Consider the following 288,358-nt stretch of genomic DNA (forward strand, 5'->3'; position numbering starts at 1 on the left):
GGGGACCCAGTCCACAGACATACACAATGCACCTTTGCTGAGCCTATTAATCCTTGGACCAAACCTGTGGCTCTGCCTGGGGTCTCCCACACAGGTTTCCCCATTTTGGCCTGCCTCCCAAGTCCACATTACATTGCGTTATGTGAACAATGATGTCATATTATATTATTTATTTATTTATTTATTTTATATGTCAGATCCAATGGAGCCCCTAGGAATGGGAGTGAGGTGGGTCTAGTAGGCTTTTGCTGGGCAGGGAACATGGGCAACATTGCTATAGTGGGCAGCACCATCTTAGAAGGTGTGGGTAATGGCGAAAATCAATGTCTTGTAGCACTGGACGCTGCCATAGATCCTCAAAAGATGGTGTGCTGGGAGATTGTGGGGATGGGCCTTTAATCACCTTAACCCAAAACAGGCCCACCACTTAAGATGTGAGTACATGGTTTACATAAATCAAATTCATTGTACAAAGCTCCGGGGAGTGGTTAGGTGGTGTTGCAGGACCAGTCTAACCCATACAACATCAGTTGGCATCTTATATACTTTTTGCAACCATTTAAAACACTCCTAGATACTTTATTATAATCCCTGACTAATATTATTTGACAAAACCTCTTCAAAGAATTTCCAGCTTTTCCCAATTCTTCCATTTTCATTGACCAGTCTTATCTTGATTATCATTTTCAGATAATATTCAAAACACACCTCTTCTTGGGATTTGTCTGTAGTAGGTCATGACGTTAGTACATAGTTGCACATTTATTTATTGGCCATTTGTAAGGCCCTTATGCATCAAGGAAATTGTATTTCAAAGCGCCAACAGGGCAAGCAAAGGGAACAAGGGAAAAAACAAGACAATGAAAAATGCAAAATACAGAAAGTGGTCATACTAGGCCTTGTGAACATTTGGATCGTGCAAGTGCAAGTAGAGAGAAGAGACGGGGAAAGGGTTACGGGCTAAAGGTCCACAGAGGGGTAAAGTGCTAGCGGGATAAGGCAACAGGTAAGTGCAATAGTCGGTTGCAAAGGCAACAAGTAAGTGCCAAGTAGTGACCACAAAATCGAGGAGACCAATGGAGGAGGGGTCATCAGCCCAACAGTAAAGCAGACCTCTGAGGTAACAGGCCAAGTGGTGCCCGAAGGCAAGTGCAGAGGGGAGGGTGGAAGCTGCCAGTGAATGGATAGAGGGCCAGGACCCAGAAGACACATAAGGACCCAGTCCACCAATCAGCAGCTACAGTGTGGATCAGCACGGGGGGCTTAGGGAATTGGGAAGAAAAGAGGATAGTCTTGGGGTATGGCCTAAGGCCTTTAACTTAAAGTGTGATTGCACATGGGCCTCTTACGTATTTGAGCAAATAGAGGAAGGTCTGCATAAACAGGATTTCCTTTGAACTACTGATTGTGATCTAACAGACCTAATTTTGAAGCCACATAATGCCTCTGAGGGCATGGAAAAACACTTAACCACTGGACCCAGGCCTCAGGCCTCATGTTTATTACCACCAACCAAATGACTAACCCCCCTCTAAAGATTTGAATACAAAGGGCAAGATGACATCTGTTCTCTTGCCGGACTGTAAACCTTGTCCTGTTCGTATGCTGAACTTCTTACTAGGTAACTCATTCTTTCAGTCAAGAATGTCTCTGCTACTTAGAATTCATGTGCAACAGTTAACCGTTGAGCAAAGCACCCGATTTTGTGGATTATGTTTGTGTTGCATTTGCAGTTTTACTATTGTATCTTTCTACATGTGTGAAGATCTAATATGTATACATTTTAAACAATTGTAACACTAAAAGTAACATATCCTATCCATAATTAACTATATTCGATTCATCTGGATTTGCAACACTGCCCCAGTTTGCTACCATCCCCTGTCATCAATATGGTGTGCACAACATAAATCTCTCATAATAATTGGGACCCTCCTTGACCACTTCAACATTCCCCCTTTAGTTGATACTTTAACTAACCAATCATAATCATCTTCTTGGGCAACATCTCTACAACCATCTCTCAGCCCGGTCTAAATATCGGTATACTACTCTGCTGAATGAACCCAACTCATCCCCCCACCATTTCTGAAATCTACCTGTCGCTCCACACAAGCATGCCAATTTGGTGGAGGAAAACAACCGCTTCAGTTTGAGTACCCGTATGGGATGAAGTAGTGGTGGTCTTAGCCTTTGACAGGGTTACGGTCATCATTACAGCAACTATTGCTACCTGGACAAAGCAACAACGTAGGATTAGTTGACAGGAACAAACAAGAATAAGTAAAAAGACAAGAATAGGCATCAGAATCTTCACACCAAGGCTCAACCAGAGAGTTACCCATGAAAGTAAAGAGTCCATCCATGAGTCATCGGTGATCCCAGCCTCAGTTTCAATGATCACTTTCAATTTATGCATGCTGCAATAGTTCTGGTGAGCGTGTCATTTTTGGTGTCATTGGGAGACACAAATGTGTAACAGGTACTCCCAATTTCTCAGCATACTGTTCCCTCCATTGCTGTCAGGAGGTAGAGTATGTACCAGTTTTGCAAAGTTATGAGTCTTAATGGCACAAAACACTGACTCAAATGTGTTCATGAAGAGCAAGAGTTCATACCTGGTCACCTGGAGCCATTTGGCATTTGCTCTGCTTGGACGCAAGGTGCCAGGAGGGAGGTGAAAAACGTCTTGGTGTGGCTAAACAGCAGATGTGCCTGCTAAGGCCTGTGATGATGCTGCTGAGAGGTAGTTGGACCTTTTCCTTCATTGAAATTGTCTGGGATTTTCGCCATCAAACATAGTCTCTGATTTGTCTGTATGTGGTGTGTGAAAAACCAGAGGGTGTTTAATTGCCTAGAATCTGGATATCCCTTACTCAGGTGGCCAGGGCACGGCCATCGCCTAAGGTTCCAGACCCTGGGGTTGAACAAGTGCGGGAGGATCACCTGGGTGAGGTATCCTCTGGGAGTGGGGGAGGAACGCACAATGGCGAGATATTGTATCCCCCTTTCCAAATACCCCTTCCCCATCCTATTTTATAGGATATTTCAACTTCCCAGATCCGCCCTTTGCTACACAAACACTGAGCCGAGGAATGGATGTCTGAGACTGAAAGGAGTACCACCCATGCAACACATTGGACATGTCCCACTAATAAGATCAGGCGGGGTCAGGTACTTTTATCTTAATTACAAACACCTGGTACCTATTAGCTCTCAAAAAACAATCAGGGACATCGCTCTATAGACAGAGCACTCACAAGAGCGGGCCATTTAGCAAAAATTGCCCTAGATGTGAACCAAGAGCAAAACTTTCCACACAGTGCTTCTGACATTGAAGAAACCGCAAATACATGCGCGGAGTGTAGCATGGAAAGCCCAATCATTGTAACGTGACGCATAATACTAAGTGTTAGGATATCGAAACTGTGGCGTAACACCCACAAAACCAATGTTAACATTGAGAGCAATGTTCTGTTCAAAAGTATTTACAACACGGGTTACGCTAAAAAAATAAGAACAGGGGTGGCAACCATCAGGTACCATCCCACTAGGAACAGGCATTGGGGCAACCTATACACAACATGGCGACTCATAGTGGGTCATCCATGTCAGTCAAAGAGTATGAACTGTGAGATCATAGAACCACCAATGGCTAACTACATTTACTCCTCCTTTTTTAGGGCATGCGAGCACTGAGCAACAAACCGGGGATCTCTTCCAACAAACAGAGACCAGGGGTTTTCCAACACCACCCAGACACAAGCCATCAACATCTGGGTTTAAGGTCCCCTTTCATCATTATGATACCATTTTATGGTAAAGAATGAACTGAGTAAGTGCAATATGCTGTTTTCAAAAGGTTTTAAAGTCGGGATGGGGCGCCCACGGCCACAGCCAGAACATAATACGAATATGAAAAGGTTTTATCCTTATGTCTAAACAATATATATCTATGCAAATTAGCATGTTCAAGAAATATAACTCTACCGGACCCAGGCCCAAACTATTTTCAAATATTCTCCCTAGGTGGATGTGGTAATTACCGCCATATCATATGGAGAAGACGATCTAACCAGACGCAGCAAGTTACAGGTCCTGATGAAGATGACTGTCACAAGGGTCGGCTATGTCCTCTTCTTCAAATGAAGTTTCTGTCTCAAAACCCTCCCCTTCCTCCTCACCTTTGTCTTTTCTCCTGGGTTTCCTTTCTTCTTTGTTTCCGGGCCTCTCCCTTTTTTTTATGAAGGTAGGGACGGCCACGAAAGGACGCCACCGTGGCACTGTATAGGTGAGGCGGTGGACGATCCCCCGTGAAAGTCAGAAAAGAGGAAAAAGCCAAAGTCACAATAAACCCCTATATGATGACTTTAGGCTGACACAGGTCAGTCCGGAATCCTTGAAACACAGGACGGGATAAGGTGTTCAATATGGAGATCCAGAGGTAAGTGAAGATATGGTAAACAGAAGTGTAGCTGTTTGTGTGGCAGAGGCAGTCCAGTAAACAGTCCAGGTCCGGTACACAGGTATTCAGGAAGATAACCGAACGGGAGGCAGAGGCGGTCCGATGGGCAGGCAGGGTCGGTTGACCAGGTATCCAAATGGCAAGGGTAAGGAGAGGGGAGAAAAAAGGGTACCAGAAGGGGAAAGAAACAAGATTAGGAGTAGAACAGATGAGGGGGGAAAAAGGAACGGAACGAAGGAAAGGAAGGATAAAGAACTGAAAGTGGTCCTAGAGGAAGAAAAGAAGGGAAGAGGGTAAACAGAGATGAGAATGAACAGAAGGAAGCAGGGGAGGAAGCCAGGAAGGGGAGAACAAGAGGAGCAGAAGTGCTAGGAAGGCAAAACACAGAGCGGCAACCAAGGTGAAAAACCTAGAGAACGTTGCAATGCATACGCGACCCGGAAGTAGAGGCATAAAAGCTCCCGGTCGCGTATGCGAGTGAAGAAATCTAGACCTGCAAGTTATGTTCGGGAGAAAACGTGACCGCACAATCTATGGAGAACCGCGGCGATAGCGATTCCAGACTCGCCATTTTCCCCAGGATGTGACAATGACATACGTCAGAACGTCATTGAAACTGGTCGACCACCTGGATGGACGATACCCCTGAAGAAATATGGGATACGGGATACAACTGATATCACTGAAGTGGAGAACAGATTTTCTTGTCTATGGGATACGGGATACAACTGATGTCACTGAAGTGGAGAACAGATTTTCTTGACTTCACTCTAATTAGCTTTTAACAGTGATCATATTTAGGACATCTGGAAAATCGTGACTGATAGCCATAAAAATGTAAACAATTGTTTTGAACAGGGAGCATTTTGGGACCCTTAGAGAAAAATAGAAGTATCATCATATTGTGGCTCACCAGCACCTTTTCCATACCCTGAAAAACAACGTTTGCAGTCCACACAGGATATTTTTATGAACTTTTGAAAAGATTTTTAAAGATTGGTTGGGCTTCCCCATAACACACCACCTGATCTACAAAATATTGTTGACACACTTCAATACAGGGCCCCGGTGCCCTATGGAAATAGTTCCTCCTTGAAATGTTGATGAAACAAAAGTACATACGGTACAGCAATATGATTAATATCTGTTCACTCACCAAGAGCACACCTTGTAGATTTAGGGACAGCTCTCCTTTTTCTTTCCCTATTAGATAGGCGGTCCACCACTTCTTACCTAAGGACAGGCACCCTACTCAGGGAAAGGTTGTTCTTTCACCTATTAGCTCTCCCCACATGGTTAAAAGGTGGAACACTGAGACATACTCTGAGCAAGGTGAGCAAGGCAAGCAAGGCGATGCACGAGAAGAAGCGGTTCTTCCAGGGTGACGGCGAACAAGGCGGAGCAGAGCAACAGGCCGAGGGACAGAACCGAGGTACGGAGAAACCTTGGACACCCCGGAGAGATACTGTTACCTCCAAAAGGACTTTAAGGTTGCACAAGGAAGCCCAGCGAGAGAGAAGAGACAAACATCTTTTGTGTTTCAATGATACCAGCCACCCTCCCGGGTGAACGGCAGAGTTGGGGACGTACAGCAGCAGTTTTGGTATCAGCACTGACTTCAGGATCAAAGCCGCGAAAGAACTGTAAATTAAAGGTACAATGTAACAGAGTGGTCCAGTGAAAGAAGATTGCCCATTGAAAGCCTCTGTGAAATGTCTGATGCCGTAGCAGTGGTAGGAAGAGAAAGAATCTGAGATGCAAGATTTGAACTGTTGTTAGGTTCGATCCCGGCAGAGGAAAACCTGGATGTGAGAGATGTCTTGGAACTATTAGGCTTGACCCCGGCAGAGTGAAACCTGGATGTGGGAGATAGCTTTTAACTTAGAAATAAGTACTGTGCTTGAAACTACATTTACCAAGAGGCCTTGGTGTAGGGGAGAAAAACTGATGTTTGAGGAAAGAAGGTCGAAGTGGTCATGCCGAGGTAAGAGCAAAAGCCTCACAGTTTTGAAGGTCTTCGACAGCAGAAGGAACGTGAAAGGAGGCTTGAGCTCAATGGAGGGAAGCCTATGAAGGTGTGATTGAAGCTAGGGGAAGGAAACTGTAAGGGAGACATGGTCTCCCTTCTTCAGATTCTTTGCCTCCCCCCTCTGCCTCCTCATTGGCTATGTTGCCCTCTCCTCCTTCCTCTTCTGCCCCCCTCAGGCTCCTTCTACACCTCTGCAGGGCATATCTCTGATTTGTACCCCTTCCCGGAAGTCTTTCAAGGTTGGCAACCTTCTCCATATTGTCATGCTCAACTCTCGCTCAGCTGTCAAACACTCCTCTGACATCTGCCGCCTCCTCGAAGAACTTGATCTCGATGTCCTCGGTCTCATCGAGACATGGTTCATGACCATCTGTGTCACAAGCTATGACACTCTCCTCCCTGATGGCTACAATGTCCTCTCTGCACCCAGAACCAACCCTTCTGGGGGGTGGGGGGGTGTAGCCTTGATCTTCCCAGAGTGAATTCCTGCCTCTGTCATTCCTATGCAGGCCTACTCCTCTTTCGAATGCCTTGTCTTCAAGCTCTCTCTCTCTCCTGGCCACTCTCTTACCGTGGCTACTATCTATCGGTCACCTGGTCAGATCACCTCCTTCCTCTGAGTGGGCAGACCACTCAACTCCTCCTTCTTGGAGACTTTAACATCCACCTGGATGCTTCCTGTCCCTCCTCTGGACTCTTTTGCGACCTCTGCGACTCTCTCTCTCTTTCTATTTTCACCTCTGGCCCGACTCACTCTGCCGGGCACACTCTGGATGTTCTGATCTCCTCTGACCTCCCCCTCTCGCTCCTCCTTACCACCTCTCTCTCCTGTAGTGATCACTTTCTCATGTCCTTCCATCTCTCCCTCTCTACCCCTCAGGCCAAGCCAACTCCAGCACTGCCACCTACCTTCAAGGTCATCTGACAAATGAAGCGTGTGTCAGTTGAGTCTTTCGCCTCCAATTCTCTCCCCTTCCTCCTCCTCTGGCTGACTCACATCCTGAGACAGCCCTTTCCATGCTCCACTCTTCTATCTCTGAAGGTCTTGATGTCCTTGCCCCTGTCATGAGGACCCGCTTGAAGCCCAAAGCCAAGTTCAACTCCTGGTATGACTCTGACCTCGTCACCCTTAAATGCAAGTGCAGGGTGGCTGAGAGGAAATGGCTAGCTTCTTGCTCATCCTCTGACAAACTGGCCTGCCACCTGCTCCAAAGGCAATGTTGGCTCTCTGTCCGCACTAAGAAGAGAGCCCACATCCAGGCCCGCGTGTCTGCGGCATCTAACAACTAGGCAGAACTCTTTAAAAACTGAAGGAGCTGGCCAATCCTGCTGCAGTCTCTACCTCTCCTGTCACCTCTTAGCCCCTCAGCTCTGCCCTGGCTTCTCATTTCATCTCTAAAACCCAGGACATCCTGTCCACCCTCTCGTCCTCTCTTCCTCCTCCCTCTACTCTATCCTCTACCTCCAGCCCCCATGTGGCCACCTCTCCTCCCTCTTTCTCTTCCTTTCCTCTGTTCTCTCCTGGCAAGGTTTCTAGACAAGTGCGATCTATGAAAGTCTTGTCAAAACAGGTTCTTCCCTGTACTTCCAAAACCATCAAGGACCACATTCACACCCTCGGTCCTGCTGTGGTTGACTTCTGCAACCACTCCTTCACCACTGGAGCCTTCCCTTCCCCCCTGAAGCACTCTCCTGTGCACCCTCTTCTCAAGAAATCCTCAGCCGACCCCTCCGGCCTGGCTAACTATCGCCCGATCTCCATCACTCCTTTCCTGGGCAAACCCCGGGAAAAGCTAGTCATCTCCCAGCTTAATCTTCACACTGAATCTGTTGGTTGTCTCCATGACCATCAGTCTGGCTTCAGAGAAGCCAGAAGCATGGAAACTGCTCTCCTGAATATCCACTAAGATCTGCTCTCTAACCCTGATTCTAATCTCCCCTCTGTCCTCATTTTACTCGATCTCTCTTCTGCCATTCACACAGTCAACCATGCCATCCTGCTCAATCATCTCTGTGATAACCTGGGTATCACCAATCAGGCCTGGCCTGGCTGACCTCGTTCCTCTCTGATCGGCCCTCCCAGATGCAACTTAGGTGCTTCCTTTCCTCTATCTTCCTCTCTACTTGTGGTGTTCCCTAAGGGTCTAACCTCTCTCCCTGGCTGTTCAACCAATACCTTGCACCTTTCACCCACTGCATTGCTGCTCTCTGCTCCAATTTTCAGTGCTATGCGTATGACACTCAGCTTGTTTTCAGGCTCCCCTGCTACCTCTTCTCCTTCTCTCATCTCTGACTCTCTGTCTGCTATCCACGAGTGGTGTGCCACCAACGATCTCTGCCTTAATGCCAGTAAGACAAAGATTCTCCTCATTGGCCACCTGCACCCTCCTTTCCTGTCACTCTCTGGCTGGCCTCCTTTCTCCCTCTTCCTGCTCCCATCTGTGAGGCTAAGAACCTCGGGACCATCTTCGACTCCACACTCTCCTTTTCTCCTCACATCTCTGACGTCTCTAATAAGTCAAACTACCAACTGCACCTCCTCAGAGGTTTCTTCCTTTCTTCTCCTTCCCCCAGAGGCTCACTGTCTCTAGAGCTCTGGTTCTCTCTAGGCTGGACTACTGCAACAGCCTCTTTCTAAATCTGCCTGCTTCACTCTCCGCCCTCTGCAACTCATCCTGAACATGACTACGAGACAATGGCCGCAAGCCGAGGTATCGTATCTCTCAAGCACTGAAATCTCTGCGTTGGCTCCCAGTGGCTGCAATGATTAAGTTCAAGACCCTCTGCATTGTCCACAAGGCCTTCTGGGGCCTGGGGCCTCAATTCCTCTAACTCTCTCTTCGTAAATACCCTGCTACTTGAGGTCTTTACTCCTCCACCTCCAACTCCCTCAGGGTTAGTCGCTTCTCCAAGCAACGAGTTGGTCGTAGATCTCTTTCTTCATCTGGGGCCTACCTCTGGAACAGCCTCCCTGCCTCTCTGAAAGTTGAGAAGAACCATCTCCGGTTCCAGAAACACCTCAAGGCCTTCCTATTTGCTTCTGCCTTCTCTCTTCCTCTCCCCTGCTTATTTCCTGTCTGATACTGCACTGGTCACCTGGTTACCCTCTGATTTCGGGCCCAGGTCCCTGCCCGCCCAGGTGCACACCCGCACTGCCTCCTGGAAACCCTTGCACTTGGGTCTGTATCTGTAACCCTACAGTCCCCCTACCTGCACTTTTGGACACCTGCTGTCTGCACTTACTCTTGCACCTGCCAACTGCTGGCTGCACTTCTTGTTATTGTTTTGATCCTATGTACAGCACTTCCCCCACCCCTTTTCCTTAGCACTTTTCCCCTCCCCCATTCCCTGCACTTGCACAATCTCAATGTCACTTGGCTTAGTAGGATCATTGTCTTTGCCTTCCCTCTGTTTCCCCTTCTTTCCCTCGTCGCTCCTTTTGGACACCTGCTGTCTGCACTTACTCTTGAACCTGCCAAATGCTGGCCGCACTTCTTGTTATTGTTTGTATCCTATGTACAGCACTTCCCCCACCCCTTTTCCTTAGCACTTTTCCCCTCCCCCATTCCCTGCACTTGCACAATCTCAATGTCACTTGGCTTAGTAGGATCATTGTCTTTGCCTTCCCTCTGTTTCCCCTTCTTTCCCTCGTCGCTCCTTGAAACATTTGTGTATAGGTGCGTTTGTAAATGCCATATCATATCAAATCATATCATATGACACTGACACAAAAGGTACAATTTGCAAAACCTTTATTAAAGTTTCTGGGTTTAGAAAAACTACTACTTTGCCCTATAACTAGAATGGGAGTAGTCTCTACCATAAAATAATACATATAACAGTCCTAGTTGAGTCCGCCAAATCAAAATGGCCTATACTATCAAAACCTAATGCCTGCTCTATCTCTTGTACAAAACGTGTGTACAGGAGGATGCATATCCAAAGGAAAATCAGTGTTGAAATATAAAGTATATATGTGACTGAGCAGCTCTCCTCCCCACGTTAGACAGCATGAAGTAAGGCGATCCCCGTAGGAAGGATGACACACTCTGGCTCAGGTTCTTAACACAAAGGCAATTCAAAAACGTGGATCGAGGCCCGCCGGGCCTTCCATGTTAAAGTCTCTTCTTTCAGCTTCCAAAACACAATTAAACAAAAAGTTCATGCCGGTCTTCCTCAGTCGTGCTCAGACCTTTCAAAGCAAAAGTTCACATTGGTCTCTCTCAGTCAGGCTCAGACCTTTCAAAGCAAAAGTTCACGTTGGTCTCATTCAGTAGGGCTCGGACCTTTCAAGCAAAAACAAAACACATGCAGGGGTTCCCTTCCCCAACCTTAATGCACATCCTTTAGGGGTTTACCTCCCCTAACTTATTACACTTCCAGTCTCCCTCAGTCAAGCTTGGACCTTTTCCTGATGTTGAACACTTTCGAGTGTGCATGGCTTTAGCTACAGACCGCTGCAGGACCACTTCAACTTTCCCTTCAGCTCACACTCTTCTGTTACTTGTCCTAGTGCTTCTTGGTCTGGGTAGTTCAATGTGATAAGCACCAAACTTCAACGTTAACCCAATGTGATAAGCCTCAAAGTAAAATGCTCACTTTTTAACTCTCCCCTTTTCTCTGGGTTAATTTTGATATCTTTGCTTTTACAGTTCGTTGAGTTTATTGCTACAAACATTTCACCTTTCGCAGAGACTTTTCGAGTGGGCTACTTCCTTTCGCTGGACCACTCTGTTACTCAGTATCGCTGGTTTTACAGTTATCATTACCTCAAAGTTCATTCACAGCTCTGCCTTTCTGCACGTCTCATCCACGCACGTACAGCCTTCAATTGTGCGATATAATGTTGCAACTTCAATCTGTCCAGTAAACACATCAGTCTTTCATGTCGCTTGCCAACTCACCGGCTGCATGAGTTTCTTTCTTGTCTTTATAGTTTTTCAATTCACAAGTCAAGGTTAATACCACAGACTTGGCTTCACCTCCCCAACTCTGCCGTGCACCCGGCAGGGTTACCGGCATCCTTGAAACAAAATGCAGCCTTCTTGTTGTGGATTTGGCCTCCTCCATGTGTCTTCTGCAGCCTTTTGGAGGCAACAACCTCCTGCAGGGAACTCCTGGGGTTCTTTACCCATTGCTCTCGTCTCTCATCTGTTGCTCTGCTCCAGTAGGTTTACCTTTGCCACGGGAAGTTCAGCTTCTGCTCATGTTCCACCTTGCTCAGAGTGTGTCTCTATGTTCCGCCTTTTATCCGTGTGGGGATTGCTCATTGGTATCAGATATATGCACTTAAAGTCAAGTGCCTGACTTTGCCTGACCCGATTAGCAGGACATGTACAATGCAATATTCAAGAGTTAGCCTCTTTACTCTCAGTCACCCTTTTCCTCGTCCCAGTGTTTGTGTAGAAAACAGGGGGAGTTGGGACATCAGAGAATCCTATGAAATAGGATGGGTCAGGTGTATTGGAAGGGGGGAATACCACGTCTGACCATCGGTCGCCTCACCCCAACTCCCCAAAGACCCCTCACCCAGGTGATCCTCCCGCACTGGTCCACCCCCAGAAACTGGATCCAAAAGCGATGGTCGTGTTCTGGCCACCTGGATGACAAGTCCCAGGGGACTAGCAGGTGAGACACCCTTTGGTTTCTCACAGAATCCCCACACATTGTGATTGAAAGGTTTGAGCCTGGTGGAGGGAAACTGTACTGAATTGATTGTGGTGACCAGAAGGAAACAAACATTTGTTGAACTGTATTACAAGCTAAAAAGTGACCTGTGCTGGAGTGAGAGAAAGCTGGAGTGAGAGAAAGCAGCGGCTAAACTAGTGACTTTTTGTGCAAGGCCAAGTGGGCCCTGGGCCACGAAACAAACTGCATTCTTGTGTCTTAAGTCAGAGTGTGTTGCAAGGTCCACGTTTGCCACCTTACCCCGTGCTGCAAAACTTGGGGAAGGGAGTTTACTCAGCCATACTGACATTTCTTTTTAACAGTGATATTCCTTTTTGCATTGCACATTCCCTGACACATGCATTGTATTAGAAAGAGGGCAGTGTAAGGAAGGAATGGTATCAAACAGTAAGAGAGACACAAGTGATCACAGTTCAAGGGTGTTCATTGAACTTCAATTGGGTTTGAAAAATGCCTATCTAATCCTAAATCTAAAGATGGGAGCAAGCTACGACCATCAAATAATAATAACACAGTCCTGGTCGAGTCTGTCAAAATAAAAGGGGCTACACTAATACACCTGTCTCGGGAGGATAGCTCAGGGGCAACGTGCTCACATTGGAAGCAAGCTGATACGGAGCAACACAGATTTGATCCACGGATCCGCACTTAGAAACCTCTGGGTATTAAGCGTGTTATAAATAATCAATCATATCACCTTCACCGGGCCCATACCCACTTTAACACAACACCTTCAATTGGTCTCCCTCTGCCGGTATCCGACCAAATTCATGTACTTTCCAACCTTTCTCTATTTCATCAAAATCAAAGACTTTCGACTGTGCGTGAGAGTTTGCTTGACCCGTTGCAGGGCCACTTCGATTCACATTTATTCACTCTCTTTCAATCGTCTCCTTCTGTCAGGCTCAGAACAAAGTCATCTATTTTTGTCACTTCTAAGTTGAATACCTTATGTGACCTTCGATTAAGCACCTACGCGGTGCCGGACCACTCTGTCAAAGGTATTGTAGCTTGCTTTAAAGTTCAATCACTCATCAGCAGTTGAACTTCACTTGCATCTCTTATCACACGCATTTTAATAATGTTCGTTCCAGCGCTCGCCATAAAATATTGCTGCTTGCAACCTTGGCTTTAACACAAACCGGTTTTGTATCAGTCTCCCCAACTCACCGCCTGTGTTGACTTCACAGAAGCTGCTTTGCTATTGACGCTGGAGGGCCCCGGGTATCTCCGACATACAATGCAGAATTCTTTAGCCTGGTTTCTTGGTCTTACGCTTTCTATTCTCAAGGTTGTGGGACAGTAACGGTTCCTTGTCGAAAAGGTCAGGGGAATTTCCCTCCTTGCAATCCCCTTCTGTTGTGCCTTCTTTCCTCTCTCATTCAGCTGTCGTCTCGAAACTGCGGTTTCCTTGTGTGCTTTGCATCGCTCAGCGTGTGCTCTCGTGCTCCACCTTTTATCCGTGTTGGGAAGTGTAATGGAAGTCAGGTGTGTGTGATGGTCAGTAACTGCCTGACCTCACCTGACCATTGTATTGGGACACGTCAAATATACTGCTCGGGTGAAAGGTGTTACAAGGAAGGGGATACGGCGTCTCACCATCCGGTGTCCCACTTCCACTCCCTGAAGACCCCGCATCCAGGTGATCCTCCCGCACTGGTCTACCACCAGGAACTGGATCCAAAAGTGATGGTCGTGTCCTGGACACCTGGATGACCGATCCCCGGGGACTAGTGGGTGAGACACCTTCTGGTTTCTCACAGCAGACATTAGGTTTATTAGTATAGGCCATTTTATTTTCACTAAGGACTGACTAGGACTGTATTTTCTTTTTGTTTGATGGTCGAGAATACTCCCATTTGAGTTGTATTTGTGCCAGCGGGTACCGTGCCGTCACCCTTACAACATAGAGAAAAATGGGTGTCTGCATCTTAACAGGTTTATTTGGCTCTCTGAGCCACGTCAAATACTGCAAATGATTTCTTCATACTGTCTCACACGCTTTGTTGATTTGTGCCAACCCTTATTCTGAGAATCCCCTCATTCCTCCAGCTCTACAACTCTTCACACCTTGCTCCCACCGATTTTTATAAAAAATAGATCCTTATAAGATCAATTGAACTCTTTGAGTACACCTAATATTTTTTTGCTCTGCCGTTCGCCATTGAACAATTATCATCACTTAATATGATTGATGCTGTAATTGACTGCCCTTTAAACTGGCATCAAACCCCCTCACAGGGCTACATGCATTTGATATAGCACATCTGCTAAATCTATCTAACTTGGGATAAACACTCTAGGAATGCCAGAAGCATGGGGGATGAGAGAGCAGATGTATCCATATCCTAAGGATCTCTCTCTTCTCACCTTCCTCATATGGCCATACCATACATTGTCAGCTGCAAAACCATGTGCATTCATTATGGGATTTAACTCACCATTAGCATTATCGAAAACATTTTGTTATCTTCCTCGTAACATTCTCTCCTCAGAATTCATATGGTTAGACCATTTTTAGTTATATCCATTTGTACTGTTTGTCATCTTCAGACATGATGACCGAAGGACCCAAAGAAAACCCCACAAAAACATTAATTGTTGCACAATTTACAACCTTAAACATTCCTTTTCTTGTACTAAAATAATTTAAACTCTAGATCTCTATTTGCACCCCCCTTGCACTGAAACGAACGGTGGCTCATTAGGGGTACTTAACTTCTATGCTTGCTCCTGCTCCTGTGTAGGTGGAGGGCCTGTCGGAATCCCTTTGCGTGTCTTTCAGGTGGATCCAACTCTTATTGCCCTCCACCTTCACGGCAGTTGGAGTCACATAGACCACTGTATGTGGCCCATGGAACCGCTGCTCATTCCAGCGACACAATAATGTGCGAATGTAGACTCTGTCCCCAGAGAGAAGCTGTATTTTGTGCTGATCGTCGGTAGTCTCGTCGCTTTATCCTGTTGTCTGTTGTTGAGAAGATACAACTTGTGATGATATAATCTTAACAATTTTTGTTAATGCTGTAAAATACTCACTAAACTCCTCTCCTAAAACCACTGCGGTCTTGTGTGCACCTGATGTCATACGTGTAGGTGAGAGAGGTCTATGTACCCTACGCCCAGTCACGTTTTCGTGAGGGCTCAAATGGTGGTCCAGTGGTGGTCCTTACCTGACTGATTTTGTATGTAAAATAAAGCTAGTGGAAGGCATATGAAGCATGATTTATTTAGCACAATTTGGCAAACTCGGCCTTAAGTACCCCACCAAGCCGCTCCACAATCCTGTTGACCTGTGGGTGGTACACCAAGACAAACCAATGCTTTATTCTTAGCAATGAAGTGATTTCTACACACAAGGCATTAAGGAAGTGGGCTCCGCTGTCGGATTTTAGAATTTTACAAACTCCCCACCTTGGAAATACCTCTCTCACCAGAAATCTCACCATCAAATTAGCATCAGGGTGTACGCAGGGACCAACCTCAAGCCACCAGGAGAATGGACAAGCCACCACAATAAGATATTTGAAATTACTGCACCTCGTTATCATGTTCAGAAAACTGATGTGGAGCTCCTTGAATGGACCACAGGGCCTGGGCAAGACACCCCTCACCAACCTCATGGTATTTCCAGGATTGAACTCCTTGCACACTTTACAACTCCCAACGAATCTACTTACCTGTTCTTGTAAGTTAGGGAAAATCCAATCCCCAAGGAGGCCGTGGCTAGGCAGCCATGTGAAAGGTCACTCTGGTGGGAGCTCCTGCATGATCCAGCAACATTGATACAACTATGGCAGATTCCTCGGAACATGCGACCTGAGAAAGCAGTGCGTTTAGGCTGAACATCATAGGACAACAGGGCTGAAGTTCAGTAATGCTGCAGCACATATGTGGGATGAGAACACATCCTCCGAAATCAGCACAGGTTAGCCAGGGACAAAGGCACGATGGCACCAGAATTGCAGGACGACTTGCCCTATATGGCCCACGGCAGCAGGACCTTGGTGCATCCGACCCTGGCACACTGAAACCAGCAAGCGGTGGCCAGGAGCAGATTGCTGGGAGCGGACTGCCAGCAATTGCATTGGTACAATTGTTTGAACAGTGGAGACGACAAAAAGACAGAGGACTGCAGCCAGTGGTCTGGAGCGGGTGGAAAGAAGACCATCCCCCACACAGTGAATAGGCAAGTGCCCGATGTGTATGGTGCTGTGCACGGGGGCTGCAGAGTGCCCAAAGTAACGTCAGAGCATCCTCACAAGAAATGGAGCGAGTAGAACAAATCAACTGGGGGCGTGTCTGCCTTCCCACTAAGCATTCAGCCGCAGCATAGAACAATTCACATATACCCTGCCCAAAGCATAGCAGCATGGGTACAGAATGCCATGTCATAGTCGGCAGGATTGAAAAGCACTCTATATGGTGCCGTCGCAGTTCCACCAACACTGCACCTAACATTGTTCATCGTGGACTCAGCCAGCTCTGACAACCTGGGGAGCCTCTCTTCGGCCCAGCCTACTTGCTGCAAGACTTAATATAGGAGGAGCTTTTGGATTCCGTGCAGGCCAGACCACGGCACTAAGGCTGCTATTGTGAGCTAATAGGAGCCGGGCTGAAAACAGAGAACAGGCACACCAGGGAGGCTGGTTTGGGGCATGATCCTGCATTGTAAGACATGGCTGCTCTCCTCAGAAGTGCATGAGAGTCAGCACCAGATTGGTGAGTACAACGGCGAGACATTGAGGTACAAACCTCTCCCCTGTGGCATGCCATGAGTCAGAGAGACCAATGAGTGCACCAGCCAGTAGCCCTTCAGCAGCGGTGAAATAGTGAATACCCAGACACTTTCACCACCACTCACCCCCAGCCCCATGTAGAACACTGTGTGGGGTACAATACTCCGCCTGGATAAAGGAGACAGGGCTAGTCAAAGAGGGCAGATATGGAGCCTGTACGGCAAAGCAGTACACAGCTACATAGCAACAGCGGATCAAGGGCGTAAGTGCGCCGTGGATGTCACCTAGGAGGTCAGCATGTGCAAATAACCACCACTTAACCACAGACATAACAGTAGAGCACAACTGGGTAAGCCCTAGGAGGCCAGCTGAGACCCCACATAAGCGCACTGACCTGGGAAGTACAGATATGCTCCGATATTGGGACTAGGCAGTAGCAGGAGCCCAATTCCTTACAGATACACCCTAACTTAACAAGAGAAACGTTGGGCGAACATTGCAATGGCCAAGGTGCACAGATGGCGTCTAAAGCTGAAAAAGGCAAAGCATAGCAGTCTATGTTAGATAAGTTCACGAAACCCAGTAACACAAGCGTCATAGCCAAGCCGCCAGGCCCGGAACAACAGGGACAGTCAGAACGGACAAGAGGAGATCAGCAGGTCCTGGAGGCCATCGCAGCCTTGAAGATTGCGCTGGAGACCAAGATGGACACCATCAGCATTGATGTTAATCTACTGCACCAAGATGTCAGATCCCTAGCCGAATGTACAGGGGCACTAGAACAACAAGTCATGAAAGAACACTGTATGCTTACAAGACTCTACGGTGGATATCTCAGGACTGAAACAACAAATGAAGAACTTGGAGGACAGGGTCGAGGATGCAGAGGGACGGGCATGCAGGAATAATGTAATCATTGGTCTTCCCGAGGGGGAGGAAGGGACAAACCCTACAGAGTGCGTTGAAAACATGTTCCTACAGGAAATTGGCCCTAGTTCACTATCCCAAAGCTTCACAGTAGAACGAGCACATAGATCGTTGGCCAGGAAACCACCACCGGCAGCCCCTCCGAGACCAATCATAGCCCGCATTCTGAACTATAAGGACTATAAGGACAGAGAGAAGATCCTAGAATACTTCTGAAGGGTGGCACAATAAGGAGAGCGGCTGCAGCAATGACTGCATACCCTGACTACATCTTACAGGCACAGAAACAATGGATGCATTTTCACCTGGGTGAAAAGGAGACTTTGCAACACCAATCCGAAATACATGTTGCTATATCCAGCAAAATTGAAGATTATATGAAATGGCAAAGCGGCCTTCTTTGAATAAACTTTGGAGGAGGTGCACAAATGGCTGGATGTGGAAAATCTTCCAACAGGGCTGCATGAGGAAGCCACGGACATGTATATGGAACGCTAGACAAGAACACGCACAAACTGACCTAAGCGGAACATTAAGTGAATACTTTATAAGGATCTTCTGTGTAATACTATCGAAAATTTGCAGGAAGGATGAAGGAGTAATGACACAGCCTCTCATCAGTGACGAGCACATTGTGAGAGCGGCCTACACTCTAGTTAGTTATTAGTTTATGGATAATAGTTGTTATATATCAGCCCGCTGCATTCCGGTCGCTGGGGGAAAAACAACCGGGATTGGAACGAGAAGTGGGTATGCCTGAGCACAAGGTACAGAACTGGGCAATTGTTGGGGTAGGGTGGTGGGGGGAGTTAAGGCGGGCTTACTTTAGTTTAGTTTAGTTTGTTTATTTGTATAGCGCGGCCGAACCCTAGGGTAACTGGGAGCTTTATCATTAGGAACGGCAATGGTTACAAAAGGTTGCACAAACAGAATACAGCAGAGGATAACACAGTACAATAGATAGTGTGAGGGACCGGGTTACAAAGTGGTGCGTTAAGATGAGCATAGTTGCGTTATAGGAACCAGTTTAAAGGTTGGTCCGCCGCAGAAGGGCATATATTGGATACAAGGATACGATACGAATTGCAAAGTGGCATAACTAGAGTCATGCCTTTGATACAAGGATGCATTTGTTACAAAGAAAGACAGGAAGCAGGATTTAGCTAAGTGCAGTTAACAGTCTATTGCTGAGTTGTGAGTAGTTCCTTTACATTGGCTCGAACACCAGAACGACGAGTCAGCTCTGATTGGGGTAGTTGGGATTCAGCCTACAATGCCATGGATATTTATGAGCGGCCTGGATGGAAATCACACACATTCAGAAAATGGCAAGTACGATGGAGGAGCTGACGATAACCTCTTGGAATGTCAGGGGCCTTAACAGCTACATTAAGAGAAATAGGATAATGCAGTACTTACGGTGACAGAGGGTGGATATAGCACTCTTACAGGAGACACACCTCACTGAAGCGAAGCAGACAGCCTTATCCAATAGGTGGAGCGGCACCGCATAGGGTTCACCGTACTCTGCGTATGCCAGAGCAGTGTTGGTGTTGATAGCCCACAAGATAGTTAAGGATGATAACGATACACAGCTATTTAGAGAAGAAAGAGGTATGCATAGTTCACACCTATGCCCTGAACTGTAAATCAGCAACCTACTTCTGTGCCTTATATACAAAGATCGGGTCATACAGGAGTAGCACCTTGATATGGGTCGGGGACTTTAATTGTACTTTGGACCCACAGCTAGACAGATGAGATAACAGGCACACACACCCAGCCCCCACAGCTAAAGCCTTAATCACCCTACTGCATAGGTTCCAAATAGTGGACGTATGGAGAGTCCTCCACCCACTGATGAGTGGGTACTCACATTATGCAGCCCCCCATAATCTATTCACTGGGCTAGATTATGTCTTCACAGGAACAGAAAGGTTCAGTACATTTATGAAGGCCGAATATAAGGCACGTGCACTTGAGGACAGGTTTCAAAGACTATTTTTTGTATAACACGGTGAGTGTGTCAACAGCAGGAACACTATGGGAGGCCTTTAACGTGGTAATCAGGGGAAAAGCAGTCACTGAAGCAGGGGGTATACAAGCAGGAATATGGAAAGAACTAGCTAAAGCAGAAGAGGTGCTGCAGAAAATAGACACAACAGAAGGCACGGCAAGTGACCGAACCCACAAATCCACTAGGCTACAGCAGGAATGCCTAGAACTTTGGGATAGACTAGACACTTTAAATTGCGTGGCTTATGCTGAAAGACAGCATGCCGAAGGCGATAAACCAGGCAGGCTGCTGGCATGGTTATACAACAGTGAAGCAAAACGTGGTATGATAAATTCAATCACAATTGCAGAAGGGTAGACGTGTGAAATCCAAGTGGGTATAAACAAATTCTTCCTAGATTACTACTAAAGCCTGTATGCAGAGTCTCCGAATACACAATCCCCTGAGATAATTGAGGCCCTGTCACAAATAGACCTCCTGAGGATGGATCCTGAGACCGCGGAACAACTTGAAGGCCCCATAACCCTAGAGGAATTAAAAAACACAATACTGTGGCGTCCAACGGTAAAACACCAGGTACTGATGGGTTGCCTGGCGAATTCTACAAAGAATACATTGCAAATATCCTGCCCCCACTGTTGGCTATGTTAGACGAAGCGTTTTAGTATAGGCACCTTGCCGGAAACGTTGAGAGAATTGATAATTATCCCATTGCTCAAGGGAAAAACCAGTCCTCCTGGAGCTCTGCTACTATTTCTCATCGAGAAGTATATGATGGGTAATGTAGTAAGGCCAAAGGAAGCAGTTCTACAGGTAAAAAAAAAAAAGTTCTACAGTAAAAGCATCCTCTTTTACATTTACACTAATTTTCTCTTCTACCTCGTACGTGGTAAAATCGTGTACAATATCCTTAGGCTGCACCGGCTCTGCTACAAAGGTCGTGGTATTTACTAGGTGACATTGAACGGGATGAACTGATGAATTTGATAAGATGACCATATACCCTGGCACTCTCAGGGTCATCAATGTGGATTTAGATCTTTCTAGAATTGCTAAAACCACATGCTCAACATACAATGTCACCGGGCAACCCATAGTAATGGTTGAAGACTTTTAAATTGCAAATGCCGCTGCCACCAGGTCTTGTTCACAAGGGAATAGTCCTTGCATCACTGACCCTAGAAGTCCACTGTAATACGCTAAAGGTGTGTGTCCTAGCGATGGTTGCTGTGTCAGGACCACTGTCCTCACTTGCCCGTTTGAATGGGAAAACAGAAAGAATGGCTTCTTATAATTTGGGTTCCCCAGGACCGGAGCATTGCTGTTCGCAGCCTTGAGTTCCTGAAAGCAAGTCCCCATTTTCTCAGACCACTCTAACAGTGTTTTTGCCTTCTGTGCTTCCTTTAGACCCTGCAATAAGGGACTCACATAACAAGGGTAATCAAGAAGCCATGATATACAAAAGTCACAGAGCCCCAGAAACTGCTGCATTTGTTTCATTGTGACTGGTTGAGAAGTATTTGAACTGCAGAGGCTCTCTCTGGCATTATCTTGTCAATGCATTGAACTGTGCACCACTCTCCGCCTTCCTGATCTGTGCTTGAGAGAACCACCCTGCTCTTCTTAATCACTACAGCCTCTAAGAGAATTGTAACAATGGCACCTGTCGTTACTTCCTGCGGTACATCCGGCTGAAAATAAAAACTCAAATAGTACTCGCCTGGCCTGATTTCTGATCCCCAGGACCCAACTCAAACCTTCACCCCATAGACAAACAATGCTGTATGGATGGGATCCCCCCCTAATCACACTGTTGCTACAATAGGTCTGAAATGGCGCTGCTTCCCTTACAGGATACAACCATGTGGTTCAGCATACAATACCTTCCTCCATGAATGCAATCGACATCCGCAAGTTGCTCAGGATGTTCCTTCCCAAACGATTTGCTGTGGTATAAGTACAATACAACACAGGGGCTGATACATTTTGCTTTCCCACCTTGATACGAAGGTCTTTAGCATAAGAAACTGTGAGAAACCTGAAGGTGTCTCACTTACTAATCCCCAGGGATCTATCAGACAGGCGGCCAGGACACGGCCATCACTATTGGATCCAGTTCCTGGGGGTGGACCAGTATAGGAGGATCACCTGGATGGGGGATCTTCGGGGAGTGAAAGGGGGACACTGAAAGGCGAGACGCTGTATCCCCTTCCTTTGGCCACTTGTTCCCCATCCTGACCAGCAGGATACGTAGAAACTCTATCCCCCTCTTTTCATACACGAACATTTTCTCACCCCGTGAGTGACAATGGAGTAATATCTGAGCCGCTTACCTAACATATTCCAACAAAGGGTAAGGATGAGTTAGGCAATCACCGACAACTACACATACCTGACTGCCCTTTCCCTTCCCTACTCAGATAAAAGGTGCAGCACAGGAGCACACACTGAGCAAGGCTGAACGCACAAGGAAGCAGCTGTTACAGGACAGCAGTTCAAACGGAGGAGAAAGCCGGTGAGACCCGAAAGCACATCGAGGAGGGAGTTACCCTTGTCCTTTTCAAACAAGACCCGCAAAGCCTCCAGCAAAAGAAGCATAAGGCCGGGAATCAGAGCTGGCGAATAGTGTAATGGATGTCAGCAGTACATGGAACCCTCCCGCACTGATAGCCAGGGCGGGGAGACACAGTTGTCATTGTGGTACCATCCTTAACTCCAGAGGCAAAAGAAACGCCACCGAGTTCCGCACAGCTGATCAGTTAGAAGAACCTTATAGTGGGCCAGACTGTGTTAGACTGAAGGTTGCAGGGGCAACATTAAGAACATTAGGAGACATGGGTCTTTGTGTGAATTTACTTGGTACCAGAGATAGAGTGATCCGGTGCCATGTGGGTGCTCATTCGAAGATCTCTGGCTGGTACCCGCCTCTTGAACAAGGGAAGTATTGAACCGTAAGATTATGGAACTACAAGTACCAAGAGGCCATAGAGAAGGTCGCCATGAGGTGTCAAGGTGGTCATACAAGGGAAAAGCCAAACCCCTTGTACAATCAAAAGTCCTTGGCATGTTATAGAAATTGTAAACTGTGGGAATGCAAACTGGTTTTTAAATGAATACCTGCCCTTGCCATATACTCACAGAGTGGCTCATCGAGACATGATCACCTTTTGGAAGTCTTTGTTTAAAGTTGGCAAGTGCAGTGGAAGGTCTGAGCCTGGATGAGGGGACCTAACGAAAAGGTGGTTGTTTAAAAAAACATTGAGACTTTTAGAATACTATAAATAAGGAACTTGAATGAAAGACGATAGTGAACCCGACTGAGGTCCGTCAAGAGAAAAAGTGTGAAGAAGCTAACTGAGCAACATTGTAACGACAAGTGTGTACCCGACTGAGGGATGTCCACAGTGAATGGTTGGTCTGGGCCCAATTGAGGGAGGCTAAGCACTAAGAGGAGGATCAGAGCCCGGCTGAGGGGGATCCGAGGGTGAATGGTAATCACCCTACGTGAAGGTTAACCAAATGATCTTTTGTTTTGTTGTTTTGGCTAAAGAATAATCACTTGACGTGAAGGTTATCAAAGATAACTGTTTGTTTTGTTGTTTTTGGAATATCAGGCCCCATTGAAGCAAGATACTTTGAATGGAAAGAGACTAGGGCACAGAAGGTTCCGATAGATTAAAGGAAGCATCCCGCCTTGACCCGGGCTAAAAAAGTGGGGATGGGAGACCCCGGCTATAACATTCAGACTTATCATTCGGTGAACACTTCTTTCTTTCCTTGTGAAACATTATCCCACACTATTTTGTAACATAGCAGTTAGGATTAGCAATAGGTTTTTTTGTATAGGCCCTTTTTGTTTGACTAGACTCCACTAGGACTATATTATTATTATTTGATGGTCGTAGCTTGCTCCCATCTTAGATTTATGGTTAGATTAGGCGTGTATCTCACCCATTTGTACAGTTTAAAAAACACCCTTGAACTGTGATCACTTGTGTCTGTCTTGCTTCGATATGATGCCTTCCTTACAGAACCGACTGGTCAGCCCCAGAGAATCCCTGTGTGTCTAAAGGCACTATAACCATACACTAATGACACACCAGTCATGAGGTTCATTTTCCAAACAAGTCTGGTTTATTTTCAGAGTATCTCAGTCGGCCGACCGGGTCTCAACCCCGCATGACGTGTGCTCCCAAACACTGTGAGAGGAGAGAGAGTGAGCCATCGATAAAGCAGTAATATATATACATAACTCATCATGATTGCACAGCATTATTCGGTCCGCCCATCTACATTACATACAGGCTAGGGTTCAGTAATTGACAGTTAGGCACGTAACTTCATTCAGTCTATACATTCAGTATTTCTAGCCGGGGTTTGCAGAGGCAGCTTACTGTTTTGGGCAAGAGGAGGAACTGGCAAGGGGAAGGATATCATGTTCTAGCAGGGAGACATTCCAGCCATGTTATCTACTTACTGCTTTCATGAGCTAAGGGTCAGACAGTTCTGAAGCAGAGAACATACCATAATTCATGAAGAGGCACCGTTAGTCACAGATAATTCTTATTTAACTGCTCTCTACAATAGCGTTTGCAAGGCAGGCTGGCACCTGGGTTGCTGATTAGCCGCTGCATATGTACAGTTTCAAGGTTTCGCAGACTAAGAAAAACAATGTATTTCTGCAGGGTTTCACATTCCTGCCTACGTTCGTATTCAAGTTCAAGCGGTGGCCTCACACCAGGTGTAGACCTGAAGCACAGAATATATTTGCAAAAGCATTCTGAACAAGAAAATGGCGGGCAATTACAAAATGGACTCCCAATAGTCACTTTCAGATTATCATGGTTTGCAATGTTTGTCACATGATGCGATTTGCTTATGGCCAACATACAAAACATACCAATCGGGCTGTGCGATTGCATTAAAGTTTCACAAACCCTCCTTTTGGCCTTAATTCAATAGCATCATCCGTACATGGCATACTCATCAGAACAAGTGTTACTTTCCGAACTACCCAAGTGACTATCATAATCATTGTCAGAAATATTGATTGCCATAAACTCTTTGATTATTGCATTTTAAATTCGAGACTATTATTTATCATAGTCTGTTTGGGTTTTTGCATTTTGGTACTAATTATCTGTATACATTCATTTGTGATTATGGAGCAAATGGCTGGCATACATTGTATGCAACAACAGCAAAGTATGAGGATACTAAGGATCATTATTAAAATGGAGATAAATTTCCATCCCCAGAATCATAACAGTTCCCAGAACCATGCACTCAAAATTAAATTCCATTCACTTGTGGGAACATGAATTTCAGAACTCAGAACATGTAACTTTTTGATTGCTTCAAATATCGTAGGGGAGGAGTCACTTACAGCACGCTGATCCCACTAATTTTCATACACCTCCATGGTCAGCCAAAATAATATGAAGAACCATTCTATTCTGAAGTGCAACTAATCTAATTGCTTTTTGTTCTAATGTGATGTTGTACAATATGTCAGTAATTTCATTCATTGTTTTTTCTAACCTTCTGGACAATCTTCTAATATTCCATGAATGTATGTCCTGTCCCCAGAAAGGTATAAAAGATTTGGCTATGTCACCGAAAATTTGTAAAGTAGCATCATTTCGTCGGGGGCGAGATCTGGATATTTTTGCTATTTCTGAGGTTGTGGTGAGAAATACAGCAGGTAAAAGTATCCCTAAATAACAGGTACCTTCCCAGTTTCTAGGTAGCCATGGATAGGCTTGATCCCCACATACAAAATAAACAGGGCCTCCTACATGTAGTGGTTTTTCTTCATGTTCAAGCACAGCAGTATTTATACATCTGGTAAATGTTCCCATTGGATGAGAACCTTTTTTCCGCAGACAAAATGGGACAGAATGTGGACTATGGTTAATAGTGTAGGAAGGAGACATGGCGTCCTTATTACCCACAGGAGCCATTTTAAAAGTAATCAGCTACTAGTACGGTCTAGAGAGTCTATCGTTGGGACTGGTCGAGGCAGTGTTCATTTTACTCTTGTTTATAAATACAGAACACCCTAATGGTGTCAATACCAATCTCTCAGATTCATTCATATTAGTTCCATCAAAGTTTCCAGTGACGCTATCATTCCATTTTCCAAAGAATAAAGCCCTCAGTGCAGCATAACAAGCAGTACTCAGGGGTAAGGGATGTAAATACCAACCCATTCCTCTTTATCCATGCTGGGGTAAATGCGAGCACACCCAACAGTTAGATCGGTTAAATATTGCATGTGTCATATTAATAATTAATAACAGACTATTGTTATCATAACCTTTTCTGTGTTTAGCATCTCGTGAAGGAAGAGTGTAGGAAAGCACATGTGCAGGGGTCATTGTGGAAGCAGTGACAGTGGGCAATAGAGTATTCATTGGATACATATGTTCTAAATACCAGGTTATTGGAATCAGAGTAAATAAGATGCAGATGAGTACGATGATCAGCAAGAATTTCATAGACCACGTTTTTATCGGAGCAGTCTCAATGTCAATAGTTCTAATGATGTTTTCATCAGCGCATGGGGCAGTAGGAGCAAATACCGGCATAGTCAAAAGAGATTTTCAAAAAGTTTCTCAGCATCCGTAGAGAAAAGCCTTGCTGTTAAGCTTTTGTTCAGTAATTCAGTAAAGTGGCAACACACGTATTAGTCAGTAGAAGTTCAGGATGCAAGCAAGTTCAATTCAGCCTGCTAAGGACAGCAGCAAGCTGGTGGTTACCTCAGAAGCTTCAAAATGCATGAGCAAGTATCAACATCAGGTTTCCATAGTGTCGGTACCTTTTCCCCCGCTTGTCATAGACAGCACCAGGAAATCGCGTGTCAGAGCTTTCATCCAATACAGCTCATGAGCTCCCTTTCCCTAGGCCTCCATTTCCAGCCCCATGCATGGGCCAGAAACAAAGGCTGTTGTGATCACTTTCGAATACGTGGACGCTGATTGTACCTCATAGCACCAGGTACAGCGTGATCGATGAAAAGTGCAATGTCCTTGTTTACAGCAGATGCAAAAAGAGTGCCAATTGATGATGCAGAAACTGGTAGTGATGAAGCAGCAAGCAAACAAGATTGAAGTAACTCTGATGTTTCGGATTTTCTTGCAATCTCCCCAGGACCCTCCTTGGGCTCAGGAAGTAGTTTCAGCTGGATTTCGGTGATGTCTTTGTGATCGATTAAAGCAGGTTCATTCTTGAAATTGGAATCCTCTGTCTCTTTTTCATGCAGCAAAGGATGCAGAATTTTTGTGTGCGTTGTATGTATCCAATGTTTGCGATTGCTCACTCGAACAGCAGTCTGCGTGGCCAGAAGCACCTGGTAGGGCCCCTTCTACCTTGGAGCAAGCAAAGATTTTCTCTCAAAATTCTTAACTAGCACCCAATCACCTGGTTGCAGACGATGACCTGGGCCTGTGTATCTGACAGGAAGAGCCTTCTGGACCTGCTGATGAATCAAACGCAAGTTTTGAGTCAACTGTTTACAATATTCAGTAAGGAATGGATACTCTACTTCAATTTTCTCGGACGTGGCACATTCCATACATTGGCGGGTCTCCCCATTACGATCTCATATGGGGAGAGCCCAGTTCTTGATTGCACAGTTGTACGCATTGACAATAAAGCTAATGGTAAAGCATCGGGCCATTTCAAGTTACTCTGTGCGCATATGTTAGCTAGTTTATTTTTCAAAATACCGTTTTGGCGTTCCACAAGACCGGCATTCATCGGGTGTCTGGCTGAATGGAATCGTTTATCAATCTGGAGCCCTGCACACATTTGTAGTATTACAGCAGCTATAAAATGTGGCCTATTATCGGACCATATAACATGCGGTAGCCCGAACCTTGGGAAATATTACTTTAACATGGATTTTTCTGTGGACATAGCTGAACAGTCTTTAAGGGCATAGCCCTCGACCCATTTACTGAATGCACAGACCACTACAAGTACATACTTATAGTTCTGGCATCGCTCCATTTCTATAAAATCGAAGTGAATTACTTCGAACGGCATTGAGGGAGGACCAAGTTCCCTATTGGTGTCGCTGTTCCATTCCCAATGTTGGGTTGTAAACAAGTCATGCAATTTTGAACCAATCCCTTGGCAGTTTTTGTAATGTTGTCATTGTACAATACAGAATCAAGGTGCTGACAAATTTTCTTTGCACAAATATGTGTTGGAATATGGGCCATAGTAATCATTGCCATTACATATGCATTTGGCAATATCCAGCTGCAGTTTTGTTTGTCTACCCAACAACCCTCGGAATCTAATTCTGCTGGACTCTCGGACCAATGTTTTATCTCATCAGGAGTAGCCTTTACTTTGTATTTCTTTTACATTCCCAATTCCATCCTCTATCATGCAAGACACTCTCTCTGTGGAGTCGACATACTTTTTTGTGTGTAAATCAGTGGCAGTTTGTTTCGCAATTCTGTCTGCAAATGTGTTTCCTTTTCCTACGTCACATGTCACTTTCTTATGGGCGTTACATTTCATTATCGCTAATCGTTTAGGAAGCGCAAGTGCTGACAACAATTTCACTATCAAAGTGCCATGTTGAATTTTGGTTCCATGGGATGTCAGAAAACCTCTTTCTGCCCATAATCGGCCAAAGTTGTGGACCACCCCAAAGGCGTACTGACTGTCAGTGTATATGTTTACATTAGGTTTTCAGAAATTTCACATGCTCTGATTAAGGCTATTATTTTCGCAGCTTGAGCTGAATTATGTGGGATTTGATTATTCTCTATAGTAGTTTTCAGTGTGGTAATGGCGTAAGCAGCAGTTGATGTGGCATTTGGTAGTTTAAAACAGGAGCCATCAAAAAATAATTCTCCTTCTGGGTCTTTCAGGGGTGTATCAGTTAAATCAATTCTCCCTTTTGTCTATTGCTCAGTTATAATTAAGCAATCATCTGATATTTTCCCTCACTTTTCCCTTCACTTGGGAGAGGCAATAATTCAGCCGGATTCAAAGAGCAACATCTGTTAATTTGGATATGCGGTGCAAATAGGATCAATTCATATCTTGTTAATCGGGCAGAAGTGAGATGTTGCGTCTGTGTTCTATTTAATAGAAAGTCTACTGAATGGGGTACCATCACGGTTAAAGAGTGACCTAAAACCATCCCCTCAGTTTGTTTCACTGACGCGGCAGCAGCAGCAACAGCTTGCAAGCAGCGTGGCAAAGTACATGCAACAGGATCCAACGTGGAAGAAAAATAGCCGCATGGTCTACTTTTACCCCCGTGTTCCTGAGTTAAAACGGCCAAAGTGCATCCATTGCTTTCATGTACAAACAACACAAAACACTTTTCATAATTTGGCGTGCACAAAACCGGAGCTGAAAATAACGGAGCTCTGAGCAGGTCTAAAGCTTCTTGACATTCCATGTTCCACGGCAAAGGTAAGGTAACATCCTTCCTTGTCAATGCCACTATGGGTTTCACAATCATCGCAAAATTCAGAATCCACGGTCTACAATATGAAGCCATGCCAATTAAAGCTCTGACTTCCTTCTGCGTATTTGGACTAGGCATACCAGAAATGCTTTCTATACGTTCTGCTGTCGATCTCCTTCCCTCCTTCGATAGGAGGTAGCCCAAATAGGCCACCTCCTGTCGACAATACTGGAATTTCTTCAATGATGTTTTGTGTCCATGCTCTGCTAAATGCTTCAATAGTAATATTGTACCCTCCTTGCAAATTTCCTCCGAATCTGCTGCTATAAGCAGATCATCAATGTATTGCAATAAAATACAGCCTGTTGGGAATTCAAGCATGCCTAGTTGTTCTTTCAATGCCCTTCTGTAAATACTTGGACTTTCAGTGTAACCTTGAGAAATTCATGTGAATGTGAATGAGCGTCCTCCTAACGTGAACGCAAATAAGTATCTACTGTCTGAATGTACGGGAATGAAAAAGAATGCATTCTTTAAGTCAATTATGCTAAAGTGTGATGCAGAGGCTGGAATCATAGTCAAAATTGTGGTGACATCGGGGATTAGCGGGAATTGCAGAGCAACAATTTTGTTTATTGCGCGTAAGTCAATTACAAAACGGTACTGGATTTCATTACCCCTTTTCTTGTAAACCGGACGAATAGGGCTATTACATACACTTCCTGATATTTCTTCAATTACATTTCTAGTAATCAAATCTGATACAATGTTTTTCAGCACTTGCTCACCTTCAATTGAGATTTTGTATTGCGGCTTACGTGGTAATGTAAGTCCTTCTTTCAGAACAACTTTAATCGGTTCTATTTTCAAAACACCTACATCATTGTCATTTACTGCCCATATATTAGTCGGTACTTTACTTAATTCAGTTGTCAATGGTACAGAAATGAATTGCGATACGGGAGTTTGTTGTGGTGAAATCGTCAAGTACACTCAGGTGAACAATAAATTACTGCATTCAATTTCTTTAACAGATTCAATCTCAACAAATTCTCGCCCCAATTCGTCATCAAAAGAAATGGACAAGACTCAGTTACTGGACCCAATGTGTTTGGTACTGACTGTGAGACTGGATTAATTACTGGTGTACCTGAGAACCCTACCGAAACATTGCTATGCCCTGACAGTGGTAGATCTGGAACCCGCTGATGGTCAATTGAACATTTCTGTGCACCTGTGTCCACTACAAAGTATGCTCCCTATTCCCAACCTTCATTTCTATGTAGGGCCCTTTCTGATTAATGGGCAATAGGCACTGGTTCCAAACCCTGCTTCGGGCTGTCCTAGGGGAACAGTAAATCATCAGATGTAAAGTCTCCAGAATAATATGCATTGGAGGGATGATAAAAGACTTTTGCACTATTCATGGTGTTCTGTTGCTGGTTCTGATTATCCTGTGATTGTGACTGAAACTGACTTCTGTTCTGACCCCCTATACCTGGACGACCTCTAAATGGTCTTCTTGAAATAATTCCATTCAATCTTAGTATTTGCGGGCACTGTGCTCGCCAATGGCCTTCTGGCCTGCAATAGGCACACTGATTTATACCTATCGGACCCCCATGCATGTCAGATGAAAGTGCAAATTGGACCCTCAATGGTGTGTTTCCACCACCTCTAATTCTCTGGCTACCTGCTGTAACAATACTCTAGTTTTCAAGTCCCTCTTCTTCCTTACTTCCTTATCCTTTTCTGAATTCACTTGATTTTCGTATTATTGGGCCATGTGTAATACTTCAGATTGTGACTTAGCTTGCCATGCACTTTCAGATGTCATTATCAATGTCTGAATTTCCGGTAGCAATCCTCGCACAAATTTATGAACAAACAATCTCTTCCCAGGTTTAGTACTTAGATCTTGGCCACTAAAATCTGCAAATAACTCTTAAAATTGGTTAAGAAATTCTGTCGCTCCTTCCGATTTACTTTGTAAACAAGCAGTTAATTTATCCCAAATGATTCTCTTCTCGGGACTTAAGATTTCAATTTCGATACTATCCGTGAGGGCAAAGTTAAAATCACTTGTGGAGTTTCTCTCCAGCCTTTCTCTCACTATCAATTCTAATCAAATTCTCCCATGTGTTGCCTAGCATCGGTGCATCATTTATACTTCTAATTTGTTTCCATATGTCAGCAGGAAGAATTACAGGGAACAATAAATCAATATCATTCAATGTGAAAACAGATTAATTCAAAACAGATTCAATTTCCTTATAGAAACCAGCAGGATTTTTCCTCATATCAGGGACTGTCTGTTTATCGTATTCACTTCTTGTCTAGAAAAGGGGACTTGTACAAATTGTGCAATATAATGGGCTTCTATCATACGTGCTGGGGTCTGTTTTACGGCAGGAATTTCAACTTTCAGAACAAGCGTGGGAGGCACCTCTCTCATGGGTAACTGCAAAATAGGGGACTCTGGATCAGAGCGTCTATTATGTAACAAAGCTAAATCAAGAAATAAAGCGGCAGTTCCCGTGTCAGGCAAAAAAGCTCTTTTATAAATCGTCATCAAATCAGAAGAACAACAAACCTTCTTCTTTATGCACTCATTCTGTAAATATTCCACTAAAAGCTGTAACACTTTTCTCTGCATTTCCGGTGAATATTGACTAAACGTATCATGCACTTCAATCGGGGAAATGGCAACGTCTGTAATCCACCTAAGCGCATCTCACGTACAAATTTGCATCTCTTCACTAACGGTTCACGCTTATTCATTATATCTTTATGCAATCGGTCAAGTTCTCACTTAAACACAAATATTCGCTCCACATGTTCTCGTATCTTCGCCACACTATCTCGTGAATGGGAAAGGACAATAAAATCATGCAGCTCTTGCGTTACAACTCGATCGGTTGAATCACTCCATACTTTAACAAGATAGTCACCCATATATTCTAACAATGCCTGTTGTTCACTGGGGGGGTTAGCAAATGCAGATGGGGTAACCCGGGGAGTGTACTGGGTACAACAGGAGGGTGGTTTTACAGATATTCAAAAGGTGTGAGCTCATTCAGACCTTTGGTGGTGGTCTGTAATTTGAATATCCACCACGCCTCTTTAAAGTTCAGGGCATTGGTGATGTTGGAAGAGTCTGGCACCTTGTCGACTACCCACCATTTAAAGGAGTCACAACTGTGTTGAAAATCAAGGAAATGTGAGACAAGGGGTGCATTGTGTGTTTTGAACCTGATCCTTCACTTATGCTCACCGATTCTTTTGTGTACTGGTCTTGAAGTTTGCCCTATGTATCTGAGCTTGCATGGGCATTCGATGAGGTATATGACATTGGGTGTTTTGCAGTTGGAAAAGTGATGGATTTCCCATTCTTTGCCTTCTATTGGGAAGGATCTTATTTTCCGAGTCTGATTGCATGCTGTGCAGCTGCCGCACGGATGGTGGCCACGTATTTCCAGTATATTCCATAGAGTGGATCTGGAGTCCTTGGGTTTCATTCTAGCATGAGTATGAAGGTATTTAAGATTTTTGGATCTATTGAGGGCCATCCTGGGGAGTGGTTCTTCAGGCAGGCTGAGCTGTACGATGGGACAACATTTTTTGATAATCCCCTTGAGTTGTGATGTATTGGCGTTGAAAGTTGAGATACATGACATGGGATTTTCAGTGGTTCGGTTGTGAGATTTGGGGATAAGTAATACTTCTCTTGGAGTAGAGGGCTCTTTCTTGGTGTTCTTGAGCAGTTTTTTGGGATAACCCCTGTCTTCAAGTTTTTGCTGTAATTCAGTGGCATGGATCTTGAAGTCCTTGGTATCAGTGCAATTCCGTCTGATCCTTAAAAATTGCCCATAGGGCAGATTGTCCCGGAGGCTTTTAGGGGGGTAGCTTCTGTAGTGCAGTGTTGTGTTTCTATCTGTCTCTTTTTTGTAAATTGAGCATGACAGTTTGCCATCGGACCAGGATATTGAGATCCAGAAAATTGATCTTCTCGTTGTTATTGCTCATCGTGAACTGTATTTCTTGGGTTTGGTTGTTGATCCAGGTCAAGAAGTTATTTAGTTCTTGTTTGTTGCCATGCCAAATGAAGATGATATTGTCAATGTATCTGTACCAAAGACGGATGTTATTGTGGAATGGATTGTCATTATTGAGTATGAAGTTCTTCTCGTATTCCGCCATGAAAATTATGGCTAGGCTGGGTGCGTAACCCGCGCCCATTGCGGTGCCGCATGTCTGTAGGTAAAAGATGTCATTAAATGAGAAATAGTTATTGGTAAGGGCGAACTCCAAAAGTTCTATTATGAAGTTGGCCGGTACTCTTTTCTGGGTCATGTGTGAGGTAAGGTATTGCCTGATGCATTCCAAAGTTTGGTCCTGGGGAATGCTGGTGTACAGACTCCTGATGTCCATAGTAACTATTTCTTCATTGGTGGGGTCAAAGAGTGGATTTTCAAAGATGGCGATGGTCGCCATAGTATCCCAAAGGTATGTTGGTATGTTCTGACACAGAGGCTTCAGAAAGAAGTCGATACATTTGCATATGGATTCTAATATGGAGCCACATCCCGAAACAATAGGTCTCCCTGGTGGTGAGGTCCTGTTCTTATGTATATTTGGCAGAGCATAAAACTCTGGGATCCTGCCCTCGGTGGTATTGACAAATGCCTCTTTTTTGTCCGTTATCCAATTTCTTTCTGCTGCAGATTTAGCCATTTCTTGTATTCTTGATTTCAACACATTGGTGGGATCTTTTTTGAGTTTTTTGTAGTTGTTACCTTCATTAAGTCGGGTCATGACCATGAGAGTATATTGATCTCTGTTTTGTATGACAATGCCTCCGCCTTTGTCCGCCGTTTTGATAATGATGTCAGTATTTTCTGTCAGTGCTTTGAGGGCTTTGTGTTCACCGGCAGTCAGGTTTTTTCTCTGATGGTCCTTGGATGATTTGAGTTTTTTAATTTCTTGTCTAAGGTATTTCTCAAAGGTGAGGAAAGAAGAATGGTTTGTCACTATGTCTCGGGTTGAATTCACTTTTAGGTCTTAGACCTGTGTCTTCTATTTCAGGGGGACAATCTTTGTCCTTGAAGTACATTTTTCTTCTGATTGTTCGAAGAAAGGTAGAGAGTTATCCATCCAGTTTGAACCAGTCTGTGGTTTTAGTGGGCACAAAGGATAATCCTTTGGCCAGAAGTGAGGTTTCTTCCATGGAGAGTGGTACACCTGAGAGGTTGATGATCAGAATTAAATCTGGCGTATTCTGTTGCCCCTGTGTCTCCTGCCGGCTTGGCTCCATTGGGGGAAGTTGTAAAAGGGCATTTGTAATTGTGGGGAGCGGGGGGCAGAATCATCCTCTGGTCTAAAAAAGGCATCATGGGTGGTGGTTGAAATTGGCCAAAATTTGGGTTATTACCTCTGGGATTGGTTTGGTCTCCTGATGATGAGCCTGAGCTGGAATTGTCCCCGGAGAATGAGACTCCTTTCCGTCTGTTTCTGTTCACTCCTCCCTGTCTGGCTGTTCTTTCCTTGTCCTTGTTGTCTTTGTAGTCCATTGAAAGGTATGGATATACATTTTCCAATTTGAAGTTTTTAATATCCTTTGCAAGTTTTTTATGTTTTCTCTCCAATGTCAAAACTGAGAAGGTTTCCAGGGTGGTATTAATTTCTTAAAGTGTTTTCCTTGCGTTGGCAATGGTATCTTTACTTAGAAATTTTGTTTCCTCATTTTTCAAGTCCACCATCATTTTGGTATGTATTCTTTTGGCTGTTGTTATGGTTAGTGCCATTAAGTCTCTGCTGCATTTAGTAGCAATGTTGCTGAAATCTTCCATGTATACTCTGTCATCTAGAAAGAGTGCTGGTTCATTTCGTATTAATAGTCCAAGGGGTACCGTATTCGCTCTTAGGTATTCCTGCAAAAAGTGTGCATGGACCTCTTTCCTAAAGCATCTTTTTTAAAGTTAAGAAGGTCTTCACCTGTAGCGGTTGAGTCAGATGGGCTTGTGCACCTTCCATGTTGAAAAGTGTAGGTCCCTTAATGATGTCACTGATTTGTTCCTCAGAGAAACTGAGTGTGTGTTCCATATTCGTGGTAAGGTGTGCAAGGTTGGGGCAAGGGGAAAGCGGGCCCCCAAAGAGGAAGCTCGATAGGTATGAAATCAAATATCTCACGGGATAAAGAAAGAAGAAATCACATTAGTCAAGGGGTATATCAAAGTCGATGTCCCTATTATAGCTAAGCTATAAAACCTTCATAAACTTTTATAAGAAAAGGGACAGCCTAAGGTCGGGCAGGACGGAAAGGCTGGGCTAATACTTTGTACAAGGGGGTGGTCCTGTCCTCAAATGTTTGCACACTGCAATGAGTTGTTGCAGTGATAATTTAAACAGACCTCCACATTAGTATTAATACATCATAACAAGTATGCATTACTGGAAGAAGGTTCTGATCCAAATGCTGGAGATAAACTGCGATGTCCTTTATTTTGATTAGGTCACACATGTAGGTATTGAAATAGAAAGTAAAACATATCACCAAATATACCTATTGTGTTACATGAATACCATATAATTCAAATGTTCAGTACACATTCATTAAAGGTGCATGTTCATTGGTGACAGGCGGGCACTGAATCTAACATTTCCAAATCAATAGAAAACCAAATTCTAAAGTGTTCTGTGGGAATGCACTGAAAGTTCAAAGGGTACATTTGCAAAATTCATGAGGTGTGCTGACAGCACACCTATACAGTAGTGCAGTATTGTTTTTCCTGTACAGAGTTTTACGAAATATTACTTCATATTTGCCAAAAAAACAATGTATTTCAACAGTTAAACAATATTGTGTGAAAATCAAAGCAAGTCGCTTAATGACCAAGAAACCTAAAAATAGGGTCTGCTGTAGGCTAGTTTGAAAAGGGATAAACACGTGACCTACGCGTGACCGTTGTATAAATAAACATCCCCATCCAAGATGGCAAATAATACCGTCGTTAATTTGGATGAAGACCGAGTGGAGAGAGACACCAAACTTTGAAGGTAACAGATATCAAAAACCTTTCGTTCACCGTGCGGTTGTGATACCAATGACACGGGCATGTTTCCTAATAGTAATTACATTTCCGAGCACATTCACGTACGCAATGCACGTTAGAACAGATCAGTTCAGCTATAACGTATACTAGCAGGGAACTACTCAGCCAGAAGGAAAATAAGACTGGAGTCATGCACAGCAGACTCAGTACTGATGTATGCTTGATGGCTGTGGTAGTAATCCGTAGGCATCTAGAACTGACTCTTTATGGTTTTCAATTTACAGCAATATTGTAATCAAAACAAGAAGAGGACTGGACGCCACCAGTATCCAGGACCTACAACCGGCATTCCCGGAGTCATTTAGGAAGAATCCTAATCCCAAAGGTATAACATTACTTTGAAAGCCACGGGCTTGATAAAATTAATGCCATTGGCAAAGCGAGTTGATGTATCACTGCTTACCGTAGCATATTCTCTCATAGGTGGAGCATGCAGGAAGTCACTTTATGTTAAGGGCTGACTGAGGAGAACAACTTATCGAATTGAGCACAAGTGCTACTACAGGTACTATCTTGCTCCTTTAGTATGTTAAGCTACCCAGCATTACAGTAGACCATTCCCCTCATACCTTTCCCCTCTGTCCTTTTTTAATTCTATATACATTGGGACACAAGCCGGAATCCCCGTGATCAACCCGAGCCATCTCTCAACACCTCCAAGATGTGGATAACATTGAAGAAATCAAACTGTTACTGAGAATACACTATTCTCCATCCTGAAGAAGGCGGCTAGTTGTTAGTACCGCTGAAACCGGTTGACATATTGAAGAAGTTGAAGTGCTGATGACCACAACTCCGATACCCTTTATACATTTGAGGAAATGGCACGAATAAGTTATACATCACTTTTAATCCTTTCAAACAGTGAAAATCCATCCACTGATGATTGAAACCCTTTTTAAATTTTCATTTTGCTGTTTTTGACAATTCAGGTCCTAACAGCCTTTTATTGATAAGACACACAGATTGGGGGCAGTGACATTAAAATAACAAACTGACCTCCAGTAAGTGTGCACTTTATTACTTAGAGTGAGGAATGTAGTGAGATAGTTGAGGGCAAGGATCTCTACACCACTTGTAGTCGGCACATCACCACCCACTAGGGTTGAATGTACCTTACTGCAAGTATATGTGAGATTTTTACACACAGAGCTAGAGCGTTAACTATAGGGACTTAGAAACAGGAATAAATTAATATAAATCAATAACTACTGTCTATATTGGGTTATAACTGTTAGGGCAGAGGCAGTTAGTGGAAGCCCACCGACTCCCACTATAATTACCTTGAAAAGGGATAACCAAGAAACTGGTCAACGTCAACAAAAAGGTCGTGATGGTACTTTGGGTCATGGTTCCCGAGGTTTCAACAAGAATATAATGACCCTGGACGTTTCGCCTGGTAAGGGTTAGAGCAGGTCTCCCTATAGATAAAAAAACAATATGGATGCATATTGTTACATGGTCCAGGAGGTGGATCATTCCTAAAATGTAAACAGTCCATGAGAGGCTATTCTGGGGGGTCAGCCTAAGGCCCCCTGCACTGACCTTGCGTGTAATTGAAGAGATTCAAATCAGGTGTACATTGAACCAATGGCCGGGGTAGCTCTCCAGGCTCTGGAAAGGAGTGGGTGGGTCACTGTAGGGTGATCTGTAAGTACAGGAGGAAAAGCAGAGGTGTGGGTCAGCTGTGTCATCCATTGCATAGCTGGCAGATGTGTTGCGTAATGGGAACACGAAGAGTACCTTGTGTCTGAGACGGTGCAGTATCAATTTCTGCTGTGCCTCCGAGATGGAGATTCTCTCATAAACCAGTGCCAGCCAGATGGTTTGGAATCTGGGAGTCTGCATAGCGGGTATGGAGGAGAGAAGAAAAAGATACAGAGCCCCATCATTAAATGCCACGGAGGGGCTGGTATGCAGAAAAACGAGGAAAGGGGAGCCTGTGTATGGCTGGTAACTAACCTGTTAATTAATATGAGCCTAGCGCAATAGATCCGTACGGCATGAACACTCGCGTTCGACTGAAGGCGAGCTGTGTGGAAGAGTACAAGAGCGAAGGATTAGTGTGCAGGGATTGCACATGCGTCCAAGCGCCTTGGCAGTGTTGCCATGGCATTGGGGACGCGTGTGACTACGCGGCAGGAAGGGGCATGGCCCAGGCTGCTCGATCGATGCAGCAAGATGTACCTGAGAGCAATGAGGGCTGCTAAGTGCAGTAAAGAAGGCGTGATCTACTGCTATGTGGGTGTAGTGCCCATATTAATGAAACTGGACAGGAATGCAGGAAATTGGGTCCCTATGCGTAGTAGGTACTTGATGTGGTGTATGTGTACAGCAAGTGGCGTGTTGCTGTGGAAAGTGCTGGATGCAATCCAGGAGGCATGTTAGAGTGCTAAAGACACCTCAGGAATAAAGAGAAAAACAATTAAAAGCTAGTGCATGCTGGGGGGGTTAGCAAATGCAGATGGGGTAACCAGGGGAGTGTACTGGGTACCAATCAACAAGAGGGTGTTTTTACAGATATTCAAAAGGTGTGAGCTCATTCAGACCTTTGGTGGTGGTCTGTAATTTGAATATCCACCACACCTCTTTAAAGTTCAGGGCATTGGTGATGTTGGAAGAGTCTGGCACCTTGTCGACTACCCACCATTTGAAGGAGTCACAAATGTGTTGAAATTTAAGGAAATGTGAGACAAGGGGTGCATTGTGTGTTTTTCACCTGATCCTTGACTTATGCTCACCGATCCTTTTGTGTACTGGTCTTGAGGTTTGCCCTATGTATCTGAGCTTCCATGGGCATTCGATGAGGTATATGACGTTCAGTGTTTTGCAGTTGGAAAAGTGACGGATTTCCCATTCTTTGCCATCTATTGGGAAGGATCTTATTTTCCGAGTCTGATTGTATGCTGTGCAGCTGCTGCAAGGATGGTGGCCGCGTATTTCCCGCATATTCCATAGAGTGGATCTGGAGTCCTTGCGTTTCATTCTAGCATGATTAAGAAGGTCTTTAAGATTTATGGATCTCTTGAGGGCCATCCTGGGGGGTGGTTCTTCAGGCAGGCTGAGCTGTACGATGGGCCAACATTTTTTGATAATCCCCTTGAGTTGTGATGTATTGGCGTTGAAAGTTGAGATACATGACATGGGATTTTCAGTGATTTGGTTGTGAGATTTGGGGATAAGTAATACTTCTCTTGGAGTAGAGGGCTCTTTCTTGGTGTTCTTGAGCAGTTTTTTGGGATAACCCCTGTCTTCAAGTTTTTGCTGTAATTCAGTGGCATGGATCTTGAAGTCCTTGGTATCAGTGCAATTCCGTCTGATCCTTAAAAATTGCCCATAGGGCAGATTGTCCCGGAGGCTTTTAGGGTGGTAGCTTCTGTAGTGCAGTGTTGTGTTTCTATCTGTCTCTTTTTTGTAAATTGAGCATGGCAGTTTGCCATCAGACCAGGATATTGAGATCCAGAAAATTGATCTTCTCATTGTTATTGCTCATCGTGAACTGTATTTCTTGGGTTTAGTTGTTGATCCAGGTCAAGATGTTATTGAGTTCTTGTTTGTTGCCATGTCAAATGAAGATGATATTGTCAATGTATCTGTACCAAAGACGGATGTTATTGTGGAATGGATTGTCATTATTGAGTATGAAGTTCTTCTCGTATTCCGCCATGAAAATTATGGCTAGGCTGGGTGCATAACCCGCGCCCATTGCGGTGCCGCATGTCTGTAGGTAAAAGATATCATTAAATGAGAAATAGTTATTGGTAAGGGCGAACTCCAAAAGTTCTATTATGAAGTTGGCTGGTACTCTTCTCTGGGTCATGTGTGAGGTAAGGTATTGCCTGATGCATTCCACAGCTTGGTCCTGGGGAATGCTGGTGTACAGACTCCTGATGTCCATAGTGACTATTTCTTCATTGGTGGGGTCAAAGAGCTGATTTTCAAAGATGGCGATGGTGCCATAGTATCCTTAAGGTATGTTGGTGTGTTCTGACACAGAGGCTTCAGAAAGAAGTCGATAAATTTGCATATGGATTCTAATATGGAGCCACATCCAGAAGCAATAGGTCTCCCTGGTGTTGATGTCCTGTTCTTATGTATTTTTGGCAGAGCATAAAACTCTGGGATCCTGCCCTCGGTGGTATTGAGAAATGCCTCTTTTTTGTCCGTTATCTAATTTCTTTCTGCTGCAAATTTAGCCATTTCTTGTATTCTTGATTTCAACACATTAGTGGGATCTTTTTTGAGTGTTTTGTAGTTGTTACCTTCATTAAGTAGGGTCATGACCATGAGAGTATATTGATCTCTGTTTTGTATGACAATGCCTCTGCCTTTGTCTGCCATTTTGATAATGATGTCAGTATTTTCTGCCAGTGCTTTGAGGGCTTTGTGTTCACCTGCAGTCAGGTTTTTTCTCTGATGGTCCTTGGATGATTTGAGTTTTTTAATTTCTTGTCTAAGGTATTTCTCAAAGGTGAGGAAAGAAGAAGGGATGTCACTATCTCTCGGGTTGAATTCACTTTTAGGTCTTAGACCTGTATCTTCTATTTCAGGGGGACAATCTATGTCCTTGAAGTACATTTTTCTTCTGATTGTTCGAAGAAAGGTAGAGAGTTATCCATCCAGTTTGAACCAGTCTGTGGTGTTAGTGGGCACAAAGGATAATCCTTTGGCCAGAAGTGAGGTTTCTTCCATGGAGAGTGGTACACCTGATAGGTTGAAGATCGGAATTAAATCTGGCATCTTCTGTTGCCCCTGCGTCTCTTGCCGGCTTGGCTCCATTGGGGGAAGTTGTAAAAGGGCATTTGTAATTGTGGGGGGGGGGCAGAATCCTCTGGGGCCCCCTTGGTCTAAAAAAGGCATCATGGGTGGTGGTTGAAATTGGCCAAAATTTGGGTTATTACCTCTGGGATTGGTTTGGTCTCCTGATGATGAGCCTGAGCTGGAATTGTCTGAGCTGGAGAATGAGACTCCTTTACGTCTGTTTCTGTTCACTCCTCCCTGTCTGGCTGTTCTTTCCTTGTCCTTGTTGTCTTTGTAGTCCATTGAAAGGTATGGATATACATTTTCCAATTTGAGGTTTTTAATATCCTTTGCAAGTTTTTTTATGTTTTCTCTCCAATGTCAAATCTGAGAAGGTTTCCAGGATTTTATCAATTTCTTTAAGTTTTTTACTTGCGTTGACAATGGTATCATCACTTAGAAATTTTGTTTCCTCGTTTTTCAAGTCCACCATCATTTTGGTATGTATTCTTTTGGCTGTGGTTATGGTTAGTGCCATCACGTCTCTGCTGCATTTAGTAGCAATGTTGCTGAAATCTTCCATGAATACGCTGTCATCTAGAAAGAGTGTTGGTTCATTTTGTATTAATAGTCCAAGGGGTACCATATTCGCTCTTAGGTATTCCCGCAAAAAGTGTCCATGGACCTCTGTCCTAAAGCATCTTTTTTTAAAGTTAAGAAGGTCTTCACCTGTAGCGGTTGAGTCCAGATGGGCTTGTGCACCTTCCATGTTGAAAAGTGTAGGTCCCTTAATGATGTCACTGATTTGTTCCTCAGAGAAACTGAGTGTGTGTTCCATATTCGTGGTAAGGTGTGCAAGGTTGGGGCAAGAGGAAAGGGGGGCCCCCAAAGAGGAAGCTTGAAAGGTATGAAAGCAGATATCTCACGGGATAAAGAAAGAAGAAATCACATTAGTCAAGGGGTATATCAAAGTCAATGTCCCTATTATAGCTAAACTATATCTACAACCTTTATAAGAAAAGGGACAGCCTAAGGTCGGGCAGGATGGAAAGGCTGGGCTAATACTTTGTACAAGGGGGTGGTCCTGTCCTCAAACGTTTGCACACTGCAATGAGTTGTTGCAGTGATAATTTAAACAGACCTCCACATTAGTATTAATACATCATAACAAGTATGCATTACTGGAAGAAGGTTCTGATCCAAATGCTGGAGATAAACTGCGGTGTCCTCACATTTCCTTGAATTTCAACACAGTTGTGACTCCTTCAAATAGTGGGTAGTCGACAAGGTGCCAGACTCTTCCACCATCACCAATGCCCTGAACTTTAAAGAGGCGTGATGGATGTTCAAATTACAGACCACCACCAAAGGTCTGAATGAGCTCACACCTTTTGAATATCTGTAAAACCACCCTCCTGTTGATTGGTACCCAGTACACTCCCTTGGTTACCCCATCTGCTAACCCCCCCAGCATGCACTAGCTTTTAATTGTTTTTCTCTTTATTCCTGAGGTGTCTTTAGCACTCTAACATGCCTCCTGGATTGCATCCAGCACTTTCCACAGCAACACACCACTTGCTGTACAAATACACCACATCTAGTACCTACTACGCATACGGACACAATTTCCTGCATTCCTGTCCAGTTTCAATAATATGGGCGCTACACCCACACAGCAGTAGATCTCGCAGTATTACCCGATCTTCGGCGATATTACTGGGTGGCGCAGGCACGCTTCTTTGGACTTTGGTATGCCACACATTTTTGTGAGACCGCACGTACAGGTGGAAAGGGCACTGTTGGCCCCTAACCTGCTGCCTCGGGCATCACCCAACACTTTAAACGTGGTTAAAATCACCTGCGCAGGCTGGAAAAAGATGGCAGAGAGGGTAGGCCTTTCCATTCTGCATTCACCCCTCCTCCCACCATGACACATACCTGGTTTGGCTATAACCCACGAACGCGTATACCTTCAATGGGTGAACAAAATGGGCATTGAGACCCCCTGGGTGAACAAACTGGGCATTGAGACCCCGTGCAATCTATTTGTGGATGGATTGTTCCTTACAGTCCAGCAGGCAAGAGAGCGGGGGGGGGGGGCAACTCGGAGCTGGATGTTTTTCGGTACTTCCGACTGACTGCCACATGTGCTCAGGGGCCTCCTCACCTCACTCCTGACGCAGCCCCGGTGTGGCTGCTATTGCAGGGGCTGATTCAGTCGCAGGGGAGGGCTGCTTAGTTTCACGAATCTATAATGGCTTGGTCTCGGAGACAGCGTGGGAGGGGAATGCCCTGAGGAGTTGATGGGAGGCAGTGCTAGGGGGATCTATTAGAGACGAACGTTGGGAGTATGTCATGAGACAAACTCAAAAAGTGTCCCTAAATTCGAAATATACGCTAATACATTTAAATTTTCTACACCAGGTCTATCACACCCCAGCCAGGCTCCATAAACACTTCCCAGCTACTCCAGCTGCATGCGTCGTGTGCAACCGTTCTCTGGCTGGTTTTCTCCATTTGGCATGGGAGTGACCACGGGTCTTTGAGTTCTGGGCGGCGGTGTTAACCAAAATCTCTCTTATAGGAGAATCACTAGAACCAGGCCCTACTTATGCCCTGTTGGGATGTACAAGGGCCCTGCCGCCCGTAATGAGGTGGCTGGCGGGATATTGCTGGTGCTGGCACGTAGGCGGGTGGCCATGGCCTGGGGAAGGGGCCGCCCAGCCAGTGTGCAAGGATGGCTACAGGACATTGCTTATTGTCACAATGTCAAGACTGCCTTTATTCGAACTCTACCACTGCATGCTGGTCGCCCAGAGGTATGGGGCCCATATATGAACTTTCCCTGTCATTAAGTACATTCATCGTGCATGGCTGTACAGACTTAAAGCTCTATCCCCCGAGCTGCACATATACCTTGTTTTAATAAACAAATTCACTTTGCCTGATCGACTCAGATTAATAATGACTTTTAATGTGATTGGGCCTCATTAGGAGTGTGCCGGTCTGGTAACAACAATGCCGGTAACCCTGGTTTATTTCCGAGGCTGCGGGCGGCTGCCGTCCCACCCACTAGGTCTGGCCTGGCGGCCGGAATGGCACCCGCCCGCAGACTACCACGGAAGCCCCGGCAACATTATCCTTCCCCATTCCCATTTGAGTCCTTTGGGACTCACATGGGAATGGGGATTAGCGATTTTCCGGCGCCTGACTTCCAGGATCACCGGGGTCGTAATCCCCTGGTGTTTCCGTGAAGCCAGTCGCTGGAAAAATTCACAATTCCGGCGGCAGCCTGCCAGTTTTACCGGCACGGCTACCGTCGGACATGTAATGAGGCCCACTGTATTGGTTTTTATTCCACTATTTCATTGAGATGTACATATATATATTTTTCTGATTTTATGGTATTTTTGTCGAATAAAGCCTGTTTGAGGATGATGGTTCTGTTAAGTTATTCAGCTTTTAATGTACATTTAAAACTTTCCCAAATCATTTATTTATTTGGATTTGTATAGCGCGCTACAGCCCAGGGACATCGAGGGGCTGTCACAGGCAAGTACAAGAAGGGCTTGATTAAGGGTTACATTTCAGGTGTCATTCCTCATTGGTAAACTTACCATGCGTATTTCAATTTCCAAAATATAGTGTGATGTTTGATTCATACCCTTTTACCTGTAATCTCTTTTGGATGCTTTGGTTGATTTACTCCCAGAATGCAGCTTCCTATATCTTTGTCACACTTCTCTTTTTTTGTACTATGTCATTTGGATATTTGGGGACTCTTACCAAGTTTTCAAAAATGTAACATCATTCTTTTCGTTCTGCAAGGTAAATAGTGTAAAATGTGTACTATTTGCCAGGACAAAGGGTAATTAGTGCAGAATTCATACTACTGTTTGCAAGGATGATGGGTAAATAGTGAAAAATGCGTACGCTTTTTCAGAACAACGGGTAAATGGTACAATATGTGTACTATTTGCCAGTATGAAGGATAAATAGTGCAGATGTTCTACTATTTGCAGGGACAAAGGTTAAATAATACACATTTGGTACTATACTCCTGGTGTAGCGTCTGCTTTAACCTATCAAAACCGACTTGGAACATAGCAGGGGCAATTGAAGAATGCACGATTCCTGATGTTGCTATGTATTAGAAAATATTTTATATCATCCTTTTACAAGAGGCAAGGGCTGATAGTGATCTTGTATTAGATGGTTAATGCATTTTCCAAATGCAATGACTGTTTGGGCTACCTCTGAACAACCCTCCCACACAATAAATGTGGGCTATTTTGAATGTTTCAATGCATATGTTGCATTACATTTTGCAGCACCTAAGCGTGGAATTCTCTCAGAGAAAGCGGTAGAAATGAATGTCCCAATTCGATTGCAATGGGGTTAGAATTAGTTTATGAAGGAGACCGTAACAATAGCAGCGTTTTTGTTCACAAAAATGGGAGTCTCCCGCATAAATCGGCGGGGTTGGCATATATGATGATGGCAATCCTAGGAGACCCAATTGCTGCGTCACACGCGTTGTTTGTGGAAGCAGAAATAATTCTCTCGGAGGGCCATCCCTGTACACCAAAAGATTAACTGCTTCGATGCATATGCTAGAGGTCCTTTATGCAGAACTTCAGCGAATATTCTTAAGGATCCCTCTTGTGTGGAATGTTTATGAATACGTGCTCTATGTTCACTCTAATGAGAATTGCTTCTCCATCTCATAGAGTCATACCTTCCATCGTTCCTTAAACCTAACAAAAGGTAAGAAGATACTCCCGCGCTGAATAGTAAACACAGGACTTTTTATGCAATTAACCATTATTCAGTTGTGAAAAGAAAATGAGGCAGTCAAATTGTGAAGTGCTTTTATTTGGTTTGATTTTGCTTAGTAGGGTAATACAAAGATACCTTCATGACTTACTTAAGTTTTGTGACGCTTGAAAAGGACCTCCACAATCGATTGACTGGCCACCTTTCTAAAGAAAGCCACCCTACAGTTCACTGCTACTGTGTACTTTGCACACACCATCATGCATGGATATGTGAAAGACAATCAGTTTGACGTTTCGCATTATGTTTTTCTCATAAAAATTAAAACTACACAAGATTGTGGGAATCTAAATATACTACAACGGATTGAGGGCATTTGGATATAGTTTAAATGATCGTGAGTTAGTGGTTCCTTACATTGCTTGAGTTCATTTACTTGGTGTTTTAATTAATTAGTGGCACATACTTCATAGTATGGGGATTTGTGTAGAGCCACTTTCTACTTTTTTGTTGCCTTTGGCTTACTTCTGAGGCTTTAATCTGTGGGCTTCACAGGTCCCACTCCTCCAGAGAATACAAAACTCGTCCACCCCCACAACATGTTCGTTTTTTTTATTTCTTGCCTGACAGGATCTTCGGTGGTCGGCTGGGCCACCTGCTGTTCCATTGCTTCCTCTCCTTGCTGGGATTGGAGGGTCACCTGTGGATTCCCTGCCCGTGCACTCCCTGCTGGGCTTTAGGTTACTGGGGGAGAGGATGTTGGTCTCCTAGGCCCCCTTGCTGAGCAGGGGGCCTGGTCCAGCTGGCACATATACTGCAGGCCCTGCTGGGCGGTTCAGCGTTTAAGTCCTTGTTTTGTATATGCCTGGGCCAGAGAGTCGCTCTGGGCCTGGGCGTCAGTGATTGGGGGCTGTGGGCGGGGCACTTGGCTGTCATACGAGGTGGTGGGAGTGGCTTCCAGCTCCTTGTAATAACGGGTCCGCTCTGGTCCATGTCTCTGGTGCCGTTTCGTTGCGTGGAGACATGGACGGGGCACTGCATCCGGCCGCCTATAGGGGCGGTTGCATGATTCCCGGACTTTGCGTGGATATTAATAATATAACATGGAGCAGGTGTTTTGGATGCTGGGAGGGCTGTCACCACACCGGTCAGGCTTGCTGTGCTTCTTTATGCCAGACGTGTGCATGCTTCGGGTTGCTTGACTGGGTGGACCCAGGTGCTTTGGGATGAGGCTTCAGCATGGGGTTTTGCCTGATTGAAATTGCTCGCAACTGGGCTGTCCTTGTAGCCTTACTTTAAGGGGCCTTGCTTCAGTTTATTTGACTTCAGATCTTTTCCGGTGCTGGTGCCCAGTGCGCTGCTCTTGGTTCTTGCTGTGCTCTACTGTGGCTTTGTGGAGGTTTTTGCTGGTGCTTTCCTGCAGTGTTGTACCTGGCGCCATGGCTCCTGGTAAAAGGCGGTGTAAACTGAAGAGTGTAGTGGTGAAGAATTACACACCGAGATCACTGTCTTCCTCTATGGACTCTGACCAAAACTCCTCCTCCAGGCATGAGGGCCTCTGCACTGTTGTATAGGTTGTTGGTCCATATTTGTAGGAAGGCCCTCAGGGGGAGGCTGGTATAAAGAAGTGCTGGCTGCAGTGTTGGTGCAAGTGGCAGAATACATGAGGTTTCATCAACCGACCCCTTTGCCTGGTGTGGTGTACTGTTCCAGGCCTCCTCTTCGTCAATTCAGAAAAACTATCAGGGCAGGACTACCATCATTTCCTGAGATTAGGGAGGAAGTCCTCAAGGATTGGCGGGAACCTGAACAGGTGGCGATTCTTTGTTATATGGCTAGGCCTTATCCGTTGCATGGAGAGGAGGATGCGCTTCCGCAGGGGCTTCAGGTAGACAGTCTGTTGTGAGCTTTTTTCTTTGGTTCACCCCTTACTGAACATTGATACTACCGACAACAGTGGCCTCTGGAGGGGGCAGTGTTTGGAGACCACAGTGCTCAGGGGCACTGGATGCCAATGCAGGCATCCCAATCATCCGATTGGAGGGAGCTAGGGTTATGTTCCTGGCTCTCAATACGTTTTCCACTGCCATCTGGGGGTCGGCTGTTCTGCTCCAGACAGCTGTTCTGGTCCAGACAGACAATATATACGTATGTTAAATGGAGTGTATAGGAGGGCGGCGCGACCTCTGATGGGCCCATGGGATCAGAGCTCGCCCTCAAGTACTTTAAGACGAGATAGCTGCACCTTGAGGAGAATGGGGTGCAGGATTCTCTTACTCCAACACCAATCAATAAGGACAACTCAAATGGTTTGGCAAAGGGAAGTCTGTTTAATGACAAGTACAAAAAACAAGGAAACAAATGGAAATCAACAATGATGCGATTGCCCGTCTTGCTTCGACTCCCGACTTCTTCATTCAGACAGCAATAGTTATAGCTGATTTTCGTCATCATTGACGTGTTAAGTTTGTCATGCAATTCTATTGGTTGGAAAAGTTAACTTAACTATAGGTGCCATATCTGTATATGGTAGCAGAGTGTGAGGATTGGATAACTCTTATTGGGTGGGTGTCTACCCCCATCCCTCTACATCACTCGTGATAGACGTCACTATTGGTTCTACTAGCTATAGGACCCTAGATTATTTGGTCCATTTTGATTGGGTAGGTTACACCCCTAGACATAAATCTCCACTTTAATTAGCAGCATGCAGAATGGACACCCAGATGCGGCGTGCCCCAAGATTCACCCTGCCTCCCTTCCATCAATCAGTACCTTAAGGCTATGTGTCAATTAGTTGGCTGAGGATGGGCTCGAAGCTGTAGCTTCTTATCAGGAAAGGTTATGGCATCCTCGGGTTCTGGGTGACATCAGACATTGGTACCTCTTCACACTTGGCTGGTCACGTGTTAGTTCACTGTGAATCTGCTTCATTTTCCTTATTTTTGTGTATTTGATTCCCCTTCTGCCTTTCCACCTGCCTGGGCCTCCTTATCTCGACCTTCATGGGGCAGGCTGCTACGCTCTTAAGTTTCGATTCTTCGAAGTTGCCGCTCTCCTCCCTTCCTGGAGTTGACCTCGAATTCCTAGGCATGAGTTTCTTCTTGCTAAGTTTCAATTCCTCTCTTTCGTCTGGCTTTGGGCTGGTATATGAATCCTGGCCTGTTTGGCCCTACCAACCTGGGCTTAATTCTGCTTTCATGTAAAGTGGACTGCACTTATATAATGTGCTTCATTGAGGTAGATATGTATATATATGTATATAGTTGGCACTTGCCGCTCTATTCTTCTACTAAGCATAGCAAGCCATACTGTTTTCTTAGCTTCTTGCGTTACAAGCCTATATACAGGCGTTAACTGGTTGATTATTTTCATCTTGCTCTATGGTTATGTTTCTTTATATTTTCACATCGTCTCTTCTTCTATATCTGTGATATCTTTATCCATAGTGTTTTCGTCTTAGCGTGTTATCTTTTGGTTGTTGTTCGTTTATCTGTACTTCTGTCCGGGCCCTCGCGACGTCACCATTCGCCTTCCATTAAGGCCCTTTGGGTCTCTTCAGGGACAGTTTGTAGGTATTCTTCATTTCGTGTCAGCTGTTGGTACGGTTGTCTCAATGGGTACCGTGCTGCCCATGGTTGTCTGGTTATAGGCACTTCAACAGGTATTGCTCTTCTGTTGGGCACTGGGCAGAGCCCTAGTGCAGCTCTCTTCTGGTTTATTTGCTCATCATACGTCACATATCTTGGCGAGTATGTTCCTGGTATCTCAAAATGGGTGGCTGGAGTGCAGGCCATATCTGGGACCTCCTCTACAGGAGTATGCCATTTGACATAGTGGTATAAAATAATTTTGCCTGGAGTCTCTAGCATTCCAGTTGGGGTGTTGGGTCGAGAGCAACCTGTTGTCTTTGTGAGCAGTTCATGGCAGGGGGGTCGACAGCGTCCAGTCAGATGGCCTGAGCGGGATGTTCCCATCGTCCAATTGAAACTTGCACAGGCTGGTTTTGCTCTAGGTTCCCATCTACGGGGGTTTGGGGTGTGGATGCCTTGATGCTGGAATTGCCGCAGGGGGTTTATGTGTTTCCTCCAATCCTGCTGCTTCCCAAGGTACTGCTGAAGATTCAGGACTCAGGGTCAGAGGTGATTCAGGTGGCGCCAGTGTGGCCAAGGCGCTCTTGGTACCCTCTACTTCTCAACCTGGCTGTAGCCCTCGTGCCCATGCTCACTCTGGATGGGACGTGTGAGAATTTTGAGGGCATTCTCCCATTTTACCCCCTTAGGACCCCCTGCCAGGTAATCGAGTGAAGGTCATGCCCCGTTATTTATCCGGAGAATCGACAGAATACTGTGAAAAAGAAGAAGAGACAAGGAGTAATACAAACTAACCCTAGGGAATAACACTATAGTACTGGGACGAAGAAGAGGTATCAGGATGAGTGCAGGACTGAAAGTCAGGCAGGTCCCACTGATAGGCTTAATTGTAGTCAGGGAAGTCAAGCCCAGAACTCAAACATGCAACATGTTAGACAAACACAGGTGCATAAAAGGTGGAGTCATCAGCAGCAGTCGGTCAGACCGGGGAAGCCAGAGGAAGAGGAGGGAGAAGGGAAGAAGCCATTAACAGTGAGAAACCAGTGGAGAGCGGAACGTGAAGGTGCCAAGAAACTGCAGAGCAGAAGCCCCTGTTATACCGTGGCAAAGGAGCCGTGTCTCTAAGGAGCCGGTGCAGTAGCAGGAAGGGGACCGTGGGAGGAGCCAGTCTCTCCTGTTTGGGCTAACAGTGCTCGTTCACCTGGACAATCCCAGGATGTCTGAAGGAGCAGGTAGCGAGAACCTGACATTCGACATTCATCAAACTGAAGATGGGAAACAGAGGAACAGTTGAAGCCTACTACGCGACCAGTGAGTTTCGGTATGCTATAAGAAGCTGCTACACAAAAGCAGGACACACTGTAACTGCGAGGTGTGTGACACTGACAATGCGGTCTGAATGAAACTGAAGGGGCAAGATAAGTAAAGCTAATTTGAAAGGAAAGCTACGTTGTATCCTACCATGCGCATGGCACCGATTGAGATATATCACTGAAACTGATGAACTGTGAATGACTTGCACAATTGAATGCAACCAAACGTATCTTTATTGAACAAGTAAATGAAGGAAACAAGAACAAGTACCTTTCTGTATACACCAAATTGAACGAAACATGTGAACATTATTTCTATTGAATATCGAACTGAACGAAACAAAGCACATGTATCTTCATTGAATAACAAACTTGAATGAAACAAACTAAGGTCTCATTATTGAACTGTGAAATGAAGGAAAACAAGTTATCTTTATTGAACCCAGAATTGGTAGAAGGTAACCATGACATATGTCTTTAAGTGAAAGAAAGCCAAGAAGCAATTATGGAATAGGTAATTGAAAGAATGAATGAAAGGAAGAAAAGTCAGAATTATGGAGAAAGCCTTCATATGTTGAAATCATGAGGTGATGTGGATAAAACTACTTGCTTGGCTGAATAATGAACTTCTTAAGGAGGGATAGGAGTTCCGGTTGCGTGACCTACAATGGGTGGACAGTGTGGTCTGAAACTGCGCCTAGACAAGAGAACTATTGTTTGTCGCAACAAGAACCACTAAAAGCAGATCTCAGGTTCCTGGTTGCATGACCTTTAATGTGTGCACTGTATGGTCTAAAACTGTGCCAAGACCAGAAAATCCCTCTAATCAAACAAGGAAGTTTACTGTGGTGAAAGAAAGAGAACAACGAGTGATGAACATCAGGATTGGGGAAGGGAACCCTGAGTTATACAGACTTGTGGAAAATCCAGTTAAAAAGCAAAGCTTCAAGATATCTCTTTTGTGATATTTTTTTCATATTGAACTTAAAAAGGGGAGCCCTAAACCTTATTTCCTGAAACTTTATTGATCTTGGGGAAGGGTCCCCTAACCTTGACAAAAGTGTGGACTGTATTCCTTCCAACTCTAAAGAAGGTAAATTGAACATTATAAGATAATTACTGACAATTGGGAGAAAGAAGCTGAAGAGTAAGCTTGAGCTAAGAATTGCTCGGAATGTTATGCTTGAACCCCTGTATGCCTATATATGTTGGATCCCTGCAGAGTCATCACAGTGTTTACCTTTATAAAACATACACACGTGCATCTCCCAATTTAATTACAGAGGGAAAATGTCAAGGTCATTACGATACGACCACACTTGCCATGATCTTCTTTGGAGGCACAGTGGGTTATTCTGCCGCAACAAAGCATGCCACACGTGTTTTTTTTGCATACTTTTCGGAACCATAAACAAATACACAACATGCACATTTTGAAAGCAATATGATACCATTGAATGCCGAGTAAGGCACTACAGCATTTCTAATGTATTTGCATCCATTCTGGTATAGGCAAATCAGCAGCATGTATACATCACAAGATGTCTGACCTTTGATAGCAAAAAGAAACTGTTTTTTTAGAAAATAACTATTGTCTATCATGTTGAAACCATAGAGTTTTGTAACATACTAATGCCCTACGTTTCTGTCTGTTCCCTTAAACGTGAACAAGCCGTTTGTTTTTCTTGCGAAACACGTTGTGTTGTGTGCTTCCCTGTTCACCTGTTTTGCAAAATAAAAACTCTACTTCTGTCGACCCTGTGATTGTGATTTCTTATGGACATAAGTGTTTGCTGTGGTCCACAACTCCAGGAGTGCCGTCCTAAAAGCATACTCAAGTACGCATTCTTTTTGCATATATATCTGTTATGTGTATTAGTTTTGAGGTATACGTTTTTGGGCACAGACTCTTTTTAAGTTGTACACACTGACGCAGACTTTCCTTAGTTTTCTTTAGGTAGGGAAATCCCACCTTAGGTTAGGGCAGGATATGCCTTATTCCATCCTGACATTTTCTTTAACAAAGATTTCTTCAACTTTGAATCTGTAGTCTGTTTGCCCTTCCATGATGCATCTCAGATTCTGTCTTGGGAGGGTTAGACGGTTGAGAGGCTAACCCCTACCTCTCCACCTTCAAACCTCTGTAATCAGAGACAGGACTTAACTTCACTATTGGCATTTGCTATTCAGAAGTCAAAGCATCTCTTGCAAGGTGGTGTGCTAGGAAGTCAGTGCATGCCCTGGACTGTTCCGTCCCTTTGATATTGCATTTCCTGCAGAATGGATAGAACCTGGGTATGGAGAATCTAATGTGATCACCCCACTCCCCCCAGGAACCTGGTCTGGGACTCTTCTCATGTGGGGAAGGCAGGCACTCTCTGATACTGACCCTGGGGGTGGTGCAATGCTGGAGGATCACATGGGGATAGGGGGGTCATACCAGGAAGACTGGGAGGACCCCTTTTTTAACTTTCCCTGTAATCCCACCCTTCTGATTGCCTTTTGCTATTTTAAGGAAGTAGAAAAACTGACATTCTATGAAAATTGACTGCATGTCCCACAATCCCGCAGGGACTGTGAAGAAGAAAAGGGCTGAGGAGTCATGCAGGAGTCAAGTCCAGGCAAGCAGGCCTAATAGCTTTTGGCAAGGTCAGGCAATTAGTCCTAAGGGCCTGTGCCTGAAGCCTATGAACCCACTAGAGGGACATAACATGCTGCAGCAGGATGGAGCAGTAGATAGCAGCTGGAGCAGGAAGGTCGGCAGTAGCAGAAGTAGATGGAGCAGAGCACAAGGCTGGCAGTTCACAAGGAGGTGTGACCACCGAAGGGACATCGGAGCAGAGGAAGAGCAGATCTCACCTGCAGGATCTGAGTTGGTCCTGTGCTTACAAACCCTGTTTGGCTGTGGCAGCATTGGAAGAGACTGGGAGAAACAGGCAGTCATTCAGGTGCACCTAATTGCTGTGAATTCAGAGCTCAAATCGTGCATTCACCCAAGGCCGTGTGCAGAGCAAGCCGAGTGAAGCTGGAGAGTGGAAGATTCTCCCTTAATGAAGCCGGATCAGAGCCACCCGTGCAGCAGAAGGGTGTGGGTCCCAAGAGTGCCTGTAGCAGTAGCAGCAGACGAAACTAAGTTGGGAAGTAGAAGCAGCCCACAACCACTGTGATTGTGGAGCCGGTGAAGGAAGCTCTGTACTCCAAATCATCAGGAAATCCTTGCCAGTAACTGTAACCAGCTTAATTCATACACATGTGCATAACAAAGCAAGTAAATGTTGTGCGCAGAAGTGGAAAGTCATTTTAACATAGGAATTGTATAACACGCTCATACTAACAAAGCTAAAGTACCCGCATGTAGAAAAATCTTCTCTTTTCCCCATTGTTAAGAATAAACTGTTGCCAAGCTGTCGTGTGTCTCCTATTAAAGAGGAGAATGTTGCCGTAAACCTTATTAAGTAGAAGCTGACTTGCATGCATCGTTACAAGTTCGTAAAACATTGAGCGGAGGCCGCGCATATGAAACTGTGTCTTCCAAATTCTTTTGATGCATAACACTGACCTAAAAGAAGGAACACACATGTTTAAAGTGGCAGTTTATCATAAACTAAACTTTTTCATCTAAACGAAGTCGCGTGGGTTACATGTCTTTATATCGAAATATTTTATATTGAATGCACATATTTGCAATATTTTATATTGAAAACTTTTATAGTGAATGCATTTTTGTTTTGCGGGGGTTCACCCCCAAACCCTTGTTTTCAACCCCTAAAAACCCACCCTGACTGTTTCCCAAGAATATGTAACCCTTTACTGCACCCCTAAATGCATTCACTATAAAGGTTTTCAATATAAAAAATGTGATATATGGGCATTCAATATAAAAAATCCAATATAAACACTCTATAACAGTTGCGTATGCCTTATTTCATTTCTATTGAGAAACTGAGTGCTTGTTAGAGACTGAACACTAATGTAGCAGTTGTATTAGTTGCTGAAGCTAAGAGAAGAACAGGTGTTACCCCAGCCAGTAGACCAAACCCATTTAAAGTGAAACCAGCTCAATTAAGAAATGCACCTCGTTGTTATAAAGTTGTTGAAGCTGTCAAAAACCCACAGTTCTCTGATACAAGGGTGACAAGGTTACCCAAGACTGGAAGAGTGGCAATGCAGCTTTGGGGTAATTATTGGAGACACAGAGGTGTATCTGAAGCTCGGGAAGGGAGTTGGATACTTGTTAAAGAAAATCATTTTAAATCTGTAGAGCTGAGACTGGTCAAGTTAAGAAGAAGCAGTCTGGAAGCAAAGCACTGATTTTCTGGTAGCTGCAAGATCGAAAGAGACATTTTTGGCACGGGGCTATAAGAAAGGAGAACTCGACTCAGCATCCCAGAGGGTGAATTTGCTTGATCGTGACACCCTATTGACCCTCTTGTATGTTTTTCTGTTGTCTCTTTCACTTCTTGTTACATTACTATGATGGTTTCTTGTGTATACAAGTATTGTTGCCATATGAGTTAAGTAAAGGTACCTAGGTCGCAGATCTCGGACATTCTGTCTGGGACCCAAGGTGACACCATGTGATGCCACCTCCCGTGACTCAGATACCTCTCGAGTACTGTTGCACCTACCTAACATTGAGACTCTACCTTACATTTAGTTTCCTTTCGTGATTGACTCTGACCGGCTTGCATTAGCCAGTTGAGTATTTCTTTAAGTTAATGTTTTTTTTCCAGTTCCAGGATTACACTCATTTTATTTTCATGATCCGTCTACAGTACTTGGTAATTATTTTTCTTTGCAATCGGACTCTGAATTACTGCATTTGCAGTGATCAGTCCCTGTTGCACCGTAACGCGCCAAACATTGACGTGATACGAGTACGAGGCTTTACCAGCACCGCTACCATGGCAATGGAGTTACACAGCGTTGCGATTGATCGACTTGGCATCGGCCGCAGCTCTGCAAGCAGCACAGATACGACAGGTATGCATTACGCAGCTCTTTTTTACATTTGAGAATCCAGCACTCAGTGCTGGAACGGTTTATTGATTCATACTCCATATCTATTCACAGAACGTGACACACATTGCTTCCCTGTGTTAATCTGGCGTTCTCCCGAACGCACTTTGTGACTTCATGTACGGTGTTAGTACTGATTCTTTACCTACGGGCTTGACACTCTTCAGGTAAACGGCATTCCTATTTTATTAGACACTGACCAACAGGCAAACTGTCCTTGATTTTTCTTCTCTTCTGTTCTCTTGTCCTTCGGTATTCCAATCCTCACCTGAATCTACTCACGTTTAGTATGTTACTATGTTTATTTTTATTTCATTACATTGATTGTTTTCACTGATGTACATTGTATATGTTTTCAATAACACAGACTTGCCCTGATGAAGGAGAACATTCTCCAAAATGCATTGGCGCAATAAGTCTGTTTAAACAAGAGATGTGCTAGCTGCTTCCTCACTAAGAATCAATTAGTGACCTTGCTTGGAAAGAATTGTCTTTGATAAAATATCATTTTTTGAAACACACCAAGGACTCTGACAAATTTTTGAAATTTGCCATGTTCCATTTATATATTAGGTTCTAATAATTTTGAACATTTCAACAATTAATTTCATAACCCGGTTTGGGTACAATGGAGAGTGGCTGTGTGACTGGGTTTGCAATCTAGTTCCTGTCCTCACATGCCCTACCGTGCCCAACCATATTCAGATTGTGCTCCAGCAGAAAAGAGCATTATGTCTGAATGGCAGGCTGTGTCAGACCAAGTCTGGGAAATCAACAGAAGCTTTACTTGCAGCCGTATGGGAAAACGCTTGACTTTTGGGCTACAAAATGTCAAAAATCAATGCTTCAGAAGAAACCCTAGCTCTAAGGGCATATGTCAATTTCAGCGGACATGTGTCTTGAACAGATTGCTGTATCAATGAAAATAACTAGCGCTGCAAAACAATGTTTGGAATCCAGATGAGAGAGAAAAACGGAATTTGAAAGGGAAATCCCAGCAGCATTCACCATGTGTCAAAATGTGTTTTTGCAAACCAAGAAAAAGGACTGTTTTAGACGTACAATGTGGAATAAAGCCTTTTCCTTGCCTAGGAATCTCAGAGGGGTGCTGTCACGATCCATGCCCCCGACCCCCTCAGGTATAACAGCCCCCTGGCAGCAGTGGGGCTAAAGCCCTTCACACTGGCCCCAAGGGCCTTATAACTCCATCGGAAAGATACATGGAGTTAGTCCTGACGCCTTTGGCGCCAGGCTAATTATCAGGAATAAAGTAATACCAGTTTTGGACCTTAATCCAACATGGAGGCCTTTTACACAGCTCAGTTCTTTAGAACCAAGCCATGCGCTCTAGTGTTTTGGGTGTGGCTGGGCCTGGAACTACTTGGCCTGGAACTACTTTACCTGGGCTATTTAAACCACACCCAAAAAGCAGAACACGCTTTGCGTTATTCTAACTCCTGCAGCATCACGCTCACCGTGTCCAGCTCCTGCCCATCTGCTTCTCCGGCGGCCCCATCCTGAAGCCCTAGATCCGGATTCCATTAATAACCTGGAAGAACAAGTGCAGCATTAGCGAGCAAGAACACTTACCTGGGAAGTAACCGGCCTTGAATCCATCATGCGCTTCCCCTACATCGCCCATCTCCGGAGTTCGCCGCAACCTGCAAAGGTAAAGAAACAAGGACAGCATTAATAACAATTCTTACCTGGGCAAGCAGCGAGTCCTGGCAGCACCCTGCACTTCTCTTACCTCGCCCATCTACTGGTTTCATCGCAACCTGCAAGGGAGAAGGAACAAGGTCAGCATTAACAAAGCACTTACCTGGGCAAGCAGCGCTTCAATCACTCATCACTCCGGAACATCACCGCAACCTGTACAAAGAAGAGAAGAGAACACAGATTAGCAATTAACACCAATAAACAGCGCAGCGCTCCGTGCATCAATAACTCACCGTGGTCTTCGCCATCGGCACGGCAACCCCGAGATCGCAACCATCCCTGTGAAAACAAAGAAACATTGTTAGGGAACAGCGTAGTGGAGCAAGATGCCGAGAAGACAGAGAAAATGGAGGGAAAGAAAGAGACAGAATAAAGACGGAAAAGACATTATAACTCATCTGGAAGACAGCAAGCAGAGTCGGAGTCACGGCCGGTCTGGACCCGACATAAGGGCACATGGACCAGTGAAGCAACAAGGTCCACGGAATGCCTGCACCAACCACGTGCCTCTGCACTGAGACGCAGAATGGAGAGTTCAACGCACAAAAACCTAAGGTGAGCAATAACCCCAAGGGAGGGGATTTGGACCAGAGGGAGGTGGGAGTCCAACCATCACAGAACCAGTACTTTAAGCCTCCATTCACCTGTTGTAGGCGCTACCCAACTTCTGGCACATAACCAAGCTGAGAGGGGTCCGGGATAGTGCTTGGACCTCCATCCAGTATTGTGTGGTGCCCCTGTGGATAGCAGGTGAGCGTAACAGGTGTAGTGTGAAAACCTAGATGGGATGTTTTGTTTCAACAGACATGATTCTGATGTAGAAAAATAAAATAACTAAGTAAAGGCATTGGCTGCATTGTGGAACTAGCCAAACAGGTTTTCTGCTTGGGGCTTGCTGGCAACAGGAGAGACCTTCCCTCCAAAAGAAGCCACACAGTATTCTGGCACACTTACGTGCTAATTGTGCCCTTGGAAACTCTAAATAGGCCAAGAGAAAGAAATATCACACACTCGTCAGACTTCTGTCTGGGCTTCAGCTTGAGACAATAGATCTGGGACACCTAGGTGTGACTTCTGGAAGTGACAAAAATCATCCACTCAAACCAAGGCGCTCCAAAGAAAAACTCCATGACAACCCTGGGCTAAGCTGACATTTCCTGGTAGCCTGAAAAAAATTGTCCCAGTAAAGAACAAAGGCCAGCCCCATTTGGATCAGAATATTATTTGATGAATAATCTTTTAAGACTGTTAATTCTGTAACCGGACAGCACAGTAATGTAAAGGTTGCACACTTTAAATGTGATTTTTGTGGCTTCTAAACAAGATATTGTTGCCGTCCATAGCATGTATGGGACGCAAACCCCAGGAAAATATGAATCATGGTAAAAGTACACATGGTGGAACGTTAAAAATGTATAGAAATATGCCCTATGATAATATGCACCCACACCTACAATTGTGGGATTTTGGGTGAAGTGGTTCTCACTAAAATCGTGAAAAACTATTAGAACGGTGAAACAGTGGTGCACAGACCTGGGAGTGGGAACACCATGCTCTGTATAAAATATGTAATCTGCCCATGTAATTTGTGAACGTGCCACAATGGTAAAAATGTGTAATTTATGTTAAGATTGTTGTTTGGCAAAAAGGACTGTGGGAAGGCTTTGCACCTCATAAAAACACAACCCCATAAACTGAGTCCCCTCGTAGAGGAGGCAACCAACATTGGCTGACCTATCCCGTTCTTGGGGGTAGGTCTAGATCAGTTCTGCCCAACCATAAATTCTGTAATGTCACCCGTCTTACAAATGAGAGGTTGTGACACACACACACACACACACACACACACACACACACACACACACACACACACTGACACACACACACACACACCCAACTCTCCTCAATGTCCAGCATCTGCGTATCCAGACATTCCAGATCCACCTTTGCAAGATTCCAGACTCTACTGATAGGCCAAAGCATAACTGACCCTCTCCAAGCAGGGCCAATTATCCAGAAAACCTCACAAAAATCCCAATAGCATAGGGGAAAGGCTGTGGTACCCTTGGGGAGCATCCTGTGACCAGACTGGCCTTTTGCTAACTACCTAAATGCCCGCTGTACCTTGCCATCCAGTGACCAGACTTGCCCAGCTGCTTGCTGTTGGGAGTGTCCGCCGATATCCTGTGACCAGAGCTTTTCAGTCAAGAACCGGTTCACTGTCCAAATCCCAAAACTCAAGTGCGGATTATGAGTGTTTCCCCATCGCATAGCCACACATAGCCTACCCCATCTTGATAACTTTGTTTTTGTTCAATTTTTTAAGTAATCCTATCTATACCCTCATTCCTTGTTAAAACTGTTAGAATTCTCTGTGCATCTTGTCATTGATCTCCAAGCATTAGCGCCACTTTTCTATTCATTTCTGTCTTGCATAGATCATAAGTCCTTAGTCACATTTGGAATAATCAAATTAATTCCCAGATAAAGTTGAACACGGGGTGGTAAGCTTGACGTTGCGAATCAATTTTGGAACGTACCGTGCCTCCTTTAACCGATGTGCTTTTCTTAACTGCGTTATTTTACCTAAACCGAACCTCATTCCACCTTGAAAATCTCATCCTATTCTTCAGCTATAGCCACTCTTTCACTTCTATATTGTCCCTATGAAGTGCAACTATCACCCAGCCTAAAAACCGTATTCCGATTCTGTGTATTTCACCCGTTTTTTAAAAAAAACGTTTTGACATTTAAGACTGCAAATGAGTAAATTGCAACTTTTCAACGTGTGAATTTGGCTGCACTGTGTTTTCATTTCAAGTTGCTTTTTGAACTGTACACCTTTTGTGATACCTTACCTTATAGTTGCTAGTGATATTACATCCCTGATAATGTGATAAAACATATGTATATCATTATTTAACCACACATATCATTAATTATTTGTCAAATGTTGCCTTTTATTTTGTGAGGGAAGGTCGGATTTTGATTATGTTTGCTGTCTCATATCCCCGACTACCTGCTGCTTCTTCCTATACAATCAGAATTCGAAAAATTGGGGTTTGAGGGAACATTGCAGTGGGAAGCCTTAGCTTGGGTGCCATCTATCCTAATTGAAAAACATGCTCCTATTCATTTGTGCCTTGGATATATTCTGTTAGAAGGTTACCCAAGTGTATTTCAGTAGTTTTCATTGTAATTATCACCCCATTGGTGATTGCTGCCCAACATAATAATTGTGTGATTTTCTTTGAATTAAAATAAATAAATATTGTATTCCCACCAACCGGCCTGGTTCATGGTCCAATGTGACCCAGGTTATTTGTAAAAGGGGGTGTGAGATGTGTTGGGTATTGGCTCAATTCGAATTCATAGAAAATAAAGAAAAAGTATTCTAATTGAGAGCTACATCTTAGGCTAAGGGCGAGAGTTCTGGTCCGGTGTGTGACGCCCGGTTAGAATCCGTCACAATTCAGCACAATTTACACAAACCATTTTCGTTCATGTAAAGTGTGCAAAATATATGCCATTTACCTTTTATCCTTGCAAATAGACACTTCCATAAATAAATGGGTCCTTCCAAAAAATGAGGATGAGCATGGGTATCACATTAGACTGAGAGTGCCATCGCTGTGAGTAGCTGGAAAGGGTCTATATAAAAGCCAAAACTATTGGCTTGGTCATGGTTTATGGGGGACATTTCGGTAATACCCATTCGGAGCAGTCGGGCTTCATCCAGTGGCTTAGTCGCATGCCGGCTGTGTCTAGAGCTGGGTGAGCCTGGCGGGGCTCGGGCGGCCCGAGCACCACCTACGGCTCTGGCCTTTCCCCCCTCTCAGGCCAGTGCGTGCCAGAAGCAGGGTGCCGGCCACTACCCCCACTGACTGCCAGCATTAGGCCCCATCCTTGCTCGCCACTGTAATGCATTGCCAGTTGAAAGGTGCGGCCGCACAAGGGTGCCAACCCACCATCCAGCAAATAAAAGGCGCTTTGCCTCCAGCTCCCTGTCATGCAAACTTAAGTATCGAACCGGTACTTAAGTTTGCATGACAATGAGCTGAAGATAAAGCACCCTTTATCTGTTATAGTCAAGAGGTGCCATCCGTGCCTGGAAACAGCCAGGAAATATAAACAAAGGCATGCTAAAATCAAAGATCAGAGGGGCTGGAAATGCATCTGGGGCGTAATTAAGGAAATGTTTGGGGCCATTATGCGTCAGGCTCCCTGAACTAAGACAGACCACCTGCCACCACGACACTCTTGCTAGCAGGGGCTGGACCTTTTCACGTTCCATTTGTAAAATACCCCAAAATATGTATCTATATTTCATCCAATGGGCTTGTGGGCAGTTCCCTGGCCCAAATTCCATTGGTAATCCAGCAATGTGATTGGCTGATGCATGACTAAATATGTTGGCCCAACTGTCATTGTGGATTCTCAGATTCTAAGCTGCAAAGATGAAGAAAAGGCGCATATAGTTGCCTCCTAGGTCAAGGAGTTACTCATAGCGGGCACAAAGGTGTGTAATTAATACTATAAGGATACTACTACAAATCTTCCCCCTCTATTATGGAAGCCACACCCTTCTATTGGATGTAAATTTTCAAACGGTAGTCACTAGGCCCATGGCATAGCCAAAAGGCATACCGAGCAAGCCCTGCAGAGAATGGTCACTGTAACTGGGCCATGACTACTGGCTAAATCCAGGGTACAGTGCCTTCCTGGCCTGTCACTAATAGTAAGTTTATTGTTTTCAGGACATCGGCCCCCACCATGCACTGCTCATGACATCATAGACAATGCTGGAAATGCAAAAAATCTGGAAACTCGCTGCTTGTGTCATTGGGTGTGTGTGGAGGGTTTAGTGACCAGACCGATGGGGCTGGGACCATGACAGGAAAGTGATTGGTCTGAAAAATATTTACAAATCACAGGGCTAGAATTCCCAGCCATTTTGCAGAGATGATAAAAACCTGCACAAATCACATGATAAACCAACCTGACATTATATAAACCATTCTAGTAATATGTTGAAGAAAAAAAGTTTGATTGCAGTTTTATTTTTCCTTGCTGAATTGAGCCTACAATACCAGCATGCAAAGTAATGTGAGCCTAAACAGATCACCTCTTGGTTTTACAACTGAACTATCAATACTTACATAATCACAATGAAAGACGCAAGATAGGATCACGTGTGCCATTGGTTCACACACACAGGCAGCTATATCCCCCTCCCCTTTTGTATTGTTCTGCTACAGTGCCTGGCTGATGAAGTGTGATAACCTCCACACCCCCAACCCCCACGGATAAATAGGAAGCCCATGCTGCGCTTTCTTAAATACATTTTTCCTGGCACAGAGTTTGCAGCAAAATAGATTCACAAGAGTGACAAATGTTTACTTTAAAGCTCACCATTTTAATATTTAACTATATTTTGCCATATCATTGCTCCGTGGTATTATTGATGGTTTGTCACCTTCTTTTTTTACCCTGACAGACGAAGACGCTGCCGTGCAAGCCCCCACCCTCCGACCCCCCACCTCCCAACCCTCCCCTTAGTCATTTCATGAAGCCATTTACCAAACTCGGCCTGTGGTGGGCTCCTAGAAATGAAATCTCTGGCTCCCCACACCTCTATCTGTGTCACGGTTCAACAGCTTTCACTTCCACCTCCCATACAGAATTTAAAAATCTCTCCAATTGAGGACTTTGCAATACAAGAGTGGGAGAATGCAACATTTCCTGGCTTAGCCAAAATAATGCGATTCTTGGCTTTGGCGGCAGAGGGCGCACCGTGCCATCCTTCGTCTGATTTCTTTGTGTTCTTTACTTTGGGCAATCCATTAAATCATGCGGGTGCCTGTCCTGGGGGCTGTGAAAGACTTGGGTGGAAGAGGCTGTCGTCAAGGACGGAACTGACAGTTATTGAAATTATATTTGACCTGTCCGTCCGGAGCAATCACAATACAGTTATATTAGGAGTTGTACTTAACATCACACGTTTAATTTCTAGTGTTATATTTTTTGTGACGAAGTTGGCTTCCTATGAAGGAAAAAAAAACAGGAAAGGGGTATTTGTGTTGCTGAATAACTATAATTCGAGCGGCAACGATACAGAACGGAGGATACATATAGGACGGAGTTTTTAATTCCTTTGTTCCAATGATAACTCACCTTTTTGACAAAACAGCGAAAGTTTGGTAATTCGTGCCCAGAAATAATAGAATAAACGTCCAAATGCTCTTCTTTAATTAATATGCAATTCGGCAAATTTTTAAATAAGTTTAGAAATTCACATGTATGGAAAGCGTGAGTTCGGCTGGAAAGGGTGGTGTAGGCAGTATCTGTTTTTTTTCGCAGCAAAGGGAATGAGTAGAATGGGGCAGTGGTGAGGAGACGGGTGGGTAAATTAGGGCTCATGCCCGTGTAGGTTAGAAACACGAAGAGCCCACTGGGAAGGCGGGGAGACATGGTGGGTAGTAGAGTGAAAGACACGGGACGTGGTTATGAAAAAGAGATGTGAGGAAATGATAAAAGGCAACCGGGCTCAAATACGGTTATGTGTGATGAGCCAGCCTGCAATGGGGGTAGAGGTAGCCGTGGGGAGGAAGGGGGCGGGGAGGGAGCGGCAGTGGCGAGCGGAGGAAGGGGGTGCAGGGCCAGCAGCAGCAGCAGCAAAAGAAGGGAGGGTGTGTGCAGTCAGCAGAGGAGGCGTGAACCCGGCCGCCTGCCCTGAAGTCGCACAGGAGGAGGCAGAGCAGGAGAGAGGCTCGGGGTTGGGACCCTCTCGCTCCACGGGAAGCCCACGCCCCCCACGGGGTGCTGCTGCTGCCCACCTTGGCTGGGGTGGCGCCTCCTCTGGAAGACAGCAGGGAGCCCAGGCTAAAGAGTAGAACCAGGAAAAGCTACTGGGAAAATAGAAAACAAGCCCTCGCTCGCGGGGCGGAGAGCTGCAGTCGGAGAAGGTGTCAGGGAGGACTGGGCGCCGGCTGGCGGGCCCGTCCCGTGGCAGGAACTTATGCCCGGGGGATTAAGCGAGTGCAGAGCTTTCCCTCGCCCCAGGCGGGGGTGACTCTAGCCCGCCCATCTCCGCACCCCACGCCGGCGCGGCCAGTCCCCGCCGTGCATACCGGCCTCTCCACTTCCTCCTGCATCCGGGACCGAGCGTCCCCCGCGGTAAAGCCCCATCACTTGCACCATTCGCGGGGCCTCTTCTACCCGCTCTCTCTCGCCGCCACCATGGCGCTCCAGGCCCGCGCCCTCTACGACTTCAGATCCGAGAACCCGGGCGAGATCTCCCTGCGGGAGTCGGAGCTGCTGAGCCTGTGCAGCGCGCAGGACATCGAGGGCTGGCTGGAGGGCGTCAACAGCCGCGGCCAGCGCGGCCTCTTCCCGGCCTCCTACGTGGAGGTGCTGCGGGCGGCCGAGCCGGCCCCTCCGCCCCCTCTCCCGCCGCCGGCGCCGGCCCCGGAGCCGCACTACCCGGCCCGCTATGCTAACCTGCCGGGCGGGGGCTTCTCCCCGGAGCCGCTGGCGCCCCCTCACCGGGACAGCGCGCTGCCGGGCGCCCTGGCCCTCATGCAGCAGCGGCTCTCGCAGTCCTACCCGCCGGCGGGCCCGCAGCAGCAGCCCCACTACCAGGCCAGCCAGGGCAGCGACGACGACTGGGACGACGAGTGGGACGACAGCTGCTCCACGGTGACCGACGAGTCCAGCACGCCGGGCTACCCGGACTACGAGGGCCACGGCCCGGCCCGCTACCGGCTCTCCACCCGCTCAGACGCCTCCTCGGTGCGCTCCGGGCTGCCGCAGGTGGCGGGGGGCGGCAAGGGCTCGGCCACGGTCAGCCGCAACCTGAACCGCTTCTCCACCTTCGTCAAGTCGGGCGGCGAGGCCTTCGTGCTGGGGGAGGCGGCGGGCTTCGTGAAGGACGGCGACAAGCTCTGCGTGGTGCTGGGCCCCCACGGGCCCGAGTGGCAGGAGAACCCCTACCCGTTCGCCTGCTCCATCGACGACCCCACCAAGCAGACCAAGTTCAAGGGCATGAAGAGCTACATCTCCTACAAGCTGGTGCCCACCCACACGGAGCGCCAAGTGCACCGGCGCTACAAGCACTTTGACTGGCTCTATGCCCGCCTGGTGGAGAAGTTCCCTGTCATCTCCGTGCCCCACATCCCGGAGAAGCAGGCCACGGGGCGCTTCGAAGAGGACTTCATTTCCAAGCGCCGGCGTGGTCTGTGTTGGTGGATGGACCACATGACTAGCCACCCGGTGTTGGCCCAGTGTGATGCCTTCCAGCACTTCTTGACCTGCACCGATGAGAAGGCCTGGAAGCAGGGCAAGCGCAAGTCCGAGAAGGATGAGATGGTGGGTGCCAACTTCTTCCTCACTATCAGCAACCCTCCGGGTGCCCTGGACCTGCCCGAAGTGGAAATCAAGATTGACGCCTTCAAGACCTTCACCAAGAGGATGGACGACGGCGTGCTGCAACTCAACCAAACAGTGGGCGAGTTTGCCCGCAAGCAGGTGACCGGCTTCAAGAAGGAGTACCAGCGGGTGGGGGGCTCTATCAAAGGGCTTAGCCAGGCCTTTGAGATGGACAACCAGGACTACTCAGGGGGACTCAATCAGGCCATTGCCTTCACCGGCGAGGCCTATGATGCTATTGGAGAACTTTTCGCTGAGCAGCCCCGGCAGGACCTCTACCCAATCTTGGATTTGTTGGCGCTTTATCAGGGACATTTGGCAAACTTTCCAGACATCATCCACGTACAGAAAGGTAACCTACATATATGACCAAAAATCCACGTTCTTACTAATGGTGTTTCTTCCTTTGTGCATACTGCCAGGTTCCGACCCTTCAGTAGGGCAATAAATGCATGCATCCACTCAATCGGGCAGGTTCCATTGACGCGGTCAAGGTTAAGTCAACCTATAGGGGTTATAACTTCTGATGTACAAGTTATGCTTCTCGTTGGAACCACAGGGAAATCTTTGGTGTGACTAATGGTAAATGATCTTATTAGCCTACCGTGTTTTTAATAGTTAATTCAAATAGCATTTATTGGGTGCTTATTTAATCAAAGACGTCAGTGTTTGTGGTGCAGATTCAGCAGTTTAATCCTGCTAGACCATGTATGTGCACCATGATGTTTTCCAAATACAATGGGTAAGCAAGTACAATCTTCTGTGGTAAGTGGTAGCCACTACTGCCTATTGTTTTGGTACTGTGTTATAGGCAGGTCCTGTAAGGTTTGCCAATGTTGCCCTGGATAACGGCCCATGCATTGAGCATGGCATTGGGAGGGCATACAAGGATGTGGTTCTAGCCTCCTATGTGCCTAGAAAGGATCCAAACCTGTTGAGAAGAGCCTTCCAAGAGTGATACCCGCAAAGGCAACCTACTTAATTAATTTAGAACTGCCCGTTTTATGCCGACTTAAGGCCCACACACCAACCGGCATTTCAACCATACCGTTTTTTCCTTTTGTGAAATCCTAGTCTCAATCAGCTCGCCTGCACCATTCCTAAACCTAACGGTCCCCTCTCCTTCACTATGTTGTCGCTCCAGTGATCCTCAACACAGTCTATGGTTTGACAGCGGATCAACTTCCCCCTATAGTCTGGCCCTGCTAAAATTCCTTAACAGCCCCTATTCGACTCTGGCCCTGTCTCACCTCAGCACTCCAAATATCTAACTCTTTCCTTTCTCCACACACCTTGTTTCTTGACCACACTTCCTGAGTTTCCAGCCTCTCTTGCTGTCACCACACTCTCACATTTTTGTGCTCCTTTTTTTTCATCCCTGTCTGGGAACCCCTTGACGGTTTCATGTTGGTGCAGGTGCAACTAGGCATCTGCTTTGGCTCCATGGGGACACGCAGGATCAAAGCCAGACCATACACTAAAGCCCTTAATGCCCTCTCCAACATGGGACTGTATGATTTGATATTTTTCGGCTTTCCAGTCTGGGAGTAATAGGGCATGCATATAGGCCCTTAATATTTGAACATGTCTTAATATTTACAAGCACTTCACTAATCTAATGCTTTCTTGGTGCTGAATTAGTTTCCAGCTCGCCATAATGACAGTGAAATCTAGGCACCGATTGCTGCATTTCTGAGCCTTAGCAGCCGGTAATCCTGCTTGCAGTATTTCGTCTCCCACTCACTGGTCCCCCGGCCTTCCTCCCAGTCCCTCATGAACTCGCTCAGGCCGCGATGAAAAGGAAGAAGAGACTACGTGTAGTCCCTTCTCCCGTTCCATGGCGGCCACATTTTTATTTACTTTTTTTTTCATTCGTTTTAATGGCTGCCATGGAAAGGGAGAAGGGACTATGTTTCCTGGTCCGCAACAGCCAAAGCATCTGGCAAACGAAAAAAAACACTATTAGTTGCCCGGTCTAACTGGCCTGGGTACTAACGGCAATAAGCCCCTCGCTGTGGGGGCATTACTGCATCCGGTAATGGCCATGGGGTCCATAGTTAACGACGGCACCAGAGGGATTACCGGACCTGTTAATGCCCCCACGGCTCAGGGCTTATTGCCTAATTATTACCCTACTCCATGGGACTTATTGTTTGGACCTGTAAGAATGCATGGAGTTGTCCTCTTGGGGGTTTGAACCTGCAAATGCTGGCTGCTCAAAGATACTGATGTGCCGTGGGAGCCGGTAGTAATGCAGGCAGGACACAGGTAAGGCTCAGGACACCCGCAGGTACAAAAGGAAGGCTTAATTATTAATTGCAGATCAAAGTAAGAAGATAAAAGCAGGAGAGATAGGCAGGCACATCCTCTCAGGTCGGGCTTGCATGCTGCTGTCCATAACTGCCACTTCTGGAACCCCAAAGTCACTGCCAGCTACACATTCCATTCACTCGCCATTCCACAAGCTATTGCGCGCGCACACACACAGATAAGATGCAGCATCACTGCACACCTCCCTTAAAAGGAAACGACCAAGATCAACAATCCCACTGTAAGAAAAGCTCTCTCTAACTAAACACAAACCAGTTAAGACAGGAAGATAAACATGTTGAGAAACTAAACACCTTATGCTAAGACCTACCACGTCACACCCTTAGGCCTGTCACACCTGAGAACATAACATCCACAAGAGGACAGGTATGTCGCTAAGGACGCTATCTACGACTAACATCCGCAAACTTCCAAATACAAAAACCTTGCTCCTTCCGCCTGGGTCTACCACCCCCAGGCCTAGGTCTGACACCCCTAGCACACCCTCACTCGAAGCAAAGACTCCGTCACTATAAAGAGCAACCATACTAGCATTGGGACTTCCCGTCAAATGACCAACAAAACACACAAACTCGAATGCACCACTGTGACAACTGCCGACCACTTAAACATCCAATATCTAACGCACCTAAAACATCCAGTACCACTGCTCTCCAGAAATGTACAATAAAAAGGCAGACGCACGATAGGAAAGTGACAAACTAGACAAAGAACACACAAAACCCACGCACCCACAGGAGTGGTGCGCCACAGTACCCACAAGCAGAGGTAGGCATGTTATGCAAGAAACCTAACGCAACATTACACAAATATGGGATAGCTACCCCCAAAAATGTGCATCACAATAGTGAGAATTGAACATAGTCGCCAAATGATGGCCTTGGGAGCCTCAATGAATGCAGGCAGGACACAGGTGAAGCTCGGGACACCAGCCGGTACAAAAGGAGGGTTTCTTTATTAGTTGTAGGTCAAAGTAAGAAGATACAAGCAGGAGAGATAGGCAGGCACGTCCTCTCAGGCTGGGCTCCACTGCTGCTCTCCATAACTGCCACTTCTGGAACCCCAAAGTCCCTGGCAGCTCCACATTCCATTCACTCACTCACCCTTCCACAAGCTATTCGCTCACTGAGCTCTCGTACTTTACAGCTGAATCTAAGAACTCTGCTTGTTTTTACACGCCTTAAGGTAGCAGTAACTGCCAATGATTCCTGCCAGAGAGAACTTCCAGGGCAGCAGTCCACACCACTGAGTGTGGCTGAGGATAATTTGAGGGGTAAGTTCCGGCAGCTTGTGGATGCTGCTACAGCACGCCTGACATGCAGGGCCGAACAGACATCATGTGGGGTGCCTCCCTTCAGTACTATCCACTGGCTCTGTGTGAAGCAGGATGGCTTACACGTTATGACTTTTACAATGAATGTCACCTGGCTTAAGAGATAGAGAAACTGTTTCGCTTTGTCCATAGAAGCCCAGAAGAACGGGCGTTCACTTTTTTAGGTCATCCTTTAGGATGGGAAAATTGTAGCAAACATGACAGTTGTACCTGTAAAATGAAAGCCTTTCCTTAACTAAAGCATAGTTTCAAGAAAGCGGGTTCTTAATTTCATGAGCCTTATGATGCTCGCGGGCATTTGACAACTTGAAAGTACCAAATGTCCGTGAATCTGTTTTGGAATAGATCTACACATGCAGTGTAATACAGCGTTTATTTTTCATGAGTGGGCGAGAGGGACCAGCATTTGCAAGAGGCGATCACTAGAGTGAGTCTTGATGCACCCCACGCCCTCAACTTTAGCAACAGTTATCCTTTTACCCTGGTGCGCTTGCATGCTTCTCTCCCACCCCCCCCCCCCCATCACGTCCAGTTTCACTTCCTTTATGGCACAGTGAAAAGATGACCGAAGGCTTGTCTTAAACTTGTACACTTGCCAGGTTCTGCTTCATAGTTAAGCCCCTAGGCCCATGGCAGAGCTCCACCTGCATTTGTCTGCGCCATTATTGGCCATGTAATGAGCATGGTGGAAAGGTTTCAGGGACACCTCCCCACCCCCTTCTGCTCAGCCAATTGGGCACCCCTCGTTTCATCAGTACCCTTCAATTTCCGTATAATTTCAGCATCAGTCAATTTGACTTTCTGAGCCACTTTTTTGCCACATGTTGTGCACCTGAATTCTGTCTGTCACAGGTTGTGCTTTGGGACCAAAATTTGTTTACGGGAGTTGGTTTGAGAACTGGGCTCATTTCATGTAACAATAATTTGTATTAAGGAATTGTCATATCCTAGCAGGCAGCCAATGCAGAGCCTCTAAGGTTTCACACCCACTGCTCTTCGCTGCAGGGTTAAGTCACATCCGGCTGCTTTCCACTTCAGGGGTCCCTCACATGTTGCTGTTCTCCACTGCAGGGGTCCCTCACATGTTGCTGTTCTCCACTGCAGGGTCCCTCACATGTTGCTGTTCTCCACTGCAGGGGTCCCTCACATGTTGCTGCTCCTCTCTGGGGATACATGACGCCCTGCGGCTCCTCCTCGCTGCAGGAATCCATTGCACCCTTCTCCTCTTCGCTGCAGGGATCCATCACACCCTGCTGCTCCTCTCCACTGTACAGATCCAAATTATGATCTGATGAGCAGGAGCTAAATGCCGATGTGAGGAAGGGGGAGCTATTGGGTTCTGCCCATCTAACTGACGTACAAGCTGCAGCTACTAGCCTTTTTCTATTGCATAACAAATTGTATTTTGATGTCTTCTTCTCAACCGAATTAACAAGGAGAGTCGTGTGAGTCTCTCTGCCAGACATTAGTCCTGGTTGCGAGAGCCTTACCCGGAATCTTTAGCTCACTATCTTTCACAGAGGAGAAATATCCAAAACCTATCAGTCTTGTCCTACACTGGGGCAGTCCAGCACCGAAATGCGAGGCAATTCTCCTCTTCTTAGAGAGGCACAGCTCCATCCTACTGATGAGGTCCAACCAGACCGAAACACGTGTCTGGGTTTGTTGTTGGTACTCTCATTCAGAGGAGAATTGCCTAGCATGTTGGTGCTGGACTGCCCCAGGGCAAAACAAAAGACGGATATGTTTCGGCTATTTCCCCTCTGTGAAAGATAGTGAGCTAAAGACTTTGGGTAAGGCTCTTGCAACCAGGACTAATGTCTGGCAGAGGGACTCCCAGGCCCCCCACCCCACTTGTTTATTTGCATTCTTCTTGATCGATACACCTCCACGACTCCTACCATACTTTAAGACACCAATTGGCTGAGGAGTCAAACGTAGCTGCTGGTAATGCACCATGATCGTCTACGTTACTAGCATGTCTTAGACGGCTTTCAGCCGTTTTGACATCTGCATCAATCGGATAATGTGATCTGCATCATGCACTTAATTGGTTACCTTCCCTCTATGAGTATGTAACCTTTGGCTTCCCTGATGTTTTTCAACTCCCATCAGTCATAGCTAACATATCCAATGATGAGGCATTATTAATCGTAGTCCCAAACCATCTGGAGAGCTGCACCCCAATGTTTAGGTATTGGCAACACCTATTGTTCCCAGAAATTATTCATGTAGATAGTTGTCAATGACCAATGTGTGTGAATGAGCACCTGCCCTGTTGATGCCAGGATTCTCTCCTTGTGTATTTTTGTGGCATTCTCACTTGCTAAAAGGTGTGCATTGGAGGCCTTTTCTGGTTTTGAGAAAAGTGTATTTTTTTCTATTTTTGTAGTGTGTTTTTGTGTTATTTTGATTGGTATCACTTTTAATGACACAAGCAACATAGATGTCCTTTTGGTGACGACATGACGTTTATTAGGGCATTTAAAGCTGCTCTTGGTATGTTTCATGTGACAGGCCATCACCCATTGGCTTGGCCAATGCATGCTTTTATAAGTGGTGATCCGGTTGTGATTTGTTGTTTATTGAGGATGAGTGTGCCTGCCTCACTTGTATTAGATTCGATTTGAGTGAGAGCGGCTGCTCTGCCTTGTTAAGTGTGCAGGTCTTTAGATGCATGTGACATGTCAAGCAAGCAGTGATTCGGCTGTAATGACAAGGACGTGGAGCCAGGCACATAATTTTGTGTAGAGTTTTTCTTTTGCATCTTACTATTTCTGGCTACGATGTTTAGCAAGGAGTATAGCCCAAACACAACACACTCGTGTTAGCTGCAAGATGGTTGTGTGTGTCCATACCTCTGGCAGGTGGAGTTGGCCACCTACCCCCCCCCCCCCCGAGGATAACTGAATACCACATTGTGGTTAATAATGAGTGTAAAAACTAGCATTGGTTGCCGGGCGCTGTGAAACTGGAGCCACTGTGATGGCAGCTCTATAGAAAAGACCAGAATTATGATGATCACACCGGCGATTGTCCGCATTCTCCAGAGAGCTTATTGGGTAAGTTCGCTGCTTGGATCCCAGCTTGGTGGCCATCTTTTACCTGGCGAGGGGAATGCTGGGCAGCAGGCACAGTGCTACTTGCTGCGTTCCGCTTCCCCAGGGGATTCTCTTTTCTATCGCCGCCCTGCTGGTGCGAAACGAGGATTTGCTGTACGTGCACAGTGTGTTCTTGTGTTTGCTGTGTCACGTGTAGTTTTAATAGCCTGCGCCTGATGGAGCGAAGTTTGTCAGATGCCCTTCTATTACTTGGCCACACTGCCCCTGCTGCTCGGGAGCCCCCAGCGCTGTGAGCCTCTAGAAGAACCGTTTCGAAGACTGTGCCTGGTATAGAGTGGACTGAGTGCTCCCGAGACTAGTGACCGCTGTTGCACTGTCAGTAAAATCATCATACCTGTCCTTTCATTTGCTGCTGTCGCGTGCCAACACCACGTGCCCTCAGATTATTTTCTCGATAGCAGGGCGAATCATAAACTGTTGAATACGGATTTTCCAAAGCAGGACTCCATGGCCTTGAGCGTGAGTTCAGAGCTGCGTGCTTGCGGCCCTGCGCCCGTAAAACGCTGCCGATAATTCGTCCCACATGCGTGGAGTGTAAGGCAAGCCCGGGCCTGCCGGTAGGTTCATGCCTGCCTGGGTTTCATTAGGAGCTGTTTGTTTCCCTTCGTCAGCGGCGTGTTTCTCCTCTTTGTTCTTCGGTGTCGCTGAGCAGCGCGGCTCTCCGCCAGACTGCTGCTGCTGCTGACGGAACTGCGTTTCCAAGGAAGAGTCAGCAAATCGGGCTGCGTGCAAGCAAGCTGCCCCATCACCCCCATGTGAACTCGCCCTGGAGCGGGGGGGAGGGGGGGAAACTCGGCCCCTCTTTCAAATATATTTTTTAACTTGGCCTTTTTGACCCCATCTTTTTCCTCCCCCGCACCTCACCCTTCTTTTTCAGAATACAGTAATTTGAAGATACTCGACAGCCCTATTGCTTGGTGGTATGTGTATTTGTTGCGAAGCTTGGTCCTACCTCTGCACCTCTCACTGTGGCCACTCACACTCTTGCAGCAGTAACGCTGCACATCAAATATACAATATAGTTTTTCAAACGCAAGTGCTTTTCGCCAGGAATGCATGAAAGTAGGCAGGCTCCAGAAAAGGCGGATTGGGCTAAATTATCAGTCTTAAACACATTGGCAAAGTTACCCGAGTCGTGTTTGGTGCCGCTACTTTCCTAAGCTTCATATTTTCATAGTCGAAATTTCATGAATATATATATTTTTTAAATATCCTAGAATGCAAATGTAGTGCTACCTACAGTGTTTACCCTGCAGGGGATCTTGGTCCCGTCATAAGATTTGATTGTTCTTAAGTAGTGTAGGAACGGAACCCTACTTAACCAGATTAGGGGTTGTGTATAATGAACTAGTGAGATCATTCATGGACTGGACTATTGGGACCAACACCAAGAGATTGTGCATCGACTTTTGGACACAATTCTTTCATCTCGATGCTATTCTGTCCATAAACCAAGAAAATATTCCTAACCAGTGAGCTCCCTGGACAGAAGTTCCTAATATTTCTAAATATTCCTGTTAGTGATTTTATTAAATACTAACTGTCTAATGATGTGAGAGGAGAACATTCATTAACTTTATTTGATGGTGTAAAGTGTCAAACCCTGCATAGTACATTCATGAGCATGCCATACAAGCGAGCAAAACCTATGGGGGGAGGGAAGAGAAAGAAGTCCCAGAGTTACAAGAGAAGAATCGCCTTAGGAGTGGCTTAAAGGCGTTTCTAGCACATGGCATGTTGCGCAACAGGCTGATTGTACAATCAGTTGGCTAAAGTCAACATTGCTGCAAAACATTTCACTTCCAACACATGATTCACATGATTAAATCCCCAAGTGCAGTTGTGACCTACAAAACAGAGGTATCCGCATTTCCTTCAGCGTATGTTGAATGTCACATGATGAGAGAAGATAATCTCGCATATAAAAGTGCCCTCTTGAGGCGTGCAGCTCGTGTCAGACTGTTAACATGTAACCAAAGGAGACCATAGGCGGTGAAGTGGCCTAAAGTCGCCATCCAGTGTAGAGACCAATCGCTAAACATTGACTGACGTGCACTTTTCCACTTACAAGGATGGAAATATCCTGCTTTCTGGCATCGTGTGTTTTCACTGAGGAATACATAGCCAAACCTCGTCCTCCTTCCTGTGTGTGGGGGAATGGAAGCGTGCATGTATTGCTGCTGCATGCCAGCCCATGGAATGTTCTCTGAGTGTCAGTCGGAGCCTCCAACTTTCTCATGGTGTTGCCTACCCGGTGTGTCGTTCCTCTGTATACTCGTCTGCTTATCTGAGTCTTTCTGGGCTTTAATAAAGGACACTTACCTGCCACCTGTCATCCTTGACCTCGGGACATATCGATTATTACAACATTATAGGAAGAAGAGACCAATTTCAACCCTATTCCAGCCACATTGGAATAAGAGGTGTACAATGATGCTATTCTACCCCATGACAGGACTGAATCTTGCTGTTACACATTGTGGGAGGTGGTCACTATGGGCTCGCAATCGGTTGTGTGATACCCTTCTCTACGCGACTCCCGAGAATCCTTCTCAAGATGACTTCCGTTCTGAAAGAAGCGGTCTAGACTCTTCACGTTTCTCCGAGACGTTCCGGCTTGCTCACGTGATCCTTTATCAAACACGGAAGCCGGCAACTCCTTGCGTCGCTTCTGTTTTCTACAGACGCTCTGTGAGTTCGCCTCTAGGGATTTCAAAATCTCTGCCTCTACCATTTGACTTTCGACTAACCCTGTAACCTTTTTGTCTCTCAAGCTCTCATCTCCAGACTGTCGCTCCCATTCCGGTCTCGCTATCTCTCGGGATTTCTCATCACGCCCAGATATCCATCGGCGTCACGATTACGCCAACCCTGCTTTCATCCTTGCTAAAACACCCAATAGCTGTAAGTGACATTAACTCGGAATTCCGTTCCGTCTCTCCCGATTCAGATTCTGACCCAAGTATTATTTCTTTTAGAGCTCTCATCTCCCGATCTCTTCTCCTTCGAAGCCCTAAATCAATCATCCTCTCCTTCATTCCCTGGTGAGAACCCTTTTACTGTGCCATTTAATTTCCACTTCCCATTCCCTTCTTTACACTACTACTCTGATCATTTTCCTTTTGTTCATCCAGACAAAGCCTTCCTGCCCACAGCCACTCGTAGAAAACATTCATCAACCATCCGGATCCACAACACTTCCAGATTCTACCAGGGTTTTCTTCCCCATCGAGGGTTTCCCTGGCTACCCTGTTCTCTCCCCTGGTTAATCCCACTCCGGGTCGGAGAGGACAGGGCTGTCCAAGGGTAGCTTTCACAGCTGCACTTGGTTGTTTCCTGGCGGTCTACTCGATCTGTCAAGGTGAGATTATTCACATTTTGCTAATTATTGTGGGAAACAGTATCGACATTACTGTCGTAATTCCAGTAAATATCACTTGCCGTCTTTTTAGCAGTGGCTTTCTGTAAAGTGAGAGGGGCGCTCAGTGCTGTAAGATGAGGGATTGTGTGACTGGGAGGTTTAACGCCACTATTGATGAGAAGCTCTTATTCAAGGGATTGGAATAAGATGGAATAACCAAGCTACAAAACCATTATATTAAAAAAAAGACATTATTATTGGGCCGATCTGTTGAGGCCACACCTCGATGCAGCGTGGCCTAGTTGTAGATGTTTTAACCTAGGACCATGATTTCTGATCCCAGCTTCCCCACTTGCTAAAACTGTGTGATTCTGCGCAAGTCAGTAAAGCTTCCGTTGCCTAAATTCGCATATCTGTACTCACTGGGAGCTCTTAAGAAACGAGATGTGCATCCGAACTAGGTATTGTAGCATCAATGGGCTAATTCTGTTCTCAGCTGGACTTGCCTTGCTGTAACCTTATGGAAATCTTTTGGCTCCATTTTAACTAGGCCAGTGTAATCTCACATTCTTGGGGGAAAGGTCAGTATTTTCTCCTCGGATTATCGTGTGGCGGTGGATGTGCTCATCCAGGGCTTTCGTTTCCCCTCCTGGGAAAGCCCTTTAAGACACTGGTAGCAAATGCGTCTCTCTCTCTTTGGTCGTGCCCGCGTATGCCTGCCTGTTTAAATGAACTCGCTAATGTAAAGGTGGGAGAGAGGGCGTCTGTTCACTACGAAAACAGTGCAATCGGGGCATGCGGGAGTCCAAAGGTGCCGCTACGAGGGCCACTTCTCTAAAAGTCAGAGATTCCCTCTGTTTGAATGAAAGACTAATAATACAAGTACATATTTCTAGAGCCTACAATTTGCCAACGCTGCTACTGCGCAAATCTGTGAGGGGGTATCATAATCGTCATTCCAAAAAAAATATTTTTTAAACATAGCGCTTCATGCTGGAGTTCTTCCACTTCTAACTGTTAATATCTGAATGGTTTTACTTTTGGAGGACGAAGAGCTGAGTAGACCCTGCTGGGGTTCACACTCGCTAGGTGAAGGTGTGCTCCAAGTGAGGGGCAAACGCTTAACCAAGGCGCTAATTGTGTACATGCTTTAGCCATCTTGAGCAAGTCAATGCAGAAGACTCCACATTCATCCTTCAGTCGCCTCTATTTTGGAAAACCCCTCTATTCGTAGCTGCCCTCCATGATAAGGTCCCACGTGCAGTCAAAGCCACTGTCTGCAACTGTGAGGACATACTGCTGGCTTGACAATGAACCTTTTTTTTGTTTTTTTTTAACTGTATTTCAGAAATGGGATGCTAAACTTGACTTTTATTTTTTGTTTTTGGCAAAATCATTAATTGGGCCATTCAGTTGAGTGGAGTTGTTTTTTCACAAGAAATGTTGAAGAGGTTGGACAGGTTCTTGCGGTTGAGCCGGAAGTGAATCACTGAAAGCTGTCTGTGGTGCGCGTTACCCCACTGGTGCCTGGTAGCAGGCAGTGCAGTGCCTCAGTTCATTAGTCAACCCTTCCCATACACTCGAATTTGATGTGTCGATGAAGGGTGCCATCAGAGCACAGGCCTCTTTTCCAGTTGCAACAAAGAGACCATGGGCACAGTTTTATTGATTATTCAGCGATTGGTAGAGGAGGATGGGCGTCCAATCTTGCTCGTACATCTTTGGGGCCCCCCTCCGGCAAAGGAATTAAGGGATCAAGAATGCTGGTTGCGCCCCCCACACCCTACCTATCGCGCACACACCCTATAGTTGATATGCTGTCTCGCAGCATAATAAGCACGTTTACTCCCTTTAAGTCCACTTGCCCGCTTCATTCTTGCTCTAATCAGAATGATAAACAAGTAGCATTTGAAGACCCACATTAGCATTCTACAAAGGGGTTACTTTTCTAGTACATACAAGATACTTTTTATCAATAACATCCAGGAAGGTAGATGTAGTGTTAATTCAGGATGGTATGTAAAAGGTACATGTAACCCATTTTGGACAGAGAACTCGCATTAGCTGCCTCACAGAATGCAAAAGTGGTCATGCATGGATAGAGACCACCAATTTGGAAGGAAGGTGAACGCTACACATACAGTAGCAAGGATAGTGGAAGCAGATTAGAAGCTACCAGGAAGGTGTCTTTATCCAGACAGCCTGAGATTAGAAGTGGGATATGGTTTTCAAATAGTGTTGCCATTAGATATCAAAGGAACAAATGCCTGTGGTGTGTGATAAACATGCTCACTATTAACACAGTGAAACCATGACTAAGGCTTTTATGAAGATCATACCATGAGAAGGAAATCACTTTGAAAGGTTTAGATACTGGCAATATTGAGAGATTAGGCAATACAAGAATGAATGAGATGCCCAGGATCACACATTGGTTAAGGGATGAAACTGGGATTTATGCCAACTCTGCAATTTCTGCATTTGAACACTTTGTTTTAGTTCATGGTAAGAACGAGAAAATAATCTTATTTTATTAAAAAAACAGACTTCGAAAGTACACAAATCACTTTACCAAACATGACCATTTTAAAAAAAAATATTATAGAAGGGTGTTATGGAAATTCTAGCTTCATTCTCTCCACCATCGAGGGAAGTATATAAGAACCAGCATACCAATCGTTGTGATTTAACTAATTTTCTGGGTTTGTATTGTATTTTAGCCGGTTAGCTTGCACTGCGAGTAGAGCGCTCGCTTTGACATCCGTGCAGAGCCTGCCAACGCAGGTTCGAAATCCCGGCGGGGCCAAACTCAACCTTTCATCCTTCCGACGTCGATGAGCACAGTGGGTAATAATAAGCAGCACTCCGATTCCTGAGGGTTCGTAGCGCTATATAAATGCAAAATCATCATCATTTAAAGCTTTAAATTCTTCCAAAACAATAGCATGTGACATTTTCATTTATAAACGTGCATAGAAACCTTTTGATTTTTACCAACAAGCAAGCTGTTTTTTGTGTCAAACAAGCAGATCTTAAAATTTGCTTGCCAGAGGCCTGCAGCATATGGTCCGCTCTCTTCTTTCTACCAACCCTTCCACCCAAATGGCCTAAATAGGAAGAAAGATCAACTAATGAGTTAAATAACAGCAGCAGCATGCAAGAAGGCAAACCTCACAGAAGACAGCACAGTAATGTATAATATATGAGATGATTTGACCAAGATCACTGTATTGTCTGCTGGCAAATCCAGGATGCAAACATGAATGCCGTTGTTCCATAGTCTTGAATTTGGATACTTATTCACCTCTTGGACTAACAGTTTATGCCATCGTTGGAGGTGATTGCCTAGGTTTTACAACACCCCATCTGAACAAACCAATTTCTAGACCTTCACCATACGGATGAAATGTTAGTTTTTATAGCCACCCCTATCTGGTGTCATTGCATTGCTGATAATAGCAGTTGTTCTGCAAAACCAAGTACATATGCAGGCAGGTTTATAAACGTCAGACATAGGAAAGGCTCAGCCAGCCTTGCTGGAATGTGATATTATAATTTTGCATATTAACTCAAATCTCTGCAATTGGGTGCTTCACACACTGAGCTGACTTCTGAACCATTGTGACACTCAATATATCAATATGCATTTCACCATTGCCTTTTGCACACGATCAACATAATTCCCTCAGGAAGGAAAGAATGCTACAGAGTGGTGCCATAAGGAACACACAAACTATGTATACCACACTGAACACAGAAAGCAATTCATGATGAACTGATCAAGGCAGAATGCACTTGCCAAAACAGAGGCAATGGGTTTAGAGGCTCAGCAGCACCCCATAGAATATCCTGACGTGTGCTATTTAAAACTGGTGAACAATGGAATCTTCTTAAGATCAAATAGCCTTGTGGGGCCCCCTCCAAGGTGGGGGCCCTGGGTAAGTGCCCTTTTGCCCTCCCATAAAAACGTCTCTGCCCATGGTGATCCAAGGGCGGCAACCAACCTTCTCGAGCAGTTGCTGCAGTGCAGTGGGATTGTTCTATACCTTTTTATTGGAATTATTGGAGGACGAGTTGCAAGCAAGCTCAATCACGTGTGTGTGTGTATATGTATGTGTGTGTGTGTGTGTGTGTATATATATATATATATATATATATATATATATATACACACACACATATATGAAAAAACTTTGTTAAAGGGATGTTATGGTTATAAGTAAAACCGAAAAACCTCTGAAATCCGCCAGTTCTGGTAAGCTAAGCAACCATAACGGGCACCACCACCGTGCACTGCTAAGACTAACACCCAGGACATCAAAGATGACATCACAAATGTCATTGATGACATCACATATCTGGCCCACTTGTTTTTGTTCACTGATAGTCAGAATATTAAAATTAAAAAGGTGCTGAATATCTAGACGTTAACCTTGTCATATGTTCTTAAAGTACTTTCCTTTAGGTTTGGTCTCAGCTCATGGTTCACGTGCATGGGGCAATAGGCAGTCCTCAGACACATAATTAATTTGTATACATGAAGATAAACTTTAATGCTATTAAAATGTTCTGATGATGCTGTTTTGCCTCCTTACTTTAGTTTCCCTGTATGTGCCTTTTTATTTGTATCCATTGTGTGTCTTCATATGTATTGTTTGTACTAGCACAAGTGTGTAGTAAGTCTTGAATTGTTAGCTAGTTATTACATGTTTAAAATTAAATTACACAATCACCCCTGACATCATGTAAGCAACATTATAAACACAACTGACTTCATCAAAAATACTTTCACATGTTATGTCATCAATGCCATTTATGATGTCATCTTTGTCCTGGGTGTTAGTCTTAGCAGTGCACGGTGGTGGCGCGAGTTATGGTTGCTTAGCTTACCATAACTCGTGAATTTCTGAGGTTTTTCGGTTTTACTTGTAACCAAAACGTCCCTTTTTAACGTTTTTTTCAGAGAATTCCATGGGTTTTTACCAGTGCATGATATTTTCCTACAACTTACTAATATCATGCTTGCCCTACTTACCCCAATATAGCAATGTTTTTGTCCAATTTACAACGATTCACCTTAAAACTCTGCCGTTTCCTAACTTATAGCATCATTTTTAACACTTCTATACTTTTTCCACTGTTTTTGCTTCGATGTCTGCGAACCTCTGACGTCATTGTGGACCTTCCGCACAGTGCAAAATGACCATGCACTTGTGCGCTGTATGATGATGTGTCCATGAACGCATTCACACTTCGCATTCGGGTCCTTGCTTCGAGGACAGTTTGGAACTGCATTTTCTACTGATCTAGGAACTTTCAAGCTCAAAATGTATCCTTGCACAGCTCCTACACCTAATCTTACTCCTTATCCATTAGCAATCTAGAACAAAGCACATACTTGGAAGAATAGTAGAAAAACTGCTATATATCTTCCAAATGGCATCAGCTATTGCCATTCCTCCTCCCCAAGAGCCACCACCACCAGCTGGAGGACCCACACAAAAAAGTGTAGTATTTTCAAAGACTATGAAGAGGACCAAGAAGATGAGGTAGAGGAAGTGCCTACCTCTAGCACCCAGAGAGAATCATGAGTGTGGCAGTTCTTTACCACTGATGGAAATGTACAAAAGGCTAAAGCTACAAAAGTGAAATGCACTCTCATTTGCGGACTACCTGGACATTACTCCTATAGGATCACCTCCATGCGCCGCCACACCAAATCCAACTGCCGCAATGATCTCAGAAAGATTGTTCCTTTCTTAGCAAGTAGTAGGCTGTCTGTCATCTTCTTCAACTAATACTGTAACCACACAGCCTACTTCTGTGGGACACAAAATCCCACCAGCTACCTTGCAAGCAATAAAAGAGGCTGTTGATCCATATATTTGGAAGAGAACAGTCCTCTGTATATACTGCAGCGCACCACTGTGCGGGGGGGAGCAATTTCGAAGTGCGTTTTGAAGATTTAATCAAGTAGCATGAGAAACACTGTCCACTAGCTTAGAAGTAACACACGCGCATCATCTTCCCCTGTCCACCTGCCCCTCCATATTAGTGCTTGGTGCCTCTTCTCTCACTTCCCTCCTCAGTTTACGTTCTAACCTGCAAACATTTTTTTTTTAAAGAAGACAACTAGAGAAAGGTTCCTTTAGGAACCACCTTTCACAGTTAAAAAATAGAACTAAAACAAAATCTTAGACTCATCTACTCTACATTTCTCACTGAAGTATATAGACTCTACTTTTTTCCAACATTTCCATTGGCATTTTGTGGTATGCTAATGGGAATAATGTGACATTCATCTCCCGTTCCAAGTACTGGGGGATAACAGCCCGTCAGTCCAAGTTATCGGCCCACGCGAAGTGTGTCTGTGTGCTCTCTGATGCCTGCGGGCTTTGGTGCGTTATAAATAAATAGCTAACGAGGGCTCAGGACCATTATCCTCCATTGCAGCCCCTGCAATGAGGGGTAAAGGCCATTATCACCCCTGGTTCCCAAAGCGAGAAACAGGGGTGCCACCATGGTAAGAGAAGGCGGGGCTCCGTAAAGAGCCCCTCTTCCCTTTCCCATGGGAGCCTGCAGAAGGCGAAGTCAGAACCCTATGACCATATTACCACAAGCACATTTTTTTTTCCCGTTTCAAACTTATCCTACTTTTGAATAACTTTACCACATAGCTGGTCCCAGGTGGACATGGGCACTTTAAAACCATTTTCCTTCCCTTGCGGTCATGGCCAGTAGCCAGATTGTCAGAGTCGTGACCTTATACCGTCACCCGTTCATTCTAGCCACAGCCCATGTCCACATGCTATACTTGTCACAAAATAAAACACGGGCACATTTGCAAAACCATGCTTTAAGGTCCTTGCCAATGCTCCTTCCAGGAGTTTGCCTGAAATCTGCCCATGTTTTATTTTTTCCAAAATGCATGTTTTTTTTCCTCCATAATGTATTACATACAATAGTCATATAACTTAGCCCCCACTTGACAAAATCCATTTAGTCTTTACACAGACATTGATGGTTGGATCTATAATCTTTCTGAAAACGGTTGTCCTCATTTGTCAAACGGCAACAGTTATAAGCCATCTAAAAATGTTGAGACGCCCTCCTCTATATTTAGCCCCCTCTTGAGGAAATCCCACCAAACTTTGCAAAAAACATTTTTATCTAGATTTAAAATAGTTTCGCTATTTGCAGATTTGTCAAATTGCACCACATTTATAAGCCTTTACATTATTTTGGGAACACCCTCTAATATTTGTTCCCTCTTGACAAAACAGCTCCACACACACAACCATTCAGAATTAAGTCTAGAACAAAATTCCCAAGTTTCATGCAGTTTCATTGAGTGACATCAAAGTTATAATCCATCCATGAACTGCTTTTCACCAACCCTGCAATGCAGAAACAGGCATAGATGTCCCCGAACATCTGAAGTGCTCGCGAACATCACAGGACTGTACCCGAACATCCGGACTGTACGTGGACTTCGGGAATGAAAAACAACAGTTTTTTGGCTTCTTACGGCCCTATCCCATCCCATCCTCATCGCCCCTCACCTCCCCAGAGATTGTTTGATAAATGCAATGTTGTGTTTTTTTAATGTTTCTACCGTGGTGTACTGTGGACATTGGCGGATGTCCGCGAATTCAACATGGCAGACGTTTCCAAAAATCTGACGCACTTCTCGCTTTTCACCATCCAATCAGTGGGCGTGTCCGATGTCCATCCAATTGGATGCCCAACAGGGAAATGGGTCCACGAAGCAGAGCCAGATATCACTCATTTTTTTTGGACCTACTTTTGGGTCATTTAAAAAAAAAAAGACTGGACGGATTTGCACCAAATTTACAAAAGCACGCTTTCGGGACCAAATTTGGTGAAAATCCGTCCTGTGGTTTGGGCTGCAGGCGTGAGCGCATTTATTTATTTATTCATTATGTCTATGGAAAAAAAAAATTGGGACCCCGTGACGAAATCGCACCAAACTTGCCAAGAAAATTCAGAGCGGGCCATATGCTTTTTTTTGGAAAGTTTGGTAAGTATTCGTCCAGGGGGAGCGGAGTTATAAGCCGCCCAAAAAGTGCTCTTTCTATGAGTTGAGCAACGTATCCATAACTACACGGCCGCTACCACAGGCTGCATAATATATAATACACACACATTCTGTAGTACAGAAAGAGAGGTGGCATTTTGAATCCCAAAGCACAAATTGGTGATAGCTTTGCGTTTTTCACATTTTTTTTGTTTCATTGATGGATCTTTTAAAGTAAATTTTTTAATTTTGTTTATTAACATCCGTCTCTCACTCTTGACCCAGGGTTCAGCCCTCCACATGTAGTTCAGGAGGAGTTGGCTGCCTTTTCAGTGTGCGTGAACTTTGATTTAGGCCTGTTGAGATAATCTGAGAAATGGAGTTTTATAGTTGGGTTTCTGTAGCACAAATCTAGGTAGGAAGCAGCAGAGTGCTTAGCGAGTAATTTGGGGTTAAGAGAAGGTGATGTAAGGAGCCACGAATGAGACTGATACAAGGGGTTCATGGTTTTGGTCAAAAACCTTTATAAAAATAAAACAGGGTGAGGAAATGCCTCTCTGGCCTGCACTACAGAGGATTCCCTACCAAAAAGCAAAACGAAGGCTCTGTGAAAGGCCAAAACAAAGCCGTCCGGTTTCCAAAATAATATTCTGGCTTTCACACTCTAATAAAATAACCTCTAAGGCAAAAAATGGTAATGTCTTTGGCCTTCATTGATTTATAAATATTCAAAAGGGGAAAATATTCAAAAGGGGAAAAGGCATAACCCCAACACAAAAGTTCTAGAAGGATAGAGTTATTTGTTCCAGAGGGCGATTTCTTTTTCCAGTGTTGTATATTCAAAGATATCAGTTCCTTGAGTGTTTCTTCCTTCACAACACAACTGATATTCAAAACGAGTTTGTTCTATATCTTCATCCTATTAGGATACCTGGTGTACATCCTGCCAGGTTTTCACTTCCTCTTCTCTCTGGTTTTACAAAGCCTTTGGCTGGTCCTGATATATCCTTCTCGGGACTCCTTTGTGACAATGTATTTCATAGGCAGTGTTTAAATGGTCCATGCCTGGTGTGTTTCTCTGCAAGGGCTTTATTAAACACACTTGCGATTGCCTGGTATACTCCCCTGCCAGGGCTTTCTTAAATACACTTGTAATTGCTTGGTATATTCTCCTGCCAGGGCGTTTCTTCATGCAGGTTGTGCACCCACTTTCCAACACATTTATTCCTGCTAGGGCTTTTCTTAAATGTGTATTGTACACATTGACATTCATGAAAGAGTCTTACTTTTTTTCCCCTTTCAATAAAATGTTCACAGGTTCCTTCTCTTTCAAGTGCCTTATTTGCTTTGTTCACAATTTTCCCTTGGCATATCTGCCAATACGCCCCGGTGCCCCTGCTTCCCTTCTGGGTATTCACCGGTTCTTGTTTGTGTGCTTCGTTCCCCTCGTAGTAAGCTGGTGATGGTTGTTACATCGCCTTCTTCGTTCCTTAGGTTCTCTGTGTTCCGTGCTGGGCCCGTCTGCGTCATGTCGGGCTCTAGGTAGGTAAACGCTGCCCCTGCACACCTGCGGATGCCCAGGAGCCCTGTGCTGGCTTCTTCTGCTCTTGCAGCATACCTTCTCTCATGGACAGCTTTCCTCTTCTCCTCTGAGCCGGACGGCTCAACGGAACTCCTCCACTGGGAGGAGCAGCTTTCTCTCTCCAGCAGCTGCTTGTAATCAGCTTCTGCTGCACTTTAAATCTCACGGCTATTGATACACGCTCCCAACAACTAGAGTGCAACTTGCGTTCTTGGTTTTTTCCGCTCTTCATCACTCAGCTCATCTTCCTCGTCCCAGTATTCTTGCAGTTATGGGAAGGGAAGCCCTTTCCTGATGTTTTACAGGGAAAGTCTGGGTGAGAGTCCTCAGAAGTCTTTAAATGTAAGTTAGTTCTGAATAACTTTTAAGCAGAGTCGGAGGAGCTGTTATCATGAGTTGTAAAGAGTAAGTCGGATCTTGTTAGAAGGTCTTCACTTTCTTTCCTAGGGGAATGAGCGGAGGTAACATGCCATTAAGGCATTGGGTATGGATGGGGTATCCTCAATGGAGGAAGTGGAATACCATGTCATTTGGCAAGTCACCCCGACTTCCATGAGGGCCGTCTTCCCCCTCTGAGCGTCCCTCAAATAGCCACCCCCACGGTGCGGATCAGAGTCGGCCTCACCCTGGTCACAGAAAGTAAGCCCCCGACCGCCATGGAAGTAGTGATGACACTGCCATATTCATTACCGTGCACAGGGAAGTTGTTGTGTTACATTGGAGCTCAGCGTTGTGATGCTCGTCCTTGGAGTAGTGACAGTAATTTCTTGCAGGCCCCTCTGCAGCAAACTTCGCTTGGGCATGCACAGGGAATTGTATACATCTTTTTCGGGGCTTAAGTGTTTGGTTTCTTTGCGTTGATCCGTTTCGGACTCAGCATTGTTTTATGGGCCTTTAAAGTTGCATTTTTTTGTATTGATATTGCAGAAAGTTGGGCGGAGGGGCTGGGTGAGGGTGAAGGTGCACAGAAGTGGAGAGTCTTGGAATGCGGGATGGTGTTTGCAAAGAGTTGCATTGTTGTGCTCCTTGGTGCACGCTGCTCGCCGCAGAGACCGGCAGGGACACTGGGGTCGCCTCCTTCAGGTCTCTTTTCTTTCACGCCCATGCAATGCAGCCCAGCGCTCACCCCCGCCCCCGACCCCTCTGGTGAAGTAACCTGCTTCCAGGAAGTGCGCGTATGTGAAATTGCTACCATTTTACCCCATAAAACGTTTGCTGCGCTGTCTCTGATAAATGATTCCAGTTGCGCGGTGCTTTCTGATTTCAAGGTTTCCCATCCAGGTACCCGTTTTTATGGAGTGCCTATTGAAGGTTTTGTTCGCCTGGCTTCCATTACTAGAATGGAAGGCCGTAGACGGCGTAGAGCAAGCAAGCTTAACACGCAAACGGGACACTAATTCCTTGCACCATTGGTCAGCGTTGCTGTCTTTATCTTTGCTGATGATGCAGTGAGGAGAGTGGTAATACAGCGACAGCAAGTTTCACACTCGCTGAAAAGATCATGAAACTCGACAAAACGGTCCCAGACTGTCAAATACGTGTGATCGCAGACTTCTGCACACAGATTCATGCTGCACCCCAGCCATGCTCACTCTGGATTCTTGCTACTGGGCGCAGAAGACAGAGGAAGGATCTAGTGGTGCTCCTAGTTGACGCACCAAGCTTGTGCACAACGTTGGTGATGATGCTTGTCATGATCGTTTTCAATAGCCCTGCATACAATCATCGTCGTCTTGCAAGGTCATTATTGCCAATTCTATTTGTAAGTTACACAGTTCTCCACTCCATACTTTATTCTGCCAAAAGCAATGCTAGTTGCACGTTCCAAACCTTGGATACCTGAACAACGTCTTGTTTTGGCACAGTCTGGTAGAGTTGGGGGAGCCAAAGAATTAATGGCGTGAGCTGAGCCAGAGCCATGCAAAGGTGCTGGCTTGGTGCTAAGAGGCAAATGCAAGCCAAGCTGGCAAAAGATGCATATCTTGCTGTCTGCCTCTCCACCCTCCGACACAAAACCCATATCCTGCCTTCTCATTCCCAACTACATAAACCCAATACCTGGCATCCTCTCCCTGCACTCCCTCAAAGTAAACCCCAATACCGGATGTCCTTTCCTCCTGCCTCTATCCCAGGAAACCTATACCTGCCATCACAACTTTGGAAAATGGCAGCAAAGTGAAAATAAGCAATTTGTCCAGGATCGCACTTTCTGTAAGATGTGATTTGAGCCCAGTTTATGTGTATACAATGTATGGTTTTGAGGAGCTAAAGTAATGGTCTGTTTCGTAAAGATGACATAAAACATACATGCATCACAATATTTATGTTGAGCAGAAAGTTGTTATACTTTATTTTCACCATCCTGTGTGGAGCTATACATGTACCTTAATGGCCTGCAAATCTCCTCTGTTTTATCAACTGCACTTTCAGGGCTTAAACACCTAGCATGCTTAAACTCTGGGAGTGATCCTCAGTATTTCAGTAGGCATACGTGGGAGCAACAGGCAAACGCCAACTCTTCTGGATGGTTGAAGAATAAGGACAACCACTAAATGGCTGTGTGGCCGGGGAAAGCATCATGTTTGTGCAAGCATTTCCCTTGTGACCTTCTATTGCCTCAAACGCAAACTGTGTAGTAGTCGAGACCCCTAGGCAACTGCATTAGCCTGGGGAGAGGGTAATAATAAATGGTCCTTGCAGTCTCCTTATACAGGAAAGGAAAATGCTCCAGGCAAACTTTTTCCCACCAAAACATGTGGTACATCCGCTATATCACTTCTCCTGTTAGGAGAGCAGTGTGGCTCACATGTGACGGACGGAGTAATGAGCATGCTAAGGTTCACCAAGGGGTGTGTACACTATAAATAAATATTTGTGGTTTATTTCGAGCAAACACCATAGTGTGTCGCCTTTTTATTTAGTGCACATTGAACCAAAGCACTATTAAGCGAACCCAAATCTGGCACCCAAATGAAATATGACCCATTTAAGTAGTGATTTGCACGGGATTGCATGGATGGAAAGCTGGGTTTATGGGTAAGGCAGATGGGGAGCAGGTGCAAGTGGATCTAGGTCACCTGGCCTAAGCTCCGCCCACCTGGTGCCTTCCTGCCTGCCGCTCTTTTTCACCACTTAGCAAGCCCCGCCCACCTGCTGCCTTCCTGCTTGCCGCTCCTTTTCACCACTTAGCAAGACCCAACCACCTGCTGCCTTCCTGCTTGCCGCTCCTTTTCACCACTTAGCAAGCCCCACCCACCTGGTGCATTCCTGCTTGCCGCTCCTTTTACTACCTAAGGAGCCCTCCAGCCTCTTTTCCTTTGCTGATGGGGAGCAGGTGCAAGTGGATCTAGGTCACCTGGCCTAAGCACCACACACCTTCTTAGCCCTGCCTCTTTCTTCCTACTTTTAACTATTAGATCAAGGGCGCCTCTCGCCCGGGTGTCTGCATTGGAGGGCTGACGAAAAAAAGTTCATTTCCTGTTTGAGCCAGGAGGACCCATGGCCCGACCCCCTGCTCAGACAGCAGGTAAGCATGCACCAACATGTTTCTCCCTCTGTCCCCACAGGCCATCCCCAACCTCTCTTGTTCCCCTGTGATGTTCCCTTGTGCCCCCCTTCTCGCACACAGGATTTGCCTGTTTTGCTTGATTCTTCTACCCTGCCTCCCCTCACCCCTCTCAAGCCTACTTCTGCAGGAGTCTGTCCTGATACATCTTGTGGCCAATGCTGGATTTGACTTTTATGGACTTCATTCATTCACGGTGCGTCACCCTTTCTCAACTCTCATGCTGGACTTCCTTTGCATCTTGTACTCATGGTGGCCCTGAATCATGTTGTTCCCATAGTCATCTTGCATCCTGGCTTGCAACATTGTGTTACTACTGACTTCTGAAATTGTGTTCGCTCTCCACTCTTGCTTTTCCACTCTTTTTGACTGCTTACTCTCTCTTCTCTCCTCCTTTCCCTTCTCCCTTTTCCTATCTCCTCCCTTTACTTTCTTCTGTGCACTTACTCTATCAGAATTGTCCCTGGACCTAATATGATAGCAACCTCGTCTGTTTCCTCCACCCTCCCATTACTGTTTTTTTTTTCCTCCCCACCTCCCCTCCAGCATTATTTGAAATGTCGTCAGGCCTAGTATGATAGTCACTTGTTTTGTTCCTCCCCTCCCTTTCTGCACCCGTCTCTAAGCTTTTGTTTTCTCTGGCTCTACCAGAAATGTCGTCAGGCCTAGTATGGTAGTCACCCGTTTCCATTTCCTTCCCACTCTTCCCCCTCCATTCCTTATCTATGTCATAGCTCTTGCACTATTGAAATGTCGTCAGGCCTAGTACGGTAGTCACCTGTCTGTTTCCATTTCCTTCCCACTCTCCCCCTCCCTTCCTTATCCATGTCATAGTGCAAGAGCTATCTGAAATGTCGTCAGGACGAGTATGATAGTTAATTTCACATCCTTACTGTTCATGGCCTGTAAGAATGTCATTGTATTTGCCCTTGTTCCCTCCCTTGCCTTGAAGCGCTTTGAAACACATTGTGTATAGGCGCTATATAAATAAACATAACATATATCATGGTTGCACAGGTTGCAATCTTACAGGCTCTAGATCATACCTGCTCCCATTGCATCTTTAGTTTGGCACCAATATGAAATACCTGGCAAGAGATAAAGTAAGTACTGTGTCCAAGTAGATTGCTGCATGCAGTTCCTTTAAATGTTACTGTGTGGCAGGGTCTCTGATATGTATTCTGTGAATGTAACGGAGGACGAGTCGATTCTCAACTACGCTTCAGTTTGGCTCTTTTTCTTTTTTTTTTGTTTTACAAAACCACGGGAGGAGAGCCGGAGCCATGCATTTGCCTATAACCAGGCTTAATCCTGCTGTGGCTCCCTCGCCTCTGGAGTCGAGTAATGGATAACGGATTTTATTGTAACTGCTGTACAGTTCCATTGTTCATTCCATGGAACAACCTCTCCTCAAATATTTCAATTCGGTTGTGTTTTCACTCTAGTAGCATTTTTAATTTTCCAAGGTATTGCCATTAGTAAATGTAGCAGCAATGCACGTGTCCCCATTCTATCCCAGGGATATAGTTTAGCAGGCTAAGCCCTTTCTTCCTGGCAGAGGTGTATATGTTTTTTGCATTTATAGAGCTCATATCCACAAGGGAACCGGGCAAAAGATTGCATCTGGGCGCAGATGTAAATACAGCACAGAACCAGAAAGCCAGCATTGTCTACTATTTTAGTTGTAAAGATACGTTTAACATTTTTTTCTAAAGTGACTTAGTGTTGCCAAGTTCGTAGGGTAGGGCGTGCCAATCTCTTGGCCCTGCACAGGCCCTGCACAAGAAAAACGTCTATCTCCCCATGTGACAGAATCTGAGTGAGGGACCACCAATAACTGTTGTAGAGAGTCTTGAGATAAGAATCTCAAAATCTACTGTATCAAAGGCAGCCGAGAGGTCCAGCATGACTAGCATGCAGATGTCAGCCTCATCGGCTACCTTACAATGTCATCCCAAACTGACAAAAGTGCCATCTCGGTCCCATGACCTGGTCTAAAACCAGATTCACACAAATCCAGAATCCCTGGTCCTCCAGAAAATCCTGTAATTGTATTGTAACGATCTTCTCCAAAATCTTGCATAGCCAGCATAAGCCTGCAATCGGATGATAGTTGGGGTGTGCCTTATGATCCAATGTATTTTTCTTCAGCAAGGGTGTAAGGTAAAACTTTTTTTATTCCATTGGAATACAACCCTGTGTTAAAGATGCATTTACAATAGCCAACACAGGTGCATATAAAGCTGCCACATGTCTTCTGAACAGATAAGTGGGGTTTGGGTAATAATTGTGGTTGGTAGGGTTTAGTTTGGACATAAGATTAATAATCGTCTCCAGTTCCACAGTTTTGCATTCAAACCTTGGACAAGTCCGATCTGGCTAAGACCTTTTTGTTGGTATTCAGATCAATACTAGATCCTGGCAAGGGTTCTAGGTCTGTTAGTCCTAATCTGATAAATCTTCTCTGTGAAGAAAGTATTGAATTCATTAGCCAAGGGTAAAGAAGGGGTGAGATGTGGAATTGTCAATGGGGTGGTGGGGGGCAAGTAACGTAACATTTTTACGGTTGCAAATAGGGCCTTTGGTCTATTAACAGCAAGATCTTTGTTTTTGAAGACCATCTGATTTAGCTACAACAATGCCCTCTTTATATTCTTTTAGTGTTGCTTTGGCCTCTAAAAGGTCTGCAGAAGATCTGGTTTTTAACCAGGACTTTTCCTTATGACGATATTCTTTTTTTTTTCTCTTCATCCTCAATGAATAATTAAACCACTGGTTATTCCTACTACTATGTTTATTGGTACAAGTAACGGGAGCACATTTATCACAGTTCCTTTGTAGACGAGTCATGAGATTTGTGGATAATTCAAGTCACCCAGAATTGATTGAACCAGCCGGAAGGCCGTTCAATGAATCAGGGCTACTGATGGTGTCCATTTTTGTTTTACTACGTATAAGCTGGGTAGTGTGGTTAATGATTTTTTCCATGTTGTTTTAACTCAGTTGGAATGGCAAATTTTACCAAGAATGGTCCGACCATATGACTGGTATGTTCTCGTGCTGGTATACGGTCTTACCTCTAGACATAACTATGTCCAGACAGTATCCCTCCACGTGAGATGCAGATTCAGTTAATAGAGGAGAGATCATGAGAAGACCTGATATCCTTAAACTGCAAGTATTCAGGATTATCAGATACATTGCACCAGATATTGAGATCACCCAATATAATTCTATTTTGGTAATGTAGGGCTTCTGTTCCTAAATAACTGTCAAGCTCTTGTAAAAGAGAGTCCATTTTACCTGTGGGTCTATCTATAACACAACACCAAATGAAAGGAACAGTTGTTAGATGTACGTAGTGTGCAATTTAACAGTTGGGACTGTGTATCCCAAGTTAAAATTTGAAAATTCCAGAGCTCGAAGGAGTTTCAGTAATAATGACCACTCCTCCCCCTGCACACTCTGTCTGCCCACTTAATTTGAAATTTCTCCAGCACCAAGAGATGAAAATGAGCAGCAGAGGCATCATTGAACCAGGACTCTGTTATCAAAAGGATGTCCAGGTTAATAGAGACCATAAAGTCGTTTATTGCAACAGCAGTTTTTATAGCTGACCTTGCATTAATCATTGCAGCTTGTATTAAAGCAGTGGAATGCCCCTTTGGTGCATATTTATTGTTAGAAATCCCCAGGTACCTCATTTTATTCAGGGCCCTCAGGACAATTCCACCCCCTTTTAGTTGCAAATCCTGCAGTTCCTTAATGGAGTAGTTCAACATTGTTATACCTTACAATTCGGTACATGTGCACAACGGTAATCCAGAAACTGGATCAACCGCTCTGTTAAGGTAAACTATAGATGGTGATGTATCTTATCGTCATATGCTTCCAAAGTAATAGACATGTGTTTATCATAAAGCAACGGCAGACCCCCGCGTCGACCAGCGAACTACCCGAATAGGCCCAAACAGGCTTCGTGTCAGCGCTTTGCGGTGGGTGATACAAGTCTTTTGAGCCTTTGGTGCGCTAGAATGACGCGGCCGAAGAGCGAGAAAATAAGTCTGAATGACTTCAAAAGGCTAAAAAGTGTACTCTAAAACGCACAATTCGACACATTCAATCCCCTATACACATTTTAAATAAAAGGTTTTAAAATGATTCCCAAAGTCGAATTATATTTCCAGCACGTAATATTCCAATTCAGCTAAAATAGCTGGAAACTAGTATTTCTGTTTCAAATTCGCAGCGTTATGCCCTGTGACTTATCCCTTTCCTTTTTGGAGGTTGATAATTTGAATATCAACAAGTGTTAGTTTGCAGGAATTTGCCTAAACTGTGTTTTAAGAGATGTTACTGGAGTAAAGGGAAAAACATTTTTAAATAGTTGAGGTCATTACTAAAAAGGTGAAGTCTGCATATGTTGGGAACGCCAAGGCTAACGTACAAACACTGTTTAAATTAACTGTTTCCCCAATGCTAAATCAATCACCCTAAAAATTTTAACTTTATCACGCACTACTGCATTATACCACAAAACTCATTCTAACTATAGTATGAATGCTGGCTGCCTAATGTTTGAGTTATCATAGTGATGTACCGTGCTGTACTTAAGCCATGGCACTCACGCAAACGCACTTGTCCGTGCTTCAGAGCTACCCCACTCGTAGGGTAGAAGATCAAATCCTTGACAGGGTTGGGGGGAGGGAGCAATCCTTTCAGCTGGGATCAGTAATCTACATAAGTGTGTGTGTGTGTGTGTGTGTGTGAGAGTGAGATTTAATGTGAATTCTTTTTATGGACTACACTGGAAAAAATATGATAATCGTATGAAGATTTGTACAAAATATAATTTTACAACCAAGGAACACAGACAGCCACTTGGGTCAAGGACAAACAAAATAATGAAATTGGCAGTTAAGTCACAAAAGCATGCCCCAAGACACGCATCATAAGTAATGGATGGAAAGGACGCAAAATGGCATTGGTTACTGGGGGCTACAGGAGGTGCAAAACGTTACCGTGTTGACCGCTGGATACATCCTTTTCATTGCTAGAAGCATTGCATTTCCTGAGTTTGCAGGTGGTCTAGCAAACATTGGTCGCCCAATGGGGCTCGAACTATGTACTGTGTAAAGGTTCAATTTGGGCATAGGTTAAAATTTCAAGTTGAAAGTTACTAGCCAGGCATAAAAAGTCACTTGCCTCTTCAATTCTCTACATCCACACAGCGCACCATTTCTTACACGCTATTGGCGAGGGCACACTTTGAGCCCTGATTTAGGCTTTAGCCAGTTCCCCTGGATTACCAGTGCTTTGTCAGACTTGGCTGGGTCACTTGTACATAACTACAGTATTACTCTTAAAGAATTAGGCACACACAGTAATGGAGATCCATTTAATTTTTTCTTAGCCCATCTTCTCCCGAATAATTTAGATATTTGATAGGAGGAGGAAACTGAATGTATATTATCATCAATGGCAGTAACATCTGGCCCACCAATGCTCTTGCTATGACATGCACCGGAAAGCTTTTTTGCCCAACGGGTGTGCCACTGTGAGTTGTGGACTGGACATGCGTGCGCAAGTACTTCAAATCCCTGTTGAATGACAAGGAGACACTGAGATAACATCTCACCTGGCTGTATCAGTTGTGTAGCTGAATATTTTGGGGAAAAATTGTATCAATGAAATTGCAATTGCATGTTTTGTGTATTTAAAAAAAAAAATCTAAATGTGCACTGAAATACACAAAACTGCCCCTAGTCATACTTGAGCATCTCTTCCATTGGCTGAGCATGTGTCCGCTGCCTGTCTGGTGGATGACTTTCCTTCAGATGCACGTCTTACTTGTGTACTTTTCTGGTCTGTTTAGGGAAGAGAAAGGGTCTGTGCCTTTGGGCAGCCACAACGACACTGGACTGGACTGGACTGGACCGGACAGGGAGGGAGAAGGGCTGGACCTAGGGACCCATCCCAGTACGGGGAAACACTCAATGGCAGGAAAAAACCCTGTAGAGCAAAAGGCGTCCAGCAATATGCAGAGTGGTGCAGAAGTAGTAGAGCAGGCCTGGTTAAGGCAGCAGCTGAGGAGGAAGGCAAATAGGAATGGAGAGGCTGCAACACAGATGAAGAACGGAGCAGAAACAAGCAGGGAGACGAGGAGGGCTCAAAAGAAGGAACGGGAGACTCTGGACTGAAAATGAGGCAAGTAGCAAAGTGGGTCTGGAGAGGAAACGGAGGGAGCAAAGTTGCAACGCAGGAGCTTGCCGGTTTCACCGGATCTTGTATCCACTGTGGCGCTGGAATACCTTTGGTGGGCAACGTCTCATTCACCCTGATGCTCCATAATGGCGACCATCTTGAGGAGATCTGGGTGGAGTAACGCGGCTGCCTTGTTGAAGTGGGCGCTTTTCCCCGCCAGCGCCACCAGCAGCAAGACCTGTGAATGCATTCTGACATATTCTCAACAATGCACCATGAATGGCCATTGTATTATATGGATGCACACCAAATGCTAATAATTTATTGGTGTTCTGTGCACGTTTTCATATAAAAACTACAGAGCTCCACAATGATTACGTTTTTTTTTTTAAAAAAAAGGGAATAGTGTAAATATTTTCTCTGAGAAGCCATGTGGCAACCACCCTGCACATCTGTCCCAACATGTGTCATCCCTATGCTTGTCGGCATTGGCTACAGTCTGTACCGACGCACTGCCAAATCCCTCTTATGCATAAAGCTAGCAACTGTTAGTGATATGGTCACACGTGGCCATGTTTGACCATGGTTCGACTTGGTGCCCTTCAATTGTTGTGATGGGCACATTATCTGAAATGCAAGGAATTCACGAAAGCTCTGTCCTTTATTGGGTTTGCTGACGGCAGTCCCATGTATGTTCTGCTTTTTAATCGAGCATCTACTCGCTAGTTAGGCCATTGCTTGGTCTTTGAAGCTGTCTGCCTTACATATATACCACATCTGATCTGGCTCTGGCAGGAGAGTGGCTCTGATGAGGTCCAGTTTCGTGTAATTGTGTGGTCTAACTCTTTGTCCAATGCAGTGGGGGAAAAAGCAGGAAATGAGCAAGCGGGTTGATTACTGGATAAGCTCTCACTTGGGCCCTGATTCATGGAATTATTTGGTTGTAGAACGGGGATTTGCCATGAATTGGGGCCATGGTGTCCACTAGCCTCTTGGAGAGGCTTGCATCTTCCATCCTCTCAGCAGATTATGCATGCATGGAAGGATCTTCTCGTTCACTGCCCTACTGTGCTTCCCCAAGAGCCTGTGTGTACTGCCACCTCTAGTTCCTCACTCGGCGGAGCTCTCGCTTGCATAGTTCCATGTTTCGCTTTTTAAGCTGTTCTCACACATGTTGATGGTAAGACAAGATTAGAGTGCCATGCCAGTTTCTTACATGCTCGCGAGGTGACGTGTATCTGTATGGTAGACGTTTCATGGAGATGGGAAGCACCGATAAAGAGATGATGAACACAACAGTATTTTAACCTTGGCAAAACGGCAACGTGATTGCTCAAATCTAATCCCCCGTCCAAGACCAGTTCCCCTTTGTGGGGCAGCATTTGCTCATGCACAGTTCCGATGTTGAAGAAGGTGTTTATTCCAGTGAAGCAATCCATGCATTGTAGTGTTAGAGACGTGGCTTCAAGCACACATGATAGCCGAATTGTAGAGCTACAGTAAATCGCCAATGGTTAAAAGACACCTGCGTGCGAGTGCCCATTCATCTCAATTTACAGACTGTTTACCTGATTTTAGCTGGCATCCCTTGCCATTGTTCGCTGTTGAAACGCGCGCCAGGTCGTTATGGATTATTGTCCAGTTGCCAAGGTGGCAGAGAAAAGACCTGCTTACACTTTCGCTAAAAGATTTTCATAGAAAAACCAGCAAACATTCAGAAGGTTGGTAGTCGCACATTGCTGTTTGCATGCATTGCTTGCAGTTCCTAAAATACTAGTCCCTGGCGATCTTGTGTTTGGCCTGTGACTAGTGTGAATCTCAAATGACCCAACCTTCCTGGGGAGCGCCCGTTTCACTTGTGTAATGTCTTCCTGCGAAATGAAACGGGCATTTGAACGGCGCCTGTGCTTCACTGGTGCCGTCTTGCTGCATTGGGCTCTGAGTTTCCAGTCCGTCCTTGGCAATGCTGCAGGGCCGCCCAAAGCGAGGCAGGGTAACTGCTGTTACCATCAGCAGGCCAGGAGAGGGGCAGCCCAGCTTCGCCCCGTCTGCTCCTCTCCTCCCCCCCCCCTCCCCAGCTAGGGAGACACGCAGTCTATGCAACACAAAGCTGAGGAAGGGTGAGGTGTGAACAATCACCTCACCCTTTCCTACAGGCACCAAGGTGCTAAGCACCTAAGGAAACCAACAGTCAGGCAGGCCCAGGTTCAAAGACCTACCCCCCCCCCCCCCCGGGGGCCAGACAGTCGGCTATCTGGCCGGGGGCTGGAACACAGCAGCCCCCACTACTATACATATCAGCAGCATGCTCTGAGAAAACACAATCAGTTTGTCGCCCTGAACGGGTACCCAAACATACAGGAGGTGCACTGTTTACTCAGTGCCTTCCAACCTTTGCTTCTTTACCACAGAACCCTCCCACCCTACAAACAAGGGAGAAGAACAAAGGAAAAGAGGTACAAGGCACTGTACGGTGCCCACAACAAGTAGTGGGACATGAGAAGGGGGCACGGGCCAGAGGGGGTAAGCCCAGGACCAGGTGCCCAAAAGTATGTTACTATTATGATATGTGATTATTGTTATCTCCATATCTGTACAATAAAAACCTACGGCCTTTTATTGCCAACACTTGACAAACACTGTGTGAGCCAAATTATTCTGGATGAGGGTATGGGGTCGGCCAATAATTATGCATGCATATGAGTTCAGCAGTTATCGTTTTCCAGTGGGTTCTCAAATGCGGTGTGGTGGGTACTTCTCGCGTAGTTGGGAAGGGTGCAGGCGTGGTACAAGCTAGAAACAAAGCTAGGGGGGATATGTTTTCATTTAGTTGCAGGAATCTTATACATTCACGCAGAGGCACGTTTATTCACACGCTATATTCAGGAGACTTAAGCTGGGCGAGTGTAGGCTACTATAGTACTGAAACATATATGCCGATCAGGTTCCTCATTCGTCTTTTTTCTCGCAGTCACAAAGGGCCAGCTGGTTGGCAAATTAGCAGACTGATGACATGTAACCAGTTGTGTATGGGGATGGACTGTTGTAATGTAGGCTTACATCTTGTGGTTCCTGACCACGCTTTTCACAGAGCTTTTCCAACCCATATATGCACTACGTTCTCGATCTAGTGGATGTGAAGACTTTGCACCACTGCAAGGCTTTAGCACTCAAGCAATACTGCAGCATTTCAATATTTACTGTCTGCCCTTTTTCTTAGGAATTGTATGATAATGTGTACAATGCTGCTTATTTACCACAAACCTGATTGTGGTGACATTCATTGCGCTCTTTATCCAAGTATGATATGCCACAACTCAACTGGTCCCCTGTTTGACACTTATTTTCTCATATTCTGGATCCACTTAGAAGTTAACTGCGTGGTTCCTCTCTCCCTACGTTGTATGTGGAAATGTCCACTGTCCGTACGGCAATATGCAGCCATTCTCAACATGTTGCTTTAACTATTGGAGTTTTCCTGCTGAATATTCCAAGATGACTTGCAAGCTAATTGACTTGTGAGTGCTTGGGGTTCAATTTCCCAAAGAATCCTGTTATAAGAACCTTCCATGAGACCCATCTAAGTCCTGTTTTTCGCATTGCCTCCCCAATGCTAAGGTGATGCGATATATGACACATCATATTCCATTTGAGACCAGTCAAGTATGCCACCTTGGGTTGATTAAGCTATGTATAATGTAACAATGCCTGTAAGACAAAGGTAATTTTCTGCAGCAAAATGCTTTCGTGTGAGGTAATACAATGCCTTGCTGGTGTGGCCCTGAACTCGAGGTGAACTTTTAGCGATGGCTACTAGCTGGCGTTGTGCCACGTGTGCCTTGGCTCAAATGGAATAAGCTACTTTCACGGTAAGAGTGGACGTTTTATTTTTCCAGCCCTTTTTAATCCCTCCATAACTTTACTGGTGTTATCTGTAAACTGCTTGGACATGCAGGACATTGATGTCCATATTTAAGCCCTGATAGCTTAATCCTTGCACCCAAACCCACAGCTCCACCGTGCCCAATCACCTGCTGTGCAGTCATGCTACCCAGGGTAATTTCTTTTATTCGGGTGCTTTACAAAAAGAGAAGGCATTTCTTCTTCTGGTTTTATTTGAAGTACATGGAGTACTAAAACAAAATACAATTCATTACGGCCAGTGCCATTTTCGTATTGCGCTGAGTGGAGGTGAATGCTGTATGTAGAGGGCGCAGGGGTTTGATGTCAGTTGCCATTATGGGTCACAGTGCATGTGTTGCTTGGAAGTTGTGGCGAGGTGAACCCTCATACTATGGGGGCGGAGGGATATTGGTGTTGATGGCAGGCACCAGGGCCATGGTTAACTCGGTGTTATATTCTCCACTTCAATTCAGCACTTAGTACCACCACCACCACCACCTGCTTGTGTCATTTCCAGATAGAATGATTCTGACTAGAACCTGCAATTCTGGTTCCAAGTTGGAGTCCCTCACTATTTCAAGGGCCCACCTTGCTGTGTCACTTGTTACTTTTTCTATCATGCTAATTCTTACCTTTTCACAGTGACTGCATGCTGGTTGTATACTTGGCTTGACACAAATGTGGATGTTCGATGTGAATCTGCAGGGCTAAAAAGATGTCATCATCCAGAGAAGCCATTCTTGTTAACTTGGGATGCAAAAAGTACCCATAAAGTGGTGGGGTTATTTGAACCCTGTGCACTGATATGATATGCATTTACAACGCGCCTATACACAAGTGTTTCAAGTCGCGGGAAGGGAAGGGAAACTGGGAAGACTGAGACAGCAATCCTACTAGGCCAGGTGACATTGAGATCACTCAAGTGCAGGGGATGGAGAAAGGGGCAGTGCAGTGCAGTACAACAGTAAAATAAATAAAGCCAAAAATAAATGAAGATGCGGCCCGCAGGTGGAAAGTGAAAGTGAAAGTGCAAGGGTAAGTGCAGACCTCCTGTGTCAAGTGCTCGTAGGGTCTGTAGGGATACAGAAACAGTCCCAGAATGCAGCGGTTGCTAGGGGGTCAGTACAGGTGTGCAACTGGTAGGGAGGGGACCTTGGCCCGAGATCAGAGGGTAGCCAGGTAACCAGTGCCATTTCAGATTCAGCCAGGAGATCAGCAGGGGAGAGAAGCAAGCAGAAGCAAAGAGGAAGGTCTTTAGGTGCTTCTGGAACCGGAGATGGTTCTCCTCAAGCTTCAGAGAGGAAGGGAGGCTGTTCCAGAGGAGAGGGAGGCCCCAGCAGAAGAAAGAGATCTACCCCCAACTCGCTGCTTGAATAAACTCGGGGGAGGCGGATGAGCGAAGAGCTCGAGAAGGAAGATATTTAGGAAGAGAGAGTTGAAGGTATTGATGCCCGAGGCCCAGAAGGCCTTGTGCAAGATGCAGTGTGTCTTGAATTTAATCCTCGCTTTCACTGGGAGCCAGTGCAGAGATTTCAGTCCTGGAGAGATACAATACCTGGGCTTGAGGCCAAGGACAAGTCTTGCAGTCCTGTTTTGGATTAGTTGCAGAGAGTGGAGAGTAGGGGCAGGCAGATTTAGAAAGAGGCTGTTGCAGTAGTCCAGCCTAGAGAGAACCAGAGCTCTGGAGACAGTGAAAGTCTGGGGGAAGGAGAGGAAAGGAAGAATACCTCTGAGGAGGTGCAGCTGATAGTGTGACTTCTTAGAGACGTCAGAGATGTGAGGAGAGAAGGAAAGTATGGAGTCTAAGATGACCCCGAGGTTTTTAGCCTCACAGGTTGGAGCAGGAAGAGGGCCAAGAGTGACAGGAAAGGAGGGAGCAGGTGTACCGATGAGGAGAATCTGCCAGAGATCATTGGCGGAACACCACTTCTGGATGTCAGACAGTCAGAAATGAGAGAAGAAGAGGTGGCAGAAGGGAGCCTGAAAATGAGCCGAGTGTCATCCGCATAGCACTGAAAGTTGGGGCAGAGTGCGGCAATCCAGTGGGTAAGAAGTGCCAGGTATTGGTTGAACAGCCAGGGAGAGATGTTAGACCCCCAGGGAACACCAGAGGTAGAGAAGGAGCTAGAGGAGAGGAAGGGCCCAAGTTGGACCTGGGAGGGTCGAAAGGAGGTCAGCCAAGCCAGGGACTGATCAGTGATAACCAGGTTATCACGGAGACATTTGAGCAGGATGGCATGGTTGACCGACCGTGTCAAAGGCAGAAGAGAGATCGAGTAGGATGAGGACACCGGGTTTTGGAATCCAGGTTGGAGAGCAGGTCTTCACGGATGTTCAGGAGAGCAGTTTCTGTGCTTCTGACAGCTCTGAAGCTAGACTGATTGGTCATGGAGACAGCCAACCGATTATGAGTGAAGATTAAGCTGGAGATGACCGGCTTTTCAAGGAGTTTGCCTAGGAAAGGAGTGATGGAGATTGGGTGAAAGTTAGCTGGGCAGGAAGGGTCGGCAGAGGGTTTCTTAAAAGAGGGTGCACAAGGGAGTGCTTCAAGGGGGGGGGGACTCGAGTGGCGAAACGGTGGTTGCAGAAATCAGCCCGAGCAGGAGCCTGGGTGTCAATGTGTTCCTTGATGGTTTGGAGGAACAGGGGTGAACCTGTTTTGACGAGACTTTCATGTCCTGAGTTTTAGAGATGAATTGAGAAGCCTGGGCCGTGCAGAGTGCCTGGGAGGGGACAGGAGAGGTAGAGACTGCAGCAGGATTGGTCAGCACCTTGCAGATTTTTGCCTGAATTATTAGATGCTGCGGAGACGTGGGCTTCGATGTGGGCTGTCTTCTTGGTGCGGACGGAGAGCTGGCATTGCCTTTGGAGCAGGCGTCAGGCCAGTTTGTCAGAGGATGTACCGGAAGCATGCTGTTTTATCTCAGACACCCTGCAATTGCATTTAAGGGTGACGTGGTCTGAGTCGTACCCAGAGTTGCACTTGGTGTTGGGCTTCAAGCGGATCCTCATGACGGGGGCAAGAACATTGAGAGTATCCGATATAGAGTGGAGCATGGAAAGGGCTCTGTCAGCCTCAACCTCAACTGACACATGCTTAATGGGTCGGATAACCGAGAAGGTACGTGGCAGTGCTGGAGTTGGCTTGGCCTGAGGGGTAGAGCGGGTGAGATAAGAGTAAAGGAGAAAGTGCTCACTCAAGGAGAGAGGAGTGGTGAGTGGGTTCGAAAGGGGAAGGTCTGAAGAGATCAGAACATCCAGAGTGCCCTGCAGAGTGAGTCGCCAGAAGGGAGAATTGAGTGTCGCAGAGGTCACACAAGAGTCCAGTGGAAGGAGACGGGAAGATCCAGGTGGATATTGAAGTCTCCAAGAAGGAGGAGTTGACTCGTTGAGCCCAGGAGGGAAGAGGAGAGGTCCACCCACTCTGAGAGGAAGGAGGAGATCTGACCAGGTGGCCGATAGATGGTAGCCACAGTAAGTGAATGGCCAGGAGAGGGAGAGAGCCTGCAGACGAGGCATTCTAAAGGGGAGTAGGCCTGCGTAGGAATGACGGAGGCAGGAATCCAATCGGGAAAGATCAGGGCTACACCCCCTCCGGAACGTTTGGATCTGGGCACGGAGAGGATCTTGTAGCCATCAGGGAGCAGAGTGTCAAAGCTAGTGACGGAGCTGGCTGTGAACCATGTCTCGGTGAGACCGAGGTCATGTTCTTCCAGGAGGCGGCAGATGTCGGAGGAGTGTTTGACAGCTGAGCGAGAGTTTAGAGTGGCAATATGAGAAGGTTGCTGTCCTTGAAAGACTTCCGGGCAGGGCTACAAATCTGAGGTACGTCCTGCGGATGTGTAGAAGCAACCCGATGGTGGGGGTGGGGGAGCAGACGAGGAAGGAGGAGAGGGCAAGGTTGCCAAGGAGGAGACAGCAGATGTAGACGACGAAGCCGTAATGGCTGTTCTTGCAGAAAGAATGTTACCTGTAAAAAAGGAGTAAACAGCAGGTTGTGCAAAGATTGAGGTTTCATGTGTAGAACTGCAGAGATTATGCTATGTTCTGTCAAGACTGAAAAGCATTGCTTACTGTCTGAGCCCCTTTATATCAGTCCAGAGCTATGTACACACTCTTAGCATAAGTCACAGAGAGGAAAGCAATCCTTTGTCGGAGATGAAGCAAATGGATTGCAGTGCACCCTTGTGATCTTGGAAGTCTATTAGAAATGTTGAGCTCCTGTTTACTACATGAATGCATTACTTTCGTTTTGGACATATGTTGTATGCTTTGTACAGCAATTAATCCTTATTTGGTAGGTAGGGTTTGACGGTGGAAAAGTGAGAAAGTGAAAATGGGAGCGGCCTACAGAAGAACATATTTGGCCAGACTATCTCTTATAGCTTGCTGAATGGGGGCACTCAAATGAAAAAATAGGGTAGCACTGGTGATGTGTAACATAACCAGCCCTTATGGATGCTCTCTTCCCCATAGGCATGTTCTATTATTTTCTCCACCAGTGCTCCGAGTATGATGCAGGCCTGAGTGCATATGCACAAAAGAGCCCCGTTCTTAGGTGTATTTTTTGATGGAGAAACATGACGGTCCATGTTGCATGAAAAAGAGCCACTTGCAAAATACTTTCTTGTGTCGCTAATATAGCCACATCTCAAGGATATTGTTGACGGTAATATATGTAAGGGTGTACAAGTAGGAGACTGACACACAGATGGCATATTCTTGGTCATAAACTTCTATTGAGCAAAATAAAAGGGAAAAACCTTACACATCCCTATTACTAAAAGGGGGTTCTCTGTCGGGATGTCTGTCTAAAACAAGTATTACACTGTTGCGTGTCAAAACCTATTTCCTTCCTTTGCATTCTAAATCAAAATGAAATAAAGTGGTATTCTTCTTGATTCGGAAGAATGTTTTTGTCGTTCTGGATGATGAACCAAAGTTCGCTTTCAGAGGATGAAAAGGAAAAGTTCTTCCAAAAAAACAAAAAGTCTCAAAGGCTCTCTTGACGCAGCGTTCCACCAATGCATATGGAAAAAGAAAGCCTTGTGTCTTCACAAGGTTAGGGAGATGGCTTCCTCTTCTAACCTTCCTCTGGTTTCTTAACACTTTTCACAGCACCAGGATGAACAACTTCTTTCCCCTAGCTTTTACCATACAGCTAAAAATATTAGGGGCAATTACTCACTTTCCTAGGTTTCTCGCACAATGTTCCCATCCACCAGTATGGGACAATTCCCTTTCCCTCGCCCTCCTCAGGCTCTTCACAATGCCAAGACAATGACTCCCTTCTCTTGACCTTTCACAATGTTCATCAAGCACCAGGGGGAATGTCTCTCTTCCCCTGGCTTTTTTTAGCCTTTTCACAATGCCAAGAGTATGACTCCATTCTCTTGACTTTCTCGCAATGTTCACAAGGCTAGGCTGTATTGCTCTATCTCGATTTGGGTCCAAGACCCTGTTTTCCCTTCTGACCTGACTTGGTATACTCCCCTGCCAAGTACAGTTGTAGGGGATGAGTAGCTTCTTGATATTCACTATTTTTATTCAGGTACCGGACCCTGGTTTCTTTTCTGCACAGACCTGCCAAGTACTGTGTTGTATCTTCTTGATCTGTATGGTTTCTCTTCTAAATGCACTTGGAATATTCTTTTGCAGTACTGCAAGGAAGCAGTGGTTATTTCAGTTCATTATACCCGTACCGCGTCGTCGTCTCCTGGGCTAGCTTGTGCCTGCCAGTCTCCAAGCATCGCCCATGACCTTCAGTGTTTGTCGGGTGCCCGGTCGGTTGTTCCCGGGGTATACTCTTACAATTTCCATATAGGGTGGGATGCTCACTTTGGTTCCACAGAATACTCTTCATGACTCTGCACTTCTTCTTCGTCCCAGTATGATTATGATCGCTCTGTATTGGGTTTGCTGGGCGCTTCCTCGTCCCAGTTTTCCAGCATACTTCAGGCAAGTAGTCCCTACTCTGCCTCGTCTCTGTGGTTCTCACAAGGGTTGCACTATCTACTTTAAATGCATATATGGAGGTGTGTGGGACTAGTGTATTGTGTCCAAGGAATGATGGAGGTTAGGAATATGTTATGGACGTACCACATTCTCCCTGAGAAGTTGTCCCATAGGGGGGGATCTCTCCCCATGAAATCCTCCAGCTAAGTACCATCCCCAAGGGGCACATCTGGTAGTGGCCTCACTCCCTGGGCTCATTGGAAGCCCCCCCATCCCCTGTAGGGGAGAAGGGAAGACGTCAGAAGATTTGTCATACATAGTAGTACCATGTTGATACAGCCGTTTTCAGGCAAGACAACTCCGATCTGCTCAATTGTCCCTCGCAGGTCTAGGGCTTTGCATTCCGCCACTGGGATGGGCAAGCAGATTTTTCTCTGAGAAAACGATCCTCCACCTCGCCTGGAGCTGGCTCGCTCAGCAGTCTGTTCTGTTAAGCCCCTTCCCCACACTTTACCCTTCAGTCCCAGGTTTTCTATGCCTATTTGGTTCACCACCACTGGGGCTAAGTGAATGTTTCTGAAGGCTATTTCTGCCCTCTACTGCTATCTAGGGGAGCTATAAGGACGTGCATTACTAAAGGTCTAGCATAGTAAGTTGTGTTCTGGGACATCACTGGGAAGATATTGCCATGCTGCAGAGGGGTGGGGGGCGTGTGGAGAAACCCAGATTGTGCATAATGGAGGCATCTCTGTTTGGCTATACATAGATTTTTAAGTTAAGGTAACTATATGAAGTGGTGGTTGAGGGAATGGGGAAGGGGGAAGCTCTGTCAGATATAAACGGCCATGAAAGAAATCATGGAAACATACCTCTAGTTCATGACATAGGCCCTCAGAAATTGCACAGGAGAATGTATCTAGAGCTGCAGAGGAAACCTTCGAGAAATGGCTTCAAATGCCTTATTGTGGCAGTATCTGTGGTTGCGATATTGGGAATTTTCCTCCGCAACTTCAAGCAGCTCTAAAGGGTCACTACAGTTCAATTAGCCGAGATGCAGGGGTTCTTCGGTGCGTTAGGCTACCAAGTTATCACCCTTGACCTGTCGGTAATTAAAAGTTTCTATATAGGAAAGTTCTAAGATTTAATATTTTCAGTTTTTGATTGCTTTCTTGGTGCTGGGGGGAGGCTGATTAAGACCAGAGTGTAGGGAAAGCAAGGGATAACACACAAGACTCCTACGCTCATATGTGGACCGAGTAAGCAGTTGGCACGCCCCTGGGCCCGCCCGATCCTATGTTTCTCCTGCTCCTGTAGCCCTAGTCTTTAAATGTTAACCTGTAATATATGTAAATTATCCATACGGCCAATCGTTTTTTATGTATGTTTATCCATGGGCTGTCTCTGCTGTTCCATTGCTTCCGCGCTACACCTGCCTCATGTGTCTGCCATTGCTAGTATGGTTCTAGTGAGAGGCTCCCAGCAATCGGTGACGCCTGGTCAGCCAAGCAGTACTTGGGCATGTACAGAGTTTCTTGCCGAAGCTCTCCTGCTAAATACATAGACATGATTAGGAAATATGCTTACGGGAGGAGCCTTTGGTTCTTTTTCTCCTGTTGCTGCATTTTTAAAGGAATTCCTCTATCCAATGGCATCCGTGTGTAAACTATGTCCTGCAACCATTTAGAGTGCAGATTGCCTCCTCTTAAGGAGACCGTGCATCCAAAATGGTTCATGGTTAAAACCATAGGTCCCGTGACTAGACTCTTAAACAGATAATCCTGAAGAAGGGCATACAATCTGAAAATGGTGTGAGGAAACTGAAGCATAGATTTGGTGGTAGAGGAGTTCTCCTGGGATTATGTCTTTCCATAAAATACTGGACGAAAGGAGGCTTTGCTGTAAAATTAAGCTTTTTTCACAGAAATGGAATTGAGTCCACAAAAAACCTCCCCACATATGGGGTCGAAATAAAGCTTTTACATGAATTTAAAAGACTGCCTTTTGACAAATGACCATCCAATAGCACGGGAAAATTGAGGGCTCTGCCGTTGGGTTATGCACGATAAGAGGAGGTGCTGAACTCTCACATTCGCCCTCAAATTTTGATCCCTTTGCTCTAGGTGCACGTCTGCTAACCTCTGGAACATGGCTTGTGATGCTCGTGGTAGATTAATCGTATTCTGTGTGTTTTGTCTAGGTGCACAGAAGACCCCTTTATTTAAGAAAGCGCTATAGAGATCTAAAGGCATATATTTTTCTCTTCGTTTCTCCACGGTTATTAGCTTCAGTTGCTCCCAATGTTTGACACTCAAAGCTGCACTCATCTTTTGTACGTCCTTACACACAATTTTTAATTATCCTACATAAAAGGCCAATATATGTTCTATATGGAACATATAAGTGAACTAGCAATTATGGTTAATGTCCTTGTTGACTTTAAATCCCTTCCGATATTGTCTAGTCCTGGTTTTCTGGGACTGAAACGACTCCCGGAGTAACACTAGGCCGTTGGTCTCTGCGTCAGCGCTCATGGAATCAAATTTTCAAACCCCAGAAGCTGTAGGTGGGTGGAAAGTGGGGCACAAGTGGAGCAGGCGAGCAATATAAGATGCGAGTGCCCTTCTTCAGCAGTTCATTGGTGACTGTATGACCTATGGTCCTGTATAACAATTGCGCTTTGAAACACATTGTGTATAGGCGCTATATAAATAAACTATCATATATACGTGGTCTGCACGCCCTTTACTACACTGACCCAACAAAACACAATCTACCGATCTGTAAACCACACCCATGCTTGGCGAATGATGTTAACCGAACTGAAGCTGCAAACAGGACATCACGAATATCCCCCTGCCTTTGTCCCGCTACACCCAACTAACCCTCACTACCAGAGCACCACTCCGGTGGTGATACCGCACGGTATAAATGTCCTTTAACATTAACATGATATACGGCCTATGAACGCGGGTAGCACCTCGTCCTACGTCATTGGCTTCTGTGAGTCAGTTGACGATTGGCTTCAGCTCGCCCATTGGATTCTTTGCCGTCTAAGCCCTTTCCTTCACTGTCTGGTGGCTCTGTGGCTGCCAGAGCAGACAGGCCATGTGTGCACAGTGTGTTCCCTTTCCCGTGTGAGATTCCTCTTGTATGTGCCTGTTGGCATTTACCTTTTCTCTTGCGAGGGAAGGATATGCCATGCTGCTGCGAGGCCCCTTCCCTCGCACCCCTCCGTCTATTGAGAGTTCCCGTCTAGAGAGAGGCATCTTGTGCCCGCGTGCCATTCATGCCAGAGCACTAGAATTCTTTCTCACGCTATTTATACCCTCGTCGAAGCACCAACGCGGGGCACTCTCGAGCCCAAGGGCTGCAGCTCGCGGATATTCAACCGGCCCATGCTAGACATTACGATGATGGAATTACCCGTGAAATAGTTAATTTCAAAGTTCAACATTGCAAACAAGCCTTTGAAAAAAGTCCTTTCTTCCTGAACTTGGAACGGTTTTGTAAGGAGCATTTTGTGAACTTGCTGGCTCACTAGATGGCTGTATTTGTGTTTGGTTTACCAGTTTATTTTTACGGTTATCTTTTTGTGGGAATTATTGAAAGGTACGCAGTGGCCAAGAAATAAAAAAAGGTGATTGATGCATGGTCTAATTTATAAACTTGAACAAAGCAGACATTCGGGGACCATCTAGTGTAAATTTCAAGTACTCCCAATTGTTTGTCATTTACCTAATTCCCAAACTACATGTATGGGTTCAGTCTACATAGGTAATAATTTTTAGAAGACTAGCAATACCCGTACATTGAAGCACAGGTAAACATTTCTAGTTGCAAGCTACTAGCCAGGGATGAAAAATCATTGCCCTCTCAATTCTCGCATGCACACAAGCGCACCAGTTCTTACTTGCCCAGAGTCAATTGGTTAATCAGTAACTAGTGGCGATTTCAAAGTTTGGTGCCGACCATGTGCAATACTTACCTGTTACTGGACTGATCGGCGCGAGGGATCTATCTGTTCCCTCTTTTGGTTTTCTCTGCTCAGTGGCTGGGCCGATCGAGGTGCAGTCTGGGACGCTATTGTCTATCAGTGCATGCTTATCTGGGTGGACTAGGCTACTTCATTTAGAAAGCCAAGCCGGGACTGAATTCACCCACTCTGTATTTGCCCCACCCTTCGTTCAATGGAAGCAAGTTGTTTGTATATTTGTAACTCGTCTACACATGGGATTCTGTTGTTGCTTGCATTGGAAAGCTGATCCATTCATCACACCCTGCCCCATCACACCATGGCCCCTCCCTACTGGCATATTGTTATTGTACTTGTGTTTTTTGGTAGCAGCCGTTTTTGTAGCTGACGCAGGGACAATTGCTAAAACTACATAGTGCTTTTTCCTGCATACATGCACCCGGGATGAACCTACTGACGCGGTTTGCCCCAGCCATCCCTCGCAGGTATCCTTATTCCGTTTGTTTGCTCTCGATTGATGACCAGCATGATGGATCTGCACGGGTATGCATTAGATTTATATAGTAAATTACATATCTATATTATCTCATTCCATCAAATGTATTCTCTGCAAAACCCTAAGAAGTATAACCTTAAGTTGTATTCTTGGTATTTCGATTATGGAAGACCTATTCCCACACACATTTCCAGGTCCTTCGTAGGGCATTGTATAGAACCAATGAACATGGTAGATCTGAAAGCTGACAACTCTGCCACTACAACAGGTGGACAGACTATACCATGATGCTAACCGCCTTCTCTCTATTGACCACGTTTTCGTTTCACACCACAGCTGAAAATTAATCTTGCCACCTAAACGTAATTCAGCTTTATGGACCTGGTCTTGTGGCTTTACTGGGCACTATGGATCCTGAGGTCTGAGTCAGGTTTCCAGATCCATAAACACTGGTACGGCTCGAGAGTGGGTCCTGTGTGGGGCCTAAAAAGCTACTCTAGCCCTCACCGCTCTTGATAGTATAAAAGTTGTTGGCGCAGAAATCCACCTGTGTGGTTGAAGGGAATTTGGCTCCGAGTAGCATGGGAATGCACGTTTGTATGGGCTTCATAAAGCGCAAAGCTATTTGAAAATCATCTGAGTACTGTACAATGGAGATGTACCAAGGGTGTACAGGTAGAGTGGTGGAAGTTTCCTTTTCTTTAGGTGTAGCCAGGGTTGACCATATTGCTTACCTCCCTGGAGTTCCCCTTTGGTATATTAGTACAGAAGGAGAATGGTAGTTTCCTGTATTTTTTGTTTTGTTTTTTTTTCCCCCCTTTCATTTGTTTGTTTGCAACCTGACGATGTTGTGGTTTCTAGTGGTGTGGTAGTCTCCAGAGATGGGGAGCTTCTCGGCCAAGTAGAGTGGTGTTTTGGTTGCGACTGCTTTGTAGGTGATCCAGATGCATGCTTGACTTGGTAGTCCGTGCAGGGCCATGCAGGTGGGAGGTGATGGGGTCGAATTTTCTGAGTGGCATTGCCAATGTCCAGGTGGGAGATCGCAAGGGCTTTGACAACTGTGAAAGTCTGGGAGGGAGATGGGCTTTACTTTGTGGAGGCATGCAAGTTGGTAGCATGCTGCGTGGGTCCTCCTGGGCGTGTATGTTTCAAATGATAGGTAAAAATCAAAAGTAAAGCCAAGAGATTATTTTTCATCATGTAAGAGCTGAGGCGTGAATCTATCAGTCAGCCATTTCTGGACTTGGGTATGCTTGAACTTTAGGTAGGGACATGACATCCATCCTTGTGTGAAACATGGACCTTGCTCAAGTCGATGGCTGTCAGTTATGCTTTTGATCTTTAAGTGCAGGTATTTGCCATCTGTGTACTAGTGAATGGCAGGGGGGTTTAATGGGGGTCAAAAACGTTGGAAGCTACTTGCAACCTATTAAAGTTCACTCGGATCCTAAATTCTTCATATACAAACAGCACACCGTTTCTTTCTCAGCAAGAGCCAATTATTGCATGCCAGTTGGCTAGTGGAGAGTGATGATGTTGAGACCGGGTGTATCTTGATGACTGTGTTGGCTTGCATTTCCCTCGGAGCTTTAATGTCAAGGCTGATGACTTGACAGAATGAAACCTGCAGGCTGGGTGGTGCTGGGATCTGTTGTGGCTCATTGGGATGAGTTGGTCTCTGTTGGAGAGTTATGAGTTGAACCCCTGCAGTACTACTACATCGAAGCCCATTCACATGCAACAGCGTTAAGGGCGTCATGATCAATGGCAGCAGAGAGATTTGAGAGTCAGTAATCCGGGTTCTCCTTTGTCCAAGATGTATACACCGTCAATCGCTTGGATAAAGTCTGTCTGTGTTGCATTGTGGTCGGAAACTGGCTTGGTCGTCCTGTAGGAGATTGTGCTGAAGCATCCTTTTGTGCAAGTGGATGGCATTGGTTGTCCTAATCAGTTTGTCAAGGAAGGATGTATTCCTAATGGTGCGATAGTTGGACATGTTCTCCGGTACAAGGGGCGGGGGTTCTCCAGGTGGGGGAGCATCAGTCCCATTTTCAGTGCATCTGGAAAGGTGTCTTGTTTGAGGGATGTGTTGATGCCATTGAGAAGTGTATAGATCATATATAGAATGACCTCAAAGTGCATGTGAATTTGGAACTGAGCATATGCACGTTCATATTTTCCCCGAGACCTGGCTAAACTTCTGCCAGAAAAGTAGCTTCATCATCAGGCAACCATTGGAAGCCAATGGAGAGACTTAAAAAAAATCTCCCTTCATACTGCATCCATAAACCGATCTTAATTTTAACTGTGCTTGCCACACTTGTCATGGCCCCATGACCCATGGTTGTTGTCTCAACTCCTGTTGTCTGCACACATGTTCTCTACATGTTCCCATGTCACCCGGTGGCCACAGGGACCGTCGCTCACGTACACAGTCCGCTGTGGTCCTTGCTTATGTCTTAATCCTCCACCTGTTAGGCTCCTATGAGGGACTGTAGGGGTGAAGCTCTTCTCCAATCCTAGAGTCCGTGCTCTTGCTTGTCCACCCTAGAGGTGCATACATCCCTTCTGAAGCCAACAGCACCATCTACGCTTTATTCACTGGTGCTTCCTCAGGGTTTGGCACGTTCAGCTGCTTCTGCCACATCAACATCTGCCCCAGGGAGGAGGTCACATAGGTTGATTCCACATATAGTCTCCCTGTCCACACAAGTCACTCTGTTCTGTAAATGTTTGGCATCTGCCAGTTCCAGTTGGTACTAAATACTCTGGATTGCACACTTTTCTGCCCCTGATAATTAGGCAGATATTGTGAGCGTACCGCTGTTTTTGGGCCTGCAATGCCCAGTCCCATACAAATCCCCATGAACCCTCATTGGCAATGCTTGGTAGGGCTGATGGAAATTAGTCCACAACATCTTGAGTGCTGTAGGTTGCATACCCCATTGTACTAGGTGCTGTTGTGGCCATGCTGTTCCCTCAAAGCTTGCCTGAGCCTCTCATCAGGACGTGGTTCCTTGGGTCTGCACCTTCGCCAGGTGTACACCGTAGTGTACTGCTACTTTCAACTCACCCCTTCTCTGTCCTGCAGCCCCTGATTCACTGCTGCTTTGTTTCCCTTGGAACCTTTTTGGTATGACCTGGATGTCGGCCATCACTTGGCACTAGGTGTTTCTAGCACGGTTCACCTTTGGGGATGGCATTCATGTAGCAATGCTCTGTGGGCTACATAAGCAATCATAAGTCTTGTTCACAACATATTTGCCACTGTTCATTCCTAACTGTGCATTGCCATGTTTCTCAAGCACACACCTCGTTACTTAAATTACCTCACATGCCGGACATTCATGTTAGCAACATAGCTGAGGGTGCACCCCAGATTTAAAGGCCTTAAAAAGGCAGGGATGAAGGCCTTTGCAAAAAGCAGGTGTAGCGTGATTTTAAGAGAGCAGATACTGCACTTGATCTCATCCAAAAGAATGCAAAAGAGAGTCTGATGCTACAGACATACTGCTTCCAAATCCAGAGGCTGTCCCAATATATGGTTCAATATTCCTGATATTTTAATATTGGGGGTAAGTGGTTCAAGAAAACCGCCCTTTCAACACAGAACTATTTGTCAAATCTAAAGATCTGCGGTAATTGGCTTGTTCCAAAAAACTCTGATTTCATGCAACTCACCAGGATCTGCCACTGGTGTTGGTTGACATCTTTTCACTTTTCATGGGGGTATTTTGGAAAGGGTAGAATATGAGTGTACTACACTGCCCATCTTGGAATGATAAGGTTATTAGAAAATAATGTACATGTTTGTTGTAGGTCTTAATAATGTGCTTTGCTCAGTAAGGCAAGTGTAACATTATTATTATATCTAAAATCTTTAAAGAAAGTGATCATTAGAAATGACCATTGCAAAATTATGCAGTCCTCAATGTTAATACAATGTAAGTAAAATAATTGGCCTTATTTAATAGCCCCTTAAACATCTATTACATAGTAACATATGAAGGATACAATTGTACACATACCAAATCTGGTGCCTTGCGGGGGGGGGGTTCATATATTAGAACTGAAAATTCAGAACACACTTACCTATAGCACTAGACTCCTAGAAAAATGGGTACAGTACTACTTTACAATGTAACCAGGCATTATTCATAGACTTTCAAAATACAGGTAAAATCAGTGGTCACAAGGACTAAAATTGTTATACAGAGGACGAGAGAGGAAAACTGCAGAGCAGCCACGGCTGGCCCATGGGGGCGGGATGGGCGGAGCGCCACCAGCATTGACACTCCCACTATATCCACAAGCAAAAGCAACATCCTGTTACTCGTGGACATGGTAGGGGCTGCATTGAATGTGCAGCGGGGAGCGCTGTAATCCTCCATCCCTTCTGCACATGTGCAGTGCACGCTCTCGCGGGCAAGCAATAAAAACTGATAAGCCTGGCTGAAAAGGATGTCTGAGGGTGTTAAGAAATACCCCCAAGGCATCCTTTTCTTCACTCAGCCCCCTGCCCTGTCCCTCAAACCAGTCTGTGCAAGAGATAGGACAGGGTGCGGGGAGCTGAGGGAGGGTCCGGTGTTTCGGTTCCAGCCTCTTGACAATTGATCATCCTCGAAAGAGGCAGGCTCAGGCGTATGACAGTAATGTAACTGTGGAGCCCCACCCACATGCAGGAACTTCACAGAAATGAAAGAAAACCGAATACCTCAGGCTCTGTTTGCTTTCAACGAAACGGAGCCTGGCCTGTGTTTGGTTTCATATCTGTGAAGTTCCTGCTTGTGGGTGGGACTCCAGTAGTCCACACTCAGGCCAGAGTGGTGGTGGATCAGAGGAAGGAATGGGAAGCGGGGCAGGCTGGCAGCCGTCGTCGTATCCAGAGTCTCGAAGTATTTTCTTTTTTTACATTTTTGTCGTCTTTTAAAAGAAAATGTTTGTCCCGATTGGGCAGTGCTCGTCACCCCCTCCTCTTTCCAATGCCCCCTGGGTAGGGTGTCTCCCACTACACGCTGCAGGGGTTTGAATGCAGTGTGTAGGTATGCATACAAACCCCAGCACGCAGTGGGAGACACCCTACCTACGAGGGGCATTGTTGTTCAGAAGCAGGCACAGGCTTCAGAGACTGGGGGGCATCCAGCTTCTTTTTACTCATTCTAATGAGAGTGACTGTTCTAGTGCAGCCTCAATGCTGCAAGCAGTGAACTCCATCCTTTAAGTCTGAATGCACACACTTAAGGACTACAGTAAGAATGAGCGATCTCCTGTCCCCTCTCTACCTTTCAAATCTTCACTCCTGCCATGCAAGTACTAACTAACCCCACATCCCGATTCACTTGCCTAAAAAGTGTATGCATATGAGTGCAGGTGTTAACAGTAAAATGCTTTGTTAGTAATTGCAGGGCCTTAGTTAACAGCGAAGCCCAGGCGCTGTTAAACAGCTGTGTCCTTCTGTCTGCCCACGACTCTGCTGGTCAGTCAGGCCGAGTCAACATAGCCCAACATTTTAGGGGGGGGGGGGTGGCGAGGGTCTGAAGCCCGGTCAGATCAATGGTATTTCGCCACTGGTGTGGAGCCTGATCGTGTTTATTTTCTAAATAACTCTTGGATGGGAATGTATTTGTGGATTAAGGTGCTACAGGTTCTGGTAGAGATGCACTGTTGGGCTGAAGAGGGCTCTGATTTTAAGGGGAGACCTGCTAATTCTTAATGAATAGTGGCTGCCTGTGTTGCGCCTGGTGACCACCTTCCAGCGAGTTGAACAGACTGTTTTCCAGGGTTAGTTCTTTTTGTTGCCATTTTGCCAAGTCTTGTTCAGTGGTGGTTCTTGTATATGCCAGGGTGCAGAAGGGTTTGGTTTATTAACTTGTGGATTCTGTGGAGCATACACATTGTGGTTGAGAATGTATAACCTAGCATCTCTGGTAGTAGAATATATGTGGGTTCTCCTCTGAGAACTGCTTGTATCTTAGGTCTTTCTACAACTTTTCTGGAAAATGCACCATTTCCACTCCTTCCGGAATCCTATCGTCCGGAATCCTCCTCATCCCCAATCAGTCCACCCCCCCCCCCCCACATCACCTTTACTAAGAAGGGCTCACTCAAAAATACATTTACGCCCCACCACTTTAAAAGTTTACCTGTCACCACTGCTGCAGATTGTGAGACTACAAGCCCGCGGATATTGAAGCTGCCCTTCTATGAAAGTAAAGTCCAAATCCAGCTGCTTCAACTTTCAATGCGTTTTATGGGCACCTGGTTTGGCTTTCTGACACCTTATTCCTTCACCTGCTTTATGTGATATGCGCTCACTGTTTTGCTCTTCGTTGCTTCATTATGAAGGACGGAAGCCAATCTCCAAATTCCAGGGAAGCTATGCTTTGGGGTTCATAGTTGGATGTACTTTCCAAACCTCGTGGGCGAATGGTTTCTCAAACGTCTTTATAAAAATTATTCTTTAGTGGGTTTTAAAATCATCAATTTACCTGAATTATCATGAACCGTGATGACCGTTAGTTTATCGGAGAAACGTTTTGCTCCGTCACATTTCTGAATGTCTAGGTATCGAAAGCATCAATGGACCCATTAAGCACATCTACGAAAAAATAGCACAGCCAACATTACTAGGTAACGTTTTCCATTTTTAAAAAACATATTTATTTTTTTACTGCATCGTTGTTGGGCCTAAGTCTGTAGGCCTCTCTACCCTCTCTTCAAGGTGGGGCTGGGGCCATAATGCCTGTGTGCAAGGTTTATCCATGCCCAGCAGGCCTCATCTACTCTCAAGTGTTCTAGGCACTGGAGGCCATCCCTGTCGCATAATGATATGTCGTGCTGAGTTTGTACTTTATATATATTTTAAATTCTGATTCTTACATTATTAACTTCAAAAGAATACTGTTGGATGCCCTGTGAAAGGGAACTATGCTTAACCTCTTCTTTCGCCTTTTGCCTTCCCCTGGACAGTGCAGCCGGCCCATGAATAATTGTCATAAAATAATTCTGTTCTAAATAAGTATTGCCTCACTTGGCGCCAATTATTCTTATTGTGGCTGAAAGTGTTGCATAAAGTTGCAATATACGAAGGCTGATTCATCTTGTCTTATGCAATGTACAACTGCAAACGGGAGCGCATAGCAGAAATTGTGAAACTTCCGTGTGTCAGTGTTTACGTTACTTGAACTGCACATTTCCTGACAATCCAAGCAGAACATGTACTCTAGAATCTGAGGTTTCGCAAAACCCGAAACTCCTGTTTGGAGAGATTTATTTTCCCCCAAAGCCAGTGTTTCCAGTGTTCATTGCCTCATCTGGATAATTACATTGCTGTTACCATAGATTGTGCCGGACGTTCTCCACTGATCACTAGGTGTAACTCTTGTCTTGTCCGTCACCTCTGTTACTCTCTATGCAGGCTTCTGACACTTTTAAGTCTACCATTCATAGGCAGTGGCGCAACACCATTGAGCTGAACGGGCTCTAGCCCTCCCCCCGAAATGTTGGACTATGTTGACTCGACCTGGCTGACTTACAGAGCCGTGGCCGCACAGAACAGGACACAGACATTAAATGGCGCCTAGGCTTTACTGTTTACAAAGTCCCTGCAATTTAGCACCTGCATTCATATGTATACTTTTTTCAGCAATTTAAATTGTGATGTGGGATTAGGACTTGCATCCCAGGGGAATGATTGGAATTGGGGGTGGGGTCGGGGGCAGGAGAAAGCACATTCTTATAGCAGTCCTTAAGTGTGTGTGTGGTTTCGGATGTGACAGAGAGACTTAACTGATTGTAACATTGATGCTGCACTAGACTGGCCTCCAGGGGTGGCTGGCAGAGGGCAAGGGTAAACCCGTGACCCTGGAACAATGTAATCGTTTCTTGGGGAGGGGGCAGGCTAGCCACCTAACATGTCGGGACCAATAACACAATATCTATAGGTGTAGTCCATAAGTGATAACACCCCATTCACCCAACCAGGCAGGCTCTTAGGTTTTTTGGGAAGGTGCCATGTTGTGACGTCGAAATGAAAGAAAATGGCCCGCCACGGGCTCAGGAGCCGTGATTCTGGGAATTTTAAAATGTCCTGAATGATCCTTGTCTGTTTGTGTAATAACAGTTCTAACCTGCCCTTGGCCGAGTCCTCCATTTGTATAATGGGGTAGGGTTGTTGGGATCTGGGAGGTAAGAGTGGGCCCATGGTAACCCCCAGTCTTCTGGCATACTTAAGCCAACACCTCTTTTAAAGCCAAATGGGCCCAGTGATTGGTGTAGGCTAAGCCTACCTTAATGAACCAATCCTGAGTCCCAACCAACAACCTTCTGTTATGCGTGAGGTCATAATCGGAGTGCTTTTCAACAGGAAAAGTAAAGGGGTGAAAACATGTACTAATTCCCACCCATCTTCTTTCTGTTGTGGATCAAATGGTGTCTCTGGTTAATTGAGCTCTCTGTGGTTCCTGATTATAGGCATGTCTCCCTTGAAGTTGTTTGGCGAGAGCAGACTTTGTCCGTCAAATCGCATACTCCTACCCTCTGAATGGGGTCCTCCTGCGGGAGTTTTCTACTGTAAACATGTGCATTGGCTTGGTACGGTATCGCAGAGGTCTGGGGGGTTACTACAAGCTTACACGTTCATCGCTTAGGGCCCAGCAACCCTCCCCCCCAGTAACAAACGGAAGACTCGGCCAAGTGAAAGTTAGAACTGTTGTTTATTACAAAAACCGACAGGGATCATACATGACATTCAAAATTCTAGAGTCTCCATTCCCTAGCCCGTGTCAGGCCGTTTTGTTGCAAAGTAGCATCGTAACATGGCCCTTCCCTGAAAAACCTATCACTCTTTCTGGTTGGGTGATCTAAGTGGTATACCTTATAGATTTCCCCTGTGGATCTTAGTTGATTGGCCCTCACATGTCAGGTGACTGGGCTGCCCCTTCCCCAAGAAACTATCTATTACATTGTTGCAGGGTCGTAGGATGACCATTAACCCTTGCCCTCTGCCAGCCACCCCTGGATTTCTGTCCCCTGATTGGCTGAAACCGGTCGCCCCAGGCCTGGATCCAGCTCTGTTCTCCGCGCTCTGTACACTTCTTCAAGGTGATGAGAATGACTGTGTTCCCTATGTATGTGTTAGCAGTACCACTTTTGCCTGTGAGAGTGCCCTCAACATTGCAACGTTGTTAACAAGTCCATGTGTCACTTCATGTCTGTGTTGCTGAGAACCGTTTGTCTTCCCACCGCGGGTGAATAACCATTGTCAAACTCGGTGCTTCACACGGTTGAGGACCACAAAATCCAGATCTTCTGGTCTGCAATTTGAGGATTTATTCAGTTTTTCTGCAGATGGCCCCTTGTCGTGTTAGGTCTGGAATGTGTTGCTTGTCTCTGACCTTGGCTGCAAGCCTTGGCCGGCTTTTCTGTGCAGCCTGGTGCTGCTTTCCCTCGTTTCTCGTCCTGCTGCTTGTGTCCTTATCTGATCCTCGTTATACTTCTACTTGGATTTCTAAATATCTATACCATACTAAGTTTCACATGGATTAGTTGAATTTGGTCCTTCCAGGCACCTTATGTGATCCTGTAGTTCCATAGGGTTAGTTGCCAGAAGCATCTGCAAGCTTGCTCTATATCTCTCCATTGCCTTACGTTCAACGTTTCTGCACTTAGCTAATGAGAAAAATAATAAAATCTTTTTATAGTATGTATTGTGAGAAACCAAAGGGAGTCTCACTGACTAATCCCTTGGGATCTGTCATCCAGATGGCCGGGGCACGGCCATTGCCATTGGATTTAATTTGTTTATTTGTATAGCGCATATACACAATGTGTTTCAAAGCTCTTCAAGGAGGGAGGGAACATGGGAGAAATAACAGTTACATTCTTACAAGTACTTGAAACGAATCAGAATGTGAAAAATAACTATCTTAATCAGCCTGGCGACATTTCAGATAGTGCAAGGAACAATTAAGGAAGGTGAGGGGAAATGAGACAAAACAGGTGGTTACATTACTATGCCTGACGACAATGGACGGAGGGGGGAGGATATGGAGTGAAGGGAGAAGAACAACACAAGCAACTAACATACTAGGCCTGACGACGATTCAGTGTAGTGCTGGAGGGGTAAGTGGGAGGAGCAACGAGGAGGGGAGGGGGGAGAGACCAACATGCTGCTATCACAAGGTCATGGGACAAATGATAGAGTAAGTGCTAATGAAACAGTAACAGGGAGGGGAAGAGGAGAGTGGATGGGAAAGACAAGCGGCTACAATATCTATGCCTGACGGCAATTGAGGTAGTGCCGGAATTAAACAGGAGGAGGGGAGGAAGGATACAGGGTGAGGAGGGGCCACACAAACCCTCACGGGGGTAGGGGGTGGGCAGACACACCATTGAATGGGGGAAACGCACCATCAAGGGGGAGCACACACACCATCACGGGAGGCAGGGGGAGAACACACCATCACAGGGGGGAGAGCGGGGCACACACACCATCACAGGGGGCACACACTCCATCACAGGGGACAGGGGGGCACACGCCATCACGGGGGCAGGGGAGGCAAATACACCATCGCAGGGTGACGCCAACAAGGGGGTCACACACATCTCGGTGGGCTGAGGGGCACACACGCCATCATGGGGGGCCAGCGTTGTGGCGTACCGTGGTGGACAGGGCATTCGTTGGGCCGCCTCCCGGTTCCTCTGATAGGCTTAAGGATCTAATGCAACTAATGGGAAGGGGGGAGCCGAACCAGGCAGCAGGGCAGGGGGAAAAATGGCGAGGCCATGTTGGAAAGGCCAAGCAAAACAGAGGAAGGGCAGCAGATTGCCTTAACATTGTCAGGAAGGCAAAAAAGAAATCAAAAATCCAAACGCTCTGGCTCCGAGGGACATCCACACTTTCACATCAATAATTTCAGTTTCAGTGATGTTTTCTCAGTTAAAGTCAAAAATAATGCCATGCTAACTAGTGCTTTACATTAATGCCGGGCTTACCCCAGTAACACTGGATGGTGTAGGAAGCATGGTGGAGCAAAAGCAGGTGCCCCCAACGGCGTCCTTGTGCTCCGGTGCAGGAGTAATGAAGAAAGGAAGACCGCATGGGTGGACCAGTGCGGTAGGATGCCTGGATGGGGGGGACCATGGGGAGTGGGGACACCTGGAGGAGGGACACTTTATCCCTACACCCATTTCCCTGTAAAACACTCATTCTATATACCATCTAGGAACCTTATCCTCCCCCCGTCCCCCTTTCCTACACACACTTTGCTGCACAGACAAATCGCTTCAGAGAAAGACAGACTCGCACACAACCAGTCCGTTTGACATGTCCCAATATCGGCGTCCAGCGCTTAATCTTGATGACTCGCACCTGAATCCTGTTCCCTTTCCCCACTTGGAGTCAGGGCGGAGCATGAGAGCACCTGAGAGGCAAGGCGAGCAGAAACAACAAAGCATCAGGAGAGCAGATCTTGTGGAATTGGAACAACTATTGATGCAGGGCAGAAGGGACCAAGAGGTGAGAGAAGGGCCGTGGTCCGGCCAGCTGCAGAGTGAAGGTCGCGCAGACTTTTCAAAGGGAACCTCCTCCCTAATGCACAAGGTGAAGGCGAGCCCTCCTTCAGGTGAATGACAGTGTTGGCAGGAGGCGAGCCGTGCAGTGCCGATAGCCTTGGCTTCAAGGAAACGCTGGACGAATGGTATCAAGAGCTACCAGTGAGTGGACTATGAGATCGGCTGGCGTTATCAAGGGAAAGATACCAAAGCATTTGAGGCTTGCAGGGTTTCGTGAAAAGGCGAGCGAAAGTACATTGTAACCAGAATGATGAATGCAGAAGCTGACCGTGCCATAGAAAACCGTGAGAGAAGCCGGCAACATTGCAAATGTGTTTAAGACTGAAATATGCTAAGAATAACAGAGTGGTCCGGAAATAGAATATTACATTCTAGAAAGGCTCCGCATCTAGAGTGAACTGTAAGATTGAAAGCAAGAGAATTGGAAAGACTGTGAATACCAGAAGGCCTTAGAGGCCAACCCAAGTAAAAGAAAGTCAAAGTGGTCATACGAAGGTGCAAGCAAAATCCTCGTTCAGTCTCAAGTGTTTGACAAGTGGGAAACGAAGTGAACAATTGTAAATTCAAGCTAAGTGTACTATGTTGTGAAGGCAAGTGTGAACCCGACGGAGGGATACCAGATCTAAGCAAGGGAAGTGAATCCCGCATTTTGTTAAAATGACTGAACAGTGGTGAAAACACAAAGGTGTGAACCCAACGAAGGGGTTATTGCAAGGAAACCGGGGAAGAGGAGAATCTTGCATGGTTAAATCTTTAAGGTTTTGTGATGCCAAGCAATGGACATTGATTCGAGGGATCCTACCATTGCTGAGGAAACTGCTTCTTGATGCCTATAGGCCCAAGGGGTGCTCACTGTTCTGCCTTGTCCCGTGATGTAGGTTGGGGAAGGGAGTACACTAATTCAGCAGTCCTGAATTATCGAAACCCTTTAGGATATTTTAGTTTGTACTACACACTTTTGTTATACATATCATTGTCCCTTACCCTTTTATTATATAGAGTAAAGATTTTGCAATAGTTTGTGTTGGTATAGGCCATTTCGTTTGACACAACACTACTAGGACAGCGTTTTCTTTATTTCAATGTTTCTAGCTTGTTCCCATCTTAGATTAGGTGTTTTTCTCACCCTTAAATGTTTTAATAACACCCTTGGATTATACTCCTTCTGTCTGTCATGCATCAGATAACTGTGCCTTCCTTACAGTATATATATCTGTCCTCTATCTACAGAACTATGTAAGCATGTTCTTTGTGTGTATACGAGTGTATGTCTGTCTAACTCCGTGCATGACTGTGAGTGTACTTAGTGACTCAAAATCCTATGTCGTGGTGTCACTAATGACGTCAGCACAGTGGTTTCTCAGCATTAGTCAACGTCCTCCATTTGTTGATGCACCTGTATCCATAAAGACATTGATTGGATAAGGTTTGAATGACTGTCTAAGAGAATATCTTTCTGCATACGTTTCAGCCACTGGTGGTCCTGATGGCATCCGAAATAGTGAGGGACTTTGTGTGTTTTTGACTCTTCGGGCCGTCATGTTCATGTGAGTGAGAGGGGCATTCCAGGGACGTTCTCTTCACATGTATCATACACAACACTTCAACGTCCTTGATACTGCGGGTGGGAGCTGGCTTCAGATTGACAGTGTATATCAACGTTGTGGGGGCGGGGGTTCCTGTCTTTTGTTAGCCTCTGCATCTAGGCCCCATGTGGGCCTGTTTGAAGTATATTCCATTAGTATGCTAATTATGTTTAATTGCATCAATCATTCTGCCGGGCCAACAAAGGATAGGGCGGATCCATGTAGCCTTTTGTTATTTAATTAGGCTGACCATGGCAGGGGGAAGGTTTAGGCCTCCCTCTTTTGAGATGCCTTGATGTACTCCTGGTTGTCACATTCCAACCATATGTGACAGGGAGGACTGCGCCTGTAGGCTGTGTCCACCCAGAGTGCACAGGTCTTTGTCGTGCGGTGAGCATAGGAAAATGTGTGCAGATTAGCCCCACATATTTTCCAGAGGTTGACCTACCCTCATTCCGTTTTATGTAACATTTTTAAAAAAGCCCAGGCGAGTGCACACTGACTGTGCGGATGGTCGAATTCCTCACATGTAACACATGTAGCTCTGGATTTCTTCAAATGCTGAGCTGCCTAGAAAGCCATGTGGCCCAGGGGAGTGCTCAAGATGTCGGGGAATTCAGTGTGTTGATGTTCATAGTGCACTCTAGCGTTAAAACAAAAAGAGAAGCTATCCATGCACAAGCGCCCATCCTTTTTTTTGCCCTGATGGCACCAACCAACGTGACCTTACCCTTATTGGCCACATCGATTGTTTGCACTCCTGTTGGGACCTGAGGATGGCTGCTTCCCCTCCCCTCCCCTGCTTCAGCCTGGGGGGTGGATGAGGGGTGTAGTCCTCTATTCTAGAAGGCTTGGTTCCTGATGATAAATTACATGTGAGGAACCTGAAACCGTTCACGTCGATGGTGCTCTACTCTCGGGCCCATTCTCAGCCAATGGGTTACAGGAAATCGCCAGAAAAATACATTGGCCAGGTACTTTCTGTGACCGTGCATTCTGACCATTGATTTATGCGACTGCATCAGGCGCATATGCTGCAAGTATTCAGGCATGTCACTCTGATGTGGGTGTGCACCAAAGATTGTGCCTTTTTTATGCTTCTGGAGCAAATTGTGGCATTAGATGGCGGCATGAAGAGCGATTGCAATGCCCGCATCGCCCAAAACAATTCTTCCAATGTGCAATATCTGATGGCTAGACCCATAGAATGGGAGCTCCTGCATGCATGCAATGACTCCTCGATCCATCCCATTCCAGTCTGCCTGCATACTTGGTAGAGTTGGAAATAGCCCAATCGGTCACAGTATCCATCTGTCCATTTCCAGTGGCTGTACGGCAGGCTCGGAATAAGTCTGCAACTGTGAATATGTGAGCAAGTAACACAGATGATGACACTGGGCATTGGTAAAGAAAGCCAGCCTCCTTCTCACACACTTGAGCCTTGTTTGATGTCTCGTTCCTTTTCCAGCTCTTGGGAAGAGCCATCCAATTTGGGTCCGCAATATTGTTCTTTTCGTTCATGCTTCCCGATTATGAGCCTTGGGCCTGTGGTCAAGTTTAATTGAAAACACATTTTTTTCTCATGCTGTAACTTTTGCTCGTGGCATTTGAACATTTCTGGCGCCCTTTCCTGTTGGCCGTAAGCAGTTTTTTCATTCGTTTTATGGCCCATCCTCTTTTTTTCCTCTGATTCTGTCTGCTTTCGGGGTTCTTTCCCAATGCTTCCACAGAAGTTGTCAAACCCTTTCTATATTTCCAACGTTTGAAGAGGGGCTTTTTGTTAGCCATCAGGGTCCCCCTGGATAATCAAGCGTCTTAGTGTTGTGTTCAGAGTTTCTTTCCCAGTGGTATCTATACAAGTTCATGCAGTTTACAGCTTGGGTGGCTTCAGTAGTTTGCCCAACCCCGTGCCTTGAAGCTCCTAAAATATTGTTGGTTAACGTGGATGTGTTTGTAGGCTAACTTCGTTCGTATAGCTCTAAAATCCTGAACGCACCCGTTTTCCTTTTGTAATGACGGTAAACTCGGTAATCCTTGGTCTCAGGAGGGACCTAATGTCACCCTTATTTGTCTGCTTCAGGATAAGATGGACGGAGAGATCATTGCCGAGGTATGAAGAAAGGTGAGCTCACAGGGCAGTTATACCTGTGCGCCGGGCTCTCCTATTCAGAATACTATTGCTGCTTTGCAAAGGATAGTCTGGTGGGCTGTCCTGCATCCAGACCTCATCCGTCTGGAGTAGAGCAACTCACTCCGAGTGGAAGAGTTATGCATGCTCTTAATGTCCGGAGAGGCAGAGCCACTTGCCTTAAGGATTGTAAAGGGCATTAGAAAGAGAGGGGAGTAAGAGCTGGCGACCTAGGGGTGCTCTTGTGTAAGAACATTTGGGTCCTTCATCTCGGTGATCACGCAATTTTCCAAACCGCTAATCCTTGTTGTGAAACGGAAACCACATGCGGACTGTGCATTAAGGAGTGTGAAGCCATCCAGGACTGAATAACTGGGAGGCAGTCTGTTATATGTATTCATTTATTTGAAACTAGTGTACATCAGGGATGTAATTTGGGGTGTCTCCAGGGGTTGCAGCTGCTACCCCTGTGGTCTCCCTTGCTACCCCCTACACTTTTATTTTTTTTACAAAACGAGGCTCCTGGGCTGTGGCTAGCGACATGTGGCTCTTTGTTTCTGGAGTGGCTATCTTTCTTGTTCAGGCATCTTAAAACAAAATAAAAAAAATACAATTGTGGAACCCCGTTTTTAAATGTAACGGTGACCCTAAATAAGAAAGAATAGGGATAGTAAATAATTTGTTTTTCTGGAATTCTATGAAATAATTGCTAGACTCATTTAAAGGTTTATTTCAAGCACACTTCAGTCACTGATTTAGTCTGTTCTTAAACAGCTCAAATTCAGAATGCAGACAAAAACTTCCAAAAGCATTTAGAGTAGAATAACCATCCATTTCGGAATATGTATTTTGCTTTTCGCAGGTTGCAGTTATAGCATGTTTTTTTCTGCCATTGTCTTGGTTATGATCATCACAAGACATTCCATCTCGGTGTCCTGTTACTTGACAACATCCTTGTGCCTTCAAGCTTGCGTGCAGTATAGAAATGTTTGAGCCTAGCATATAAGTGACCCTTGATTTCATTGTGACACAATGCTTTGTTGTAATGTCTCTATCTTTCCTATCTCCCTGGCGTGTTGTTCAGGATGTTTGTTTGCATGTATGAGGTAATGACTGCCCAAAGTACTTTTATTTTGCAAAGCCAGCTGAAAGTTCGAATATCCCAAGTAGGTAACACTTTCTGACCAGAATCTCGGCAGCTGCTAAATCCAGCGGAACAAGACTCGCCAACTTTCTTACACCCCGGCTTATGCCGTGGCTGCAGGGCGTCCAGGCCTGGTTCATCCAGTTATGTTCAGAGGCACATTCCAAACCACTCCCTACATTTCTAAATTGTTAGGCAAACGTTTGCAAATGGACATGGTGACTTCCTGTAGACATGGGTTAGGATACCATGCAGTCCTGTTTTTTTCTCTTTGGATTCTGGGATATGTTTATTTTTCTTTCCCGTTTGCAATTTAGAAAAACTGCAAGTCCCAGAACTCCGGGCAAAACCAGGACTGGATGGCCTGCTCATGCATGGCTAGGGGAACCCTGAGGGCTCTGCAGTTGTCCCAGGCTGCAACTTTCCAATAACTTCTAATTGGACCAATGTTGGGCACCCAAATTAAACTATACATGGCTCAGCTGAAAGCCGAAAAGTCCATGTTGTAGGCCACCATGCAACCGGTTCCATTGTCGGAGCCTCTTTTTCCACTGCCCAATCACCCTCGTTGTTCTTGGTTACGGACCCAACCCCATCAACTGCCGAGGGTATGGCCAGCCTAACCGAGAACACCAGCATGTAAGAAGTTTACATGAACCCTTTACTAATACAGGCACCCCAATGCTTCATAATCTGAGCAGTGTGTCACTGATTTGAAGAGGATGGTTGGTGCTGAAGTAAATGGCGTTATGACGCATAGACCTCCAGGCCCAAATACGCTCCTGCCATCCATGCGATACGATGGAATTTCAAGTGTGTAAATTCATCTTTTACACTGATGTGGCGGGTGCACGTTAAGCCACAACACCGATAAGCCTGGGCACTCTATTACTACCTTGGTGATTTGGCACTGTATAAAAGCATAGTTGCATTACACAGCATGTACAGACCCTGAATGAATTACATTACCGAGGTGGTAAGGTTATTTCAAGCTTTTACAATTTGCTGTGGTAGACAGTAAAGCAGGTCTTGCTTTTTTCAGCGATGTTTTAAAAAAAATATATTTTAATTTCTCTGTGCTGGAATTGCTGTTCTGCAGCCTTGGGTTGGCATGTGACTGATTGGACATCCTAGCAGAGAACACTTTATTTGGAATGTCAGTCGGTGAAGCTGCTTATATGGGGGTATATTTCAGATAGTAAACAAGGCTTGGATTAAATCTGTCTGAATAGATTTTTGGGAATATTTTTATTGGAGAGTTAGTTTTCTAGTGAATATTATCTGCTAATTATCACATCATAGGTTCCTACATCAGGTTTTTAATTAGACATTTGCTTTAAAAAAATAAGGAATCCTAAATTGAAGATGACACCATGTTTCGCAATCAACGGTGATGCCCAAGTAGAGGTGGCGGGAGTCGGATGATGTATGGGTAGAGCTAAGCCGAGGGGGTGGGTTTGGCTCTTGCTGCAAGCAGTATGATATAATTGTACTGGTACTTTGGGGTCCAGGAGGTTGCAGCAGACTTCTCTTCACGATTTCTGCTTCGGATGTTTCTTTCATTGGTCGACTCTCTCTAGTCCCAAAACCCTTGCTTTTTAAGCAGGTTTTCCCTAGGCTGTCAATCACACAGCAGGGTGGTAGCCAATCAAGACTGGTTTCATTCAGGCACTCCTAGAAACGAAGGACAGAGGAGTTTTGCAACCCTCCTTCACATCCTGTCCTTCCAGACACACTGGAGCCAGGGACGGGCTTCAGGGCTGAAGCCTGCCAAAGGCAAAAACGCACAAAGGGCTCAAATCTGTCTCAACGTACAGAGTACAAGAAAGACCCCACAAACAGAAAATGGTGAAAAAAGAAGACTGGGGCCATTTTGACAAAATGGACACCCTTGGGCGCTGTACTGCAGCTGAGGATTTAGCCTGCGGTAGAATGGCACAATGTTAGTGAACATTAAACCACTGCCACAAGCCATTTAAAGTAGCGAGGGTAACAGCAAATGTGACAGGAGAACGTAGGATAAGGGGCTACTAAGTAACCCCCAGCACACCATATAAGATGTGTGCTGAACCTACAGAAGTAGAAGGGTAAGATCAGTTTCATCTTACTATTCTTGGGAACAGTAGTTCACCCAAGAAAAGGTATTTAAGAGAAATGCAAAGGATCTCCCAGTGACGCTGCACTGAGGCTGCTGTGTGTCATTAGACAAAAAGCAGAATGGAGTTTCAGACTCCAAAAACAGTGAAAACATAAAATCCAAATCAGGAAAAAATACATGAGTGAGAAAAGGGTCCCACTCACTCAGGAGTTAACATTAAAAAAAGTCCTGAATCCAGCAAAAGAGCTGGGGGTCTCTAAGCTTGAAGGAATTGGCAGAGAAATGAAAATTCTGCGCTCCCCCACCCCCACAGTGCTGCCCCCTGTGTCCAACAAATGAAACGAGAAATTGATAACTCCTCTGAGCAAGCTTCACACACCAATGAAACTCATGTCCAAATTGATATATAAGGACTCTTATTTTTCAGACATGTATCGTTTTGGGTGAGTATTGTGTGCAAAAATTATTTGCATACTTGCATCATTTTCACATAGATGTGCTGAAAATTGACAGATTTTTATATTCATGTTATCAAAATTCTTTGATTTTATGCAGGAACTATTGTCATTTATCTCTATACCCTTTATCATAGGATGTGTAATTACAAAATGAGGGAGATTTACTCACTTATTGAATTGTCTATATACTGAGTGAATTCAGTGAGGGAATATGGTATTTATAATTAGTGATTTTATTTACAAAATGAGTAAGGGAGATGTATATATAATATGCAGACTGGGTGCACACACCACCATTCGAGATCATGCAGAGTGACCCCAAAATACACGATTGTCTTCAGAGTTTTATGATCATTAATATTATGGTATATTTTGAGGGTGGACATAGCTTCAGGAAGCAACAGAGCTCTTCTTTACAAGTCGTAGAGGGAAATAGACTGTGTGAGAGAGTGTAAGAGCGATTGGCAGCATAATGGAAGTAATTGATGATGAGAATGTGGCAACATCATTTAATTTCCTCTATTGAGAATTTTGCAATAGATAGTGGCTGCAGCTTCATCGGCTTGATTTATAGTAATCATACTGGTATCGATTGTGGCCGAAGCTTCATGAAGTGATTTACTGTGCCCATACAAGTCTATGTTTTCACAGCTTCATAAATGTTATTTACAGAGACCATAAAACATTGACTGGCCACAAAATTAAGGTGAATTGCACTATGAATTCTGAAATGTATTCTAAACTAACTTTCATCAAGGCCTTTTTTGGTGATTTTGGTATATCGCCATATAATTGCTTCTGACGTTTTCTCTTTCATTAAACCAATTCTCAAAATATTATGCTGCATAATGCACCATTTCAATTTTAAATGGGGAGATGGACCGGATTCCCCCGATATTACTGACGCCTCTGTTGCTCTAATTTGTGGAATATGTTAACACTGCTGCACTAAAGATATTTGCCTTCCGCCATGGACTCTAAGGCGGCACCAGAGTCCCCGGCACAAAAAGATGCCTCTGCTACTGCTGTGTGCATAATGATGTTACTGGCCGCACACAGTGTTGTCTGAACATTTGGGTGCCAGGGGCTAGGTTCCATCCCTTTGTTTCTATAATTGATTTGGTTCCAAGCCTTACATATTTCACCAGGTGCAGTCCGCAACACACTGCTTTGGCAACATGATCATCACAAGCATTAGGCATAAGTGGTGGGCCAAGCCTGGCCAAGAGTCTGTGGCGCAGAATACGCCTCAAGGAACATTGGGCACCCTCTTTTTGTGTTGCACCACCCTAATTCCTGTCCTATCGCCATCTTTACTGATTAACGCTTGCACTGTGCCTCTTGCAGACGGAGGAGAAACACCATGAGCATAGAGAAAATCTGCAGGTAATTACCAAAATATGCAGACTAGTTTCAAAAAGTGACGCTGATTTCCAAGACAAACAAAACTAGCATTTTTTGTAATGGTCTGCCGTTACCAAAAACGGAAATGTTTGGAGAGTTGAGTGGGTTCCCATGCAGAGGGGTTTGTCCTTGTGGCTTAGGCTGTTTTTTTTTTCGTGGGCGGGAGTTGTAAAGGAACGATGACTGATAATATGGCTGGTCCTTTTCTGTTGTAGCACGAAACAAGTTAAAAAAAATATTAAAGGGAATGATATCCAAATCCAGTGCCAAATGGGAATGCCAGTAATGAGGCACAATACAACAGCCCAATCTACACAACACCATCTTGGGCTTCAGAACGCAACAGCAAAAGCCCAGTGACCAAACCTGCAGATTCTTTGTTGAAAAAGGGCAGGTTTAATCACCTAATTCTGCTAAGCGTTGCAGCATGCCACAGACCACTGCCATATGCCACTTTTCATTTGATTTCTGCACCGACTCTGCGGACCTGTTTGTGTGGCAGACGTAGGTTCACAAATGCAGTGGGAAGTGGTTGTGTGCCACGGTGGCCAGAGCATATTGGTTGCCAAATAAAATCACTAACGGATAAAGCATTTAAAAAAAGGCAGCATGTATACATTCAAATAGATTTCAGTGCAATGTAGAATTTATTTGGCTGGGCAATGGTGGTCTATTCTGATGCAGGGAGAGTGAATTTCTTTGCCATTGGCCTTGATACAGTTCTTAAAGTAAATATTTTCTTCACTTGATCGTCTGTAAAATTATGTTGATGTTTGAAATGTGAACTGGCCTTTTCTACTCTTCTTTTTTATTCTTTTTGGAAAATAGTTGTATTTGACATTTGTGTTTTGGAGCTATACACTGGAAATTGGTAAAGAGTTTTATTTTTAAACCATATACCGTTAAAAAAAAAGAAATAGAATTAATTGCAATTATTCAAAGGAGTATAAGCCTTGCCTACATTCAGGCCCATCACTTTTTTTTTAATATCAGCTAAGCCTGCCCAATACAGTTGGCTTTTGCGAACACTCTGAATTGCAGAAGTGCATTTAGAGTCCTCCGTTATTGCCTATTCAGTTAATAGTGGATTGAAAACTCTCAAATGGGTAGGCGTTTGGGTACCCACCCCATAACAGCACTGCCCTTTTTGGTTCTTCGCCAGTACTACTTATCTTGATCTCCAGCCCTGATGGCACCTGTATAAGGTGCCCTTTTATTTTAGATAATTGGCACATTGCTCTATCCTGTACAAAATATCGCTTGAAGCAAAAAAAGATCTTGAAGTCAAAATGGATAATGTATCTATTTGATCTAGGAGCATAAAGGGGGGCAGTCTCTTCCTCGTGTCCCCGAAAATGGTAAGAAATAATTTCTAGTGAGAATAACCTGAGTTTCCTACACTTCTTGTGTGGCCGTATTTGGAAATGGGAGAGCCAGGGCCTCCCACTGCTCTCTTAAAAAATGGGCTGTTCAATGAGGGATTTTCGGAAAGAAGTTTGTCCAGATGAGTATCTTTAGAGTTGCCTCCATATATCTCTACTGGAAAACTCGTTGCCCCTTCCAGTAGAGGCAAAATGCGTTTCAAGAGGTGTAATTGCCTCTCGAGATTATGTGCATTACAAACCCCAAAACATGCATGTTACAAACCACACAACTCTGCCTCATTTCCTAGCCTGCAGCCTTCTGGGTTGCCAAGATAGGCCCTTCATGCCTCCTGATGCATTTTAGGTTTCCCACTATTCGAGGCAGAGTGAACTCTTGCCTACTTAGGGGACGTCTAAACCAGAGGCTTTGTAGGATGTTTTAATCGGGTGACAACTAGATCAGGGATTTTTACACCCAGCCACCCCAAATCGGGCGTGCAAAATTTGTATTTATTGAATACTTCTTCCTATGAACCCAAGACCCCCAATTTAAAAATATTCTTTCCCTACAGCCTCTGTTCCTTTTCGTTATAAGAAACACAAAGCGTTCCACAGAAGGTGTATTTGTTAATTGAATAGAGATCATTAAATCGATGTAAGTATTTACATACAATCTATTTACATAGCTCTTCTCCGGGAGTCAAAGACATGCTGATGGACGCTACGGAAAGCTTCTTGATGCTGGGTTTTCACCTGCCACAAGTGAAGGACTTGGAGATGGAAACTTCACCTTCATCACAGAGTGCCCCACTGAGGATAGTGCTGAGTACAGCCAGCACAGAACACACTAAACTCAAGGAGTACAGAATGATAAATCAACTGTAAAATACTTGGATCCACTACAGACGGGCAGAGTCCCAGAAGGCTTAGGTTTAAAGCTGAGTGTTACCATCCTGCCAGTCCAATCTCTACAAGTACTGACGGTGAGAGGGAAATGAACGGACTGGTCATGGCTGCCGAGAGCTATTATGCTTCAGGAACAACTTTAGCCTCCCAAGTCGCTTCAAGTCCCTCTACAAGAGAACCTATTGGAAGCCGGGGATACTCCAAGGATAACACGACTAAAAATGATATCTTGGAACACAAGACGGTTCTCGCATCTCATTAGAACCAATGATATCAATCTGGGTGATTACGACCTAGTGTGCCTTCAAGACACCTGGCCATGGAGACACCTACCCTCAATGGTTTCGAGATATCGCTGAGTCAAAAGGACCTCCTACTTCCGGTTTACCAACTGCTGTCAAATCGTGTAGCCCACTGAACCTCGAGACTGTTTTCTGGTGCTGCGTCTCAGGAACGTCTCAGGCTGGCAGGTACAGGGTAAGCCATCGGGTTTAGGGAATCCAATAAATCTGGTAATACTTGATATTGGAACTCTTATCTATTGCCGACGATTCATTTATTGACCCGATTGCAGACCTGATCGATAATGCTTGCATAAACCAGCGGACGCAATATGTGGTTATATGCTGTGACTTAAACACCCCCTGTTTTAAAAGGTGACCCTCATCGAGACACGCCCATGGGAACACTTGATCTATCAGAGGGACTATGTGGGAATCCCTCATGGCATCCAAGGATATCCATATGCTGAACAGTAATATCAAGGGGAACATACCTCCCGAGGGAACATGGGAGCGTAAAGACAGTTCTTCAGTCATTGACTATATCTTTGTCTCAAAACAATTTCTCACCTTTGTCACAGCATTTAAAGTGGTCAAGACGAGCAACAGCGACCATCGCATACTATTCCTGGAATGGACAGCCTTTACATCTAACCTTCGCCAAAGGATGCTAATGGCATTATCAGTTTGCAACGATGGCTCAGACTAAGACCATCAAACCACAGCATTAGAAAACTCACTCTGGATTTTGCACAGGCAGGATCAACAGTGGATTACATTCCACTTCTTGAACAATATTGTACAAAGTCCAGAAAGAACGTCCAGCGGCCCGGCCCGTCAATCATCCACCCACCTTTATGTGGAGCTTGTGAAAAGACAAAAATCCTTGAGGAAGCTCCGAGTGGCAAAAAAATCAAACTCCCTAATGACTTAGAAAATGTTCAAATCGAAAAGGGGAAGTATAAACACTGGCTTTGTTCTCACAGACTAACCATGCATCAGAAAGATGCAGAGGCAATCCTTAGGGCACTTTGTGGTAAATAAGAGGGACTTTTGGTCGCTGGTAAAATCAACTGGAGGTACGGCTTGTGATGAACAGGCAAACCCTGTAAGCGAATTCCGCTGGATTGAACACTTTGCAAAATTATATGCAGGCAATGAGAACAATGTAACAACTCGATTCTCCCTCAGCGGGTTGGGTCCCACGGTTTTCTCGTGTGACGTCAATGAAATCCAAGAGCTTATCCAAAAACTAAATGGCTCACGAGCCCCAGGGCCAGGTGGCCTAACAAACATTATGCTCCAAGAACATCCATAGGAGTGGGCCAGATGTACACAACCTATTTGTCCAGGTCACTTCCACTTATCAAATACCAAGCTCCTGGAGAAAGGCGACAGTGGTCCCTATCTTTAAAAAAGGTGAGCGGGAAAATCCTAAGAACTACCAACCCATCGCCCTTATGGATGTTATTGGGAAACTTTCCGGTTCCACAATCCTGGATCACTTTCATAACTGGTGTACAAGCTCTGGCAGCAATGACACCTTTCAAACTGGCTTCGTTAAGGGTATTAGGGCAACAGTCAACATCTTACTTCTCAAAATGCTGAGGGGCCATGTGCGAGAAGGCAAACCAAAGATCTTCATGGCTTTTGTAGACTTGGTGCAGGCCTTTGACCAAGTAAACCGAGACGCTTGAAGCCCAGAAGTGTCCCTAAAAGTGATGGGCCCAATAATAGCAATGCACTCTAATACATCAATGAGAGTTTGTTTGGACCAGTCAGGCCTCTTGTCTAACGAAATTCCAAAGGCCAAAGGAGTAAAACGGGGCTTCCCAATGGCTCCGGCATTGTTTAACTTCTTTCTGGCCGACATGAAACAACCAGACCCTTCGGTCGGAGCATTTCCCGATGGTTGGAGGGGGTGGTGGGTCCAGTTATCACATCTACTCTACACTGACAATTAGGTCTTAATAGATCAAACTCCAAACTCCAATCGGTCTTCAGCGTCAACTGGACTCTCTCCAATCTTACATGAAGATCAAGTCTAGAAATAAACAGGGAAGAAAAAAATCTTGAGCTTCAGAAATTCATGTAATGGGACAAATCGACATTTATGGTACAAGTTTGTTCATTTAAGTACCTTGGAGTGTGATTCAGCGATGTACAATCTGAAACCCCAATGGTTACCCACCTAAGAGACAAAAGTAAGGCCCTCGCAAGCCAAGCGAGGGCCTTAAACAAAAAATGTGGTTGCTTTTTGATCCTCCCCGTAGTAAGCTACTACAAATCGAAAGCGGTCCCCTCCTTGACCTATGGAGCTGAGGCGATATTTAACATTCCAGAGTCCGTATGGCCACAGTTGGAGGGCCTATTTCGGAAAAAGGTTCTGGGTCTGCCTTCATCTACTCCGATCCAGATCTTTCGCCGTGACTTGGGTCTCCAATCTTTAAAAGGTACTGTGGAATGGAACAGCTTAGCTCTCTATAGGAAATGTTTAGCGTCCCCTGGCCCTCTCGATTTTGGATTTACTTTACAAGGTGATAATGTCATTTCACAGTTTAATGTTGAATAATTGGACAAAGAAAATAATCACTTAACTGAAAGACATTGAGAGCTCCTTTTTGAGGTTCTACTTTCAAATCCGACATGGATAAAGAAAAAAGTGAGAGTACGACTGGATCTCGACCCTGGAATCGGCAGCTAGCGACCAGTGCGTAGCCCATCTGGTGAAGGAGCCACAGAAAGTGGACGTTCTACCTAATGACCTAAATCAATTCCCATGTGGGAAGTTCCGGGATATGTATCTGATAACACGACTAAACCTTCTTCCAACTAACGAGATCCAGGCAATCCGTGGTCTAGTACAAGAGAATAATTGTCGCTTTTGTAAATGTCGTGGAAACTGAAGCACCTCCTCCTCCTTTGCCCAGCCCTTAAAGACGAGCGAACTAAACAACTCAGGAACTTGATGTCAGAGTACTTGACATTGGACCCTGAAGTATGGTGGAGTATGCTTTTGAGTGGAAGTAAGACCAGATACGTGATTGCAGTGGTCATATTTTTAGCTCATCTGTTTTAAGGACAACTTCGAAAGCTTTCATTGGAAAACTCTTAAGACTAAACTAGATTGGACACACTGTCTCTTCTTTTATTTTCTCTGCAAAACAAATGGTAACCAATCGAATGAAAATAAACATACTTTCTGAGGCTTGTGGAATCTGCTTAGATCACATGCTGTGCATAGGCCGACATCTAGTGGAAGCTGCGGAGTATTACAGTTTGTTTTTCGAAAATCGAAAAAGGGCGTCAACACAGGGCGTGCCAGTAATACTATCCCTAGTGTGACGTCCACTGTACCCATGATCCCTCACGCGTCTAGGATCCCCAGATTGTTTTTTTCCGCCATTCTGGTCGGAAGCACTTCATCGGAGTTCCCTGGCTTTGCCATATTTACACTTAAAACTAATTCTAATTTGCCCCATTTTGTCACCCTTACGTCGACCACCATCTCGACGCCGAACCGGGGAGGAGATCAACGTCGAAACCCGACGGATTGGGCCTTGAGGCTTCCGCCTCGGCTCGGGCCTGGGCCGCTGGCCTCGGCCCTACAAGTAGGGAGAGTGGGGGTGGTACACTTCCACACTCGGTTATAGACACCTTCTTACCTACACACACTTGCCCGCTGCCCACAGGCGCGTATGGAGGTTACGCCCTTTCAGTTTTGCCCCAAGTGTAATAAGAAATACCCTTGGGTAGATAAGCACGCTACGTGCAACCTTTGCCTGCCCAGAGACCACCCCGAGGCGGGTTGCAGGGCCTGTAGCAGGTTTAAGACAAAAACTCTTAAGGACCGCTCCACCAAGCGTTGGGCCCACCACGCCAAGCTAGCAGCTATGGAGGCGGAGGGTACCTTCAGCGACGGCAGCGACGCCGGACTTTCGGACGGCGAGGGCACCAAGGCGTCGAAAGACAGCCTAACGCACGTCCCCGGCCTCGGAAGGTCGTCCGTCCCGGCGACTATGGGGAAGTCCCCTGGCGACAAGAGCGTTACACATACACACGCAAAACACAAAAAACCCACCCGAGATTCGACGTCGTCGAAAACTCGGAAAGAGGCACAGAAGGAGCGGTCCGAAAGGACGTCCTCTGGGCGGTCCCGGTCGAGGTCGCCGCACGACGTCAGGCAAGCCTCCACACTTGCACATAGTGCCTCGCCCATTAACATCACGGAAGATCACTCGTCCGGAGACGAACACGGCTTCCATCCCCAGCCTGCACCCCAGGGAAAGGGTACATCACTTGGGAGTGAGGAGGGCCCAGTTTCGAAGCCTAGTTCGAAACACAGGGATTCCACCTCCGATCCTCGACGCCAGGCGTCGAAAGATAAAGGAAAGGGTAAACACACTTCCACCCACGGGGAAGGGGGTAAGCAACAAAGGAAACAACCCTTGCAATCCCCCACAACAATAGAACTGACTTCCCCGTCCAAGTCTTCTCAGGGACAGTCCATAGAGAGTTCCAGCAAGGTCACCCCAAGCTCAAAACTCTGGTCATGCGAGGACATTGACAGAGTAATGTCAAGGATGTCCTCCTTAGCAAATTTCTTCGAAAGACACCCTGACCAACTACTAGCTTTAAACCCTCAGGAATCTTCTCCCTCAGGTTCAAGGGACCCTATCCCTTCAAATAAAAGGCCCCGGGTCGAGACACCAGTAAAGGCTTCAGACCCCTTCGAGGTCCAACCCTATTCTTGCCTTTTCCCTACAGGCCAAGGAGACTCTTCCCTTATAGAGGGCCAGGATTTTGAGACACCAGAAGATCTCGCAGTGTCAGATTATTACGGGGAGGACGAAGACGAGGATGAGCCAGAAAATAGCCCAGATATTTTCAGAATGGACTCGCCAGTCGAAAGGGAAGCCCCAGTGTCTGATTCCCCAATAGATAATCAGCCCCTCCTGAATGAACTGCTCTCTCGGGCAGCTAACCACTTCCACATAGACACACAAGGTGTCCAAGAAGAGAGGGACTTCGCGGAGGAACTAATAGGGGAAAGGAAGACAGTAGCCCAGACCATTCCCATCCTGAAATCTATTCAACGCAGAATAGCACCATCCCTTGTCAACCCAAACCTGACAAGACCTGTAAACCCGAGAGTAGAGAAGCTGTTTAAAGCAGCCCAGTCGGACCCTCTATATATTAGAGGCCAACTTAAGCCAGACTCTCTAGTCGTAACTAACACCCGCAAGAGAGCTGGAACCCCATTATCTTCCTCGGAGGCTCCCCCCGACAAGGAAAGTAAGAAACTCTATGGTTTTGGTAGAAAAGTAGCTTCCACGGCAGCCTACCAAACCAGAATCGCAAATTCCACCACACTGTTGGCCAGCTACAACTGCCATCAGTGGGAAGAAGTGGCAGCACTAATAGATTCCGCTCCCGAACCCCTTAAGAGCCAGCTATCTCGCATTTGTGCAGAGGGAAGAAACGTCTCAGGCTGCATTTTAAAAGCAACTTTAGACGCCGCAGACAATGCGGGTAGAATTATAGCTGAGGGGACTGTCCTCAAAAGACATGCTTGGTTGAGGCTGTCAGGATTCAGAGCAGAAACACAAGCTGCACTCTTAGACAAACCAGTGGAAAGTGATCTCCTGTTTGGAAAGGCAGTCGAGGACGCACTAAAAAACGCTAAGGAGGAATTCGACACCCTCAAATCCCTTGGCCAGTTAACTACAAAACCACCTAACCAAAGAGGGAACGGCAATTTTCGTCGCCCCCGCGGCCAAAATTCAAATAGAGGAAATAGCTATTCCCACACCCAGGGTACACAGTGGAACACCAACTCACAACAGTCTACCCAGGGGTATGGTAGGGCTAGTAGAAGAGGACGTGGTAGAGGCAGAGGCAGCCCCAGTAAAGGAGGCGGCACGCCTCCACCAAAGCAGTGACGCTCATTTCAGGGTCCCTTCCCAGGCAACCCCAGTAGGGGGACGAATATCCAGCTTCACCCAGGCATGGGAAGGGATAACATCCGACAGATGGGTGCTGTCGACGGTATCCAAGGGGTACTGTATAGAACTACTGCAACGTCCCCGAAACCACCCTCCAAGACAAAAAGTCCACTCTTTAGAACATTAAAAGATCCTCCTCGAGGAAATCTACAATCTGCTCCTAAAGGACGCGATAGAACTCGTCCCAGGACACCAGGTAAACAAGGATATCTATTCAACTTACTTCCTTGTGCCAAAGAAAGATTTAACAATGCGCCCAGTATTGGACTTACGGCCTGCCAACAAGTATGTCAAGCCCCAAAAATTCCGTATGACCACGCTACAAGAGGTAATCCCACTCCTAAAAAAGGGGGATTACATGGCAACCTTGGATATGAAAGATGCCTATTTTCATATTTCTATGCTCCCGGCGCACAGAAAATACTTGCGCTTCAAGGTGGACAGTCGCCACTACCAATTCAAGGTACTGCCCTTCGGGATAGCTTCAGCACCAAGGGTATTCACCAAGGTACTGGCGGTGGCAGCTGCACACCTACGCAGGGAGGCAATCCCAGTGTACCCTTATCTAGACGACTGGCTCATAACGGGGGAAACCCCAGGAATCTGCAAATCAAACATTCAGAGGACTATCGACCTCCTCCACGAATTAGGCTTCTCTATCAACGAGAAGAAGTCAAGTCTGGTGCCAAGCACCTCAAAACAGTTTCTAGGAGCTATCCTAGATACTCAGAGAGAATTGACCTTCCCTTCGGAAGAAAGAATTCGGAATATACTTCTGCAAATTCCGCATTATCAGTCAGGTCAACAGATAACAGTACGCAAAGCTATGCGGTTACTGGGCATGATGGCGTCATGCATTTACCTGGTCCCCCACGCGCGTCTGCGCATGCGTCCCATGCAGGAATGGTTGGCGAAACAGTGGTCTCAGGCAAGTGGTCAGTGGGACGATCTAGTGGTCGTTTCGCCAACACTCGTACAGAGCCTACACTGGTGGACAAGAGAGAATATCGCAAAGGGGAAACCCTTTTACGATCCCGAAGTACAGGCAGTGGTTACTACAGATGCATGCCTGACTGGGTGGGGAGCTCACCATCTCCACCACACAGCTCAGGGTCTCTGGTCTCACTCAGTAGCCAAGAACCACATCAATCTGCTAGAGCTTCTGGCAGTATTCCGAGCGCTGCAGGCGTTCGAGCCCCATCTACTGAACTTGTCGGTGCAGTTCAGAACGGACAGCACGACAGCCATGTTCTATCTGAACAAGCAAGGAGGGACTCGTTCGCCAAATCTGTCCAAGCTTGCCCAGAAAATATGGATATGGGCACTCAGACGGAACATCTTCCTGTCATCGCAACATGTTCCAGGGGAGCTCAATTCCCTAGCGGATGCTCTAAGCAGAGACCCCCTCCCAGAAGAACACGAATGGGTCCTTCACAGAGACGTAGTAGGAGATCTCTTCTCTCAGTGGGGTTTCCCCACTATAGACCTATTCGCCACAAGCGAAAACAAACAATGCCCAGGATTTGCATCCAGGTTCCCCCAAACGGACTCCCAGGGGAATGCCCTGTGGATGAACTGGTCAGGGATGTTTGCGTACGCTTTTCCACCAACTCCTCTCATCAGGAAGGTGGTGTACAAGATGAACAAGGAATCGATGACGCTCATCCTAGTTGCTCCCATGTGGGCGAGACAACCATGGTTTCCACACCTACGCAGGATGGCGGTGTGCGAGCCCATCAGACTCCCAGCCTGGTACAACCTTCTGTCCCAGCAACAAGGTCGAACACTGCATCAGGAACCCAACTCTATGAACCTAGCAGCATGGCTCCTGAAGTCAGAGTTTGGACATCTCAAATTACCACAGAGGTGTATGGACATTCTAAAAGAGTCCAGGAAACCAAATACAAGACACTGTTACTTTGACAAGTGGAAAAGATTCGTTATCTGGTGCCAGAATAAACAAATCAACCCGGTTGATTGCACTCCTTCCAACGTTGTAACATACATGCTCCACCTGCTGGATGCAGGGTTGGTTTTTAACTCTCTGAAAGTACACCTGGCAGCCCTCTCGGCTTACACCACATCCCATAACAGGGTCTCGTGGTGGAAAGTACCAGTGGTTAAAGCCTTCATGGAAGGAGTAAAGAGACTTCACCCTCCTATTTCGAACCCACCGCCAGGATGGGACCTCAACGTGGTGCTAGCTAAGCTCATGGGGCCCCCCTTCGAACCCATGCATAAAAGTAGTCTCAAACACCTGACTTATAAAACGGCCTTCTTAGTAGCCATTACCTCCATAAGAAGGGTCAGTGAAATTCAGGCTCTGTCAGTGCAAGATCCTTTCTTTACTATCCACAAGCACAAACTGGTTTTACGCACACACCCTAGGTTCTCACCAAAATTCATATCCAAGTTCCATGTAAACCAGTCCATCGAGCTTCCGGCTTTCTTCCAAAACCCACAAAGCTCGGCTGAGGTGAAACTACACACCCTAGATGTGCGTAGGGCGGTCTTATACTATGTAAATAAAACCAGACCGCTAAGGAAAACAGATCAACTGTTTGTCTCCGTAGCTACAGGCAGAGAGGGGGATCGCGTCTCTAAGGGCGCTATCTCTAAGTGGATTATCAACTGTATACAGCTGTGTTACTCTCTTTCTAAAAAGACTCTGCCGTTTACACCAAGGGCCCACTCTACTAGAGGCATTGGGGCCACTCTGGCTTTCATTGCAAATGTTCCCCTCGACACCATTTGCAAAGCAGCTACTTGGAGCTCTATTCACACTTTTACTCAGCATTACTGCATTGACACTCATTCCAAGACAGATACACAAGTGGGACAAGCGGTTCTAAGACACCTGTTTGCTCATGACCCTTCTCACATCCCACCTCCTTCTTCTGGTACTGCTCGCTAATCTATGCACAGCATGTGATCTAAGCAGATTCCACAAGCCTCAGAAGGGATACATTACTCACCGTAATCGTATTTCTGATGCTTGTATCTGCTTAGATTCACATGCGACCCACCCTTCCTCCCCTCCGAGAGAAGGCGCATGGTTGCTTGTAGTCTTACCTTTCTGTCTATCTGCTTGGACTATCTGTACTCACGCTACTCCTCATGCTACCTCACGTCAGGAAAAACACAATCTGGGGATCCTAGACGCGTGAGGGATCATGGGTACAGTGGACGTCACACTAGGGATAGTATTACTGGCACGCCCTGTGTCGACGCCCTTTTTCGATTTTCGAAAAACAAACTGTAATACTCCGCAGCTTCCACTAGATGTCGGCCTATGCACAGCATGTGAATCTAAGCAGATACAAGCATCAGAAATACGATTACGGTGAGTAATGTATCCCATACATCTCTCAAATCCCAATGTCAGTGCTTAGTACAATGAAGAATGATCAATACACAGGCCACCTGAATAGCCAACATGGCATTCACTTAAAAGTAAGCTTTTTGAAGCACAGCCGTTATATGTATATTTGGTTTCTGCTGAGCGCACTTCAACCATGCTTTGGAAGGTTATGAGGGCTCACAATAAAGATGTCATTTTATAGAAAACCAAATTAAATTGGAACATTCCTGCCTATTTAAGTCTCTCCATTTCCCCTTTATTAAAAATATATTTATTTATTGGATATTGGAAAGGCGCTTATACAACAAATGGTGTTTCAAGGCACAACAATACAAAAAAAGGGGGGTTCAAGGGAGAAAGATATAGCGGTCCTACTAGGCCTTGTGACATTCGGCTCTTTTACCTGTGTGTTGGATAGTGTAGCTGTGTCAGCGCAGCGTTCAATAATGCTAGTGGCATCACTACATTCACTGTTATTTTTGTCGCCATAGGCCGTCTGTTGGAGATACTGTACATCCCCTCCTAGTCCAGTCTTCTCCTTGTCCACAGGTGCTTCTCCCCTCTGGGTGCAGCTCCCTTCAACTCCATAATATGTGTTTCTGGAAAGGCATTGAATCCCTCCTTTAATACCATGTTCCTCGTGCAATCGCGAGCATTCAATGCTGTCTCCATTTTTAATAACTTCCCAAAATATGCTGCGCATTTTGCTTCTGAGTCTGCTGCTTCATTTCCCCTTGAGATAGGATCTTCCCCCTTCGTGTGTGTGCTTGGCACTTCACGATTGAGGTTATTCAGTATCCTGCACAGAAACAATCAACTTGCGTGCTGTACTGGTTTCCTATCTGCCCTCCTGAAACCTCTCCACATCCATCGTGACAATCCAGAATGTACTGTTGACATCATGTATGCAGAGTCACTGCCATCCCCTTGCTGTGCTCCAATGCTAGTATGAGGGCCATTAACTCTGCTGCTTGTGCTGAATAATGTGATGGCAGGCGCGCACTCGCCGCTACCTCACTCGTCCCATCTTCCCTTAACCTCACCACTGCTGTTACTGTATGCCTGACCCCATCTGTCTGGTCAGTGGTTGAAGGCCCTTCAATGTACAGTATGTCTCACCCCTCAAGTGCGTCCTTGTGTACCTTGCCAGTATCACTGAATTCCTGTATGTTTTTTGCACAGTCATGTGCATAGTCCCCTTCCTGTAAAATATCTGCTAGAAAGATCGCTGGGTTAATAAGGTTGCACCTCGCTATATTTAGTGATGTGTTTCATAGTAGCACTTCATACCCTGATGCTCTTTGTTGTCAGCGTGCTCTTTGGCTTCTGCAGTATCGCGAAAAGGGCGTTCTCCATGAAAAGCGTGGTGGTGCACCTCATTGTAATTCTGTCATGATGGCTACCCCCAGGCATCCGGACCAAGCCCATCAGCCCCGGGAGCAGGCATCTAGACATTTAATAAAACCTCAGCAGCCCCGGCTAGGGGCTATCTGGGTTCAGTCCTGGCACCTTAGGCGCCAGGCTCATAGTAGGAATCAGTAGTCATTACTTCCCTCAGGCAGACCATGCTGCAAATGACTAATCCAACATGAAGCCTGAAAGGGACTATTTTTCTACAGGGACTATTTTTTTTACTCGGGTGTGGTTCTAGGGACTTCTTACCTGGGACTACTTTTGAGGCTATTTAAACCACACCCGACCAGCAACACACGCTTTGCGTTATTCTGCATCCCTCAGCGTAACACTCAACATGCCTGCAGCCTGCATCCAGTCTTCTGCCACGCCCGCCTCGAATCCGGAGCGTCTAAAACAAAGAGGAAAGAAAGGGACAAGGTTAGAAAACAAACATATTTCTATTCCACACCTGATTCTGGATCCATCTTGTCTCCGGACCTGTAAAGAACATCATTTCTGCACGCACGGCACCTCCAGCTGCAGCACCGCGCCAAACTCACCAGTCTTCACAGCATCCTTCGGGTCGATGCTGCCTCCATCATTTCTTCGCCGAACTTCGGCACCTAGGAGACAAAAGAAAACCACAAGGTGAGCCGAGGGAACCAATTTACCACCGGAGGCATCCTTTTGTGACTCTCCATATTTTCACGTGCCGCATCTGTAAAGAGAGAAAAAACACGTTTTCCTCGTGCAACATTTACCGGACAGCGCCGGGTAATACAGACTCTTACCTGAGCGCCACCAGCTGCCACAAGAGCATCTTTTCACGAGCCAGCTGCAAGACAAGAAAGGAAGGGGGGAACAAGAGTGAACATCGGACATATTGAACTCTATGAACTTAATACTTACTGGTCCTCACCAGGAACCTCCGAGTCAATACTCTCCGGAACTCTCCCGAGCCTTCAAACCAGTGAAGTAACTGGAATCAACGCACCCCTGCAAATCCACTCGGGATGGAGAGCTCATCTTTCAAGAATATAAGGTGAGATTGCTGTGAGGGCATTTCGGAGGTGATTAGTTGGGGAGTACTGTGGGGGGTGCCATCACTTGAATCTACAAGTGGCTAAATCCATCTCTCCACTTGCAGGAGAATATTTCTACGGGTTAAGTAGACAAGATTAGGAGGGCAGATCCAGTCAGTCATTGCTGCACTATGCATCACGTGGGTGGAGACCGCAGCTGTCTGGGTCCGACCGACGCCCCTGTGGGAGCCAGGTGAGCGTAACAAATTCCCGCTGATTTCTCTACCGCGAATGAGGCAGCAGCCAAAGTCTGTTCCCACTGATGGTGTCCTCACATTACTGGGTTGAGATTGCTGCTGTAGTATGCGATTTGGCTTTTGCCCCAAACTCATCTTCTGTGTCAGGACTGCCTTCATCGCTACTCTTGTCAGTGTGTGAGAAAAGGAAGCATTCCTTCTTGTAGTCTGGGATCCCCGACACTGGAGCTGTGAATATTGCGTCCTTCAGCTCCTCGAATGCCTCAGTCATTTCTGTCGTCCAGTTTAATGCCTTGTGTCCCTTCTGTGCTTTCTTCAGAGCCCACAGTAATGGCCTTGTGTATGTGCTGTAGTCAAAACCCCATGCTTTGCAGTAATTGCACAATCCCAAGAACTGCTGCTTCTCCCTCACTGTCGTGGGTTTGGCTGTTTTACGTATTGTCTCCGCCCTTTCTGGTGTGATCTGTCGCCCATTTTGGGAGATCGTCTGTCCAATGTATAGCACATCTTTCTGACAGTACTGTAGCTTGGCCTTGTTCACCTTATATCCCTTGTCAGCTAACACTGTCAGCATGTGTACTGAGTACTTTTCCACACTCATCTTCTGTCTTGCTGCAAATCGGAATGTTGTCCACGTACTGCAAAACTGTGCTATCTATCTGCACATAGCATAAGTCCATCTGGATGACTCTGTTAAATATGGATGGTGAATCGCAGTACCCTTGAGGAAGTCTTGTATGTTTCCACTTACGGTTTCTATACATAAAGGAAGTTCAGTCTTGTGAGCCTGGGTGTAATGACACAGAGAAAAATGCATTTTTCAAGTCTATGACCGTGAAGTATGCTGCTTCTGCTGGAATATTGCACATAATTGTTGCTGGATTTGAAACCAGAGGATACTCTGTTTCTACAATGTGGTTAATAGGCATGGAGTCCTGGATAAAACACCACAACCCTCCCTTTGATTATTTGATTGGGTACACCGCAGCGTTGCATGTTGAGTCTGATGGCACTAAAATGCCTCGCTTCACTAGTGCTGCAATTGTTTGTAAATGCCATCTGCTTCTTTTGAGAGTGGGTACTGTTCTACTCTGGGTAGAATTGCTCCTGGTTTCAGCTTTATCTTCACTCCCCATATTCCTTTCAGAAGCCCCACATCATAGGAAGGAAGGTGGTGCTTCCATTGCCATCCTCTGTGGTACCGCTCTATAATGTATTTTCAACCAGTATGCCACACTCATCTCGAACACCATCTCTGCCTCTGACCTTTCGTCCCTGAATAGCTCTTCGTATGTCACTGTGGTTTGCCTGCACCCTTTTGCCACTGCAATCGCTCGCCATGGTGGTCCTGTGTCGTCCATCCCATGCACTGCTATCCAATCCTCTCTCACAACTACTGCCTCAATTTCTATTGGCACTATTGTTCCTTCTGCCTCGTCCACTGGTATCTCTGGTCAGAATAGATACTCATTTGGAACACACCACATTTTCCCTGCAATTCCTGGGAGCCATGCAGTAGTAATGCCAGTCCCATACTGGAACATCTCCTCGTCCACTGGCACCCCCTCTGTACCTTCCATCCACAATAGGGTTGAATGATCTCTTATGTTGAGCATGTGTATTCCTGGTGTGGAGCACACTATCCCCTTGCCTGTGAATGAAATTGTCATTTTCGATCTGCTCATAGTGTCTTATCCCAGTATATTTACAGGTGCCTGTCGAGAGTAAAGTAAAGGAAGAGATAAGTGGTCTTCTCCTATAGAAAGAGAAATGTCTGTGAAAGGAAGACTTCCCGAGCCCCAGAGAATCCTCGAGTATTCATGGCATTGCCTGACAATGTAAATGCTCCTTCCTGAATGCAGGACCTAGTCAACCCTTTATCTACCAGAAAGGAAGAAATCTAGTCACCTATCGCCAACCCTATGCGACGGTTGGGTGTGATTGACAGGATGGAACACATCAAGTCCGTCTGTGGGCTGCCCTATTGAGGGTATAAGGACATCCTATTTCCTACAAAGGGTTTGTTCCCTACAATGGTGACACCTCCCAGATTTCTAATGGGGGCCGTTTCCAGGGATTCCATGTGTGAAACTGTGCCGTTGTGCTGGTGTGTGTTGTCTTGTATCTGTGGTATTGGTGCTTGCATCTGTGGTGTCTGTGTCATGGATTGAGGTTCTTGTTGGTGTGCACCCTGTATCTGTCCTTGCTGCTGCTGTGGTTAGTCCTGGTTGTAATAGTCGCCCTGGTCACCCTGATATGTCCGATGATATGATCTGATCGCTTTCTGCTCTAATGTCATGTTATAGAGTATATAGAGTTATAGAGTATATCTGTGGTCCGGTTGATGGTTCTCTCCAGTACTCTCGCTAGTGTCCTGACCTCTTCGGAATTCGCTATCTGCCCAAAGAATGGAAGAAATGATTTCGCTACATCTCCCAAAACCTGTGCTGGAGAGTCACCATTCTCATCCGCCGTGGACGAGCCTTTGAAACCTCTACAGTACTAGCTATGAACACCCCAGGTAACGGGATCCCTAAATAACAGGTTCCCTGCCAATCCCTGGGCAACCATGGAAATGCCACATTACCGCAAACGAAATAGACAGGTTTGCCTACATACAAAGGTCTGTCTTCCCCAGTCAAATTTTCAACGTTGGCACAACCTTTAAAATCCCCCATTGACTGAGTGCCATTCCTCTGTATGCCGAAAGAAACTGAATTTGGGCTATGGTTAACAGTGTAGTTGCCTATCAGAGCCATTTTAAAGGAAATCAAAGATTGGAAAGGACGAGACAGTCTATCAGAGGGCCTAATAGAAGCAATGTTGAGCTTACTCCTATTTGCGAAATCCTTTGAAACCCCCTGCGAAATCCCTTGGGCCCTGCTGCACCTGGTGCCCATATCTCTGAAACACTCCTGGAAAGCCCCTTTGGTTGTGGTTTATCTGTGGCCCGAACCTGCATCCTCTCGATGCCCCCCCTTCCTCAAAACCCTTGGTGTGTTCTCCCACCCCATGAACCCTCCCCCCATGGGTGGTGGTGTGAGCTTCTGCTGCAGCTGTGTCGGCTGCACGTTAGTGCTGGTTAGTATGGCCCCTGCCATTGTGTACTTTGATAGTTTTTTCTGTACTAGTTTTGCTTCGTTGTTCTGTCTTCCACCTTGTTCTTAAGCTTATCTTGCCATAGCCTAAAATGATGAGCGATCGGGAGTTGTATTTCTGGCCGATTAACTTTCTTGGCTGCTTCTGTACTGGTTCTGGCAATCCCTTTACTAATATGTGGTAAAATACTGCTACCGTTTGTGGTGAAATACTGCTTCCGTTTTTTCCCACATCTCTCGAGTTTCAAAGCGCCAAAGCTCTTGGCTCTCCTGAATATGCGTGTTTTGGGTTGTCACTCCGGGTAACCCCGCCCTCTTCCATAAGTCATCCGCAGCGTCTCTGAGGATCGCTGCTAGCAGTCCTCTTATGTGTCCCGCTGTCATTCTTTCCATTTTGTGAATCCATTTTCCAGCACCCACGCTCGATGATAACCTACGTTCTACTGTTTCCATGGTATATATTGAGGTGGCACCCCCTCCCTTCTCCAGTAGGGGCATCTGTGGAAACCCCACCCCCCCCCCCTGCATGCTCCTAGTCAGCCTGACCTGTCTCCCTTCACTTTCGGCGCCTGCGTACCCGGCTGTCCGATCTGGTATGGGTATTCGGACACTGTCATCATGTCCCCCCCACCCCTCTCCCCATTAGCCTTTCTCTTGGGCACACTATAGCTAGATCCCCCTTCCTTCGTCCTGGGAGATCTCTAAGCTAATCTACATATGGTATTACGTCATTGATGGTGCATAAGTCGTCCATCAACCGTGGTGCCCCCTCATCCATGCTGCCGCCGCCTCCTCCCCCTGTACCTAGCCCACGCTCTCATGTCACCCTCTTGTCTGTCCCTGACCCTGTGGACTGGAGCCTACGCAGCTCCCTCTCTTGCCCCACTGTTGCGTCCTTAGTTGTCGGACCCTGAACCCATATTACAAAAGTCGTCCACAAAGCTCAGTCTCCTAGTTGTCGTCTCTGTTAGGTTTCAAGTTCATGTCGATATCCTGCAAGTCGTATCTGCCAAAACCCTCCACCCCCCACAACCCCATAGGCCTGTTCTGTCCCGTTCGTGCTACTCCTGTCCCGTGAGATCATGCTATCAGGCTCTACTCATCTGTCGCCCTCAAGCCTGTCATTTCCCCGATCCACTGCCCATTGTGTTTTTACCACCCTTATTGCTCGCTCATCCTCCTTGCGTGCGCGTTCCCTTGCTAATCTGTCCAGCTACAACTTCCTCTTTTCCCGCTCAATCAACTTGCATTTGTCCTGCTCTGCTACCTCCCTCCATCTCTCAGTCCTTTACTTCTTATCCTTCGCTCCCGTTCCCCTTTCTCTCTGCGAACCCTTTCTAGCTTTTCTTTGATTTCCCTCTGCATCTTCTTATTCTCTTCTTCCCTTCTCCTCTCCCTGTTCTCTCCCTGTCCTCTCCTCTTTCCTTCTCCTTTATGTCCATTTCCTCCATTATCTCAGCCCAGTCAGATACTTTGCTGCTCCCGTCCAGACCTTCCATTGCCTTAGTCGCCCCATCTGTCTTCCCTTCCAACTTTAGAAGTATCTGTCCCCCTACCCGTTCGTGGTTATGCCCCCTAGCTCCTCTTTCGTGCCCTTCTGCACCTTGCCGCTCATCTCAATTTCACTTGTTGGTTGCCCTGTGCCCCTCAGCCCCTCTTCCCTAGTGTATTGTGGTGGTTTATATGTCGGGGATGAGTACTCCTCTGCTGCTCTCAATTCTCGTAATGCTCTTCTTGTAGTGGGTAAATCCCTTGATCATCGTCTGTGTCATCAGAGACCACACTCGGAGGGACATGTGAGGGAGCGGAAGGTGGGTTTGCAGAAGGGCGCGAAGGAGGAGCTAGGGGTCATAAACACGAACTAGTGACGCCTTGCTGCGTTCCCCTCGCCCTCCTGGAACATACGCCACAACTCGAATATCGCCATGCGGCTTGCGAGCATCTTCCCCTTACAGGCACCGTGTATGTGTGTCAGTAGTGATTGCAGACATTTCTCCAAAAACGTGAAGCAAGGTGGCCCTGGTTTAGTTAACTTTCCCTCTGTGCTTTTAGACCATTCTATGCTGTATTTACATATTTTATCTTTATAGGGTGGGAGTGTCTTGCACAGGTGCTGAAGGGGCGTGTCCCCCCACACTTCGCTTGGTACACTGCTTTTGCATTTACCTGACCTCAAATTGAGCCTTGCGACAGTCCGCTGTTAAGGGAGAAATACAATATTATCAATTTGTTTACGAACCTCTCTGGCTCAACTGCCCGCCAGGCGTGCTCCGTGCACTGCCCCTTTACAAACTCACTGCCTTATCGGGCACACCCATAATCTTGCGTATGTGTCTTCCACGCACTGCCACTTACTCACCTCATCTGCCAATCCCAATGCTAGCTCCTCATGCTGTGTGTTCCATGCACAAACCTATTGTTGACGTCACCAATTACTAACTGTGTAGTGCTAAGAGATTGAATACCTCGCGCACAATGCTACATCCAGTTACTCCCAAAATGCATGAACCCCAACACAAACCCCACAGCTGTCCACCTGCCTCCTGGCAGAGTATACCAATATTCTCTTGTGATTGAACTGTACCCGCTCCATCACCTCGCGTGCAAAACGGCTCACTCCAGGAGACTTAACTAGTTGACTCAACTGCCGCAATCTACGCCAGCTTTCCTTGCTAACCCTTACAGTCATCTATGACCCAAGCTAAAACGCCCAACACACAGGAAATCCGCTATTTACTTAACTTCTGTCATCCGTGCCCTCGAGTGAATAGTCTAGGTTATTCACCAGAACCGTTTACCTCTAAGCTCGAATATGCCCTACCCACGAATATGACGTCTACCTCTGCTTCTGTCCCTACTAAGTTTGACAATGTTAGACAATACTCGCCGATACTAAACAATACTTCACAATTCTTGATACCCTCCCTCACACCCACAGTTGCCATGTGACGGGGTCAATACTTGCACTCCGTGGTCTGCTGGTGCTGCTCGCCTGCAAGTCCCCCACAAAATGCCACTTCCCCCGGCCTGGCCTGTCTGGACTCCTTGCGGACTTCGGGCAGGATATTTTCCAAGCTGGCCCCGGACGGCCTTTCCACGGGTATCCATTCCTTGTCTTTCTCAAAATATGCGAGGGTCCAGCAGCCCCTCAGGTTCCGTGGTGGAGGAGAACATTTTGTGCCGGGGTGACGCAGCAAACAATCAGCTCTGCTACCAACTTGTTCGAGGGAACGCCCAGGTATGGCAGAGCGTTGCTGGGAGTCCATGAACATTCGAGGGCCCAACACCCTCCCCAGGACAAAACTGAGGACATGGTCACCGGCTAAGACAAACTGCGGTTTATTACACACAAAACCAACAGGGATCAGTACGAGAACACAGGTAGATTGAGGCACAGCTGGAGGCTCCCCGGCGTGCAGGATGGTTTTCTAGCATTGTTAGGTTTTTATGGGACGGGCCAGAGTGATGACCTATCACCATGAGGGATTGGTTACTGGGAGCCTCTACTACCTATAGGAGTTATTCTACTGGTCATCGCATGGCAGGTGGCTGGCCTGTCCCGTGCCAGAAGCACAATCTACTACATTGTTGCAGAGTAGTGGGTTTACCATTGGCTCTTGCCCCTTGCCATCCACCCCTGGAATACTAAACTGTGATTGGTAAGAGCTGATCCAGCCCCTTCCCCCCGAGGCCTGGGACTCGATTAGGTTCTCAGCTCTCTGTGCACTTCTTCAAGGTGATGTGAATGACTGTGTCTGTATTGTGTACACCACCTTTGTCTATGAGAATATTCTCCTTGCGCTTGCAACACTTGTTGTGGTCTGCGTCTAGTTTGCTGGGACCGGCTCCTCAATCTCACCTTGTGTGACTGTCCATTGTCTCGCTTGGCTGCATCACGTGTTTAGAGACCATGAATTTGAGCTCTGCAGCTCCCATTTATGAGGCTTTATTCCGTTTCTCTGTAGCTGGTACTTTTGTCGTCTGGGGATTGGAATGTTTACATACATCTCTGACCTTGGCTGTGGGCCTGTCTCACGTGTCTTGCTCTCTATGCTGCCTGCATCAGCTCAGCTGGTCTCTTACTCAATGGCCTGAGGCCTGCTGTAATTTCCCTAAACTTTATAATGCAGTTTCTACATTGTCCATGTTGTGCTACGTTCCCTATGGGTTAGCTATATGTGGTTCTATCAGATTCCATATACACTCCTGTATGTCCACACGACTATTGGCTTTAAGCATCAGCAAACTTGCTCAGGATCTCTTGTGCCTTGCGATTCCTTATTACTACATTTGGCTAATGACAAAATAAGCATCAACAGTATGTATATGTATCTGTCCTCTAGCTATAGAACTGTGCGCTCACGTTCTTCATGTATACAAGTGTGTTTATGTGGCGCAGTGTGGACTGCAAGTGTGCTTCATGTCGAACGCTGCTATGTTGTGATGTCATGAATGACGTCAGTAACTGTAAGAGGATTCAATTCAACACTACAGCTAAGTCAATGCCTAGTCTGGGATACTGAATGGAAACCCTTATTGATATATCTTTATGTCCAGTTCTTGCATTCTGGATGACTACCCCTATATAACACCCCTCTATTGGAATCCCCCTGACCCCACTGAGCCAAGAAGTAGTTCTGTTTTGCAAGTTAAAAGGTTTATTTGAGAATTTAAACAATATAGATATATATCACACTTTATAATAAATTAATAATTGGATATCACACTTAATCTGATATGTAATCAATAATGGATAGTCTGGCACTAGCCCACTTCTTTATAATCAATGAGTGGTTATAGGATGGATAAGATAGCAACAATACTTTTATGGTTTCAAATGGATGCAATGTGGAATGAAATGCAGTACAGAAAATAACTTGATAGGATTTCAGCAAAAGACAATGTAATCACTTTCTTGGACAATTCACCCCCCCCCCTTTATGCAATGCAAGGAAATGGAAGGAAGGCACACAGTTCTCAGAAATGCAATCAACTGTGATTCAGTTCACCCCAGCAAGCTTAGACTACAGATCGGAGTTTTAAACACAGGCCCAAAATGCTTTTATATGTGCTGGCAATGAAGTGAAAAATATGCTACAATGCTTTTAATTCCCTCTAGGAGGTTTAGGGTGAGTGGTATATGCTTTGAATAAGTTCAGGATCACTTTAGCAATGCTCTATAATGGTTGTCAGGTTGCAAACAAATTTTTGCAACGGAAGGCAAGAAAACTGCTGTTTCACACGTTGAGAAATTTGCAAATCGCGGCAAAATTCGCGAGTGCGTTTTTCACGATTGCGGCAAACCTATATGGGGTAGAAAAGCCACGATTCTCAGCTTTCAGGGGAAAGTTACTGCAAGTCTCTAGCACAAACGGTCACGGAGATATGAGCGATTAAATAAAGGTCGTTTTTCAGATTTGAAATTTTAAAGTTCAAAAAGACAAATGACAGGTGACAGCTTTACTCAAGTTAAAATAGCTTGCATTAGATTATTTTAACTCAGAGATTGGGTTCTGCACAGTTTTGCTAGGTACTCACACTATATTTTTGAAATATGCCTCGCCACGGATCTGGTCAGGTTTTAGACCGGACTCTGGTCTCTGCACTTCACAGTGATATGGGTCAGCTCTCTCTGGTTCTGCTAACAGGTCAGCTCTACTCTGCTGGTCTGGTCTGGGTCTCTGAAGGTTGATGGAGGTAAAGTATGGATTTTCCGGCAGAGCTTCCAGCTGCAAATGGATTTGAAGGTCCCTATCTGTCCTGTCTGTCTGCTTTTATCTGTTTTTAAAATGGGTGTGTGTGCAGCATCACTAGACCCTACCCCTCTCCACTTATCATTGGCCAAGCTTTCATTCCTCCCCTGATTGAGGGAGCTAAGTTGTGTCAGAGTGATGTCATTTTACAGCCTGCAGAAAGTCCACTCCTCCTGTCAACTTGCACACAAATCTAGATTTGAACCAAATACATATTTGCAGAGGTACATATTGTTTTAAAATTACACGCACCCCTCACATATCACAGGAGGTATACCCTGTCCAAATCTGCTCTTCCTGGGGGCTTGCATTCAGAAATGGCAATATTTTGCACTTTTTAACTGGTTTGCAATACCGGACATTACCCCAAATTTACACACGTGCGCAAGGAGTATGGACATTAGTTGATGAAGTGTCAGATTTTTCACATGCACACATTTTGAGTAATATCCTCTTTTCCGCTAAAACCCTCCTGAACATGCCACCGGTTCTAAAAACCTCTTAAAATGTGGGCAGAAAAATCACAAGAATTATGGTATCATTTAAATAATTTTCACAAGTCCGTACTATGAGTTATTCATCTTTTTAGAGTTATGTTCTGGCCCCAAAGGGGTGTGGTTTCCCCCCAGCACAAGGTTGATTTTCTGGTTTTTCCAGTTCTGCCAAGCCAGCTTGCTCTCACAGGCAGTGCCCTTCCCCTGTCCTTCCAGGAGGAAGCTCCATTTACGACTCCCGCCAATAAAACATTTGCCTGAGTCAGGACAGGGCTTTGTTCAGAGCTCCTGTATTCTGTGGGGGCTCCCCTTAATTCAATTATCAGAGAGATGGCATATCCTTAGTGTGGCCAGCAAAAGGCAGATAGGCCTGGGAACACAGCTGTGACTCAAGTTTCACTCCTGATGGGGGGGTAGTTGCCAGGCAAAATTGGAATCTCTTTAAGCCAGTTTTTAGCTACATGTCATTTCTGTTCCCCAGTCTTCTGCATTCAAATAAAACTGAACATTTTTACATATGCAGCTAGAATGCTGATTCTAAGTTTAAAACTATGACATTTAAACAATTGAAACCTATGTGACACTCAAAAGTAGGTCACTCAGTCAATTTAAACATTTAGATTTTTAGTGTCTTTCAGTCCAAATTTACTTAAACTGCTGAAATCCACAGCTCAGCCAGTCTTGTTATACACCTTCAAGTCACTTCAGAAATAACCTTACATTGTATCCACCTCTCAGTAAGTCTTTCGTTGGCATGTTTTGGGTTCATTTATTCAGTTTTCTACAAAAAAGTAAAATCTGGTGTTTTGAAACGCTGGCTTTTGGATAGTGGTGAGTACTGGTACTGCACCCCTTTTTGGGATTTAAGAAAATGAATTCCCAACAGTTATGGGTTTGCTTTTGGCAATCAGCATTGCCATTCCCAATGGTTTCAGACTACTGTGTGGGTAGTCCAATGGTGGTTTTAGGCAGTGTCCTTCTGTGCCCATAACATCGGCAAAAATGAGTGGCAGCCTATTCTTCATGCATTTCCCTGTGCATTTTCTGGGAAGCTCTGGCCATCATGATGTTTTCCATGTCAGTACTGCACAGTTTTGAGGTAGGGCTTGGATGCGTGGATAAAAACATCCCACATAACATGGTTTCTTAGTGTATAGTTGAGGTTGTCCATATCGTCTTCCCCGTCCACGATCACAGGCTCTTCGCTCACGCATGGAAAGATCTGCATTGTATTCGGTCTGTATGGCTGGCTAAGAGGATACCTTTCAGTGTATTTGTCAATCATTGGTGCACTCTGGATCTGTCCAAAATAAGATGGGTGGTTTCAAGTGTTTCTAGTCTTTCACCTCGTCATGAATTTCGGGGACAGAGGTGATTTTAGGACCTCAGCACTTCAATTCAAAGGTATTCCGAAAAGGAATATAAGCCTTGACTACATTCAGGTCCTTCACTTTTTTTTTTTAAATCACTGAAGCTTGCCTAATGCAGTTTGCTTCTGGGAACGCTCTGACTTGATAACCAGGGGACTTCAAGCAGCTAAGACCGTGATGGAGTGCAGAGTCCCTCGTTATTGCCTTCTTGAGTTAATAGTTGATTGAAAAGTCTAAAGTGTGTAGGCGTTTCTTGGGTACACTGCCCCAAACAGCACTGCCCTTTTTGGTGCTTCACCAGTACTATTTATCTTGATCTCCAGCCCCGATAGCACCTGTATAAGTTACCCTTTTGTTTTAGATCATTAGCACATTGGTCTATCCTGTACCAAATATCACTCAAAGCAACAAAAGATCTTGAAGTCAAAATAGAAAATGTATCTATTTGATCTAGGAGCACAAAGGGGGACAGTCTCTTCCTCATGTCCCCTTAATGGTAAGAAATCATTTCTAGTGAGAATAACCTGAGTTTCCTACACTTCTTGTGTGGCCGTATTTGGAAATGTGAGAGCCAGTGTCGCCCACTGCTCTCCAAGAATGGGCTGTTCAATGAAGGAGTTCGGAAAGAAGTTTGTCAAGATGCGTATCTTTTAGAGTGGCTTCCATATCTGTCTCCTGAAAGACTCCTGGCCCCTTGCAGTAGAGGCCAAATTTGTTTCAAGAGGTGTAATTGCCTCTCAAGAGATTGTTTTCTGCATTACAAACCCCAAAACATGCATGTTACAAACCACACAACTCTGCCTCATTTCTTAGTCTTCAGGCTTCTAGGTTGCCTCCTGATGGATTTTAGGATTCCCACTATTTGAGGCAGAGTGAACTCTTGGCAACTTGGGGGACGTCTAAACCAGAGGCTTTGTAGGATGCTTTAATCGGTTGACACTAGTTCAGGGATTTTCCCACCGACCCTCCCCCCCCCCCCCCCCCCCCAAAATCAGGCGTGTACAATAAATCAGGCGTGTACAATTTGTATTTATTGAATGCTTCTTCCTATGAACCCAAGATCCCCAATTTAAAAACATAGTTTCCCTACAGCCTCCGTTCCTTTTCGGGACAAGAAACACAAACGGTTACACAGAAGGTATATTTGTTAATTGAATAGAGCTAATTAAATGCATACATCTCTGCAATCCCCATGTCGGTGCTTCCTACAATGAAGAATGATCAATACACAGGCCACCCGAATAGCCAAAATGGCATTCACTTAAAAGAAGGCTTTTTAAAGCACAGCCATTATATGTATATTTGGTTTCCGCTGAGCACACATCAGCCATGTGTTGGAAAGTTATGAGGGCTCAGGATAAGGTTGTCATTTTATAGAAAACCAAATTAAATTGCAACATCCCTGCCTATCTAAGTCTCCATTTCCCATTTATTAAAAACAGATTTATTTATTGGATGTTTGGAAGGTGCCTATACAACAAATGGTGTTACAAGGCACAACAAGAATAAAAGTGGGGGAGAGTAGGGGGACAAGGGAGAAAGATAACAAGAACAGTCCTACTAGGCTTTGTGACATTTGGATTGTGCAAGTGCAGTAAACAGAAGAGCGAGGGAAGGGGGGTGCCCCAGTCTGCACAAAATGCAAAGTGATTGTGTGGGAAGGGAAGTTCAGGGTGAAGAGGAGAGGGCAAGTAAAAGAGTTGGGCACAGTAGGGGGAGTGGGAGAGGGCTAAAGTGCCAGGGAGCATGCTTTGCAGTGATTGAACGTCCACATGCTAATGCAGGAGGGGGGCGGACTGTGTGGAGGGGGGGCAGGCAGACTGGGTGGGGGGCCTGGTGCCCTGTAGAACTCAGATGAACCAGGCTGGGAGTGACTGCGGCACACCGGGGTGTTGGCAGGGGAGGGGGAGAGGGAAGGAAGAAGATAAAAGTAGGGTCTTGAGGAGCTTCCAGAACTTAAGGAGATCCAGCTTCAAGCCTGTGAGGGGGGTGGGGTGGAGACCATTCCAGAGGGAGGCTCCTGCAGAGGAGAGAGATCTACCTCCCACTCTCTGATATTGGAGAAGCATCTGATCTGCAGAGATCTGAAGCTAGAAGACTGAAGAGCTCTAGCAGGAAGGTATTTGGGGAGAGACAATTTGATGTAGTGGGGTCCCAGGCCCCAGAAAGCCATGTGGGTGATGCAGAGGGTCTTGCACCTGATCCTAGCAGCAGCCTGGAGCCAGTGGGCAATTTTAGGGCTGGAGAAATGCAGTCCCTGGATTTGAGGCCAAGGGTAAGTCTTGCAGTCCTATTCTGGATTAGTAGAAGGGGCAAAGGGAGGATAAAGTAGAATAAAGGAAGATTGATGAAGAGGCTTTTGCAGTAGTCCAGACTAGAGAGGACCAGAGCTCTGGAAGTTTTGAGTTTCTGGGGGAAGGCTAGTAAAGGGAGTGCCTCTGAGGAGGTGCAGCTGATAGGGGGCCTTCTTGCAAAGGTCCACGCTGTGAGGAGAGGAGGAGAGCGAGGAGTCAAAGATGACGGCAAGGTTTCTTTGCCTCACAAGAGGGTGAAGGGAGGGGACCCATAGAGGGTGGCCAGAGGGTAGGAGGGAAGGGGGGAGCTGGGGTCTTTGAGAAGGATCTCAGTCTTACTGGCATTAAGGCAGAGATCATTGGCAGCACACCATGCCTGAATAGCTGGGAGGTGGGGGGGTAGTAGGAGGAGGAGGAGGAGGATGACCCACACCCACTGCGAGAGTAGAGTGCTTGAGGGACGCTGCAGGTGGAGTGTGCTAGGGGAGAAAAATGGGCCCAATTGAACCTGGGAAGTCAGTCAGGTCATGAGCAACGAGGGCATCCAGTCAAGGGCCAGGCCTGTGATCCCAAGGGTGTCAGAGCCGCTATGTCAGGGAGGCATGAATGACCGTGTCTAAGGCAGAGGAAAGATCCAGAAGGATAACAACGGATGGAGAGTTGATTCGAGATTTGAGAGCAAGTCTTCATGGGTGTTCAGTAGAGCGGTTTACGTGCCTTTGGCTGCTCTGAAGCCAGACTGGTGGTCGTGAGAAGACCACCACCTGATTTAGTGTGTTGGATAAGCTGGGAGATGACCAGCTTCTCCAGGGGTTTGCCCAGGAAGGGGGTAAAGGAAATAAGGCAGTAGTTAGCCGGGCATGAGGTGTCGGCAGAGGGCTTTTTGAGGAGAGGATGCACAAGGGAGTGCTTGAGGGGGTAGCAGGAAGGAGCCAGTGGCAAAGAGTGATTGGCCAATGCTGGCGCAAGGGAGGCAATGTTGTCCTTGATGGTTTTGGAGGAGCAGGAGAGCGCCTGTTAGGAGGAGACTTTCATAGAGCGGACTTGTCTAGAGACCTCATCCGGTGCTATGGGCGAGAAAGAGGAGAGTAGGAGGAAAGGGGAGAAGGGGGCCACGGGAGACCTGAGAGCTGTGGAGGGATGAGGGAGAGGAGGGGATGGGAGGGGAATAGAGGAGAGTGAGGACAGGATGTCCTGAGTGCTGGTTAAGAAGTGGGAGGCCAGTGACGTACGGAGGGTCAGGGATGGTAGGTGTGAAGTGGAGACTGCAGTGGGATTGGAGTGTTCCTTGCAAATTTTAAACAGTTTGCCTATGTTAGTGACCCCAGAGATGCGGGCTTGGCTATGGGCCCCTTCTTTAAGCGGATGGAGAGCCTGTATTGCCTTTGAAGCAGGTGGCAGGCCAGTCGGTCAGAGGATGTGCCTTATGCCCGCTACTTCCGCTCAGCAACTGTACATTTTCTCAGAGGCTAGGTCGGAGTCATTCCAGGTGTTGAGCTTGGAGGCAGGGTTCAAGCGAATCCTCATGACGGGGGCAAGGATGCCAAGGGTGTCGGTGGTAGAGAGGTTAAGATTAGCAAGGGCAGATCCAGTGTGCAAGTCCCTGGCAGGAGTGGGAGGGGGAATGAAAGTGGCAGCAAAAGCCACAACTGACACTTGCTTAATCTGTCGAATGACGGAGAAGGAGACTTGCAGTGTAGGCTGGACCCAAGAGATCCAGGTGAGAGGACAGGAGAGCATGGTCCGACCAGTAGAACGGTATAGTGGGAGGGTTGGAGATGGGGATGTCAGCTAAGGTAAGAGCATACAAGGTATGTCGGGCTGAGTGCGTCAGACTGGAGGGATGAATAGTGAGGGAAAGAAAGTCCCAGAGGCTGCAGAAGAGTCCAGTGGCTGAATCGGGAGAGTCACGGTGAAGCTTGGAGGTGGAGGCAAGAAAAGAGGAGGTGAGGTCAAACCACTGAGAGGATTAGTGAGATCGGACCAGGGGTCCTGTAGATGGCATCAAGAGTCAACGAGCGGTTTGGAGTGACACCAAACCTGCAGATGAGGCATTCGAATGAAGAGTAGGTCTGATTGGGAATGATGGTAACAGGGACCCATTCAGGGAAGATCAAGGTCACTCTGCTTCCAGACCGGTTAGGCCTGGGCTTAGAGAGGCTCTTGTAGCCCTCGGGGAGGAGTGTGTCAAAAGCAGTGACGGAGCTGGCAGAGACCACATCTCGGTGAGTGCGAAAACCTCAAGGTCTTCAAGTAGGAGATATTTATCGGAGGAGTGTTTAGCAGCAGAGCGAGAGTTGAGGTTAGCTCTGTGAAGCTGGTTGCCACCTCCTTGCAGTTCTTCCGAGGAGGGGTCCAGAGATTTGGTACGCCTGTCGGTGGTGGAGAAGGGACAAGAGGGGTGGCCGATGGAGCAGTGACAGGAGAAGGGAGGAAGTTGATGAGAGACGGAAGGCGCCTATCGAGGAGGAGGAGGAGGTTGGGCTGAGAGCCCTGGGCCATGACAGTGCCATTCTGATAGACATTAATGATGCCCCTAGCAGATGTGAAGTATGCCAAGAGTACTTACCATCTGGTGGCACCATTAATGGGCGACAAAGTGAAAGGGGAGAAGAGGGAGACCATGTGGGAGTCACAAGGAGGAGCGACAAAGAAAATGTCTGTGACACTGTCTGGAAGAAGCGTTGACATAGGTGTCACCAATGGGCAGGCCTGGGTTGGAGACCAGGAGATCTTTCTTGAACTTTTTCCTTGCAAACTTTGAAGGAGAGGTAGGATAGGTGATAATGTAGCAGCTTGAGTAAATGGGGGGGAAATGGACAGCACCATGGAGGGAGAGGTCAGAGAGATGGAAGGGGGGATAGCGAGAGACGGAGAAATTGCACAATGCACGATGAACTCACCAGGCGGCCTAGCAGCAAGATGGGCGCAGACGTATCAGTTGCACATCATCACATAGGTTGTGGAAAGGGGCATTGCGCTTCTCCAGCAGAGGAAGAAGGCGACTCGGGTGGGATGAAACCTTCTCTGGATTACTAGGAAAAGTGACCTTAAATCACTAGTCGCAAGGCACATCTGGTGATTACATTGATGAATGGTGAATTGCTTTGTTATGGGAACTTGTTCAAAGGGCTGCGATGACTGGAACTGCGGCGAACTGCTGAGTGGGCATATAGAGATAAACGGAACAAAGGCATTCCTATGAGGCTATCCAATGCCTTGTGATACGGGTGGCCATTCAGGCTGCGATGTGTACAGACCAGCATGCCAGTGCAAGCATCACTAGCAGCAAGAACAGAAGGGCAAGCCAAAAACAGAGATAAGGACGCACAGGCACCAGGCGACCACCTGCAAACCGTGCAGTCCCAGCCCCTGAGTCGTGGATGTGGCTCCAGCTCCGATAGCAAAATTAGCTCCTCTGCATAAGCCCCTCTTACTCAATGGACGTGTCAGAATTTCAAACTGTGTTCTAGGAAAACTCAAATGAAAGACATGATTCTTGGCATTCCTGCATGTTAATAAGAATAATGTCCTTTTAACATGTATGCTTGCTAGATTCCCTTCAGTGGTCTTCTATTGCATTACCGTGTAAAAGCTTACATTTGACACTTTCAATGGGCAACTTAAAGGCGGGAAAATGTGTAGCGGTCAATCGCCCTATGCCCTTTTTGCCTTGAGTTGTTCAGCGCCAGTAGCAGAACTCTGCTTGGTGATGTAACTAGGGAAACAATTCAATTACCTAGTTTTACTAGGTATGTACACAGTGGGATCTCATTTGGCTCCCAATATGACTCTTCTGTGCTTGCACAGGATCTAGGGTCCATGCCAGGTTTGCTTCTAATTTGTTTGTCTATATGTATCTAGTTCATCTTTGGTTTAGACATCAACAAGTCATAATGGCAACAGTGTATTCTCTAGGTTTAACATTAAGCCTTAGTGCTAAACTACTTCTGATCTCCTTGCAAACAATTCCATGCATCATCATCCATGCACCCTGAATCGCTGTCAGAAATATCTATTGCCATCAGATCATTTACTAAGATCTCTTTCAACACACATTCCTTGGAGGTTTTATCCGGGGCATACACCTTATGTTCTATTGTACCTATCGCCTGAACGCAGCATCCCCCCAGCATCGAGCATATACTAGGTAGACATTGGATACAACAACAAAGGAACAACAGAACTCCCAAAATGATCAGCAAGACTGAAAGCACTTTCCAACCCCAAGATCGCAAGAAGTTCCAGAACCAAGCGCTAAGATCCCAGTTTCCCTTGGGAACATGCACTTCTGAACTAAGGACGTGCAGATTCTATATTGCCTTGAAAATAGTTGGGGAGGAATCTAATGCCATCCGGTTCTGAAGTGCTACCAATCTGATCGCTTTCTGCTCCGTCATGTTATAGAGTATATAGAGTTATAGAGTATATCTGTGGTCCGGTTGATGGTTCTCTCCAGTACTCTCGCTAGTCTCCTGACCTCTTCGGAATTCACTATCTGCCCAAAGAATGGAAGAAATGATTTCGCTGCATCTCCCAAAACCTGTGCTGGAGTGTCACCATTCTCACCCCGCCGTGGACGAGCCTTTGAAACCTCTACAGTACTAGCTATGAACACCCCAGGTAACAGGATCCCTAAATAACAGGTTCCTTGCCAATCCCTGGGCAACCATGGAAATGCCACATTACCGCAAACGAAATAGACAGGTTCGCCTACATACAAAGGTCTGTCTTCCCCAGTCAAATTTTCAACGTTGGCACAACCTTTAAAATCCCCCATTGACTGAGTGCCATTCCTCTGTATGCAGAAAAACTGAATTGGGGCTATGGTTAAAAGTGTAGTTTTCCTATCGGAGCCATTTTAAAGGAAATCAAAGATTGGAAAGGACGAGACAGTCTATCAGAGGGCCTAATAGAAGCAATGTTGAGCTTACTCCTATTTGCGAAAAGCGAGCATCCCAGGGGAGTCAAAACACGTTTCTCAAAACTATTCAAATTAGTGCCATCAAAGTTCCCCGAGATGCTATTGTTCCAACGGCCAAAGAACAGTGCTCTAAGAGAAGCATAACAAGCAGTTGTCAAAGGTAAAGGGTGACTATACCAACCTAGCCCCTTATCCCCCATGTTGCGGTAAATGTGAGCAGACCCAACAGTTAGATCTATTAAAAATGGCATGCGTAGCGTTCATAATAAGCAGCAGAGTATTATTGTAGTACCTTTGCCTATGTTGAGAGTCCCTAGGGGACAGAGTATGCAAATGCACAAAAGGAGTGGAAACAGTAGTTACGTTTTCAGTCGGTAACAAGGACTCTAAAGGATAAGTTTCCTCGAAGTACCACAGGCCTAAGACATTGACTATTAAAAACCCAAATATTATCATAAAAACACAGCAATACATTTTCGGGGCCCACATTTAATGTCCATTGTCCTGGCTGGTCACACGATCATTTACAAGTCCAATATGAGCGGTGGCGGTGTAGCAGGCATTGCAATCTTCAAACGACAAGACCCCATTGTTTTGGGCTGGCGACCTCCCAGCCGAGCGACTTCTTGGTCCTTCCACAACCCTAGCCAACAGAATCCCCTTTCCTCAAATTTTGGCCAAACACAAGCCCTCAATGACTTTTTTCCTTCTCCGAATGCACAGCCGAACCGTGCCGTAAGTCTATCAGATGCACAGCAAGACCGTGCCGTAAGTCTTATTTTCTTGGACACAGATTGTATCTTGCTGTTCCTGGTACTGATTGATCCGGAAACAATGCGTCGTCACTCCCCGTTGGAAGCAACGAATCAGAGACAAGTGCAGATGCCGAATTTGGGACAGCAGTTTCCGGATGCAAAACTTTTGGAGAGTGCGGAGACAAAATGGCGGCTTCCCCAAGCCTCACGGGCTCAGAGAGATTCTTCGACACACTCTCGGCGCTTTTTACTGCTTTGGGATCATTGGTTGCAGCGTAAGTGAGGGGTTCTTTTTCTTCTGTATCGTGTGGCACTGGGTGAAGAAGTTTCTTGACATGCGACGCGTGGATCCAATGCTTCGAGCCTGCGACGCGCACCGCTGTCTGGGTGACCAGCAGGACCTGGAATGGGCCCCGCCACCGAGGTGCAAGGCAGGAAGAGCGCTCAAAGGACTTCACGAGCACCCACTCCTCTGGTCGTATGCTGTGGCCCGGGCCCTCGTATCACACAGGTAAAGCTTCTCACACCTGGTGGTAAATCAAATGCAGGTTTTTAGTCAACTGGCTGCAATAATCTGAAAGTAATACATTTTCAACATTCTTTAAAGAACGACTTTTAGGAACCACCTCAAATGGAGAGAGCCCAGTCTTAGTTTGAGGGGTTGTACGCATGGATAATAACACGATCGATAAGGTGTCCGGCTATTTTAATTTGGTGCCGCGTCTTAGCGAGCTTGTTCTTGATGATACCATTGTGTCTCTCAACTAGTCCGGCGCTCTGAGCGTGTCTGGCCGAATGGAACCGTTTGTCAATTTGTAATGCCACGCATATCTGCAGAATTACAGCAGCGACAAAATGTGGACCATTGTCCGACCAGATGACTCTTGGCAGCCCGAACCGCGGGAAGTATTCCTTTTAACATGGTCTTTGCAGTGGTCATAGCTGTAGCATCTTTGACAGGGAAAGCCTCGACATACTTTTTAATGAAATGGAACAATGCAACAATCTAATCAAAATGGATGACTTCGAATGGGACAGAGGGTGGCCCAAAACTTCCCCTTGGAGTTGCTGTCCCCTTTCCCACATTATGTTGTAGGCAAATCATGCAGTTCTGAACGTAACGCTGAGCAATTTTTGAAATTTTGTCATTTACCCAAACTTTCTCTAACAATTTTGTTATCTGCTGGGCACACACAAGCGTAGGACCATGTGCCATGATGACCATCATCACGTAAGCGTCAAGAAGTAGCCATTTCCCTTCAACCATGTCCACCCATCATCCTCGAGTTTCCCCAAGCCCTCAGCCCACCTCTTGGATTCTTCTAATGTGGCATCGGCTTGATATCCCGTACAGACCCAACACCCTCATCTATTGCATAGGCATTTACAGTCTCCCTCAAAACATACATCTCGTAGAGAGATCGGCAGCAGTTTGTCTAGCTATCTGATCAGCGAAAGCATTCCCCTTTCCTGTATCATCTATAACCTTTCGATGTGCTGCACATTTTACGACTGCTAACTGAGTAGGGAGCGCAAGCGCTGAGAGCAGTTGTACTATTAGGGAGCCATGCTGAATCTTCGTGCCATGCAAAGTTAAAAATCCTCTCTGACCAAAGTTGTGAGCCACCCCAAAGGCATACTGACTATCAGTATATATGTTTACTGTAAGCCCTTAGGAAAGTTCACAAGCTCGGGTCAATGCTGAAAAGTAACCGCATGGCCTATTCTTCCCTCCATGTTCCTGCGTTAATACAGCCAAAGCACATCCATCACATTCATGCACAAACAACACAAAGGCCTTCTCATAGTTTGGTGTGCCCAAAACTGGTGCAGAGCATAATGCAGTTTTAAGCAAGTCAATTACCGCATTTAATTCCTTCAACAGATTCAACCCCAACAAATTCTCTCCACAATTCGAAGTCAGCAGAAATGGACAGTGGTCCGTGAAGGGACCCAAAGAGATAGGTACCGGTGAAGAAACCGGACAAACAACTGGTGTGCCAGAAAACCCTACGGAAACATTGGTTTGCCCTGACAGTGAAATGTTTGGAACACGAGAATGATTAATGGAACACTTCTGTGCTCCAGTGTCAATCAAAAACGGATGTTTCCTATTTCCCACTACCATTTCAACATAGGGACCTTTCTGATTAACGGGAATAGGTGTAGGCTCCAAATCCTGCTTCAGGCAATCCTAACAAAACAAAATATCATCAAAAGGAAGTTCCTCAGACAGATATGCAGCAGAAGGATGATCAAATATGTTTCTAGTATCCACGCTCGAAGTATCCATCGTCTATAGTCCTAACTTGTTACCACAAATCTACGGGCAGGAGTACAGGGAATAACAAATCAATATCGTCTAGGGTAAATACTGAGGACTGCAAGACGGACTCTATTTCTTTATAGAACCCTGTCGAATTTTTCATAATGTCAGGAATAGACTGTCTAATGGTGTTCACCTCCTGTCTTGAAAACGGAATGTGAACGAACTGAGACACATAATGTGCAGGAATGTTCACAGCGACTGTCTTATGTGCAAGATCAGCCGCAATCTCAACCTTTGGGACAAATGTCGGAGGAACCTCTCTCATGGGCAACTGAGATGTAGGGAACTCCGAACGCTTACTAAGCAGCAGAGCTAAATCGAGCGCTAAAGCAGTCGAAGTGTCAAGTGAAAAAGCCCTCTTATAAATACCCAGTAACTCTGTGGGACAACTAATCTTTCTCTTTATACATTCATCCTGCAGGTACTCTACCATTACCTGTATTACTTTCCTCTGCATTTCTGGCGTATACTGACTGTATGCGTCATATACCTCAACTGGAGTTATCGACATATCTGAAATCCATCTAATCGCGTCTTTGTGCTTCCTCAGATATCGATTTACGACACAGAAAAAATAATTTCTGTACTTGCATACTTTCTTCTTCGTCATCCTCATTCTGTAACCTTTCCAACTCCTTTCTATACTCTAATACCCTCTCAACATGCTCTTGTACTTTCTCCACAGAGTCTCTAGAGAATGCTAAGGTTTTTAGATCCCTCAATCCTTGTGGGAGATCTGTGTTATTTAATCTGTCCCACATTACACATAAATGAATTCCTAGTGCTTCAATAAAAACATTTTTCTCAGGAAAATTGTCCATATTAGAAAGTGTGGCAAAACATTAGCTCAATCATCTCTCTCCATACAATGCTTAGCCCATGCGGTCAAGTCACGTTTCTTTTCTAGAGGTACAGTATTACGAGTGACAACCCTTGAGCCCGCACCCTGATCAACTACAAGCGGTAAAAGACTACTTGGAAGAGGAGGGGCAGGCAAATTCAATGGAGGTATTGTTACTGGTATAATAGGAAGAGGCAGAGGAGCAGGTGGAGGAACAACAACTGGAAGAAAAGGAACAGGAGGAGCAGGAACAGCTTGAGCAGGAATAAGAGCAGGGAGAGGCACAACAGCGGGAAGAGGAACCTACGGAGGTAGTGCAGAGGCACCAGGCCTTCGTTCATTTAGCAATTTGTCAATAAACTCATCAGAAACATGAAGATCTTTAGAAGGATAGATTTTCTGAATACCGAGTGAGAAAGCCCTATCCATATTTTTAGCCGCCTTAGACTGTTTGCCCTGATCATATAACAACGCTTTTTCAGCGTTCGTTTTATGACGCTGCCCATGTTTTTCCCTACTTTTAAGCTGCTGCAACGCTTCTTTTTTCCAATCCTGCAAAACATCAAATGCTGCAGGGCTAGCCTTTTTCTTTAACAAGATTGACTCTAAATATTCAATACGAGGGATCTCAAAACTACCATTGATTGGCCACTGAAGTTCGGAGGCATGTCTGCTTTGTCTGTGCCAAATGTCCTTAAATACTATACTTCCAATGCCATGCTTACAGTACATAGTACATGCCGGTGACCCCTCCTGTGGTGCCGGACGGCTAAATTCCAAAGATTGTCTATCGCTGCGGAATAATGCCCTAAAACAGGTAGACAATTTCCCAGGCATATCTCAAATTCTTGGTGTTACCTGGTCAATAATTGTGTCTGCAGATACAATGCACCAAATTCAAATTGTCAGGATTGAATTAAGTGTCGGGTCACGACTCACCTGACCAAACCTAAGGAGGTCCGATCGGATTACAAAGAATTTACCTAACTAAAATTACCTCGTGTTTGTTGATTTCGGCAAATCTGCCCACCTCGATAAGTGGACCCTCGTCAAGATGCCGTCTCGGACCACACGCTTATCGTCCAAGGATCGGGTCGTGCAGCGTCTCGTTCAGTGGGGACCCTTATGTCACACCGTCCGATAGCCGTCCGATAGCGTGTGTCAACTTTCAACAATCCAGCATCAATCTTGAGGGTCCCTATTCTGGCTCCAACTGTGAAAACAAAGAAATAATATGAGGCTGGGTAGCCCAAAAGGAAATACACCAAACACAGGTTACAAAGGAACATACAAAGGTATTTATTTTATACTAAACAGTTACAAAAAGTCATAGACAAATCAGATAGCTATCGGCCCTCAGTACAACACAGCAAACTCCAGCGTGGTTCGGTGTGCTCAGTGAGTGGGAATATACATTGAAATAGTCAGGCTTTTATACAATTTTCAGCATGATGTCCAGCCCTACTGCAAGTTAATATTACTCTAATACATTACTGATCTAGGGTCCATGCCAGGTTCGCTTCTAATTTGTATCTAGTGCATCTTTGGTTTACACATCAACAAGTCATAATGGCAACAGTGTATTCTCTAGGTTTAACATTAAGCCTTAGTACATAGTTTATACAATGTAGTTAAACAGGTGTTCCCATTCAGTTATTCAAACGACATTGCAGTTAATATATGTTCATGGATCAGTTTTGTTGACGCAGGTAATCCTTGATCTACAGGTCAATGAAGGACAAGGTCTCATTACATGATCCTAACATTTAGCCTATGGCAGTTTAAACATTAACTTGTATGTAGAGGTCAAGACGGCCAAGTTACAAACAGAAAACCACTGTCCACCATTTTAACTCACAGGGTGACTTTGCAGAGAGAGACAACCTAAAATGGCGGTTTACATTGATTCTAGGGTCAGGACCTTGCAACACAAATTTCCTCACAAGTAGCTCACAAGCAGCTTGGCGTAGGCCAATATACATATATTCAATGCAATAGGAGACATGATATAATTTCTAGTTTGACAAGGTCTCCGAAGGTGTGAATTTAATTCTCCTGGATGATTGGTAGATTTGATTATAGGTGAGGAGACCATTTCTCACAATCTATTTGTTGTATTTATTGAGAATTTTGGGTAGGCTCAATGACAAATGGGGTTCTTAATGAGTAGCATTTACTTTGCCCTTGAAGGCCTGGCTTCTCTGAACAAAAGGTACAGGCAGAGTCATTTGGTTTATAGTTCAGCTTCAAAGCCTGTGTTTACACTTTTCTAACTAGAAAGCATTCTCCAGTCATGTAGCGGTTAGGGGAGGAATTGCAAGTGTACCTTCTAGGTTTAATTCACAAATGCAGCATTTCCTTTCTTTCCTTACTGCAATGCTCACTTTAAAAAGAGCAACATCATAACCTTTTATTTGCAATCAAACTCCTGCCAAAGGTTTACATTTTAATATCTCTGTATGTTTCTTTATAACAAACTGATTTTCAGTCCTGTACAGAAGAAAGCAAACCCAATGAAGGTCTTAATTCGGTTTTGACTCTCCTATGAAATGCTGCTTTTTTTTATCCCAGATTAGACTGTTCTCCCTTTAACAAAAGGACACTGGATACTTTCTAGTAACTGGAAGGACTTATTTTCTTGCCATTGTCAGTTATAATGGACATACTGTTGTTGTAGAGGAGCTGCTAACATCGCACATTTCCTGCATGTGTCTCTTTCAGATGCTGTGCGCAGGATGCAGCTCATATTTGTTTTTAAACGTGGAGCTTTTCTTTGCATCCTTTTCTTTGATTTGGATTTCCCTGCAGCCCTTAAGTGGTCCCTTTTACGTATTGAAAAATATGTTCTGACTCATGATGGAGGATTGCCTAGGGCTAGAGCCTTTCTAGTGCCTTTAGCCATGACATTTGCTTTGGCAGAGGTAACGAAGTGGCTCTCATGAGGATTTTGTACAAATCAGCGTGCTAAAAGAATTAAAAGAAGACCAAACGCACAGGGCGATTAATTTCCGGGATCGGGCACTACTGTTTTTATTTTTTCATATAGGATTTGTATTGACTGCCTTCTGGGAATTGGGTTAAACTCTAGAATAGAATTTTACAAAGCACGTTGCATTGCGGCCAGTACATTTTTGCCATTCAAAGATTGAGATTGATTTCACTCCTAGTTGTTTGGCGTTTAGGGCCCTTCAGTGAGTTTTTACTGTTTCAGTGACCACCATTTTGGTAGTCTGAGTATTTAGTAACGCCGGGGCTCATGAAATATGTGCTTGTGCAATGAATGCCTGCCTAATTAGAATTCAACAACTGATGGCAAACTACAATTGCTCAGTTGCTTATATAACCTCAGTCAATCTCCTCGTATGCCAAGGTCATGTGGAGCCCAGCCATCTCCAGCCACTGCCTGCCGTATTGCTGCCCGCACTTATTCACATCTTACATTTTCTATATGGTTCTGCCCTGGCATGAAAGGCCACAAATGGTTTCTGTCCTTTTTGCAACCGCTGTGCAAGTCTCTGGGTCCACCAAGGCAGCGGTAGCACAGGGTCTGCAAGACCCTCAACCCTTCAGACACTCTGAGCTGAAAATGTTTCGATTTTAGTTTTTGTGTGATTAATTTTTTTGGGGAATGAGAAATATTGTTCACTTAATTTTTATTGCGACATATTTCCTGGTTTTAATTTTTTTTTTCTTCCAGTAGAATTTTGATGAGCTTTTCTGCATCTCTTCACACTTCAATAGATTAGTTTTGCCACGTCACTGAGCTGTGTTCCTAGGCACAGCAAACTCGGGTCCCACATCAAGGCACGCCCCTCCTGTTTACGGAGACCTTGCTTAGGCAACCAGCAAGTGGTGGCAATCGATTTGACGTCTTCTACATAGGCTTGTCCAGACAGTCCCAGCGATTTTCAAGGGAAGGAAGAGTCACTATGGAAGGGCAAATGCATCAAACTCAAAACATTTCACCTAATAGGACAGGTTGCTGTGCGCTTCATTGGAGTTAAGGCACATCGATGGAGACCTCTGTGCTACATGATGGCATGCCTGATCATATTTAGTGAGGTCAATGTTTTCACAGCTGGCATAATGCCAACTGGCATAGAGCAGGGACGGTCTTACTGCGTTCAGTGGCAGATCAGCAGGCATTCATACTCTCAACTGCCTCATGCACTGCACGCGGTATCAGTTTGGTGGCACTGATGTTCATGGAGAAAGATATACACAGAATGGAATGAGTGAGAGTCCTTCGGCTAGCTGTTCAAAGTACCTTTACATGTATATGACAGAAGTTGGCAAATGGGTGGCGCCACCACACATCGGCCTATTCTAAAAATGTATGGATGAGCCAGTGGAACCAGAACCCCTTTACCTGTACACTTGCCATGGGTTTTCAAAGAAGGTGAAGGCTGAGGAAAACCTCCCCAAGATTGAAAACTGTATAAACGGACGCTTAACTCGCCGAGCTTTGCTTTGTTGTCTTCCTTACTTTACATTTGTTTTCTCTTTTAATGATAGTGTTCCTCAAGACACCCGAAACTCGTTTGACAAGGGGGACATTTGAAATGCACTCCTTCAGTGTTCCCTTGTGAGGCCTTTTACTTGCAAATAACTACGCTGGCATAGCCTGCAGACAAAAAGACTGAACTTAATCTGAATCGTTTGGTGCCATGAACTCTTAGCTGCATGCTAGCGGCAGAGCCACGAAGAAGTAGTTTCTTTGTTTCCCTTTATTTTGTGTTCCAGGCTGAAAAGACAGTGTGCTGCTGTACGTCTGCCTCACAGGCCAAAGTAAGTAAAGATCTGCGCACTTCGGTATCCATTTCTGACGAGGCAAGGGCTTCTGCAAGGTTCCCCGCAGTACCTGCGTGAAAGTCACAAACCCTCTTCTTCCAACTATAACTTGGGGGTTAATGCTGCCACTTGTGGTGGGTGACAAAACCTGAATTTAGCCTATCCTATTGCCCAGGACACAGTGGACAATAAAAGGCTTTCTTTCCCATTGGGCTTGGATATTTGATTGCTCCTCGTGATGGGCTCCTCGCGTTTTGCTGGCACATCTGCATGTCTTTACCTCAACGCTCAGTGTTGGCGCTGAGAAGTCTTTGAATTGGCTTTTGGGCCAAAATGTTCCCATTTTAGTGAGTCTTTCCAGTATCTCCATTTCGCGGTGACCCTGCATCTGTTTTGTCGTGCATGTGTTTGTTTTACTGGGAGCACATCTTTCTTTTTGCTAGACAGTCGGCCATGACAGCAGCAGGGCGTTCAGTTTGCAATCTGAGTTAAGGAGGCAGTCGAGCTCCCACTTTACTTTTGATGGCGAAGCAGTTTGGTGCCGTCCTGTCCGTGGCAGACCAACTAGCAGTCTGTGGCAGCGGGATACTTTTAACATTAAATGCTGGGCTACAATATGGCCCTTGATGCAATCGGTTTCAGTTGAGGTTGCACAAGATGCTTGAATTTGGGAGAGGAAATGTGGCATACTATGGGGATGGGCATTCAATAACAGATACTGAGCCAACCACGTTAGACCATATCCGAGCTTCGCAGGTCTGTCGGCTGCAAGAGCAGTGCAGCTGAGGTAGAGCATTCTCAAACCCAGGTAGTGCATTGGAAGATGCTGCACTGCTTACCTCGATCAGCCTAGATATATAGCTACCTGGATTGTGCTTCGTTGTGCTTATGAACTCTTGATTTGTACACATTGTGCATTGATGATCGTCCCCTTTCTTTCCTAAACTCTCTGGAGGAATGCATATGCTGCCACATCTGGTAGATGTTTGAACTTCGACCTTGGTGCTAAGGTTTGTGCACTGAATGCTGCATACTGTCCTCAGACTGTATGTTTAGGCTACCGAACAAACGACTGTGTTAATGCAGGAAAATCGATATGTCAGACATGTTGCCTCTTGTTGTGGCTTGCAGTGCCTGGTGCACTCTGGAGTGTGGTTTAGGTTTTTTGGAATTGGCGCCATCATTGCCATTCTCTTCTCTGTGTTTTGGAATGTGTCTGAATCTGTTCCTGTACCGTGAGCACCACATTTCACTTTCCTGTCATCTGTGCTTTCTGTTTTGTTCTTGTTTCTTGGGAGTAGCAGCTGGCATAGAGCTTTTTTTTTCTTCTTCAATATAACATTTTATTTGGAATTTAACATTACAGAGGTACATCAGACATTTCATAAAATTTTCTGCAATTCAACGCGAGTTATGTTCTTAGTTTAGTCAATCGCCGTCTGTGTAGGCGGAGTTTGGGTGCTGGGTTCTGCTTCGGTTTAGTTTCTGGTGATATGTGGTGGGGGGGAGACGTTCGGTTGTTGTGATATTTCTTGATTTCTAACATCCTGACAAAGACAGTCCCTTCGTTTTTGGTTATCAGTAGCGGGTAAGAGGAGGTCTACGGGATAGAGTTGGGAATTGTTCCGGAAAGTCCATAAACGGAGCCCAGGTGTTCTGGAAGTTGTTCAGGTTCCCTGCGCGTAGGGCCGTTATCTTCTCTGTTACTTCTGTGTCCCAGCACTTGGCCCACCACAGCAGGATTGATGGGCCTGTTGGGTTCTTCCAAAGGCGTGCAAGTGCAATTTTTGCTGCCGTTAGGAGGTGTGCACATAGGCGGGCCAAGTGTCCGGTGAGAGGAAGATCGCCGTCGCCCAACAGTACTATCCCTAAGCCCCAGGGGATGGTGAGACCTGTAATTGCTCTTATGAAATGAACAATTGTATGTGCCGGTATTCACTATCCCAGAGTACCGGCTTTCAGCTGTGCTGGTACTATGTCTGTCAAATAAAATAAGTGCAGGTACTCTGGACTGAAATACCTGCCCATTTAAATCACTGAGTTGGCACCTTAGAAGCAGCCCGTCCTTGCTGGCTGGGCCTTTTGTGATTGCTGAAGAGGGTACCGGCATGTCTACAAAAGGGCTTGTTAGTATTGAGGGTACACAGTTGTCATGTATTTGGTTAAAGACTTTTATTAACGTAAATAGGTTGGGGAAAATGCCTCTCTGACCGTGCTCGCCTCTCTGACCGTGCTCGAAGAGGAGTTTCCCTACTGATAACCAAAAACGAAGGGACTGTCTTTGTCAGGATGTTAGAAATCAAAAGTCGTCTGTGTCGAAACGTTCTATCCTGACCCACAAACTACAAACTAAATCATAAGGTGCGAAGGGAAATGTCTTTAGCCTGGTATTTGCAGAAAGTGTTCATAAAGAAAATTATAACTGCACCAACATAAACGTTCTCCAAGCTAACAGACCCTTGGCTCCCTTCCCCTGGATTCTTCAATCGGATGACCATGTCTCTTGTTCTAACAGTTCTTGTGTCTCTCCTTGGCCCACAACCATCCTGTTAGCAAAACACTGTTCAGCCTTGTGATTTCCTTCTTTTGAAAAGTTCCTTCTTTTCCATCAAACACTGCCCTTTCTTGGGTCTTCTGTGTACATGTGCAATTTGTCTGGTTTACTCCCCTGCCAGGACTTCTTATTGCCATACATATGTAACAGTCTCTTTACATTCACAATTGTGCATCTTTTCCTTGATTCAGTATTTCTGATGCGTTTGATGTTCACTGTGAGTTTTCCCCATATCGGCATTATATGCATTCATATATTGTTAGGGGTTGTCTTTGTATTCTGCCTTTTCGACTCACAATCGTATCATTTTGGTCTCTGTGGCCTTACAAAGTTCAAATTGTGTTTGGCGTCGTTGCCGGAAGGCCCCGGGGTCTCCAATGACTCATCAGCTCTGTGTGGCGTCTTCAGTCCCGTTCGTACTTACGCAGTGCCCACTCCCACTCTGGACTGCCTTGACGTGTCTCTGCCTTCTCCCGCGGCTCCTCTCCTGCATGCCTTCAGGTCCCAGTAAGGGTAACTCTGCTTTCTCCAGCTGCCGAATGCCCAGTAATTGTCTCATCGTTCCTGGCGTTTCTGCTACCATGCTTGCTCTCACAACTATTCGGTCCCTCTTTGCTGGCGATCCCTTTGGGTCCGCCACACCGGCTCGTCTCCCATCAGATTCATCACATAGTGCCGCCAAACCTGTTACTGCTCTAAAGGGGGGCATTGGGTATCCACACTCTGACCTTTCACTGTTTGGGCTCAATTCACATAAAATACAGTTTTTGGCACTCATTAATGCAAGTCTCCAAATTACCCCTACATCTGTTTACAATTAATGCGTGAAAGCGATATTGACAAAGAAATCGGGTGTTGAAACATCTGTGCAAGTTGCTTCTTAATCACAGGGAAGGCCCACTTGCATGCAAAATTGGCGGCCTTACATGGAGTCCCTTCTGCTTCAGTAATTGACTCCACGTCAGAAATCAAACAATTACGATTTTACCAATAATATTTTATAAACATTTGCTTTCACAATCCCAGATATTTTTCACCCCTTATCACTCCACGCATCTCAGACGTTTAACGTTTTCATTCACTCACACTACTTCCAGCACGTATGTTCTTTGCATGTGTACAGAAAACATTCTGAAACCTCTTTGAAAGTTTTGTGAATTCCTATTATTTTAAGCTTTCACCACTCAGACCGCTCTTGATACACTGATAAGCCATGAATACCTTTGCGAGTTACACCCAAGGCCTTTTAGACATTTCTAGTTTCTTACTCTTGCACAAGATCCTGATCTCTCCATTGAAAATGCACATTTACTCCTGGAAAAATCTTCAGAACGGTTGATGTGCTCGTGGGAATAAAAATGGCCGTAACTATAATCTGCCATTTGCTGCCTTTCTTAGCTTTTTTTGTTGCAGGTACCTTATTTTAGTTCTAGTTGCAATGTTGCAGACATTTGCTGTTGAAGTTGAGGAAACTTGATAAAGCCACACTTCATACAACTGTTAGAAGATTGAGGACACTTGTTTGAAATTAGGTTGCCAGACAAAGGGGAGAAGAAAAAAGCAAGGTTCATGAACGAAAGCCATTTAGTAACAGACCTGCTTTTGAGGAACAACATTATTGCAGAAGCTCAGGTTCGTTTTATGGGAGTAGCTGGCCTATAGACACCATGGTGTACTTCCTTTCAGTGGTTTATTTCCTGATCGTTCTTATTGTGACCATCAAGCATGTTCTCTTGCAGGCCAAATCCATGCTACACATGCTCTGTTTGCCCTTAAGTGTCTGCATCGTCATTGCCCTCCCGCCCTCCTCTCTCCAGTACCCCTTTCCACAAACCCTGGCCTAATGCGTTCTCAGTGTGACCAGTGGTTGCACTTTTGTAATTTTCATTAACAATATAATCTTTTGATTGCCATGAGCAAGAGGCCAGGTCATGGGTAGTCTGTTTCATGAGGCGTAAAGGACACTGGTTGGGATTACTGCCTGGAAACTACAAACCATTGCATAATCTTAAGAGCCACTGTAGATCTGTCTAGGGAAAGTTTGAAGAAAGTTAACTGTACAGAATTGTTTGAGCCCACTTTGTATATTGACCCCTGACAGCTAAACCTAATTTGATAGTGGTCACCTTCTTTGGTCTCCCATTCACTCTTGGAGTGAAGCCTGTGCATTTCATATAGAGTCTGTGGAATCACCTTCCCGGCAAACCTTAATCGATCTATAAATGTCTATCTTTCACTAAAATTGGATCCCTCTACAGGACTATTTTGCTTTACTCTCTTCATGGACTCTGTAGGTTGCAAGGAGTACCCATGACTGCTGACCGATGGCAGGAAAACGTTTCCTGACATTTTGATTTTCCTGTTTGCTGTACCACTGCTGCATGTTTTCGTTCTACGGGACTGTCTCTTTTTGACCCCACATACGCAATGCTGTTCCTCTTTTGGGGTAGAATCAAGACTGAGAATTGGGTATTCCATGTTTGGATTGCCTCTCTTGATTGCAAGGGAAGAGAGGCATGGGCTCTACAAGACAATGTGGTGTCCGTGCTTTAGGCCCTGGCCTGACTGCCTGTCGGAAGTACCCATGGACAGGACGTAGAAAATCTGGTTCTAGTAAGAAACTGGAATAGGTGGCAACTGCACCCCCAGCTTTCAAAGGAGATCTCTTTCACTGCTCCTTCAGGAAGGAGTCTGTATCCAATAGCTGCTAAAGGTTGGAATTGACTCTTGTTTCCTGCCCCTGTTGGTACTTGCACTGGCATTACTACATCCTTTTTTCCAAGGCCACACCTTTAATCGCACCACTAACTTCTGTCCTGGGAACTGGTGCCAGTCTACACCAGCTGGTGGAAATCAGAAGTTTGCGTGGGCAGCTCCATGGAGAGCAGATGCCTTTCTCTGTGTGCAAAGAATCCGACTTTATTCGGCTACACAGGAACTGACCGCTAGCATACTTTGTTTGCATGCGGGCATCCTTTCTGACTCTGCTCCTGAAATGCATAACCGGGACTTCTGGGCTCCATTGGGATTTACCTACAGATTAAACATTATGGCTACTTGAGCAGTATTACCCAGGGTAAAAGGCACCTGTGAGCAGAAATGGCGGAGTGGATCATGACGGTAAATAAAGAGCCCAACCCGTGGTCAGCGACTGACTTGCATGCTAAAAGATTGTGCTAATTGAGCGATAGCATGTTCAGATCAGACAAAGTGCATTGATTAGAAGAAATACATAGAACTGATCGCACTGATTGTTTGCTTAGAACTGAGCGAGTACTTACAACGGATGGAATGTACGGAACAGACAGAGAGCTCGTAGTGGACACTTAAAATTTTTTTTTTAAAAATAAAAAATAAAAAAAAATTCAACAGCATGGAACGATCTGTAGTGCATAAAACAACCGAAGTGCATAGAATGGTGGAAATGCATGGAACGTTTTTGGAGTGCACGGAACAGTCAGCATGGAACGGGTGAAGTGCACGGAACTACTGGAGTGTGCTCAACCTCAAGATATAAACCATCTTATCACATCTCTACGCTTACTCTCTCCTTTACACCACCACTCGACTAGAACACAGCAATACTATGACACCATTTGGTATAACTGTTCTCCTACCACCACTTGCCTCATACTCCCCATCATCTTATCTAAAACACAGCTGGTTACACACCCTCCAGCCTATGCGTTCTCCTCAGGCCTAACGCAGCCAGAATTGGTCTGGATAACAACCTGCCAGAACGAACACATACTCTTCCTCTCCCAACCACCACACCTACCGCTAAGAAGCAGCTATCACAGTAACGCAATACCGCTGCACACATATCCGGTGCTCGCACGGCCCTTATGTATGTCTCGCTCTCGCTCTACTGACTTGAACTTCAGTTCCCGAGGGCGTTCAACCTACCAGCACCTTGAGATCATACCAATGGTACATAAGGCGTTATATAAATGCAAAATAACATAATGTGAAATGGAATGTCCAAGGCTTGGCTTGGGCATAAAATTGTCACAGCACCAATGTAATTGTGGCCCAGAGTTGCATGTACATTTTTTAGTTTCTGACGGACTGTTTGCATAGGAGTTTATTGGTCAAATGTTCTGCAAATCGAGCGTTTAACAAATATTTGTTCAGTATCGATGGTCACAATACCCATCCAAACAGTGAAGTAACTCATGCAACTGGCCCAATTTGACCAAAGAGACTAACCCACACTTCTAGGGCTGACATTCGGGCATTTTCCAATCGACCAGTCCCAGCCTTGCCATATCCGATTACTTCTCCATCAAGCTGTTTGTAGTCCATTTGATAGGCCACACATTGATACAAATGGCTTTACTTCGGACCGCGAGAAACGAGAGTTCTAGAAGAGAGGCAACAGCTGTGCCTTACATTTCAGTGTGGCATCGAAATAAAAGCCTGCCTAAAAATCAACATGAATGTTAGTAACATTTATATAAAATTGTTCCTATTTAAAAAGCATTTTGTTCAGAAATGTGTAATGTATTATCACCACATCACAATTAAAAATTCGATGTACTAGTATGTCACTTGTAGCCAATTTCCTAAAGTATGATCAGTCGAGGTTGTCACTTTGTATGTAAAACTTAAAAGCACTCCTGATTGCTGCGCATAGAAAATCATTGCATTGCACTATGAACCTCTGCTTGTTGCAATCACAAATTCCCATCCTGTGGTAAATAGTTAATCTATTTGCAGAAACTCGTCTCATAGAGCGCACAGTGGAAATCTGAGGCTTGAAAGCCACCTTATTTAAACCATTATTTTTGAGAAAATGAGAAAACCATGGTTTTCCTCGTACCTCGTTATCACGATCTGGACTGACCTATCTGTGTTTTTGAAAACAGGTTAACAATTTACCAAAGCCACTCATTGCAGTGACGTAATGTATATTAAATTTGGTGTAAGGCAGGGCTAATAATGTGTCCTTTCCACTAGCCATTGGCTAGTGATAATAGCCTCTTCGCGAGTAAGTAACAGCGTGCTGCGTGTATGTGTAGTATTGTGGAGGAGTGTGATTTTTTTTTTATTTTTTTTTTTTTTTTTTTTATGGTTGGCTAGAAGCTGTTAACTTTGAATGTGTACCGATGGCGTAGAATGCAATGGAAGCCAACCCAACATATTCACAATTTGGGGAGTAGCAGGAGGCTTCGGGTACTGAAGCAGATTTGGCATGGAGTGGCAGGTTTGAAGGTCGGTGGGCTGGGAGACACGCCTAGCAGGTGTCTGGCGCAGGAGAGTGTTTAGTAAGCTAGATTTCAGTATGTGAACGGAGATGAATGAACCGTAACAGTTGACTTGCAGAAGGCGGGTCGAAAGGAGAGCGGGGTTCCTAGTGGGCAGGCTGCTTCATTCTGGCCTGTCATGGACTCTGGGCATGTGCAAAGTATTCTCACTCCTTGCAGTTTCCTACATCAGTACTTGAGTGTCCTGAGCATCAACGTCCTTGCCATCCATCTCTGCGGATCCCTGATTCTCCAGTTTGGTGCTGTGCCGGTTAGTTGCCAGGTCTTTATTGTGGGTGGTTGGGGTTCAGTGTGGCATTCTTTAGTCCTTGGGTTTTATCAGACCATGAGGTCCTGGCACCAATTATTGTGACTCGTGCCACCTAGTGGCAGGGACCATAAACTGCTTCACATAACTATTTTATCCAAGGCTGTGTGGGCACAGTAGTAGTGTACTGAACAAAGTAGTGGAACTGTGGTCTCAGCAGGGGAGAGGGTAGGTGGAAGCATATTGCAACATGTGACAAGCTGTTGCACCCGGGGCATTGCAATAGTCTAAGTGACTAGTAACTAAGGTTCCAATAACAACTTACACTTGCACAGCGACTTGAATGGACACATCCTATAAACAGAATGGTGAATATGGTTGTAAAAAGTAGAGGAATGGTAAGCCGATAAAAATAAAAGTAGTGGAACACCGCTCCCGACCGTTCCAGCTTATTTTGATCACTGGATGTGCACATCCCACCTAGGTGCTTGCATGGTTCTGTGGCTATACACCCTTTGCCATGCATGGCAATGCATGCTTGCCAGCTCCCTTCTTTTCTGACCAGTGGCTGAGCATCTGGAACTGCTTCTCTTGCTTTACTGCATTCCCTTTGCTGTGCTGTTGTGCCCCAACATACTTATCTGTTTGTTTTTTCCCGTTCCTCACAGCTCTGTTGGACAGTCTCTTCTAGTGCCCTGGGTTCTGCAAATGTGTTTTTTGACACAACATTTCCCAGCAGCTGACAATCATACTTGCCGAGTTTACTCATCTTAAAACAGCCATCTGCTACATTCTTGCCTTTTTTGTGGAATTGTTGCTTTCAGATCTGTCAAGAATTGTCCCATCTAATATGTCCAAAGTCATTACTATTTAGCAGATGCCACTTGACTTGGACCAAATCACCTAAGATGTACTGAACCTTCTAAACTATGCTTTCTCATGAGGGCCAGATCATGGATGAAACACTCCTCCACCCCGTAACATCTGGCTACATGCATTGGTATTCTGTTCTGGAAATGTGCAGATGGTGTATAGAGAAAATACTGAATTGCTTTTCTCTGGAGCCTGACAACCCATTTTAGCTGGATCTGGCCTGATCCATCAGGAAGTGTATTTTTTGCCTACAAGGCTAAGGCTCTCCGACGGGGAAACCATCATCTTAGTAGCAACCAATGCATTTTCTAGGCATGACATGTCTCCCCAAGGATTGCAAGGTGGGGTTGAGCACATTTCTACTTTTTGGTTCACGCAAAAGGGCAGACCTTCGCCTATTCAGGAGAGCTTGAGTTGATTGCACAAGAGACTAGAGCAAGTTTACTTTTGTGGACGATTACCTTAAGTGTCCTGCGAATGTGGCGACCCCGCCTGATGCAGTCACTGTTTAAAGCGTCTTGCATTAGGGCTCATTACTTGCTACAAGGTAAGGCGTGGGACCGCAGTTGTTTTCGCTGTAATGATTCCACCCACATTTCAACTGGTACGTTAAAAAAACAAAAAGAATTGTGCAAGTGTTCCTCGCAAGTATGTTTCGCATGTTTACTTTACGCCTAGAGCTTGGAACAGACTATGGGGTCTCGGCTTTCTTTGGTGGTTCTTCTGACAGTGGACTGTGTTGTACCCTTTTGTACGGCTGTTTTCATCGGATACTGTCCATCCACGACAGAACTCTTTAAATGATGGAGACACACATATACGTTGTTTCATAGAATACCTGTGAAAGACTGCATGCATTATAGGCTACTTCACACATAAGCAGATATCCAAAATCATCCACAGGCAGGATGCTTTATACAGTAAACATGAGATACCATGACAGGTTAACAAGGGAAGATGCACAATTACAGCTCTCCACCCCTGTGACGAATCACATTCCGGGGCACCAGTTGTTCAGGGATGAATATCGGTTTCTAAACCATCAATCAGCCCCACACCTCTAGTACACACTAGAAGGCCCCAAACAGATTGGAAACACAAGCAAATTATAAACCTCCTTGTCCTATTTTGGTAACGTGGACAGCATGGAAGGCTTATCTTTATAAGGTCATGGATCGTTGGTTAGTTGCAACACAGAGAAAATAAAATTATTACCAATGATAAAAGGGACTGTCCAGTCAAGGTTGTATACAAATATCTGCTTTATTATCATCGCAACAGACCGTTCAATCCCACTAAACAATACAACCCACCCTGTAAAGGAATGCAGAGGACCAACCATTTCAAGAAGGAAAAGGGATGCACTCTGGATACTGGAATCGTGGACCTGCAGAGGAGACAAAAGATCATCATTGGCAGTCCTTGCTTACCTGCAGCTTTCCATCCTTCAATCCCGGCTGCTCGCGGTCTTCCATCCTGTTGGCAGCATCTTCATGACATCACGCACGCACCGGAACGAAGCACCTGGAGGGGAGAGAGAAAAAGGGACCACGTTAACAGGTTACTCACGGCAATCACAGTAGTAACCATAACCTCCTCACCTGGCTGGGCATATCTTGGCCGGTTCCGCTCCGGAAATCACTGCACGCCCAGAAAGACCATCGTGACCTGAAAAGGAATAAAGAATACAGGTTAGCCCAAAAAGACATTAGCGCGCCGCACTTCACGCTGAACCTACCTTTCTTCATACGCTCCGCGTCCATAAATACCGGCAGGAGCCTGACCCAAGCAGCGCACCCAGCGAACCTCCGCACACCTAAGGGGGAAACAATCCGGGAAAGACATTAATAGCACAAAAGAAAAGCAAAGGCCTTCAGAGACTGCTATATTCGAACTTACCTCCTTAAAGACACTTGAATGGGTTGGCACCAGTGAAGTTAACTCGGTCGCTTCAACCCGCAGAAAGCTACGCGCCCCTGCGCAGAAAACAGGACGGTGAGCACACCAGACATCATAACCAGGTGAGGAGGGGGCCATCAGGTAGAGTCCAAGGGGCTGGTCGCAGGAAACGAAATCTGTGCCTAAGTCCAGTCCTCCTGTGTTTTCAGGCCCACCTGCCATAGAAGACATCATCCTGAATTGAGCACATCCGGGGGGAATCCGGCAACCGGGGCATATGGGCATCCCTGTGGATACTAGATGAGCGTAATCGGTGTTTCATTTTGCCTTAGTTATTTTCTGAACAGGGTTGAGTCGGTTTCAGGGTGATTTGCAGCTCCTGCGATAGAGTTCAAGACGGGAGACAGCTGCGGGTATCAGGTGGCAGGTAGTTTGGCGAGTGAGGCTGGATGGGCTGCTGCAGGCTGGCCTACACAGCGGCTCGGGGTCGGGAATTCTCTCGGTGCTGGTTCGGCGGGTCTGAAGTACTGGTCAAGGCATTTCAGACGGCATTTGCGACTGTGGCGTGACAACAGTTAGTGTTGCAGTCAGTTGCAACTCGAGGAGCTCGACTGGATCGAAAAATGTCCTTTAAGGCGGGAGCTGGTTGATGCTTGTCGATGCACTCCTCCTAGCTTCTTCACTGGGCTAGTGTCGTCCTTTAAGGCGGATGACCCAAAGCTCCTGAGTTGCAGGCAATGGCTTTGTCCTTGCTTTGGGTCAGAGACTCTCTGGCACTTCCCACCTAGGAAGCTTGCTGCAGAGCCTAGCAGGGCACGCTGTGTGCTGGCTGGGTAACGGTTCTGGAGCTGCTGGAGGGTCCTCTGGATTCAGTATCTCCCTCTGTTCCCTGAAAGATGTTTAGGGGAGGGATCTTGCTTCCCTCTTGGGGGTCCTGGCCTTCCTTCACTGGTGGAAGATGTTAGGTAGACTCTACCTTCAGCCAGGGTCCAATGCTGAGTTACTCCTTGCAAAGTCTTCAGATGATCTGCCCTCTTTTAAAGCCAAATGGGCCCAGTGATTGGTTTAGGCTAAGCCTACCTTAATGAACCAATCCTGACCTGACCTGACCGGTCACTGCCCCTGATACTGAGAGGCAGGAGCTAGATTCAGGTTGACACAGGGCATATCAAAGGTTGTTGGGATTTTCCTGTCCTTTGTTAGTCCTGCAACCAGGCCCCCGTGGGCCTGTTTGAATGAACTCTGATTAGTATGCAAAGCTGCCACCAGCAGAGCTACCAGCGAAGCTGCCACCAGCAGAGCTAACACAGGATATGGCAGATCCATGGAGCTTTAGGCTGGCCAAGGTTTTGCCTTCCCACTTCTGAGATGCCTTGATGTACCCTTTGCTGTCGTATTCCAACAAAATATGACAGGGGGGACGGCACCCAGGTCTATGTGTATGTCGTGCGGCCAGCATAGAAAATGTGTGTGGCTTAGCCCCACATATTTTCTGGAGATTGATCTACCATCATTCAATTTCATTTAAATGTTATATATTTTTTTATAAAAGCCCTAGTAAGTGCACACCCACCCAGTAGATGGCCGAATCTTTCACAACTCCTGCATCTGTTTACCTTCGTGCAGGTCACTGTCCCACCTATATCCCTGCCTGAAGCTTAGCCTTTTGAGAAGTGTCTGAGGGATTGGAGGCTTTGTACAGGAGAATTGGGTACAGACAGGCGAACGAAGAGGATGGAAAGAATGAGAAAACACTAGATGATTGTGGTCCCACAACAGAAGAGCCTCTGCTGGATATGAAGCAAAACCCAGATACCAGTAACAATTATGATTATTTGGGCGATAAAGATCATCCCAACCCCCAAAAAGTAAAAAGGTGATCTGGCAGAAATCAAACCTAGAGAACATTGAATAATAAATACTGTGCACCAACAGAAACTTTTTTCCTGTCTGGCAATTCCTCCGTCATTTACAATCTGTGCTAGAAACTGTGACCTCCTTTTATTGGTACCTCCTTCCTCATCCCAAATGAACAATTGTATCCAGGCAAGCTATTGGCTCCACTTGTAGTATAAGTTGACCAATACCCCTTGCTTCTTCCTCAACAGTACCTAGATGAGTTAATTTTTCACGAGAAAGTAAAGGTAGACGTGTAACAAATGGAGAAATGTACAGTTAAAAGCAGGGAACTTGCACTGTTACTGTGGTGGCAGTGTTGACATGTGGCCTTCTGGATAGGTTGCTTGTTTGGTTTTGGCCAATCTGGTACATGATTCTGGCAAACTAATTCTTCTACAGAACATTGACCGTAAGCCTCTAATAAAAGGAACACCTTTCTAAAACCATTGCGCTTGTACAGAAGGCTCATTAAAAAGTATTCTTGCTTTATGATGGGAATAGTCTGTGAACCCCTTCTAAGGGCAAAGTTTCCCCATCATTAAAAAACGATACAGTCCTGACCATCTGTGTGCCATCCATATGACTAGCATTTCCTGCCCTTTACTACACAAGCTAATCTCACCTCTTGGCCTATGCCATCTGCTCTAGTGCTTCAAATGTGTTGGCACAAAAAGAAAATGTAACAACGGGAGGTAAGACTAAAGCTCACCTTACAACAGCTATCAATACAAAAAAGTCAGTGACTCATCCATGTACTGACTCTCAAGAACATCCTTTTTTTTTGTAGAGGCACGCTCCATACCAGTAGGTGAAATATTGACCAACCACTTCCACTAATGGTGAAAGATTATCTCAGATTCCAGGGTGCTTAGTGTTGACATGTTAAGAGTTTAAACTCCTAAGCTGTTCCTTTCAGATGGCTCAATTATTCACTCTTGCAAGACTGAATTGTAATGGTACAGAGACCACTTTTTTAAATTAAGAGTAAACTCTTTCCGACCCTCTAAAAGAGGGAAGTACCTTTTATCAATGGCTACCTCATATTATCCAGGAGAGGGGAGTGTTTTCATCCAATGTTGGACTTGTTTGACCATTTTAGTACTTGATTAATCTTAAGGTCTTGGTGGTAGTTCATAGTCTCTTGATGCAGGGTGAATGTGCAGAAATAAGGTGGTCATTGGCACTTGCTAGGTTGTTTTTACAGAGAGGACTGTGAACTGAACATCACCAAATCTGCAGGATGTGGGATTGACATGGAGGATTTCTATGTGGGAGACTTTATCTCCCTTTGAGGAATGACCTCTTCTCTCTTTCCCCATCTCGAAATAACCATACTTCAATCCTAATATGTTCACAACCACAACTGCTGGAGAGCAAGTCTTGAACAAAAACGGTTTGCATCATTGATTAGATGCCATGCTTGTACATGATCTGCTTCCTTCTACCCACACACTGTTAGTGATGACTTCTGGATTTGCTGTGAATGGGAAAAGTGTGTGGACATCTGTAACCTCTTGGTTTCCAGGAAGTGAGGAAACACTTTAGGTGCCCATCCTTAATCTAGTTTTGATGATGGGCTTGGTATATTCTTCCTAGACCTCAACCAATTCCTGAACCGAAAAATGCCAGGATGCTGATGTTGGATCTCATGCTGGCTGCATTTCAAGATGAATGTCTGTGTTTAGTGGTCTTGCTGGACTCCTTGCTCCTAAATGCAGTCCCAAAGATTTTGGTCAAAATTCTGTTTGTATTCACTGCTTTACAGAGGCTAAAGCGCACAGCGATGCCATTGCTTGAGAGGGAGTTCTTGCTGGACATCGCACAAGGACTAGATCGTTAGAGCCACAGCTGGGTACTTGGAAAAACGGATATCACTGTACTTTTCTCGATCTGACCCAAGGTCATCCTTCAATTCCAGCAAAAGCATCAGCTTCATAAACTCGATTCTTGACTTAACGTTTTGAGGGTAGGGCTTTTGTGATGGAAGAGAACAGAAGATGAACAAACTCGCAAGGAGATGCAACTAAGAGTCTAATCCTCCAAAAGTCATGAACACGTGGTTCCACCTGACAGACTGAAAAGGTGGCGTTCCACCTACATGTACCATTTTCCTTTTCCTTTAGTTTTAAGGATATTCCCTCTGTGAACCTAATGTCAGCAGACCATCTTTGCTCTGTGCCATTCATTGTTGCTTAACTGCTTTTTAATTCTCGATCAGCAGTTAAAAACTCATGTAATTCATGACTGGATTGTCAATTATAAAATTGGTGTTCTCTATCTGACCCGTTCTCTGTCTGGCAATAACTGCTCAGTTATAAAGCATCTAGTCCCAATGAATTACATTATTATTTTCTAAGCACGTGCCAACTGAGTTGGAGTGGAGTTGTTGTTATTCACTGTGAGAATTTACATATTAAGAAACTTGAGTCCCCCCCCCTCCCACGCATGACTCTGCGGTTGTGCTTAGATGACCAAGGAAATTGTAAGCACAACCTGTTTCTCACTTCGACTACCAGGCCCAAACCAAGGGTATATTGATGTTATATCTGAAGCTGAATAGCAGCCATCGTGTGCTCAAATGTTTACCTTTTGGTATTGGGTGATTTAATTTTCTCATTTGATTGCACCATACTTGGGTATGTTATCTTCAGGGCAATTTGGAGCATCTGGGACGAATACACCCACTTATTCGGCTGACTATGTCCTGGCCCAGATTTTTTTACTTTCTTAAAATCTTTAGTTGACCGTATCAAAATTACTTGGTCTGATCACGTCAGTCTATCTACACTATCTCCTTTTGCCTTGCAAAATGCATAAAGAACCCTCAGAAATTAAGTTTGGTCGATCATAGAAAGTGTTTTCGTAAGACCTGGTTCTTGTTCATGAATTGTCTCGGCGGGTAAGTGCTGCAACTTCTGTAATCGAAATATTCATCTACATCATTTTAATAATCGTTTCTCTAACTTAGTGTATAAGTTGATGCCTTTGAAACCATGTACATTAGAACAATTATGGGCGAAAGTTAATGCAGACTGTTACCTCATGCAATCTCGAGAGAGAATGGTGTGCAGCTAGCAAACCTCTGTATTGTGACGAGTCCCACAATGCCATCACTGCTTCCGAAGGGGGGAGGGGGGCCCTTCCCATGAGGCCAGAGTGGTGAGGCCGCTACCCGATGTCCCTCTGGGGGTTGTACTCAGCGGATGGATCCCATGGGAGCAGAAACCCCGTTTGGGCACCAGTGACGACCACATCTGGAGAATGCGTTATTCTCCCCAATCACATAACCGTAGACCCCCATCCCACAGTTGCCCACTTTTTCGTAACCTCATTCCTCTTTACTCCTACCCTCATACCCATGAGCTTTTCTTAAGCAATCCAGATAGAAAGTAACCACACCAACACTCAGTACTGAGTCAAAACGTGCAGAGCAATACTGAATAACCATTGGAGTTGTTTTTACCAGTCTAGTGGCTTGCGACCATTGATTGGAAGAAAACAAGAAAAAAAAACAAGGATGACTGGACAGATCGTCAAATCAAACCCTCCCTGGCGGAACAAGAGCCATAAGGAACCAGACATGCAGGCAGAGGATGACCGCGACGCCAGGAAGAGAGGGAGAAAGTCTAAGGCTGGTCTAGGACGTGATGACCGCACGGCCACCAGGTGGACTAAGACCCCCAGAGACCCGGGAAGCGCGCAAGTATGAGACCACGCTGTCACGGAAGGAAGGAAGACTGCAGAGCTGCCGCAGAGCAAGAAGAGCTCCAAGAAGGTTCCGGAGCCCTACAAACGAGCCCAGCTACCACAAGGGATCCGACAACCGCGCACACCACACAAGGTATGTGGGTAGCCGAGAAGGCATTGAAGGCACAAGGATGTTGGGGCACGAATTGGAAGGCTGGGAAAGGAGGGTCTGGGACCCTAATGCAGTGCGAGTACATGGAGGTGTACTAAGGCTTGGCAGGAGAGTAAACCAAGCCCACAGAAAGAAAAATTGAGGTCGGGATTGTAAGTCTGGGACTCGCACCCACATACAGAGAACTGCGACTTGATAGACAATTCATACAGTGCTTGACAGGTTAGCGAACCAAGCCTGTATGACCAACTACAGCCTGAAGAGTCCATCCAGGCTACTCTTCTTCATCCTAGTACCTAGTGAGAGAGAACGTGGTCTGCCCACCAGGGTCAGGGGCACACTACAGCTTGGGGACTGCCTCCCGGCTGTTCCCCTGCAGTGCAGTATACAACAAGAGGGTGCCAGACCAAGGTCTGGGACCCTGAAGAGCTATGTTGTAAGCCTGATTAAGGCTAGGGGAAGGTAGACATTTCCCCCTCTACCTCCGCCCCCACAGCCAGGAGTGGCTGAAACCACATTGGGAAAGACCAGAACTGCCTTTTGTCCAGGGAAGAGAGTAATTCATCTGGACCAAGAAGACATCTCCTTTGATTTAGTTAGCTTAAAGTATAAGGGACAGAGCTAGGATTTTACTGGACATTGGGACTTTTGCTTTAGACATTCTGACACTAGTTATTTCAGTTGAGGCAGGCAAGACCCTCTTAGAGTTGGGGTGAGATAGGGTATTCTTTTCCTTTTTTATCCATGAATAAATGTTCATAGCAAACACTAGGACTCCTCCGTGCCAGTTCTGCACCCTTACAGTAATTAAAACCATGTTGATCAAAACCATTTACAATGTGAAAACATTGTTTCCACTCAAGAATGTAGCTCACTACAGATACTCTAAATATTGTTCAGATCATTGAACGAACTTGGCAACGAATCTGCTCTAACATCTCTTGCTGCTGCTTCACAAGAGGGGGTGACTCATTTTCCCAACACATCTTGAATACAGTCTCTATGATTAGATCCTCGGACCGTTTAATATATTATTGTTAATTCTGCATCGATACCCACCTCGTAGACATTTGAAATCTCAGAATTATTGATGGGTGTGATTGATGTATGTTTACTTTTAAGCAACCAAATTGTGGAATAATTTTCCTGTGCGTAGATTAACCACCTACTTCCTTTTATAAAAAGCTAAAAAGATTCGTATTTTTTGTCGTGAAAGATGCATCTTTATTTAGCTGGTTGAGCATCTTCTTTTAGTAGCGACTTTTCTGTTTTTATTCTCAACTTCCTTATGTAGTGCTGTGATACCGTCAGGTAAATGCTCCCACTTTACAAAAGCCTGCTACAATACAATTCAATAAAGGTGTTTGGGCTAAATGAGACCATTCTGGCCGTGCATGCCTTCCCGTTGATGATTCAGTCCAAGTGGTCTTTGTGAATGCAGCCAACACACAAGCCTTCTATTGCATCAGGAAAAGTGGGTGGAACTGACTTGGCATCACCAAGCTAGATGGCGTTAGAAGTCGGGTGAAGGCTTATTGCTGGAGGAATTGCTCACTTAGTGTATCATGTTTGGGGCATGCTGAATACAATGCTGTGAGCAGACACCCTCCATCTTCTGAAGGAGTGAATCCTTAATGTTGTCGTCAGTCCCTGGGGCCATTCCCAGGTTGGCTCTTGGCATGGTTGCCATGTAGAAGATCACCATGCTGTCATGTTTTGCCTTTTGGATGGTGATGCGGAAGACCGCCCTGGATTATGAAAGCATGATGATTTGGTAATAAATTGAGGTTTTGCCCAGAGTCCCTTAGTTTGTGGGTTTTGGCAGACGTAGCTTGTGGGTTTTGGCAGACGTAGCCCCTATTGCTACCTAATGGTAATGCGCAAGTGGGGCTCTTGGACCCACTTCAAGAACCACCTTCTTTAAGGGGAACGGTGGAAGATTCATTACTGATTCTTACAATTGCTCAGCTTGAAGACCTGGTTCCTGAGGGAATGTTTTCAAAAGGCAGACCAAGATGGGATAAGTTCATGGAGTTCCTGGTTGCTTCTGGTTAACTGATGCACTTTTGCTTCTGGGCTCCCGGGAGAAGCATCGATTTTGTTTTAGTGTCATGTTTATAATATTTTTTCAAACATCTGCTGAGTTTTATTTTAAGCTCAACACTTGCAGAACCTATTTAGCACCCATATGTGCCTATGGAAATTACTTTTCTGTTTCCAGTGAGGTCTTTGAATGTCGGACTGTAATCTCGAGGGCATATATTACCAGGATACCTTCTGGTACACAACAAGGTAAACGCGCTACATGTTGCAAAAGCCAGGAAAGCCACAAAGAGAGTGGGTTCAGCAATGCAATATAGTGCCTTTGTCGACCGGTAACTTCATGAACTTCAAAGGTTTAGTAAACCACCATATATTTCGCTCCTTTTAAAGGACATGGAAATTATTTCATTTTACCACCCTTGCTGTATACACACGAATGAAAATTGCCATTACGTTTTTGTGACTGCACCCAGTCTTTTTTTGCTTCCGATGATCTAATGCTAGTTTTCAGGCATGCATGGGTTTGCATGTACACATGTAAACATGACCTCATTAGCTAATATGTTACTAGGGCTGCAAATGGGACTGTGTTTATCCTGCGCAAACAGAATAAACCACGAGACTTGTTCGAAACTCACGGGAGCTGTAAAGTCTCCTGATCCAGTGTACGCTCGGAGCGGAAGGTGAACGTTTCCTCTTGTCCAAATACTGCACACACCAGTAAAAGATGGTGATATCTCCTGATCAATATACATCAATAAGAGCTGGTGACATTTCCCACATTTCTGTGCATCTAATGCATGTCATTTGGCAAAATCTTCTCCCTTTCTACAAATACTGTGAATGCCAGGTCAAGACAAATATCCGGCCAAAAGTACGTATGCATTGCATGACAATGGGAAATTAGTCGACATGGTGCGGTGTACTGACTGTTGCACTCTTCACATCTCTCACACTGACAGTTCATCTTGCTTGCCAGCAGCTCCATTTGAGAGTGGGTTTGAGAATATATGTGGCCAATTGTATTTTGAAGATAAATCTAGCTTGCAGAGGCCTGTGGGGGGAAGACTGGGAAATCAAATATACCCCCAAGACAGCCTACTTTGCTGAAGTAGATAACCATAGAATGATGCAGAATTTCCGTGTGAGCATGGGGTAGCGTAACGGAGCCCCCTCATCCTCTTTATCACAAGCAACCCACCTTTTCGATTTTTTTGTTGATGAAGTGGCGTGTGCAGCAGGTCCTGACTGTAACAGTTTATTGAGAAGCCACCCTCCACACAGAGTTCCTTCCCTCCCCACTCAAGGGGTTATGCGACAAACAGTTTAACAGATTATTTTCTTTAGCCCTATCTCAGACACATATAATGCCCCTTGGATCCCTCTCCCCTGGGCTAACAATGAGCCAACAACCAGCGCAGTGTACGGGAAATATATTTGTATTGATTTAAATTAAAAGTATTGAAATTAGCGCGTACATTTCAAACACCACTTTATCTGTGGCTCACCATCAACTTCTCTCAGCATAAATAAATCACAAAAGTGAGTTGAAAATAACACAATCACAATTCTGCACTTTTTGTGCAAATTTCACTTCAAGAAATAATTACACTGATCAATAACAAAAGCAGTTATTATGTAGTGTTGTGCGATTTTGATTTTCCTGCAGGCTTAAAAGGCTAGCAGTAGGATTTCAATATTGCTACAAATACATATGGCAATTTATAATTTCACCCACACTGGTTTAAAATGAACACAGGGAGATTTAGCGGTTTGTTTTTCAAACCCCCGCCACCCCCCCTTTGCTTTGGTCTATGTTGGGATGGGAAGTCAGGCAGAAACATTTGAATGATTTGGGTAATTTGGGATTTCAGACCCCCTTACTGATAGGCCTGTGTTGGGGAAGCTGGATAAAAGGGTTTGACTGATTTAAGAACAAAGACACCCCTCTTCCTTAAAGAAGTCGGGGTCAGCAGGACAAAACGTAATACCCAATTAAATGATAGGCTATAGTTTCAGCACACACTGGAAAGTGAGCTTTGTTTTAAAATCTTAACAAAATTCACTCTGTAGTGTTCTGCCAAATGGGGAATTAATTACTATATTTAAATAGGCTAAGGATCTACACAGTTTTGCTCCCTCCCCCTGCAATAAAGCCTCTGTTTACAGTTCAGGAAAGCCAGCTACAACGCAGGACACTCTGGGAAGATAGGGCAGGAGTCTGGTCAATCCACTGTCAAAGATGGCTTCCAGCTCTCCACTATATGACCCAGCCAGCTTTGAGGCCTTCCTAGAAATAGATGGCTCCACCCAGATGCACTCTCAGCAATTTCCTCTGGTGTCTCCTTAGAGCTGTCAGATGGCAAGTTTTAGCTGACTTCCATGTGGCCTGTCTCTAGTCTGTCTCCCAAGCCTGTATTTCTCTCAGTACAGTCCCCATTATGTAGCAGCAATGACACCACCAATGTACAATCTTGGGAAAGTACCCTTAAATAATTCCTGCAACTAGGATTGGACAGTTACCCTTCTCTCTCCTCCCAAACCCAGCCTCTAAATCAGGATTGGTTTAGGGGTCTTGGACAACATATGGCAATTCCCATTTTTAATCACCATTTGTTTTCCTTTCAAATTTGTCAAACACTAGTTATGCATCACTACTTCATAATTGTACTATCAACTGCCATAATATACATATTTTCTGATTGAGGTAATCATGGGGAATTAGATAAACTGACCACCAAGTCCCTACCATGTAGCACGGCCATGTGTCACATTTCTTGCATTTCCATAAAAAGCATTACCGTTCTGAATATGTCAGTTATTACCTACATACCTAATTTTATCCTCCACCCTCTCACCAACTATCACATTTGGAACATGTTCAGATCAGCCAGAAACACCTCTTCATTACAGTTCGTTAGTCGCAGGTGGATGTATTTTATGTCTCAAATCGCCTGGAAATTACATAAAGAATGCTACATAGATGAAATCCATCCACCTTATGATTGCTGAGGAAAAGGCTTAAATGAAAATAGTCCCTTTAAATTAATTGTGAATCTTCATGTGGGACAAATGGCCCTCCCCCTGCCGTCTAGCCATTTGTTTTGACTGGTTCAGCCTGTACCCAGAGTTATATTCTTTTTTAATCGGTCTACTTTGTGTTGGAAGCCTGCTCTTTGAAGTTGCTTCACCCCATTTTCACACATATCGGTCATGCTCCAGCCACGGGGAACTTGTCTTGCAGTCAATGCTTTCAGAGACAGCAGGTCTGGAGAGCACTGAATTTCGACACCTTTAGCAGCACTCTTTATTGCAGTTGTTAATTTGATGAGAGATGTGACATCCAGGCTGGCAGACCGAGATGTCCTTGTGGAGTTTCCCACCATAGCAAAAGGGTTTGTCTTGGGTTGAATTTTTTCATGAACAGAAAGTGGCTTTTCAAAATGTCACTGGAGTTGTGATTGTGAAACCTAATGTACATTTTTTGTCAACCCCACATCATGTTTTTTCCTGACATTTTTCTGTTGCAGTGATACATTTTCACCTTTAAATTACTTATTTGCACACACCTGTTCCAGCCGTTTTTGGTGTCGCTGTTTAAAAATCCTGTTTTCCATGTGAAAGATTTTTCCCTATTTGTGTAAATTAAAATGCTGCTTTTCCCTTGGTAATGACAGGTAGGCCACTTTTCCACATGCATCTTCCATTTTACTTCATAAACAAATACCAGGTCGTTTTTGTTTCAGTATTTCAAATCCTGCTGTTCGTGTAAAAGGGACTTCTGTTTGGGGCCTTTGAATGCATGCCACATGACGAAGCCCACCTCTGCATCCGTAGTGTTCACCCAGGAGTCGGGTCAAATGGCATTTGGAATACAGCCAGCTAGCCTGATTGATGGTTTACTAGAATGTTCTGACTAGTGGTCAATGAGACCTAGCGGGCGCTGGAACGGACTTCGCAGCGCTCCTGTCTGCGGATGTTGAATCGTAGTGATGGTCCAAATCTCTGCACAGAGATCTCTGCGGAAAATGCAGATTGTATTAGGAAGGCAGATGTTCCAAATACATTTTAGAAATTCCCTGGATACCTTGAACATTCCTAAAGACTGTCTCTCTGTGCCAGTAAATTCCACACACTCCTCCCCATGGAGACATTGAGAACGCTGGCAGATTGGAGGCAGGCCAGCAACTTTACATATTAACACAGGCTAACAACACCACAAGCCCTGATTTCTTACCAAGAAGGAATGTTGAAAATAAATTAATTTGAATAAATAAAGTGAGTGATATTACTGTCGTTTACACAGATTGTCATGGTTCTGCTACGATGTTGTACCGGCATAGAATTTCGCATTTGTGGTCGGTTTTGGGATGTCTAGTGAATTGTATGTACAGTGCAAACAGGTCTTTTTATTCTTTGGATTGAAGAGAAGCAGGGCTGTATAAAGAAACTAGTTTTGCTGGTATTGAGTGGCATTTGGGAATGTAACTTTCTCCTTTATGCAAATTTCCATCATATGAAAAAATGGATAGCGCTACGTGGTGGATGTGAACTTAGGGTTTTAATTGGTAACGTAGTACAGCTACAGTAGGATTCACCTCATGGACCTTTCCTAAATAAATGATGCTGGCCAGTGACTACGCACACACAAATCGAATAAACTGGGCAATTGTGGGATAAAGGTCTCTTCCTTTGACTTTGCCAGCAAAGCAAAACATCTGTTATAACGATTGAGCTGTTGCACTTTATAGATGAGTGCTTCTGTGCAGCCCATCCAGGGGTGGATGTTTCTTCTTTGAACACGTGACCTCTTTCAAAGACGTTAAGGAAAGGGTTTCTTGTCAACAGTCATGTTTGTTGAAGTGCAGAATCATAGAATACCTGTACAGACTAACACAGTGGAGTAGTGGGGATTTTGAACAGAATTGGTTGACAGGTTTTACTATGGAACCATTGCACTCTAATCCCAGCCAGTAAAAGACTTCAATCTACAGCGCACGCGTGCTACACTCGAAACACCCACCATTTCCAGACGAGAAGAAAATATCTCCCCACCTCTAGCTATAGGAATCTCGCAACACTAACAAACTACATCAACACACAACCTTCACCATAAATGACTGGCACATCTATGTACCAACAATGCAGGATCCCACCATCAACCACGTGGCCAACGAACACAGGGACCCAACACGCATCCTACTAGAACTATTCAATGAGGAACCCATCCCAATGAAACTGCCATTCACAATCCCTGTCTTACTAATTTTACAAACGCATGAACTCTTTAATGGAAACAAAAATCATACAATACTTCAAGGCTGCTTATATTAAACCACTCAACAAAACCGAAAATCCAGTGACCCGACTGACTACTTACCTATCTCCAATATATGGTATCCCACTGAAATCTTGGTCATATCCGGGAAGACATGGAGTCCAACAACTTCCACGTAGAATTTCAGTCCAACGAAGGTAACGGAGACTGAATTGTGCATTATGTTCTCTTATTTGGATTTGTGCTACACATGGCTGACTTTTGCATGCTCTCCAGATGCTCCGTGCTCAGATCTATGGCACCATCTTAAATTCAACGTGGATGCGAACATCCTCTCCCCCCCCCCCCCCAGATGACATTGCAGTGGATGAGGTCTTCACTCACGGATAGAGAAAAAACTACCTGGCTTCCCTGTTTCAGATCGAGCTCGTACATATTCTGTGGAGTTCCTCAAAGCTCAAGCGCTCAAGCCAATCGCCTCTAATTTTCAGAATGCACGTGGCCGCCCTTTGAGACTCTCTCAAAACATGCCTGCAACCATGCAGATGACAAATAATCTTCAAAATGACTACCCGAGGAACACCCCTCGCCCCCAACAGCTGTCCTGCCCAAGTGAATCCATGAATGACAAATCACGTAAAGCTCACCCCATACAAACCAGTAATGCTGATTGTTTTACCCAATGTTGCACCACAATCAACATTACCCTGGCCCAACATAATGGACACCTGCGAAATGTCAAAAGTGATCAAGAACTATGCGACTCTGATGGACAATGAAGGATAACAAAAATAAACAATTGACTAAATAAGAGCTTCTACTAGCTACGCTGTCAGGCAGCAGACGATGCCCTTCCTCACCCCCCCTGCATATATCTTGGCATGTTAGACTTGGTTAGTAAGAAAGTTCAACACATTCAGAACAAGGGCTCAAGTATACTACCCTGTCTCGACAGAAGGAGCGTATAACGCCAACCCGATGAGTACTCCACTGGCTGGCTACTGGTCAAAGATGTAATCAATTGTATAGCACTCTGTATTGCCCTTAGTACATTGGCGCTACAGTGGCAAATTCATTCAAGGAAGCGTCATTCAATATTAACCAAGCAGAACACTGAGATCCTGCAACTATGTACTACTTGACACCATGTGCTCTGCCAGAAAAAGACAGAGGGTTGGCTTTCTCCATCCTTGCTGTGTAACTCGAACACCCTGCCCAATGGAATCCCCGCTATGCAGGACCACCTTACCTTCAAGAAAATGTTAAAGACCTTCCTTGCTTTACAGTGCCTAATTAGCAAAGACACAACCCAGACAAAAAAAGCCATGTGAGCTAGACATCAACTTCGATTTCCACGAGGAGTGATTGTGAGACGTAGCACCCGACCTGCATCTCCCTTATGAATGGATGCGCTGTGGAATATCAAGGGGATGTGCATCCCAACATTCTCCTTTGGAAGCCATCCTGCAGTGGGAACGTTCCCTTTGACATGGTCTTTATAGCAGGTATTTTAGAATGGGGACCTCTCACGCTGGTGTCACTCTTCTATTTCTGATGGGGATTATATCAGAATGGCACCTTTTAGCGGACAAGCATCTCTGTGTCCACCGCGGCTGCCAGAGGCAATAAAGCTGAGGGGGGAGTGTGAACATGAGAGGTAGATGTAGTAGTAGATGGGCATTAGACCATAACTGCAGTATAGACGTCAGTTCCAATACTCCTGCACCATGGACCAACCACCTTATCCATTTCCTCATCCCGATCACCTCCAACGTAACTAAAACTCTCAGCCCTATCCCACCAGCGTTAGCCAGAAGTTCTTGGAACCTTACCAAAGAAAGGAGTCTGCCTCATTTAAACATTCCTGCGCTCGGGCACCCTACAGCAGCAGACCCTGCTGTGTTGGCTGATATTTACAATACTACACTCAAAACAGCCATTGACACCATTGCTCCTCTTGAGAACAAAAAAGCTAAAAAATATAAAACATTCCAACCCTTGGTTCTCCCCTGAACTTAAAGAATTATGTGGCATCAATCGTAAAGCCCTGAGTAAATCGCAAGGATCCCCACAGGACTCAACGCTATCCGCATACAAAGCCTTAGCCATCATTCTAGCGAAATCCTCATCATGCAACGAAAGGATCTCCAAAGCTACCTCTGAACCCAAATACTCTTACGTCCCTTCCCCTTTCCTCCATACTTATGGGACATCTCTCCGTCCTGTGGGACGGGACCGGAGGACTTTGTAAAAAGCATCAAAAATTTTGCAAACCTATTCTCCTTCCTCTCTTTCTTGCGCCCATCAGTCCTTTTCTCTGCTCGTTCGGGACAGGACACACTTGCATCCGCGGAAGATTTTCTTCCTTTTTTCCTCTCTGGCTCTCGCTAGCGATCGTGTACTAGTCTGTCTGTCGTTCAAACTAGACTTTCCAGATTGTTCATCGTGTAACCGACGCTTCGCGAGGGCGGATCCCCATCCTCTTTGTTTATAGTGTTTGGGTGCGGATCACCGTTTGGACTCCTGTTTTTACTGTCATTCCCTTTCAGTCTGGGCTCTTCAGTTTCGCTTGGAGCGGTGGGAGGAGGTTTTCCGACGAACTTCTCCTTCGCATTTTCAAGTGTTCATTGACGAAAAGAAGAGACGCCCAGTAAGTTCTTTACTTTTCAGAGCACCCCGGCCGGGAGACACCTTTTCTGGGTTCCTCCTGGGCCAGGAGGGGCGTTGATCGCTCTGTCACTGGGGTTCGCGCTGAGGTGCCCGTTGAGCCTAATAATTATACCAGAGTTTTCTCCAAGGGTCTCCTTAAGGGGCCTGTGGATACCGGAGTACACTCCGAGACCCCTCGTGTGGGGGCTACCTGTAGAACCAGTTCTACTGAGTTGTGTGGTACCGAAGCTTGCTCTGAGGCCCCTCTCTGGGCTTTCCTCAAAAATAAGACCGGGTTCGCCCCGAGGCCTCAGCGGGGCTTGGTGTCAACGAACGGATGTTCGAGGCCCGCGCCAGTAAGGCTGTTACCGGACCTGGGTCCGAGGCCCCTCGCACATAGGCTAAAGTTGCCAACATTTCTGAGCGGCCTGGCAAGGCCTTATCGGTGAAGGTTGTTTCTCACCGTTCCCGCTCTTGTGGCGGCACCAGATCTGTTGAGGGGGCAAAGAAGGAAAGTTCTTCGTTTACCGGCAGTGCCGAGGTCCTTCCTGGGGAGGCTAGTTTGGCGATTGGTATGTCACAGAAACATTCCAGGCCACATAGCACCGGCTCAGCCGAGGTTCCTTATGTTAAGGCTAAAGTTAAGACCCCTGATCCATCGACAGGGACCCCTGCCTCACTTCCTCATGTGCCGCAGTTCCCCTCAGGTGATGACAAAATGGCGCCTGTTCCCGCCACGACCGCGGTGGCCATTTTGGATGCTACCCCCACAACATCGCCATCGGCCTCGGGTGTAGGGCTTGGTTCTGTGGGTGAACATAGAGTTCCATGTGCGCATCCTTATCAGCCAGTTTATGATTGGAACGCTCGGATGCCCCTTCCGCACAATGTTTCGTTGCCTGCGGGGTCGGCACCTTATGTGGATACGTCAGTGTGGCACCCTTCCCCCTTTGTGTCCCTGGAATTATCCTCCTCATGTGAGGCCTCCTCTGGTTCCAAAACAGTCCCTGGAGGACGCCTTTTTCAGCAAATTTCAGACGCTTATGCGTACCGACCCCATGAGGGAATATTTCAAAGGGCTCTTTAGGGAGATATGTCCGCCCGCACCTGCGGCTCACCCATTCCTCCGGTGGTTCCGCCTGCGCCTCACTTGCCTACGGTGCCTTCCCCGACTCTTCTGCCTTTTCCCCCATCGTCCCCTGTGGACAAGGCAGCGGCTGACACGATTCAGCAGGATCCTGACCTGTCGGATGACACGCAAGGCGATCAGGACAACTAGGACATGCCCCGCTCTATTAGGGCTTTTCATGACCGGGTACTGGACATGATGTGCTTCTTGGATGTCCCGGTGCTCGAGGCACCTGCTCTGCAGGAGGGCATGCTTTTTGGGGCGTTCACCCTGTCTCCTTTGGAGTGCACCGGCCTGTTCTTGCAGAAGGACGTTTTGGCCGAGGTCCGCAGGGTCTGGGAAAAGCCACACTCTGGACTTTTCGTCAATAAGAAAATTGACGCGCGATATAGGCTGCATTCTTCAGAAGAGTTGGCCCTGTCCTCTTGTCCGCCCCCCTCCTCCACAGTGGTGGCTGCGGCCACTTTGCAATCCAGGCCTGCAGCATCCTCTTCCATGACGGCTACTCAGGTTCTGGGAAAGGAGGATAAGCTCCTTGACTCCCCCGGGAGAAAGATTTTCGCCAACTCGGCCTTGCAGCTCAAGCAGGCCAATGCCGAACTGGTGTTAGCAGGGGCTAATATGCGGATGTGGAAGGGTCTGTCGGAGTTTGAGGAGTTCGTCCAGGTCGAGAAGCTGAAAGACTTTAAAGCGGGATTATCCGATGCCAGTGTCTTGGCCCAGGATCTCCTGGTGGCTGCGGCTCATCACGTGGACACCTCGGCTCGGGGCATTATGCTGGGGGATGATACCTCATAATAGGCATGGCTGCATGCCACCAAATTCTCAAGAGGTGCAGGGCAAGGTGTTGGACCTTCCGTTCGATGGTAAGGAGCTCTTTCATTCTACTACAGATGTAGAGCTGACCAGGACGAAGGATAGCAGACAGCTAAATCCTTGTCGGTCCTTGTTAAGACCCCTTTCAAAACCCAGAGACCATTGTCCCAAAGTCGACCCTCCTCTGGCTTTAGGGGCTTCTTAGACCAGAAATCTCGCAGAGTGGATACCCCTTTGGGGAACAACCGCCGGAGACAACAATGGACTTGTTTTTTCTCCCGCTCCTGAGCCGCCTACTCGAGTTCAGGTGGCAACACCACCGAAAAACCTACAAAATGAGGGTTCTCCGCGCTCGCACGAGACCCCGGTGGGAGGACGCATTGCGTCTCATTGGGAGGATGTGGCAGACCATCACCAACCCCCGAAGACAGATGGGTCTTGCAGTCGCTCGGGCGGGCTTCCGCTTACCCCTACCCACTACCCCACGCTTCAACCCTCCTTTTCAGCTATCGGGCTTGCCCTCTCTGAGCCGAGGTTCAGAAACTTCTGGACCTCAGAGCTGTAGAACCCGTTCCCCTTGGGGAGCGAGGGGAGGGCTTCTACTCCCGGCTGTTTGCCCAAACCCAACCAGGCTGGCCTGCGCAACATCCTAGACCTTTCCCAGTTCAATCTTTTCCTACCCCAAGAGAAATTCAAGATGATCATGCCCGGACAGATACGGTCCTCCTTGCAGATGGGCGCTTGGCGGTGATTGCGGCCTATATTCGTCTGCAGGGTATCCATGCGTATCCGTATTTGGACGACTGGCTCTTACGCAGTCCTTGCCCGTTGAAAGCAGCGGGCAATCTTCAGTCTCTCCTTCAGCTCCTGTTCCATCTTGGGCTGTCGGTGAACTGGCGGAAATCTTCCATGACGGTCTCGCAGGACTTGATTTTCCTGGGTTTTTCGCTGGAACACGATCGATTGCAGAGTGTACGTGGCCGGGGACAGAATGCCGAATCTGTTAGCCACGTGTCAGATGTTTGTGCAGTCGGAGAGCATGTCGGCCTGGTGGTTCCAGAGGCTTCTGGGCCTCATGGCCTTGTGCGTGTTGGCTCTTCCTCTTGCTCGTCTCAAGATGAGGTGGACTCAGATGGCTCTTCGGAGTTCTTGGCGTCAAAGAAATGGATCCGGATTCCAAGCTGATGATGATTCCGGCTTCCATGAGAGTGGACCTGGAATGGTGGTCATCTCTCAGCAACCTGTCGGTGGGTCGGGGTTCCAGGACCCAGCCCCTACGGTGACGATCATGACGGACTCCTCCCTCCTGGGGTGGGGTGCAACGTTGGATCCTCTTCAGGTCTCGGATCTCTGGTCGCCTCAGAACCAGCTCCTCCACATAAACCATCCATCATAGCCAACAAGGTGGTCCACATACGCACGGACAATGTGGTGTCGATGTATTAAATCAACAAGGAAGGGGGAACCAAGTCTCCCCTTCTCGTGGACCTGTCCATCCAGATTTGGGAGTGGACTGTGCTTCATGGTGTTTGGCTGCTTGCAGTCCACATTCCGGGCGAGCTTAATGTCACAGTAGATGCCCTCAGCCGGCGGACAGTGGTCAGATACGATTGGGAGTTGAAGGCGGGGGGCCTCTCATGGATTTTCTTGCGTTGGGGCACACCGGAGGTGGACCTCTTCGCTACGGCGGTAAACAAGAAGCTTCCTCAGTATGCCTCCAGAGGGGGGCAGGGAGCCCGCTCTCGGGGGCATGCTTTTGGATCATCCTGCTTCTGCTTACCTTCTCCGGATCATCCTGCTTCTGCTTACCTGTTCCGGATCATCCTACGTCTGCTTACCTGCTCCGGAAGAACCTCTGTTCTTACTCCACGCCGCAGCTATCTCCATTCAAGAGGGGACTTCTACACCGGCACCTGTAAGAACAAAGAAAAACTGCGTTAACACGCGCACATCAGTAACGCTGCACATACTCACTGAATCTTCCAGCGACGCTGGAATCCAGGTCAGTTGTACGAGCGCACAAACCCCTGTAAAAGAAAAGAGACCTTATTCATTGCTCTCATCCCAATAACGCGGACACTAATTTCATTGCGCTCTCTCTCTGCGTGGTGCATACTTACCAAAAGCCTCTGTGCAAACTTACCTAACCACCAAGTCCCCAGTAGCGCTGAACGTGGACTCGAGGCACTAATACCACATAATTTCTCCTGAAAGGGAAAGGGAGAGACATTACCAGGCGCGCTTGAAATGAAGGCGCTGCGCAAACCTACCAGAAGCTAGCTTCTACACGCAGCGCTACTCACCCACAAACTTATCAGCAAACAAAGACAATACGGACAATTTGGACACTCACCTTTCTCCGCGCAACGTTCACTTGTGGGAAGGACTTTCTAGCCAGTGAACAAACTGGCGCCTTGAACACTCGGCCTCGCTGTGAAGGCATAAAACAGCATTTGGCATCTGAACTCAGCCTACATACATTGGCACCAATCACATGAGTGAATCGTGCCCCTGCGAATGCAGGATGGAGTGCACACCCTACTAAAGATCAAGGTATTCCTCCAGGTGAAACAGGGGAAGTGAAGACTCAGGGTCAAGGGAGGCTCGTCCATCGCTCCTGCAGAGACACAGGTGAGTGTGACACTCTGGGATCATGCACAGCACCCACCTTATGCAATATTTTCACCCTACCACTCGTCAATGACCTGGATGATTGCGGCATAGCCTACACCAACTATGCCGACGACACCCAAGTCCTAATTTCACTAACGGGCTCCTACAAACAAGATTTAGCTGCCCTAACTAGGATCTACACAGCTATCCAAACATGGATGGCAGCTACTGGCCTTTGTCTCAATGGTGAAAAAACTGATCCTCTTGGTAGGCACCAAAGAGACGCTGAATAAACTCTCCCCTTGGTATAGCACCTTTAACATTGATAACACACCTATCACTGTTTTACCAGCAGTCAAAACCCTACAGGTCTTCCTTGACTCTTCCCTGTCTGACGAGAAAGGTCAGTGCTGTTGCCTCCTCCGCTGCACTCACCACAGAAATGATCAATGCTGTCAAACCTTTCCTTTCAACCAAGAATTGCTGCGCCACTGCTAGGGCGACATTCGGCACCAAACTAGACTACTGTAATGCACTCTTGCTGGGCACCTCCTCCAAAAACCTTCACAAGCTACAGGTCACACAAAACAAGGCCCTCCGGGCAGCCCTCAGCATCCCCAAAATGGAACAAGAAGGCGAGAAGAGAGGCACACTACCAGTCAAAGAGTGCATTCTCTTTAAAGCCCTGGCCATCACACACAAGTGCCTCTCACGCAAGGCCCCTCATATCTCTCTGAAAAGATCACCCCCATCACATCCTCCAGAGCCATTAGGAAGCACCTCTCAAACCAGATCTACGTCCCATCCTTCAAAAGAACTAAAGCGGGGGCTCCAGCTTCCAATACCTAGCACCCATAAATTAAAACGCCCTGCCCTCAGCACTCGGAAATGAAAGATCCTACAGTTTTTCGCAAAACACTGAAAACTAAACTCTTCAGCTAAATATGAACAACTGTTTTCTGTTACGTGTTCAGGCTCCACTTGAACATTGGACGTCTTTTTATCCCGTTCCACTGTAACCAAGGAACTTGTCTCGTCATTGTTACCTGCATGTAAGTAAGTATTCTGTAACAGCGCCACGATGCCCAAGGGCTGCTGAGCGCTTTATAAATCCAAATAAATAAACCTAACATATGCCGCTAACACATCAACTATAACCTCACCAGAGTGGAGCGTGGTCTGCCGTGGTAGTTACATTGCTGCAGTTACTGTACTGGTTCGTTTATTGAAGGAGGAGCTCTCTTTCTGGACACTGCTGCTAAACCTCATCAGCCCTCGTATAACGTGGAGTGGAGCAGAGTGGGGTTGAGTGGAGCATTGTCCGCTGCAGTCGTAAGGTACTTTGCAGTTTTATCAAGAGTGCAGGCTACTGCTGTCTTACAGCTTGTCGAGCTACCCGCGGGTGTTCCTAGCGGCTAATGTGAAGCTCTGAATCATTTTTCCATCATAAATGGATTAACAACTAATCTTGGTAAAACCAAGGTTATGACATTTAAAAGTCATAGAATTAATATTAAGAAGTTTACCTGGAACCTACAGAAAATTCCCATACAAGAAGTTAACATCTATATATACTTGGGAGTGCAGACATATAATATCAATAAGGCACTATTTGTGGATTCTATAATAAACCAGACTGTGGTGAAGTTCCAGGCTGTTCGATCCTTTATTCATAAAGGTGGTGGTCAGTCCACTGAAGGACATCTACAGCAGTTTGTCATGTATTGTCACAGACATTCACTTCTGAAGCTGTAAACATTGCCAGTCCGTATAGAATGTCTGGGACAATACATGACCAACAACTGCAGAAGTCCTTCAGTAGACAGACCACCCTGTTACATTAAAAAAGTCCACGACCCAAGAGTTCGGTGATTTTATAATGCGCTTCAGAATAAATCAACTCTTTCCTATGTCAAATCAGGGCGCTTGGTGTAATATTCCTTTTGAGGATCGATTATGTAGATTGTGTGGCTTACGAGTTGTAAAACATTAGTGGAGATCTATTCAAAGGGATTTCATAACTTGACTCGTGACTTAAGTTTTAAACAAACAGAAGTTCTGGAGTAGAATATTTGAGGCCAATAATCTTGTGATAACATTATCTATATACTATATGTGGCAAGAAATGTTAAAGAAATTATAGCTTTTTAGTATTGCTAATTGATATAGAGTATGTGACTGGATTTAAATCTCATGTGAAATTATATTTTGATGTACATCTCTTTAAATGTGGTCAATACGCTTGGTTATATTTGTGATTTCTAATGTATGTATTGTATTGGCTTTTAATGAATGTATTGTATTGATTTTAAATTTGTTTTAAGTGTTAAATGTTTATTTAACCAATGAAACACTAAAATAAAAAAACTCAACGGCACACAGACCTCAGGTTACTTCCAGTTTGCAGGCATCAACGCAACAGAAAAGCTATCTTGCACTTTCCCTTTCTTCCCTAACCTAACCTATGCCACTCTTTCAGGTATGCCAGAGTGTATGGATACTATGCAAATTGCCAGGGTGGCGGTATACATGTCAGTATCATACATAACCTTTCAAGAACAGTGAAGAACATAGCTCTAGAATTGTTTCTCCCACAAACTCAATGTAATGACGAAGCGAATGGCATGGACGATATTTGATTTACTCTTTAGGAACTCTGAGTCTACCCCAACAGAACTCCCTGCAGGCCTTTGTCAAGTGAGGTCACCTCTGGTGAAGAAGGCACTCCAACTAAAAAAAATACACAGGCATCCTAATAGGCCAATGTGGTCGCTTTGACGGAATAAAATGCTGCCGAGACTCGAGTAGTGACATTGTATAACGAGCGATCTCAGCAGCAGGGTGAGGTGGGCCAAGAAATGTGGGTGCTGAGGAAGGGTGAAGGGGTCTAGTAGTAGAGCGGGGAGGAGCTCAGGGTGGAGTGAACCCCCAGAAAATGGCCTTAAGTAATGCTGGTGGCACAGAGTCCCAGCAGCATTCGGACCATGAGGATGAAAAGCAGAGGACCACCGCCACCGCATTTAGACAGACGTTGTACAGAATCTCATAAAGGGCCTGGCATAATACCTATAAGTGAAACCATTGCACTTGAGTACAGCCACGAAGGGAATGGAATGTGAGGAGAGACATGCAGCTTGTGGGTGTTTGCTTATTTACCCACCCGGTGACTGCTCCTGGACATTATAAATCCCTATGGGCATTCCCGTTCACTACCTGCCTCCCCCCACCCCCCGCATCTCTGAGCTGGCATTATCAAGCAGCACCATCAATCTGTGCAGTATGCGCCTTGCATAAGTATATCGCATGTCTTTGCCAATGTTTGGTTGGTTTGGTGTAAATCCACTTAGTAGCTTATAAAACATTTGATGGAAAAGGGGGTAGGTACCCTGGTCCAAAATGTTTCCGTGATGCATTGCAGCTCTGCAGGTTTTCAGAAATGAAAAGGTGCCTTTTTCTGCTGAATGAGAGCGTCCACAGTAGCGCAAACGAGAAAAGGGTTGAAAATGACATTTGGACGAGGGAAGCAGGGGTGGTTTCACTACAGTTAGGGCTGGGGAGGGTAAAAGAGGACCAAACGATTAGTTGATCACTTTGTTTCGGCGGGGTGCCTTAGAGCTAGTTTGGAATTGCATATGTTTTGTTGTTTTGCCGCGGGAATCCCATAAGAACGTTATTGGACGCCATTGGAAAAAGTGCATTATGTGAATGAGTGGTGAAAAGCGAGGATAACTGGGGAGATTCCGGTGGGAATTATATGGTGTGAGAGGATGGGAGGACCTAAAGAGGACGACGACGGGTGCAGCTGTAGATTGGCATTCGGTATGGGGAATATTTTGACATTTTCTAGTGTTTCTGCATATACCCTATTTTTCCACATCGCTTCTTGATATGATTACGTTTCGTTTGTGGTGTCCAGCAATTCCTCATCTCATGTAATCAATTCTACTTCCACTCCCAGCATCTGACATATATCTGCGTTTGCCCTATTTAAAGAAAACATTAATTAACTTTATATTACCCTTATCCCTCAGTGGGTCCTTTTAAGCAAAAATGTGCTGTTTAGAGCATAATTAAGCAAACGTGACCACATGATATTAGCTGCACTGCGGCTCAAGTTACCGGCCCCAGTGCAGTTACTAAGTGTTAATGCATGGACCAAGAGGGTTTACCTATAGGCACCTCGGGAAATTTTCACATGTGCAGTAACTTCTTTTTTGAAGTCATGAAATGGTGTAATGGCCGTTTTGTCAAGTTGAAAAAACAAAATCCCTGCCTTGGGGGTCGGAGGGAGAGGAAGGAACTACTCAGTCCCCACTCTTTTTCTCATGGCGGCAATGAGGTAACGACTAAGGTGGACTCTGAGCAGAGGCGGCGGCACATGACGGTAAGTTAGGGGAAGGGCGTGGGTGGTGTGTGAGGGCGCTGGACTGTGGCGGTAGGAAGGGGAGCAGTGGTTGGCAAGGAGAGGGGACCCTGAGGTTTGGAGGCGACAGGAACTCCAGGAGCGTGTAGTATAAACAGAAACCTTTCATCGTTGGGTTATTGTTACAGGCCACAGCAAAAAGTCTGACTAAGGGGACATTCACCCGACATCCATCCAAGCCAGCCTCGCACCAGTTACCACAGAACGAATATTCATCAGCTCGCTCACTCAGCATTGCAGGGCAAGCGCACTCCATTACATCATACATGCATGCAGGCAGTCCTCCAGAACCGCATGCAAGGGAGATTGGAAAGAGAGGCGGCACAACACAACAAACGGCTCGCTCCTACGTGTTCATATGTGACGTACTTTAGGACACAGCCCGTGCCAATAAAATGTGGGAATATATGCGCCTGAGGAAGATCAAACGGGTCAAAGTTTGGATTGTGTGTTCCGAGCCAGATGCCCTGTAGAAGAGAATGTCTGACCTGAGTTAAAAATCACACAGATGTTTTTGTTGAACATTGTTCCAATGACTGTAGCAGGCCACTCGCCGAAGCAGACAACTTAAATTACTCAAAGCTTAGCGTAGCAGTCTATAAATTTAGGAAACAACACAAAAACAAAGGTGTATAATTATGGACTATGAGCCAACAACGAAAACGAGTTGTGAGTGAGGAAGGCACCTGCCATATGATATGTCGCTGGACAGCTTAATTTATTTTTGCGCGGGCTGTTTCCTAGGTGTCCGGCCAGTACAGGTGTGCTCCTAGTCTCCTTCACATCCACTAGTAACACTTTGTTTCTTCTTGATACTGTTGACTCTCATGTTTGTTGGCTGTCTCCACAGTTGGAAGCAGATTTGGATGTTGGTTGTCTGCTTCCAATTAGGTCACTTGTTTCAGTGCAGTTGTTGTCCTTTTTTCTAGTGTTTTGCTATGGAGTTGGTTTTCTTCAATGCTTGAGTTGGCAACACAAATGCCAGCATCCCGTCGGTGGAACTACTGTTAAGCTCCCCTTCTCAGCCACTCAAATGATCGTCTCGCATCTCATCTACCGACCTCCAGGTCCCACTTCCTCATTCGAGGAAGATATTACAGATCTGCTAACCAATAATACTAAACCATGTTCGCAAATTAGTTTGGTGGGCGATTTTAATTTAGGTCTCGACAACCCTAATGACCACACTGCTACTGCATTGGAAAAATCTATTTCACAACTTGGCTTCACTCATCGCATCACAGGCCCCACGCACAATAAAGGTCGAAGTCTGGATTGGCTGGCTGATCTCAACTGCTCTACCGCCATCCTCCACAATGAACCTACCGCATGGTATGATCATCATTGCATCTCCTTTGCCCTTCAGGCGAATGCATCCTCACCTTAAATCCCACCATCGCATTGTATTGTCACCAAAACTGTAACCCCTGGCGCCTTTCACTCTTGCTCACTTATTTCACATCTCGACTACCTGTAAACTCTAGTCGACCCGCACTCATGTTCTCTTGTACTTATTTCGTATCTCAACTACCTGTAACTTCCAGTTGACCTGCACGTCTGTATTTTAATCCTCTTGTATGTCTGTAACCTTCTATTAAGTGCTTGCGTCCAGTTACCCCAGGGTTCGGAGTAGGTTACAAATAAACTAAACTAAACAAATGGAGAGTTTTATATTTAATTGAGACATTCTGAGACATGCCATTAGTCTTTTCTAAGTGTTGGCTGGACTTGTTAAGGAATTCCCCCCCTGTCCTGCTTCAGCCATTACATCGCGATTGTCCAAAAGCGGCTCATTTATGACACTGACCTACATAAGAACCCCAGGCCCTTGTGGCTCCCCCAACAAGGTCTTGCTTTCCGGTGACATGTCCATGGGGAAGATTTATAACTGAGATAGTACTGAGGCTTAATAGGTTTGCATTGCTAGACACCCCCCCCCCCCCCATCCCAACGTGTGTTCCCTGATGGTGCTGTTCCTCCATGTGCCGCAACTAAACTAAAAACTCGGAGGAACCGCCTTCTACCACTTAGCCGCTAAAACCTGGAACAGCATCCCAAAAGAAATAAGGAACACCAAAGATCACCTTAAATTCGGAAAATTACTAAAAACCTAGCTCTTCAATACTATAGAATGAAACTGAAACAACAGTAAGACAAACGACTAAACTTGAAAGGACACTGACAAGCCCCAGAACCGACTGATAAGCACTCGGGGCACCGGGAGGGGTGACGCCAGACAGAGAGGTACACATGCGAGACCCACGGAGGCAACTACCCTAGCCTATCCTTACCATCCCCCACCACCCTATAGCTACAACTAGGTACCACTGGGTTGTGGAACTGGCGAGATACCACCAATCACCTCACTGAGATATGGACACTGGCAGGTGCACTAGCCATGTGGGTGGGGGTGAGGAACGTGCAAGGTTGTTGACGGAACAGGTGGAGGAGGCAGCGAGATGCTCAAGGGGCCTCGAATACAAAACGAGCACGAACCTCCAGAGACACATGGTGCCGAAGCACCCCATCAAGCGAGATTGCGCGAGCCCAACGGGTCAACCAAGGATAGAGATGCCAACTAACCGATACCACCAACAATTTCCTCCTCTGCATGCACCTCTCAGACTCCAAACCAAACGCAACCACAAACCTCCAGCACAACAAACCGCACAAACTTCACTACACTGCAACAACAAAACAATAAACGCACATAGAATCGCACATCAGTACACATCGACTACCGGCCGCATACACCCCAGGCCCAGCCGACGGACCCACCGGGCTGAGGCTGCCAACAGTACATCACTGCTCTCTTGCACTTTTCCAGCCTACACCCACTAACTCACCCGCCCTCCCTCTTTCAGAGCCGCCAGAGCGCCAGGGGACCACTCCGGTGGTGATAGTGCGCGGTACAAATGTCCTTTAACATTAACTACAGCAGGGTGTTGGATGCCACTAAATTAGCTGATTTAAGTTATCAGTACTGGCATAGAGTCCTAATGGGAGTCGCACCTTATTATTTCTTTGTTTAGTTTCAATTAACATTACATTACACTTGAACTTACACATACATAATTAATATTTGAAATTGAAATGCAGATTAAATATTTAATTACACATATTACACTGCAACATTACATCACATATCGCTCAAAGGAACACGTTAAAACCATTTGATATTTAACACCTTGAACAGTCAGACTCTCGCTGTATAAAATTTAAGTTTATGGCTTTCAATTTAAACATCTTTCAGTGAAAACATCTTTCAATTAAAACATTATCTTTTAAAACACGGCTGTTCCATCTTGCTTAATATCATCAATTTAAGTCAGACTTTATATTGGGAGCACTATAATTTTATCTAAATGTCAGTGGGTAAACGTTTTTTAATTTTCACCCACAAAAGATATAGGGATAGATAGACTTTCTGGTTCTCTGCATTCAAGCAATACTGCCAAAAAGCTTCACTCTTAATAGACTTGTATTCGCGTACAAATGGTCCCAAAATAGTCATATATTGGACTCCCAAAGCCGAGCATTCTGTAAAAATGTAGTGGGGTCTCTAGCATATTTTTCTTCTTACAGATTCGGCAATATCTTTCCTTTAATGGTAGCTTTAGTTGCGCTCCAATAGCGCACCTTATATGAAGCCCTTCTACTGTTGTATTGTTTGATGATTTGCTGAATACATGGGTTTGTAGTAAAGGTAGAGTCCCTTTATATGACGCTGCCGATCCCTTGCGTAGACGTTACTAATTTGTTTTCCTGGCCGTTTGCTGTTGGGTAAGCTTCTAGTTTCCGTATGCACAATGCAATGATGCAATCATGGGCTAACTATTTGATACACAATTTGTCATTTTCTAAAATCGTTGAATTAATAAAGCAGGAAATGTCAACAAAATGTCATGATACTGGTAATTCTGAGAGTGGGGGTGCTGGTAAATTGCAGGGGAGTGCAGTAGGATCGGGGTTATCAAGGATATAGTGAATAGGTTTAACCTATTAAGTTCTTGTTTCTCTGCAAGACGTACAGTGGTATTTGTATTGCAGGCTAAGTGCCAGTCCCCAGGAACAGATGGCTTCCCTCTGAACATCTTTCAATACATGCCTGATCTATGGAGCCCTCTGCTTACAATGCCTTTATATGCTATATGTGCCTGAGATAGTTTGTCTTGTACCTCAAAAGCAGGCACTATTGTAGCCGTCTGTGAGAGAGGCATTAAATCCCCTCCTGCATGCCGCAGAATTTGCCTTCTAAGTGGGACAGCCTAATTATTTAGGAAAAGTCCATGACCCTTTTTTTGTGTCATTTGCAACAGGCAAAGATGGTTGCCCAATAACTAAAACTACTATTTTAAAATGGACATTCAAGTGCATACGAAAATGTTATGTGCTAGGACAAAAAAATGACCCTTTAACCCAAGGGCACACTACACTGGGAACAGGAGTAACAATGGCCTTCTTAGAAAATCTTCCACTCAACACCATTTGCAAGGGAACCACAAGTTTACAATTCACTACTGCATAACAAAATGAAGCGTTAAACTGTTTTAGCAGTACTATCACACCTCCCACCAAAAACGCTTTCTGCTAGCTAATCTTTCCATGACATGGGGATATAAACTGATTCGCAAGCTCCAGAAGACACATGTTTACCCAGTTCGGCTTTCTGGTGCATGCATCTATTCGGAATAACCTGTACCCACCCACTTGAACAGATGTTGTGTAGTACCTTCAAAGGGAAGACATTAAAACTACTCTCGCATAGAAATAAACAATCTGAAGACAGGGGCACATAGGGACATTGTGGATTAGTGTACAAGTAGGAAAGGGATAGTGTGACGGGAACACCCCTGCCACTGCTCATTATGTTGGACGAAATGTAATACTCTGGACCAACTACAAAATGGCTGTGGATGGATGGCATGTGATAAGCACCAAAGCGAATACTACTAGGTAAGTAACGTTCGTCCTATACTATCCCTTTCCAACAAAATCATTGAGCTGCAATTGTATATGTTAACAGTTGGCAGTAGGGAGAACCCTGATAGTTTTGTGAAAAGAGCTGAGCACTGAACTGAACCAAAACAACTGTAGTGGTGGTTGAGGGTAATTGAGGAAAGGAAAAGTACATGGAGGTGGCCTAAATCCAGGTGCCAAATTTACTTGACCACCGTTGGACGATAGGTTGATCATTGGTAGCAGCTTTGGTATATTTTATTGAATCACTTGGAGGTGAGGACCGTGTGTGGGATGGGGATTTCCAAGTATGCTGGAAATGGGTGACCAGCTATATGTTCATCTGTCTCCTAAGTGTAGAAGTTAATATTGAAACACGCATGAATTTCTACACAAAATTGGAGGTCATTTCAGAATCCAAAATTCTGACCTTCATATTCTCTCGGAACATCTTTTACAGCTTCTAAAACGAGTTGAGGTTTGCTGCCGCACTTTAGATGCATAGATCAAAATAAAGCAGTATACAGTTTCTACTCGGAACAGTCAAAGTACTTTGGCGCGCATAGTAACGCATATAAAGTAAGTACAGGAAGTGATAGCTTGTTGTATGAACACATGATGGCACTTTGTTATGTCTGCTGATGGGAGAGAGGCCCGCGTGCTCTGTTGTATGCTCTGCGTTAGTGACAGAAGGGAGTATGCGCAGGAAGCACTCGTGTGCATTAAGAGTTCATATCGGGTATTCATATTTATTTTTTGGGCCTGGCTTCAGAAATCTATGCTGCCGTTGTATGCCCCGGTGCAATATTGTATCACGCATCGGTGCGCATGAACCCTTTTAGCTACTTTTTTCCAAAAGAAGTGAAATTAGACGCAAATCCTTAACAAGCACTTCTGCAAAACCCCCAAAAGAAATAAAGGACTGTCGTTCTTTTCTTTCAGGCCAGATGCTTTGGCATACATCCGAACACAATCGCCATAAGCAGAAACCGGTGTCCCGGCCCCCTAGGCGCTAACCCTGCAAGTGGGAGCACGAAGGCACTAAGAATGGACAGCGTTCGTTTAGTTCACGTTGCATGCTGTCGTTTTTATAAGTGCATCCTTTCATGCTAAATCGGTGCTAACATACTTCAGGCGAAACCTCTTCGCTAGGTCACTGCTCTGTTGACACCTGCACGAGTCCAATCGTTTTTTTTGTTTAAGTTTATGAAAACCAAAAGTCTCGCTCGGGCAATTAAACAAATACAGACCCCTTTTGCGACTTAACGTCCCTTCATTGACTTCCCTCTGTGTCTGAAATATCTGATTGTTAATATGTTCCTTACACCTGCGCCTCATAAAAGAAGTGTCTCTATACTTGTCAAAAACAAGCGCACGAGGACGTGCGTGGCCTCACCCCTGGAATCTGATCACGTGGCATTTGGTGGTGTTACGTCTAGGGCAGTGGTCTTCAAACTTTTTTGGCCAGGGCCCCCCTGAGCAAAATTGAGCAGGCCGGGACCCCCCAGAAATGCCAAATGGACAGTATGTTTTGCGTGCGTGCCGTCACCTGCTCCCATCAGTCGCTGGGTTCACTCATCCCACTCCTACCCAGTCCCTGGACTCTCCCCACCCCACCACACACCCTGGGCTCTCCCCACTCTGCTCCCACCACCAATTTCTCCCCATCCCGTTCCCAACAGTCTGAGGGCCAGTGGCAGCTGGTGATTTTTTTAAGTGGAGGGGCCTGACTATTTCCCCCAAAAATGCCATAGTGACCGAGCATAATGAGGGAGCCCGAACCAATAAAGGGGGGTTCAAGGGGTTGCCCCCTGTGAATTTGTTTTTAAATAATGGTTTAAAATGTTGCATTGTAGAGCATACTTTTAACAAAAAAATTGGTAAATAGCCAAACAGTTTGCAATTGGTCCTGGGGGGGCCCACTGGGCAGGCATGACATTTTTAACTGGACATCTATGATAGATGACCAGTAAAAAGATACCATCCCTGTCCCCTGGGCCCAACACAATCAACATGATTATGTGTGTATGAAAGGCGCTGCACATTCATATAGCAATCACTCTTATTCACACAAGCTTCCATCACCATACACTCGCTCATAACATAAGCATACACGCATCCATACACATGTTTAAATAGAATCAATGAGCATAAACATACCTTCTGCATTGGCCTGCGTATGGGTGCTGAAACACCCTGCTCCAGGCTGCTCTGTCCGTATGTGCGAGGAGGCACAGGAGCTCCACCTCGGACATACAGATAATACAGTGCCCCAGCCAGCATTTCCAATGAGCTATGCAATGCTGGCGAAGCAAAATGCCCCAGCACTTGCATGGCTCAGTGAGCATGTGCTGCTGGGGAACTAAACTGAACTGTCAAAGGGAAACAGTTTCCCTTTGACAGTTCAGCCAGCCAGGAGCACTCCATCAGTTGGAAAAAGCAGCGGAGGGAGTGCTCACTGTTTCACTGGGCTGGCTCCTTAGCTCCTCGATAATGGGTGAGGGGCCACTGGGTTGGCGCCCCCTCGCCATTATGGATGAGCCGCCAGGCTCGGACTGGCCTATAGGGCAATGCCTGTACCAAAAATGTAAAATGCTAGTGTGGGCCAGTCAAAATGGGCCACCATTTTGGCCAATGTGGACCAGTTTCATGAGTTACTTTACTTTGCAGTTAGTAATTTTGACCATTGTTGCTGAATATATCACAGTTTACTTACATTTTAACACAAAGCACCCCCTTGGGTACTATTGAAACAGTGGGCCTCATTACAACCCTGGTGATAGCTGTGCCGGAGTTGCATCCGGGTCCGGCACCCGCGAATGGGCAATTACCGGGTCATGCCGAGTTAGGCGGACCTGCTAATTGCCCTTTCGTGGGTGCCGCTTTTTAAAAATATTTCATGCTGAGCTCTCAGGGCCCCCGAGGGATGCACCCGCGGACCCCTGGGGGGCCGCGCCCCACAGATTGAATATCGCTGGCTAGTGGAATGCAGCCTCTTGGTACTGTGGAGGAATTGTGTTGCTGTGTGGGCGAGCAAGTGGGGGGAGATGGTGATGGTGAGCCACACGAGGGATTCGTTAAGGCTTATTGGGGTGTGATCCTCTGAATACTGTTGCTCTGTTGAATAGAGTAAAGCAGTACGGATTTTGGTGAATCTCCCCGAACATTAGAGGTGTGTAGACAGGTGGCCTGCACCATCCCATCTCATCCTGTAGTTAATAGGGTTACTCTGGCAGGTAGATTACTTGAGCAGGATTGTTGTTAATGAGTTTCATTACCTCCATGGCTGAAGGCACCTAGAGAGGGCTTTCTTAATGCGTTTAATCATATGTGTGTCTTCCCTCCACCCCCATGATTGCTAGGACTCTGAGTTGTCTTCCGCCTTTCCGAGTATAGTAATGTCTATTTGCATAACGGGGTGAGACTTCTCACATTTTGCATTTGTATTGTTTTACATTGCAGGACGAAACCTTAAGAATTACCATGTTAGATAGAATTCACTCTGATCCCTTCCCAAGCAGAACCACGTTACTGGCAGTGTTTCACCGTATTCCAGCTCTACGACATATTAATTCTAATGACATCAAGTGAGTATCTTCCCCTAAACCTGCTTATCAGGACATAGTTGATATTGCGGTTTGTTCGCTAATAATCAAGAACTATGTCTGGCAACAGAGGCATATTTTATTTGAGAAAGGCCTAGCCCTTGAAAATTTTGCCCTTCTGGTCCCTCTGCAAAGTACTCTAAACCTCTCCACGCACAGCCAGGATCGGACAATGATTCTAGAAGCAACAGTAAGGCTGGTACACTCTCTTGCTGTAACTGCAAGCAGGCCCCTGTTAACTCTGCTCAAACCTTAACATCAAAATGGGCCTGGCTCTCGGACGTCAAGGAAGCGAATTACCACTAGCTCACCTCGAGGTTGCCCCACCGTGAGTGCTCCATGGCATCATGGAACACCCATGGGTTTTCCCATTTATTGACATCAAAAGCGAAGATACTGAATAAATACGACCTAGTCCTACTTCAAGAAACCTGGATGATGTCACCCCCGGTGTGGCCTGATCATCAGGTCACTGTGATCCCGGCTTCTAAAGCTGCCAGGTGTAGACCGGCAGCTGGCCTCCTAACCGCGGTACGACTTGACTCCAAATAATTGAACCGCTCATATCTCCTGATCACGGCATTCAACCAGTAATTATAAGGACCAGGAATAAGAACCATCCCTTCTTTCCAATGATAACGGATTCCAGTATATGTTTAGTATTGTCATCGCCAACTGAGTTGCACTTTCTTAATAAAATTGAGGAGATTTTGGACCAAATCTTGCTTCATCCAATAATTCAATGACATCATTGCTAGTGACTTTAATATGAACTGAATCTCATCCATTAATACAGGCTCCAATTCCAGATCTGACAAATGGCTAACTATGATGGAACTGAGACAATTCTCAGTTCTAAATGGCTCCTTTAAGAAAGATTCACCACCCCGCGCGACTTGGTCAAGAGGCTCATCTCACTCTGTCCTTGACTGTCTTTATCTCGAACAATGCTAATAGACTTGTTCGTGAATTTGAAGTGATTCCGACAGATGCTAGTGACCACAACGTGCTCGAAGTTCACTGGGCTCCTTACTCCTGTGAAGCAGAAATATATTTGGAGGGGGAATTTGAGTTAATTTTGGTAAAAAAACGCATTAATTGGAACTGGAAAACAATTGCGCTCTTACAGCGCAACGTCATGAACTCAGCTGAAATTGGAGAGGAGTGCTCAGATGTTTTACAATGAACACACACAGATTATATTACAAACAACCAGAGCTGGTACTAAACCAACATTCAATAATAAATACAAATCCAATCCAATAATCTATAATCTCAAAAAAGAATTACGAAGGGCACTAAGAGCATTGCCCAAAAATGCAAACAACTCACTTAGTCTCTCTGAAGACAAGATACCGAAATCAAATCAAGCAGATTCTAATTCTACAAAAACAAAATGACGCAGAATTAATGCTTAAAGCTCTATTGTCCAAGTTAACAAGCGAGATATGGCGAACTATAAACTCCGTCTCTGGAAATGCCCATCGATCTACACAATGAAATGGCATTAACGAGTCAGTTTGGAGATTGCATTACCAAAAACGACTGTTTAAAAAGGTGACCCCTTCTCAGGTCTACATCAACGAGGTGCCCGACTTAACAGGATTAAAGTTTGATGCTATAGATATATTAATAATAATTAAAAAACTTAGCTCTTCGAGAGCACCAGGACCTGACATGCTTACGAACTGTATAATCAAGGCAAACCCGGAAGCCTGGGCTGAACCTTTAAATTTAGTATTCCAAAATATAATTAAATCCAAGATTATTCCGCCGTCCTGGCAATCCACAATCATAATTCCAATTTTTAAACAAGGAGATAGAACTGATCCTTTTAATTACCACCCAATTATGCTTTTAGATGCCCCAGGCAAGATCTTAGCAAGACTTTTAATATGCGATTTTACCAAATGGCTTATAGAACATTATCTAATGGATATGCACCAATCTGGGTTTGTTCCTGGCATTGGCACAGGGCTAAATCTCCTAATTATATCTGCTATCAAAGCTGAAGTGATCAAGAATAAATATCCAATATATGTGGCATTAGTGGATTTGAAACAAGCATTTGATTCGGTATCCAGACACGTTTTATAGAATAAACTTTTAAAAACGAATTGGCCGCCGTACATTTTCTATCTAATATATCAATTTTATTCTGATACAACAATTTAAAATAAAACTTTCAACTGATGGTTTACTGTCTGAATCTATTGAAACAAATGTGGGCCAGAAACAAGGCTGCCCTTTTGCTTCAATCTTATTTAATTTCTATATCAGCGACTTCTATAAGGCTTTGAAGAATGTTCGCTCGTTCTCTCCACGGCTGGGTAACTATCACATTCCATATTTATTGTATGCATATGATTTGATCCTCTTTGATAGGACTCCAATTGGACTTTTGAGAAAGCTTACAGCTCTGACTACATTTGCAGAAGATAGTAACTTGGAGATAAATACCAAGAAATCTAATATTCTGGTATTCCATCATCTCAATAAAAAAGTTAAATATAAATTCAATTGGAAATTAGCAAGAGAATCTCTTCTACAAATCAATTGTTATAAATACCTAGGAGTAAATATGAATGTACACCCTCAAGAGAGGCCATATAAAGAGGAGCTTATCCTAAGAATGAGAATGTTGGCTACTCAAGCCAAGGCCTTACAGCAAAAATACGGAAGAGTCTCTCGATTACCGGCCCGTATGTTTTTATCTACAAAAGGTTATCCCTGTTATAACTTATGGCAGCCAGACAAAAATCATGGACAAGGCGGTCAGATGGGATATATTAGAAGGAATCTTCTGGAAAGCTATTTTACCAGTCCCGTTGAGCACCCCAATAGCACTTATTAGATATGAATTGGGACTTATTTCTTTACAAATAGCAGTCAAATGGTCAATGTTAGCCCTCTACAGGAAAGTGCGTTAATCCACAGATATGTCTAAAAATCTATTTCCTGTACTAAAGAAACTTTGTGAGTTCGTCCCCTAATCCATTAACCAAATGGAAAAATCGATGTGAAGAAAGTTTACAAGATGCTTCCATATCCATAGAACTGCTATTACAATTTCCAGAGAAAGCAAAATTAAAATTGCATAGGAAAGATTGAATCGATAGAGGTGAAAGATGCTCAGGCTATCATGCCTATAAAGCGTGAGCCTTTTTAGGGAAATCACTAAATGAGATACCCCTGTACATCCAAATATTCCCTGATCGGTAAAACACCGATACATTTTTTTCATTTTCGACTCATTCTGTTAGCAACCAAATCAAAAATGGCCTTTTACTCCAAAGAAAGTACTTTTTCTAACTTATGCAGATTTTGCAAATTGGCTTGCAAACCAGAGATTACGGTGCATTTAATTACTGAATGCGATGTGTTAATTGAACTAAGGAAAAGTTATTTTCTTAAATATTTTAAAGACAGAACTATGTTAACTAAAGTACGCAGGTGGCATGACATTTTTAATGCTTCTAATAGCAGCCTGATCATTGCCACAGTGAACTTTATTTTAAAACTGAATTTATAACATGTATTTTTTACATAATTTACAAAATAGTTTTATTTAAATATATTTTCCTATTTAATTTTAACTTTACTATTGATACTGATTCGTGACTTCATGAAAGTATATCGTCATTCTGTTTTTTTTTTTTAGATTCTCATGATGGTGCCAAGAATTGTTCATTGTTACTAATACTTTACTGCACACATGATTACTCGTGATAACCTACTACAATCAGCGATGTAATGCAATCTATGCTAGACTTTAACTATTATTGTCATGTCCTTTGAATATTGATAATGTACAATATATGAGCTTTACTGAACATGTTATAAAGATTACAAAGCAGAATCACCAGTAGGTAAATGCTATCAAATATGCTGAACTCTTCTTTGATGTCTGTAAAAAAGGGAAAGAATGTATAGAGATGGCTGTCCTTTTGATGAGTAATGATGATACACTTGTAATTGAAAAAGTTGCTTGTCAACTAAAACAATTTCTAATAAAAAAAATGGTTTTACATTTCAAACTGAAATAAAAATAAATTGAAAAAACCCCCACAAAAAACAAGCACATATGTCTCCAGTTTTCTGGTACGTTCTGTATGTGAATCCTACAGTATGGGTACACCATCTACCCCCTATCTAGCTTAATCAGCACCCTTATAGTTGCAGGTCTCATTTGATGCACATGAGGAATTTTGAAAAGGTAGACTTCAACTAGAGGTTCTGTGTAAACTGATTTCCAGGCTGCATGATGTGCTTCCATTGTAAGTGGCTGACCGGAAATTCATTACAAATCTCTTGGTTTATTTTCATGCGGTTTTACTCTTACAGTGGTCCTTGGGCTAGTGGAATTCCGAACCTTGTCTCTTATGCTGTTAAGGATTGGTAGCAATGTCCCTAATATCAGTTGCAGTTTTCAGAGATGAATCGCATATCATTTGTCTTCAATACCTCTGGAGAGAGCACCCCACTCCTGCGCACTCTGTGTTTTGCTTTCTTTGGATTCCTAGTCACACTAGCCTTCCGTTGTAAGTGATTGCAATTTTCAACACTGTGGATTCTCCATAAACTTGTAGCTTGAAAGCAGATGAGATTGCCTAAGCCTCACTTGAGCAAACCCTTGTTTTCGCAAGTGCCCTGATGGGGTTATCGCAACAATCTTGGCTTCAGTCAGCTCCGTACAGAAGTCCCCTCTCTTACTGTGCCTTACCCAAAGATGGTCCCTGCACTACAACCAGGTTGTGAAAGCTTCCAAGGCTTACTTCTACTAGAGCTTCCTGAAACAGTCCATGCCTTGGCATACTAGAGCCAATTCTGAGGTCTAATACATCTGAGGGTTCATCCCAAAGTGCCCAAGTTGTCTCAGAAGTCTCCGCAGCCTGGAGGGAACTTTGGGGTGCTTCTCCAAAAGGAAGTCGACCACAGTGTTCTGGTGAATTCCATTGGACTATTCGTGCCACAAGAATCGGATCATAGCAGGTGACTTGTGAGCCTGAAATAACGCCATGACACCATCCATGTGTTCGTGTTTGTTTGTGTCTTGCGACCTCTCCATTTCACTGCACTGTTTTACTAGTCCCCCACAAAATCTTAAGTAGGGCATCACGGAGCCACTCTGCTCTTCCTAATTGCGCACTTCATGGCGTGGGAAGTCCTTCGCTCTTGCGGTGTAATCAGTAATTCGACGCATTTGCTTTGGTGAGCTACTTTTCTCCTCAGTAATATCCGTTCGTAATTGAATTGCTGCACAAATAGACTGCCTACAGCCTCCCCCTGAGCCCCCCCCAGCGATGTCTTGTGCTATGGAATCTTGCATTTGCCTTCATAAAGGAGCGATGCATTCATCAGTAAATGCAACGTGGGAAGTTTTTAACTTGGCGTCCTATGTCCCCTTTCCTTTAGTCAACCAGTCTCCCTATTTGCTGCTTCCTGTCTTTTGGTATGACTGAGTAGGTAAGGGCTATGGTATGGAGTACTGGTGGATGTGCACATGGAAATGCCTACGGTGCCTTATGTTCACCAGTTGCCCCTTGTTTCAAATACTATTTTTTAAATGTATTGTTTATGGTTTTAAAAAAAACACATTTACAATTCATCAAGTTACACATCACAAGGAACACAAAACATGCACATCATTAAGAATAAACAATTACATAAAAGTGATCATTAACACCACCGTTTAAGACCCATTCTTCATTGAATACTCCTCCATATCAATATGCAAAACATCAGAATCGCATATCCTAAAAAGCTCAATATAAAGTGGGAGGCCTACAAACCGATTTTAATATCAATCTGTCACGAAACACACTCCTTAGTATAAGGTGGGGCAGGCAGCTTCAAGGAATGTAAATCCTGCCACAGGCACAAACACCTTTTCCAAAAACTGTGTCTGGCAAATTTATTTTATGTTGAAGTTTTTTAAAATACGCCATTCTTTGCACATCAATGCAAATATTTTGATGTTTGTAAAATGTTCCAGGACACTCATAAGACTGGAGAATGAGGGGGCGAACATAAAACTATGGTCTACAAGTGAGAGGAAATCCAATGTGTAGCGTGTGTGCGCGCGTCTGTCATGACAGCTTCACATCATTTGCTTTTGGGTCATGTAAGGCACTAGTATATGCATCCCTTCATACTGGCTCTTCTGTCTCACCAATTCATGGGAGTGTTATGATCCTTCTTCAAGCCGCCTGTAACCAGTGCTGCGAATGGGGAAAAAAAGGATTCTTCTGGGATGCCACGGCGCTGCCACTGCATTATGTGGTAGCTTTGGCTTTTCTCCACATATGGAAGCTGGAGAGACGTTATTTGCCGGTTTCTGAATTCTGAGAAATCCAGCCCAATTCCGGTACTGTAAATAATTTGCAAACCAAACATCCAATGATGGTTCTGTCAGCTCCCTCTCAATTTTCAACGAGTGTCACTTTAGACTAGTCACCTTTCGGTTGGTGCTGACGCATGCGTAAAGGTATCTATCCACAGTGCTTAATGGAGGAGCGGCTGTTTTTGGACATGAATTTGAATTTTGAGGGTGGTGGACATGCCCCTGATGCAAAGGGGCATGTCCACCACCTCAAAATTCAAACTGCCAAAAAAACTCTCAAGATTTTCCATTAGAAAGTTAAATGTATTCATTTGAAAACATTGGCCCTCAACTATAACATTTGCACGTAGAAGTGCTTTTTTTGGTGGGCGCACTTGTTTCCTGTGCTATCCTATGTCCTGCACTTCTCCTTCTCCCCTGGCACTTCCCCCTTCCTCTGCCCTGCACTTGCGTGATCTCAATGCCACTTGACCTACTAAGATCGTTGTCTTGTTCCCCCTTTGTTCCCCCTCACTTGTTGCGCTTTGAAACACTTGTGTATGGGCGCGCTGCCAGGGCCATTTTAAGCACGTTTGGGGCCCCGGGCACAGACATCTTTGGGGCCCCCTCCATCAAACCAAAGGAATTAAGTGATCTGGAATATCTGCCCTGCACCCCCTGCCACAATCACAACCCATAGGTTGATATGCTGCCTCACAGCATTAAAAATAAGGATGTTTCCTTCCTGTAAGTCCCTTGCCATCTTCATTCTTGCTCTAATCAAACAGATAAACAAGTACCATTTGAAGGCCAACATTATCAGTCTACGAAGAGGTTACTTCTGTTCTAGCATAGATACGGGAGTCTTTTTATCAATAGAATCCAGGAAGGTATGCAGCCTGTAGTATTAATGCACAACTGTATGTAAAAGGTACATGTAACCCAGAATAGACGTACAACTCACATTTGCTGCCTCACAGAATGCAAACGTGCTCAAGTATGGATCGAGCAGACCAATTGGTAGGAAGGCGAAAGCTACACATACCATACATAGCATGGATAGTGGATGCAGATTACAAGCTACCAGGAAGGTGTCAGTATGCAGACAGGTTTAGATTAGAAGTGGGACAAGGTGTTCAAATAGTGTTGTCAGTAGAGATCAAAAGAATAAAGTGCCTATGGTGTGCAATATATCAAAGCTCAATATTATAGTGGAAGCAACACTATTGCCGGTGAAAGCATGAGTGATGCTGTTTTGAAGATCATACCCCGAGAAGGAAATCTCTGTGAAGGGCTGACAAATTTGGAAGGTTTAGGGACTGGTCATTTCGAGAGGCTAGGTAATACAAGATTAAATTAGTTGCCCAGCATTACAAAACCTGATTAAGCGGTGAATCTGGGATTTGTGCCAACTCTAACATTTCTGAATTTGAACACATTGATTACCAGTTCTTACCTTGAACTAAAATCACATTTTAAAAAACTGACTTGGAAAGTACACCAATCACATTAACAAACATGACCATTTTTAAAAATAAAATATTCTAGAAGGGTGTAACATAGAATCATTCTAGCTTCATTCTCCACATCATCAAGAGACGTATAAAAGTACCATCATACCAATCGGCGTGATTGAACAGATGTAATCTGGGTTGGTCTTTTGTATTTTAAAGTTTTACACACTTCCAAAACAGTGGCTTGTCGAATTGTCATTTGTAAACGTGCAGCAAAACCTTTACATAATTGCAAAGTGTTCTTTGTGGCAAGCAAGCAGACTTTAAAATATGCTTGCCCGCGTCCTTAACCATCTGGTCTGCTCCCTTCTTTCTACCACCTCTTCCACTCAAATGGCCTACAGAAGAAGAAAGATCAAGTAATGGGCTAAACGATGCCACCAGCATGCGAGGAGGCACACTTTATGGAAGACGGTACAATAATGTATGAGATATAAGACAATTGCTCACGATCATTCTATTGTCTGCTGGTACAGCCAGCATACAAGCATGAATGCTTTGGTTCTAAATTCTGATGCTTATTCATCACTTGGACTAACAGTTTATGCTCATCGTTGGAGGCGATTGCCTAGGTTTTACAACACCCCATCTGAACAAACCAATTTCTAGACCTTCAACATAAGGATGACATGTTAATTTTTATAGCAACCCCGATCTGGTGCAGGTATATTGCCGATAATAGCACCTGTTGTGCCTCAAGACCAACTACATATGCAGGCAGGTTTATAAACTCCAGACATAGGAATGGCTCAGCCAGCCTTACAGGAATGCGCTATTCTAATCTTGCATAGAAACACCTCACTGCAATGAGTGCTTAACACTCTGAGCTAACTTCTGAACCATTGTGGCACTCAATTTACCATTATGTATTTCAAATTTGGCTATTGCACATGATCAACATAATTCCCACAGGAAGGAAAGAATGCTACAGGAGTTGTGCCGCAAGGAACAGACAAACTATATATACCACAGTGAACACAGAAAGCATTACATGATGAATTGATTGAGGCAGAATGTACATGCCAAAACAGACAGGCAATATGTTTAGAGCCTCAGCACCATGCAATACAATATCCTGATGTGTGCTATTTAAGTCTGGTGAACAAAGGAATCTTACTGGGGCCCTGGGCAAGTGCCCCTTTAGCCCTCCCATAAAAACGCATCTCTGTGCGCTACAAATAAAATATATCAAATTATTATTGTTTAAAATTATTTTGCAGAGTTTTCATTGTGTGCCGTGCTGTGTTCGCACATTTACAGTAACGTAATGCTGCGGGAATGCCTGCTGGCACATTAAACAATCCTATCTGTCATGTGACCAGCGCTCACTGCCAAAACAAGGCTCAGCTTTGCTTAATCAGCCATTCGAAATTGCTGCAATGAGAAGGAATTGACTATCCTAAAGTAAACATTGATTAAAAGAACATAAACCTTGCAGATTCTGTAGTTTTAAAACCTAATTTTGTCATCTGATGACGTTTGTCTGCGGATTATCTTTTTGGATTGTGCAGTAACGCCTTACTCTATGCAGTATGACCAATGTGATGGCTTTGTTGGAGGAGATTTTTCTAAATATTTTTGTCCCTTTTAACTTTATTACAGGAGCTCTTACCAAAGTGAAGGAGAGTAAGAAGCACGTAGAAGAAGGCAAGATGGAGCCTCTGAAAGCAGACGGGATTCAAGATCGCTGCAATATCATTTCTTTTGCCACATTAGCAGAAATTCAGCATTTCCACAAAATCCGTGTGAGAGACTTCCGATCCCAGATGCAACATTTCTTACAGCAGCAGATCACGTTTTTCCGAAAAGTGACACAAAAATTGGATGAAGCACTTCATAAATATGACTCTGTTTAGACCCTGAGCTTCGAGCATCCTCTGGCAGGAAGGGGCACAAGGGCTCCTGTTGAGTCTGTTGCCAACACTTGGCAGTATTACAAGGAGGATCAGTTGAGGGTGTGATCTATTCCAACACCCTACTCGACGATGGCCAATGTGGGGGGAACATTTACCATCATGAAGTAGAGTACCAGAGATTGTAACTAAGTTATACTATGTATGCCTACACTACCATTGTAACTGGGACTTTTTTTTAATATGATGAATATACAGTTTGCCTTACTGCTTTTTCAAGTATGCTTTTTAGTGCATACTTGAAAAGTAGATGGGAAGATAAAAACCTGCTTCCAATGCCTTTTTACTCGGATATTTGGAGTATCAGAACTCAAGAATTCCTCTGTTTACAGGGCCTTACGCTAGTAGCTATCCAACTCGGTGCCTTTCGAACTTCCATTTTCTAGTAAATCAATTTGTTGTAATTCATACATGAAATGCACAAAACGGGGAAACGGAACACGAGCCTCCCAGTTGGTTCTATGAAGCACACATCTGGTTGGCTGTCAGAGGGGGAGCCTGGAAGCAGTAGATTCACTTTACCGTAGATGAGCAGATTGGATGAGTAGACACTGTTTGACAGCCAGAAGTCCGAAGAAAAGAACGTGTTTAAGCAGATACTTGCGAAGGATATTGTGTGGCAAAACAAATGCATAACACAGGGGGCAAGGGTTAGATATTTAAGAGCAATGTCTAATAAAAAGGGTCTTGAAATGTAATGAAGAGCATCACTTACCAAGTACTCATTGGCTAACTCCTCGTCTGTGATTGCACCTTGAGTGACTTGCACAACCTCATTATTCAGGGATGTTGAATATACTTGGTAACACATGGTTCCAAGAGTCCATATATTGGCTAATTAGCAACCACGAAGAATGTCTTTTAACCTCTTCATCAATCACTTATTAAAAGATATGTTGATGACCAAGCTGTGTATTATTTACCCATGTAACGTAGAGGCTTGCATATCTGGAGGAAAGTGGTATCCTTGATACAGGCGTGAGGAACCCTTGCCCTTTTCTCTAAATTGAAAGCCTCTCTTAAATTTCCCTTGTATATTGAGAATATTGACACGACATGCATAGAACTGCTAAGGGGGATTTGGTTCTGTTGTGTTAACACTTTAGGGTGTGGTGGCCCAGATGTAATTCATGTTGTTCACAAGTGAAAGGATTGGATGAGGATGTGTTCCAGGGAGGCCTAACTCTCAAGCACACCTGCTTTGTATCAGTGGGTTTAAATATACGCAGGCTGCATTGGCAATTTCCTGTGACAGACTCAGCATAACTTGTGCTTGCATTGCTTTGGACCTGGGCATCGTTCGATGGGTTGCACACTTTTCTCACTTTTGGCTCTGGCCCTCAAGAGCAGGTTAGGCTGCTACATACCCTTCAGGTTCCAACAACATTACATGATGTGTACATTAAATACTCGTCCTACTTTTAGGCTGTCTGAGTCCGATCTTTATCACCAGTAGGGTGCCTCTTTACCTCACACACACTTGCGTTTATTCTGAGGAATGCAACACTACTTGCTATTCGGGTCATTTGGCACAGGTAAATAACACTTTTGGTTTCTCCCATAGGGAGGCTCTATTGGTCCGACTATCCAAAAAAGCTTTTAACCAGTTTGCCTTTGAGGTTAGGCAAATGGGCTAAATGCTTTTTCCTTTTGCCTCATAGTCTCTCGTCTGAGTGTAGAAGTATCCAGTCTCTAACACATTGTTCTCAACATCTGTTGTTGGTTTAGGATAAAGACCTTTCTGTAAACCTACTGGTCATTCATCGAATGTCTTCATTGAATCACTGTTTGTGTGAACAGTTCTTCTTTACCCTCAAAAGTTCCCAAGAGGAAAACATATTTATCTGACTTTGGGGATAGGCTCTGGCTGTGTCTTTCTGAACGATCATTGACTCTAGTTTCTTGTTAATGACCCTTCGATTCAGTTGCAAGCAATCCGGTACGATATGAAACCGCTTGAAGATTAGTGTAAGAGCCTGGTTGCCAGGATTTAACTTCTTGACAAGTTGAAATGGTTTTAAATTCTGTGGTAGTGAGAGGTCTTTCGTAGCTCTGACCCAGAGTGCTGCATATTTATTTCGTTTATCTCGGACCAAATGGCTGAGATACTGCTGTTCGTCTGCATAAAGCAAGCAAAGAACACTGAACCATGTGATCCCACTAATTTCTATCTGCGAGAAGCGAGTGCCTTTACAATATGTAGTAGTCAAAAGGAATTTTGGTGGATTGTTGAAGAGGTTCCCTCCAATGAATTAAGTGCAACAGTCATGGTATCCGCGTTATTCTACATGCAATGGCACAAACGTCCCTTTTAATGTGTGCCACTTAGCTATTTGCATGAAAAGGCTCTTCTAAAAACGATGCTCACCAAAATTTGTGAGAGAATGTCATCCGCATATGCTCCATAAAACGTTGCATACGTTTTTAACGTTTTGTCCATAAGGCTTTGGAACATGGCAGATGCGCCATGAAAACCAATAGGTAAAAAACTTGTGGTTTTGAAAAGACATTTCTTTCTCAGTCTGATAGATTTAATGGGACCTGCCGGTAGCACTTGTTAGATTCGCAGTTGATATATATTTAGCCGGACCCCGCATTTCAATCGGGCCATCTATTCTCGACATTGGGTAGTTATCAAATATAGATTGAGAGATGCACTTCTGGAAATCAATGAAAAAATGTCGCGATTGGTCTTGTTTTACAAGCAAAACAATGGGAGAGGATCAGGGGCTTTCTGATGGTTAAATAATATTGTCTCTTAACAGCTCCGATTTTTCAGTTCTCGATTATTTTGCTTCTAGGATTCTGTAGTGTTTCAGATTGACTTTCTCTGGGGTGTGGGGAGTCCTAATAAAATGGAAAAAAAAATGAATGATCCTGCCTTGCTTTTCTAGAAATACCTTGGGGAAAATGAATCGTTAAATCCCTGATGTCTGCCTGTTGAGAGGGTGACTGGTCAGGGGAAGCTAGGGTATTTTCGCTATCATGGTTTACAAGGAGAGTGTCCATAGTGGCAGTGGTGTACTCGCTCTGATCTAATCATCACTCCTTAAGTAAGTTCATGTGATATACCTGCGTCTTCTGTCTGGTTGCGATGCAAGATAGTTCAGCGGGCCTTGCCTCTCTGTTTTAAAGAGTCCAAACCACTTGGAGACAACCTTGTTTTCTGAAGTTAGTAATAGGATTAATACTAATTGTTCACCAGAGAAGGTATGGGGGACTGTGTGTTTGTTATAATCAGCCTGCTGATGTTCTTGGGCTTGCCCCAGATGTTTCCGTGCAATTTCTCTTTACGTTGTTTTATGAGTTCTTCGCTTCTTGGTGGGCTGAGAAATTGGTAGGATGCCCTCTTCTCTCTCCTCCCAGATTTCCCTTAGCATATCTAATACATCCTGGGGTTCTCTCCCATAGAGAAATTCAAACGGGGAATATCCCATAGTAGCTTGAGGCGTTTTGCTTACCACAAATAAGGCTAGTGGGATTAATGCATCCCAATTTCTCCCACTTGCCTCTACTAACTTACACAATATTCTTTTCAACGTTTGGTTGAAATGTTTCACTAAACCATCGGTTTGAGGGTGGTACACTGAGGTTCTTAGTGTTTTTATATTAAGCATTTATTTCACCTACTGCATTAAACTGGACATAAAGTTGGTACCTTGATCTGTGAGGATCACTTTTGGAAATACCACCATGAAAGGAAAGGTAGTAAATACTTTAATATTTGCTGTATGTGGTTCCGCAGAGTGAAGGCTTTGATATAATGAAAGGCATAGTCCACTATCTCTAGGATGAAACGATTTAAAAGTTTGGATGTTTCTAGTGACCCCATGATATCCATATCCGCCCTAGAAAATGGGACATCAATTTTGTATTTGTATTTTATTTATTTATATTGCGCACCTAACCCCTCAAGGGGTAGCAAGGCGCAGAGGCAAGAAGAGGATTGCAAAGCTTGGTTACATGCAGGGGAATGAAGTCAAGCCGTGGTTACAATGCTGGACAAGTCAAAAAGAAACAATGCACGCTGATGAAGCATAGGTTACAGAAATATACTATATAGGCAATACTATATACAATACATTGGTTGTCTCATGGAAGGTATCTACACTGAACAGTTGACAACCTAAATATTCATATTTACAATCATAATGGTGGAGCATCAGGGCAGCAAGAGAGCATGAGGTTATGTGTCGTGAGTCTTGAGCCAGTGTATGGTCTTAGTTCTGAATATGCGGTAGGGGAGGTCCTCCCTGCAAGGAGGTGGAAGGGAGTTCCAGTATTGTGCTGCTTTCACAGGAAAGCTATTCCCACCCGACATAGAGCGTTTAAACCTGGGCACCAGGAGGAGATTGGAGTTGGTCACTCTAGAGGGGCGAGAGAAGGTACGTCTGGAGAATCTAGTGATCAGGTATTGAGGGGCTGATTGGTGGAGGCATTTGTGGGCCAGGGAAACCGATTTTCAATATCAATTTGATATCAATGATGGGTAATGTTTGTAAGTGGTCGGTGGGAACTGGAGTGGTGGTGTTTTGACAGGTCTTGCATGTCGATACAAATTTCTTCATAGCCACAAATTTCCAATAGGGTCCTGTTGAACGAAGAAAAACTGGCATTGCAACGATTTCAGAGTTTGGATGTTACCAGTATAAATAACCTATCATATCAAGGAGGATGGGGGCTATATAAATAAAATCCTACCTGACCTCGATGTTGGTGGATGAATTACTATATTCACATATAAATGAATAGTGCAGTGTTTCATACAAGTTGTCACATTTGTCTCACGGTTAAGGCTATACAATTGTAACTTTATGAAGGATTCTTTGTCTAGCAAAAAATGGTCACATACTCCCTACCCCCACTACAAAGTGGACATCTGCATTGCTTTTAAAAACTGCATAATCGATTTAAATCATCGGGTAACTGCTTTTTGTTTTCTTAGTGATCGCTCAAACATTCTCATAAAGCCACCCTTAGAATACTGTTGGTATTTTGCCATTATATTAGAATCCCTGGGCACGTCTGGCAGACATACACAATTTTTGAAGCCACTTGCTATATTTGAGTTTCGTAAATCTTTGTTCCTGCATTGTATTTTCCTACCAAGCACTGTAAAACATTTTTCTTACCGTTTTAATTTTGTAGCTTTTACAAAGACTTTTATTGCGTGAAAGGGGGTGAAGGATTTTCAGTTATTATCTTGACCAACAAGATGTATGTGCAATGTGATGAAATGACTATTGCCCTGCAGGAGTAAAAGGATGAGCAGTGGCTAAACTGCCTTCTCAGCCCTCACACTTCTACAAACCAACAGTGATTGCAATCATAAAGGTGAATGGGTACAAATTACGGATATACCTCCTTTACGGTAATGTGGTCAGAAGGCAGGCAATACTCTTAAGAGGGTAGTGAATGTGAGATAGTAGCAGCTGAAACAGCAACAGTACAACAGCCCAGAATAAAAGAATGCCGATCAAGTTTTCTATGAAAATATATATATATACTTTAAACATCACACTATGCAATAGAACTGTACTAGAAAGCACTTAAAGCACATACCAGTAAAGGAAGACCAAATGGTGCTGAATGTGTTGAGGCACGCTCTCTGGATACATAGCAGGGAGGAAAAGGCAATAAATACCTTCAATGAGGGGGAAGAAGATGCAAAAGTGGGCTTAACCATTGTCTAGGGTCCCAACAAATGGACCTGGGAGGATGGGGCCTTTCAGCAGTTCCTTTCTGCGTTGTAGGCGGTTTGACAACGTCAAACCAGGCTTATCATGGTACGAGTGGGTTGAAACAGATTCTGATGCAGCAAGTAGCTGAAGGCAGGTATTGCTCCAGCAGCAGTTCACCCTCGTGTACCCTGGGGATGGAGCAGAGCTTTCCTCTGCTTTGGAGCTCTCCTTCTCCTCAGTGGCTGAGGACTTTAGAAAGATCAACTTTCCCAAGCGGTCAAAATTACATCTTCTTGCAGTTCAGGAATGAATCTAAGAAAGAGGAGGTGACCCCTTCCTTGTAAAGGCTAAAGTCCACAGGTGATTTGGTAAAAATAAACCTGAATCAAGGGGCCCAATCCCTGTTAACGTAACTAGCGGTCTTTGCCTTATTACATGAAGGTGCTTTGCACTGCAAGAATGAAAGCAAAATCTAGAGAAAAGGAAGATGGTAGAATCATTCCCCAATTATGCTGAGCTCGCTCTGGCTACATTAACACCATCCCCTTCCAGGTACACAGCATCAAATAGCATTTGGTATGCAGCACACTGGTGTGAGGCTCATCCTTTAGTTTAGGGTGTTTCCTGTGAAGCCTCCTCCCCAGGCTGCTCCTGCAGAGAACCTCCTGGCTGGATAGAGGCATTACTGGCCTTCAAAGGATCAAAGAGATGCTGCGCCAAGTGGTTGTTGTCTTGCTAGTTGCAGCAAAGACAGCCATTCTAGTGAGCATACACACAGCTGGTCTATGGCTGACCTGGGTACACAGTGTTGACATGTGTATGATACAGATCATACAGGGCTTTAATAATTATTGTGACTACCAGCCACCAGACCCCCAAACTCAGGTATGGCTAATGTGTAAAGATTAAATTACCACCAGGATGATAGTTCCACCACATTTTGTGGCTTTGGAACAGAGGTGCATATTTTAAATGCAGCTTCTGTATTGCAGTGACGTTTCTTTCATAGCAGCTGTCGGACATGCCACCTGTGACCTCTGTGCCACTGAAGAGCAGGCATTGCAGATCAGGATACTGATCGAGCAGGGCACAGATGTACATTGTGCTTTTGGCATGGAGTTTAATGAAAAGGGGAAGGGGTATCCCTTCCCTAACATTGGCATATGGCAATCCTTCACCGACAGCAAACACTTTTGCTTATTTTAGTTGCCCTCATTGTTTTTCTGCTATTGAAAACTGTATACTGTGAAGCACCCCTTTTATGTAATAATTGGATCGTCACTGTGCACTATATAAATTGCATCTATGACATCCTTCAAGCAGAGACCCTTGGCCTGACATCCATTCCTAAAGAAGTTTCCCAGAAGAAAAAGCAAGGCACTGGTATAGTGAACCGCAATGTCTTTGTACACAGCTACACATGATCACTGACCCCATTTGCCGCCTTTCATGTTTCATCCGAGTGGAAAGTTATTGACCCTGGTTACATTTCAGCTAAATTATATTTGTTGACTTCCATATTTGAGTGTCTTAAGTTTATGCAACCATTTTATGTATGCGAAACAGGGGGGGGGGGGGGCGGTCTGGGAAACTACCAGCACGAACACAGCCCATTGACTTGTTCTTGGTTGAATGGCCCCTGGGTGATTCTCAACCAAGTCTTTAGCTCACTGTTCTTTTCACAGAGAAGAAATGTCCCCACATATCAGTCTTTGTCCTGCCCAGGGGCAGTCCAGTACTGAAATGCTAGGCAATTCTCCTCCGAACAAGAGTACCACAGCAACCCCATACACGTGTTTCAACCTTGTTGGGCATCATCAGTGAGGTGAAGCTGTGTCTCTCTAAGAGCAGTGAGCAAGGTGTCCACGTCTGTAGTCCCATGTTAACTTGGGGAGAGATCCAAAGTTACTTGGTATGCAAAACAGGAATGGGGGGTCTGGGACTCTCTACCAGCACAAACACAGCCCATTGACCTGTTCTTGGGTGGATGGCCCCTGGGAAAGTCTCAACCAAGTCTTTAGCTCACTGTTCTTTTCACAGAGAAGAAATTTCCCCACATATCAGTCTTTGTCCTGCCCAGGGGCAGTCCAGCACCGAAATGCTAGGCAATTCTCCTCTGAACAAGAGTACCACAGCAACCCCATACACGTGTTTCAACCTTGTTGGGCATCATCAGTGAGGTGAAGCTGTGTCTCTCTAAGAGCAGTGAGCAAGGTGTCCACGTCTGTAGTCCCATGTTAACTTGGGGAGAGATCCAAAGTTACTTGGTATGCAAAACAGGAATGGGGGGTCTGGGACTCTCTACCAGCACAAACACAGCCCATTGACCTGTTCTTGGGTGGATGGCCCCTGGGAAAGTCTCAACCAAGTCTTTAGCTCACTGTTCTTTTCACAGAGAAGAAATTTCCCCACATATCAGTCTTTGTCCTGCCCAGGGGCAGTCCAGCACCGAAATGCTAGGCAATTCTCCTCTGAACAAGAGTACCACAGCAACCCCATACACGTCTTTCAACCTTGTTGGGCATCATCAGTGAGGTGAAGCTGTGTCTCTCGAAGAGCAGTGAGCCAGGGGTCCACGTCTGGAGTCAGTTTCACCTCACTAATGATGCTCAACAAGGCTGAAACTCTTGTTCAGAGGAGAATTTCCTAGCATTTCGGCGCTGGACTGCCCCATGTCAGGATAAAGGCTGATATGAGGGGAAAATTCTTCTCTGTGAAAGGAACAGTGAGCTAAATACTTGGTAGAGTCTCTCCCAGGGGTTATTCCCCCAAGAACAGGTCATTTGGCTGTGTTCGTGCTGGTAGAGAAATTCCCAGCCCCCCCCCCCCCTGTATTTTATGTATGCGCATTGGGTTTTCCTGGCACATTCTTTGGTTATTTTTCCCCACAAATGTTGTTCGGCATGCCAAGTCTTTCATTCGTTTCTGAGCCATTGTTGGAATCTTGAAGGCTGAGTGCTCGCTCTCTGTATTCTTTTCATGCTATTTGCAGGCAAGGTGACATTGCATGAGAACGTGCTTTATTGGAGAGTTTTTGTGTTCATCTTACTGATGGGTAACGGAGGTGTTGCTAGGTGGGGGGGCTTAGGGGACTATAGCCCCAGGTCTTTTGGTTGTAGCCCTGGATAGAAGCTCAGGGGCTACAACCAAAGGCTAGCTAGCCCCAGGTCCCGGCAGCCCCGACATTAGGATAGCACCTGATCTTTTTCAGACCTAACACCCCTTATGGGTAAATTGCACAATTGGAAGATTGGGCAAGGTACGAAAACTTGTGGGTAGTAGCTGTCATCTTTGTCCCAGATAACATGTTCTGTGGTGTCAAAAACACTTTTATTCCAGCATCACATCCTCCGATTTCAGTACAATGCTACCAGATGTTGCTTTAGATTGAGTTTATTGTATGTTCTATGTGCCCCCTTAACCGTCGTGTGATTGTGTTTGGGGTGGCTTCTGCCTTTTTGTTTCTGGTGATGCAGGGTCTCACCCAAGCTTAGATGGCCAGGCCTCCATAAACAAAGGTTTTTCAGTTTCAAAACATTCACCTTCAAGCCTAAAGGTTTTTGCATTTCTTAGATCGCCAAAGAAACATCATCGTTAGACTTTCCTACTGCACCAGACTAAGCTTTCAAGGCTTTCTGTGGGCGGACGAAGAGTCACACATGTACAAAAGGAGCATTGTTTTGAAGCTTTCTATTGATGCTACGGCTCTTTTAGCTTTCTTACAGCTAGTCTATGAATAGGCAAGAGTTAAGTGGTTGGGAGGAACCTTGCTTTACACCATTGTATGTGCAAAAAGGCTGAATTAGCTTGGCTTTGCTCTCTATTAAGACCTAGGCACTTGCACATTCAAGTAGGCATTCCAGGATCCATAGACTCTCTGATCGATTCCCCTGGTCCACCAAGCCAAAAGCAGAGTTGAAGGAAAAATGCCACTGTGTGGCATTCGACTTGAAGTGCTGAATGTATGCATGGTGTGAAGTAGGACAAAAACCTGTTGTGACGAAATGACTACTGCTTAGCATGGGTATACGCATCTAGACATCCTTTGGAGGGTATCTTCCCGGGGTATTTATGAATGATCCTTCTTAACTGTACCCCTTTACAGATATGGTAAACAAAATCGTGTTACACTTTTAGTACTTTCCAAAAGTGAAGACCTGTTGCAGCTACACCTTCTGCTGGCATGCCAATTACTGTGCCCAGCAGCATGTGTACATGGGGTGTCTTATATGTGGATGTTCAGGATGTTGGTGAGGGTGGATAGCTTGGGGGCAACGCGTTTGTCTTGGAAGCAAGACAATGTAGCAATATATATATATTTCTGAGGCTTGTGGAATCTGCTTGGATCACATTCTGTGCATAGGGACATCTAGTGGAAGCTGCGGAGTATTAGTTTGTTTTTCGAAACTCGAAAAAGGGCGTTGACACAGGGCGTGCCAGTAATACTATCCCTAGTGTGACGTCCACTGTACCCATGATCCCTCACGCGTCTAGGACCCTCAGATTGTTTTTTTCCGCCATACTGGTCGGAAGCATTTCGCGGAGTTCCCTGGCCTTAGCCATACTTTTGCTAAAAATTGTTAAATTTAACCATTTTTCCCCCCCAACGTTGAGTCACCGAACTTCCACTTTCGACGCCGGCCGGGAGAAGAATTCGACCGTCGACAGCTGCATGACGGAATTGGGCCTTGGAAGGCCGCTGGCCTCGGCCCTGCAAGTAGGGAGAGTGGGGGGGTGGACATACTCTACACTCTTTTGGTATATAAGTACATTCTTATATATACCTACACTTACAAGCCCGCTGCCACGAGGTGCGTATGGAGGGTACCCCTTTCCAATTCTGCCCCAAGTGCAACCGCAAGTACCCTTGTGTCGACAGGCACGCCACGTGCAATCTCTGCTTGCCGAGGGACCACCCCGAGGCGAACTGCAGAGCGTGTAGTAGGTTTAAACCCAAAACACTTGAGGACCGTTCCATCAAGCGTTGGGCCCACCACGCCAGGCGTCAAGAGGCCATGGCGGCGGAGGGCGCCTTCAGCGATGGCAGCGACGCCGTGCTTTTAGACGGTGAGGGCATTATGGCTTCGAAAGACAGCCGAGCGCAAGTCCCCGACCTCGGATGGTCATCCGGGAGGGCGGGTATGGGGAAGACCCCCGGTGACACAAGCGCTTCCCACAGCACTTCCACAAAACACGTGAAGTCCAACCGGGACTCGACGCGCACGTCGAGTTCTCGGAAAGAGGCACATAGAGAACGGTCCGAATCGGCGTCCTCTGGGCGTTCTCGATCAAGATCGCTGCATGACTCCAGGCAATCATCCACTGTTGCCAAGAGTGCCTCGCTCTCCAAGGTAACGGAAGTTCGATCGTCGGAGGACGAAGCCAACTTTCATCCCCAGACCCCCCTCCAGGAGTCGGCACCCGCAGACCGCGTTACGGTGGTCCCCGAGCCCCTACCTCCACGCTCGAAGGATAGGGACACTACCCCCGAACCTCGACGCCAGGTGTCGAATGGCTCCGAAGGGGCGAAAACAGGGAAAACACTCTTCCACTCACGGGGAGGAGGAAAATCAACAAAGGAAGCAGCCTCTGCCTACTTCCACACCTTTAAAACACTCCACTCCTCACAAACAGACAGACACGGCCAAGTCTTCTGCTATCACAAAGACCCCTGCTCAGACCACCAAGTCTAGTCAGGATAAGTCAGAGAAACCTCCAGAAAGAGTCATTCCCAGTTCTAGAGAATGGTCTAGTGATGGCATAGACAGGGTCATGTCAAGGATGTCATAATTGACAGATTTCTACGCAAAAACCCCTGAACACTTTCTCTCTTATACTCCCGACGGGTCAGCACCCTGGGGCTCTAAGGATCCTATACCTCCAAGTAAGAAGTCCCGGTTTGAAACACCAACACTGTCTTCGGACCCCTTCTATGTACAGCCCTACTCTCAGTATCAAGGAGAGACATCCTTTTGTGAGGATCCAGATTTGGGCATGTTGGAAGAACAAACTGGTATGGGCTACTATGGGGATGATGAGGACCAAGAAGAGGATGAGGACGGCCCGGAAACCTACAGAGTAGATTCCCCAGTAGAGAAGGAACCCCTGGTTACCGACTCCCCTGTCAACAACCAACCTCTCCTAAATGAAGTTCTGTCTCGAGCAGCTGAACATTTCCACATTGACACCCAGAGTGCTCAAGAGGAGAGGGACTTCACCGAGGAGTTAGTGGGAGAAAGGAGGCCTGTTGCTCAGGCCATCCCTATCCTGAAGTCTATTCAGCGGAGAATAGATCCTTCACTCGTAAATCCTAACCTCACCAGAGCAGTGAACCCCAGGATTGAGAAACTTTTCAGGGCAGCCCAATCAGACCCACTGTATATAAGGGGGCATCTGAAGCCGGACTCCCTGGTTGTTACAAACACCCGTAAGAGGGTGGGAACACCCTTGTCATCGTCCGAAGCTCCTCCCGACAAGGAGAGCAAGAAACTGTATGGTTTGGGCAGGAAAGTAGCCTCCATTTCCGCCTACTAGGCAAGGATTGCCAACTCCACCACCCTGTTGGCCAGCTACAACTGCCATCAGTGGGAAGAAGTCGCGGCACTCATAGACATCGCCTCGCAACCCTTAAAGAGCCAGTTGGCCTGAGTTTCGGTGGAGGGAAGAGCCGTGTCCGGTTGCATTTTAAAAGCAACCTTTGATGCCGCGGATAACGTAGGCAGATTGATAGCAGAAGGAACTGTTATCAAGAGACACGCTTGGTTATGGCAGTCTGGATTCAAAGCTGAAACCCAAGCATCATTGTTAGATAAACCGGTGGAGCCGGATCTGTTTGGTAAGGCGGTCGAGGACGCGCTGAAAAATGCCCAGGACGAGTATGTAACACTCAAATCCCTAGGCCAACTAACCAATAAACCCCCTAATCAGAGAGGGAATGGCAATTTTCGTCGCCCACACGGCCAAAATTCCCAGAGGATCTAACTATTCCTAGGGGCAGGGTACACCGTGGAGCAATAATAATCAACAGTCTACCCAGGGTTACGACAGGGGAAATAAAAGAGGACATGGAAAAGGTAGAGGCAGCCCCAGTAGAGGAGGCGGCATGCCTCCACCAAAACAGTGACGCTCCGTGCAGGGTCCCTTCTCACGCAACCCCAGTAGGGGGACGCATTTCCAACTTCACCCAAGCTTGGGAAGGGATCACATCAGACAGATTGGTGCTGTCCACAGTATCCGCAGGGTACTGCATAGAACTGTTAGAGCGTCCCCGAAACCATCCTCCACGACAAAAATACATTCTTTGGACCACCGGAAGATCCTCCTCGAGGAGATCGTCAATCTGCTAGCAGAGGACGCGATAGAACTCGTCCCGGGACACCAGGTAAACCAGGGTATTTATTCAACTTACTTCCTTGTGCCAAAAAAAGATCTGACAATGCGCCCAGTATTGGACTTACGGCCTGCAAACAAGTATGTCAAGCCGACTGGCTCATCACGGGGGAGACCCCAGTAATTTGCAGAGCAAACATTCAAATTGAGAATTGGGCTTCTCAATAAACGAGAAAAAGTCAAGTCTGGTGCCAAGCACATCCAAACAGTTCCAAGGAGCTATCCTAGACACTCAAGAGGGGTTGGCCTTTCCTTCCGAGGAAAGAATTCGGAACATACTGCTGCAAATTCCGCAATATCAGTCCGGTCGCCAGATAACGGTACGCAAAGCAATGCGCTTGCTGGGCATGATGGCGTCATGTATTTACCTGGTCCCACACGCGCGCCTGCGCATGCGTCCAATGCAGGAATGGTTGGCGAAACAGTGGTCTCAGGCAAGTGGTCAGTGGGACGATCTAGTGGTTGTTTTGCCAACACTTGTAAAAAGCCTTCACTGGTGGACAAGAGAGAATCTGTCCAAGGGGAAACCCTTTTATGATCCCGAGATACAGGTGGTAGTCACAACCGATGCATGCATGGAAGGAGTAAAGAGACTTCACCCTCATCAACTGGGTTGATTTGTTTATTCTGGCACCAGATAACGAATCTCTTCCATTTGTCAAAGTAGCAGTGCTTCGTGTTAGGTTTCCTAGATTCTTTTAGGATGTCCATACACCTCTGTGGTAAATTGAGATGTCCAAACTCTATGACCTCAGGAGCCATGCTGCCACGTACATTGAGTTGGGTTGAGGATGCACCGTTTGACCTTGGTGCTGGGACAGTAGGTTGTACCAGCCCGGAAGTTTGATGGGTTCGCACACCACCAATCTGCGCAAGTGTGGGAACCACGGTTGTCTTGCCCACATGGGAGCAACTAGGACGAGCGTCATTGATTCTCTGTTCATCTTGTTGACCACCTTCCCGATTAGAGGAGTTGGTGGAAAAGCGTATGCAAACATCCCTGACCAGTTCATCCACAAGGCGTTCCCCTGGGAGTCTGGTTGGGGGAACCTGGATGCAAATCCTGGGCATTGTCTTTTCGCTTGTGGCGAGTAGGTCTATAGTGGGGAAACCCCACTGAGAGAAGATATCTTCTACGACTTCTCTGTGTAGACACCATTTGTGTTCCTCTGGGAGGGGATCTCTGCTCAGAGCATCCGCTAGGGAATTGAGATCCCCTGGAACATGTTGCGATGACAGGAAGATGTTTCGTCTGAGTGCCCATATCCAGATGTTCTGGGCAAGCTTGGACGGATTTGGCGACGAAGTCCCTCCTTGCTTGTTCAGGTTGAACATGGCTGTACTGCTGTCCGACAGATTTAACAGGTAGGGCTTGAACGCTTGAAGTGCTCTGAATACTGCCAGAAGCTCTAACAGGTTGATGTGATTCTTGGCCACTGAGTGCGACCAGAGACCCTGAGCTGTGTGGTGGAGATGGTAAGCTCCCCACCCCGTCAGGCATGTTAAATCTGTCAGTGCAAATCGGACGGACAGCACTACAGCCATGTTCAACCTGAACAAGCAAGGAGGGACTTGTTCGCCAAATCTGTCCAAGCTTGCCCAGAAAATTCGGATATGGGCACTCAGACGGAACATCTTCCTGTCATCTCAACATGTTCCAGGGGATCTCAATTCTCTGGCAGATGCTTTGAGCATAGATCCCCTCCCAGAGGAAAACGAATGGTGTCTAGACAGAGAAATCATAGAAGATATCTTCTCTCATTTGGGTTTCCCCACTATAGACCTTTTCACCACAAGCGGAAACAGACAGTGCGCAGGATTTGCATCCAGGTTCCCCCAACCAGACTCCCAGGGGAACGCCCTGTGGATGAACGGGTCAGGGATGTTTGCGTACACTTTTCCACCAACACCTCATCAGGAAGGTGGTCAACAAGATGAACAGAGAATCGATGACGCTCGTCCTAGTTGCTCCCATGTGGGCGAGACAACCGTGGTTCCCACACTTACGCAGATTGGTGGTGTGCGAACCCATCAAACTTCCGGGCTGGTACAACCTACTGTCCCAGCACCAAGGTCACAAGGTGCATCCTCAACCCAACTCATTGAACTTGGCAGCATGGCTCCTGAGGTCGTAGAGTTTGGATATCTCAAATTCCCACAGAGATGTATGGACATCCTAAAAGAATCTAGGAAGCCAAACACGAGGCACTGCTACTTTGACAAATGGAAAAGATTCGTTATCTGGTGCCAGAATAAACAAATCAACCCGGTTGATTGCACTCCTTCCACAATTGTCACATACATGCTCCATCTGCTGGATGCAGGACAGGTTTTTAACTCACTAAAGGTACACCTGGCAGCTCTGTCAGCATACTCCACCTCCCATAACAGGGTGTTCATGGAAGGAGTAAAGAGACTTCACCCTCCAATTTCAAACCCACCACCAGGATGGGACCTTAACGTGGTGCTATCTAAGCTCATGGGCCCCCCATTCGAGCCCATGTATAAAAGCAGTCTCGAACACCTGACTTATAAGACGGCCTTCTTCTCCAGCATGGGGTCTGGTGTGGATTCACATGCTCATGAATATTCCCCATCGTCAGGCTGGGAATCCTCGGTAAAGAAAAAATCGGTATCAGTTTTGTTTCTGATCGGTCTTTCTTAGTACTAACCAATCACTGATCTCTGGGTCAGACTGCCCCCAGCCAATGACTGCCCTCTCCCTAAGCCCCTCCCCTGGCAGCCATCCTCAGATTTTTACCGCACGTTCAAGTGTTGGGAGTCCTCGTGCTTTAGCTCTCAAGCTTTTACTGCGTTTTCACATTTTTTTCGGAGAATTTTCTCATTTTTTCGGTTTTATCGAGCCTCAAGCTCCACTGTTTTCTACTTCTGATAACGGGGACCCATTTCGGAATTCTTCTACGCCCCTCAAGGGTGAAGTTTTCATCGAGTTACGCTTCTTGGAGGATTCCAGAAGATCTGTGGCCTACCTCAACGGACATGGCCCAGGACAAGGGAAGCTCGACGCCCGGATCCAAGCTAAATGTCAAATGTTTTCAAGGAGGACGAGCATTCGAGATGTCTCTACTGCCTTCATGAGGACAAGATGCACGTGGAGAAGGACTGTGCGTTCTGCAAGAACCTGTCGGAACGGACCAAGTAAGATCGCCGTTCCCGCCTCGCCGCCTGGCTGGAGTAGGGCACAGCAGGTGAGAAGGCGAAGAAAATGTCTGAGCGGGCTTCTAAGTCCTTTGAGGGCGCCCCAGCGACGGGGGCCCAACAGAAGGCCAAGCAACGTGAGCCCGCGGGCAGCAGGAGTGCCGAAAGGTCGGGCTCCTCGGCTGCCAGGCAGGGCGCGACTTCCCCGGCACGATCAACCACGAGCCAGCGCTCTGGTTCGGGGAAGAGGAAGTCCGAGAACCCGGGTAAGCTTCTGGAGAGGCCCCGGTCGATCTCGAAGGGAGCCGAGGGGGAGCGAGGCGATGACCCTCCTGCCAAAGCCAAGGCCCAGGACGCACCTAAGGTGGTGAGGGCCTTGATCCAACCAGCAAAGGCCTCTATTGAGGTTGTCGCAGCGGCCCTGGCGAAGCTGGCGGAGGCTATGCCAGTGGAGGCGGCCTCAGGGCCCAGAGTTTCCCTACCACCGCAGAGGGAATCCTCTTTCCAGACCATCGTTAAGACCCCCGTGAAGATCCCGGTGGAAAAAGAGGGGGGGCAGTGGCCGTTACAGACTCGGATTCAGCCTCTGAGGAGTATCCGGTGGAAACCGTGAAAGGCCTCAACGAGAGGTTAGTAGGCCTCAACGAGAGGTTCGAGAAGGTTCAATCCCAGGGGAATGTTCCCGCTGATGTGATCGAAGATAGTGACGATGGCGACGACGAGGGCCCAGTGGAGCAGCCATCCCGTCCGGCGCAGCCATTACCCGAGCCCCAGGATAGCTCGGCGGCCATTTTGTTGGCGATCCAATGCTTATGTACTGAGATAAGGACGAGGTTACCACAGACCCCGATGGAGGATCCAGGACCGTCAGAAAGCCCTCCGAACAAGCAGAGTAGAGTCCACCCCGCACCGCCCTTCGTGCCCGCGAGGCCTGTGGACCCCTCATCCCCCTCGCCGGACCCTCGGGAGGATATGGCGATGGATACAGCGACAGGGACGGACGACGGCGGTGATGATAGAACGGACATCCCGTCATCGCCCCCCCTCGGGCCTCTCTGCCCGACGAAATTGGCTCTTTTCACTCCATGATAGCCAGGGCATCTGATCTCTTCCAGCTCTGCCCTGAGGAACAGATAAAGGAAGGTTTTCTTTACCAACGACGAGAGGCCAAGAGAAAGACGGTCCTCACGGTGCCGTTGCTCGACGACATCTGGGACGAGGGGCTGGCTATCCTTCCACGACATCCCCCAAAAGGTCAGGTACGAGAAGAAGTACAGGGTCCCCCATGCTGCCCCCTTGTGCCTCAGGGCCTAGCCCACGCCGGACTCCGTTGTCTCGGCAGCGGGCAAGAAGAAAGCAGCGGGTGCGGCGGCTTCCACTTCCCCGCCGGACAGCGAGGGCAAGAAGTTGGACTCCATGGGATGACGAGTCATCTCGTCGGCGACGACGACGATTAAGGAGGCCAATGCCTTAGCGATTGTGGCCCGTTACGACGGGGAGCTTTGGTTCAAGATAGCTCCTCTGCTAGACTTCCTACCGGACGACAAGAGGGTGAAGGCCCTACAGATTCTGCAGGAAGGCGAGGTGGCATCGGATCACGCCATAACAGTGGCAACGGACATTGCCAATACCGGATTTCACCAACTGGGCAACAGGGTTTGCCTCCGACGACGTGGATGGCTCAAGGCGACAGACATTCGCCAGGACGTCCAGACCAGAGTGTTGGACATGCCGTTCGTCGGCAACAACCTGTTTGGAAAGACGGTGGATGAGTCCCTCCAGGCCATCAAGACAGACACAGAAACAGCTCGAGCCCTAGGAGTCCTTCAGCAACGGCGGCCCTTTCGGAGCTCCGGAGGCAGACAGGGAGCCTACAAGGGATCCAGTGGTGGCTTTTACTTACCACCAGGCGGCCCGCTCCTCGTCCCAGGAGGCCTACAGAGGCCGCGGCAAGCAAGGAGGGTCTCGCTGCCGTCGGCAAGGAGGCCAAGGCGGCAAGGCCTCTTCCAAGTAGGACTGAACCGACCTTAGCGTCGGACCCTCAACTGAAGCACCCCGGTGGGAGGGAGGCTGACGAAGTTCATCAGCGTGTGGGAGTCCATCTCCACCGACCGTTGGGTGCTGCATACCTTGGCCCGCGGACATTCGCTAGAATTTCAAAAGAAGTGTCTTCGCATTCCTCCCGTGGCCAGGAAGGAGAATCACGTCCCTCAACTGCTGTTGGAGGTAAGGGCGATGCTCAAGAAAGGTGCCATCGAGCTCGTCCCCAAGAGGCTCCGGGGCTCCGAAGTATACTCAAGATACTTCCTCGTCAGAAAGAAGACAGGGGGTTGCCGACCCATCCTGGACCTGCGTCGGTTGAACAAGTACATCAAGGCACAGAAATTTAGGTTGCTCACCCTCCAGCACATACTGGGACAGCTGGAGGAGGGCGACTTCCTATCGTCACTGGACCTGGAGGATGCTTACTTCCACATCCCCATTCTAAAAGGACACAAAGTTCCTCAGATTCGTAGTCCAGGGGCGTCACTACCAATTCAGAGCCCTGCCGTTCGGATTAAAGTCGGCACCCAGGGTGTTCACCAAGTGCCTTGCACCTGTGGCGGCGCGGTTGCGCATGCAAGGGATCCACGTCTACCCCTACCTGGACGACTGGCTAATCCGTGCAAGGTCAAGAGAACTCTCCTTCGAACACACAGCGAGGACCGTCCGCCTGCTCACGGAGCTGGGATTCGCCATCAACTACCCCAAATCCCATCTGGTCCCGTCGCAGGTGGCACTGTTTCTGGGAGTGAAGCTCGATACAATGAAGCGATTGGCATCTCCGTCGGAAGAAAGGACGAAGGCCATTTTGGGCAAGGTGCAGCGCCTGTTAGCCACGGATATGGCCAGCGTGAGGTCCATCAAGTCCCTCCTCGGGATGATGTCCTCATGCATCTACCTTGTGCCTCTTTGCAGACTTTGGATGCGTCCGCTACAAGAGTTCCTCGACGCCTGCTGGATTCAAGTGGCGGGCAGCTTCAAAGACAGGATCCCGCTCGACGAGGAGTTCCATCGGGCGATTCTATAGTGGGGTGCCCATGCGCACCTCACGGCAGGCATGGACTTTCAGACCCCGGCATATCAGGAGACGGTAACGACGGACGCCTCCCTGGAGGGATGGGGGGGCCCACACCGGAGATCTCCACGCAAGAGGCCTCTGGCTCCTGGAGCAGAGGTCTCTCCACATCAACATCCTGGAGCTACGAGCCGTGTTCTGGGCGCTCAAATCGTTCCTTCCGTCCCTCAAGGACAAAGTGGTGAGGATCTTCATCGACAACACCACCACAATGTTCTACATCCAGAAGCAGGGAGGCACCAGATCCCCAGACCTATCCAAGGAGGCCCATGATCTGTAGCACTGGGCCGTCGCCCAGGGGATGTTTCTGGTTCCCTTCCACCTGACAGGAATAAAAAACACCATCGCCGACTCACTCAGCAGGGAGCTGCGCTCGTGCTACGAGTGGGAACTATGCCAGGACCAGGTGAATCGGCTCTTTCAACGATGGGGCAAACCCCAAATCGACCTGTTCGCGACGGCGACAAACTCCAAGTGCCAGAGGTTCGCCAGCAGGTTCGCACAGCCGAGGAGCATGGGCGATGCTTTCTCGTTCCCTTGGGACGGCCTGTTCCTGTATGCGTTTTCTCCGTTGCTGTTGCTGCTCTGTCTCATCAACCAGCTCAAGAGGTCCAGGTGCAGGATGATCCTCGTCGCACCGGCGTGGCCGAGACAGATCTGGATCCCGGACCTTCTGGACTTGTCAGCGTCCCCACCTATCAAGCTGGCAACGTACGCGGATCTTCTCTCCAGAGAAGGAGGCGCCATTCTTCATCACGACCTGGAGTCGCTGAACTTGCAGGCTTGGCTCCTGCAGCACTAGAGTTTGGAGGATACGATATCCCGGCTGACTGCAGAGAGGTTCTTACAAAAACCAGGGTGTCCTCAACTCTCAAATGCTATGGACATAAGTGGAAGAGGTTCTCTGTCTGGTGCCTTCCACAGAAGATTAACCCTCTGCGGATTACGGCCTGCAAGTATTGCCATACCTACTGTCTCTGGCCAAAGCTGGACTGGCTCACGCCTCCATCAAGATACATCTGGTGGCCATCTCCCGATACACCAGAACTACAGGACGGGCATCCTTGTGGTCTCATCGCCTGGTGAAGGAATTTATGAAGGGACTATTCGGATCATTCCCGCCAGTGAAGGCGCCTGCCCCGGCGTGGGAGCTCAACGTGGTGCTGACCAGGCTCATGGGGACGCCATTCGAGCCTATGCATTCGGCGCCGTTGAAGTTCCCGTCGTGGAAGACAGCATTTCTTGTGGCCATCACCTCCGCACGACAAGTGGGAGAGATCTAGGCCCTATCTTGCAAGCCTTCATACTTGACTTTTCACGACACGAGGGTGGTGCTTAGGACGGACCCCTCTTTTATGCCCAAGGTGCCGTCGGACTTCCACCTCAACGAGCCCTTGGTGTTGCCAGTTTTCTTCCCGTCGCCTTCGTCTCCAGCCGAGAGGTCTTTGCACTCGCTGGATGTAGCTAGAGCGCTGAAGTTCTATGTGGACCGCATGAAGAGCTTTCGGAAGACATCACAGCTGTTTGTGAACTTTGGACCTGTGAATCCAGGGAAGGCTCTCTCGAAGGCTTCCATTTCCAGATGGCTCTCCGGCTGCATCATGCACTGTCACCGATTGGCAAACCGACCGCTGCCCGGCCGTCTGAGAGCCCATTCGAACAGAGCGATCGCTGCTACCACGCCGTTCCTGTCTGGTGTGCCCCTGCTGGACATCTGCAGGGCTACTACATGGAGGTCGACGCACACCTTCACAAGATTCTACTGCGTCGATCGGGACTCCAGGGAGGAGTCCAGGGTCAGCCAAGCAGTGCTGCGCAACCTGTTCAGCATGGTGAGGAGGTAAGAGATGCTTAATGTTGAGTTGTTGTATTGCTTAATGTTGAGCCTTTTGCCACCTCCCGTGGTTGTGCATTATGTATTCTTATATTCATGAGCATGTGAATCCATGCCAGACCCCATGCTGGAGAAGGAACAAGGAACTTACCTGTAACTGTTGTTCTCCAGCATGGGTCTGGCATGGATTCACATGCGAACCCTCCCTCCTTCCCCTCTTCAATTGGTCATACTGCCACTTTACGTGCTACCAAATCTGAGGATGGCTGCCAGGGGAGGGGCTTAGGGAGAGGGCAGTCATTGGCTGGGGGCAGTATAAGCCAAAGATCAGTGATTGGTTACTACTAAGAAAGACAGATCAGAAACGAAACTGATACTGATTTTTTTCTTTACCGAGGATTCCCAGCCTGACTGGGAATATTCATGAGCATGTGAATCCATGCCAGACCCATGCTGGAGAACAACAGTTACAGGTAAGTAACTTGTTCCTTAGTAGCAATTACATCTATAAGAAGAGTCAGTGAAATTCAGGCTTTGTCAGTGCAGGATCCTTTCTTTACAGTTCATAAAGATAAACTGGTTTTACGTACACACCCTAGGTTCTCAACTAAGTTTATTTCTAAATTCCACGTGAACAAGTCCATCGAGCTTCCGGCTTTCTTCCAAGACCCACAAAGCTTGGCTGAGGTGAAACTACACACCCTAGATGTGGTAGGGCAGTCCTCTACTATGTAAACAAGACCAGACCGCTAAGGAAAACAGATCAACTGTTTGTCTCCGTAGCTACAGGCAGAGAGGGGGGATCGCATCTCTAAAGGTGCCATCTCTAAGTGGATTGTTAACTGTATCCAGCTGTGTTACTCTCTTTCTGAAAAAACTCTGCCTTTCACGCCAAAGGCCCACTCTACAAGAGGCATTGGGGCCACTCTGGCTTTCATTGCAAATGTACCCCTTGACACAATTTACAAAGCAGCTACTTGGAGCTCTATTCGCACTTTTACTCAGCACTACTGCATTGATACCCATTCCAAGACAGATCCTCAAGTGGGACAAACGGTTCTAAGACATTTATTTGCTCATGACCCTTCTCGCATCCTACCTCCTTCTTGCTAATCTATGCACAGCATGTGATCTAAGCAGATTCCACAAGCCTCAGAAGGGATACATTACGCCCTGTAATCGTACTTCTGATGCTTGTATCTGCTTAGAATCACATGCGACTCACCCTTCCTCCCCTCTGTGAGAAGGCGCATGGATGCTTGTAGTCTTATCTTTCTATCTGCTTGGATTATTTGTACTCGCGCTACTCCTCATGCTACATCATGTCAGAAAAAATACAATCTGAGGGTCCTAGACGCGTGAGGGATCATGGGTACAGTGGACGTCACACTAGGGATAGTATTACTGGCACGCCCTGTGTCGATGCCCATTTTCAAGTTTCGAAAAACAAACTGTAATACTCCGCAGCTTCCAGTAGATGTCGGCCTATGCACAGCATGTGAATCTAAGCAGATACAAGCATCAGAAATACGATTACGGTGAGTAATGTATCCCATATATATCTATCCGGAAAAACAGCAGAGGAAAAAACCGCACTCCGAAATGAGGCACTTCACAATTCCCACAAATAAAAAACTCAAATCAACAAACAAGTTTATTGTAAACAAAATTACGGCAAAAACACAAAGCAAAGAAAGACAGGACGCCAAGGGGGGGAATCCTGAACGTGATTCGTGCTTCCCTGAGAGCTTGTGTGTGTGTGTGTGTGTGTGTGTATATATATATATATATATATATATATATATATATATATATTTTCTGAGGCTTTTGGAATCTGCTTAGATCACATGCTGTGCATAGGCCGACATCTAGTGGAAGCTGCAGAGTATTAGTTGTTTTTTTCGAAACTCGGAAAGGGACGTTGACAGGGCGTGCCAGTAATAATATCCCTAGTGTGACGTCCACTGTACCCATGATCCCTCACGCATCGGTCCCTCAGATTTGTTTTTTTCCACCATGCTAGAAAGATGCGTATAGCGGAGGCCTATCAGCGATAACCCATTGACTGTTTATATCCTTTCATCGACTGCCGTAACACCACGCCAAGGAAAGAGAAAGAATATTGCCGTCTGAGACAATTGCGACGGACCGTACGGCCTGGAAGGCCGGGCCTCGGCCGAGACAGTAGGGTGAGAGGGGGGAGGCTATTGTTGGGTCATTTTAGAATCCATATTCTCCCCTTCCTACACTTTGTTCGCCCAGCTGCCATCTCCTTAACCCAGAATTATGGAAAACACTCCATTTAAGTTTTGCCCTAAGTGTAACCGTAAATTCCCCTGGGTGGACAAACATTTAGTTTGCAACTTGTGTCTCCCGAGAGACCATGTCGAAATGTCTTGTTGAGCGTGCAGGCTCCTCAAGCCTAAAACGCTGAAGCACTGTTCCACTAAGCGCTGGGCCCACCGCACCAGGCAACTCGAGGTCATGGAGGTAGAAGGAGCCTTCAGCGATGGCAGCGACGCCGCACTTTCTGATGGCGAGGGCACCAGAGCAGCTTCAGCTACCCAAGCGCATGCCCCCGACCCCGTAGGACAGGCCGGTGGCCATGTTGTGGGGACTACAACCGGCGGCGGGAGCGCTTCAAAAGCACACGCCACAAAACACATAAGCCCCAGTCGACATTCGACAGATGAGTCGAATACTCTACAACGTTCGACACCCCGTGAATGGTCCACTGAATCCCGGTTCTCTGGGCAATCTCGTTCAAGATCGCCACACAACAGGGCTAAGACGTCGAAAGACGGCAAGGGAGTTCCATGAAAAACACCTTCCGAAGGTCATTCGTACGTGGACGAAGCCTCGGCCCCCACAATCGAAGTTAGACGTTCTTCATCTAGTAAAACGTTAGGCCCCCAAAAAGTCTGTTGCACACTCCTCTGGGCCCCAGGGTGGGGAAAAACACCATAAGAAATCCTCTAAAACCCCTCATAGGAACAAAAGTCCTACTAGCGACAGGTCTTCATACCTCCTACTAATGAAGACATGGGTATTCCCGACACTGTAATTCCAAGTTCAAAGGAATGGTCTTCCTTAGGATATCGACAGAGTTATGCGAAGAAAGACCTTTATGGGGAATTTCTTAGAAAAAAATCCAGATTACCCTCAAAGTTTTCAGACCATCCCTCCCACCTCAGCCCCTTCTGGCTTTCAACCCTCTGCCTCTCAACCCCCCTACCACTAGGGCTCGCTCTGATGTCCCCGCACAGGGCAGAATTATAGATCTATAGGACCCTGAAATAGATCCAGAAGACCAGGACGATCTTTCATTTGTGGAAACATCTGACCCTCAACTTATTCATGAGGACACAGACTAACTTTATTATGGGGACGATGAGGACCCTGACCAGGAGGAAAACATGTATTCCATAGATTCTCCTATTAATCAGGACCCTCCAGTGGCAGATTCCCAAGTAGACAATAAACACCTCCTCAACAAACTCTTAACCATAGCAGCAGAACACTTCCACATTGACACACAGGAGGTACAGGAAGACAGAGACTTTGCTGAAGAATTGTTGAGAGACAAAAAGACAGTAGGGCAGTTTATCCCACTGCTAAAATCTGTGCAGCGTAGAATCCAACCTTCTTTGGAGGCACAAAATCTCACACGGGCCATTATCCCGCATGTGGAAAAACTGTTCAGGCCTGCACCTTCAGACCCCTTATACATAAGAGGCCAGTTAAAACTAGACTCCTTGGTGGTTACCACCACATGAAAGAGAGCAGGCACACCCCTTGTTTCCTCCGGATAAGGAGAGCAAGAAAATATATGCAATGGGCAGAAAAGTAGCCTCTTCTGCAGCCTACCAGACAAGAGTTGCGAATGCTGGTACGCTTTTGGTAAATTACAACTGCAGGTAAGCATGCACCAACATGTGTTTACACCCTCTGTCCCAACAGGCCATCCACACCCTCTCTGGTCCCCCCGTGGTGTTCCCTTGTGCACCCCCCCCACTTCCCGCACACAGGAGTCTGTCCTGATACATTCTGGTTTCACCATCACCATCTTGTGGCCAATGCTGGATTTTACTTTTATGGACTTCATTGATTCACGGTGCGTTACCCTTTCTCAACTCTCATGCTGGACTTCCTTTGCATCTCTTACTCATGGTGGCCCTGAATCATGCTGTTCCATCTTCATCTTGTATCCTGGTTTGCAACATTATGTGTTACTATTGACTTATGCAATTGTATTCGCTCTCCTCTCTTGCTTCTCCACTCTTTTTGACTGCTTACTCTCTGTTCTCCCTACCCCTCCCCTCTCCTTATCTCCTCCCCTCCTTACTTTCTTCTATGCACTTACTCGATCAGAATTGTCCCTGGACCTACTATGATAGCAACCTCGTCTGTTGCTCCCCTATCCCCTTACTGTTGCCCCCCCCCCTCCCGGCAGCACTATATGAAACGTTGTCAGGCCTAGTATGATAGTCACTTGTTTTGTTCCTCCCCTTGCTTTCTGCAACCCTCTCCCTCACCTTTTGTTTTCTTCCAGCTCTACCAGAAATGTCGTCAGGCCTAGTACAGTAGTCGCCTGTCTGTTTCAATTTCCTACCCACTCTCCCCCTCCCTTCCTTATCTATGTTTTAGCACTTGCACTATCTGAAATGTCGTCAGGCCGAGTACGATAGTTAATTTCACATCCTTATTGTTCATGGCCTATAAGAATGTCGTTGTATTTTCCCTTGTTCCCTTCCTTGCCTTGAAGCACTTTGAAACACATTGTGTATAGGCGCTATATAAATAAACTATCATATCATAAGTGGGAGGAGGTTTCCGCATTACTCTCATCCGCACCTTAGCCACTTAAATCTCAATTATTCCAGGCGGCAGCAGACGGAAGAGCTGTCTCTACTTGTCTCCTCAAGTCAAATTTTGACATGGCTGACAATGCAGGGAGAGTTATTGCAGAGGGCACTATTATAAAGAGACACGCATGGCTTCTCCAATCGGGCTTCAGGCCAGAAACACAGGCCACCCTAATTAATATGCCAGTGGAAACTGATGTGCTATTCGGCAAGGCTGTAGAAGAGACACTTAAGACAGCAAATGATGAGTATGACACTCTACAGTCCTTAGGGCAGCTCACTAACAAGCCCATGGGGCAAAGAGGTTACAGCAATTTTCACCGCTTTCGGGCCAAAATTCTCAAAGGGGATCAGGATACAACCAAGGCCAAGGTTCCTATGGCAGCAACCAAGGACACACCGTTCAGGGCTATCCACAAGGACAACATAGAGGTTGTGGTAATCAGGGCAGGGTACCAGCTCGAGGTAGCACCCCACCTAAGTGACATTCCGCTCCAAGTACCCTCCCATGCATCTCCAGTAGGGGGACGCATTTCCAACTTCACCCACGCATGGGAGGGTATCACCTTGGACAGATGGGTGCTGTCCACGGTAGCAGGGGGCTGCTGCATCAAACTATTTCAGCGTCCTCGTGATCACCCCCCCCCCCAGACAAAAGGTCCACTCAGAGGAACATCAGCGGATCCTTCTAGAAGAAATAACAGCGCTTCTATTAAAGGACACAATAGAAGTGGTCCTAGCCAACCAGGGGTATTTATTCAACTTACTTCCTTGTGCCAAAGAAAATCTAACTATGCGCCCAGTATTAGATTTGAGACCTGCGAACAAGTATGTTAAGCCACAAAAGTTCTGCATGACTACGCTACAAGAGGTAATCTTCTAAAAAAGGGACATTACATGGCAACACTGGATATGAAAGATGCCTATTTTCATATTTCAATGTTCCCAGTGCACAGAAGATTCTTGCGTTTCAAGATAGCGAACCAGCACTACCAATTCAAGGTGCTGCCCTTCGGAATAGCCTTCGCTCCAAGGGTATTTACCAAGGTACTGGCGGTGGTGGCAGTGCACCTGCGCAGGCAGGCAATCCCAGTGTACCCTTACTTGGACAACTCGCTCATAACAGGGGAATCACTTCTGATTTGCAGACAAAACATCCAAACAACTATCAACCTCTTTCAATTGGGCTTTTCAATCAACGAGAAAGAAATCAAGCCTAGTGTCAAGCACTTCCAAACCGTTCCTAGGAGCTTTCCTGAACACAGAGGAAGGATTGTTTTTTCCCTCAGAGAGAATAGAGAATTTGTTACTGCAAATACCACAATATCAGGCCGGCCGCCAGATAAGGGTGCGCAAAGCAATGCGTTTAATTGGCATGATGGCATCTTGCATATACCTGGTTCCTCACGTGGGCCTGCGCATGCGTTCCATACAGGAGTGCTTGGCGAAACAATGTTCTCGGGCAAGAGGTCAGGTGGATGATCTAGTGGTTGTTTTGCCAACACTGGTACAAAACCTGATGTAGGGGAAACCCTTCTACGACCCACAGATACAAGCAGTGGCCACAATGGATGCCTCACTGGCAGGGTGGGGGGTGCACTACCTTCACCACACAGCCCAGGGTCTGTGGTCTCACACTGCAGCTCAGAACCACATCAATGTGCCAGAACTTCTGGCAGTATTGAAAGCCCTCCAGGCGTTCGAACGCCATTTAACAAACCACGTTCATGCAGATCCTGATGGACAGCACCACAGCAATGTTTTATATCAACAAACAGGGGCATACATGCTCTCCAGATCTATCCAGACTTGCAAAGAAAATCTGGAAATGGGCACTCAGACGGAAAATGTTCCCGTCATCATGTTCCAGGGTAAGGAAACGCACAGGTTTGGCAGAACAAGTCAAAGTCCACAGCGCTTATACTCTGAAGAAATTAGGGAAGCACTAAAGCTGCAGGTGGCTGAGGGGTGTGGGAGCACTGCCAGATGCCACCCACAGTTAAGAACCTAAATGAACACAGACAGTTCTCAGTCTCACTGCGCTGAACAGTGCAATAGTGACAGGTGTTCCAAGTAATTCAAAGAAGGAGGGATTTCTCATGAGTCCAATGAGTTTAATAATGAAGTAGCCTGACACGTGTTTCGAGTAATCACCGACTCTTCATCTGAGGCTGAAAGTTTCAAGAACTAGCCTAACCAATTAAGTATATCGTGGACAGTGCCAGATGCACTCTCTCACTGCTTCGCAATTGCGGAACTCTATGCAATGCTGCTGAACTGAATGAAATGAAAGTAAGCCCCTGGGCACTGGCCATGATTTACTTAATCAAAGCATTTATGGAAGGGACAAAGAGACTCCACCCTCCAATTTGTAACCCACCGCCAGGTTGGGACCTTAATGTGTTACTCGCTAAGCTCATGGGACCACCCTTTGATCCTATGCACAAGTCTAGTCTCAAACACCTGACTTATAAGATTGCCGTCTTAGTAGCCATCACTTCCATAAGAAGGGTCAGTGAAATCTAAGCTCTGTCAGTGCAGGATCCTTTCTTTACTATACATAAGGACAAACTGGTTTTACGCACTCGCCCTAGGTTTTCACCTAATTTAATTTCCAAATTCCATGTTAACCAGTCTATTGAGCTACCGGCTTTCTTCCAGGAACCTAAAAGCTCTGCTGAGGTAAAACTCCACGCACTAGATTTGAGGAGGGCGGTCCTCTACTACGTAGACAAGACCAGATCACTAAGAAAAATAGTTCAACTGTTTGTCTCCATAGCGCCAAGCAGCAAAGGGGATGGCATCTCTAAAAATGCCATCTCTAGGTGGATAGTCAGATGTATCCAACTGTGCTATTCCCTTTCGAATAAAACACTGCCTTTTACGCCAAGGGCCCACTCCACAAGAGGTACTGGAGCCACTCTGGCTTTCATTGCAAATGTCCCCTTAGACAGTATTTGCAAAGCAGCTACATGGAGCTCTATACATACTTTCGCTCAGCACTACTGCGTTGACACTCATTCCAAGACAGATAAACGAGTGGGAAAAGCGGTTCTAAGACATTTATTCGCTCATGAACCCTCTCGCATCCCACCTCCTCCTTCCACTGCTCGCTAATCTATGCTCAGCATTTGATCTAAGCAGATTCCACAAGCCTCAGATGTCGTAAATCTCCCCCGTCTCACCTGTGATCGGGATCGCCTTTGTTCGGCCGCAGGACTCTTCCTGTGGATGGTTCGGGTCTTGAATAGGCTCGCCTGAGCCTTGTCAGGTTGCAGGACGCGTTCAGAGTTCCGGGAAGTTCATGGTCCCAGGGTATCCAGGATTAGCGATGAACGAGTAAGTAGGGGGGGAAATCCAGGAACAGGATAAAAGGCAAGGAAGGAAGTAAGAGGATAAAAGGAAACCAATGTAGAGAGTAAACACACGTCGGGTCACTACCGAAGATAGCGTTGAGATGCGCGGACCCACAGGGGCGTGGCCAATTTATAGTACGTGCCACGACGTGAAAGCTAGTGTGTAGCACGGAGCTTGGTACGGCCATGTTGGGAGGAACAAGGAGTACAAGCCCTTCTGACAATGACCATGAGGTCCAGAAGGGGCAATTTCGCCGGGTCATGACATCAGAAGGGATACATTACTCCCCGTAATCGTATTTCTGATGCTTGTATCTGCTTAGATTCACATGCAACTAATCCTTCCTCCCCTCGGAGAGAAGGAGCATGGATGCTTATGAGCTTGTCTGATGCGTATCTGCTTGGATACAACTGTACTCACGCTACACCCCATGTCAGAAAAATAACAATCTGAGGGACCTCGATGCGTGAGGGATTATGGGTACAGTGGACTTCACAGTAGGGATAGTATTACTAGCACGCCCTGTTGACGTCCCTTTTCGTGTTTTGAAAACAACAACTGTAATACTCTGCAGCTTCCACTAGATGTCGGCCTATGCACAGCATGAGACTCTAAACAGATACAAGCATCTTGCAAAATATTCTGCTGGAGCACCAGGAAGAGCAGAGGAGCACTCTTCCACGTTGCCAACAAAACGTAAATGCCAGGAAGCTGAGTCTGTCGCAGTGGTAAAACATGTAGTTTATTTGTGCATTATGCACATGTTAAAAGCCATGAAAAATCACTGTTCCCAAAGCACAAAATGCCGATAATTCGGCAGCATAACGTTTCACAATGGACTTGTCGCTTGTTCACACATTTTCCAAACACTGAATCAGTGAATATGTAAGGGAGGTGTCATACAGCTAAAACCAGTACACAAAGAAGGGACCAATGCCCTTCGTGTTCACAAGTGGCCATGTTGAGTTCCAATAACCATGTGCGTAACAGCGTGCAGTATAGGAGTGTGTTAACTGCCCCATATTGCAATATGTTTTCCATACATGGTGTGCCTATGGAAATTGAATACTCTCGATATTGGACAAATCGGCTCGGGTACGTAAATTCCATATAATTAATGGTATAAGAAGGACCAATTTCTCTAAAAGAAAGTGCTATGCGGCCTGACGATGTACGGGGATTAAGATAGTGTGGCCCACTTATTAAGTGTATGTCTTATACCTGTGTACTGGAGGACTGAGTGCCCCCTGAACGGGCCCATGAGATTCAGAGCTCGCCCTCCGGCACCTTAAAACGAGATAGCTGCACCTTGAGGAGGATAGGGTGCAAGATTCTCTTACTCCAACACCAATCAATAAGGACAAGTCAATGGTTTGGCAAAGGGAAGTCTGTTTAATGACAAGTAAAAAAAATGGGGAAACAAATGGAAATCAGTAGTGATGCGATCGCCTGTCTCGCTTCAACTTCCAAATTATTCATGCAAACAGTAACTGTTATAGTAAATTCTCGTCATCATTGATGTGTAAAACTCATAAGTTTGACATGCAATCTCATTGGTCGGGAAAGGTAACTTAAGTATAGGTACTATATCTGTATATGGTAACAGAGTCTGGGGATTGGATAACTCTTATCAGGTGGGCGTCTATGCCCATCCCTCTACATCACTTGGGATAGACGCCACTAAAAGTATGACGTCTTATTGGTTCTACTTAGTATAGGACCCTAGATTATTTGGTCCATCGTGATTGGGTCGGTTGCACCCCTAGACATAAATCTCCACTTTAATTAGCAGCATGCAGAATGGACACCGAGGTGCGGGATGGCCCAAGATTCACCCTGCCTCCCTTCCATCAATCACTACTTTCAGGCCTATGTGTCAATTAGTTGGCTGAGAGTTGCCTTGGACTGTAACTTCTTATCCGGAAATGTTATGGCATCCTCTCAGTTTGGATGACATCAGAGGTGGGCACCTCTTCGCGCCAGGCTGGTCACGTGTCAGTTCACTGTGAATCGGCTTCAATTTCCCTCTATTTGTGTGTTAGATCCTTTTTTCAGCCTTGCCACCTGCCTGAGCCTCCTTATCTCGACCTTCACGCGACAGGCTTCTATGTTCTTAAGTTTTGATTTCTCGGAGTTGCTGCTCTTCTCCCTTCCTTGGTTGACCTCGAATTCCAAGCCATGAGCTGCTCCTTGCTGAGTTTTCAATTCCGCTCTTCTGTCTGACTTTGAGATAATTTATGAATCCTGGCCTATTCGTCCTCAATCATCGTAGGCTGAATTCTGCTTTTATAAAATGGAGTCGCACTTGTATAGTGTGCTTCTTGAGGTAGATGTGTGTGTGTGTGTATATATATATATATATATATATATATATAGTTGGCGCTCGCCGCTCTATCCTCTTACTTTCCTTAGCTTCTTGAGTTTCAAACCTATTTACAGGCATTTAGCCACTAACATAGTTCCTTTCTGTTTAAATGGTTACGTTTCTACATAGTTCACCATTGTTTCCTCTTTTATGTTCATTATATCCTTATTCGCAACATTTCGTCTTTGTTTATCACCTTTTGGTTGTCATTTCATCTGTGAGTCTGTCCGGACCATTGTGCATTCAGCATTCGCCTCCAAAGAGAGCCCTTTGGGTCTCTTCCGGGACAGTTTGTAAGTAGTCTTCATTTCGCGTCAGCTGCTGGTACGGTTGTCTCAATGGGTATTGTGCGGCCCATGGTTGTCTGGTTATTGGTAATTTAATAGGTATACAAGTCTTTCTGATGGGCACTGGACAGAGCCCTACTGTGGTTCTCTGTTGGTTTATTTGCTCCTTATACGTCACATATCTTGGCGAGTATGCTTCTGGCATCTCAAAATGGGTGGCTGGAGTGCAGGCCATATTTGGGACCTCCTCTACACCTGCAAAGGATAATTGCGTATGTGTATTACCATTTGATATCGTACCAGATATAAACCTACAGTGCTCTCGAATAACAAGTGCAAATGCACTTCTATATCAACGAGTCATGTGATGTCTTGTAACAAGAGGTCAATGGACAGACCAGTGTGGACCTAAGCCCAATGGTCTAGAGCCAACACAATAAGCTTGGCATAGCATACAGTGAATGCTGATTATCTCATTTGCTGTCTAAGTGTACATGGCTATTGACCTACAGGTTCCCTCTGTTAAGGAATAAGAGTAGAAGCGCTGTGTGGCACATAAAGGATGAAATGTAAGATACTCAGAAGGTGCCGTACATGCTAGGAACAAAGTGCCAATACATGTAAAACATATCAAAGTGACTGTGGATGACATCTAACTGATTATAGAGATGCAATGGGTAAAGTGTCAGTGCATGATTAACATAATCTCGTAGTGAGACAATATGATGCATAATGCAATGCTGCTGACACCCGTACTGCTAATAAAGTGCTATTGCAAGGTTCACATAATCACAGAATAATGATTTCACGTGATCTACCACAACACTATTTCAATATCTGGAAAATAGGTAGAATGCTGAGGTTAAAGTGGCAGTGCATACTAAACATAGTCACATAATGTGAAAATAAAATGCAGAATACAATACATATGCCTCACATTGTCAAAAATAAAGTGCAAATGCATATCAATCTTTGATCTCATTATGAATGTTTACCAACTTCTGGCACATATCTGGACAGTAAAATACATAATACAAGTCTGCATCGCTAAAACATCATCTAACTGATAGTTAGAATGTTGAAGATAGAAAAACAGTGCAAAGTGAACATTTTCACATAATAGAGTAAAGTACAAAATGCTCTGCACCGACCATCAACTGTGGGAAGCAAAGTGCAGAGGCCTATCAATCTTACTCTTGTAATGAATGTTTGGCAGCATTTCGCACATCCCTAGATAGTAAAAGGCATATTGCAGTACAAATCCACAAATTGCTGAATATAAAGTGCTAATGCATTTCAATGATGGATTCATAGTTTCAATGAAGGTGTGTCTAGCATATCCATAAATAGAAAAGGCATATTACAGTACAAATCCACATAAAGTGCTAAATATAAAGTGCTAATGCATTACGATATTGGATTCATAGTTTCAACGGAGGTGCATCTGACAGTGATTCATGTCTTAATCCTGCAATGGAACTCAACTTTACATAGAACATATCAGCCGCTTTAACCTCCTCAAGAAAAGTAAAGTGAGAGAAATCCAGATGACAGGAAAACATTGAAGCCCAGAACTAAAATACAAACGATGAAACCTCAAAGTGGAAAGACAGAAGAAATATAGAAGAGAAAAAAAATCACTGCGACTGGAAGATGTAAAGACGAAACATAAAAACAATAATGAAAAAGAAAAGTGAAAAAGAATGTCAAAAACACAACTACAAACAATAAACCTATACAATGTAAATCCACACAACCAAAGTTTAGGTACAACACATTGAGAAGGATATGCTGAGGGCTCTCTTTCGAAGTGTGGAAGTATACCTCACTCCTAGGTCATGGTCGATAACTCACGATCGACAAACAATTGACCATCCTTAGAACCCTTCAATCTCGAAGAGGAAACCTAATCCTAATCAACATCAACAATTGCATGTCTAATCAGTGTCTATGCTAACAGTGAAAACATGATATAAAATTAGGATGAAAGGAAGAAAAATAATACTTTATCAAATCATAAAAAATATATAGAAAAATCATGAAAAGGAGAGTAAAAAGGAAAATTCAAAGAAAATATTAAAATTAGAGAACAAAGGAACACTTAGGAAAATGTTAAGGTATAAATTCACATAGAACCAAGGAAATTGCACTGGTGAATCATTGGCCCAGAAAGATGTAGAGTTCCCCATCAAAATTGTGACCCTTTGGATGTTTACTTTCAAAGTCCAAAATGCATTGTGTTTCCTGTTATCTAAGGGCCTGTTCTCTATCGCCACCACGTTGTCCCATCACAATTCTATGGATGCCAAAGAAGCTGAAACCATGCAACCTCCCACCATGGTGTTCCAAAAAATGTTTTGGCATGGGGTAGCTACTATTGTTGGTAATGGCTCTAACGTGTTGTTGGGTGCGTATTTTAAGTTTGCATTTTGTGCTTCCGACATACCATTTCTTGCATTTGCATTGTAATACATAAATAATTAAGTCTTGATTCACATGTGATGCAATCACTTATAGATATTTCACACCCTAGAACCGGATGGATGAATGAAACACATTTACTAGCATATTTGCACATTCTGCATCTAGTGCATTTCGTAAACCCCTTCCTGGAATCCTGAAGTCACATCCTGCTATTGCCCTTCTTGATGTGGCATGTAGCTATTGACAAGTGTATCCTTAATAGAACGATTTCTTCCATAACAGATGTCAGGATGCACATTCAGTCTAACGTGTAAGTCTCTATCGGCCATAAGGATTTTCCAATGTCTTTTCAAAATCTGTTTAATAGATTCTGCTGCTAAACTGAAGGTTAATATCAATCGTGTAACTTTGGCATCAGAGGTACGTTTCTGCACATTTGTTGACGTGGTGAGTAGACATATTCTTTCAAGGGTACAAGCTTTTATATAGACACATTAAATTATTCTCTTAGGGTAGCATTGTTCTCGGAAACCCTGTGCTGTAATTTTGCTCTCTTGATCAAAGACTTCCAACGTTGAACAATTTCTTCGAAGACAAATGAATTCAACATACAACACACTCCAGATCTAATTCTTCTGGTGCCCACTCATCGCATGTAGGGGAGCATTGGTCCCTGTAGGTTTCTTGGGTAGTTCCGTTGTGAGTTTGTTGTTTACTATTCTCAAATTGACATCCAGATAAGTAATGAAAGTGTGGCTATGTGTCTCCGTGAATCTAAGATTGTTCTCATTGGTGTTCAATTGTTTCATGAAATCTGACCATTGATGTTCGCTGTCCTTCCAAATGATGAACAAGTAATCTATGTACCTGAGCCAAATGACCACATTATCTGTCACAACCTCATTTTGTTCGGTCCACACAGTGAACTTTTCCCAGAAGCCCATAGTCTGGTTTCGCATCGGGTGGCGCGAAAGTCGGTACCTGTGACTGACAGAAGTATTCATTGTTGAATAGAAATGCATTGTTAGTAAGGCAGAGCTCAATCATGCCAAGTATTTCCATATGTAAAAGGTAATTCAAGGACTGTGTGTTTAGGTAGTACCTACAAGCTTTTTTACCAAAACTGGTCTATGGAGGTGTATAAAGACACCACATCAAAAGTCGCTAGCATGTAATCACCTTCCCAAGGTAAATCTTCTATATGTGAGAGAAAGTCAGTAGTGTCCCTTACATGTGAGGGAAATGATGACAAAAAGGAAAGAGTACCTCATCAATTAAAATGGACATACTTTTGAGACGAGAACCTGAGAGAGTCACAATCGGACTGCCTGGTGGTTTCAAGATGTTTTTAAGCACTTTTGGGAGAAAGTATATAGTCAGCATCATGGTGTTGTTGGTGAAGAGAAACCTGCAGTTATCTTCCTCTAAAATGTTTTTTTTTCTCCTATTCTGTGATAAATGCTTTCATCTTCGTCTCCAAGTTTTTATTAGGATTCTACATTATCCTTTTGCAGCATTTCTTATCATTCAGTTGTTTATATGCTTCCTTAGTGTAATCCATCCCAGTTCATGAGAACTCTGTTGCGTCCCTTATCAGACTGCTTGATGATGCAGTCTGATAGCTCATGCAATTCCTTTAGGGCAATTTTGTTAAGCACCAACATATTTTCAAATCTGCTCTTATTCTTTCTGGTGCGTATGTGTTTCAAATCTTCTATGACCAGGGTCTGAAAGGCCTCAATGCTACTGCCAGAGGTAGTAATAGGGTTAAACCTTGACTTCTGTTTTAAATAGCTTTTGGAAGTCCAATCTGTGTTTATATTTAGGGCAGCCAGATCAGTCTGCTCATTCGCAGTGACGTCCAGGCCTTCTTCCAAACCCACCAGTGTGGAAAGGGTTTCCAGTTCGCCAATTGTGATGTCCGTTTGTCCTTGTGGTTTCTGTGTAACCGGTTTGATGTAGGTGTCGGTGGCAAAAAATTTGAGGAGCCTCATTTTGCTTATTTATTGGTCAAAGTAAATGCAAGTTTGCACATCATCATATCAAATGCTGGGACAAAAATTAAGTCCCAACTTGAGAACTTTCAGTTGATTATCAGTAAGAACCTGCTTCGATAGATTGATGACCTTCATAGGGCTTTACTAGTGTCAATGGGGGTATCTACTTGCCAGAGCGCAGTAATCTGACTGGAGTGTTTGTCTTTCCTGCTCTTCTGCCCCCTCCTTGTTGTTTTCTGCCTCCTCTTCCTTGTCCCCATACAGAATTTCCCCCCGTGCCTTGTTTTTGTGCACTTCCATCCTGTCGCAGCAACCGCACTTCGTCTAAAAAATTCAGACGGACGTTGGGTTCATCATTCTCGATGCCAGTCACATCTGACTCGGAGGTTCACAAAGTATCATTGAGTGCGTTTTCAGTTTCTTGGGATACTCCAATGGGTTTGCTTATCGCTGTTAGGAGGCGCAATTGATCAAACCTTTGTGCAAAAGTGTAGAACCGTCCTTGTTTGTAGTCCTCTTTGTCTCACAGAAACATCCTTTGTTTTCTTAATTTATATATTTTCACTAATGCAGCCAATGGCGAGCAAGCCTATCTGGGTACAAACCCACCAACACAAATTTGTAAAATAGTGTTCAGTCTGGAAGTGAGGCTGTTTATTTGATCTTACTTTTATGGCAGACTCAATTTACTAGAGCTCCAAAAATCTAAACACAAATCTGGCAGGTTTCCCCTGGTAGCTGGAAACATGTCACATGTGCTTTATTTTAAATAGACTTTGTCAGAACCCTCCTAGCATTGGTTTCAGTATTTCTTTTTCTCTCCACTCGTGTTCCTGTGGTGCCCCAGAAAATGAATTTTCTTTCTTTGAGCAGGTGAGCACATGCAAAATGAAGCTGTTTAAATATTTGGTGGGACCATGCTTGGCTATGGATCTCTTTCTTTTGTGAGCGGTTATGGCTTTTTGCATTGTTTTTGGTAGAAGCAGTGCACCTGCTGGACTGCCTACAGTTCCATTACACATGCTTTTGAATGATTTTCACCTTCCTGTAAATTAGTTATGAACTCGATATCCCAGCCCCTTTGATGAGTAGCAATTACCCTTGCGATGGATGGGGATGCAGATTTTATTCATACATTAATAATCGAAACGACTCCAGTAGTTTGGCAAAAGGAAATCTGTTTTAATGTCAATTCTCTATAACAAGGAGTACACCGAACATCTGCACTCGCTCGATCCTCTTACTCAACGAATCTTACAAAAAACAGAGGTTATATTAAGCAAAATCGGCATCAGTGACGTGGTGACCTAGGTCATTACCAACGTCATCCTCCGTGGCAAACTACAAAAACCTATTGAGGGAAGTGATAGGCTCTAAGTGAATATCTAAGTATAAGTTCCATATCAGTATAGAACCGTGAAGGAAAGTGATGGGGTACTTGACATCAGGTGGGGCAACTAAGCCCTCCCCTTAAAATGGGCACTATGAATGTCACTAAATGCACAACATCCCATTGGCTACACAAACTATAGGACCCTTAATTACGCGGTCCTCTTCAATTGGTTGGCTTCTAACCCCTGTCAGTACTTTTCCACCTACATCTAGCAGCTTTCAGACTGAACATCCAGGTGCTGGTGAGCTCATCTTAACACTAGCTTCCCCCCAATTAGGAAAACAATCCATCATCACTTCAATGGTCCAGTGTCAATTAGGGCTTTGAAGCCTGGCCTTGAGTTTGTACTGTGCTCTGAGAAATTTTAAGGAATGCTGGCCCACTCTGCCCTTGTGCGTAGGTGTGACCACCTCGTTTTCCAACTTCATTCTTCCACATGACTGGAGACAATGGAATCGAGCCTTTTAGTGTATTAAAATACTATTTTCTAATAGTCCTCTTACGTCGTTTGTTTTGACCAAGCCTTCTGGACAGGAGTTTCTGTTCTTTCACACGAATTGTATCTAATGTCAGTTCACTCCAGTTTGATAAGACCTTGGCTTCTTTGGCTCATCCAACTCCTTCTGCTGAGATTAATTTTGTAATTCAATTTGCTTTTTTAACTGCGACACACTGAAATGAGGCCTTCTTGCTACTGTCCAGCACGGCTTATAATGCTTAGTGGAAACATCCATCCTTACTCCTCCATATGCATATATATATTTATTTATATATATATATATAAATATATATATATTGTTGCTTGCCGCAATCTATTTACTATAAAGCTAGCCTCAAGATTACTTTGTCTGCTTGTGTTTCTTTTGCATCTGTACACGTGTAAAATGACTTAATGTCTTCATCTGTTTCAGTAACGCTAAATGGATGGGTAACCCCTACTTCGCTGGCAAGAAGGGGAAGCAACTCGCAATACTGAACAAGGTCAAGCCAGCGGATGTGAAACTGAGTTCACTTAAGAAAACATGGTTCCAACAAAAATATGAAAGCAGTAACCCAAGGTCAACTCCACTGATCACCCCATACAGACCACAGGAAAGGCTTTAAAAAAATACATTTTTATTATGTTAGTCAAATTTCATTTAAGAGAATATTAAGTAGTTAGGAATACACACAGGAATAAACATACAGAGATAAAATATGCAATGTGTGTTAAAAAAAGTGCTGGTCACTGAGGGAGGCAACAAACAATTCAATGCTAATAAACAATTCAGGGGAAGAATGACAGTAATCCCTCAAATAGCTGTTCAGTTGCCAAGGCCACCTTCTCCATCAGAGAAAAAATGATCTCTCATTCGAGAGGAGCCATGTCAACTGGACACTGATGAGTATAACAATTTGATTCAGTTAATACGTTGATTAGTTAATAAAATCAACCTGTCACATAGGCAATTGAAAAAAAGGAACAATAAATTGATCACAGATAGGACAGTCCAATGGTAAGTTAGCACTGCAAAGCCTCACAATTCTAAAGCCATACACTAAATAATCTGACATAGGATGCTATACGTCTGTTTCTGTGGCATAAGCTTCTTCACTTTGATCCCAAGATGTCTCTTAACCTTGATAATTTCTTGATGCCTTATAGAATGTCTGCATTCTCTGGTCTCTGCACCTCAGGGTCATCTTTGACTCCATACTTTCCTTCTCTGCCCACATCTCTGATGTCTGTAAAAATTCAAATTTCCTACTGCACCTCCTCAGAGGTACTCTGCCTTTCCTCTCCTTCCCCCAGAAGCTCATGGTCTCCAAAGCTCTGGTTCCCTCTAGGTTGGACTATTGTAACACCCTCTTTCTAAATCTAACTGCCTCTACTCTCCGCCCTCTGCAACTAATCCAGAACAGGACTGCAAGACTTGTCCTTGGCCACAAGCCTTGGGATCGTATCTCTCCAGCTCTGACATATCTCCATTGGCTCCCAGTGGCTGTCAAGGATTAAATTCAAAACCCTCTGCATTGCCCACAAGGCTTTCTGGGGCGTGGGTCCAAAATACCTTCAGCTACCCCTCCGCAAATGTCTCCCCTCTCGAGCTCTTTGCTCCTCTACTTCCCTCAGGGTCACTCGTTTTACAAAGAAACGAGATGGGGATAGATCTGTCGTTGGCTGAGGCCTCCCTCTGGAACAGCCTCCCTGCCACTCTAAAACTCGAGAAAAACCATCTCTGGTTCCGGAAGCACGTCAAGACCTTCCTCTTTGCTTCTGCCTTCGCTCCCCCCTCCCCTGCTGATCTGCTCTCTCTTGGCACTGTGCACATGGTCACCCTCTGTCCTTTGATCCCAGGTACCTGCTCACTCTGCCACCCTCCTGCACTGCCTCTGGGCCACCCCTTGCACTGGGGTCTGTATCTATACCCATACAGCCCCCCTTTTTTCTTCCTACACTTATCAGACCTATTGTCTGCTACCTTAAACACAGCACTTGCCAATTGCTGGCTGCACTACCGTTTATTTATTTATTATTTATCTGTTTCTCCTTTGCTCCGCACTCTCCACTTCTACCCCCCCTTCCATGCACATTTCCCTTCTCCCTCTCCCATACACTTGCGCATTCTCAATGTCACTGGGCCTAGTAAGGTCGTTGTTTTGTTCTCCCCTGTTCACCTCCCTTGCCTTGTTGCACTCTGAAACACTTGTGTATGAGTGCGATAGAAATAAAATATCAATATCAATCAATGGGGGTCATTCCGAGTATGGAGGTAGGGGGTTAATGGCACTGGTAAGGATGCCGGTGCCGTTAACCACCTACCGCCACATTCGAGGTCCCTTAGCGGGTCCCACCAGGACCGGCTGGATCTGAACAGCCGTCCTTAGCGGGACCCATTAAGGGACCATGGAGCTAATAACTATGAGTTCCTTCCCCATTCCCATTGAGCCCTATGGGGGCTCGAATGGGGAATGGTTTTCAGAATGGGGACCTACCGGGTCCTCCAAGGTCAGAATGACCCGGTAAATCCCCATTCTGACTACCCGGCCACGGGTTTGGAAGCAGCCATGTTGCTAATAGCACCATGGCTGCCTCCAAACTCGTAATGACCCCCAATATCTCTACTACAGACATCAGCTCGATTCTGTGTGACGTCACCATTCATCTGTGCCCTTCATTTGCTCTGCTTCTTCTGGGATTTCATTCAAATGGCCATCATATTTTCTTGTATGCAGGTACGGTTTTCTCAATGGGTACCTTTCCTCCCAGATCTTCTTAGGTATTGGTACTTTCACTGGTACTGCCCAGAGTCCATACTCTGCTCTTTGTTCAACTGCTCCTTGTATGTCTCATACTCTGGTTTCCAACAGACAGGTAATATGGGCGGGGTGGTTGGAGTAGGGGTACTTGGCTCCTCCTCTACACCCCCCTCCTGGGCTATTCATCAACCACTTTATCATCATCCTCTATATCCAGGCACCCTCGTCTGAAAAAGAGTTTCTTAGGGACCCATATCTTTGACTCCTTTCAGGCATCCTGCTGATTTCACATGCTTATCCTTGCTCCATGTCATGAGCATGCATTGTCCACTTGGAATGCAATAAAGCCATCTTTCCACATACCTCTTATGGTTCTTTGGATAGAGGGATTTTGTTAACTCAGGTGCATGAATACTGGCCTTCACAAAGTCTCTGATTTCTTCATCCGTCGGGTTTCTGGCTTTCCTTCCTGGCTCAACATCGATCATGATCTTCATCCTTATGGCTTTCTTTGCTGTCTTTTTACACTGTGAGATTATTATCTTGATCACACAGAATCCAAGAAACTTGAACATGTCTGACATCCATTGTGGAACCCAAGAAAATAGTGATACAAACCAGCTATCATCAGCAATGTCTTCCACTTTGTCGATCATCTGGCCATGGAATTTTGCCAGCATATCTATGGCCTCTGTCAAGGGTCCATTCTCGTCATCATGAGACGGTATAAATGTGCAACCTGATTCTACGATTTTTGCACAAACACCTCCATCCATAGCTGTGATCATGTCCAAGACGTATCTATTCTGGAGAGTCATCAGTCTTATGGCTCTCATTTCTGATTGCATTGAATCCCTTTATTGTAGTGTTAATTTTCTGCAGCAATTCCCACATGGTTATCTGTAACCACTTGGTGTTTGCTCTAACCTGGATTCTCGGCATGAAGATCAACGTGAACACTGAAGAAGTCTGCCTAAACAGTCTGTGCTCATACGGGATAGAGTCAAAAGGTTCTATTAATTTTGCTGAGAAATAGTTCTCTCTCTTCATCAGATTCACAGATCTCTTCTTCCTCAGGTGAGCATCTGCTTTTGGAAAACTCAAGATTCAGATCACTCTTTGGAATTACTAATGCTGGAACATGGACATTCACCAATGAGCATATTCCTCCCCAGTCTTTAGGTAACTTCATGTATGCCTTGGACCCACAAGCCCAATAGTGATCCATGATTACTGCTGTCCCAATGTTCATTCCTGGTGCTTCAAATATGTTAGCACAGTCCTGGTTCTCTCCCAATTTTGTTTGTCCCATTATTTCTGAAACACAGCTTTGCACTCTCTAAAGGCACTATATGCAAGGGTCCTCCTTTGTCTTCGACACATGTCAGTAGCCTCGCAAGTTTCGGCCATAAAGGTTTACACACCATTTGTGCATTTCCAATCGTTGGCTGGTAGTGACCCATTATTTCCCAGTCTCTGCAAATCACCACACCTTCTTCCCAGCCATCTGGTGATAGGACAGTTCCCCAAATCTGCATCTGGCCTCCGTTCTTCCATCTACGAATGTGTTCTTCAGACTTTCCTGGAACTTTCAGTCTTTTATTCACTTCTCATCTGATTCCCGTTCCTTTTACTCAGGGCTTCTCATAGCTCAAAACATGATTCCTAGTCTGGGCTTTGTTCCTTGTCTTTATGTCTTGAATATAGTCATCTGGATCTGTCCATTCAGTTGCCCTTTGAGAGAGGCTGTTCGACCCATGAACTGGCCTCTTTTACTACAGAATGCTAAATGCACTATGCAGTTTGGACATCTATTTCAAAAGCTATGAAGATTTTAGACTTCCCCCATGCTGTATGGCAGTAGTTCAGATACAAAGTGTTCCTCCTTTGACGTTTCCTTTTCCAACTTCCTTCATATGTTGATACCATGTTATTTTCCAAGTGTGCCGTGCTGTCCAGTTAATCATTTAATTCATAATTATCTTCTTGGGTGCTTCATTTAGGCCTCATTCTTTTCATGTGAGCTTCCATAATAATATCACGAAGTGTACCACCATAGCCTCTACCAGCTGGCCTGATTACAGGAACATCCATCGGTGTTCCCTGTATAGGAGAGGTTTCAGCAAGTCTCATCCTCTCAACATACCCTTTAGGCATAAAAATGTTTTGCAAAATCTCCATGTGTGACTGTCTCTTAAGGATTATCATTGGGTCATTTAATACAGGACCAGGTGTATTTACATGCATTACTTGTGTAGGCCCACCCTCTAACAACCCCTTGTCTTGCCAAGCCTGTCTCTGGTGTCCAAAAAGAGTTTCTAAGACACCCTTTGTATATGAATGATTAGTAATGGCACTTATCTCAGGTTTAGGGAATTTGTCATCATTCCTTGGGACAGGAATGACTACATAGTGTCTGGGCTGCCTAGTAGTTGCCACGTTTACATTTTCCTTCTGCTCAGGAGCATGCACAGGAGTCTTAGCTCCATTTGCACCAATGTAGAACACTGTGCGTACGGTCAGTGAAAGCAGTCCGATTATGAACACAATGCAAGTGTAAATCACACAAAGGTAAGTTACTTTACAGCATCTACTTTGTGGACACCGTGGACGTCTCTCTGTGTTAGGCATGATGCTGCCCATCTTTATTGCCTAAGGAAAGAAAATATTTTAATACATCAGCATTGTGATCTGCCTCTCGAAGCTGCCGTCTTGACTCGGCAATTCGTCCTCAATCAGCTATCTGCTTACTGGATAATAAGAACAAATTCTTTTACTGTATTTCTGGTACCAGTCTTTCACCAGCTGAAATGTAGATGCCGCTCCAGTATGGAAAAATGACCCCAGTAAGTCTAAGTAAGCTCAATGACATAAATCGGCTTCCAGTCAATGCCCCAAATCTGCTTCAGCCCAGACGACATGTTGAATTTATTTCAGCATGGAACAAGTCTTTATTTATCAGCAACCTCTCGATCTGTCCCTCGAAGGAAAGTTTCACACTGATCTGTGATTTCGCTTAGAATATATGCTAACTTGGATTATAATGCCTTCCAAGATCACATTCAAGTGTGCAGTGTTTCTAGGATCCCTTAGAAAAGTGAGCACATCAGTGTGCCTTCCACCAAGATGTGGGTATTCCTCAATCAGACGAAAGAACACCAAACTGAGCTGCATCAGTTGATAGGGGCTCTCCCCACTGTACTCAGGCAATTGCAAAATGTGTTCAGTGATCACTATAAGCAATCTTATTATAACTTGGCCATTCTTAGGATCTTTTAAGAAAGGAGGATATGCGATTAGTTCCCCCAACCAGTGAGGGGAAAGAGCGCAAAAACAACTCAAAATAAGTAAGAATAAGTCAAAAAAGGTCATCACTGGGTAACACCATAGGTAAATCCAAACAGGAACTCAGTGCGAAATGAATCGGGGTCCTGGACCCTCTTCCAATTGCTGTAACCACGATCAGAATCTGGCATAATCCTCTTTTTATCCAGGCTTAAGCATGCCGCAGTCCAAAGTTTAACAAGCTTCTCTGTGGGTTAAGAACAAAGAATGTTTCCTCAACCCTGTAATGACTGCACAGAGTCTTCAAAACAAGCCACAGTCCAATGTACTATTTTTCTATAGTTGACAGCTTCTGCATCCTTCTTCCTCAACATTGATCTCCTCGGCACGTGCTGTGGTTTTTCCCCGATGCTTGTACTTGCTTCTTGTAGGGTTGTGGGCATTTCTCCAGGAAATATCTTTACATCGCCTAGGAAAGTCCAAGCATGCCTGCTCTGCACTTTGACAGCAGACGGCATGACGTCTTCCACGATGAACGCACCGTTGAAGCAGGGTTCGTCCCTCTTCTTACTTGTATGATTGCAGACTAAAACTGCATCTCTGGGGAAAAGTTGGGGAACATGTAATTCTTGAGATTCACTTGTTGAAGCATCTCCTTTTTGTGTTCTGTACTGCCCTACACCCTTGTCGATGCAGCTGTATTGAAATGAAGTCATACAGTTCAAATAGTCACGCAATTCCATTCCTAACAAATCTGCAGTTGACTGAGCATCACTTCTGACTCTGTATGGAGGCATTAGGGGAGTCCTCATTCGTCTCCCCATCACGATCTCGTGGGACGTGAGGTGGTGGTCAGAAGCCGGTTGGTTTCTTAAAGCATATAATGCCAGTGTTAGTCAATGCAACCACACTTTCTTCAAGGTAAGCTTCAATTCGGCTATTCTTTCCTTGAGCAGGCCATTGAGCCTCTCACAGTTTCCATTTCCTTGTGGGTGATAAACTGAAGAAAACTTGTGCTTTATACGAAGCAACAAGCTGATCTGTTCAAATGTTTGATTCACAAAATGTGGGTCATTGGCTGACCTCATTACCTCACATACTCTTCATCTAGATAATACTTCCCACACTACATACTTGTATAATGTCAACATAGTCGATATGCAAATGCTGAAAAAGGGCCATTAGGTCTCAGAATAACTCCCCTAACTGTGCGCAGGGTATGCCAAGCCGTGAATTGTTGGCACACAAGACAATTCACTGCATAAAATGCAACATGCTCTAATAGATTTGGCACAAACCAATCCTCAGCAATAGTTGCAGCGAGATTCTCCCTCGTTGTGTGCGCGGGGTGGTGTAGCTGTTCCAGCACCACCCTTAATAAGGCTACAGACATCACCGGTTTACCAGTGCTGTCTTGTCACCACAATGCTTCAGAGGAGTTTAAAGAACACCCTCTTCGTGTCCACAAATTCTTTTCCTCTTGAGGTGCTTTCCCTTGGACCTCTACCAAATGCATTTTTGACAGGTTATTCTAACTTTCAGATATTCATAACAACAATGTTTTTAATTTACATTAGGCGTTTCAACATTCATCATTTCATTATCTGTATTTCCTATGCGTTTGGCCTCAACGTCTGCTGCTTGATTTCCACGTGAGATAAAATCTGCCCTTTTAGTGTGAGCTGCGCACTTCATGACTGCAGTGCTGATTGGGAGTTATAGTGCTTTAATAAGCCTGTCCAATAAGACGGTGTGCTGTACTGGCGTGCCGTCCGCTCAGAGATAGCCCCTCCTTTTCCAACATGCTAGCCCTAAGTGCACTGTCGTCACATAAGCAGAGTCACTGTACACTGTTACTTCCTGGTCTGTGTGATCCTTGAGCACGAGTATCAATGCTAATAATTCTGCACCTGTGCTGAATGAGACGTCAATCGAGTACTTTTAAGCAACCAAAATTCCCCATTACCCGTGTGCTTTATCAGAGCGGCACCTGTATATCTCTGTCCATCATTTTGATTGATCCTTGAAGAACCGTCAATTAAAACATCCTCTTGCTAATGCGTTCTTTTATTCTAGGGATTTCATCATAGAACTCTTCATAGTTTGCTCGATTGTGTTCAGGCTCTCCTTCTGTCATTGGCTCAGCTATAAACATGGCAGGGTTTACTATCTTACATCAGACTATTTTAATCGCTGGATTCATTATGACTACCTCATAGGCAGAAGCCCTTTGAGATGTCAATGTGCCCTTTGGTTTCTCTAAAATAGCTAATAATGCATGCTAAACGAATAGCATCATGGAACATCCCATCACTATGCTTGCAGCCTTCTCTATAGTGAACACGGCAGCTGCTAAACTTTGTTCACACGGAAAATGACCTCTCATTACAGGGTCTAAGACTCCACTGTACTATTCAAGGGGCTTGTACCCTAAAGTGGTTCTCTGCTTGAGTACTGCTGTCATAACAGGGCCATCTGTATGTGAGAACAAAAAGAATTCCTCAGTATAATTAGGAATCCCTAAAACTCGAGCTGTGCAAATAGCTTTTTTCAATTTGTCAAACCCTTCTTCCATTTCCTCAGTCCACAGGATTTTTTCCTGCATTGCCTGTGCTTTCTTTAAGGCCTGCAACAAAGGTCTTATATACAAGCTGTAGTCAAAGACTCATGCCCTGACATAATTACATAATCCCAAAAATCTCAGCATGTGTTTTATTGTGTGTGGCTTTGCAGTTTTCAAAATAGCCTCAGCTCTTTCAAGGGTAACCTTCTTTCCTTCATGGGAAATCAATTGGCCTATATACAACACTTCTTGTTGGCAATATTGTAACTTTTCTTTGTCAACTTTATATCCTTTGTCAGTGAGTATAATCATCAGCTGAACAGAATCGCGTCTGCACTCTTCCTCTGAGGTGCTGAAAGCTAAAATGTCGTCTACATATTGCAACACAACACTTTCTAAAGCGATATTGCTTAAGTCCATCTGAAGGACTCTATTAAAAATCGATGGCGACTCACAATACCCTTGTGGTAAGCGAGTACTTTTCAGACATGTTTGTCTAATGGTAAATGACGTCAGATCCTGCGAGTCTTTGTGCAATGGGATTAAGAAAAACACGTTCTTTAAGTCAATCACTGTGAAACATTGTGCTTCAACAGGTATATTACATAAGATTGTAGACGGGGTAGGAACTACAGGGAACTTGGCTTCTACAATCTGGTTTATCAGCCTAAGATCTTGAATTAGTCTCCAAGACCCCCTTTCCCTTTTTATCACAGGATAAATTGCTGTGTTACAGGGTGACTCTGACATCACTAGAATACCCTGATCCATCAGGGTGGAAATCATCTTAAAAATACCTTCATCTGTCTCTTGAGACGTAGGATACTTTCGTGCCCGAGGTAAAATTACTCCTGGTTTCAATGTAATCTTCACTTCTCCAACCCCCTTCAGTAGGCCTACATCATAGGGGCCGGTGGTCCATAATGAAACTGGTACTTTTGCCATGTCTTCATCAAAATACTCAGGACGCCTTTGTGCTAACATCATCTTTTGAGGAACTTCTCTTTTAATTGCTCTCACCCAAGTGATGTCTGTTATATATTACTTTGTCATCAGATGGATAATCTACGAACAGATCTTCATCAGTGATGTCAGTCAATCAGTAACCCTCCCCACTGGCGATTACTGCACACCATTGTCTACCTTAATCATCATCTTCATCAAGGAAAACCATTTCTCCTCGCACTATGGCTGCTTGTAGCTTTAAGGGTAAGACTCGTCCCTCCTCTTCAATCATAGGTATTCTTGGTCAGAACAGAAATTCATTGGGTGTTGTCATTGTTCTGCCTGCTAGGCCTGGTAGCCATGACATCAGAATGCATACTCCATAATGAAAAACCTCTGGTTCTAACGGTATTGCTCTCGCAGCTATTTGTCCTGAAAAAGCCATAATAATTTCACGTACATTTAAATAATGCATTCCTGGTGTTGAACACACTATGCCTTCATCAGTAAATGAAATGGTCATATTCAACTTTGTCATTAAATCACTTCCCAATATATTAACAGGTGTTTGCCTCGAATATAGCAATGGCACCTTCATGTCACATTCTCCTATAGAGACTGGTAATTCTTCAGTGAAAGGAACTCTGCTTGTAGCTCCTGTGAATCCCTGAGTATTCATGGCATTGTCAGACATTGAAAATGTTCCCTCTCATATACATGAGTGTTTTGCACCCGTGTCTACTAAAAATATATGACGTCTACCCTCGGTTCCTCGTGAGGATTCAGCGTCACAGATCGTATTGAGCACATCAGGTTTCCCAGTGAGCTGTCCTATTGCGGGTACAGCCTCATTCCATTACTTGTAAAGGATTCCCTCCATCGACAGTGACACCCCCTATCATAGGATTCCTCTGCTTTGTTTTGCTGAAGCTGCATAGGTGACTGCTGCCACTGTCCTTGTGGAGGATTAACTGCTACCTGCTGTGGTTGCAAGCCTTGCTGCACTCTCAGCGCTTGCTGCTCCATCATTTGATTCTGAGTAAAACCATTTCCATTCTGCTGTGAATATGCAGGCAGATTTGACATCCCCCCTCTCAAAAACTGCCCATTTTGCTCCAACCCTTGAGTTCTACACATGCAAGCAAAGTGCCCTGTCATTCCACAAGTCCAACATATAGGCGGTGGTCTCCCAAACTGTCCATCCTGAAACCCACCTTGGTTATTCTGAAAGTTTCTCTGATTATTCTGCCAATTCCCTTGATTACCTTGCCCACCTCATCCTCGGAATCCTCTTCCCTGTGGAGTAAATCCACTATTGGTTTGATCAAACTGCCTTTGATTATTCACCTGCGGCATGTTCATGGTTTGCTGTGATTTCGATCAATCTACACTCAATATTTCTCCTTCAATGGCGTACTTTTACAATTTTTTTCTGCACTAGCTTTGCCTCTTCGACATTCCTAATATCGTCTTTTTTGCGATTCTTTTCCTGCAAGAGTCAGCAGTAATGCACAATTGTCAGCTGAATTTCCGACCGCGGTTTTGCTTCTATGCCCACTAATTTCTTGAGCTGCTTTTGTACTGGCTCTGGCAGCCCTTGGCATAATATGATTGAATTCCGGTATACATTTTCCCCAAGATTTGCGCTTTTCCAAGCTCCATGCCTCCTGAGAATTTTGAATGTAAACAAGCGGGTCATCCCCATCCTTCATCTTTTTTGTCATTATAGCTCCCATATCGGACATGTCCGGATACAGTACAAGTGCTTTCCAGACTGCCGCCCTACAGTTATTGAATGGTGCTCCATCGCGAGCAGTGTTGACTGTAGTCACACAAGGGTACCCTGCCCTTGTCCACACATCATCAGCTCTCTCACCAAGTATGGCGATTAGGAGACCCTTAATGTCCCCTATGGCCAACGTGTTTCCTCCCGTCATTTTTTCTAACTCATGTATCCATTTCCCAGCGCCAGAAGTTAAACTCAAGAGTTTACACCTTAGATTATCTCTATCCATTTGAGGTCATGGAATATACTATGGTCTCATTCCTCCTTTCTCTAGCAAGGGAAACTGCGAAGCCCCAAACTCATTCTCATCATTTGTCTATCCACCAAAGGGACGATATTCCTGCATTGCCTTCTACCTGGCAATGATCTTAATCTGCTTACATAAGGCAGTGACTCACCCCCCTCACAATGCAGTCGACCTTTAGGTCTGTCTGTGTCAATGATTCTGACGCCCTAGATATAGGTGCATTTAAATCCAACCATCTTACTTCCTTATCCATAGGAAAGCATACCTCAGGACCACATGCGTCATCTCTCTCTTCCCCATGGAAGGTTTCCCTGTTTTCGTCTGACATTTCTTGTGCCCAACTGTTGCAACTTCTCTCTTCGTCATCTCTATTTAGAGTCAGTCTATCTAGAGACAGCTCCTTATGCTTCGTACTACATGAGGCTTCCTCTGTGTCCTAAAACTGAGTGCTCTCAAGTCGATCATTTTTTCCCTTCCCCTTGACTCTTTCTGGGCTCTCATTTCATGGTATACTCTTCCCCAATGCGCCTAGAGTCAAACTTGTCTTCTAGATTTAGTCTAGACAAGCCTGGGAATGACTCGTATTCTGGAAAGAATTCCTCTATATCCTCCCATGCTACTTGTGAATTAGGATCTCTTACTTCCTTTTCCAGGCATCAATATCGCATGCTCTCTGCCTTCTTTTGCGTTCCATATCATCGTCAAATTATCTTCGCTTTTTCGCTTCCTCTCTCACTCTGTCTTCCTCTTTTTTCTTCATATCCCTTCTCTCATTTGCCCTTCAGATCTCCTCATCCCTTTGTCTCTGTATTCTTTTTTCTCTTATCTTTTGCTCTTCCTCTTCTATTCTTTTTCTTTCTAGTCTTTCCTACTCATCAATTGTTCTTTGTCTATTGTCACATTTCCTTAGCTCCTCTGCTCTCTTTTGTTTTTTCGCTTGCTCATCTTGATATAACTGCTCTCATCTATCTTTCCTTTTTGCCCCTTCATCTTTCAATCGTTCCTCCCTTTCATAATCTTTTTTATCTTTCTCGTCTTGATCTTTTCTTTGTCTTACGTCTTTGATGCTTTTACCGTAGAGTTTAAGCAAAATCTGACCACCCATCCATTCGTTCTGTAAGAGCGCTATCTCATCAACTTTATCTCTTTCTCCTTTCCATCTCTTTATTTCGCTTCCTATATCTAGAGACGTACTTGCTTGATCGCTTCTGTTTTTATCGCGTCTCTCCTTGTCCCTCAGGACCTTAGAGATTACATCTTTCTCAGTATTTTTCTCTGGGCCCTCGTCACTACTTTGCGTAGGTGACTCATATGCTGGGTTGCTATACCCTGCTGCTGCTTTAAGCTCCCTTAATGGGTATAACCCATCATCTTTCTTATTCTAGTCTTTTATTTCAGACGGGGCGGGTGGAGCAGAGGGCGCTTCACCCCCCTATTCGCATACATTAAGTATCCAGTCTATAGGAGGCAGCTCATCTCGCTCCTCCTGGTACATTTTCTAGAGCTCTAAGCTCGCTGGGCACTTGTCTAGCTTCTTCCCAGTATATGCTACATGCAAATATGTCGTCATATGCTGCAGGACTGCCTTTGATAGTGGCCCTCCTTGCGGCCATGGCATAAATATTTTATCTGCAGTTCCTTCAACCCATTCTGCACTATACTGTCTACGTTTGGGTGCATGTTTCGGCAATTGCTTGCAGAGGTGCACAAGTGGAGTAAAATCCTCCATCCTTCACCTTTCACTCTTAACTTGTTAACGCTTGCTTGCTTTAATCACAGATTTAAAAGTACGTTTTCAGGAAAACAACACAATATGAGCGAGCACCAACCGTTGCAAGCTCCAATCCCTTTGGTCACAGTTTTTACTTTTATCTTGCTAAAATAACCACCACCAAGTGCAATAAAAACAATCCATTTCTTTTTCCAATTCCCGCTTCTCTATTTATCATCAATTTTCTTCAATTACGATGTCATCATCAATACATAGATACATAAAACGAATGGACAAACAGACATTCAACCGGTTACATATATCTATCTCCATAGCCCTTCTCTAGGATCTGTCTTTCCCTCTAAAAATTCTTCTCACGGAACTTAAATCAATCTCTTTAGGACAGTCTTAAATCGGACCCGTTTGAAGTCATCCGTTACAGGACTCTAGATTAAGATTTCGTCAAAACGTTCTTTAAAACTTAGGTATAGGGCGTATCCTCTTTATCGTGGCCTCGCTCACGATTCTTATTGCTTGGCCACACTCAATTCAATATCTATTCAATACTTTAACACTCTTATTCTCACGTTATATTTATCCTGCCTCCCTCCGTTACTCTTTTTCCCTCATCACTTCCCTTTATTTACTATGCATGCATCAATTTGCCACTCTCCTCAGTTTCTACTCACCATTCGCATGTTCGTCTCCTGACTCTCGGAATCGCACGCCTCTTTTGCCGCCTCTTCAAACTGTCATCTGATCAGCTTCATGTAGACGTGGGAGGGCATTCCATGTAAACTAGGGGACCCGTCACACCCACCTTGCAAGATCTTGATAATTAAACTAACCACTATCTATGGGGAGCTTCACGTCTTGTCAGATGAATGGCAAAAGTCGTGCAATATTTCCAGACTCTAAAGTCTTATGTTGATGGATTTTTTAATAAACCACCCTCTCTCTGCTACCAAGTGAACTGGATATCCCAGCCCCTTTGATGAGTAGCAACTACTCTTAAGATGGATGGGAATGCAGATTTTATTTATACATAAATAATCGAACGACTCGGGTAGTTTTCCAAAAGGAAATCTGTTTTAATGTCCATTGTCTAAAACAGGGAGTACAATGAACATCGGCACTCGCTCAATCCTCTTACTTAACAAATCTTACAAAAAAGAGAGGTTATATTAAGCAAAATCATTATCAGTGACCTGTTGACCTGTGTCATTACCAATGTCATCCTCCGTGGCAAACTACAAAAACCTATTGAGGGAAGTGATAGGCTCCAAGTGAATGTCTTAAGTATAAGTTCCATATCAGTATAGAACAGTGAAGGAAAGTGATAGGGTACTTAACATCAGGTGGGGCAACTAAGCCCTCCCCTTAAAATGGCCAATATGAACGTCACTAAATGCACAATGTCCAATTGGCTACACAAACTACAGGACCCTTAATTATGTGGTTCTCTACAATTAGTTGGCTTCTAACTCCGTCAGTACTTTTCCGCCTATGTCTAGCAGCATGCAGACTAAACATCCAGGTGCTGGTGAGCTCGTCCTAACACTAGCTTCCCACCAATTAGCATATCAATCCATCATCACTTCAATGGTCCAGTGTCACTTAGGGCTTTGAAGCCTGGCCTTGAGTTTGTACTGTGTTCTGAGAAGTTTTAAGGAGTGTGGGCACAATCTGCTCTCGTGCGTGGGTTTGACCACCTCGTTCTTCCAACTTCATTCTTCCCCGTGACTAAAGACCATGGAATCGAGCCTTTTAGCGTATTAAAATACTATTTTCTAATAGTCCTTTGATGTCTTTTGTTTTGATCAAGCCTTCTGCACAGGAGTTTCTGTTCTTTATCATGAATTGTATCTAATGTCAGTTCACTCCAGTTTGATAAGACCTTGGCTTCTTTGGCACATCCAACTCATTCTGCTGAGATTCATTTTGTAATTCAATTTGCTTAACTGTGACACGCTGAAATGAGGACCTCTTGCTACTGTCCAGCACTGCTTATAATGCGTAGTGGAAACATCCATGCTTACTCGTCCATATGTATGTGTGCGGTGGGGAGAGGCATTACCATCGAAGGGGCATGTCTATCCGTAGTTGGTGAGTCCACAGCTGTTTGTTAAGGTTACTGTGTTTTCTTACTGAACCAAGTTTCACTTTCACTGGCTATCCATCCTAGGACAGTATCTAAAGCACATGGCTACTTAGAACTTTGCAAAGGGAGCAAAAATTATTTTTCTAAAGAAAATTATTTTTCAAGTGAGTGACTCACCAGTACTCAGGCATCTCCAGTTACCAATATGTCAACACAAATGGACAAAGAAAGTGCACGTAAGGAGCAAGCAGTGTTTTTATTTTGCAAAAAGCAAACCTGTACTATCACTAATAAGCCCAGTAAGAAACCACCAGAAGTCCAGTCCAACAATGAAGTAAGACGTCTCAGAGAATTAGAGAAACTACAAAGACGTGAAATCAGTAAATGGTGGGAAGAATATTCTCTGCAAAACTACATTGATGTAGGACGTATCCCTAGAGGCCTACGGATACTCACAACACCTACATTCGAAGAACAGGACCCTGAAATGTTAGAAGAATGGGGAGAATCAAGCAATACTTGCTCTGTGACATTCCTTAACATTCTAATCAAATATGCAAAAATTGATCTACAAAAAATATTGTCCAAAATACAAGAGACGGAAGAACATTCGCAGGTCATTAGTCAAAAGTGAAGAAGGTAAAGCCATCCTTACTAACATGGAAAAGGGGTACAAAATATGTGAGGAAGAAATAAAGCTGAGGAAACAGCGGAAATTTTTGCGGGACAAGGACGATTGAGAAAAGGGGAGGGTGTTCAGGTTTGCCAAAAGGTTTGACACCCTAAGACAGAAACTTCCAAACATTGGATCCCGAAAGCGACATACCCAGCGAAACATCACCATCAGATATAGAGACCACAGAGAGTGAAAATGAACAGCCCCAGAGAAAACTGAATTTTTTTAGAAGAAATGAGACTTTTAGGAATGGATGGCAGAAGCAACAACAACAGCAAAAAAACAATGGGGAAAGGACGGGGAAAATCCACCAGATCAAGAGGAGCAAGAAAACAAGGAGGGGCAACTGCTACAGACATCGGAGCAGTGGACAAGATGGAAAGGCAAACGCACTCTGGGACAAAAAATCTATGAAAATGCAAAGTAAGTCACCAGACATGTCCATCATAAACTTAACATCTCGAGTTTTCTCTTCTGAAGAATTAAAAGTACTGAAATTGGGGTTACATTTCTGCCCCTCCTCTCCCTATAATTATGCAGAAACACGTATAGATTTCGACAAATATATGCGTAAAATACGCTTGAAGAAATTCTTTGCCATCAGTCCACCAAAGCTAAAAAAGGAAGAACCTCTGAAAGGGTATACCCCTTTGGTGATAGAAGATATGCATGTATTACGCGATCTCATCCATCTAGAATCCGAAAGGCAAGACAACGAAGATATTAGTGACCCACAATGGGACCTTATGAACATACAGACTGATTGGCCCAGCAAAAGTAAACTTAACTTGAAGTCATGCTTTAACCCCATGTTCAATCCAGGGGGTCACATTGAGGACTTCCAAGATTTGGTTATTAGTGATTTGAGAAATTTAGAAGAAAGAAAATTGACATCAAAGACAATTTAACTCGCCATGAGCAGGGGACCTTGTCCAATATATGTGCATTGGAACACTATGTAATTAAACCCTTGGACAAAGGCACCAACATAGTCATCATAGACAGCTTAGAGATACAGAATGCTATGAGCTATTGGACGCAGATCCCACAGCAGAAATGAATGACAAACTATTCAAGTTACTTACTAAATGGAAAGAGAGAGGCTTACTTGATGATGACATGTGCAAATATTTGCACCCTAAATTTCCAGTGATGCTCACCATTTACTTTTTACCCAAGGTGCACAAAAACAAAACCAGACCACCAAGGAGGCCTATAGTTACACTTTGCGGTGCACTTTTTGAAAATATTTCTAAACTGGTGGATGAAACACTAGTGGAATTTGTCACCTGTTTACCGTCGTATTTGAGAGACACTAAGGACTTCCTCAACAAAATCGACGGAATTCCATGGGAAAAAACTTTTTTGCTGACAACACTGGATGTAGTCTCACTTTATACATCTATTAAACATTTGGACGGTTTGAAATCATGCGAGCACTTCCTACAAACCAGATCACTCAACCATTTACAACATGGGAAGATGATTTTAGAGATGACCAATCTATGACTTACTAACAATAGTTTTCTGTTTAACAAGAACTTTTTTATACAGCTGCAAAGTACAGCCATGGGGACGACCTTCATCCCCTCATATACCAATCTAACTATGGGCTGGTGGGAGAAGTTTACAGTATGGCGCCCGGAAAATAGTCACTATACAGACAAAGTTGTACTTTGGTTGCGCTATATAGATGACCTATTTATTATCTGGGATGGATAAACCACAGAATGGTTGGAGTTTGTTAAGACATTGAATGAAAATGAATTTAATTTGCAGTTCACCGAATGCCACAGCAACACTGCCATTGTCTACTTAGATATTCTTGCAACTGTGGCACAAGGTGCACTAGTTACTGAACTCTATAGAAAACCCACAAGCTCCAACATACCATTACACGCTAAAAGCAACCACCCCACATCCCTGAAGTGGAGTATACCCTATGGTGAATTTATTCGTATAAGGCGTAACTGTTCCCAAATTGACACCTTTGATAAGGAATGTAGATAAATGGCTCCCGAGTTCCAACAAAGAGGCTACCCTAAGCGAGTGTTGGAAAGAACACATAAAAAAGCACAAGAGAAGAATCACTCTATCCTATTGATGCCTAATGTGGTGACTCAGGAGGACCCTAGTGTTAGACACAAGACTCATCTTGACATACAGCAAGGCCTAAAACAACATACCCCACATAATGCACAAACATTGGCACATACTGAAACAAGATGAACATTTAGGTAACATCCTGGGTAATAATGTTAACATCACTTTTAGACGCTCTACCTCGCTCAAAGATAACTTGGTATCGAGTTACATGGGCCCCAAGATTGTTCCAGCAGGCCAAGGGTGGCCAAGGGTGGCTCAGTGCAAAATCAGAAGGCTTTCAGAAGTGTACAAAATGTAAGGTGTGTAAATTTGCCAAAAATATCAAAAATTACCTCCATCCTGTATTACAAAAAAATGTGACTATCAAGTCGAAGATCCCATGTGAAACTGAGTATGTTGTTTATGGACTCACGTGTTCGTGTGATAAATGGTATGTGGGGAGTACCATTGGTAAACTTAAATTAAGAATACTTCAACACATAAGAGCCATAAAAAATGTTGACCCCCACATACCCCACGGCTTTACATTTTCAAGAAAAACATGGACACAACATGTCTGTCCCTAAAACACACTGTCCCTAAAGAACTCCTCTTAGGACAATCTGAGACCAAATATATTTTGGACCTAGAAACCAAGAAACCCAAGGGACATAATTTGGACGAAGAACTATATACCTTTTTGGGCACCTGAAATGTGAACTTATATTTTTTGGAGTCAATAAAAGATGCATCTAATATATAATCCCATGATATCACATCTTCGAAATTTTATACTTTTTGACTGGCCTTGAACATGATGTTTGATTATATATACATAGCAAGGTGGTTTTCAATAACCATATAAGAGAGTCACTTATTGTACACTCTAGGTTTATATGTTTTATAAAAAGAAATTGTTTTTCCCAGGTATTTTGGATTGAGTAACTATAAATTCAATGTTACATTAACAAAATAGGAATTGAATGAATCTTAGATTTTCTCTCCATTTGCCAACTTATTTTAACTTTTCTCTTTTTCGGGGTGGGCTTAGTTTTTAGCTATACATTTAGAAATATAGGACAATTGGCAGTATGATTACTTTTTGTACACTTGCTGTCTTAATTTCTTCAAGCTGAGGCCAAATATACAGACATTAGACATTTTAGGTGTTTTACGATGCAACATGATTTTATAGCGGTGTTTTAGGCTTTTAATATATGTATTGCACTAGTACTTTGGGACATGTGCAACAATATTATCAGTCATCTAATGTTCAGAGTTTATCACATGCACTAAGCACCTTATGTATTTCTATATTGGAAAATTACTATTTAGCTGCTGTAAGCATATTGCACGTTACTGATATTAGGCAGCTTTTTTGCATATTTGCACAGACAGCATAATTTAGCACTTAGCACTTCAATATGGTAACCTCTGCCATTGGTATTTTTGCAGGTATTTTTGCACACATGTCTGCTATATGCACTAGGCACTTTAGCAACAGCACTGCATTACAAGCAAATACGGCATCATATGCACGGTCCAGACATCCACCAAAGAACCTATCCAGGTAGACAAGTAGAGTAGATATGTCATCCATTACTATAATTAAAACGTAGGATACAGATCATGACTGACCTATTTAACACCATGACAGCCCCCTTAGATTAACTACAGGCAAACTGTTGTTTGGGAGGCATGTGTTTTCAAGATGGCATGTCCATGTGCCCATTTCAGCCACTGGTGCAGCACAGCAAAGGCTCTATCTCCGTGTGTGTTTTCCGTATTACGGATAGTAACGGCAATAGAGCCATGCATATAGAGACATGAGAGAATGTATATTCAAAGTGTCCAGTATGTCTCAACTCTTCATGATCATTAGATCCGAAATGTGAATGACAAAAGCGTTGTACTGACAATAATGCTGTATTTAAACGTGTAATAATGCCTGTTAAACAAATGTCTTGTCTGATATATGTACGTCCGTTTGTATTTACACACTGTGACACACACACCATTCCAAGATGTCGTATTTGGTGTGCAGGCAGCTTAAGAACAGCACACCACTCTATACACTATAATCATAGAGAGTACACCAGTTAAAAAGTCCTTCTTTCTGTTTACACCCTAAATGTGAGCAAGCAGTGTGTTTACTGCGAAACGCGTCGTTTTCGTGCTCTTTCATTTTTTGTGCATGTCATTTTTATTAAATAAAGGAGTTTATTGATTGCCTGGCGTACCACTCGTGTTTTTTGCTCAGTGTTTGGAGCAGACTACTCTCTCTCTGGACTGCTCTTTGGAGTGCACTCCGTACACTTTATACCATGGTATAAAGTTTTTCTCATATATAGGCGCTTGCTGCAATCTATTTCCTATAAAGCTAGCCTCAAGATTACTTCGTTGGCTTGAGTTTCTTTTGCATCTGTACACGTGTAAAATGACTTAATGTCTTCATCTGTTTCTGTCGCATAAGCTTCTTCAGCTTGATCCCAAGATGTCACTTATCCTTGATGCCTTATAATATGTCTGCATTCTCTGGTCCCTGCATCTCCTCTACAGATGTCAGCTCGATTCTGTGTGACGTCACCATTCAACTTTGCCCTTAATTTGCTCTGCTTCTTCTGGGATTTCATTCAAATGGCTATCATATTTTCTTGTATGCAGGTTCGGTTTTCTCAATGGGTACCTTGCCTCCCAGATCTTCTTAGGTATTGGTAGTTTCACTGGTACTGCACAGAGTCCATACTCTGCTCTTTGTCTGTTCAACTGCTCCATGTATGTCTCATACTCTGGTTTCCAACAGACAGGTAATATGGGCGGGGTGGTTGGAGTAGGGGTACTTGGCTCCTCCTCTACAGTTACATTGTTCCTCCCTTAAAAGTATACTCCTAATCTGAAACCATTCTTCTGGGATTTTGAATTTTGTGCATTCCTTGTGGGTTCATTTATTCATTTTGTCATTTGTATAATTGAGGGGGGAAAGCTCAGGGGCAATTCGTTTTGTCTTGAAAGCAAGACAACACAGCACAGGTTTGAATCCTTATCCCACGCTTAGAAACCAATCTCTGGTATTAAGCGTGTTATAAAAGAACAATTATAATAATGTATAGTGCCTTTCACCATAATTATGGTCCCAGCGCGCTGTTGGTTGAACGCCCTTGGAGGGACCGGTGTCCACATTTGGGAGTATTGGGATGTACTATTATGCATGTGTGCATTTCAGCCATTAAAGTTATGTGAGTGTGACACAAGACCCTGTTTGTCACCCACGTCTGAGAGGTAAACTATGAACTGAACAGGGTGGATTGTGTCTAAGGAGATAGAGAATTATGTGGGAAGCTTCAGTTTGATATTTTTAAATTTTTTTTATTATATATATTTTTTTTGTCATTAAATTACAAAGGTGCAGTGTGCCAGGGGAGAAATTGATTAGCTGCTCATACAACCATTTTTACATCCTGGGTTCCATCCATGTACAAAGAGCAGTGCTATGTATCGCCTAGATTTAAAAAGGAGAGCCGGGCCTAAAATTTGTAGAAAGAATAATGTGAATCCAATTAGGAAAGTACCTATATTTAAAATGGAAACAGAACCTAAAATGCATAGACGGACTTTAAGTGAATTATTTTAGAAAACACCTCATGCAATATATAGCTTATACATTTAGGCTAGAGGCAGAATATGGCTACCTTACACAATTATCTTTCATTTCCTTTGACCGACGATGATGGGCCTCCCTTAGCAAGTGTAACTGCAGTCCTTGTATGGAAAAGGTTGTGTACTTATTTTTCAAGATTTAACGTTAGTGATCCTAAGTGTTATGCTTTTAACATGTCATCATTGCAACTTAGCCTGAGTAATGCTAAAGGAAGGTGTTTGGATGTTATTTCCAGGTGCCCAAGCAGAAACTGTTCTTAAAAAGACTCAAATCTCAAATTCTTCTACTATCAAACCCAAATTACTCATTATTTGCCCAATGATTTTCCCAGTGCCCTGATCAAATGCAGTTTCAAATACAGGTATTGCTAAAGGTAAGCTTCTCATTGCTGGGAATTCAGTAGCTCCCTGTAATCGTGCTTAGACTGGTTTACAAGGCAATACCCAAAGGTCAGGCCCCACATGCTAGTGTGGCCAAGTTATTTTGGTCAAGGTGGGCCAGATATTTGGACTGTACAGTTAGTATTTCCAACCAGTGTTACTGAAAAAGTATTCTTTAAAATGTGCCTTTTACAACAAATTCAACCGAAACCTTCTGCTTGGGTACTACAAACTCCTGTCAGTCTGTCACAAAATAAAGTAATTGCCAATTGCAACTGTGGTGCCTCTTTTTCATTGGTGCCCAGGTCAGATTTATGCCCCAGTTGGACACTGCCTGTAATTAGTGAGTTCTATTGAAGATCTTCTTGCCATGTACTCTGTATGTATAATTTCTTGTACATGCTCAAATCATTTGACATCGTTATGCATAAATGTTAGCATCAACATTAAAAACGGAGACAAGAAAATTGGTTTGTGAGAACGGCAGGGATCTGTTTCAGTAAAATAATGTTGGTATTAGCAAGACAAGCAGGTTTCAACTATTAAGCAAACTTATATATAAAGGTGAGAATTAGCATATGAATGACACTGATTTTTAAGGAACCAATCTGGCCCAAGGGTCCTTCAGCTAATAATACCCTCTAGAGCTTGAAAGAAGCCATTTCTGTCTGGGTAATTGTTTTGTTTTAGAGCTATGCAGCTGAGCAATCTGGGAATTCTTCTGGCCAGGCAGAGGTGCACAACATGTTCAAAGTTAGAAATGATCAATTTGTATAGACGGAATGAACAAATAAAATTGCCCGGGGAAACACTAGAAGCAGAGTAAATAATCATATGACCTTCCTAGACAAAAATGTTTATTACATTTATTTAGAACTTTTGGGGTAAGCATTACACAAAACAAACTGTGCAACTGTGACTCATGTCTGGCTATTGTACTGTTTTGAAAAATGTTTTATATGCCCCAGGAGATGCTCTACCTTTCCCTGTGTCCACCTAATCTCCGGTGCAGCAAGGTGGTAAGGTGCAAGTCTTTACTTCAATATTAAGGTACGAGCAACAGAACAGAACAGTGGAAGGGAGTGTCGGAGTCTGCCAGAAGTGAGAAAGATTGAAACCAAGATGGAGCATGTGGTGATAAAAGACGACCTGGTGAAGCAGATCTGCAGAGGTGTGGAGATTGGCAAGATTTGAGAAGACTAAGTGGGTTAGGTGGAGCAAGAGTGTGGTAAGCTTTAAAGGCTGTACAGAAGAAACTAAACAGAAAGTGTAGGAGCATAATAGACGTGTTCAATTGGAGATACTGTACGGTTAGAGTAAAGAATGTTTGCCAAGAATATGGACTGAAGAATGAATTAAAAAGGCTTAGTACTCTACCTTTGACTTCCATCTCATAAGTTATGTAATGGGAGTCTGAGTGAATGTTGCAATTTGACCTGAACTTTAAGGTATTGATTATTGAAAATTCAATAGTATGAGCGTTCTCCTATGATATGTCGTTTAAAATGCGCCTGTACACAAGTGTTTCTAGGCGTGACAAGACAAGGAAGACAGAGGGAGGACAAGACAAATGATCTTACCAGGCCTTGTCATTCAGATTGTGCGACTGCAGCAACGCAAAAGGGCAGGGAGAAAGCAAGTGGGAAGTGCAATTGGGGCAGAATGCTCTGAATAAGTGCGGCCAAGGCGGCATGGCTCTGGGTAAGTGCAAGGAGGCAGGGGACTGTAGGGTTACAGTTACAGCCCCTAAGTGGTGGTAGGCCTGGAGGCAGTCCAGGGAAGACTGATCTTAGGGGAGCTTGGTACCCAGTGAGACACTGAGGGTAGACAAGCAACCAGTCGGTGCAGCAGGCAAGTCAGTAGGGGAGAGAGGGAGAGAAAGCAGAGGAGAAAAGGAAGGTCTTGAGCTGCTTTCACAACTTCAGGTAGTCCGGCACAAGTTTGAGAGGAGCAGGGAGGCCATTCCAGAGGGAGGCACCTTCAGAGGAGAGAGATCTACCCCCCACTCTTTGCCTAGAGAAGCGTCTGACCCTCAGACAGTTTGATGTAGTTGAGCGGAGGGCTTGAGAAGGAAGGTATTTTGGAAGGGAAATTTGGATGTAGTGCGGGCCTAGGCCCCAGAAAGTCTTGTGGATGATGCAGAGAATCTTGAACTTGATACTTGCAGCAACTGGGAGCCAGAGGAGAGATTTCAGGGTTGGAGAGATACAGTCCCTGGGTTTGAGGCCAAGGACAAGCTTGCAGTCCTGTTCTGGAGTAGTTGCAGAGGGCGGAGAGTAGAGTAAGGCAGATTGAGAAAGAAGCTGTTGCAGTTTTACAGCCTAGAGAGAACCATGGTTCTGGAGACCGTGATCTTCTGGGGTAACGTGAGAAAAGGACGAATACCTCTGAAGAGGTGCAGCTGGTAGTCGGCCTTGTTGGCAAGGTCCATGATGTGAGGAGAGAAGGAGAG

General features: G+C 45.3%; 1 protein-coding gene and 1 long non-coding RNA gene across 2 annotated transcripts; one reads left to right on the forward strand and one right to left on the reverse strand.

The window, feature by feature from the left end:
• Positions 1-64,247: 64,247 nt before the first annotated feature.
• Positions 64,248-226,267, forward strand: SNX18 (sorting nexin 18). Its single transcript, XM_069627267.1, has 2 exons — positions 64,248-66,355; positions 225,050-226,267. The coding sequence occupies exons 1-2, from the start codon at positions 64,816-64,818 to the stop codon at positions 225,301-225,303; spliced, it is 1,794 nt and encodes a 597-aa protein (XP_069483368.1). The 5' UTR covers positions 64,248-64,815; the 3' UTR covers positions 225,304-226,267.
• LOC138511527 (uncharacterized) lies at positions 156,574-168,113 on the reverse strand. Its single transcript, XR_011280627.1, has 2 exons — positions 167,705-168,113; positions 156,574-164,064 (listed from the first exon to the last, which is right to left on the reverse strand). It is a non-coding gene; the product is annotated as an uncharacterized lncRNA (long non-coding RNA).
• Positions 226,268-288,358: the final 62,091 nt, after the last annotated feature.

Source organism: Ambystoma mexicanum, chromosome 6p (assembly GCF_040938575.1).
Source record: "Ambystoma mexicanum isolate Mex_15411 chromosome 6p, UKY_AmexF1_1, whole genome shotgun sequence".
Lineage (NCBI taxonomy): Eukaryota > Metazoa > Chordata > Amphibia > Caudata > Ambystomatidae > Ambystoma > Ambystoma mexicanum.

Bases quoted from the DNA above. Each gene is read 5' to 3' on its own strand.
- SNX18 (XM_069627267.1), top strand. From the start codon at position 64,816: ATGGCGCTCCAGGCCCGCGCCCTCTACGACTTCAGATCCGAGAACCCG. The intron at 66,356-225,049 runs GTAACCTACATA...ACTTTATTACAG, and splicing joins CATCATCCACGTACAGAAAG to GAGCTCTTACCAAAGTGAAG.